This window comes from Perissodus microlepis, chromosome 5 (assembly GCF_051167445.1).
Source record: "Perissodus microlepis isolate ML-2025 ecotype Zambia chromosome 5, ASM5116744v1, whole genome shotgun sequence".
Taxonomy (NCBI): domain Eukaryota; kingdom Metazoa; phylum Chordata; class Actinopteri; order Cichliformes; family Cichlidae; genus Perissodus; species Perissodus microlepis.
Genome location: NC_140465.1, coordinates 12,943,109 through 13,215,487, shown reverse-complemented (window position 1 = coordinate 13,215,487; position 272,379 = coordinate 12,943,109). Strand labels below are relative to the sequence as shown.

General features: G+C 40.2%; 7 protein-coding genes across 20 annotated transcripts; 6 read left to right on the top strand and 1 right to left on the bottom strand.

Moving 5' to 3' along the window:
• Positions 1-35,386: 35,386 nt before the first annotated feature.
• On the top strand, positions 35,387-151,978 carry dlgap4b (discs, large (Drosophila) homolog-associated protein 4b). 7 transcript variants are annotated; one of them, XM_084927962.1, is made up of 15 exons: positions 35,387-35,831; positions 66,444-66,510; positions 105,149-105,197; positions 124,153-125,441; positions 125,619-125,833; positions 127,115-127,216; positions 127,943-128,087; positions 129,237-129,492; positions 129,788-129,940; positions 138,733-139,172; positions 139,764-139,852; positions 141,180-141,652; positions 143,811-143,902; positions 145,934-146,104; positions 146,981-151,978. In XM_084927962.1, exons 4-15 carry the CDS (start codon positions 124,221-124,223, stop codon positions 147,212-147,214), a joined length of 3,591 nt encoding a protein of 1,196 aa, XP_084784088.1. In that variant the 5' UTR covers positions 35,387-35,831; positions 66,444-66,510; positions 105,149-105,197; positions 124,153-124,220; the 3' UTR covers positions 147,215-151,978. The 7 variants fall into 7 exon arrangements, with proteins under 7 accessions (XP_084784088.1, XP_084784089.1, XP_084784093.1 ...); XM_084927963.1 differs by having other exon boundaries at positions 105,149-105,230; XM_084927967.1 differs by having other exon boundaries at positions 145,934-146,141; positions 146,981-147,117.
• A 1,671-nt stretch (positions 151,979-153,649) lies between these two features.
• tgif2 (TGFB-induced factor homeobox 2) lies at positions 153,650-160,047 on the top strand. The gene is made up of 3 exons (XM_084927958.1): positions 153,650-153,984; positions 155,482-155,720; positions 156,400-160,047. Exons 1-3 carry the CDS (start codon positions 153,966-153,968, stop codon positions 157,864-157,866), a joined length of 1,725 nt encoding a protein of 574 aa, XP_084784084.1. The 5' UTR covers positions 153,650-153,965; the 3' UTR covers positions 157,867-160,047.
• Positions 160,048-161,044: 997 nt separating this feature from the next.
• On the bottom strand, positions 161,045-166,818 carry myl9b (myosin, light chain 9b, regulatory). Its single transcript, XM_084927956.1, has 4 exons — positions 166,688-166,818; positions 163,268-163,471; positions 162,019-162,180; positions 161,045-161,921 (listed from the first exon to the last, which is right to left on the bottom strand). The coding sequence occupies exons 2-4, from the start codon at positions 163,449-163,451 to the stop codon at positions 161,746-161,748; spliced, it is 522 nt and encodes a 173-aa protein (XP_084784082.1). The 5' UTR covers positions 163,452-163,471; positions 166,688-166,818; the 3' UTR covers positions 161,045-161,745.
• Positions 166,819-168,703: 1,885 nt separating this feature from the next.
• Positions 168,704-181,620, top strand: LOC146386713 (phosphatidate phosphatase LPIN2). 6 transcript variants are annotated; one of them, XM_084927947.1, is made up of 20 exons: positions 168,704-168,767; positions 173,393-173,593; positions 173,687-173,782; positions 173,871-174,112; positions 174,772-174,879; positions 175,004-175,112; positions 175,222-175,987; positions 176,091-176,184; positions 176,362-176,549; positions 176,634-176,727; positions 176,842-176,911; positions 177,054-177,146; positions 177,335-177,393; positions 177,775-177,925; positions 178,027-178,175; positions 178,359-178,445; positions 178,665-178,817; positions 179,022-179,136; positions 179,484-179,587; positions 180,318-181,620. In XM_084927947.1, exons 2-20 carry the CDS (start codon positions 173,402-173,404, stop codon positions 180,466-180,468), a joined length of 3,021 nt encoding a protein of 1,006 aa, XP_084784073.1. In that variant the 5' UTR covers positions 168,704-168,767; positions 173,393-173,401; the 3' UTR covers positions 180,469-181,620. The 6 variants fall into 6 exon arrangements, with proteins under 6 accessions (XP_084784073.1, XP_084784075.1, XP_084784072.1 ...); XM_084927949.1 differs by lacking the exon at positions 168,704-168,767 and adding an exon at positions 168,774-168,881; XM_084927946.1 differs by lacking the exon at positions 168,704-168,767 and adding an exon at positions 168,774-168,986.
• Positions 181,621-181,655: 35 nt separating this feature from the next.
• trim107 (tripartite motif containing 107) lies at positions 181,656-185,245 on the top strand. The gene is made up of 2 exons (XM_084927951.1): positions 181,656-181,774; positions 183,342-185,245. The coding sequence occupies exon 2, from the start codon at positions 183,353-183,355 to the stop codon at positions 184,898-184,900; it is 1,548 nt and encodes a 515-aa protein (XP_084784077.1). The 5' UTR covers positions 181,656-181,774; positions 183,342-183,352; the 3' UTR covers positions 184,901-185,245.
• Positions 185,246-185,776: 531 nt separating this feature from the next.
• tpra1 (transmembrane protein, adipocyte asscociated 1) lies at positions 185,777-192,647 on the top strand. The gene is made up of 11 exons (XM_084927952.1): positions 185,777-185,962; positions 186,746-186,929; positions 187,103-187,235; positions 187,525-187,611; positions 188,335-188,407; positions 188,601-188,680; positions 188,786-188,896; positions 188,990-189,050; positions 189,705-189,807; positions 190,237-190,317; positions 190,738-192,647. Exons 2-11 carry the CDS (start codon positions 186,757-186,759, stop codon positions 191,006-191,008), a joined length of 1,173 nt encoding a protein of 390 aa, XP_084784078.1. The 5' UTR covers positions 185,777-185,962; positions 186,746-186,756; the 3' UTR covers positions 191,009-192,647.
• A 202-nt stretch (positions 192,648-192,849) lies between these two features.
• On the top strand, positions 192,850-248,994 carry chchd6b (coiled-coil-helix-coiled-coil-helix domain containing 6b). 3 transcript variants are annotated; one of them, XM_084927954.1, is made up of 10 exons: positions 192,850-193,098; positions 193,787-193,886; positions 194,135-194,189; positions 195,013-195,169; positions 208,709-208,729; positions 213,296-213,379; positions 220,718-220,788; positions 233,366-233,501; positions 245,893-245,911; positions 248,828-248,994. In XM_084927954.1, the coding sequence occupies exons 1-9, from the start codon at positions 193,015-193,017 to the stop codon at positions 245,905-245,907; spliced, it is 723 nt and encodes a 240-aa protein (XP_084784080.1). In that variant the 5' UTR covers positions 192,850-193,014; the 3' UTR covers positions 245,908-245,911; positions 248,828-248,994. The 3 variants fall into 3 exon arrangements, with proteins under 3 accessions (XP_084784080.1, XP_084784081.1, XP_084784079.1); XM_084927953.1 differs by lacking the exon at positions 245,893-245,911 and having other exon boundaries at positions 192,852-193,098; XM_084927955.1 differs by lacking the exons at positions 208,709-208,729; positions 245,893-245,911 and having other exon boundaries at positions 192,851-193,098.
• Positions 248,995-272,379: the final 23,385 nt, after the last annotated feature.

Sequence of the window (272,379 nt, the reverse complement as noted above, 5' to 3'; positions counted from 1 at the left end):
CAGTGGACCAGACAAAACTAGACAGAGAAATATACACAAAGACACACAAAGATAGACTGTCAGACTTCCTGAGATAATGCTGTCGGGAAGTCTGGAGCACACACCCACACAGGTTCATTAAGCAACCGTATAAACATACACATGTGCTGCAATTTCTTAAATATAGACATACACACATTTATATACACAAACACAGCAGGACGAGGCTCTCAGTGCTCCCTCACCACTTCTTCCCAGTGTGTGTAATTCCTTGCTAGTGAGCTGGAGATCCCTGAGGCAAGTGAGAAGAACCCCAGCAGTGATTTACTTCAAACCAGCAGTTGCCCACATAACCTCCCATGAACACTCAGACACTGCAGCACAGTCTTCAGTCTATAAAGCATGACTCACACTGAGCATACCCACTAATATCATCATTAAAGAATAGAAAAGCAGCCACTCTCCCCTCAGCAATCTATCCCCAAGCCTCGGTCCTTGAATCAATTACCTGACTTCATTTGCTCTCCAAATTCGTTAACTTTATGTCACATGTTGTTTTGATTTAACACAAGGGAAAAGCTTCTTTTCAGCAGACTGCATCCTGCTTTTTGGAGCACACCCAAATACCCAAAGCATGTCTCAGGGACATTAATATAAGTGTTCTGTCCCAGTAAACAGTGTCTCAATAGTCTCCTCTTGTAATCGCTCCTGTCTTGATGGGACAAGATGAAAAGAGGAAGGAGAAAGACAAAGAAGCAATCTGTCTCTTACTTGTTTCACTTTCCCAGGAGGAGCGACCTTATCAGTGTCTGGAGATCTGCTGCTGTGTCTGTGACATAATTTCCTGCTCGACCCCAGCTTGTCGGGATTTGGGGGAGATGGTTGGTTGGTTGATTTGGACACTTGTGTTCTCTCAGCAAGCAAGAAGGAACTGCACCACAGACGTGTTTTTGTGTCAGGTATTTGTGGGTCCCCTAAGAGTGGTTTTAATGCATGTTTTGAGTAGCGTGTGGCGCTAAGGGCAAAATAAGCATCTTGTGAAGTAAAGCTGTGCATTCAAGGACACTCCAGTTGTCGTGGGAATCTGCGCACCTGTATGCTTGTTTTTCACTGTTCATTCAGGTGCCATTAATGATAGATTTTGACATTATATGTCCACAAATGTTCATCTCCTGCGATACTGCAAATCCATCAGCCTGTGGAGTTCCACATATCACGCTCCATTTTTATAGCTAATAAAGGACAGGACAGAGGCGCCTCTAACACTTTAAATTGCTCTCCATCTGTCCCACTTTAATAGATTTGTTCCCACCGAGATTTTATAATGAGACATCACATTTTTAATATTATGAGAAGGTCTCAATGGGACACAAATACATCGTTTTTGTAGCAAACTTCCATTCTCCTGGTTCCTACAGACAGACAAGGCGATGGCAATGTGACAATAGCCTTAACACACAAAACAAATGTAAATGGTGGGACATTTCTTTTAAAAAGTGATTTATATACACGGTACATTCACTACAACCCAGTGGCAATGCTTAAAGTGCATCAGCTCAGATGCTCTCTTGTTCTCTCCACTTCTAAATGATGCTGTCTGCATGTCAGTTTCACAAAATCCTTTTTATAGCAAATCCGCAATATGAGCTAGAATCCCTTTTGGAAAACAATGTGCTTTGGCAGTGAATGTCCCTCAGCTGCAATCTACAATGTAGCCTGGATATGTCTGTGTGAGAGCTCAGTAGATCAAATGCTGAGAATAATGGGCCGTGCATGTGCTGCAGGAGAAGAATGATACATTAAAGACTTCTCTAAATGGAAACATTTTCAAAATGAAAGCCCAAATTTGGTCCATACTCTGTCTATATGCCTTAAAAAGATGTTCAAGTGAATATAATTATGTGTTTTAGTGCTCACATCATGTCACGGGTGCAGTAATTGAGGACAGTATAATGATCTTCTTCAAAGTAATTGTTTTGCCAGATGTGTTTTTTTAAAAAAATTAAATCAAAATGTTTCCATCACTGTGGAGTGTGTTCAAGGTTTTGGTTCCCAGACTGTTATCATATGTGAAATTCTCATGGAAGACCCACAGAGCAGTTCCACATGTTTTAGCTGATCTCTCTCTGTCCTGGTGTTTTCCTGAGATCCACAGTGCCGAGTGACTTTAACCTCAGCTGGCCACTGTTGGGTGCTAGTCCAGCATAGGAAGCAGGTGTTAAATTCACAACAGTACGGGGAGAATATTCAGAGGAAAAAGAAAATAGGGCAAGCCGAGAAAAATGTGGCAAGCTTGAGAGTTTGGCTCGAGCCCCCTCTTCTCCCCCTTTTTCCATTCAGACTAGAACAATATTAACAGCCACCCTATTCAGACATGTCACCCTGCGAGATTAGAATGCTTTTTCTGCAGCAGAAAACAAAATTGCTAGACAGAAAATAACTGTGGACAGCGTCATTATTCTCAAATCTGGAGTCGCTGAAGGTCGGCATTCTAACTGCAGACGAAATGCTCATTTGAAGGGCTTTACAGCTGAAATGTGCTTCTTTTAAAATCTATTTGTATTTGCAGCAAAAAGTGAACAAAATTCCAGAATTCCTCCAACATGAATCAAAACTACCTGGATGTAAAAAACAAAAACAAAAAACTAACTTTCTTTCCTTTCCTTTTTTTTTTTTTTAACTGAGCAGCCCATCGTTAAAGTAAACAAAAACTCAGGTTGCACTCAGGTATATTTATCTGTTTTTTGAGGTAGCATACTATACTATGCAAACCTGCATTTAACTGCATGTCTGCATCCTAATGGGTATTCAGTACCAGGATGCTGTTAGGCTATTAATACAGCCATTTATAAACAAACTGCATGTTTGCAGGTTGAAGGTAGTTTGTAATTATTATTTTAATCAGACTGCTAATTTTACTTTGATTCCACTTCCTTATACACAAATGTGAATCATGGTAAGTGAAGCTTTGTACTTTTTGTATCCTAGCAAAAATATTCTAGGTAACCTGTTTTGCACTCTATTTGATACCAGCCATGTACTTTGTTGGGCCAATAGACAATTATATGGTTGTGTTCAAACAAACAATGTACTGTAATGTAATATATTAATATTATTATTTCATACTATATAATATATTGCAGTGCTTAAATGTTAAAACTTCATGTAAAGAATAAAGACAGCCAGGATGCACAAATCATTAAAACAGAGAGAAGTATTAAATAATTGAAATACCCACCTAATGGTAAATAAACAGGTTCTTATAGGGCTTTTCCACTGCAGCGCTAAATACAACATTCTCATTCACATGAGCACTTTTTCAACATCTAAGCGCTTTCAATTGAACATTTACGTTCTGATGAACACATTAGGAGGAACTCCCAAGGATGCCTTGACACAGAGATTGGTCCAGCCAGGAATTAAACCACCAACCTACTGATTAGTAGATCAGAATCAGAATCAGAATCAGAAAGGGTTTTATTGCCAAATGTTGAGCAGGTTTACAACATTAGGAAATTGCTGCGGTGCTTAGTGCAAACATACTGTCATAAATAACGCTTAAATAGACATGAGAAAAAAAATAAAATAAAAAATAAGAATAAGAATTAAAAGTGCTAAGTAGATAGATATATACATGATATATACATGAGTGCAGGTGGTGATCAGTGCCAAACATGGAATGATGCAGTGAACACAGCGTAGGGTCATGTGTTAGTGGTGGGAACAGTCATACGGTTATTGTTCATGTGTCCAACAGCAGAGGGGAAGAAACTGTTCTTATGGCGAGAGGTTCTGGTGCGAATGGACCGGAGCCTCCTGCCTGAGGGGAGCAGGTCAAACAGACTGTGTCCAGGATGAGAAGGGTCAGCTGAGATCCGAGCTGCACTCCCCAGTGTCCTGGAGGTGTACAGGTCCTGCAGAGATGGGAGTCTGCAGCCAATCACCTTCTCAGCAGAGCGCACAACACGCTGCAGTCTCTGTTTGTCCCTGATAGTGGCTCCAGCGTACCACACGGTGATGGAGGAGGTGAGGATGGACTCGATGATTGCAGTGTAGAATTGCATCATCGTCCGTGTTGGCAGGTTGAATTTCTTCAGCTGCCTCAGGAAGTACATCCTCTGCTGGGCTTTCTTAATGACGGAGGTGATGGTGGGCTCCCACTTCAGGTCCTGGGTGATGGTGGTACCCAGGAAGCGGAATGAGTCCACAGAGGTGATGGGGGTGTCAGTCAGGATGATGGGGGGGAGTGGGGCTGTGTGCTTCCTGAAGTCCACAATAATCTCCACTGTCTTCTGGGCATTCAGCACCAGGTTGTTGTGGTGATGAGCTGCCCTACCTCAGGAGCCAGGCACCTCAATGCTTACAGTTTTTCTCAAATGTTAAAACACAAAAGCCAATCCTGTAACCCAAATGACCAGTAGTCTAAACACATTTACTAAATGTAGCCACCATATTCCAGTACCATAAACACATGTCACATGAAGACACAATTCACAAAACACAACCCTCTGTACTCATAAATCTAAACACATTTTTCCTTGCTAAAACACATGTTGCAAAACAACTCTGCTCATATTCTCAAATGAAAGCCCATGTGATGCAAAATGCTTGCCACAGTCACCAATCTTTGAACACAGGGAACACACCTGGCGTCAGTCACTACACACAACGACTCAAAATTGAAGACACCTGTTGCTAATGATGTGACCCCACCTATAAAAGCATAGTTTGGTGAAGATGCCAAACAATCACAATGGATGAAGGCATTCGAGCGTGCGGAAGGAGAAGAGCTGCAGGCCAAAGAGGAAGAGGGGTTGAGATCAGAGGAGGAAGAGGTGAAGGCCTAAGAAGAAGAAGAAGAAGAAGAGGAGTTCGGAGTAGAGGAGGAAGAGAAGGAGGCCAACAAGAGAGAGGAGAAGGTCCAGGTGGGAGAAGAAGACAACCTCGCACCATCATAACAGATGATATGCGAGCAACAGTAATTGATCATGTCATTGGCCATGGCATGACAATGGCTGAAGCGGGACGAAGAGTACATCCAAACCTGAGTAGGTTCACCGTGGCCACCATTATCAAGGCATTTAGACAACACAACAGGTATAGTACGCTATTGCTTTCTTTGTCACACTACAGTTTTACAGGCCTGTGAAAGTGGTCTGTTACTTTACATGTAGTTTTACATATAAATCAGTCAATTGACAACACATGTTTCTTTCTTTAGAGCTGAAAGGATACCACATAGAGGTGGGAGGGTTGCCATATTCACAGCGGCACAAGAAACCCTCATTGCAGATATGGTCCGTGAGAACAACTGCATTAGACTCCGAGAGATCAGAGACCAAGTCATTGCAGATAATGTAAACTTTGAGAACATTGATGCTGTCAGCGTGTCCACAATAGACCGAGTTCTCCGGCGCCAACAGATGAGGATGAAACAGGTCTACAGGGTTCCCTTTGAGCGCAACTCTGCGCGACACATAGAACAACGTTAAGAGTATGTGCAAGTACGTATACATCCATGTCCACAGTACAGTTAGTGGACATACTGTGTTGCTTAGTGGCCTACATTACTTCTGGACAATACTGTGCTACCTGATTGACCGTTCTGAACACCTGTACGCTTTTCCATGTTCACAGAGGATAATGCAGTTGGACGCGATGGCCAGACCCCATGAGTACCTCTTCCTGGATGAGGCTGGCTTCAACCTCCAGAAACGAAGGCGAAGAGGCCGTAACATCATTGGCCAAAGAGCCATCACTGAGGTTCCTGGCCAACGGGGGGGTAATGTTACTCTTTGTGCAGCTATGGGTACGGAGGGGCTTGTCCACCGGCATGCTGTCCTTGGGTCTTACAACACCCAACGTCTCCTCACCTTCCTAGAGGAGCTAAAAGACATCCTCCTGGACCGTCAACAACACCATCCTAGGCTAGCACATCACATGTATGTGATCATTTGGGACAACGTCCGCTTCCACAAAACACACCAAATCAGAGAGTGGTTCACCACCAACAGTGACCACTTTTTAAACGTCTGTCTGCCACCCTACTCCCCTTTCCTGAACCCTATAGAGGAGTTCTTCTCATCATGGAGATGGAAGGTGTATGACAGACAGCCATACACAAGAGAGAACCTCGTACGGGCAATGGAGCTGGCCTGTGCTGACCTCCCAGTGGAGGCCTTCCAGGGATGGATTCGCCATTCCAGGGCGTTTTTCCCGCGGTGCCTAGCAAGGGACAATATAGCCTGTGATGTGGATGAGGTGATGTGGCCCAATGCAGCTCGGCGACATGATGCCGCACAGTGACAGTGTGTAATACTGTAAAAAGACCGTGTAGACAATAAAAAAGACTTCACACCCTGATCATGTTTCCGAGAGTACTGTTGTGTGCGATAGATTCTGTTTTTGCATTGACTTGTGTTACAGTAGTGTACGTACATGCAGGATGTTTTTATAGATTTATAGTCTTCATGTGAAACTCACAAATCTAAATGCCTAATCCTCTGCAGGGTTCTATGACGATCCGTTACTGTACAGTTTATAAAAATATGCATTGGCAGTTATGAACCAAAGAACCTTCTCACAAATTGAGCATTGTGTTTTCAATTGTTTTGCTGTAGTGTGTAATGCTGTGTATAGTGTTTACAGTTTTGACAGCTTCGAGCTGCTCTCTTGGTGTGGGAGTTTGAGTTTTGCAGTGGGAAGGTGTGGTTGTGTTTATGTAGCTTTAGAGAAGGGTGTTGTGTTTGGACATTGGGGGACCTGGTGGTAACGTTTGTGACATGTGTTTTAGCATTTGAGAAAAACTGTAAAAAAACAGCTGAACCTGATTGTTTTTTAAATTTGAAATATCAGGAATAGTAGCAAAAACTATTGATTCTAAATGGGAACACGTCCAGACACGCTTTTTCAAGTTGGCAGAACTTAAATAAAAAGCTCAATGAGGTAAATTTGTTTAAAGCAACACATAAACTGAAGGAAAAGCTTAACAAATGTTGAGCATCCATTTTTGTCCTTTTTCTTTTATCCCTGTAATCTACAAGGCCTAAATGTTGACCTTCTGATTGGATGAAGAATTATTTTAACAGCATCCCTTTTTATATAATTAAAAGCTTATTAGGGTTGATTTTAAAAGGACTTGGGCTCATTTCACAGGCCTGTGGGGTAAATCAGATAAAAAAGCTTGGGAACCACCGGGAAGTAACCAGGTGCACATGACAGGAACATTAACGTATGTGTAAAAGCTAAGCCATAACTTACTCTACCTTTATAGTCCCTTTAATAAGTCTTTCACATCAACAAGTAGTAAAGCTTTCTGAGGAAGCCACCGGACACAAGCAGTCATTAGCACGCTCATAAAGACTACATGACGACAGCATTTAATGGTTAAATTTCAGCTCTTCTTGCGTGTCTAAGCAAAGCTGTTGACACAATGGTGTTTTGGGAGAGCGGTATATGAAAACACTGCCTGCTGCCAGGCCATGGGAAACAGAGAGACCCAAACATGCAGCTGAGTCACACTGCTGCGAACACACACATTGTTGTTTCAGGTGAAGACCATGGCAACAGGTGTGAGTCTGCGTGTGTGTGAGAAAAGAGCTGATATCTTCATGCTTCTCCTCCTTTGCTCTAAACACATTACCAGTTAAGAGTGAACATACGCTAGTACATCGAGACTGCGATGTCTGTGGGCCAAAAAGGAGAGGCAAAACAATTGGCATTAAGAGGAGGGCTGAAGTGTTTTTGTTCAGATGAAGTGGGAAGCACAGAGACGTGTTGCAGCTCTGGATTTATGGTGTGATTCACACAGCTTGACATGTGAGCAAACAGCAATGTTGGGAAAGACAGAGCTAATAAGACAATATGTGAGGTTTATTAAAAAAAAAAAAAACATGAGTCACCACAAGTCTGTGTAAATCTAATCTGCAGATTATCTCCACCCCTCTTTTTCCCCGGCTTCCACAGTATCTGTCTCATCAACTGTCTCCTCCTTGTCTCCTGGGATCATCTCTCTCTGATCACCTCTAACAGCTTCACCTTCTCTTATTTCTTAGCGTTCTTCTGCCAGCCCTTTGCTTTATTCCACTAAACATCTTGTTTTTTCTTTTCTTAATCTCTCCAGTCACTCTCTTTTCCCTATTAGCGTAACTTGCCTTTTTTTTTTTTAGCTTGCTTTTAGCTCTCTCCCCCTCTGCAGATGTTTTTTTTATACAGTAAGCAGTCCAGAAGCAGCTGGTGGGAGTGGGCTGCCTCTGAGTGCAGCTAATCTGTCTGATTTATCACTTTGTAATTGGAACTCTGACTGGACAGAGTTACTAATTCACTACTGAGGGACTGAGCATGAGCAAACGACCTCACCCATGTTTTTCTCTCGCTTACTTGTCACTTATGCTCTTGAATTTACTTCCAGCCATTTATTACTGCTTCATTTTCCGATCGCACTCTTTCAACATTTCCTTTCTTTTGACTCCTCCGATTTAATTTCACTCAGGCATGTCTCCTTACTTAAAAACTGTGTTTACAGTTTTTAAGTCCAATTTAAGTTCGTTTGCGCTTGCTTCCTTGTTGTCTGTGTGTTTGGGTTGTTTGTGGTTGTGGGTGCAGCAGATGTTTTGGCTAACCATAGAGTCAAACCTCAAAGCAGTGGGTTCAGAGCTGAACGGAGCCGTCCAGTGAAAGACGGGAGCAAGATTTACTGTGCTGGTGATTGCAATCAACAAACACGAGCCAAGGGAGTGTATGAAAATTATTATCAGAGGGAGGCAGTCGAAAAAGGGAGCGGTATTGTCTGCTGGCATTTGGGTAGCTCAATTTCCCACTCCTTTTTTCCCCTGTAAGAGGTATGTGTACAGACTATTTATCTTAGATGCTAATGTATTAATATTTACTATGTTGTGGTTGTTGTACACCATAGTAAATATTAATATACCAAAGAGGAACCATCAAAGGACAACCCTGGGGAAGGCCCTGCGTGCTTGGATCAAACAACTTGCAGAGCCTGCCTCCCTGACTTGTTTGGGTTTCCTTCTGTATCTAAGCCTGCAGTGTAAGTGTTATACCACTAGGTGTCATGTCTCATCAACTGTCGCAGTTGTGTAATGACTGTAATTTGAGATGGACAAAGGAAAAGTCTCTTGCTTCTCAACAAGATCAGAAGAAAAAAAAAAAGAGTTGTTTTTGCTCTTAGCACTCTCTCTGGCATCTCTCGTCCACATATCATCCGTTGACTTCAAAGCGCCTGACCATACAGTTTAAGCGCTGTGGCAGCCTCTCCTAAAAAGGACAAGATTCACTAAAATAAGCTTGAACCGAACGGGGACTAATGATAAGTGTTTTCCCCCCTGCAGCCAGGTGAAGGTAGTTATTTCCACTAACAGGATAAACTGATCCAGATGGCACGAGGACTCAACTCCAGCAGCACTGCGACCCTGTCCTCAACTACCTCCACGAAAGGTATTATTACCAGCAGACCAGAAAACATCTGCTTGGAAGAGCAAGCAAAGGTCACTGTTGCACATCTGTCTCCAGAAAGATCTTCCTACTTTGATAAGATGCTGTCTGGCTTTAAATATGGGTTCAGTCAAACTTCTCGGATGGCTAAAGTGCAACTGCGAGTGTCAAGGTGTTAATCATCTGAGCATGAAGATGGGCTCGTTGTGAAGCGAAGCTGAATGTATTAGCTAGTGAAGCACAACGACACGATGTGCGAACTCCACATTGGTTCAGCACAACAGAAAAAAAGAGAAAACAGATGTAGTTCTGCAGACAAAGCATCTCTCAGACACAAGTTTTGCAAAATCGGGTGTGGCTAAAGCATTGTGCACAAAAAGTGTGTACATATCTTTGTGCGTGAGTGAGTGTGTGTGTGAGAGAGAGAGCGAGAGAGAGGGAGAGGGAGAGAGAGAAGTGAATGTGGATCTACAAGTGTGCAGCTGTGTAAGCAACTGACCGGACATTCACATTAGCAAAGAGCCGGGTCATTAAATGCATCCACCTACACACAGCATACACACCACACACTCAAAGGCTGTGTGCAGAACAACATACATGTTACACATGCAGAGCAGCAAAGTGCATGTAAACGCATGGCAACATAATTTGAAACTAATAATAAGAATAGCATAACATAATCAAAAGCTGTGGTAACCAAATGACAGGATGAGTGGTGACATTAAAACTGGGAAAATTAAAGGACAACTTATTTCTCATTCACTGCTGTTCTCACTAGATTTATCCAAACTTTTATTTATTTATTTATTCATGTTTTTTTTACTGCTGCTGCTTGAGCATCTGTGTGTGCATGTGTGTTTTTCAGCGGTTTCACAGACACACCTGTCAGTCTGTGCCTGTGTTTGTCCAGGATTGAAAGGCTTTCCATCTTAGGAAATCAAAAAAGTTTCTGAGTTTTTTTCACTCTTTTTTCTTTTCTTTTCTTCAGGTCAAGCATTGTTGTGCATCTGCTGCTGCAGCAGCAAAAAAGAAGCCTAATAATAGCACTAAGTGAATTAATATTCTCAATGCTATGAAAACAAGACCAGCTGGACTACACAACCTCAGCAGCTGGTCGTTTTCACCTCAACAATCGTTTAGATTTTTTCTTTTAATTTATTTTGTGACTTTCTTTCTTATACTTAAATTGTGACACTTATATCCTGATACTTTTCTCTTTTTTCAACACAATTTATTGTTTGAATAAAGCAGATCAGTTTCAAGTCCTTATCAAGATATTTCCTATGGACTTTTTTTTTCCAGAAAATTGTTATTTGAAGGCAGAAAATAGATAAGTTTCATTCCTCAAGGTTGACAGCTTGATCCAGTAAGTAACAAAAATAAAGATCCAGGCATCTTTACAAACAACAGACAGCTGACCCCGGAGAAGGCCACGGGAAGCTACTAGGTTATGACCTTCTGTCTCCAGACCTCGACACATCCCACAATTCCAGAAAGAAAATAACAGATACACACGCACATGTCAATGTCTGCAACAGACAGGTGGGATTTCTTGATGGGAGATGGATTCCTGGACAGAATAGTCAGTGAAACTTTTTTGTTTCTGTATTCCTTGAAAGGCTGTGGCGATCCTATGTGAAATAAGAAGCACCTTAAAGTAGCTTTGTATTTGAAAGACCTACAGGTTGGAAATTTGACCTCCTGTGTCATAAGAATGGATTTTTATAACCAAGAAAATGCATTGACCTACTTTGCTCACCTGGCCTTTGTCTAAAACTCAATCAGAATCAGGTCTGTGGTCTATCCCACTACTGTTCTTCTAAAATGAATACTTGTATCACCTTTCTAACAGGTTTTCGGGGCGGGTGAGGCTCAGGAGGTGAAGCGGGTCATCTAACCCGTCATCAGCTACTCCAGCTTGCATGCAGAAGTATCCTTGGGCTAAACCACAAGTTGCCCCCTGTGAATCCATCAGAGTGGGTGCTTGTATGAATGTGTAATGATAACTTGTTTTTTTTTGTTTTTTATAATGTCACCGAAATAAAATATACTAAAACAAATGCTAAGCTACACAGAAAATGTCACTGTGGTACCGAGATTTTATTTATTTCTATCTGTATGTGACCATCCATCATCCTTCCACAAAAACATCACTCTTTTTCCTTCCTTCGAAACCTAAAAGAACAAGAAAGCACGAGTTTCATGTGTGCAGACAAACCCTGAGGCAAAGTGTTTTGTACATTTGCACATTTACATATCTGGAGGCCAAAATCAACCTCTAAACTGGTGCCGTGCATCTTAAATCACTACTCATTCATTATTTCCTAATTTAAGCATCAAAAAAGCTTGATTGTTCTATTTGAGCCACACAATTTTTTTAAAAAGCATACAAAAAGAAAGATACAGTTGAAGAAAGAAAACAGAGAGAAAAGGGGGGATTTGAACATACCTTGACTCCTTTATGTGACTTGCCCAACTACCACGGGAAAATCATTTGTGCTCTGTGCTGTGTAACAGCGCCGGAGGCTGGAAGCATTGGTGAGCAAGCCTTAACAACAGCCTTGACCCATGCAACAGGTGTACCCTGCAAGGAAGGGTGGAGAAAAGGAAAGGAGGAGGGCCTAAACAAGAAAGCGATGGTAGTTTATATCAGGTGAATGAAATGCTGCGGTCATGCTTCAACAAGCCCAGATATCCTTTAGTTCACTCTCTTTGATTGTCTGTATCTGTATTTGTAAAGAGGTCTGGTTCTACAAACACTGCTGCCATGTTTGGGGGTTTTTGTCTGAGCGAGAAATCCATCTTAACACTTCATTTCCGGTCTTTTAACACTGTTTTTAATGAGTGCAACACTCGAAACAGAGAAATTCTGTCCTTGTTGTAGACACAGAACACAGTGGCCTTCATAAGAGTTCAGCTGGTGGTTGCTGGAGGTAACCTCTTTTGAATAAATATAGCTGTGTACATAGACAGCCCAACCCTGTTCTCACTGTACTGTACCCAGTGTGCCTGCTTTCCTCCCCCGTCACAGAAAATGGAGCTTAAAATGTGGGTCAAGCAGCCCCAGGAGTCAAGAGGCCATCTTATTCTGATTGCAGCATCGTTGCATGTAAAATAGTGTGTCTGCATCATTTATCATAATCACAAGCTTCCTTTTTTCCTTTATGCAACATCCCCGAAATCAAAACCATTAAAAACTGTTGCGTGTAAATGCAAAAGTGGATTTGTGGCTTAGAACAGTGAGGGAACAGACCAGACTGAGACATCTACATTAAATAAATTTAAATAAAGCACAACCACCAAAATGTTTTGCATTTCTAAGGCAGTGTTTTGGTTTCTTGAAGAACTATGAAGAATTGTTTCAGTTCCAACAATGACATACAATACACAATTGCTTCTTTTACACTGTCAACAAGATGCTGTGCTTTTCTGCTGAGCTGCTTGATTTCAGGTCCAAAAAATCTATAAAAGACTATTTTATCTCTTTGTGATACATGATAAGCCGTGTCTCACTAGAAATGAATCCTATCCTCTCATCTAGATATATGAAAGAAAAGAATTGATGAAATATGTATAAATATAACTGTATTTCAATGCCTTAGCAATATTTACCATTACCATTTATCTGGTATCTTATTTCACTAATAAAGAACTATGAATCATTAGGTAATATTTTATTATTCTGACACAGTTCAATTCATGCAAATAAAACTTGAATTAGTCCCTGTATACATTTTTTTTTTCATTTTAAAATATCACTATTTCACATTTTTGCCCTTCTTTAAACATTTTTTGTCTCGCTATCTACAATAATTATTTTGCTCCCTGCTCACACTCTACTGAAATGTGTTGACTGTTCTCTACTGTATAAAACCACTGAGCTGCAGCCTTCAACATACTCTACAGAAATGACTTTCCACCAGCCTCAGGAAGGTGTCAGATACATTTATTATTGTCATCATCTAGTTGTATTCTGAAGGTTAGGGTTTAGCAATTCCACTCTGACATTTCTGACAGAAATGGGCCTCTGTACATATATAATCTTTGTCCAGAGAAAATAGTGTGATGTCAGAGACAGATGGCATGCTTTTAGACAATGAACTGGATTTACTGACTGCTGCCTCGTGTGCTCAACTGCACAGCCACTGCAGTCACTGTGCAGTATACCGAATACAGAGCCTTCCCACTCATAAGACTGCCTCAGTGTGAGCATACCTCCTCCTATAGAAACAATGTTATCTCCAGCTTCTTGCTGTGATGGTCATGCAGAGATGAAGGCCAGTGTAAGTCTGAGCACTAATCCTTCCTTCTTCAGGTCTTTAATTATTGACAATGGTTCAGAGACAGGGCACAGACATGATGTCGTTTTACTCTACATGGTATGCCTTCATGTTGATGATGCACTGAAGCTCAGATACACCAGAACAAACAAATATATATTTCCAAAATGAGAGGTGAGTCATCATAGCAAAAACCAACATTATAAACTGCTTTCAGGGTGAGAATTTAAAATTTGGCACCAAAATAAAAAATCTGTTAGAGGATTACACAGACTAATATTAGGAAATATCTTCAGAAGGAGGAAAATGTTTCATGCTGCAGAATTAAAACATATACAGCACAGCTGTTTAATAAAACAGAGAAAAATGCTGTACATACTATGTCCAGCGCTACGTCTCATGTCCCACAGGGCTTCACCATGCATGGCATCGTTAATCCACAGATCCTCACTTTGGTCAAAGCCCTCAGGAAGTTTAACAGAGGGCTCTTATGGGACACAGAAGCATGCAATAGGTGTCAAGATACACAAAACCAACTGAGTTGTTTGATTAGAACAAGGCAAATCGTGTTACTTTTTCTTCCTGTTTTCCGGCACGGCTGTTTTTAATGGCTCTCTGTTGCCACACACATTTGATTGAATACCCAATAGTAAGCTGCCTTTTCTCTATATTTCAAGCTTTGCTTCCAGTTCACTGATGCTAGGTTTCACTGCGTAAAATTTAGTTGCAATCAGCTGGTTGTTCTCTGTTAAGCTTACATTTCAGTGTTCACAGCTAAATTTACCCTCGCTACCTCTTGCTCACAGATAGAAAAGATCTCGCTCCAGGCAATCCAGATCTATGCAACAAAACTACTAATGAAAGCACTTGATATGCAATGCCGAAAGTGCGTGTGCTGCTTCAAAAACAGCTTGTAACACAAACAGAAACACTAATGAGTTGGGTTTTGATCTGTTGTAGGAGTTGCAGGTCTGAGACCAAAGTAAAATATTTGAAATTCAGCATTTGTTTGTGCTGCCTTTCAGATCTTATCAATGATATACGTGGTGATTGCTTACCCAAACATGACTACACTTGCAGGAATACTGCGCGTCCTTAGGTTAACTCAGACTTCAAAGATGTATATTTTTTGCAAATATGACTCATTTCCTCCTGTCAAGACCCGAGCATACATTTAAACAGACATGTTGTTGGAAGCGCAGATATTTGTATGCACTGTATCAGTGAAAGATGAACTGTAGGCCTTAACTTGCTGAGGTTAAAAATATATATATATATAAGAAAAATTCTGGTTGACGATATTCTCTTGATCATGATCACAGTTGATTATGTTTTAAAAAAAACTTGAAAGGATGCTATAACTTGCTTACAAATCTTCATCTGGTCTTAAGACAGCATTTCATGATAGATTTTTGTGTTTTCATTGAGGGCGATCTTGCCTCCAACTTGGATGTCATTAAAAAGCCTCACCATAGGCCCAATCAAAAGACACAGGCCTGCTGTGCAGCTGCTTGCAGAGTAATTTAAACTGCATATGAACACCTAAGCAATCAGCACTGCTCTCATGATGCCAAACTAGAATAGAAATTATCAGAGCGAAAACAAGCCTAATAGCTCAATAGCATGCTTTCCTTAATATGAACGTCATTTTAAATTAAACGTTGCAACCTGATAACTAATTTTAAACACACAGTAACACCCCCCTCCCCCCACTATGCAAATAAATGATCTGTTAGTGTAACTACAATGCCTTCATTTCAACAACAGACATTTCAGATGCCTAGTTGAATACTTTGCTTTTCAAAAAATGCTAAATGTTTGCCATCATTCACAGGTGACCCACTAAAACGTTGCTGTCCTACAAAGGCGTGCATGAGCAATAGCAACCTCTAGTGGATCACGACATCTTGGTGTAGGGTGTCCGCTTGGTGGGAACACTGATTGAGAGACTGCCTTGGCTGCGGTGAGTTTGTGTCTGTGTGTCTGTGGGCGTGAGACAAATGAGTAAGTAAAGGGGGTTGACGGGGTGAGCATACATCAACAGTGTAACGTCTGCAGATACTGTAAAAGTGTGGGTGTGCGCCTGCAGAGCTCAGGAAGTTGTTAACACAGAAATGTAGCTGCAAGCATAAGTCTCTGTGTCCGTGTGTCTGTCTGTGTGTGTGTGTGTGTGTGTGTGTGTGTGTGTGTGTGTGTGTGTGTGTGTGTGTGTGTGTGTGTGTGTGTGTGTGTGTGTGTTGGCTCAAAGTGCGGTTATTGCTGTCTTGCTGTGTGTGTGAAATTTCTATTTAATTTCCAGTTGCTCTCATTAACAAGAGGATGTTGTTTAATGATGGCAACATGCAGCGCTGCAGTTGCGCAGTGTTAATGAAAAACTAGCCTGTTGATACCCACACAACATCAGAACAGAGCTGCCATTGACATCTGCAGGTGTGAGATTCTAGGAACAGGCAGATTCAACATGTTAAAGTCCTCTGCCATGCAAATGCACTGTCATATATGTGTGCGTGTTTGATCATCGCACCTCTGCAGCACAGACTGATGAGAGCTGAATGCACTCATCTACAGAGACTGCCAGCTGTGATGCCATGTGAAGGCATGAATGATGCCTGGAAATTTTACTTCAATCAGATGCCGCTGCTTCCCCCTTTTCATCTTTTTAGCCGATCTTTCTCAGGGAAGCTACAGAAGGAGATAAAATACAAAAATAGGTGCCAGGCAAGGCAATTTTAAAGTATATGGCGCATATTATTATAAGTAAATCTATTCTTTATATTCAAAGGCACGAAGCAAAAAATGAACATGCAAAGCAGACAGCATTATAGATGAGATGATACGTCAAAAAAAAGGGTGGGTGAACAAGAAAAACAGCACCCACCCACACTTAAGACAGTGCAGAAGTCCACATCGACCCTGCAGGCACATACAGAAGCAGTAAACAGTATCTAATCTTAAGCCCGATAAAAGAACAGTTTCTTTTTAAATGCAAATGAACACGTCTGAGTTTCTTTCTGATAAAATACTGAACATATTTATGTGTTAGGGCACATGAAGAATTTCAATGAACTCCTTCACCCTAAGGTTTTATGGTGACATTGTGCTATTGATACAAATAACTTTTTGTTAAGGGTTCACGCCTGAAAATACAGTTTGGTTTTCTAGCTTAGTTTCCAGCACAGTTACAAAATTCTTAAACAACTGGTTACATTCGAATAAAGTAAGAAGATTCTAATCATTTTCTAGCATCGCACACACTGCCAGGCTTAACTTACATGTGATTAAAGGTGATACAGATTCATGATGGAGCGTGTAATTTTACTTCAGTTGGATATAATGACCATATGTCAGTTTAAAATGAAGAACCAAGGATGACCTAATGAGGAGAAAAAACAGATAGAAAAGTATGAATAATTGAATTCCTGCTTCACATGAGGCTAAATAAAGACATTAAAGTCATTAACACCTGGGCTTCATAATTGAACAAAACCAGACATTATAGGTAGCTGATTGTCAGGTATGAGCTTCACAATCAGTGACACCTGGCTCCCTGCAGCTTCCTGTGCAACAAGGTATGCTATTTTTCCTATTAGCATCCTTCTTGAGACTCCTCATTGTTATAGAGGTTGCAAACCAGTGGTTTAACAGGGCACCTCTGATCAGAATGGATAGAGTGAGACATCAAACTTTCAAAGCTATTCCACCATCAAAACCTGAGCCAAGGCAGAGGCACACTGATCACAGGTGGGTACAGCTATTGAGTACTTGCTGAAAACATTTTTCATTAAAATACTCTCCAGTCCATTTCAAGAAGCTTCCAGCATGACGCAATCACCAAAAATTTGTTTCTAGGATCGTAAGATCACACTTATGCTTCCAGAACGACAAAACTTCTTGCATATCTGGATCTGCCTGTTGGAGGGTGTAAATGGGACCACGGATCAAGGTTTTTACATCCTGTGGACTGCATAGATGCTGACTTAATAAGACAACTGGATTCTTCTCATCCCAGACTGACTTTTAACTCAAAGTCAGAGGAGATGAAGTGAGCTGCCTGGCACTGTGAAGCATTCCCAATTTTGGATAAAGAGAAAAGACTAATAAGTGCAAGCTGTACACCTACGGCCCAACAGGTAATTGCCAGATCCAACAGGGCCCACTTAAGCCTTAGTGGATCCCAATGTATTTGATCCCAAGGACAATATTTTTTTTCAAACTGTTTAAACAATGCAGTATAAGAAAAACAATCCCCCATAATGATAAAATAAAAGCAAAGCAAGGCCAATCATTGCCCATGAGGCTAAACATGGGCCCATAGATATATAGGTCGTCATTGGTACAAAGTCAACACTATCCAAAACTGACAGTTTTTCCTTTGTCATTGACAGTTAATCTGTCTCCCCGTTCTCACAGAGTGCGTGTCTATAGTACTCTGTCCTTCCATTCCGGTATTAATAATATTACCCCGTGACTGTATTTCCCATATGTAACATCAAACCTTATTCGCCACATCCTCACTCCCCATACCGCTGCTATCTTTGCTCATAGCCTTCTTACTTCTCTCCTGGATTACTGCGACTCCCTCTTCTTTGGCCTTCCTCACAAATGCCTTCTTAAGCTTCAGCGAGTCCAGAATTCAGCTGCCATATTATCACGAGAACCCCCTCTACTCACCACATCACTCCTGTTCTGCAACAGCTTGACTGTCTTGGTGCCTATAAATAAATTGTATTATTATCACCATTATTACTAATATTATTATAGGTCAAAGCATACACATAAACAGTGAAGCTTACAAAGCACAGTTATGACACAAGCACCATCCTACGGTATGAGATCAAATTTGGGCCTGCAAAGCATATGAGGCAAAAATAATAAAGCCCACTTCCTGCTTGTAGGCAAGACAAGCAATAGAATTAGCTGCAGTGACATGAGGGTAAGGCTATTAGTCACCAACACAGCTCCAATGTCCCAATCAAACAGTGTACTGTAATTAAGGTAAAAGGCAGCCTATACAGTGATTATCCAGCTACAGCCATCAGTCCACAAGATTGAGAATTTGGAGGGAAGGAAAATCCACAGATCGATCTGGACAGCTAAAGAAGTCAGGAGGGAGCAGGAAACAGGATGGACATGAGTGCACCGTTTGATTAATGCCATTAAGTTTTTATAAATAATGTCCTTGGTGTTCTGGGAAGTAGTGAATACTGTGTCTGTCTGCAGTATGCATGTATGTGAAAACGTGTTATGTGTAAACTTCATAACACACAGTGTTATGCCTATGAAACAACAGTTAACATGTCATGTCATACTTAACACTGGAGAATGTTTTAGAGATAACTTTTAAGGTGACACAGTTGAAAGAGGCAGCGTTTACAGTCTGAGAACTGTCCCGTTCACCTCCTCGTCTGTGCGTTTGCTGTAAAGTTAACAATCAGCAGTGTCGCTACTCCGTTAGTGTCTAATACAGTATTCCACAAAGGAAAAGAAACACTTTCTATGATTGCACCAAATGTTTAGTAGGCCTGACTAATACATCAATGCAGTGGTGCAGAATAAATACAAAGTATCCTACATATTTATAATGCATGACAGACAGTTCAGAGAATGAACGAGCAGCTGTTGCTTATTTTTCCCAGAAGAATCATGACTTGTCATTTCACATTCATGAGGATTTTCTGCACTTTGTACTCAAAGAAGTATTATGTATTCCATATGTTCTTTTGTGACTAGTTCCAAATTTGCTGAAAGGCTTACACAAAGTTTTTGCTCTCTAAGCCAAGCTGCTAAGAATCTGAAATACATTGAATATATTATCTTCCAAAACATGTCACTCTGTGGATAAGAATTTTTATGACATCAATGCACGCCTATTGTAAGCGCCAGACGTCTGCTTTATATTTTTATTTATGATTGAGTTCATGTTTGTTTTATAATTCATAGATTCATTACATAAGTCATCTTTTCAGGATTAATAAATGTGAAAATATATGTGTTTACATAAAGTAATTTTAAGTCACTGTTTTGGGATTGGAACCTAAAAGGGGGTACCTCTCACTTTAAGTATGTAAATGCAATAGTAGCATGAAACCCTGTGTGAGAGGGAAGGGGAGGAGCATGGACAGAGAGGTTAGGAGTCTCACGGTTTTCTGACCGTGTGCACAGGTAGTTCTGGATAACTGCTATTTTTTGGGACTTTCATGCTTATTTAGGAAGGAGTTCATTGTTACATCTTCAGTTTGTAATAAATAAACAGTCTTCAAATCATAATGCAACTGGAAGCATTTCTTTTGGAAACCAGGAACACGCGTCAGCCATAGACTCCCCTTTTTGAACTTGGTTTATTGGAAATTACCCTACACCTATGAAGTCCCCACCCTAATGTGGATACTTAAGCTCTTCACTTATGATCTTCATTTTCAGACATACCATTGGCAGCATTAGATAATGGCCACCATGCCGGACAGAATTGTTCTCATCTGCTCATAAATCCTTCCAATAATCTTTGCCTAAACCACAGCTAATCTTCCACATGCCCAGCTGCAGTTGACAAACAATGATGACAGGAGCACTCAAGAAGAGGAATTCCATGTTACTATTATTTAAAAGGCACAAACATTTGAGCTTTGATCGCTTTGCACTCAAGCACTCATCCTAATCCTCCAGTCTCTTTTCTGCCTTTGTTGGAAAACAGCTTCTGCTCCCATTTGGCTGATTTCATGCCCCCCCCCCCCCCCCCCCACACACACACACACACACATCTCTAAATGTCCATGCTAGCATTAAGGAACCATCTGTGGCTGTGTTTCATTGGACACTGGCTCAAGGCTCTGATTTTTAAATAGAAGCAAAGGAAGACTTAGCCCTAAATGGAGCATCGTTAGGCTGTGGTACTATTTGTGGATATATAAGCATGAATGTTTGCATGCATTACAGGATAAACATATTTTAAATGAATACACACTAAGCATCAGAAAAGAGAAAAGAGGATGAGCTGTGAATTGGGAGAGCTTCCTTTACAGCAGGCCAGGTCATGTCAGGCTTAAACCAAACACAAGTACAGTATTTTCATACACAGAAAAGGTGGACTGGGACCTTGAGACCTCCTAACATTACTTACTGCCTTTTTAATTGCAGTTTGTCTTTGCACCCTGGGGAAGACATTTCAGAGCCCATAAAACCACAGAGAGAACATGCAAACTGTGTCCAGAAGACTGCAGGGTCGCACTACTTTATTTCTTCTCCCAGCTGCTCTTAAATTTACTCTGTATTACCTGATCGTCGTTTGGTGAAAAGGACTTAAGCACACAGGAGTCATTTAGCAAATGTAAAAACCTCTTTATACGCCATGAGCTGAACGGTTTGTGTGCGCGTGTGAAAGAGTTCAGAGAAATAAGCCCATTTCTTCTGGTGAGTGAGAGACGGCACATTTTTTCTGACATTTCTTATGATGACATTTCCAGTCCGACTGCGAGGAAAGGGAATAAAGAGACAAAGAAATGTACAAACTACACAATGTAGCAATTTGGCTGCTCGTCTCACAATAGGCTTAGGTAGCTGGTCTTGCTTTGCTCCGCTTTCACACGGGAAATAATTAGTGTGACCTGTGGGAATCCAGCATAGATCGATTATGTGTGTTTTTTGTGTCAGAGCGGTCCTGCTGCAGCCTGACAGGGGAAAAGGTCAGAGAGGCAGCTAATTGAGCAGGTACTCATTCGGTGGAAGACGGCGAGGCAGGGCGTCTGGGAACTAGGTGAAATTGAAAAAGGAATTACAATTTTTACACCAATATATTTTGAATAGAACAATGTCTCTGTAAACACAACAGATCTTTGGTTTTGTTTCAGAAAGAATGAGGAACTTGCTGATTGTGGAGGAAAGTCTTCTACAGATGCACAGATACTGCTGGAAGATGAATTGTGTAATAAAATTCTGTAAGAAAATAGAAAAAGGAACTAGAAGTGACATTTGAGAACAAACAAAATGAGTTATATTAAAGATGGTGTGAAACTTTATTTGTATAATCATTGGGGGGGAAAAACTGGTCTAGAGCAGAGTGCAATAAAAAATACTGTATATATAAATATATCAAACAATATATCATCTGCTGTTTGTTTCCATTTATTTTTAATCAAAAGAAAATAGCTTACTCTGACTACTTCGGAGAGACAGAGATAAATACATTTCATTTTCACTCAGTGTGGGATAAAGAATACAGCTCACGGTCCATTATAATGATGTAGGGCATCGTTACCATTATCCTTACCCTAAACAGGTTACTTTTAATGGGATGCGATAATAATTCTCAGAGCACTTTCTTCTGATTGCACAAAGATAAAAGTTCTCCTTCCACTGACAAAGTTAAAAAAAATCCTGAGCTACAATGCAGTCCTGATTGCTAAAAGCCAAGGCAGCAACCTCTGCTGGCATAATCAACCAACAGCTTCTCCCAGTGCCCCATAAATGCGCCTTTGTTCCTGCCTCCGAATTTAAGTCTCATTTTTCAGCATTCACTTCAAGGACCAGAGTTATGGAAGGAAACCTGCCTAAAACCAAAAACAAGCTCTGCACGGTCCTCCTGTGACCTACTGTTAAAACTGTGAGCCCTGAAAGGCTTATCCATTGAGCTTTGGAAAATGTTGAATCTTAATCATCTGTATAATTAATGCTGATTGTATTTATTCTGCTATATTTCAGGTGTTTGCTGTCAAAATTGCTGTTGATGTGACGGGGGAGATGTGAACAACTCCAATTGTTGGCACAGGTTAAAAAAGCAAAATGTACAAAGGCACAGCTCTCATCGTATGAATGGCACAAAAAGATTTCTAGTATTTAAAGGAGGGACTTGTGCTCTTGAGAAGAGCAGCAGTGTGTGTTCCTGACTTGCAATGCCAGTCTGATGGTCCGTGTGTCAGTAGTAAGCCCGTAACTGAAGTCCAGATACCTCTCAAATAGGTTGAATTAGGATGAATTGAATATGGATGCTTTATAAGGATGAATTATGGCCACTCTGATGATGATTTTTAATCAGTTATGGTATATATTTCAGCGTAAATGTTATTGTTAGCTATGTGGAATTATCTTGTAGACCCACATGAGAGACACGGAAAGCAGAAATAAGTGGAGAACACGGCTGAAGACAACATACCAGAAATGGGAAAGGTGAAATTAATGCAAGACATAGAAAACAATTGGTACAAACAGACACAACTGAATGTAACAAGATCAACTTGACACAGGAGACACCGAAGGACAAAAACCGAGAGTAGAGATGCAAATGGGAACTTTTAGAACTTCCAGAAAGACGCAGTAACTAAGCCTAAGAGCAGAAGAATCAAATAACAAGATTACAAGGAAAACCAGAGTCAAAGTACAAGAAGTGGGTGTCAGTGAGAAAAATGTGCACCAACTGTAGCTGGCAGCCATGTCTAATTCTGAAGCAGAGTTAACCACACCCATGCTCACACATGATAGAGAGGAGGAATAGATTTCCTTCTGCCTTCATGTTAGTATTAGTAGAAACATTGCTGTGCATGTATATAGCCACATAAAATCTCTATTGTGTTCTTAGTCTTGTCAATTTGGAGGAACTTAAACTACGACACACATCAGATGGCCCCGGCCTCCCTGAACCTGGTTCTGCCAGAGGTTTCTTCCTGTTAAAAGGGAGTTTTTCCTTCCCACTGTCGCCAAAGTCCTTCCTCATAGGGGGTCATATGATTGTTGGGTTTTTCTCTGGATGTATTATTGTAGAGTCTACCTTACAATATAAAGCGCCTTGAGGCGACTGTTGTTGTGATTTGGCGCTATATAAATAAAACTGAATTGAACTGAATAACAGACACAACGGTGATGACCCTTATTAACAACATGTATTTTTATCAACATTTAGACTTAAAATGTTTAGCTTGGTCTTAAACATAGTGAAATGAACTAAATTCTACACATGCGCATACATTACTGACTGGAGAAGCTACACCCAGAATATACACATTTATCCTCATCTGTAAGCACAGCACCCGAGGTGGTAGTCAGTTAGATCGCATTTGTATCATGTTGACATGGCATCAATATGTAGCACATAATTCTGAGTCTGCAGAAATCTCACATATAGTATAGAGTTGTACTTTACACATTCTGTAAAACTGTATAACGTGTTCATTGCGGGCAGTGAGTCCTCATTAGATGCGCTAAGAAATTCTCATACATAACTATTTTTCCTAAAAACCATTTAATCAACATGAACTGAGTGAGTACGTGTGCAGAGGACCAAAGCAGCATGCCCTAAAATTGCTCTCAGATTCTCTGCATATTTTTTACTACATGACAATCTGGCATAAATGCAGCATTTACCAGTGTCAGCCAGTGTTGGGTAAGTTACTTTAAAATAGTAACTTAGTTACATTACTAGTTACTTCTCTTAAAAGTAACTCAGTTACTTCAAGTTACTCGTTACTTTCAAAGTAACTAGTTACTAGGGAAAGTAACTTTGGTTTTACTCAGAATTCTCTTGTTAATGTGTTGCTTCCATAACTTTGCCAGTCTTCTAGCTTGCTTACTTGCCACAGTGCACTGTGCCACCTACCAATAGAAAGGAAAAGATAATGTGCATATTTCCACGAGAGAAATCCCACGCCTGGACCGTCATTGACTGCTGCCATGATTCTAGCCTACGTCACAGCGTCATGTGCGCCTTTTACATCCAACACAAAAACTGCAGTCGTGGTGCTTTGATTGTACTCAGAACTCGGAAATTCTGACTTCTGAATAGGAAGATGTAGGTAACACCAGACTGCAGATGAGCTGCATACAGAGCTGGACTGGGACAGAAAATTGGCCCGGGCATTTTGACTAGAGACTGGCCCACCATTATAGGAAAAATCATAAAGCCTTTGAATGAAAATAAACACTGTTGTGACAGTGATGTACACTGTTCTGATGGTATATATGTATCAATCTATCAATCGTTTGTTGTAAGATTCAGATAATCATTTTTTAAAAGCTAGACATTTTAAATGAGAATAAGAAAGAAAAGTATTTCTTTGTGCCCACCTCTCCCTGTTAATGCCCTACCTGCCCCCCTGGCAAAACTTTGCTAGATCCGCACCTGCACAGTTACCAGCTGTCAGCTACCTAAAAAAGGATCCTGGGGTTATTTGTCTCTCAGAAACAGTTCATAACTTCTCCATCACCTGTTCAGCTCTGATGATTCAGTAAGGACATCTCCTGGTTTCATCTTCATGTTTCTCACCAGATAACCAAACCGATATCATGACCAGCAGCTTTACAGCTGTGGCTCCAGCAAACATCAGCTGATACTAGAAATTAATATTAAATAAATTCTAACAACAGCTGATCAAGCTTAAACGTGCTGCTGTTGTTTAGCGCGACATCCGCTGGTTTCCTCTTTCGGTGCAAAGTGGGCGATAAACAAACAAGAGAGAAAAGCCGATCAGCTGATCATTGATCAGTTTTCATGATTGAAGTAGAAACGGGAGAGGGAGGGGGGAGAATGAAAGAAGAAGAGGCAGCTGTGCAGCAAAGACACAGAATAACCCCAAGAGTCAGTTTTGGGTCCAAAATTCTTCAACTTGTACATTAACGACATCTGTAAAGTGTCCAAAGTATTAAAAATGGTTCTCTTTGCTGACGATACAAACATTTTTTGCTCTGGTGATGATCTGCAGAATTTACTGGAGGATATGACTAATGAAATAAGTAAAGTGAAGTTCTGGCTTGATAAAAACAAATTATCATTAAATTTGAATAAATCTAAACTTATGTTATTTGGAAATAGTAGTTTAAATACAAATGCAAAGATTCAAATAAATGGTGTTGATATTGAAAGAGTCAGTGAAAATAAATTTCTGAGGGGTAATAATAGATGAAAAAAACTTAACTGGAGAGCTCACGTAAGATATATTCATTCAAAAGTATCACGTAGCATTGCAATACTAAACGAGGCAAAACAGGTATTCGACAGAACATCACTTCATATTCTATACTGTTCACTGGTTTCACCATACTTAAGCTATTGTGCAGAGGTCTGGGGCAATAACTATGAAACCACATTACATTCACTTTTTACTCTTCAAAAAAAAGCAATTTGAATCATCCACAATGCAGGTTATAGGGATCATACAAACTCACTATTTCTGCAGTCTGAAAAATTGAAAATTGACAATCTAGTGAAATTCCAAACAGCACAAATTCTATTCAAAGCAAAAAATAAAGAACTGCCAGGTAATATTCAGAGTATGTTTTTTTTGAAAGAAGGAAGTTATAATTTAAGGGGGTTTTGTAACTTCAAAACAGGGAAGGTCCGTACTACAAGAAAAGGCTTTTGTGTTTCTGTTCATGGAGTGAAACTGTGGAACAGTCTGAATATGGAATTAAAGCAATGTCCAAACATAAAATTGTTCAAAAAGAGTTATAAAAATGTGATCTTCTCGAACTATAAAGAAAAAGAAAATATTGAAATTAAGTGAATGTCTCTATTTAAATTTTTTTTTTTATTACAAATTATATCAGTAAGGAAGCTGACTAAATATTAACTGATAATTTATGGCAAAGGGGTGGGATTCAATAAGTGTTTACTTCTTCCCACTCCCTTTCAACGTGTAAATTAATCAGAACGTTTTTTTGGATGTATTTTGTATAGTAGGGGAGAGCGGGGTAAGTTGTCACACGGGTAAGTTGTCACACTGTTCATAACTCCAACACTAGAAGGCTCTATCTCAAAAATGAAATAGCCACTTTGTGTGACTTCTTCTTCTATAGTCAACCTCCTGTTCACATGTGGTCAAGACTGCTCTAATCTGAGGTGAGCACATCTTTTTTATTTTTTTGACCTAAAAGGAAAAATAAATCACTTTAAATTTTCTTCAGTACAACTTTGTTAGGTATAGATGTTACAAATTATTATTTTACACAAAATAGAGGAGACATTAACGTGTCTTTTGATACTTCAGCTGATGTGCTATGTTGAGCTAACCCTGACATTTAGCCAAAATTAGCATAAATGTCAGTTTGGGGCAAGTTGTCTCATTAACTTTGGGGCAAGTCGTCACATGTGACAACTTGCCCCAGTACAAATAAATGCAACAAAAACTTGTGATATTGTAATTCATTTGTATTTGTAATAAGGTTTTTGAAGAAAGGAAGGAGAGGCAGGAATTAAGGAAGGAAGGAAGAAAGTAAGATGGTTCGAAATTATCAACGAAAGACAGAGCGTGGCAGAACACCACCTGACATTATGTTAAAGGCAGTCAGGCAGGTAAAGATGCAGAACAAATCAATCAGAAGTACAGCAAAGGATTTTGACATAAATTAGCGTACTCTAACTCGGTATTGTCAAAAGATTACCAGAGAAGAAATTGAAAGTCAGACAGCCATGCCAACAACAATGGTTGGTTATACAACGCCAAGGAAGATTATTTCCCCTGATTTGGAAAAGCAGCTTGTTGAGTATATTACTAGGTCAGCTGACATTTATTTTGGTCTGTCACCAAGTGAGGTCAGAAAGCTTGCCTACCAGTTTGCTGTGGCACACGAACTGAAGTTTGTGCCTTTGTGGGCAGAAAAAGAAAAGGCCAGCAAAGAGTGGTTTACAGGCTTTTTAAAGCGGCATACAACATTGTCACTGAGAAAGCCAGAAGCAACTAGCCTTGCCAGGGCAAGTACCTTCAACAGAGAGAATGTCAATGCTTTCTTTGACAACTTAGAGAAAGTGTTATGCCAATATGAGTTTGGACCAGGAGACATTTGGAATGTTGATGAAACTGGGGTCACCACTGTACATAAACCAGACAAAGTGTTGGCCAGACGTGGATTCAAACAAGTAGGGTCATTGACCTCTGCTGAAAGGGGAACCCTTGTCACACTGGCCTGTGCTGTCTCAGCCATAGGGGATAGTTTACCTCCATACTTTATTTTCCCGCGTGTCCACTTCCGTGACCATTTCCTGATCAACGGGCCACCCGGCAGCAAAGGAGGGGCAAATTCCTCTGGATGGATGAAAGACACACACTTTGTTGACTTCCTGCAACATTTCAATGAACATACAAAGTGTTCAAGGGAGAAGCCCTGTTTACTCCTTTTGGACAACCACGAGTCTCATCTGTCCATTAATGGACTCAATTATGCCAAAGAAAATGGCATAATCATGCTGTCATTCCCACCCCACTGCTCACATCGGCTCCAACCATTAGACAGGTCTGTCTACGGGCCACTAAAGAGGCACATCAACAGCACGTGTGATGCCTGGATGAGGAACAACCCTGGGAAGACAATGTCTATTTATGACATTCCTGGGATTGTGGCAATTGCATATCCTCTGGCTGCAACCCCATTGAACATTCAGGCTGGTTTTAGGGTGGCTGGGATTCAACCTTACAACAGAAATGTATTTCTGGAAGCCGAGTTTGCACCATCCTACGTCACAGATCGCCCTATTCCGGACCCTGCCCTGCCAGGCCCCACCACCAACTCTGCACTGCCAGCCCCAGCACTACCTCTGCACTGCCAGGCCCCAGCACCAACTCTGACTTGCCAGGCCCCAGCACTACCTCTGCACTGCCAGGCCCCAGCACTACCTCTGCACTGCCAGGCCCCAGCACTACCTCTGCACTGCCAGGCCCCAGCACCAACTCTGCACTGCCAGCCCCAGCACCAACTCTGCACTGCCAGGCCCCAGCACTACCTCTGCACTGCCAGGCCCCAGCACTACCTCTGCACTGCCAGGCCCCAGCACTACCTCTGCACTGCCAGGCCCCAGCACCAACTCTGCACTGCCAGCCCCAGCACCAACTCTGCACTGCCAGCCCCAGCACTACCTCTGCACTGCCAGGCCCCAGCACTACCTCTGCACTGCCAGGCCCCAGCACCAACTCTGCACTGCTAGGCCCCAGCACCAACTCTGAACTGCCAAGCTCCAGCACCATCTCTATCACGAGCTCACCCTTACCCAGCACTGCAATTACTGACAGCGGACTACCAACTCCAGAGGACATCCGGCCATATCCAAAAGCTGGCCGCCGAAAACCATCCAGCAAAGGAAGAAAACGACGCAAATCAGCAATTCTAACCGACACGCCAGTGAAGCAGCAACTAGAAAAAGAAAAGAATAAGGCTGAATCTAGCAAAAAGCTGTTTCAAAAGAGAGGGATGCGAGGGGGGAAAACATCTGGACCTATGAAGAACAACGCAGCTAAAAGAAGAAAAATAATTCAAGAGTCATCATCAGATGATGAAGAGTGCTTCTGCCTTGTCTGTGTGGAGCCATTTTCAAACAGTCGTCCAAAAGAGACCTGGGTAAAATGCGTAAAATGCAACAAATGGGCCCATGATGCTTGCACCTCAGGCCAGGCAATTTATGTGTGCCAGAATTGTGACTCTGAAGTTGAGTCTGATTAATCAGAAATAGGGCATCTGTTTTGTTCAGAGGATAAACATGTTAAGTAAAGCAAGTTATTTGCAGCATTCCATTCAGTTATGATGGATTTATGTGCAAGCCAGAGAACATTTGAGTTTAAAGTTCAAACTAAAGTTTTCTTTCTACTTAATGTTTTGATTAAAATGTGTATTGGATTGAAATAATTGTTTTTTTCCAAATTCTCTTGGCATAATTGTTCAAATTTCCAGTTTTGGTTTGAATTTAACAATCAAAATCAATAATCACAATTAAGTATTTGTGTTCTTATTTTAAGATAATCTAGTGTGACAACTTACCTGCCGATGGGGCAAATTGTCACAAGTGCACATTCTCCATTCAACAGTCCACAACTCCGTAATGAGATAAGATATGAAAATGTAATGAATACATCATATGTGCCCGAGACTTCCTTCTTTCATTTGGTGAAACATTTATTACGTTGTGATGTATGGTGCTCAGTAAAAGTTAGTCAGTGTGAAAAGTGTGACAACTTACCCCGCTCTCCCCTATTTTTTTTCTCTCTTATTTTCTTTTCTAAATGTACCTGTATATTGTTCACATGTTGAAATAAATTACCAATATCAATCAATTACCAATCAATCAATAATGGATAAGCAGTGCAGTGGTTGCACACCCAAGCTCAGACGTCCACAAAAATTAGTCTGTACAGCGCATCATGGTAGCCATTCAGCTCGCGAAGACAAACTGAAATCACCAACCAATCCATTTGATCAAAGATAATTGTCCACTAAACATGATGAGTAATGAAGGTTCAGGAAAAATGGGCTAAAGATATGTTATCCCTTCACACAGTTATTTTTTCCAAAGCAGCAATATCTGCACTGTATGCATGACGCATCACAGCCATCGAGTACTTTGCTATGCGTTTCATTTAACACTCTTTGTGGAGGTAAAAGCAATAGAGTGAAAAACTTTATATTAATTGCATTAATTAAGCACAATGTAAAGATGAAAGCAATGTCCTGTTGATTTCATATATTTCATACGTACTTCATATGCATGTACACATGTGAGCTCCATTACTTTTTTCTGTTTCCATTTTGAAACATTTTCCTATTTGTTGCTGTTTCCTTAAGTTGCAGTGTTAACTTCTCAGGGCCACCACTAATTTTATTTTGAAGCAAAATCAAAGCTCTGTTTACATGACAGTAAAACTAAAAAAAAAAATGTCTCTGAAATCAATGAATATTCATTAGAAATAACTGTGAACTCAATATTGAACAAAATAATTGGCCATTTTGGCCACGAGCCCTATGAAGGACAAACAGGTAGCAGCTGCATTTTTATTAAACCAACTGAAAGATCCTTAACAGAAACAAATTTAATATCTCTGCTTACATCCTCTTCAGCAGTGCTGCCACCAACACATTGTGTGTGTTGATTAGTTGACCATGCCCTCTCTGCGGTGCAGAAAGCTCTAAATCTGGAATTAAATTACCCAATGAGCAAAAAGATGTGCAACTGACACCAGCTGCCTGTTCAGATGGGAACATTTAGCAGAGGTGGACAGGTGCCTCAGTGTGACTGCATGCATGTGAATGTGAGTGTGTGGGCACGTGTGTGTGTTTGAGCAATCATGGAGGAGGACAGGTGTTTGGCATGGATAGATTCTCGCAAGTGGTTGGTCACAGCATTTCCAAACTGAGAGTCAGTAGGGAAAATCTTAAACTGCAGGCATTGTTTACATTGTCGGCATCCCCACTGAGAGCATCTTCGTATGCAGGCTTTTGTTTTTAATTAAAGTGATATGATTCCAAAATAACTAAATAAACAAACAAACCAATTTTGTTTTTAAACAGCTTTTAAGCTGCACTTCAAACCAAAAGAATTTCTGAATGAATGTTTAATTAATCTATTTACTACCAACAAATATGTGCTTTCATTCATTTTTATGTAGATTTTTTATGTAGGTTATGTGATCCTGGTTACGCCTTCTGTACAAAGGCAAAGTGCTTTAAATATTTTGGCAGGTGCTTGTCTGTCTGTCTGTCTGTCTGTCTGTCTGTCTGTGGGTAGATTTTGTGAGAACAAAAGTGCAAGGGGGTGGAGCTGACATCAAAATGAAGGTCATATTTTAATTATTAACAGGTCCAACAAAAAATCCAAACTGCTTCAATTTTTGTTCCCAATTGTTAATATGCTGTCAAATTCTATTCTTACACCACATGCAGTTAATTGGTGTTGTCAGGGACGTTGATGAGCAGGTGCAGACATCATGCATAAACAGAACTATTTCCTTAATTAATCACACCAGTGTTCGTGGAACAGAGTGAAAGGTCCTGAAAGGTCCCTTGGTTTCTGTGAAATGCCACTACTAATTCCCATATGCGACTTGAACCAGCAACGTACTGACTTTTTGTGGCTGTGTCAAACTTTATGTTAAAGAAGAATCGGGGTGTGTGTGTGTGTGTGTGTGTGTGTGTGTGTGAGAGAGAGAGAGAGAGAGAGAGAGAGAGACCATCTGTTTATTAGTTGGACTATAACTTGCCATTACTAGTCTTCCAGAGTGACGTTCTTATATCTCATTTTAATCCATTAACAAATTGCAAACAGACATGTTTACCTCAAACACTGACATGGAGCTTAAATGTACTGTAGTGTATGTAATGTATCAAATCATTCAATCATATGGCAGAAGCCACTACATTTAGGCATTTAGTCAGTGGTTAGGATGTCTTCCTGCTGAAGTTCAAACTGAGCATCAGAAGGGGGGAGAAAGGTAAGTTAAGTGACTGAATGTGGTGTGGTGGACAAAAAAAACCTGACAGGCTGGTATGAATATTCTGAATATTTCAGAAACGGCTGATCCACTGGGATTTTCCCACACAACCATCTGTAGGATTTAGAGAGAATGGTTTAAAAAGAAAATATCCACTGAGTAGCACTTCTCTGGACAAAGATTTCTTATTGATGTTAGAGGTCAGAGGAGAAGAACCAGACTCCTTCCACCTAACAGGAAGGCAGTGCTAACTTGAATAACAACTTGATACAACTAGAAAAAGCAGACGGGCTACAGACCACAGCAGGTGCCAACTGGTGCGCAACTCAAATTCACCAGCACAGCACAACAGATCTAGGACTGATGAATTTTGATTTCTACTTCAACATTTGGATGGTTAAACAACATGAAACATGGATCCATCCTGTCTTGTTTCAGCAGTTCATCCTGATGGTAGTAATTAAATAATGTGGGGGTTGTTTTCTTGGCACACTTAGGGTCTGTTACGGATTCAAATGGATGGATACAAGAGGAAAAACCAAAATAACAACACTGGTCCGGCCGGGTTGAGTCAAACGATGATTTTAATGATCACACGCGTGGGAGATGGACACCGTACGCAGACAGTATCAGATCTCAAAATGGTGGAGCATTGATCAAACTCTTATAGCCTCTAGTGGCCCCCACCTAATCATAAAAGCCTAAACATTCACATTCTTTCTCTCACGCAGCGCCTAAGCTACGACCTTGGCTCCCTGTTTATCTGCTCCTGCTGAGATGGGGCAGAAAACCTCTCCAGTATGTTCTGTTCTCTTCTAATAAGGCGATGACTTTCTGCGAACAGTATTTCTTATAACTCAGCAGTATAATGCATCATAAAACAATATCATTCATTCACAATAAATCAGCAGTCTAATGTAATGCAAATCAGTTTAACAAATGCAATAGTTATCACCTTCTTCTAATTCAGGAGAATAATGCAAACTAAAACTACATAATAATTCACAGTCTTCAATTAGGGGTCTAACATGGCATAAAATAATATTATAATCCCACAGGTCCTTAGTACCAGCTGAGCATCTTTTAAATGATACAGTCTACATGAGTATTTCTGCCGATCACCCTTTATGACCACAGTGTAAACATCTTCCTATGGATGCTTCCAGGAAGTCAATAACACAAAGCTCATTGATGTGAAGCTGGCTTCTATCATGTGTGATGCTATCATGTCAATATGAACCACTTTTAAAAGGCAAAAGAGAGTCCAGAGAGTCTAGAAAGGCACTCATAATAAAATGTCTGGTGAGTGTATGTGTTTATAGGGTCTAATAGCAGTTGCAATTACTCACTATCTTGTAAAGCGAATGCTTTGGGAAAGATTAAATAAATGGTGTTTGATTACTTATGATTACACTCCTGATGTATTGCCCTCACGCTAACATACAAAGCCTAAGTTCCCTAATTAAGCAGGTAATCCTCCCTCACATTGCCTTCTCACAGCACAGATGCTGCTGAAGTACACGCTTAGAGAGAAAGGCAGCAGAAGGGAGTTGCTTTAATTTTAATGCATGTGAGCCAGGATTATGCAGGCTTCGTGTTGCAGCAGACATGACAAGAACACATGTAGAAATGCCTGCCATGTGTTGCAAGGAAAGGTCTGGATCTTGAGAGTTTTTACCGTCAGAAAGCCTCCCTTTAGCTTCATTGTATAAGGCAGCAGAAATGCCAAGACACAGAGCCAATCATTTGTGCACCCTAGTGTATAGACTGTGTTCTTGCTCCAGGAGAAAGGTGTCAAGTGAACAGTGGCTGAGGCTTCACCTCATTACCAGTTCAGTTCAAAAAATTTTGCTCAGAAGAAAGTGTAGAGATCTCTAATGGAAAAGTGATCAATAAGCAACAACACTGTCCTGTTTTGGAGAAAATTGCTTTCCGTAGTGTGTAGAAATGGTCTGAGAGAGACTGATGAGTTGGAATAGAACCACGTTCTCTATCACCCCAGTGTTCTTCTATCAGTTTAACGCATTGATTTTTGTACTTCAAATACAAGAAAACTAAAATCATCACCTTTGGCAAAAATGTTTTTAAAAAAGTGAGACTAAAATAGAAGTCAAGTGGTATTTTGTAATCGTATTGCTAATGAGAAAACTAATGAGCTAATTATAATTGGGGCTAATCTACCTGTGTGAGCGTATGTGTGTGAGCGAGACAGAGAGAGAGAAAGTGATCTTGTGTGTGTAAAAGGTAAAAAGTCAACCTTTTAACAAACACTTGTATTTTTCCACAGCTTTAACCTCCTGGGGGACAAAAGCAATCAAACGTGACAAGTGGAAACAGGCCTACAATAAAGCCATAAACATGTAGTGCTCTCGGTGCATTAGCTTGACTAAATCTTCACTGATGTCTCGCCACACTTGCCGTGCCTCCCTGTCTTTCTTAGTCAGTACACTAAGAGTTTGTGCCTCAGTTTGTGAACATCATAATTTTTTAGTACAATGGCTCTAATCTTAATATAAGTCTGTTCCGAGCTGAATTTAGATTAACTGACATAATTACAAAGGCAAGAACAAGAGCAGCGTTTGGCCTAGTTAGGCTGCAGACCGTGAGCTGTCCATGGTACTGAATCATTTCATATCTGTGTCTTTTGCTCACTTTCATTTCAGCCTATACTCTTTTTGCATAACATACAGACTTCATACAGAGGGCGACAAAATTAATTACTTTCCCTGTGCAAGAGAGGCCTGATAAAAACAGATGGGCAGGTCCAGTGTTATTTTCTGTTCATTATGGTTGCCTGTCTCCCTAACTGTGGAACATCTATCTCGCAGAAAGGGACTCGGTAAATATGTTGATTCTCTTTTGTCAGAGAAAATCTCAACTGAAAAAGCTTTTGCATTATCATATAAGAGACGACAGATTTCTAATGTGTATTTTTGAATGTTTTTGTTGTTGTTGTTGGGGGCCACTGGTATCTATTTATGGTTTGAAACCACAAACTGCTTAAATCTGTCTGTGAGCGGTTTTGTGACATTTCAATTGGGGGATATTTCAGTTTACAGTAGTTGCTGGATGATTCTGAAAATCTGCATTTTTATTGTTAGCTCATTGTGATATTAATAATTCAAAACACTCACACATACTATTGATGAACAGTAAATAGCCACAATTTCCTCAAATCCATGATAGAGTTTACATTTTCCTATCATGATTACCTTTTTATCCCAGCTGGAGTTTACAGATAAAGCCGAAAACTGAATTTTTTATTTTTTTTTTGCAGATGATTTTAACTGTGAAAAATGTCGAATCCAGTGTTTTTAGGTAGACTCGTGATTTGGATATAACGCTCAATAAGTCCATTATGGTAGTTAGTTAAGAGTCATCTTTGCAGATGGTTTTCATGGTGATGGATTACACAACTCCAGATTAAAGCCTTTTGCTAACTGAGAAGTCAATAGCTCACTTATGCCTCTCTCCCTCTCCCCCTCTCTCTCTCTCTTTGGAGTTTGTTGGTTGCAGCAGCGTCTCAGTCTCTCTCCTCGCTTGCCTGACAGACAGAGGCAGTCCTCCTCTCCTTCTTCTCACCTGCCTGTGTGTCTCTTTGTTCATGTGCCTGTCTGTCGTCTTTAAGCTTAGAAATATAGAGTGAACACAGAGCTCGGTAATGGAGACCACGGTGGACCGGCGTTCCCGCTTTTACCCCCGCGAGAGGCACACAAACTCACCGGACAAATAAGGCGTCAAAGGACGGCACGCCGGGTTTCAGCGGAAAGCGCCTGTCACTGCTATTTACCACAGCGGCGCTCGCAAGTGTGATCTCCTTCATCCATCCTCCTCTTCCTCGCTGTCAGCACGTCTTGAAAAACAGATGCCCTGCACGGGAAGTTACGGACTAAACACGGATACATTCTCCAAGTCGTCTTCTCCAATTTCCCAGAAGCGCTCTCATCCGAAGGTAAAAAAATAATAATAATAATAATTTTTTTAAAAACCCAAAACGGCTCCACAGAGACTAAAACTGTTGATTTACTTGTTGTTGTTTGTGTCTAGGAGCCCATATATCGCCCACTGAATTTCTCTGTGTTTTACATGTTAAGTCAAATCTGTTAGACAGGAGTGAACATTTCGTCCAAAGTGGGTGGGAAGGTGACTCATGCTGATTCAAAACGCTGTTTTTTGGTTTTTTCCTTTTTTTGGAGCCAGTATTTACACTGCGCCTTTGCGGGTTTAGAAGACATAACAGGCTAAAGGCTATTTCTTGAAAATTCACAGGCGCTCTCATATGATTTGGGGGTTGCTGGTTTCTGTGTGGTTAAATAAAACAACATGGGGCTGTGGGATGTTTTGATGTGTGCCTGAAATGATTGATGCAGTTCCTCCTCCACAGCTTTCTCAGTGTGATTTTTTTTGGACAGGCACAGAAGTGCTTATTGGGGGTTTGGACTCTGACATTTGACGAGTGGTTAACTATGTTGTAATAATCTGCAGGATTTGTTCACATTTTGTGTATGGAAATGAATAGAAATATAGCATACAACTGAGATAGTTGTAAAGTCTGAGAGATCATCTTTAACAGTTCCTTCTTACAAGCAGTTAAAAGCGTGATTATGGTTTCTCCTTTAAAAATAATCATATTCATGCTATAATTGGGTCATACTTATAATAAGAGCCTTGCTGGAAATTTAATGTATTCACAAGTTTTTTGTCACACATTGCCTATCAAAATCATGAATGTTTTCTCCAGCAGCTTCTACAGAACCTGAAAAGCCTGACTGTCCCTTAATCTTGATGTTCATTTATCAAGTTTTGTGTGTGTTGGTGACAGCCACCTGCTCCATGGCTACTGGGAGCCATACATTTCATGAAATATTAGTTTTTATGTAAATGCTTGTACTGTTTCAATTGCTAAAAAATGAAGAACGGCTAATTCAGAGATAATGATTTAGCACAGACTCCCAAGTTCCATATTTACAAGGTCAATTACTCCACAAACTCAAATGAATCACCCATCCGACTGAGCTGAACAGTCCCTTTTCCCACAGCATTGCTGAGTAGAGCCAGCTCATCATACTGAGGATAGGGACGATGTTTTCAGCAAAAGGAATCCGCAATGTTGACTAAAGACTTTGGCAACCTGCAACCTGAGTGGCATAAACAGTAAGAAGAATATGGCAGTCTCTATTTGGCACCTTAAAAAAGGAGCAGCACTGTCAACTGATTCAGAGCCAGCTGTGCTCAGCCAGTAATCAAGATTTTTAATTCAATCAAATTAAATCCGGTGTGGCTGTCCTGCACGCGTAACACGACGACATGACACAACTTGTAGTGACACGTTGTGCGGCAGCATGCTTTGATCCTTTACTAGGTTGCGGTGTCTTTTATTCCATCAAATTAACAGTGGATTTAGGTCTAGCTACCCTTTTAGTACAGCTTTTTGAGTGACCTGAAAAGCAGCCTAACTGCTGCGTTAGTGGCCTCAATTTGCTTCAACTGCAATAAAAAAAAAATAGTAGGCCATGCTAACTCATAGCCATTTATGTCTATCTTCCCTCTCTTGTTCTCCCGCTCATTCTCATCCACTTTCACACACACACACACACACACATACACACACACTATCCCCACCACCATCACGACCCCCACTAGTATGCACTCACTCAAACTGTGTCTCATCGCATCTCATCACTCTCAGCAGCACTCTGCCCACCCCCCTCGCTTGTCTCCATCACACATGCACGCACATGCACACATGCACAGAGCGAAGCATACCAGCCCTCAGCCATGTTGTTTCATTATCCACTTACCTCACATGTGCTTTAACATGCGTCAAAGCGCCTTTTTTCATGTCATTTATTGATAACCCTGCACTTATTCTGGAGTCGTTGGGGGGGGGGGTTTCTTTGCGAGAACCTTTTGACCTCAAAAACAAGATAATTAATGTCACATATTGTATGGATGGAAACAGTGGGCACCAGAATAGAATTTCCACACCCTGGTGGTATTTCAAGGGCAGGCCGTTTCTAGCTTTGCTTTAGAAGGATGCAGCGGTGTATGGCTTAGGGCCATTTATTATGTATAGAACAGTCCTGTATTAAATATCTGCTCGGTCAGGGGGGCCAGATTACACCATATTGCATCAATGGAGTGATGATGGCAAAAAAATCTTTTCCTTCTTGGGTTTCTGCAGAGAGCCGTGAGGGACCTGTGACTTGTTGAACGTGTGGGCTCGGGGATGATTAATATTAAAATGGAAGTTTTAATATTAGCGCAGTAAATATGAATTATTATGTTGACTTCCTAGAGGAAGAGTTCAGGACATAAAGCTGATGTCATTGCTGCTGAAGTTCAAGGATGGCAACGTAAAAGGAAGTCTGGTTCGCAAATCAACAGACTCTCACGCTGTAGGAACAGCTAAAGCAGCAGGAGTCTATATTTAAATGGCCTCACTGGAGAGATAAGATGTCGTCATTCCTCCCAGTTGGAAAAAGGGTCCTCAGAGGAAACCGAATCTCTTATATCTTGGTGTTCCTTTTTCTACTTGTTCCCAATAAACCTTTTTAGAAATAGATCACAGCGCTGCGTCTATTTGCAACATTGTTTCGGGCTGTTTTGGATTAACAGTGCGTTAGTGTTGGGGCGGTAACACACACACGCACACATTATTTCCTTGTTTACTTTCCGTAGCAGTTGGTATGTCGTAGCTGTAGTCAAAACTGATTAATGCATATGCTGAAAATCCCAAACAAACCTTTATGCTTATTGCCGGTCTGTTATTATCACACAAAAGATGCCTGTGAGATGTTAGATGACAAGCAACTTTCTTTTTATAATTTACTTGAGATGTGTTTTTTTAGCAAGAGTGCTGTCAGAAAACCGGATTATGCTTAACAAAGGCTCAAAGTCTCTATTAGTTAGGCCTGATTTGTTTAGAAAACTGCGGTGATACGCAGAAAAGATCATGGAAGTTTTGTTTGCTATTCAAATTGTCATTGTCTGCTGATTACAGAACACAGCATTCAAGAAACCAAAACTGTGTGTAATTTTAGACAATTATCATGTCGGTGTCAGCGCTACATTTTCTTGTTTTCTGTACTTTTTTTAAAAACTCTTATCTGTGAGACATTTAGATTTCAGCTGTTAGAAACATACTCGCTCTAATTTAAACCAAAGACTTGGTTTTACTGCCTCCCTTTTTCCCCAGTGAAATCACAACACTGCACAAAGTAAGATACTTCTGACATCAATTAAAGCCTCCCCTACTTGTCCAAAATGCCGTGCTATCTACTCTAATTAAACCTTACGTCTCACTTCTCCAGAGGCACCAGGCTGAGGAATGAGTGCCAAAGCCCCTTTTCCACCTGCACTGGAGCTAATATCCATGCTAGCCAGGCTGCGGTGGGATAGTGGGGTTGGCACAAGTTCAGGCTGGCCAGGGGGAGCTACACCGCTCAGGCTGTTGTAATTCTGCACACAACATGATGAGCTACTATTGCTGGTGTGATGCCAGGAAAGGCCCATTAACTGTATGAAAAAAAAAATCTGTTTTGTGCGACCAGTAGTCAAAGATTTTAGCATGAATTAGAACACTTTTTACAGCGAAGCATAGCAAACATGATGTTTATTTTTCTTTCTACAGGAATCAACAAACCATGAGAAATGTATAAAGTTGTTTTAGGTCTTTGTATTAATAATTCCTGTGTTCAATAGGAATTATTTCCCTTTTTTCCATGTGATGATCAACATGACTGAGAGACAGTCGGTTTTCTTTAAGGTGATCTGGTGACTGTAGCTGGTCACTGAGTGTGATTCTAAGTCTTTTGATCTGTGTTGTAATAATATTTCTGTTCTAGCTGTGTGAAATAATTTGCTGTATCCCTCAGCCAAATGGAGAAGAGAGATATTTCTTAAAGACAGTCATCTATTACAAGTGTCAGTGGTGAACTATTTTTAGATTGTAATGCGTTAGCGTTACGCACCTCGAGAAGGAAAAATCACAAGGGAAAAGAAATCATTTGACGTTATTAAAGACAAAATAGTTAAGCATTCAAAATGTAATGGTAAAGTTACCTTTTCGTTGAAAATATAATTAGATTTTAAAGGGTAAGATCTTTGAAAAAGTGCTAACCACTGGATTTTAGCTAGCAAATGTTGTTATTTTCACAAGCAGCCACCCACCCACCCAGCCGCTGCTCTTTTTCCAGAGAGCCACCTAATAACAAGGCTGTTCCACACTCAGGCCTGCATTAAGATGCAGACCCTTCTCTCTCCTGCTCTTTCTCAATGGCCTTAATCCTTTCCTCCTCTGTGCTATGAATGATAGCCTCAGCAACTAGTCTCCTGTGTCTGGCAGGCAAAAGCCCATTGCTTAACATAATGGTGAGAAAATGGCCAGAGTCAAAAGATGTGTCTTAGTGAGAGGAGGTCAGCCTTTCAGCTGCTTAGCTACAGTGTTTGGGGCAAACAGAGCTGGGAACCTGGGGTAAAGAAAGGTTTCCTGTTGCATTGTAGACACACATCCCCTTGTCTTATTTTTAGATTCGTAAATACAAGATTAGTAAGTACAGTACAAGAGGTCAGGAAATTTGCTTATGCTGTGGTTGATCATTTCATTTAGAATGCACAAAGCAAGCTCTGTCTTTAAATTCAGATCAGATTTTTGACTCTGAAGAATGTTTTCATGAGCAGCTCAGCAGTCGCGTCACACTAGTTCTGTTAATTGTAGCTTAATTCTATTAATATAAAAACATATGTCAGCCAATATAATGGCCTATATATATATATATATATATATATATATATATATATATATATATATATATATATATATATATATATATATGTATAGATATATAGATATATATATACTGGTAATATGACCAATATTAGCTATTTGCTAATGTATCTATATTTATAGTTGCTGATACATGCAATTTAAAAATTATTTTTATTTAAATTTAAAAATATATTAAAGACAAGAAACACCCTTCAACTACGCACTGAGGTTTGTTGTTCTTACAGTTTGTCCACCAGAGGGCTCTCTGGAACCTCCCTGTTGCAACATGTGTTTGTAATGCCACAAAACAACAACCAGCTTGTCATATAATCTTAGTAAAAACTAGTAAGTAATAACTACACACAAGCAATGCTAGAGAAATCTTTTTGTGTATCTAAAGGATAAAAAATGTCAGCCACTATATTATATTTTTACATCACCAAATATCGATATCAGTATTGGTCTTAAAATTCTTATATAAAGCAGTTCCCCAATAAAAAGCCACACCTTACCCACTTTGAGCTGTTTGTTAGGATCTAAGTTATATTATTGTGATAGGAACAACACTGGTATATTTTATGTATATTTTATGTATATGTACGAGTAATGTTCTTCAGATATTACTCATGAAAATAAAGCAAATCAATGTTTCTAAAATTTATGTTAGAAATTAAACTTATTATATTATAAAGAAACTTTTTTAGGACAACAGTACAGTTGTGGACAGAAGTCTACATACTCTCATTATAGGCATGATAATTTGGGTTGTTCAGTAATTTCTTTGATATCTTCTTTTCCAGAGTGGCATGATTGTTGGATGATTTTAGTGTATAAGTTTGAATATATTTTATTTTTAGTATACAGATACTCCTTTACAAATTCCACCCCAACCAGATGCTTTTGGGTTTTGGTCAATAAGCTTCCTGCACAATTCTAGCTGGATACTTGACTACTCTTCTTGACAGTTTGTTTAAATTAGTTGGTTTCTTGTGAATGTGTGGAGGTGCAAATTTCAGTCTAGCCTAGAGATGTTAATTTTGGAGCGGTAGCTTCTTTCTTGATCGGCACCCTCTCTGTTCATAGCAATGTAAATGGTAAATGGCCTGTATTTGTATAGCACTTTGCTTAGTCCCTAAGGACCCCAAAGCGCTTTACACTACATTCAGTTATCCACCCATTCACACACTGGTGATGGCAAGCTACATTGTAGCCACAGCTGCCCTGGGGCGCACTGACAGAGGCGAGGCTGCCGGACACTGGCACCACCGGGCCCTCTGACCACCACCAGTAGGTAACGGGTGAAATGTCTTGCCCAAGGACACAACAACCGAGGCTGTCTGAGCCACGATCGACCCAATGTAAAACTCACTTCACTGTGGACAGTGACACTGTCACACAGTGAAAAATTAAATTAGAGAACAAAAGAACAAGCAGAGAGGCGGCCCACCTCTGTGTTCAATTTACTTGTTAAATCTACTCACGATGCCTGAGTAATCATCTCTCCCTGTCACTTACACATACAAAGACACACTCAAGTACATACAACGTGTAGAGAATGGATGTTTTATATTGTCTCTGTTGGTTGTGCAATGCAGGTGGCTAACCATGAATGTGTTTTGCAGTTACACTCACTTTGTAACAAGAGTAAGGTGCTGTGAATCGATAAGGGTACGATGTCACATATTTCAAACATGCTTACAGAAACATGAAGCATGTATCTAACTCTCACAAAAAAAGCACACGCACACAGACTACAAAAAACATTTGGTCTTTGATCACATTAATCAGGGCTTGATCTTAACACCCTCCAGTGATCGGTAACATGCTTTTTTAACTCTCTATCGCTCTTCTGCTGCTCTCCTGTAACTTCAGAAATAACCCGTCTCTTAGCACCAGATAGAGTTTTAATCATATACAGCAAATATCTGCAAGATTTCACCTTAATTAAACCACTGAGTTTATATATAAAAAAAAAAAAAAAAACACTACGAGAAGTGAAATGGAATCCAAAAGCTGCATCAGTATCTGCTTTACCTGCATGGTTTCATCTGTGAAAGAAACTGGGTGATCTCTTTCTTTGAACTGGGATTGCCTTTCTTTTCTGTGGATGTAGCTGATGTACAGTAGTAGAGAGGAGTTTCTAGCTGTACACCGAGGTTCCTATTACTGCCCAAAAATGAAAACGAGATTTTGTTTAATACCTTAGAAAAGTGTACCTATTAATTAATGTCTAGAAGAGCTGATGGTATCAAATGGCCTGTAAATGGATCATCACTGGCTTGTGGCAAGGAAGTTGGTTATAAAAACATATCTAAGATTGTTTGGCAGCAAATTAAAGTGCATGGAATCCATGATGGATAATTGCATTGTTACAGTGGGCTGACTTTTTGCCACCATTTGTAAATTAACTAACACAGTGTGGCACAAATTAATGACGCTGAAAAGATTCAAGGAGCCAAGCGGCAGAAGAATATGGAGAACGCCTGGTTTTCCTCACTAATTGCCTGACATAATGCTAATTGAGCTGCACTCTGCTGCTGTTTCTGTTACACAAGACATGACTTATTAGTTGCCACATCACAACTGTTTATACCTAAAGAGGTTTTTCTGATTAGTTTATGCAGCTCTTGAGAGTGATTTAGGGTCTCATTTCCAAACTCAAACCAGAGTGTTTTTCCTAATGAGAGCTGGAAATGGTCAGGTTGATAATTATCTGGATTTGAAACGGTCTTATCCAACGAGGTGACTGATCAACTCATCTAGCTCGTTCGCACGAAAAGCAGTTGTCGATTAAAAAACGATCTTTCCAACCAGGATTGCGGCAGTACAACAATTAGCCAATCAGCACAATGGGCGGGATTAATACTGTTGTCAAGTTGTTGTTAAGAGTTTTCAATCTGTGATGCGCTACAGTAATAATTGCTTGCGTGTTTTGGGCACCCCTGAGGCGTGTCTATTGACATGAAGGAAATGAAGGAACAAGCGGAACTGTTTTACTTCGTTCCACTCCACTCTTTAAACCCTTGCAAAGCCTGTGTGCTGAGACGGTTATGCCTCAGTGTGTACTTAGAATAACATTAAATTCAGGGTTGATAGGCCGGGCTCAAGTGATTGGTTAGGAGAAATCAAACCCCCCGTCCTCCATGGATGTTGTTTTGAGTAGACGCAGGAGATGGAGGCAGAGTGTAATAAATTCTGTTTGGTAAAAGACAAGCTTAATAAAACTTTATTAAGTGCTTCTTTATAACATGTGATCGTTTATGTAGTCTAATCAATGTAGTCAATGCTGCTTGCATACTGAATAGATGGTATTTTGCAGTTTACATGAGCAATGTGTTTGGACCAAAATGAACGAAATGTAATGAAATCCAGCCTTACACCTGTTGTGTTCACTGCTCTTTTTTTTATTATTTTCACCTTTTGCTTTGATTCTTTATTCATTCTTTTTATGTTACATTATCTATGCATTCTTTTGGTCTGTTGTGACATTTCTTTCCTTCCTTGAATTTTTTTAAGGCGCTTTAATACACCCAGTCTTTGAAATATAAATAAACCTGCCAGGCCAGTTGTTCTGGAGTAATTATTGGAGTCCTCTGCAGCAGTGACCTGCAGGTGACTCATAAAGGATATCACTGAGTGAGAAGAAAAACAGGAAAGCAGGAAAGGGAGAATAGTGCAGATAAATAGACAGGCACTGAAACTGCCAGGTTCAGAAGCCAGCTCTCAAAATAAAAAAACAAACGAACAAAGATGAGGCAGAAACTCTTGAGACACACACGTATACTTAATGGAGTGTATTAACAAATCTGCATATCAGGGCAATTTCCTTTAATCTGACACAACTGATATCAGATTCATATTCAACAAGTCATTGTTTTCTCTCATTTTTTCCTGCAGTCACGTACAAGCACAATTTCTTTACTTTTCCAGCTGATGACATCTTTCAAAAGGCAGAATGCAAAAACAGATCATCGAGTTGTCTTTAAAAAAATGACAAGTTGCTATTTGGTCATCAGTTTGTTGTATTTATACATTTCTGCAGACTGCATGATATATTTGCACAAGAGATTTTCTCTTTGTCTGGCAATGTTTGTCTGTCTCTTGGTGCGCCACTGTACTATCTCAATGTGCTAAATGCAGTAAACATAATTACTATTATACCATCTGAATCAAATTTTAGCATTGTCGTCATCCATCTTCACGTGTGCACTGCAGCCCTGAAATTTTATAGACATTTACCTCAGTTGATTGGGAAAAAGGTTTGTGCAATGTCCAACTGAGGCCATGTAACAGGGAGTGGTCTTTCTGTGTCATACTTCTGTGTGCTCTACCCATGCAGCAGCCATGCTTAAACCTAATGAAACGTTTCCTCTTAGACAATGTCTGCAGCAGACACTCTCCTTATGTGTGCACTGCATACGAGAAAGGGCAGCTTCAGACAATTTCCCAGCGTGATTATCCCAACCATTATCAGTATGTTGGCATGCTGATGTTAGTATTTAGGTTGAAGCACTGCTGCACCTAGGTATAACCTCACAGAGCTGTGGCTGTAGAGTCTAATGTAAATAGTTGCATTTAGCAGCCCTTATGCATCTGTTCTGAGTATTGAGGAAGACTAACAAGATGTTAGCAGCAGATCATTTAAGTCCTGGAAGCATTAATGGTTCAGACTTGTTTTTCTAGCCCATCCTTCAGTTCCTCAATTGGAGTCATCACCTTGAACTCTGTCACGTGCCGCAAACCATTGTTTAACGATGGTGGCTGTGTGGCACTGTGCATAAAACTTTAGAAAGAGCCAGTTAATATAAAGTGGAGCTTGTGGTTTGCAACAGCGACTAAATGGCTTATATCTGTCAGAGTAACAGCCACATGAATGCTAAAACCCAAGGTCTCTCTGCATAGCTTGCATACCTTCTTCCCACAGTGCATCCTGTTGGCATCTCGTCATGAGGTTAGATATTACACACAGCTAACAACATCATTTCAGGTAAACATTATTCATCAGACCAGACCACCACTCTTTAATTCCTTCATGTTCCCACTACTCTTATACCCACTGTAGGCACTTTCAGTGATGGACAGGCAGCAGCGTGGACCTTCTGACAGGTCTGCAGCTGCAGCTGGGAATAACTACTCCACACAGGAAACACCCTACAAGACCTGCCATGTTTGCAATAGTCCAATTCAATCCAATTGCAGTTGCTCAGTTCCTTGCCTGGACACTTAACTGTTTTTCCAGCAAGAACTCACTGTTTACTTGCTGCCTTATATATATCCTATCCCTCCAGGTGCCACTGTAAATAGATAGCTAATGTTCTAATGATAACCAGTATATATTTATTTATTTCTCAATACATCTAATTTGCCCTAATCATGTTTACATTACATGTTGCTTCTAACTAATCGTTGTCAAATAGACAGACAACTTTATATCTGTGATCAGTAAAAATTAACTAGGATGTTAGCTTGGCTCATGTATCATCCGAGCTTCACTTCTGCTTTTTTTATGATTTCGTTTTTTTAATACATCAGTCTGCTTTCAGACACACTGGACCCGGTGCATCCTCTTTAACCAGCTACAATAGAAAATATGATCACTTCTTTGAAAGCAATATCAAATGAAAACTTTGGCCTTCTAAATAACCTCAACCGTCATCAAGCATGTAAAATAAGCTGAACTCTTAGTTTGTAACTTTAGCCATGCATCCCCTTCTGCTAATCCAGTCATAGAGGATTAACAAGGTTATCTATGCCAGTCAGATCATGGGTTAGTTTTGATCAAATGGCCTGAAGTGACCCTGGCTTGTATGAGAAGAGTGGAGCTAATGTTATTTCATCTTTATTTTTCTTTTTTTGCTGCGTCACCGCGGGTCAGCACTGGGGAGCTAATTCACGCTAACCTTCCTCCATCACTCTCATGGGGCTGAGTCATTGATGACTTGTCAGTGCATTTGAGAAGTTGTGAAGGGAGCAATAAGCCCTCTTGGCACTACAGCACTAATCATATTACACTTTGTACTGCACCAACAACAGCAAGGATAAAGGCTCCCGATACAATATTTCTGTTAAGAAGCATTAAAGTATAATTGTGTTAAGAATCAGGTCTGTGTTGATGATTATGTAAGGTTTCAATTTAGCAATTTCTGTACATTCTGGGAAGCTTTTCCGATGTGAGAAAAACTTGAATACACTACATGAAAGCATTGTTTGCATGTCGTCCCTTTATCCGTTCTGTCTCAGTAATAAGCAGCCCTTGACCTGAGTTGGACTTGTATTAAAGAGTGAAAGAGTTCAGACACATACCGACAAGATAAATGTTGTCAGTGACGCCAGACAAATTGCAACAAATTCAAAAATTGGATTACCAGCACACTCATGCCAGAGCCAGAGTTTTGTGATGGTTGATTCTGTATTCTGCACTCTAACAGGCAAAGAAAAAAAATCATGCCCTTTACTTGATAGTTTGCTCTCCTCTCTAAGACGTTACCATAGCTTGTATCTTGGGATCTATTTGGTCTCTGGATGACTTTATTAGAGTTGATGCTCTGACTGATGCACCCATGGTGGAGGTTATTATGCTTTTATCAGTGAGTCATAAAAGGTACAAGCAAGTAATGAACAGCAGTACCACACAATAAAAGAGAAAACACTTTATAGACAAGTGCATTCGATATACGATCTCTTGGGGTCCGCCAGTGAACGCTCCACAATCACAACCTGGTTTTTAACTCTCGGATTCATCAACATCTGTGACTAACTTAAAAAAAACTGTTTTTGAAGACTGTGATTGTGTTATAATTGCATCATTTTCCACCCCAAAATATTTCATTTTATATCAGGTGGAAATTTATTTATCTGATTATCTACCCCCTACCAGCAACGGCATTAAGTAAATGACGGGAAAATACAAATTCACACTCAGTTTAGTTTATTTGTGATATTTCTTCCATCTAAGTGTGTGTAGACTAAAATAAATGTGCCGTATACGGTATTGACTTGTTGTCTATTTTATAAATAAGACAATACACACTGAATAGCATACTGACAAGAAAGAATATTAGTGCTGAGTGTTTTGTTAACCTTAAAAGTGCCGTCTGATCCAAACCTTGTGTCGTGTGGCAGCAATAATACACCCTGGTGTCTGTAATTTTAAATAGGCTTCATCACCGCGAGACAGAAGTTCATTTCAAAGGAATGAATCACTGTGATAATAATGTTTCCCTTAGTTCTACTGTGAATTGGTGACATTTCCAATATCAGAATCAGAATCAGAATCAGAATACTTTATTAATCCCGAAGGAAATTAGGGACATCTTACTGACATCTTGTCATGTCACTGTAGTGTTTCCTGCCATCATATGAGTCGCGGCGCCTTCATATTAAATGCCCATGACCTGATTCTTTATTTTCATGCTCTATGTGTCAACTTAGGCAGGCGTACCAGCTGCATAGCTGCATATAGCCAGCTTGTATCTGGCCTATTTAAGATAATGCCATTACTGAGCAGATTATAATGAAATCATATTTGACCAAGAGCATTTGTTCGTACAGTAAGATGAAAAGAAAAACACAATCTCTCTAATAGAAATAATACATTACTGTAGTACTAGTGAGCTGTATGGTTGATGGTCTATGGCTGTCTTATCAGTATAATCTAACACTGTTATTTAACTCTGACAATGATATAAAAAGGAGCAAGAGGGAGGTTAGTGAAATTAGAGAAAATTACAAGCGTGGAACATCAACTGATTTCAGAAGGAGAGGAGCATTTCCTGTACCACAACACTTTGTGTGGTTAACTTAAATTTTTAGAATGAATAATGTGTTTTAAGACTTGAGGAGTTATATGAAACCAGAGTTATTTCAGTTGATCTTGAGAGGCTGCAAAAGTGTGTACAAAATATCAGTCCATTCAATAGTTTCTGAGACAAGAGCGCACTGACTGAAACAGGATGGTCATTGTTACCTCAGGACATGTCTCTTCCTCCTCCTGTGGTGGCAAGTACTTATCCTGAAGTATTTTTTGTGTAATCCTGACCTACAATGTGAGTCAAGTTACTAGTTGCAGGAAAAAAAAGGTGTAAGGATAAAATCTAACTTTGCAGTCTTGCTGCAAGAGTGAGTGAAGCATTACTGTAAAAATTTCAAAAGCAGTGATTAGTCATTATGGCCCTAGACTGTGGTCTAAACTCCTTCAATTACTGAAATGTGTGCTTATCTCATTTTAGTATAATAATACCAAAGTATAGCAGTGTGTACTGGAAGTCAATTTAATTACTAACTCATTAAAGCCTTAGAATAAGATTTGAAAAAACGAATCATATACAGATGTTTGGGGATACAAATATTGGTTTGTAGTGGTAATATTTAGAAACATTAGGTCACATCACTGTTTTAAGATCAATGACACGAGTAGTAATTAGTTCTTGTAGACTTCTGGGCTTTAGTCCATTCTCTGACTTGTGTAACATCTCGTACGTCATGTTGTGTGACCAAGGTCACAGACAGAATTAACAGCAGAATTCGCTCTCTGTGACATTGCAAGTAAAGACATATACTTAGTGTGCTGAGCCATCTGGACAACCACTGTGTGTGTGTGTGTGTGTGTGTGTGTGTGTGTGTGTGTGTGTGTGTGTGTGTGTGTGTGTGTCAAAGAGGCAGTAAGAGAAGGTTGACCTTCACAAAGACAGCTCTGCACTTGTCCTGGGCTGTTAGCTGGTCGCATGAACCCGTGCATATTTGATACAAAACCTCACTTGACCTCCTTTAAGGTGCAACAAAAAGCATGCTTTGTGAAACATCTCCTCAAGTGTGCATATTTAGATGTTTTTATGCCTAGCTTGTCTGTTATTTACTCCAGCATAAGCGCTTAAATGACTAAACAAGCAAGAGGCCTTAAGTTCGTCGTGCCTTAAATAGGCCAACTGCTGACCTGATTGTCAGCCCTGCTGTCAGTAGAAGTAGGAGTGGTGCTTCTGTGGAGCTAAATGATGCTAAATGAAGAGGCAGTATATGTAAATGTACATGCTTCTAGGCTGTGCAGCCGTTAAAATGGCCACACATGACCATTGCCTTTGTGAGCATGCAATCACAAACAAAGACAAACAACTAGCCGTTTGGACATATTAATAAAAGTGACATGAGGTAAAAGCCCTACTTGGTAATCTGTAGCCCCAGCAAAGGGACCGATTTTGTTAGGCAGAGACGGTGAAGTCTAGAGTGTGCTATGTTTATGTGAGTGGGAAGGACAGAGAAATGTTTGTGCATCCGTTTGTTGCGTCTTCTCACTAGTCAGTAGCAATCAGGCTGATAGGATACTATCAAATGTGGATTATTTTAGAGTGGAAAGCTCTGATTTTTCCAAATCCAGGCTCTGTTCTGAGCAAGCTAATGCCAGGATGCTATGAGGTCAGCTTCTGTCTCTTTTAATGCTGTTGCTTTTATTCTCTCTGCATTCTTTACCTCCTTTTCTTTTCCTCTTTCTTTGTCCCATCCCCCCCCCCCCCCCCTTCTTTCTCCCTCCCCTTGCAGAAACTGCCACTGTCCTTGTTTTTGACCTATATCATGACCTGGACAATGTCCTGACAACACAAGGAACCATCAGATTTTGTCCCTGTGCCAGCTTTAGCTCCACTAAGCCATGAGCCATCGTGGTTTAATATGTCTGGATTTCGTCATCGTTGACTCATAGCAAGACCAAATGTATTTTATGAACAAAGTGCTGGATCTTACATAGGCTTGATTTGTGTCATTATGCCTTCCAAAAATGCTAATGTTAATTTTAATAACTGACACGTCATCCTCAGTTATTTCAGTTTATTACTTAAGCATTTAAATATGGGGATAGGAGGATTATCACGGCACTGACAGTTGCTTAAGGGACTATATCATCTGTTAACACTGACGTGACTCATGCCATCAGAATCTGTTTTTCTTCTGCAGGATTTCATGCACTACTTTCTATTAATGCAGCATCTCGAGCATGTGCTGCCATTCCTGGGAATGTTTATGTTAGATATGCAAGGAGAGAGAAGCGCCGTGAGATCCTCGACTGAAGCGGGCTTACTTTTTAGCTCCTCCTGTCTCGTCTACTTGATCTCTTGCAGCAGATCACTTTGTTTTAATTTGAAAATAATTAAACAAAGAATAATCTCTCGAGAAGAAAAGTAACACAACAAAAGCAAACATCTGTCTAATAACAGCAGAAGAGGAAGCTCTGAACTTCTTGTGGTGACAGCTGCAACAGGATTAGTGAATTGCTGTGACAGCCTGACATCTGAACCCAAGGGTAGAGCTAGCTGGTAAAGTTATGCTGATAGTTGTTAGCGACTGGATTCTGACATTGCCTGTTGGCATTATTATAACTGTTTGTAGAGCAGTATCCATGCAAGAGCTTGTGTCATGGTTTTTATGATGAGGGCAGATTTAAGAAGGATTTCTGGTTAATCCTTTAGGGGTTGCCCATGCTGGGAGATAATAGCTCACTTCAGCTGTAGTGCTGACAGTACAGATGAAAGGTGGATATCTCCTCTGGTCACTGGATACTAATGTGTGGCAAAAACAATACCAGGAAGCGGTATTTTGGTACTTCAATAGAGAGAGGCTATTTAACTGTCAAGTTCTGATCCAATTCAAGTACAACAAACACAGAATATTTGAGATGTTTGTACATTGCATGAAATGTAAGGACCTAGCAACTGTGACCCACCTTCCCGTATGTGTTCTTCCATTAGAAAGCCTCAAGTTTAGCATTTTGGCTGTCACGATCTTTGTTTATTGAAACCAGATGTTTTAATGATAGTTCGGAGCAGTCAGACTAGACTACAACTACAAGCTCGGTTTTCCTACCGATGCGTCCTTTTTTTCCGTATTTTTAGGTGTGTTACTGATTTTGGCTTCTGTTAAATATCATCCTTTTACACCTCTGGTAATTAGAAGAAAGTGATATTTCAGGGATTGGGGGGGAGGGTTGGAGAAACCAGAAAAGAAACAGCTTGTTTCAGACAGAGGTAAAGTAAAAATAGCAAAGCTAATTTCAGTGAGGTGCTGTTAGTGCGCTCTACAAATTAGAAAAAAATCATCACCGATCACTTTCCCCACCTTTGTCTAATCCTAAGTGTGCTAATGCAGAGTGTCAGCTGTAGCCCTTGCTAAAATTGTAATCAGATTTAACCAGATCCTTATCTGTGCAAAGAGTTCATTATCTGACCACTTGGTAACCTCTTAGCGACCAGAACCTTCTCTGAGCGCAGAGGTCACACACAGACTCATTCAGCTCATTAAAATAATGTGCCACTACTACATCTGGATTGCGCTGTAAGCTTGTGAGTCAGCTTCATCAAGCACTGACCTCATTTGGTGATTTATGATGGGTTATGTGTTTATTCAAAGATGTTGAGGTATAAATTTGGCTCAGGAACTTCCTTGTGGCAATGAGGCGCTGACATTTGGGAGTTTTTTTAAAAAGTGGCGTCCCGGCTCCGGATAAGCAGAAGAGGATGGATGGATGGATGGATGGATGGAATTTCATCTTAAAATGTTAATATGGTGTCACAATAAAGTATTAGTTTTGGTCAGCTGCAGTCACATTGCCACAGAGCACAGATATGATTCTTAAACTCACCACATATTTCTGTGACGGGAATTTAATGCAAGTGCCAAAATGAGGGTTTTGTCCTAAGACAGTTAATATCCCAGAGCGCAAAGCAAATTCACGATTATTATAATTTTGTGCTCCCCTGGCTCCATTTTGTTCTTTCCACGCTAATTTAGTTTGCTCTGTGTTTGCATAGTTTACACCTCCACCACAAATGTGGCGAAATATTCATGTGCCTGCAGTCAAAAACAGCTCCAGCAACAAGATGTGATTCATTTATATGTGCAGAATTTGAGTTTTAAATATTACATTTTTGTATGTTTTGTCCTTCTCTTTATGACTGTATTTCTATTATGGATGGCCATGTACTTTTTTATTTAGTGTTGCCATTAACACCGTGCTTGATTTGTGTATGTGTAATTAGCAGCTTGCTATCAGTACGTTTACTACAGTAAGCATGTATACTAGGATTGTCATCTTTTTATGACCATTAAGAGTATTTTTAAATGCTGATTACCTTATTTACCTATACAAATATTGTTTATTAATATTTGTTTTCCATCATAAAAAATGAATTAATCATACATTAATTTAATTAGGACAATTAATTAACTGTAAGGATTTAACACCGATAACTGGAGTTAAGAGATTGCATTAAAGGTTGTCCACTGAGGGGCATAAAATAATTTGTCTGTTTTGGGAGAACAGTTGTCAATATTAATTATCTGTGAGGAATATTTTACTTCAACTTTTTTTATCCAGTGGTTTCATATAAAAAGCAGTGATTTCACATACTGAAAGCAAAGCACAGCAGATGGAAACAACACAAGGTAAACACAGGAAGATGGCTTTCATGCATTTCAAAGATCGTCTGCAACACATTTCATAGTAGCTCGAAGTAAAAGATAATGTAGGACAACACTATGCCTCCTTTAGGGCAGGTTGTAAAACACCTTTTAAAGCAGGAAAAGAGGCGTCGCCTTTGTGCTGCATGAAAGGTTAACTTGCTAGTATGTTGGTGTTAGATGGGAATCACCTTGAATGAAGACCAAGCGGCAACAACTGCTGCAAATTGACATGTCTTGTGTCCAGACATGGCTATTTTCTCAACAAAATCAAACTATTTCATTTTGTATAGCACCATCCTAACTTACTGCCATCCCTGCTCCCACTTCTTTACACCCTCTCTGTCAAGTGCCCTCTCATGCTTTTTATCAATGAAGGGGCAGAGATACAGAGGTGCTGCCATCCATCTATTCCTCCACAAATAGCTATTAGAGTGCACAGCTTGTTGTAGCCACACTGCTCTCAGTCAGTGTTGGGCAAGGCCGAACCATTACATATGTTTGCATGACCTCATACATACAGAGGTAAGCTCATACACACTGTACTTTTGTGATTTGCACACATGCATATGCACAAACCCACATTAAGTAATTATTCCACTTGTGGTTTTCTATGTTTTTGTACTTTTGTGCAGTTGTCTGAGAAACTGCTGAAGAGCTACACGTCAGATTCTGCAGGCCTTAGTTAGCATGTTAAATGTTAAAATTCAGTACAGTTGGGAATTTTTTGGAAGGGCAGCCACCAGGCAGCTTCTTACATATCTAAAAAGAACATGGAAGTGCAGCTTTGTTTAGTAGCATGTGAATAAACCAAGACTTCTGGAGTAATGTCCATCGGACAGACAACATCAACTTAGAAATATTTGGCCACTACACACAGGGAAAAGGTGTTGCGTTGGGTTTGTTGAGCAGTCACAGGACCTGAGCCACTTACAGCTATTCAGTCAACCATGAACTCCTCTGCATGTTCAAACCTCAACCTGACTGAACAGAAGCTGTCCATGAATGAATGTCTGCAAACCTCAATGAACTGAACTGTGGACCAAAATTCCTTCATACAGAAAACAATCACTTCAAGTTATTGCTGCTAAAAGTGATTCTACAAAATACTGAATCATTGGGTGCATTTAGTTTTTGATAGGACCGCATAGAGTCCTATGAAAAACATTCTTTTTCACAGGACTATATGTGTAATTTGTGGAGAACCCAGTAAGATTGGGCACACGGATGTGCAGTTCTCAGCTCGTCAGAGGATATTTTAGCATCTTTCAGCCATTTGTTTTGGTTTTCTAGCCCACACCTTTTATATTTTGGTTCTTTCTCACATCTTTCATGAGCACTGCTAGCAAAAAAGCAAGTTTGAATTCCTAATACCAGCAAACAGACACTTTACTCTGCTTACTCAGCACCATATGAGTGACTCAAAACTTCCTATACTATAAATCCATATTCCTCTTTGAGTGACTAAGGGAGTCTCAATAAGAGTTGAGTGAATATTAGATTTACATTAAAAATGTAGTTTCAAGTTCTATGAATGTTAATGTTGCACCTTGTTTGTTTGCCTTATGACGTTTATGGAACAGCGATGAATCCATCCTGTAGTGAGCTTGTTCTGTCCTATAAGTCCAATAATAGTAACAGTAATACATGCTGCAAATACAAATGGAAATGGTACATTATAAACAATAGATTACATTTCTGACTCACTTATGAGAAATGATATGTGGTACAGTTTTGGGTTTATTTGACTCAAGATTAAACTGATGCAGTCTGGCTCAAAGTTAAACACTCTGATTTCTGCTGCAGTCTGAAGTAAAACTCAGCAGCTTGCTGCACCCGAGGGAGTCAATGAAAGAGGCAGCCACAAGTGTTTCTTTCTAAAATAGTTTATTAAAAATGAATTTGGCCAGTGGCTTTTTTGTCTTAACATCTGTTCTCTTTTTTTCTCCTTCTTTGACTGGGGTTCAGTAGATACTGTGGTCCTCTGATGGTAATGTATACCGCAATCGTTCATGTAGCACACATATGTAGGCTATGCACTGCACAAAATAAACACATATATCAAACATAGATCCGTCATAGATTAAGTACTACCGTGTTTCTTTTATTTACTTTAGTATATCCTATAAATATACATTTAGATTTAGAATCGATGCCTAGAAAAAAGGATGGCTACGTCTGTGTGAGTGACGCATTGCAGACCTGATTGAATCTCACATACAAAACAACCAGTGGGCAGAAAATTTGTCAGTGAAAAAGCATGTTTTCCTTTTTTGGAATTCAAATGACTTTATGCTACTGAGTGTTTCAGCCGCTTCTCCTCTTTATGTACGTGAAATAGAGAATAACCGTGTCACACTGGAAAGGCAACACGAATTTCTTGTTTTTTACCCTTTTATCTTTGAATGATTTTCATGTACGTGCCACAGCTGGATTGTGAAATCATAACACGGATCAGAGCAGCTAAAGACAAGAAACTAATTGCTTATCAGCCCATTTTCGTACAAAGAGAAAAGCTCTTGCTGTGTACAAGCACATAGGTATATAAACCGTAGCTGCATTTGCGCTTTCAGTTTTTCTCACCTTATCAATTTTTGATCAAGTCTGCAACCGAATTTCCAACCGCATTTCTGCCACTAAGAGGTTTAAAACAACAAGAAATATGTGTTAACCACATAGAGACAAACGAAAACGTATTTATTCATCTTCTGCATGAAGACGGTCCAATCTAGTACTTTTATTTACTCTGCTCAAATCAGTGTTTACAGTTGATGCACATTAGCATGTGACAGAGTTTCGGGCATATTCAGCTGAGTAAACTACTGCTGGACAAAGTAAGCAGTGTGTCATCGTTTAATATGACACACACTTATTTGCTTTCTTCCTCTAAGTGTTTTGGAAAAGGGGTCTAACTTCAGTACAAGGAGAGAAGATTTATTCTTTGGCCATGAAGGCATTTGCCCCAGTCCAAGAATGGTATATCTCATTGTGGAAATTAGACTTATGGGTCTTTCAAAGCTGTTTAAAACAATAAACATATAACCTGGCAACTGATTTAAATGAAATACATATTAAGCAGGACAAGAGCTATGCTTACCCTAGAAATCATGAAGTAACAAATCCAGAGAGACAGAGAATGAGAGAGATGGAGAGTGCAAGTATCATAGTAATTTGAACCTGAGTGATGTGACTGTGAATCTGGAGTCAGAAAAAACACATCTGTAATGAATCTGCCTTCACCCCGTTGCTTTCTCATACTGCCTTTTCCTGTTACCCCTCCCATCCCCCCTCTCTCTCCATAAGCATTATCCAGCTGGATGCCGTCTCCATGGCAATTCTTATGGATCCTTTTGACAAGGTCACCTTCACTTGAGAGAAAAAGTCAATAAGAAAAGAAGGCAGACAGCATCTTTTGGAAACATAGAAAAGCATATATTTTGTTAAATTTAAGTCTGTGACTAACAAGAAGAAAATGAGGAGAGAGGAAGATGATGGGTTTCTTACTGGGGAAGAAAGATGTCAAAGGAGATGGAAGAAGATGGTGGAAAACAACAGAAGAGAAGAGAGGGAAGGGGGAAGGGGGAAGGGCACATAAACAAATAGATTCGTTAGCAAATCTCAGACTGGAGAACTGTGCTTAGTCCACAAGGAAAAAGGGAAAAAAGGGGGGAAAGGGGGGAAAGCCACTCATGAGTTCACTCTTTCCTTACACACACATTCTTGGATAAAGCTCCAGATTACCTGGGAGCAAATTACCAGATGCATGTGAAGATGCCAGCTGGCAGTTGGGATAACATGTTTTTTCTCATACGCATACATACTCTGTCATGTTTCACTGCACCTTGCCTCCATCCGCCAGGGCCATTCATCATGCTAAAGTTAACCCACTTTGACTCGACCTGGCTGTGGCCACAGCCTGTACCCCCTGCAGAGACTGCTGGAGGTTGCCATCGCCTAGGGACATCAATATTTCAGGCTCTCTCAGCACTCTCGCTCACACGGGCCACTCGCAGCCCAAGGGGAGGTGTTGATGGAGAGACAGAGGCAGGGAGAAGGTTAGAGCTGGAGACTCATAAAGAAAGGTAAATTACAGTGTGAGGGATGAGGTGGCAGTAGCCATGAGAGAGGTGAGAGGATATGATGCAAAAATTATAGTGTGCAACTTGAACAAATGAATAAGGATGCTAAAAAGAGGGGGATGGAAGAATCACTAGGGTGGGTGAATGACATTAGGTTGATAGACGAGGGAGCTGCTTAACACATATTGTTTCTGTTTTCTTTTTGGGTAGAAGCTGCTGCAAGAAATGAACAAAAGAGAGGAATACTGTAATGGGGATGATGGGAACAATTTCTGTATTTATGAACTGAAAATCCATTTGTCTGAGAATTAAGCGGTCAGTTATCTCTTGAAAATGAGGTAACCTACAGATAAAAGACAGATGAAGAGATTAAAAAACAGGATGAATCGAGAGGAGCTTCACCAGATACTAATGCATGCCCCATCTGACTGCGGGTGACAGAAAGCCTCCTGCCCTCTCCTCCTCCTCACCCTCTTGTCCTTTTGTCTCTGTGTGAAAAAGCTGCAATAGCCAACTGTTGCTACGACTGCAGCTGTTGCCACAATGGTGGTCATTAGTGGGGTTGTTACCATAGCAAGGAGTCCCATGGGCAATCAGATGAGAGACACTCTTAGCTCAATGATGGCTGATACACTGAAGTTGTTTTTAGGTGTATTTTTCCAAGCAGTCATCATGGTGATTTATAGTTCTCTAGGCAATATGATGTTCTCATTGATCTAATACTGAGTGAATATTTCCAATGACCAGTGATTTGTCTGCACTGGTTAGGCTGGATAAGCCATTGTACATCACATGGCAGTATGCGATTGTGTAACGTTTGGGTACATTTCACAGTTCAATATCTTATAGAACCTGTATTCTGTATGACTTTCTCGATCTCTCACATGCTTGCGGAGGAATTTTACCCTACTCTAGATTTTTGCCTCGTTTCATTTGCTGGCATTCATTTATGATGCTCACTTAAGGTGCCGACACAGCGTTTCAATCAGGTTGACATTTGGACTTTGATCCTAATCATAACCCTGGACAGCACCTTGATTCCTTTCTTTTTGAGAGGTTCTTTTGTAGATTTGCTGTGCTTAGGATCATTGTCCTGTTGCATGACCCAGTTTGGGCCAAGCATTAACAGTTGTACAGATCATATTTCCCTCTAGAGTACATAGGTATACAGAGAAGTTTGTGGGCGACTTGAAGAGTGCAAGGTGCCCATCTCCTGGGGCTGCAAAACGAGACCAAATCTTCACCTCTCCACCACCTTACTTGACAGTCAGTTTGAAGTGTTTGTGCTGACATGTTTCTGTGCTAAACATCTCCACTCTAGCCTCATCTGTCAGAAGCACATTGTTGCTGAAGTTTTGTGGTTTGTTCAGAGTCAACTTTGCGAGCCTAAGCTGGCTGCCATGTTCTTCTTAGAGAGAAGACTCTTTCTCCTGACAAGCCTTACAAGAAAGCTATACTTGTTCAGATATTTTCTAATTGTACTGTCATGAACTTTGACATGTTACATACTAGCTGAGGCCTGTAGAGTCTGAGATCTAACGGTTGGGTTTTTTCTAGTTTTTTTGAGGCATTGCATGGTCTGACCTCAGAGTGAATTTGGTGGTAGATCCATTTCTGGAAAAACTGGGAGCAAATTAGCTGAAAAGCTCAAGGCTGCTTTGCTTATGAGCAGTTGATCAAATGCATCTCATTAGCAGTAGCTGGGTGCTACTTATCCTCTTACTTCCAGTGCAAGCAGTAATGATGTAGTTAGTTTTTCACAGGACAGCATAGATCCTATGCATCCTATGACTTGGTAAGTGGACTGATTATACTACTTTTCTGATTCTGGAGTACTCAAAGGGGCGACTTCAATCGTGAAACTGATTAAGCTGATCGGCTTTTCTTTCGCGAGTCCGTCTCTCTTGTTTGTTTATCGCCCACTTCGCGCCAGAAAGAGGAAACCAGCAGCTGAACAACAGCAGCACGTTTAAGCTTGATAATCTGTTGTTAGAATTTATTTAATATTACTTTGTACACCAGGATCTTTTTCTACATAGCTGACGCTGGTAACTGTGCAGGGGCAGATCTAGCAAAGTTTAGCCAGGGGGGCCGATAGGGCATTAACAGGGAAAAGGGGGCACAAAGACATACTTTTCTTTCTTATTCTCATTTAAAATGTCGAGCTTTTAATAATTAATTATCTGAATCTCATACCCAAAGTTTTAATCTGATGTAAAATATATAGAAGTCCATTACTGTATATAGTAACTATTAAGTCTAATATACCCTAGTAAGCTATAGTACTTTTTCCTTTGGGAAGGGACGATCTGTGCAGTCTGCAATTCTGTTGAAGAAAGATGTTGAATCTATTTAATTATTCTTGAAAAATAATTTAATTCTGTGCATTTTTTTCACACTGCATCAAATTAAAGTTGATTACGTCGATTAAGCATCATAAGGTGGAGGGTGGGGGGTGGTTCCCTATTTTTTTTTTTTGCTGGGAGTTTGGAACCCTATTAGTTAGGTTGCTTACTCTTTAAAATACCAGAATAGGGAGGATGGTGTAGGTTTAAGTTTATTAGATTGATCAGTGTTGCTGAACTATGAAATATTGTGGGTGCAGTGTATTTTTTGCATACAGGTATAACAGAATAGCTTTAGTGTTTTATTTTTTTTAAAACTTGAGTTTGAACTTATACAAAATGCAGCAAGATATTAAAAAAACAGTTTTATTTATTAAAAACCACTATATCAGATTCATATCGGTATCGGCCGATATCCAAATTTATGATATCGGTATCGGGCATAAAAAAGTGGTATCGTGCCATCTCTAATACAAATACAGGCCATTTACCATTTATACAACATGGCTCATTCATCCATATTCACCCATTATACTTAAATGGTTTCTATCTACCAGTCATACTCCGATGGATGCATCAGAAAAAAAAACTTGGGGTTAGTATCTTGCCCAAGGATATTTGGTATGCAGACTGGAGCAGCCGGGGATCAAACCACCAAGTTTCTGATCAGTAGATGGCTCTACCTATCCAGCCTAGCCATCCCTATCCCGACTCTCTATCCCCGACTTCTATTTCACCCCGACTTCTTCAAACAACTACATCAGAGTCATCTCCCATGCTAGTAATTCTGCTAGTCTTCTTAAGGGCACAGCAAAGCTTTGAAGTTGTAGTGAGTAGTGAGACAGAGAGCGATTGTACCAGTGGTCACAGAGTGAATGGTAAAAGTAAGTGGTGTTAATTTGAACAAGGCCGTGAAAATGAGGGACATATTTTTCTGATTGTTTCATGTGTTAAATTATAAAGCACAATGAAACACGCCCTCCTCTGCAAAACCCTGAGGCAAGGTGCCGCATTGCAGAATTTTGCTTAATTGCTGTCTAACTGCAAGCTTGATCCACGTTTCACTGCTCTGTGTGTGAGGACAGTGGTTGACTAGGTATTTCACTCAAAACCAGAAACTGCATCTTCAGAGGGACCCAAAAGAACAAATCCTGTTCACCAGTCTTGTTAACATTCATGGTCTCAGAACCGTAAATGCCTCTAAGAGTTTTCACAGTAATCACTGTATAAGATATTACAATCAAATTCATAGCGGTGGTTAGTTGGTGCTGTATCTTCTGTTGTGTCTTGCCTTTTGTTATCTTACCATTTAAAAGGTTTTAAACATAATAAAGCAAAACTCTTACAACAGCATCAACATTTGTCAGCATTGATGGACTAGCTAAAGAAAGTATGCCACAGCAAGGTTACTTATAGGGGACAAGAAGTAGAGCAGGAAGTAGAGCAAGAAAGTAGCACTCACATAGCAAAGCAGCCTTTTGCAGTATTCTCTCAGGAGTGAGCTTCAGCAAGTGACATTTGATCACAATAGGGATAGCCAAACATTGCTGTTCAGAACAAAGGAAAAATACGAGAGCAAACTGAGCACTCTGCCCTGTAATTTAATGTAACCATGGAGCAAAGTGAGTGTGGTTGATTAAAAAAAAATACTCTATGTTTTGCTTACATGACTAACAGATGTAATGACCACATAGTCACCTAGTGGAAAAATTAGCATCATAGTGATCTTAACATGTGTGGGTGACAGTGAGCCCAGTAGTGGTGGTGATGGTGATGTACATGTGTTTTCTATCTACAAATCCATTTCTAAAAAATTGGGACAGATAGATAGATAGATAGATAGATAGATAGATAGATAGATAGATAGATAGATAGATAGATAGATAGATAGATATCATACGTATGTACAGTTTACTATATACTGCAGACAGAAACAAATGAGACAGGAATATGATGTGATGTTTATGTATTTGAAAACAGAATTTTTGGCATCAGTGTCTCAGTGGGGTATTCTCTGCTGGCATTACGGCTTTTGTTATGTGATAGTGAAAATGAAAAGAGCAGGATTAAGGAAAGGAGGGGAGCGTGTTGATTGTTTATTTGCAAAGCAGCTCCTCCAGTCAGATCAAAGCAGGATTGTTAATGATCAACTCCCAGCATGCAAAAAAAGATAAGAGAAAGAAAATCTGACATATGAAAAGCAATGTGTGTGCAGGGTTTATGAGAAAGCAATTAGACAGAGTGGCAAAACAAAAAGTTTTGTGGGTGAACAATAAGAGGCAGAAGAGATGAATGAGTGATCACAAAGACCAGGGGCTGATGAGCAGCAGACATGCTATGCGACCTGCAATGAAATGTTTAGATCTTGCTCAGAGACGCTGCCTCCAAGCCAAAAATGTGTCACAGGAAAGCTGGGCTAATTCAGCAGGATAATGTTGCTTCAGTGAGTTTCTGCTGCATTCAGGCCTCCTGGTTAGCACTTACTGTTACTGTTTGTGCAGTTCAAGCTGTGAGAAACCAGAACACTGTGAACTACAATGAGGAGTTTAGCTTGTACACGGGCGAGCCAGCCCTGCAGCAAAACTCTGCTGTGAGGATCTGCACTCGTCACTAAACACTGCTCAGTGACTTGAAATTGTTTTTTTTCCTCCTCATGTGACCCTAAGAGCTCCAGAGGCTGGCAGTGCATCATAATTCAAAATGCAAAAATCAAAGCCTTGTGCACTCTCCAAGATCAGTGTTATATTGGCAGAATTAATGACCTCAATATATGCAGTAGTGTAAAGCCAATGTATTAGCCATCACATTATTGTTTCTTATTCATGCAGCTTTTGTTTTTCAACTTGAATGAACACTGCGGTACTGACCTCATTTATAATACGTTTGAGCAATGATCAGTCGTTTCCCAAAATCAACACAATATATCAGCATACAACTAACTATATTATATACTAGAGGCTGGAATGATGTGTAATCTAAATGCAAATCTGAATGAGATATTAGACATATTATGAGCACTCTGAGCTCTTGACATACATATTTCTTCGTGAAATCATATACATAGTAATAGAACGTCATATATACATGTTTACTCATGGTTTTATGCATCTGGCTTCAGCTGTTAGCTGTTTTCCAGGCAAAGTTAACATAACATGGTCATCTTTATGTGCATGTTGGTAGAAAAAGATTTTAAAAAAAAGATCTGGTGGTCAAAAACACTTCCCTCATGCAAGCCCACTGAGTGTGAAGGTTTTTTGGCCCTAGAAGATATGCTTCTCTGTCTTGTTTATGCTGTTTGTAATATTACTATGGTGAAAAGGTTAATTACAGTTTCATGAATGCTACAGACACGTTGATTATGGCTTGAAGGCTGTCAGTTATGCTTCAGGAAAAAATGTGGAGGGAGTTGGAAGTATTTGACATTTCTATGTGTGTGTGTGTGTGTGGGGGGGGGGGGGGGGGGTGAACTCATTCACTCATGCAAATTTTGTCACAGGGAACTTACTGTGGCACATTAACACACATGAAATGCACAAATGACCCGTGGCTAATGAAAGATGAACCCAAGGGAACAGACTTAATTTATGCTTGAAGTAGTTCAGGGTTAGGCCTGAGGTGTTGGCCTTAAAGTTACTGATCAGCCCTACCTCTGTGGCTCATCACGGCCACATGATGTGGGGGCAAATAAAATAAACAATGTGCAATTATGGAGCCGTGTCGTTCTCTTTCATGGAACTTAAATGTAAGAACAAGAAAAAAAGAAAAAACCTTTGCAGGTGAGCAACATAATCTTCACATTTTTTACATCTCACAAAGCCAGTGTAAGGATTTATTTTTGAAATACTAAGAAGTTAAACTTTCAGCAGTAAATACTTGATTAGAAATTCAAGTAATATGAGTTGAAGTCAAGCTTACCTTGAACTGCTATTTTTCAGTCATTTGGACCTTAAAGGTTGGCTGTGCTTATGTAATAGAGAAACTGCTAAATTTAACAGCTTAATACATTACTTGGCCTCCACCAACAACACACAACAAATCATTTAACGAATATCAAATACTAAAGACACGATATGTACTTTTCATTGTCTCAGTAGCAGATGATTAATTCCACCGTGAACTGTTGAAACTCTAACATTCTAAAATGTGCATATACCACTGTCTTGGTTCTGTTATTTTTCCAATACCTGCTGGGTTATATTCATATTCAAAACAAGAACTATCAGAAATTCCTTATAATCCAGTTATTGCAGCAAAAAAATGAAACAAAAATTAAACGTATAAAACAACAACAAAAATCAAAGATACTGTGCTCTGATCCAGTGTTTCAGACTCTTGAGTCTCTAAATTAGGGAACGGTTTACCAGCTTCCAGACTACTGTACTCTGGGTGAATACAGTGTTTATTAGTCCCTTGGTAATAGTTGTAGTAATAGATGTAGTGCATAGATCACTCCAGACATTACCAAGAAGTTCATCAGCAGTTCTTTGGAGACCTCGACAAAGTCACGTAGAATGACTTTCACAGGCTGGTAATCAACGTGTAACGAACGCTGGTAATGGATTACTATAACCAGGGCTGTTGCATCATCTCAGATCTGGCTCATCAGATCTAAGATGAATGAATGAGAGAGAGTGGTCGCAAACTAATCCACTAACTCACAAGATGGTTTTATGACAAGCCGTCTCTCCAATTCATCATCTTCATCGGAAAGGTGGTTTATGCTAGTTGAGACCCAGACGATTCTGCAAATTTTCATTGTGTAGTAGTTATGTTACAACATGTAGGACAAAAAATTAAGTTCACAGTGTGGTTCATAATATCAAGAGTATGTTAGGAGAAGGTCAGGAGAGAGATATACCACTGAGTATCTGCAGCCGTCTCTAGAACATGATGGAGGCTGTGTCATGTTTGATGCTGGGTTTCAGCCAGTGGTGTTGGGGATCTTGTCAAAATTGATGGAATTATAAACACAGAAAAGTGCCTTCAGATTTTGATTGTGATCCACCATAAAATACTTGAAGGCAACTAATTGGAAACACCTTCGTGGCGCTGATCCTAAACACACTGCCAATGCAGTAAAAGTATTGCAAGATAGAAAAACACAGAATGGAAAATTATAAGTCATGCACTGGACTCCCTTGAGCTCGGACCTCAGCATCATTAAAGCAGTGTGGCATCGTGTTAGGTCCAAAGGAGAGCTCTTTAATATCTTTTAAGAAACCAGGAGAATTATTCCTGAATGCTATTTAAAGAAATTACAAGAACGCTTGTCTAACAGTCTTCTGTAGTGATGAACTATAGCATAGCTGTAATTCTCCTTCTCCTTTCTTTTGTACAATCTTTATTCATTTTCTCTAGCATTTAGGCTGTATTGCATCAAAGTCATAGTCACTTACAGAACTGTGATTGTGCCAGCAGTCACATCCAGTGTCTGATTTTGAAGACCTTGCAGCTGTTTTAGCAAGAACAGTAACTTAATGCCTGGATGTAATGAGGTCTGAGGTCTGCTCTACAGTGTAGCAGACCCAGCTGAAACACTTCAGTCCTCCTCAGAAAAGTATCAGTTATATATTCCACTTTGTCACTTGAAACAGTCGTCTGTTTTGCACAACACCGGGCTGATATAGATGTAGTCGGTGATTTTTTATTTATTTATTTATTATTTTTTTACAGTTTTCCTTCAGATAATTTGGCAGATTTATTGCAGCAATTACAGTTCGCAGCTCTCAGGTTGCATTTCCTAAAGCAGACGGTCTGCAATAAAGCAACAAAGCATGAGTGAATCACTTCCTGTGTGAATGTCCCTGAAAAAGCCAGTCCACCAGATCAGGGAACACTCCGTCACTCCATTTTCACAAATTGTCACTGAACTCACACCAAATATTCCCCCTCGGGAATCAGAAAAGAGCTTACATCCACTGCTTCTTCCTGTATTTTGTTATCTTTTCCTCGCTGGGCCACCACATATCCTTATTCCTCTTCCGTGACACTGCTGTTTCCTCTGTAAAATGTTTATCTGAGGAAGTCCCTCCATGTTCACAGTTGTTTCTTTATTGCACTCAAGCTCTCTAAATGCATTTGACAATACTTGGACTCGTGGCTCACAGCCGTGACAATTAGATGGACTGTGAAAATGTCAGAAACATTTTTGACTCTGCTTTGGTAGCTGATGCATACACATTATAACAATTATGCCTAGTTATTTGCCTAAATGTACGCAAATACTAACAAAGAGTGAGAAATTCTTTATTCTCTCCTGATGTGCTCAAGTAACAAACTGTTTTGAAAGATGTCTCACATTTTTTGACAACTTCAACCTATCTTTCAGAAGAAAAAAAGAAAAGTAAAGCTAGAGTGACACAGCAGTCTATATTTAGTGCCTTTTTAAAAAACATTTGGCTTTTAAATTTCTGTATGACTGTCGCAGCACAAGTAAAGCTGAATTGTTTAAAGTGTTTTCTGTTGCAGGAATTCAAAAAAAGAAAAAGAGCTTCTCGTAATTGATGTAGTCAAATTACTGATTTATAATTTTAGTGAGCAATTTGGTGAAGGCATATTGCATAAGCAGAAAAATATTTCTCCTGTTCTAGTTCCTGCAGATTTATTGCCTCCAGAAGCATTTTCCTAATCTAATCTTGGGTTTTTAATTAAAATATTTTATCTCTTAAGATGTGATGTTTTCTTATCTTCAAAGACTTATTGAATTTCTAAATGAATGGAACACAACAAGCAATATTGAAGAGAATGAAAAACATGAAGAAAGGGCAATAATAATGCTCACTTCTGCAAGTCAAAGTTAAGCTGTCTAGCGAAAGTCTGACAGAGTCTTAGAGGACTTGGCTCGTAACTTCATTTTCATCATACTATAAATTAAAATGACACAGTTTGTTATAATCCCTGAAGTTGATAAAGCATCTTTATTTTTACAGGATTTCTTCCTCTATGAGCCAGCTCTTCACTGACCTCAAAAACAAGCTCTTTGGCCCCCCCAGTGAGGTACAGTAGATCTACTTCTTTTTCCCTCCACCCCATCACCACTTTGATGTTCTGTCTTCATCTATTGCCTATTTTAGCATCTTATTGCCAGGAACAATATAAGTGCAGTACTAATGTGATGTTCGCTGTCTGGTTGCTGTTGTTGGATACATGAAAGCCGCTTAACCACCAGGAGAACTGGCTCATAAAGAGCTCCATAAAGACAGCACGCCTTGACCTTGCCTAGACTCATAGATCCTGAAGGCTGTGGGAGGCAGAACTTGTTGTCCTTTGCCGAGAATAATAAATCTCAGAGGGTGTGTGGTTGCTGAGGCTAAAAACCGATCAGAATAGAAATGTCAGAGTATTTGATTTTAAATCATTTGAATGTAACACGAGTACAGTAAGTATGCTAGTGTTGGATGAACATGAACAGACATGTTTTGTCATTTAGATGCTTGTACAGTGTTGCCCGCGAGCAGCAAGCATTGATGGAACGTAGCTGTGGTGCACAGCATCATGGCTACCCTCGCTCTTGCAGGGCTTCCCTGAGGTACAGCACTGACTGGACTGATGATTTCACACTGGATTAATTTCAGTCTGAGCACAAATCTCTTCTGCAGTGCTATCTATAGGAGAAAACTCCACCAAACAACCATGGGCAGGTACCTGAACGTCTTTATTCCGCTAGCAAAGGAAGAATTTGTGTATGATGAGATACATAGAGAGATTAAGAATGATGCTGGATTTCATAGTCAGTTAAAATGAGAAAGAAAGCAGATAGATTTATTTTTTTCTTTTGAAAGTGCCAACAGAGAATAAAAAAATGTGCTTGAATGCCCTGTGAATGTGTATTTTGCTAACTTTGCAGCGTCATTAAATGTAGCTCCTTAGTTTTTGTACTCAAAGACACAAATCAATACCCTTCCTGCAGTTCCTGCATTAGTGATTTCTTTTTTCTTTTGCTTCACTGAGTTGCAACACAAACACACACAACAGTGGCCCATTCATCAGGGCATGCTGAAACATCAAAGGTGACAAGTTTAAAAGCCTAACTCTTTTGCAGTTTTACAAACAAAAAGACCTTTGATAAATGTTTGAACACATACTGCCCCCTGTATTGTACTGACTGCATTGAATCAATGTTGCCTAAGAAAAGTACACTGAAGGGAGGAATCATACAACTCCAATACCAGAAGAGTTGAGAAGCTGTGTAGAATGTAAACAAGACTGCAATAATTTGTATATCTCTATCCATCCATCAGTCCATTCATTCTGTTTGTCTAATTCAGTGTCGTGGGGGGGCTGAAGCCTATCTCAGCTGCCATAGGGCGAGAGTCTCAAATCTCACACGTTCATATTTTATTCACAATAGAAAATCAAATGTTTAAACTGAGAAAATGTTTAATTTGAAGATAAATGTTTGCTCATTTTGAATTTGATGAGAGCAACACATGCAAAGAGCAAAGTTGGGACAGGGCTATGTTTACCACGGTGTAGCATCTTCTCTGTATTTAAAGTCTGCAAACATCTGGGAACTAAGGAGTTTAGTTGCTGGACATTTAGGAGAGAAATGTTGTCTTATTCAAGTCCGATACAGGATTCTAGCAGATTAACAGTCTGGGGCTTTCTTTGCTGTATTTTTCATTTCGTGATGCTCCAAATGTTTTTAGTTGACGAAAGGTGCTGCTTGCAGGCATGCCATGCTGCTGTAATAGATGCAGTATGCACTTAGCATTGTCTTGATGAAATGTGCAAGATCTTACCTGAAAAAACATCCTCTGGTTAGGAGCATATTGCTCTAAAACCTTTCAACACTAATGCTGTCAATTCCAAAGGCAGTAATTCTCCTCTGTACCATCAAAAATGCAGGCTTTTGGAGATCGCTGTTTGGTCGTGTTGGCAAACATAAGACAAAACTCAGACCAATAAAATGTCAGCATTTTTCCAACACACACTTTCTAATGATGCCCTCGCACATTTTAAACTAGAATGACTCACCTCACATTCTTAAATGGATTTAAAGCACATGAACAATGTGCGTTAGCAGAGAGAAAAACAAGATATTCCTGTTATATTTGACTTTACAAAAATCAGCCTCTTCTTAGTTAACAGATGTGCTTTGTCTCAATAATTTACATAATTCCCCTGTTTTCATTAACATAGTAAGACATGTAAAGTGCCTCTCTACTCACCATTTAGTACCCTCTTAGGATTTGATCCAGTATTGCCGTTTATTAATCACACAAACATTATACGCTGCACTTTTGTTTGCTGTTAATATTGTGTTAATCAACGGCTGTAAGAAGCACCATCATATATAATACTGCATTTCATATTAGTGCTAATTAGATACATAAAATCAGTACATGAAATATTTTCTTTTGTCCATTATGTGAATTTAATTGGTGACAGTGAACAATCGAACACTCACACATTTGGAATTCAAATGGTTATTGTCATAAATGCATATGTTAATCGTGCGGATGCTGTCTGCAAAGATAAATTGAATGCATTTATTCAGGATTGTTTATGTAAAACTAAAAGGGCAGAGCTGTTTGTGATTATCCAGGAGAAGCAACTGTATGTAACTCCATCAAATATTTGCCCTGTTAAACTGAACTGAGTGCACAGTAAACATGCTCAGATTTTCTTTGTGTTCATTTTTCAGGGAAACACACTGTAGAGCATCCATGTTGAAATAGGGATTATGGCATGTTTAGTTGGTTTCTTCACATCTTGAAAATGGGCCTCACTGCATAAAAGACAGCCTGCTTTCAGCCTGCAATCAATTACTTTGATCACACTTGGTTTCAATTTCTGTTTTTATTAAGCGCTGTACTAATCTGGCAGAAGCAACTGACACGCTGACAACCTTTACAACTTTCTTATTCAAGACAAAACAGACACTGTATTCTAATGTGTGGCCAGGAATATCTTCCGCCCACTCTAAGATCTTCTAATATATTTCTTTTGTTGTTCTAAACTTAAACTAATTACACAGCATTGTAGATAATGGTGGAGAAAATTATGTGCCTCTCAGCTGTATACAGGAGCCCTAAGCCAAGGCTGCAGTCCTGCAGGGGATTTTGTGTCTCATGAGAACACTTTGTTCCATTAATTTGCATAGAGGCAATGGATTGGCTTTAATGGAGTTGCAGTACATCGCCTCACACAAGGTGATTTCATACAACTTGTTTTTAGAATGCTGAATCTACTTTGGCCAAACGAACAGAAGTATTGCTGACACGATAAAAGGCACAGCTTCGCTTGTTTTAATAATCACTGGGAACTATCCCTGTACAGTCAGTCATTAGATGTTTGCATCATTTTTTTTTTTATAAAATTTACATTAATATAATAGATTTAGTCTCCGTGTGTGTGTATGTGTGTGTTGAGAGAGAGTGCTGTGTGCACTGTGTCCAGTTTGTGTAGGCATGTGTTGTGTTGCATTAACATGGTTTAATCCTCACCATGGCTTATTGGATACAAATCCTTCCCAAAGCTTTTAAAGCTTCTGCCTTTTCATTTCTGTCTCTCTGCCTCTCTCCCTCCCTCTCAGTGTCTTCTTTCTTATTTTTAACCTTTTTTCCCAAAATCAACCTATGTGGGGGTTTGAATAGATTTTTTATTTTTGACACAATGTTAATAAACTACTCCTGATGATTAGCTGACCTGCCATTGCCTGCATGCAGTATTGTCAAACCTAAGCAGTCATGATACAATTAATGAACATACATACATGTTGTAAACTTCAGTCTGTCTCTTTCCCTTTTGCTAATGTCTCAGTAAAAACACGCCATTGGTGAAAAACGTTTGGGCAGCACAGAGAGTCTCTCTTACTCTGGACTACTTGTTTGACGACTTCTGCACGAATCACTAGCTTGTGCCTATCCCTGATTACCCTTTCGCTAGATATAGTTGTGTCTGTTTCACTGTTTGCCATCATGAACCACCACCAGCTTTTATATCTCACAGACAGCTCTGCCTAAAAATGGAAATCACCAAAAATAGAAATGCGTTTAATAGCAATGGTTTTATTCTGCTATTCTTTTTACTCATTATTCTCATTTGGTTATTTTGTGAGATGAGAAATTAATATCTGGGTAAATGTGCCTATTATTAACCCATGAGTTCTATTTTAATAACCTCACTTCCAATTAACGGTTCCCTTAAAAACCTCTATGATATGAATGATGTAACCTAATTACTGTGACAGTGATGGATGCTTCAGTTTCTCATGTGTGATCTCATTTCAGTTAACATTTGAAGAAAAAAAGTATATTTAAATAGACATGCCAAGCCTCTATTAATATTGTTTTAATGTATTAAAGAAACATTTACTATTGTTAGCATGTAAGTGAGAAAAGGTCTCTGAAATGTCCAGATGATTACTATGAGGACCTAATGTAGGGCAACTGTGTATCTACAGATTATTAAACAATACTTAATACAAATAATAGGTTTATAATACAAGTAATTAATAGGTTTTAATCACTGTGGCGTGAAATGAAACATTCATTTCAGGTGCATCACCTGATCCTGTAACTTACATCAGATCCTTTGTATTCTTACATCCTCATTCTATATGGAATTAATATCAAAGTCCCAGATAAAGTTCTCATCTCAAGGTAATTTTTTCACCCAAGTAATTTATTTATAAGCTCTGTCTTATCTGCCACACTTGGAGACTTTTGTAGATTATCCCACCGTATGGCTGCTCTGCCTGTTATTTTTATCACCACCGAGGAGTGCAGTCATGGAAGACAGGTTATATTTTACATTGAAGTTTAAGCTTGGACTGTGTGTCACATCAAGGGCCTTCTTTTGCCTGAAAGATGACCGCAGCAATGTATCAATAAAGTAACAGAGCTGAGGTCATCTGTCCTTCTGTGATTCCCTGTGTGGGGGTCTTTTTCCTCACATACATGTGTTGCCGCTTTTGTCTTGATACCTGACTTAGTCTTTATCTTACCCCCACCCATGCATAATTCAACAGGGAGCTGTATTTCTGCCGCATGTAATGACAGCAAGTTGTCAAGGAAAGCACTATGACTTAACATCTGAGAGACAGTGACAGCAGGAGACATAGCCTGTCATTTTCACTGACTCCTTCACCCATGTGAATGTCTCTCCATGATGTCTCACTCCTGAAAAATGTTATCCCTTCCCATTCTGCACTTTTATGGGGTGCTTTCTGCACTCAGTTTCTCTCCTCTTTCCTCTTTTTATTGTTCTCTCCATTTTGCAAAGCCATCTGGTCCCCTGTCCTGAGCTCATGTCTGTCTATAATATCCTTGCTCTCTGAATCCATTTGACAAGATTAATAGACTGAACCTCAGTGAGCTGCTCATTTGGTAGGGATCGCTGGATGAGGAGATGAGCAGACAAGGAGGGTTTTTTCTCCTTTTTTCCCAATTTGATATCAAATAGTGTTCTGAGAGAGAAAAAACAACAACAAATCACTCTGATGTGAATTGAGGATGACAACATGATGCGTAAAATTTGACCCCATTTATCACCTTTGTGTCAGGCTAGGTCACAGACGCATTGAAACCACCCAGCTGGCAGCATCAGCTCACTGCCCTGAACTATATTCTGATTAAAATGCTGCCAGGTGGAAACCCACTTGATAAGCTGACTGGTTTGACATCAGCTATATTTTATTATCTGGATAGAGCAGGATATGGGTCAATATTCTTGATTATTTTATTTCACCTTACATTGCTTTGCATTACAGTATTATTAGGATCAAATATTGTCTACTAATATGATATCACTACACGATGACATGGCATTTCTGTACTGTGTATTAAACCACTGACATAAATGACATTGATCATCTAGGAAAAATTGGGTTATGGCATGGTGTGCAGACCGTACCCGGTGAGTGAAAATGAAACCAGCTGGGAGAGGAAAAAACAGTCACCTGAATGCTACTCTCCACCCCTCCAGCAAAGTCTTCTTTAGGCATCCCAACAACAGATCAGTGACCTTCATCTCACCTTCTCTCTAGCATCCTCCTCTGTCACACCAACCCTCTGCATGTCCTCCTTCAATACATCCACGAAGCAGTTGTTGTTAACCCAGGTCCTCATGGATCTAGTATGGAAACCAGATTTCTTATGACCCGCACGATTAATTTGGTGAATGATGCCCTTCCTGACATAACTCTTTATAAGAGTCACACATTTCGTTGCAACCAGATGCCCAACTCTGGCTGTATATAAAAGCAAGGTTGCTTGTTGTTGTTGTTGTTTAATCGCCGTCTCGATGCACCAAAGATGCTTTGAAGATTCCAACTGACTGCGAGTGGTCGCAGACCTGGTCCTCATCTTCAAAGCAACAAGATGTGAAGTAATTCCGGTTGTGCCCCAGTCTCCAACTTCTGTTTTCCCTAGTCTGACTGTGGCGTTTTACTTCTAAATCCAATCTAAAAGGCCCTTTGTGTACTATAGCGCCTGTGTACTGCCAAATAAAATGCCTCCAGTTTCTGGTGCTGTGCTTTGTGGGAGCAAGGCATTAGCATTCTACTCAAGTCCCCTTCTGACTTGAGTTGAATACAAAGATAACACAGACTCTTTCACAATGTAGTGATCAGTAATCCTGCTATCAGTGACAATAACACTGCATGCGTGCATCACTCAATGAAAAGTGGAAGCTTTAGTTGTACAGCACGGTACAGGCCTGGTTTTTTATGTTTAATTTAATTTTTAGCTCAAATCACAGAAACTTTTATAGAGGCTTATACACACTACTGAATAAGCACCACTTATGAGGTGTTTGACTTGATGCTTGCTTGGCTGGCATTAATTAGGCTTTTATCTTTTTTAAAATATGCGGTGATAATAGACAAACACTGTGCTTTTGAGAGTCAACTATGACTGCTTCTAATATATTTGAGTGTCATACACAACTGATTTAAAATATTCCTGTGGTTTCCAAAGGCTGTTTTTGTCCATCGTTATTCAGTCGTCCAGTCATGGGCTTAGGATGAACACCATTTTCTCTTTGCTCTTTGGTTCTTTTATTCTCACCAGTGTGGTAAAATGCATAAATTCTAACCAAAAGATTTATTGCATCACATTCACAGCAGATCCTTTCCTCGGGAAACCTCAATGAAAGTGTTTTTATCCATTTTCTGAGGTGCCAGCACCAACTGAATGTCACTTTTGAACCTCTGGAAGTCCTGAAGCACTCCATTCAGTGGGTGCCATCAACGGTTCATTCCTGTTTTACTTTTGGTTCCTCCCTCTTCACCTTCCTTGTCTGCTTTCACAACAGGGCTCTTTTTCCATTGTTATTCTGAATTTTCTACTATCCCTGACTTTAACCTGGTGACAGGTACTAGTTGGTAACCTGTCACCAGGTTAAAGAAAAGCGTTATCCTCTTCCTGTTTTGGTTGCAGAAATCAAGCCTTCATTTTTCCAAGAGATTTTGCACCCAGAATTGCACAGTGAGAGCTTATAGACAAACAGTCTGTATGCTGATAGTGTGTTTGCTCTACAGCCACTTATTTAATCAAATATACTTTATAATAATAAGCAAAAGCAAAAACCAGCAATGTGATGATTTAATGACGGTGTCAACGGTAACAATGTTTTTGTGTGTTTACAAGTCCAATCATAGTTTCAACCTTTCAGACACCTTGTGTTCTTTCTTTTTCTCTGCACGTCTCTCAGCCTCTTTTCATCTCCTCCACACTCGTGCTTCATTTTTTCAACAATCCAGTTTATGTTGCTAATTAACAAGACTGGCCTCAATTAAAGCAGTAATTGGACCGTATGGAAAAGTCAAAGTGAGAAACCTCACACTGATTCTTTGTTATCCTCCCCTGAAGATCTCTTATAGAGTGTAGCTTGTTTTAGCTGTGATTTAAACAGGAGCTAGAGTGACATTTGTTTGCTGGGCTCTTTAATTGGATAGAGGATGCATTTTTATAAGTAACACAACTAATGTCAAAACAAGTTATTCTAATTTAATTAAGACAACCGGATGACTCCCAAACTGATATAACTTGCTGTTTTTAAAATATTTGGTCAGCACTAGAAGAGACGAGAGAAGATTCCAGATTTCTTGACTCATCAGGCCCCATCTAATCTTAAAGACATCACAGTACCGTCTCATCCCAGTAGAGCGTTTCCCTCTGAGACTGCTGACTTACTTGTGGCTCTTAGGATATTTAAAAGTAGAATGGGAGGCAGAGCCTTCAGCTTTCAGGCCTGTCTTCTGTGGAACCAGCTCCCAGTTTGGATTAGGGAGGCGGATATCTCTACTTTTAAGATTAGGCTTAAAACTTTTCTTTTTGATAGTTTGGGCTGGATCCGGTGAACTGAACCTAGGATGCTGGGGGCTTCCCATGATGCACTGATTCTTCTTCATTCACCTGCATTCAGATGGCTGCCCCTCCCTGAGCCTGATCCATTTTTATAAGCCTTGTTTTGCCAGAGGTTTCTTACTATAAAAGGGAGTTTTTCTTTCCCACCCTCACCAAATGCTGCCTCGGGGGGTTGTTGGATGTGGTGATTTGGTGCTGTATAAATAAAATTGAATCCAATCGAATAAACTGAATGAAATTATAATAATGATGATGATGATGCACTGCTGCTGGATAAAGTAGATACAGTATTTACTAGGTCACATCTGTGAACTTCTTTCCCCGGCAAAAGCCATCACTCCTTCCACTGTTACCTTTGTAAATCCTTTTTTGTGGATGTTGATTTAATTATCCAAATCAGTAGCCATAGTATTTGTCTCTATATTTATCTCTACATTTACATATATCTTCAGCAGCAGATGGGCATCATTTCCCATTCTTTTGTCCTGTGTTGTATGTCACTGGAAACTCACTGTGTGGTTTTTGTAGTGACAAAGCTTTACTGCTCTGCTGGAGAGCAGCTCACTACAAAAACGTTTAACAGTAGGCTTCTCACCTCCACAGCCTTTCAGAGAGGCTTTTCTTCTTATTAACTATGAGAGATGGGCTATGCATGCAGTGGAGTTTGTTCTGTATAGTAATGGAGAGATGGAGACCGTGCAGTACATGTATCACTCTCATCCTGGAGAAGTGAACATAGGGACATCGTGGATATAGGCAACAATTAACAGTGTGAAGTGGTGAGCTTAAGATGTTTGCAGAAGGAGTGGTCATTAGAAAGCCATTGAGAATGTGAGATTAGGATGTTAGAAGTCAGATGGAGGAGGTGTTTTGGTATCCTAAACAGAAGGAGTGTGAATATGCAAATACATGCGGTCCCAAATGCCCCTGTGGAGCTTCCAGAAAAAAGCACTGGGCAGCTTCCTTGTATTAGTTTGGTTGAAGTGTCAGACTCTTTCTGCTCGTACTACTTTGACCCTGAGCATATTTCTTGTTGCTGTGGTGCTCTCCAGACATGAGGCTTGATATGTCCCTACCACAACTATTGAATTATAACTTGCATTTTATTTTTGTCATTTATCATCCCCTTGTAGATGATTGACAGCTTTCTTGTACTGTGTGATTTTTGACAGTTAGGGGCGAAAAAGGAACTGTTTTCTCCACAAAGAAGCGTATTCATGCCAGAAAGTGACAGCGGTCCTTGTACGTTGATCAAACTGAATTAGTAGATGTCTTCACTGAAACCTATTTGAGTCAAATCTATTTCAGACAGTTAGTAAAGTTATTTTTTTAAAATAAATCTGTGACAGTCACCATTGTAGTAGCTATAAATATCCATCCATCCACCCATTCACTTCCATTTATCTTTATCAGGGTTACCTTTCCTTGCTACCATAGGCCGAGAGGCAGGGTACACCCTGGGCAAGTCACCAATCTGCTGCAGGGCTAACACAGAGAGACAGACAACTATTCACACTCACATTCATACCTGTGGGCAATTTAGAATCACCAGCTAGAAATATTAGCTAGAAATATTTTGCTAAAAAATATCTCTGGTAAAACTTTACAAAACAGCCTGCGAATAAGGGGCATTGCAGGAAAGAATGAAACAAGTACACTGTAAGTACCCTGTACTTTTCCTGCATATTCCACGTGTACTTGTTTCATTGTTTCCTGCAAAAACCTGACTTGTTGGCAGCAAAATGTGCGTAAGTACAGGGTATTTGTGCCTTATTTGTGGATCTTGTTATAAAGTGTATCTTTGTTTCAACATCTACAACTATCTGCAATGCGTTTAGCGAATTTATATTTGGACTAAGATTTCACATGGGTCTGGTAACCTTAAAAATGGAGCAGAAGATCAAGATCATAACCCTGCAGCACGATAAGCAGTCCATTTTTCTTCACGAGAAATATTGAAGGACTGCACTGATTAAAAGTAACGTGTTAGTAATATTTCACATTGGATTAGCTTTTAAATTACTTCTCTCAACTCGTTGATACCAAAATATTGTGAGAAGACGAGCTGCTTTTCATGAAGTCCTGCAAGCTGTCATTGTCCGACTTTAATCACAAAATTTGTATTACAAGCGTCATCCACCATACACCCAATACAATTGACACTATTCATCTGGATGTCTTTATTATATATCACCCAAAAAGACTTTTACTAACCACTCATGTCAAAATTCATGCCTTTGTTTATCCATTTTCTCATCTTGATCAAAGGCTTTTATGAGAAGTTACTTTACCCATTTTTGCCAACTTGCCTATTGCAAAACTTTCTTTTTTTGAAGTAACAGCAGATGACATCTGAGATTTTTTGTTTAAATGCACAAGTGGCAGCAGTGGGCTTTTTTCTTTCACTGAAGGCATCGAAACTATAAATGAACACATATGGAATTATGTAGTGAACAAAAAAGTGAAATAACTCAAAACATGTTTTATATTTTAGATTCTTCCAAATCGCCACCCTTTGCTTTCATTACTGTTTTGCACACTCTTGGCATTCTCTCAATGAGCTTCATGAGGTAGTTGCCTAAAATGGTTTTCCAACAGTCTTGAAATTCAGTTCTTCAGTTCTTAAAGTAATGATGGACTGTCGTTACTTAGCTGATTGGTTCTTGCCATAATATGAATTCTAACAGTTGTCAAATAGGGCTGTCAGCTGTGTACCAACCTGCACAACACAACTGATGGTCCCAACCCTATCAAGAAGGCAAGAAATTGCAAAAATGAGCCCCAAAAAGGCACACCTGTGAAGTGAAAACCATTTGGGTGACTACATCATGAAGCTCATTGATAGAAGGCCGAGGGTTTGCAGCACTGTCAACAAAGCAAAGAGTGTCTAGTTTCAGGAATCTAAAATATAAACACCTTTTTTCTCTTTGCTACATATTTCCATATATCTTGCTTCATCTATTTGATGTCTTCAGTATTATCTACAATGTAGAAAGTAGTAAAAAATATATGTAGTAAAAGCATTAAATGAGAAGGTGTGTCAGAACCTTGGAGGGCTCTTGTGAAAACTATGTGTGTGTGCGTGTGTGTGTGTGTGTGTGTGCGTGTGTGTGTGTGTGTGTGTGTGTGCGTGTGTGTGTGTGTGTGTGTGTGAACTACACAAAGACATAGAGCTGTGGAAATAACACAGAAGATTTCTTTTTTGTTGTTGAATTGTTTGGTCTTGCAGTAGATGATAAAGTCATCAAGAATATGTTTTTCTAAGGTTTTTCAAGGTCTTACAATTAAAACACGGTCTCATTTTTCAACTCTCTTATTGCTGCATTTCAGCTTTGACAGTTCGATGGCTTTCTGAGGCAGGGGGGAAAGTCCTTCCTGAGTTCTGGCCAGAACCTGTCTGTCAGGTTTATGGTCCAGACTTGAGGTCATCTTTTGGCCAGTTTTGTGGAATATTAGTTCGTCCTATACTTCTGACTTAATCTCTGAAAAAATAAGTCATGCTAAGCAGCTCTGCATGCTTCTTTTTTAAAAATCTATATTTCATGCACATTTGTAGGCTGAGCTACCAGTTACCATATATAGCAATGTAATAACGTCTCAGCTATGGAAAGTTGTTCTCTTTTACTTACTTTTGGCATTTCTTTTATTGGAACATTAAATGGCGGTATGTAAGCCTGGCATTTTATATAGGAATGATTCTGAATCCATAGACAGATCCCTTGAACAAGACAGCAGAAGCAGCGATGCATTTTCCAAGTCTGGATCTGAAACAGTTCACTTCTGTGGAAGAAAAAAAAATGCTGTCTCATTCTTCCTAAACATGAACATAGAGGCAGTCTCTAGTCTGAGAATCTAACTGCATAAACCTTTTTAAGAGGCCATGCACTATTAATCCACTAGAAGGGGGAAAAGAAGGATTTATATTAAGCTCCAACAGCTGCCACACAGTGCTAACTTTAGCATTATCAACATGTCACTTCTGGGAAGCTTATTTAAATAATGAAGAGCCGGCTTGCACCATAAACTTATCACGAGTGCCCAGCTAATATTTTACTTTGCACCAGATTGAACTGCATTAATGCTCTTCTGCAAATATAATCAACAAACACATTTAGCAAGAGGACTGTGTGGCTGTGCTTTGGTTTCTGCTTTAAGGTTGTCTTCAAATAAAGACTAATGCATGCAAATGGAAAACAGACACTAGAGGGATGGGAGAAGACGAGATTAAGGCCACATCAACCGGATGCAGCGAGAGCTTTGGCATCATCAACACGTCGCTGCAGGATGTCAGAATGTCAAGCTATGTGCGAAGCTTTATTAAAACACTCCTGTCCAGATCATCCTACTAAGAGCTCATTTTTTTCCTCTTTGTGTCACACAGACACACACACAGACTGCATATTATGATATTGCCAGCTGCAGCCAGCTCTAACAGAGGGGGTTGCAGTACTGTATGCTCGCCATCTCAGTCACTCCCATGTTTCTCTTTCCACCTTTATCATTTGAAATCAACTATAATTATGTCATCATCCTCAGTGCTTCTCTCTCACACTTTGTTTTTCTCACTCTTTTTCTGCTAGTGTCTTCCCACCTTATGTAACTGCTTCCTCCATCTGTGATCAACCTGTCTTTTGCCTCGTGTCCCACCCCGTCAGTAAGCAGGCCCATTAGCATAGCATTCTTTGAGCCTTTCCTGAGATGTGACACGTGACCGTGTCTGGCTTAACATTTTAAACTACCACTGCAGGCAGAGATGGTTAGCTGAAAACGGTAAAAACATGGTGGATGATCAACAGAGCAGTAGATATTATTTTTAGCGTGTGTCTTGAGTGTGGCATTTCTTACTTGTTTGTTTGTTTTCCTCTTTTCTGAGCCACAATTGACCATGACCTCTGGAGGTCTGATGCGAGGGAGTGGAGGAGCACATCTGGTACTTGGATGTCTGTGTTTGTGTATGCTTCTGTGTGTGTTTGTGGATTGTGTGTAAGTTGAGCATCCCATCTGGCCCGGCGAAAAGAAAAAAAAGAACAGGACTGAAGCCTGGAGCAGACGGCAGGAGGGGGCTGTCACTCATGTCTGCGAAGATGCCCACATCTTTTTATCTTCCTTACAACAAGGAAAGTAAATAAAAAACAGCAAATAGCTGGATAACAGATTTTACACACACCATAAAGCCCTTTTTTTTTTAGTAAATCTTTTTATTGTGGGTTAGCTTCCACTCACGCTACAGTAATAGTGTAAGACATATCTAATGCTGCCAAATGCACCGTATAGGCCTGAGGCGGGTGTCCAACCCTGAAGAAAAGAATAGCAAAAATAGAATTGCCACAGAAACACACACAAACTTGCACTTAGGTTGACTCTGTGTCTTTGAGGCTGTAAATATCACAAAACTCTCACAAAGGTAAGCCTCTTTTTCTTCTTAGTCTCCTTATCTTCCAGACCATAGCTGAAAATATTAATTTGTCATAATTAAATACTTGTAGCTTATATTTTATTTTCAAAAGCCAGTGTGTTTGTTGCTTCAAGTGCTTTGGCCTTTAGGTTTTAGTCTATGAATATGCATCATTGTCACAGCAGCCTGTGAACTTGCATGCGTGTAGTTACACGCTCAGGAATGTGATGGCATTTAACGGTCCTAGAAGAGACTTCAGTTTAATGTCCATGTTAACACGACAGCTTTCGTCTTTGACTACGTTTATTATATTTCATTTGAATGCAAGTGGACAGACCAGTGAGTGTCCAATCACTTATTAACCAAGTGGCAGCAAAATGTTTGATGGTATGCCTGGCATGCCAGAGGCTAGCAAGCCTGAGGTCCTCTGGCTGACTGGTAGCAGTCTAGGAAATTGGCTGAGCCAGGAAGGGTGATAGATATGATTTTTAGTGCGTGCATAACAGCAGCTCCGAGATCCACTCCATGACACAAATGTATTAACAATAAAAAGTGATTTTGTTGACTTTTCACTATTTGACCTAATTTCTGCTCATATATATGAAAATTAGATTAATTAGTTTACAAGTTTAAAGCTGGATCCACACTGGAAGCGATTCACTCGTTGTACATCGATTTGAAGCTGCCTCCTGGTCACTGGTCACATTCCAGCCTCTGGTTGCCTAGGTGACCCTCTGATGCAGTGTTGTCAGGCTCATTTTACATCAAGGGCCCCATACAGACCACACTGATTGGCCTGAACCAATGAAACTCCTCTTTTTTGTTGGTGTAAAAATGTTTAACTACCCATTAAATTCCTGAGCTATCTCAATATAAGAAAAAGAAAAGTACATTTTCACCTCTCAGCTGTAAAAGGCTGACGGGGTATTGTCGTCACCCTGCTGGCCAGGCGGGCAGCAAGAACACCCAAGTTTGTAAATTTGATAACCATAGGTGCATCTACTATGTGAGGCCCAGGGGTAGCACTGGTGGCCCCCAGTATTATTCTGTACGATAAGCATGAAGGAAAGCATGAAATAAATGTTAAAGAATAGGTTCTGGGAAACATTGCCGAGATTGTCTGGTAATTATAAAGCAAAAAGGTAATTCACATATGTATTTTTATTTATTTATTTATTGTTATTGTTGATATTCTTTAAAAAAAAATCTGTCATTTAATTCTTCATTTGTTAGTTCAATACTGAGTGAGATGTTTCTTTAAGAAAAGCTGTAAAACATATGAAAACACATTTAAAAGTCCAAAATCTACAGATTTCTTCACATTCTCTAAAACTGTCCAGTGTACAGCTGAATCTAGTGAAGGCTGATTCTGGCTCCCTGGCTCTGTGTTTGACACCCCTGCTCTTACTAGCAGGTCTTATGTCAACCAATTCGTTGCTCGCCTGAAAGTTTATCGTGGTTCCTGCCCACCATCACCAGTGGTTATCAACAAATATCATTTACTTTTTATAGTCTCCGGTTCAACCGTTGCTGCAAAACACTTCCAGTGTTTACGCGATTTAAAGCTGGATGGGAAAGCAGTGCTTTTTACCCATCTAAAAAATGTAATATTAAGAAAGAAACCACATTCCCTCCAACTGCTTGATAGTCTTTTGGCGCAGAAGGAGTGTGGTTTGACGGATGTGAGTCATTGGGCTGTTTAGATTGAGCACCACATGGTCAGGGTCTAGCTGGACAGAATGCTGAGGAAAAATAACAGATGTAGCTAAACGCTTTAAATGGTTTGGATTTAGTGTGAATTTGTATTCTCTGATTTTCAGCTTCACTGAAGTCCAAATATAACAATGTTAACAAAGAAAAGAGCTGACACATTTGCACACGCTCAGTGCTATTTTCAGTCCACCGTCAAATTTATTTGAGGATGAGATCTCGCTCAGACTTTGTTGTGATTCGCTCTTAATCTTTGGATTTCATTCGGTGACAGCCATTGTGAACGTGGACCTGATCAGCGTGGGTGCCAGGATGAGACACTTCCCTGCATTCTACAGTCACCCCACCCACCCCCACCAGAGATACACTGTGTACTTGGCACAGGAAGTGGTGCTATCACATTCTGTGTGACAGCCACACAGTCATATTAAATGTGAGAGGAGGACAAGCAGTCTGGGAAATATGAGTCAAGTGCTTTTTTTAAGTAAAAAAAAAAGCTTTGCAGAAGTCATCACATCAAGGTTGAAAGAAAGAAGAAAGGTGAGCTTACCATAGCTTACATACAATCTTCAACTACTTATGTATGCATGTTTATATCTGATTTTATTTTTGTTTTGTTCTTCTCCCATTCAGTCCCTGCTATGTCCTTGCCTTTGGTTCCAGAAAGCATTTTTCCCAGTGCATGAAGCTGTTGAACAAATGTCTAAGTCAAACTGAGCTGACAGGTCAACTGAAACCCAACGTTCTTTGACAAATATGGACACTACTACCAAAGTGCAGCGCTTTTCTTTTTCTTTCTTCTCTTTTTTTTCTAAAGTTTCTTGTACCAAAACTTTCATAGTGAGTGAGGGCTGCAGTGCTCTCTTTGAGTGATAGTTGAGTTGATTTATTTAATGTCGAAATCCATAAAAAGGGGTAGAAGCACTGATGTACTAAATAGAGCAATGTGCATTTGGGACAAGGAAGTGGGGCACAAATTAGGTGACACGCACTACAAGTTGATATTGAAGCTCTTACACTAATAAATAATTTAAGCAAGTCAGTGTGTAGAAGGGCAGTCTCATATATCAGTCTCATATATATACATATATATATATATATATATATGTTAGCGCTGTCAATAGATAAAAAAAATTAACTAATTAATCGCAATTACTTGATCAATAGCCTGCTTGCAATTACATTTTTTTTACTTTATATTTAAGCTTGTAACAAACATTTATGCAATAGTAAATGCAGAATAAACACAAAGAATGTGTGCTTAACTTCAAAGAGAATTTGAATAGTTTTCTTCAATCTTTTAAAACAGGTTCTCTCCTGTGAAATACAACTTTTTAAAAACATATAGACTAATAGGTAAGTATACACTAATATATAATATATGTTAGTGCTGTCAAACAATTAAAATATTTAATCAGATTCATCACTGGGTTACTGTGGATTAATTTTGATTAATTACGATTAAATAACATTTATTTTTATTCTCTATTAATCGCATTTCATTTTGCATGAGCAAACAGACTCGAGAAAAAAGGGAAAATAAACATGTTTATAGAACATCTTGAACATTCATGTTAACAAAAAACTTTGTAAACATTTATCCACTCTCTCTCTGTCACTCTTGGGGAGGCACTTCAAGTCCTTGAAACAAGGAACCAAAGCTATGTAAAGCGTGTGTTCTCAATGATATTAATAGGTCTGCAGTTTGTTGCAATCCACTTGGAAATGTTGCCAATTGATATGTCCGAGGTAGACTTACTGAGTCCCCGATGCTCCGTGAGTGGTTTGTCGCAAGCTGGGTGATGCGTTAGCCAAAGTCCTAGCAACATCCCAGACTAACGTATGCTTCACGTCAACGTGATATTTTAAGCTGGAAGTACTCTGCATGTATATTAGTCCTGTCAGCGTTAATCTCGTTAAAAGGACGTTAACGCCATTACCGCATTAACGCGGCAAATCTCCGTTAGCGAGTTAGCGCAATTAGCTTGTTAACACGTTAGCGCCGTGCAGCCCCACGCACGGGGTGATCCGCGCAAACTCGCTAACGGAGATTTGCCGCGATTTGCATTAACGTCATTTTAACGAGATTAACACTGACAGCACTAATATATATATATGGTCATAGTCACTACAGTGGACAGCTAGTCAAAGGCTGTTTGCTAGTCAAAGGCTGGTCGTTTAATGTTACTATAGATGTATGACGTGTTTCATTGTAATTATTGTTATTTAACCCTGTCATGCATGAATTATGACAACCTCAATCAGGATTTTTTTAGCATCTTTATTCATCTTTTCATTTTTATTCATCTTTTCATGCCTAAAGATGAATAAAAATCCTGATTGAGGTTGTCACAATTCATGCATGCAAGGGTTAATAACATAAAAATAACATTGATAAAAAATATAATGCAATCACACAAACTATTGCAAACTTGACTAAAGATTTCTAATAACATCAACGTCAAAGTTTCATCAACTAAAGACGGTGAGCAGGCACCGTGTTTAAACTGACAGCTCTGTGCAAGAAACTGTGACACATATTGGGTCTATGAAGTAACTATGAGTACCTGAAAAAGACTGTAATCATTATGCTTCTCCATGTTTTTCCTGTCTCCCCCTGCTTGAATATACCAGTAATTACAAACAGGAATGTGTTTCAAACCGTTAAGCTAATCACAAGGATTGATTCAAGAAGATGTGTTTTCTTCAAACTTCAGTTGTCAAGATCAAACTGCTGTTGGAGCAATGTGTTACTGCAGAGCAACATATGCACTACCTACGATGCAAATGAAGACAGTATTCAGGCTTTGCACTAACAATGTTTGCTGCAAATAATTACATTGTTAAAGGTGTGCAGCAAATCTTGCAGGCTATTTGTCTTAAAAACCTCTAAAAAACTGAGTAGGATATTTAATGTACATGCCAAGTTGAATATTTAATTGAAGGATTTAGTTAAATAGTGGACATATGTGATTAAAAAAACCTCTGTCTTATTTACAAGTCCATCCATTTAATAGTTAAAAACAGAGCAAGAATGAACCGAGTGTCTGTCTACACTCGCCTCCTCCTCTTAGCTGCTATAGCAAAGACGTAAGCTTCTCAATTAGCTTGGGATTGGTTTGAGTGAGACAGGCTCATGTAATATGTCAAAGTGGTTAAGCCCCTGGGCATCTTTAAAGAGCTTTCAGCAGCCACGCAGGGAGAAAGACAGGAAAGAGGGCAGCTGGGGATGAAAGGATAGAAAGGAGTTCAGAACAACAGAGAGTGGAGGAGGCCTTTTTTAAGCACAACCAGGGGATGGAAAGTTGAAAGTAAGATATCATCAGGTTAAAGTGAAATACTGTAGCAATTAAGAAGCAGACGGACAGATTTTAAAAGGAGAAAGAGGAGGAAGTCTGCAATCTCACACCAGCGAACAGAGAGCTTGGAGTCAGACATGACTAAGCTTTATTTCTGTGGATTTGTCCGTGCTGAGCACCTCTAAAGCCTCTGGCAGTGACACACTTATGTTTCCACTCTTCAAAGGAATCTCCCGATGCCTCTGTGATTTACATTAAAAAGCACTAATAAAGTCTGTGTAGTAATAGGTGACATATTCAGTTCTACTTAGCATTTTTAATGTGTTGCGTTAAGTCTTGGTGGGCGGCGATAAAGAAACCAATCCTGTCAGGTCTGACATGCTGCCTGTGTAGTGGAGGAGGACGCGTCAAAACGCTTCAGTCTGCCCCAAAGGCTGGACCACACTGAAAGGCTGGCACAGCTCTCTCAGAGCAGGGGTCATTCTGCTTATTTCTACCTTGCTGAATGCTTCTTCTACCCCTGGTAATGATGTTCTTCTCACCTGTGAATTGTCAGGCTGACCATGACCTGTAGTAGTTTATTAATGAACCAGCAGGATCAGAGCAGTATACAAAGTCATACTCCTCTTGAATCGGTGTAATAATAGCCTCATTAGGAGAAAACATTTGATTGTGACAGTGAGTCACCTATTGACATCCCGACTTACAGACTGTCAAAACTGCTTCAGAAAAACAAGGATTCTGTGCAGCTCTGCTGTCATTAAACAAACATTAAGTGAGGATCTGTGCTGATAAATGGCAGCACTCAGGCAAAGCACCAATTGTCCTGGTCAATCTTTTTTTTATTTTTTTTTTAATCCAGGTGCCACTGGATTATATTGTGACAGGATAGCATGGTTGTTAGTCATAGTTTCACGGCTCAACTTACGATATGAAGTGGAAAATTAAAGGACAGCCTCAAGCAGGATCAGACCTATTTATTCCCACCACTGGAACAGTTTTTCTTTCTTTTTATTTATTTATTTGTTTGTTTATTTTTCTGAGAGAAGGAAATCTGTATGAATAAGAAAACTGTCTGAAGTTCCCTCAAGATATTAAGTGTTATTTACAGAATGCTCATCATTCGTTGAGGTTATTGCTCCATAAATGAAGTATTACAGTTGTGTGTGTGTGCACGCGTGTTTGTGTGTGTGTGTGTGTGTGTGTGTGTGTGTGTGTGTGTGTGTGTGTGTGTGTGTGTGTGTGAGAGAGAGAGAGAGAGAGAGAGTGAGAGTCTCCTCCTATGCATATTAACACATGCACAGTAGCCAAAGAAATATTGAACTCAGACTGTGTAGTGATGTGTAAAGTGCAGTAGATTAGATTTAAAAGCCAAAGCATAACTAATTCAAAATTATATAACATGTATTTTAATGTACAGCAAATAAAAATTTATTTATCTTGAGATGTAATACTTCCATGTGTCTTTTCATGATTCCTAATCTGTTTAGTGTTATGTAACCAGTTAAAACTGATCATACTCTTTGTATTTAATATTTCCAAATACTTCAGTAGTAGTATTTGGAAAAAGTGAACATGTGTTAGTGAGAAAGTAGTGTTTGACAATGGTATTGGAGAAGGTGGAGTAACTGGGTGAGACAGGGAGTATGAAAGACACACACGCACATATTCATCTCTTGCCCACCGATGCCTTCTTGTTCCAGTAGCCCACTTCTCGTCAGGGTGCCCTGGTTCCTCAACACCTGATGTGAACCTTGTTGATCCGGGCGATGTCCGAGCCGACATGCCTTAATGTTTATCTGTCTCGCTCATGTCTGCGGTAGGCTTGCTTAGCATGGGGCATCTAGCCTTAGGACCCTTACTGGATACAGAATTGAACTTGCGATCCTCCGCTCCAAAGGCGTGTAGTCTAACCACTACGCTATCCAGCTGCTATCCATTATGCTATCCGTCTGTATCTAGATCCTGTGGGACTTCCAGATACAGACAGAGAAAATGGTGGTGGCTAACCAATCAGACATAGTGGTGGTAGACAAATAGAAGAAGACGGCCGTAGTGATAGATGTAGCGGTTCCAAATGACAGCAACATCAGAAAGAAGGAACACGAAAAGCTCGAGAAATACCAAGGACTCAGAGAAGAGCTCGAGAAAATGTGGAGGGTGGAGGTAACAGTGGTCCCAGTGGTAATCGGAGCACTAGGTGCAGTGACTCCCAAACTAGGCGAGTGGCTCCAGCAGATCCCGGGAACAACAGCAGAGATCTCTGTCCAGAAGAGCGCAGTCCTGGGAACAGCTAGTTAAAATAATGGACACAGCTAGGAGCAGCTCTGGTAGAAGGATAGACCACCCGCAGGGGTGAGCAGGGGATTTTTTTTTATTTATATATATATATATATATATATATATATATATATATATATATATATATATACATAGTAGAGTATTAGTGTGCTGTGACTTTGTGACCAAGCAGAGATGATTGATCCCCCAATACACACTCACAAAAACATTTTCCTCCAGTGTTTACCTATTTAGCAAGATAAAATTAATGAGATTGTGCTCACTACTATTACTGTTGTGAAACTATTACAATTAGCTGAAAATGACAAGTGGTGTAAAAATTCTTCAAACTATTCCTTTAGGAAAAGAAGCAAGAAAACACTGTGAAAATACCTCAGCACACATAAAACTGTGTTATTCGAAAATCATGCATAAAGCATCAAAAGTTAAAAATAATTATTCTGCAGAAAATGTTCCCCATCAGTATTAAATGGATTAAAGTTGCTGCTGCACATGTTTAGCATTCATCTCATTTTATCGTCTTATTTCTAATAATTTTTAATAAATACTAAAATTCTTTTTAATGTCCAGCATCACACTTTGTAAATTATAGATTTATAGTGGCTGTCATTTAAGGACCATGTATGGATTTGTTTTGGAGACTGTTTTAGTCTCTAAAGCTCTTAAGGCCAAGCTATTGTTGCTCCCTTGTTGGTTAAGTTTTCTATACTGTGAGGGCTTGATTTTCATTTTCTCACACCTCTATGTCAAGAATAAGAATCTGACCTTTTATATGTACTGTGAATAACAACAGTCAACCATCATAATGGTGTTTCTTGTGATATTACTATAATCTGTTTTTTGTTTTTATTTGGAACCCCCCTCTACACTGTTGTAGAAAGCTGAGGAAGTATATCAGCACGTCACTGCTGTTTTCAGGAGACCCCTGGGACTGTGTCACAGATGTGGAAATAGAGATCTGGGGCACTGTTTGATTCAGCTTAGACTTCTTCACTTAGAGAAACTATGATTAAACACACACCGTCACCACGTTGATGGCTGATTACAATATTGCTTGAAACCTGAAGGTTGACTGTTGTCATTTACCTTTTCCTTCGAGATAGTTCACGACCATACAGCAGCCTTTGAGCGTGTCAGTTATTGTGCCAGGTACTAAACTCTCTCAGACTCTGGTAAATTAGAACAAGAAGGTGCAATTGTGTGTAATCGCATAAATAGGATCACTTTGCAGTACATCTTGTGTCAGTTGCTTTGGTTTCTGTTTAGTTGAAATCTCCCACTTTCATGCATTAGTTTTACTTCTGGTCTGTTTTGTGCACTAACATAACTAATTATCTAAATAGTCTTCCTATTATATATAAAATACAGGCAGCTTGTTTTTTCCTGATCCTGTTTTCCTTCTGAAAGGCAGTCTTATCAGTATCCTGGACTGTACAGCAAAGTAGAGTCTATTCCTTGTGCTTTTTTTGCTAGTTTTCCATCTGTTTCTAGTAATGTCTTCTGTCCTATTTTTTTTTTCTTCTCGAGTTCAGTGGGGTTCGTATATAATATATAACAGAAGTGTAAGAAATGTCGGAGTTTTAATATCTGCTGATTTATTTCCTATTATGTTCCTATATTTATTTTTCTGTATATTTATTTCTGTTATATTTATTGATCTTTCTTCATGGAACAAGTTTTCTGTAACTTCTTCCATGGATAGTTTAATAAATCAACCACCCACTCTCGTCTGCACACATGGTAGTGATACTGCCTTACATTTGCAGGCAGCAAAGTGAGAAAGTTGGAGGGAAAAATGTTACATTAGTCACACACAAAGAACAGAGCCATCTGTACATCTGTATGCAGCACATATCTCTTTTTTATAACTCCGCTTGCAGTGATTGCTGGAAAAGTGCTACCAACTCTGTACAGTCACTGCATTCAATAAACCAATCACATAATTCCACAGATCCAATTTTAGGTTACTGATTACGTTCCAAAAGTTTACTGTAATTTTCCCCTGTGACTGGCATTTCATTTCTAATCACAGCATTTTCCTCTTTCCCTTTTTTTAAAATTAATTAATTTAACAATAACCTTTTCTGCAGATGTTAACAGATGACTGTTGAGTAATAGCAGCTACTAATCATTTCCAAGCCGTAAAATAATCCAAATAAACTGATTGTGGTTATTTCCTGTATGAAGAAATCTAAATATTCGTGGAGGAACACCTGCAGCATAGTTTGCGCACCATCCTGTTGCTGCTGACACGAAGCAGATGTTTGTGCTAGTTCTCAAAGACTGACCAGATGTCTACTTCATGCTCATCTTTATTTGGAGGAAAAACAACAAAGCAGACTTCAGGGCACACATGGACCATTTAGACACTATTACTCAGAGGGAAATCTTATTGAAGCCATTCTGTGTTTAGCCTAGATTCCTCTCCGTGCCCTTCTGTCCCACTTTCTTCACTTAAAGTGGTTTACTGAAGCTACTTATTCTTTGGCATAATCACTGTGAAAATGGGAGGATAAATGTAATTGGATTGTTTATGAAATATTGAGGAAAAACGACTTTTTAAACTGCCAGATTTATTTGCGACTATGCATGCTTTCTGTTCCAGGCATCTAAGTGAAGTGACCTCAGAGCTGTTGCCTGGTACTGACACATGGCAGGCTTCTGAAATGGCCATGCATATATTCAGAAGCTAATCTTAGAAATGTTAAAATTCCATCCTGCCTGCAGTGATTTCTTTGGCATCGGTAGCCGTTACGGCATGTGGCTAGCAAACCCCTTCAAATCACCACCACTAGGAAAATGAAAAGAGTGTTAATGCTCAGTTTAAAATAAAAACCTTTAATACAGGTGAGCTACTCTGTTGCTGCAAGCTAATATAAATGTTAGAAACAGCATTAATAAAAGCTGATGAACACACATGCTGCACTCCTGCTGTCTTGCTGTCTTAACATGCTGTTGTTCCAGCTCAGTAAATGCAGCACTCTTCTGTCAGTCTGAGTGGTCTTTCTTTATCTGTGAGCTTCCCATGGGCTTTTACAGTAGGCCAGCCTGTTCTTGTCCTACTTTCCAGCGTTCCCGTCCTCCCTCCTTGTTGTCTGCTGAATATGACGTGCTTGCTCTCCTTTCGCTGACCTCTCTGAGGTATCAAACATAAGCGCCGGTAGCTGTAAAGATATAGGGTGGCTAGGTATGCGTCCATCCATCTTGTTTGCCTCTGTGAAATTCAATTCTCTCCTCTTGTGCACGCATCTCCACAGACACTCATCCATCTTTTGCTTCCCATAAATCTGTGCCGCCTTGCCAGGAGGTGCGACCACGTCATTTGTTTCAGTTAGGGCTTTATCCCTCCCCCCTCCCTACTTTTTTCTGTACTCCATTCTCTCTCTTTAAATAGCCAAGCCACTGGCCTGTAGCTCACAAAGGGCCCGGTGACGCTATGTCCATTGTAACAACATCACACTGGCAGGAAAAGAATGAGGTTTGAGCTTTTGCCGTCAGCAGCTGCTCTAAACCAATAAACAGGATGTTAAATTGAGAATCAAGGCCATAGCCAGGTTGTTGGCAGTACCTTTGGCCATAATCCAAGAAGCAGTAATAGCATCATTGGTAATGCTATAGGTATCAACGGGCTGTAATTGAATGTGGCTTATTAAGTTACACATATGAATCTATGTCTCCCACCCTGGCTTGGAAGGCGCCTCCTGTGGTTTACCCCACAATAAAGACAGCAGAGAGTTTAATAAATGCTACCGCAATTTAATGGTGGGTAACTGCAAGAATAATGGAAAATATCTGGTGTCACGTTGCATCATTATTTTCAGTGATATAATAGCATCCACACATTGTTTTATATACTGAATCACTGCATGTCTCTCTGCTGTTTTTATTGCATACTCCTCAAACTGCATCAGAAACAATCTTGTTATCAGTAGCACCGCACACTCACACACAGCGGTCGGTCTGATGTGAATACTTGTTAACCTGAGGCGCACGCACCATTATGCACATTGCCATTCAGCAACCTTGCTGAGAGGCAGAGCGGGCACATTGTTCTCTTGTAGCTTCTCTGACAAGAATTTGCCTTGGTTGTTTACAGAGTTTGGCTGTAAGCTGTTACCTGTTGTTGCACTGCTGTACTTGCCAACAAGGTTACTTAATGTCTTAAGCATGACATACAGTAGCTGTCACTGTGTCTGTCAGCCTCCACCTTTGTGTTGCTCATACTAAAGTACCTCCAGGAATAGTGCTATTGCTCTGTCGGTCCATCAGTCCACCTCTGTGGTTCAGCTTAAACATCGGGATCCATTTATTCTGAGCAGGAGCCTTGCGTTTCCTCTGGCAGTGTATGTCAAAAGGTGTTTGATTTTAAACCAAGTACTGAATGGATTGCCATCACAATCATCAACATTTTGTATGCTGTGTTGCTATGTTAACATTTAACTTTTTCATTTTCATTCAGTGCAACCATCAAATTAAAATGACACTAATGACATTTCCACTGCAGGGTGGATTTCTGGCTAAGAATAGGACCTTGAGCATGATCAGTCAGCTACAGTGTGTCCGTCTAACCACATTTGACAGAAATCTGTGCGGTTTTCTGTTGTTTTTCATTTTTACTGCGTGGATTACAAGTAAGAAGCAGAATGAAATAATACAAAAAGTGCAGGATCATGTTTGCCAAACAGAGAAGGTCCAAAAATCAGTATTATACTTTCCCTTTGTTGTTAAAATGAACATCTGTACAATTGATTGCACTCATTCTTTTAAATAATAGTGTGAGATGGTTGGTTTTCCATTTCCTGGTCTAAAACATCTGCTAATGGGTCACAGTTCACACTTGTGTTAGTTTCAGTAGAAACATTTTTTTTCTAGAGACGAGAAGGAAAAGGGGGAATTAATTAGAAAAACACTGAGTGCATGCAAACATCTGCTATGCTCTTGTTAGTGTTTATGAGCCATGTTTTTCCATTTGGTTATGAATCATGTGATGCTATCGGTAAAGGTGTGTAGGCTCGTGAGCAAATGTCAGATTGCATGTTTCTAGGTTATATTTGTATAATGCATTTTGGAAGAGGTATGTGGTGCTATATCTCATGAGGTGTTGTACTTAAATAGACACAGGTCAGCAGTAAGGGTATTCCATTTTCTACAGAGTTGTCTGGAAGAAAAATGTATTTTTAATGAAAGAATGTTTGCATGACTTGTGACAAATTGGTTCAATATTTATTTTGGCTCTATCTGATAGAGTCTGTTGGAGTTTGTGATCAGGTTCACTTCTCTGCTTGAAGTAATAAACTCAGGATCTGCCACTGTAGCTGTGGAAAGAGGTGGGGGAGTTGCAAAACGCAGCTAGCAAAGTAAAAGGACTCCTCACTGTGTCAGGTTGTTTCCCAAACGTCTCAGATCCTTAAAACTGACAGGAAGGGTTCATACGGCTTCACTCTAGATGTGAAAACTGGAATCCTATGAGTGATAGCTTTCAGTTTTAACTAACTAACTTTTGCAGCCATTTGTGGAATAAATACAGATGAGATGAGAAGGTGTGACTGCTAGAAATCAATTGTTTTCAGGTTTAAGCAGATTTGTAAACTGTGACATCTTTTAAGTTCATTCTAAAGTTCTCACATTTATTTTAAAAAATTACCAATTATGAGAAAAGTTAAGTTAAAGAGCCATTTTTTGTCTTCCACTGTTTCCATTTTCAGCACCAAAGCTGGACTATAAACCTTGGACAGTGTGCAGTGCATTGAAGTGTCTGGGCTGCCTTTAAGGTTATTAACGAGGGTCAATGATGAATGTCGGCTTTGTTGGCAAAATGTTTACAAAGACTGTAATTTAGTTTATTAAACACTTGCAGCTTCATAGGAACTTCATACGCACCTATTCATGCAGTGGGCAGAGCAACAATAATGTTAGTAATTGATCTAACTGTAGTACCATTGAAATGAACTGTTGACTGGTGCAGATAAGATCCATAAAGATCAAACAGAAAATCACACACAGGTGAGATCTCACACACAGAGTTGTGTCGTTACTCTAAAAAACGAGAGAATATTGAGGGGCAATTCTGAATTTTATATATGAAAACATATAAAACAACATTTATGTAGCTTATATGACATAACTCAGTCATAATGTTATTACATGCACGGGGAATTATGTATTGCAAGAAGCAATGAAAACATGATTGATTGTGACTTCAGTTATTTTTCTGTAGCCTCATAGAGCCAATAGCTCTAAGCTGTTTGTAGCATTAACAGTGCAAACATACAAAGATTTTTACACACATGCAGAACCTGCTATTCTCTCCAATGTGAGAGGTTTATCCAGGGCAATCAGAAAGTAGATTTTGCACGCTATTATAAAAATTAAAAATACATTGGAAGATATCCTCTTTAAACACTGGCATTCATTTAAGTGAATCTTTCGTTGAACACTTCTGAAACAAATAATCCTGCAAAATCACACGTACACACATTCATTTGGAAAACACAAGCACAAACTTGTGAATCTGAGAGATGAAAATAAGTGGAAGTCTAAATTTTAAGGGTTTTTATTACCATCTTAGTACCCTCGATCACACAATTTCAAGTACGTACTTGTACAGTCTTGTTACTACTTAACACTTATACACTGATGTAAATGAGCTCTTAAAGCACTCTGAAGAAATGTCATGTTCATTCCAAGCTAGCTCCATACTTACCCCCTCTGCTATGCTGCTCTCACTCTCCATCTGTCAGTGGAGCCCTATACGCTTGTCATCTGTGTTGATCTGCATGTGCTCGTTTTCATGTATTACGTGGTTGGTAAACCACATGCATGAGGCTGCATTTCCCGTCGTCTGTCTTCAGCTTCTTAACATTGCCTTATTGCTGCAGTCTGAGAGAGACAGACATTCAGGAAGGGAGACGGGTGCTTTCTGAGTTCCTGCCTTTTTTTGTCCTGCGTCTGAGTCTGTGTTAATGTGCCAGTGTGTGTCCTGGGGTTCGTGTTTCTGTGTTTCTGTGTAATTGCGTACGTGTGTCGCTGTGTATGCTTCTTGTGCATTTTGGTTCCATGGTGTATGCATCCATTGAGTGTGTGTGTGTGTGCATCTGTGTATCGGTGTGTGTCTATTAGCTGAAGGCAGTGCCTCGCTCTCTCTTGAGCCAGGTCCTGCGGAGTTAGCATGCTGCTTTCACAGTCAGCCTGCATTTTATCAGCAGTCTCCATTTATACCGTCTGCCACTCGACAGTCCACAGCTGAAACATAGTAGATGGATTCTCTTGCTTCCAGTATGTGCCACTGAGGGCAGCTTAGTGTGGACTATATTTAATGTTCAGTCGTATTAGAAAACAAACACCAGGGTCTTTCATTTTCAAAACACACAGAGTTACTTCCAAAGTTAATAAGGGTATTTACCAGCAGGTCCTTGGGTGTTTGTGTACTGATTAAACAGACCCATATGTAGCTTGCATGTCAATGGAATACATAATGCAATGCATTTTTATATTGCAACATGAAACCTAAAAACCAATGCAAAAGCATATATTTACTGGCAGAGAGAGCTTTCCAATCGTAAACAGAGTATATGAGACCAGGGATTGGTGTTTCCAAGCTCATCTATTTTTAATTAGGGGTTTCTCTAATTGATTTGGATAGCTAATTGATGGTCAGGTAACTTTTAATTCATGGAAATAAAAAGGAACCAACTTTCTTGTCAACAACCACTTTCCTCTGGAGGTTCCATTAGATTAATGTCATAAGCTTCTCATTATAATGATCCAGGCAAAGTAAATGTTTTTCTTCTCCATTATATCCTTGGGTCTTCTCTGTGATCTTCCTCTTTTCCATCTGCAACATCCTGGATATATGCACTATCCCTTCTCAGCACATGTCCAAACCATCTCATCCTAGCCTCTCTAACTTTGTCTCCAAACTGATCAAACCTGAGCTGAACCTTTGATTTCTAATCTTGTCCATTCTGGTTACTCCCAATAAAATCTGTGCATTTTCTGCTCTGCTACCTCAAGCTCCATCTCCTGTCTTCTGTCAGTGTTGCCATACACCATAGTAGGTGTCACCATCGTGTAAACCTTCACTTTCAGTCTTGAGGCTTTGGTTTAGTCACAATAAATAAATAAGCTGTGTAAGTTCAGTAAAGATTTTTTTTAACTTTCTCGAACAATGAAATCAATATATCAAATAAGTAGTGCCTTTCCACTGCACTGCACAGCGAGGCAAAGTTGTTTACCCAGTGCTCTAATGAAGTTCATCTAAATGTCTGATAAAAACACTGAATTTGCAATGTCTTCTTCACGTAAAATATGCAGTCATTTTGCCAGAGGAAAACTTTTAGTGTGCATTAGCACTAACTTAACACAGGTTTGGCACAAATAAGATGTCAAAATAAGAATTATGCATGTGTGAATGGGGGAGGCAAGAGTGAAAAATAAACTTCAAACCACAGAGCTTCGAGTAGAGCCCATAATAGTATTGAAATTTAGACATCGAGAGGCTTTTAAAAACAACTTCTTTGTCTGGGGGAGGGCAGCTCATTAATGAGACCATGGCTGAGCTGAGATTGGTTCTGCCACCTCAGCATAACTTTTATACTTGATTCTTCTACTAATATCTGGCTTTTCATTTTCAGATTGTAGGTGGAATTTAAACATTATGACCACCTTTCTGATATCGTGTTAGTCCCTCTTTTTTTGCCAAAGCTCTGATCTGTCGAGGCACGGATTCCATTCCCTGAAGGTCCGCTGTGGTATCTGGCTCCAAGATGCCCCCAAGGATTGGATTTGTTTGTACAGCAAATCCCATAGATGGGAATTGGATTGAGATCTGGTGAGGCCAAGTAAGCGCCTCAAACTCATTGTTGTGCTTCTCAAATATTTCCTGAACCATTTTTGCTTTGGGGCAGGGCGCATTAGCCACAGCCACAGACATCAGGGAATACCATTTCTATAAAAAGGTTATATGGTCTATAACAAGACTTAGGTGAGTAGCGTGCGTCAAAGGACCCAAGGTTTCCAGCTGAAGAATTCCAAAACGGCCACACTGCCTCGGACGGTTTGCCTCTTCCCATAGTGCATTCTGATATCAGCACTTCCCCAGATAAGCGATGCGCACACATCCAGCCATCCACTTGACGTAGAAGAAAACGTGATTCATCAGACCAGGCCACCGTCTTCCTCCGTAGTTCAGTTCTGATGCTCATGCATCCTTTATTGGCTCTTTTAGCGGTGGACTGTGGTCAACAAGGACACCCTGACTGGTCTGTGGTTATGCAGCCCCATACACAGCAAACTCTGATGGACTGTGCATTCTGACATCTTTCTATCAGAACCAGCATTAACTTTTTTGGTGATTTCAGTTTCAGTAGCTCTTCTGTCGATCGGACCATACGGGCCAGCCTTCACTTGCCATGTGTGTGTCTCAGTGAGCCCTGACCATGTTCATCACTGTTGCTTCCTTGGACCACCTTCGAAAAATACTGACGGAGATGTTCTGAGTCTCTAACTATCACAGTTGGGCTGTTGTCAGACTTCCTCAAACATTTACACTTGCCCATTTTTCCTGCTTCATACACACCTTGTGGACAAAATGCTCCATAATATATCGCAGCCACTAACAGTTGGCTTGATGAAGAAATAATCAGTGTTATTAACTTAATCTGTCAGTGGTCGTAAGGTCATGGCTGATCGGTGTAGAACTATAATTTTACTTTTAGTTGTTTTTTATTTATTTTCAGAAGAGTTTGAGTTCAGTCATCCTGCTCTGGATACATATTCTGTCAATGGCACGTTTGAAAAAATTGAGAGTAATTTTTTTGAAGTAAATTGGTCCTGCTGTAATCAAGTACTTATCTGGTAACCCAAAATCAAATAAAAAAAACTAAAGGGGAAGACCGATTGATCTTCGTCTAGTGCCCATACTACATTCCCTGTAGACCTAATGTTTTATATGGAAGCTATTGGAACCCAAATGAAAACTCATTAAACTTCAAGAGCAGAAACTTGGCATCCGCTGAAGCAATTTGATTTTCAACTTATTCATGTGTGCAACTTTTTAGCTCATAGGATAGCCTGAGCGGCTGTTTTTCCAGCACTTTCTCTCCCTCGTTTTTTCTGTATTCCACCCCCTCGCTCGAAGCATGGAAGCAGCGAAGTTCAAAGAATGAATATGAAAAAAATATGCTAGTGCGCAAACATTTTTTCATACACTGCAGAGCACCGGAGTTCTGTACTTTCACTGAAATCAAATAGCTTGTATGAGCACCAAATATTCTAAATGGATCTATGTTCCAGTTGAAGAATGTTTTGACTTTGCCCAGTAAATAGAGAACGTGAAATCACCCTTTTACAAAGAATCTGTCTTGTTTTTTCAGTGTTGTGTACATTTTGCCTCTGTGTAACTTTAAATCTGAAAACTCTAGTGGTAAAAAATAGTTAACATGTTTCCCAGTTATGCTGCTCAGTGGGTCTTACTGAACCCCATAATAATAAAAGTAATACCTTATATGGTGTCTCTGATATCCCCGCGTTGGTGCTGTTCCTGCATCATTACATTAATTAGTTTTTTTGCTTATATAAAACTCTCTTCTGGAACAAGTGGTAAGCATTTAAAGTGTTTTCTTTATTAATTTATATAATAGAACATATGATCGAGTTTGCTTTGCCGTTAGCCAAATATAGGTTACATGTTGGTTTGCTAGTGTGGAATTAAAGAAATTATTTTATGGCTACAATATATCCTGTATCATTAATAATATAATCTATAGTATTGATACTGCATTAAGATGTTTATTAAAACCTGCTGGCTTTACATTAACAGGGCAGCCATAATAATTGTATACACACATTGCATTTTGTGCTTATTAAAGAGTTAAAGCTCAGTCAATTAAGGAAAGGTCATAAGCCTCGTTCGGCGCGATGTCCGGGCGATCTATTGTGTAAGTAACTTGGAGCATAGAAGGATAAACTGCCTGCACGCTTACAAAACACATATAGTACATATAATCTAGAAACAGGCCTGAGCAAAGGCCTGAATGTATTCAGCTTCTTGTTGCAACCGGTTGCATTTGAGTTTGCTTAGTAACAGGTGACAGAAGATGGGTCAAAAGGAGGAAAGTCCACGGGGACCTCCAGGGCCTGAAATCATCGCCATATTTGGAAAAAGATGTTAGAAAGAGGAACTTCTATGTCTGACTTTAGCCCTAAAAATTGCTCATTGTCTGTACAAGATGCAAATGATGTTCTTAAGATGTAAATTATGTTCTTAAAACGCAAGAAGGGGCGTCAAACCCTGACGTTATAAAAACAACTCTCTGTGTATTTTTGGGAGAAGAAGTCCGCAGATGTGATGATGTGTGCTTCTTCCCACGCGTGTGTTCTTAATAAACTCTTCATCTGATTGCACTCTACTGGGCCTCCATTGGTTTGTTTTTGTGCCACATTGTCGAATTCGGGACACTAGTCATAGTTTTTAATAGCATTAGCCATCTTCTTGGCTAATGCTAACTGAGTGACAAAGTGACTGGTCAGTTGCAAAATATTAATCCTGGGCCAACGTTATGATGATGATATATGAACAACACCAACACGTGGACATCAGATCGTGTTATCTTTTATACCTACAGTAATGTTTTTTTCCTACACAATTCCCAGATTGTTACCCACGATGTGTCCCTTGTGTACCAGCTAAAAAACTGTCAGCAGGACAGCATCTCTTAACTCAGAGACTTGAAATGCTAAATACAAGGACATCGTTTTAGGAATAACTATCAAGAATATACCAGCTTTTTAGTCTCCAAATTTTGATTAGCTTTATTGACAATCTGTTAATCACAACTTTTCATGAATCAGAGGATGTCAGAGGGTAATTGTTTTCAAAGCTGTCTTTGCATACAGTTGCAAGGCAGGATTACAAAAATGTCTTTATTTCACCTGGATAAGATATTCAGAAAGGTCATTTTTTAAATTCAGCAATAAATAATGATGTGCAGATAATGTCGGCACATGTTTTATATGCACTCACATACCTCGCTCTCGCACCAGGCGCAAACACACATACGCACTCCTTTAATTATTGCAGAGATCACATTTAATCCAGTTGCCGGATCTGCTGCCAGCTACTGAGTCATTAGAATAATTATATCACACAGAGATTTTGCGAATGAGCGTGTGACTCTTTCCAAAAGCGTTGTCACACCGCCTCACTTTTTGGGATTTATCTTCAGTCACACTTAAGTTGCCTCCCATCTGCTCATTGAATACTACAAATTGTATAAGTGTCCTAATCCTGATCCTTCTCCTCGTCATCTTTAATGAAATGCCTCAACAGATTTCTTAAAGACACTCACATGTCTTGGCCTTTTCATCAGTCTTTTCCTCTTTAGCGTACGTCTTTTTGAAACATTTATGTTACTGGGTCGACAACCATGAAGGAGTCAGAGCCTTTGAATAATCAGTGTGGTTGATAATGACACTTAGAACTGGAATTTCATAGTGTAGAACTGATGACTAAGAATAGTTTTTTGCACTTTTCAAAGACATATTGAAATTTTTTTTCACATTAATTATCATGTATGTATAAAGTTGCAATAAAGTAGATATAAAAAACAAGGTGGTCATCATGGTGACAAGAGATTGAAGAATATTACATTTCATGCGTAATTGCGCATAATATTATGCTTCTTAACCTTCCTTGGCAAATTTTCTTAAGTATGCATTTGTTAGGTATTTTCCTGGCAGTGAACAAATGTGCATCCAGGCTTGAAATTGCATTTGGTTTGCATTTAAACTTGCTCAGACGATACATTATTGCAGATTTTCTTTCTTTAGGCACACATGCATGCAAACATATTCACAATAAAATACTCAAAAAGATCATTCACTTCCAAAACCGCAACTTAACTAATGTTCCACCAATACGGCATCTGTACCAGTCAGGGTCTAACATTGATGAGTGGTGTGAACGCTTTTAGTTATTGTTATTCTTATTATTAGCAGTAGTGTTAGTATTAATGTTATTGTTTCTGTTTTGCAATTTTAGCATCCAAGCACATCAATGTATTTACCTGTATCAGCTCAAATCTATAGCCTCGATCTCTGAGTCATTTCAAGGCCCGACACTTTAATATATCAGTGTCCTCAAGGTTTTGTCTTTACAATTTTCGCAGTTATTTTTAGGCATAATTTATAAACTGGTTCAGGTTTTGATTAAATCTAAATAAGCATGTTGTAACTCATGTGCCTGTGCACTTTTTCTGTAATAAAAGGATTAAACTTCATCAGATGAGTGCCTAAAGAGAGCTATGATTGTATTAATGTAAAACAGCTGTGATTACATTTCCCTCAACAGATATTTGCTGTTTTAGTTCAGGTATATAGAAATCTAATTTCTAACAACCAGGGTTGTTATACAGGCCTTGACCCGAATCGTAATTAAATACCGGCTGGAAATTGCCAGTGCACAAATGAATCAAATTATATTCATTGAGCCACTCAAAGTACACCAAACATATGATGGTTTATTTAACACTAGCATATGTCTGGTGTTAAATACCAGTAACTGTCGTTTAGTGCGATTTCATGTCCTCACGATTTAAACATCATCACAGATTCTTTTTTAAATTTGGCTCAAACGTTTTCTTGAGTAAACTGACTGTCAGTGAAAGTTCCAAATTTACACTGACCTCAGAAAATTTACTAGAAAGTATTAGCATTAGTGCATATGTGGACAGACGTGGATATTAACTGCAACTTTATTAAATTGCATCTGGATTCAAAGTTAGAATGTGGTGTGTCCTACCTCTATGAGCTGCTGCTTCTGCTTTTGGTTTTATGCAGATGGGGAAAAAAGTGGATTCAGAATGTGCTGGGTAACTGGAAATTTCAGCTGTATTGCAACAGATCAACAAGAAGTTATATTTCAAAAAGAGCGGTAACACAGCAATAACCTTTCTTGTTCTTTAGCAGTCTCTCTGGGTTGCAAAGGAAACTTTGTAGAACTTCCACTTCAGACCACAATGGTGGCTTATATTGATGTGATAGCATCTCACAGTTGCTGCAGTTTTGTCGACTTCACATCCATGATGCAAATATCCTGTTCCACCACATCCCAAAGGTGCTCTGTTGGATTGAGATCGGGTGATTGTGGCAGCCATTTGAGTACAATAAACTCTCATGTGCAAGAAACCAGTTTGCACTCGGTTTGGGCTTCTGCTGTTGTAGCCCATCTGTTTAAAGGTTTGATGTGTTGATGTGTTCAAAAATCCTCTTTTGCATACCTTGGTTATAACAAGGGGGCATTTGAGTTACTATTGCCCTCCTGGCCTCCTCTGACCTCTGGCATCAAAAGGCAACCGGGGTATTTTCTGTTTTTCACACCATTCTCTGCAAACCTCAGAGACACTTGGTGATCTACTGGGATTTTCCTGCATAGTTCCTGAAATACTCAGACCAGCCCATCTTACAACAACAACCATGCCACATTCAAGTCACTTAAATCACCTTTTTCTCTGAACACTCCCCCATTTGAACATCGGCAGGTCGTCCTGAAGATGTCTTCACACCTAAATATATTAAGTTGCTGCCATGCGACTGACTGAGATGTTTGTTTGAAGAAATAGTTGAACAACTGTACCTAAAAAGTGGCAAGTTTGTGTATTTACCTGCAAAATCAGAAACATTGATCTTAATTTAGCCCAGCTAAATAATCACAAATTCCTCTGCATACATTCAGTTCAATGCATTCCACCCACTGGAGAGATTTCCCAAAGCAGATATTTATAATGCATTCCATAAATGAAGAGCCTAATTAGCACATCCCTCCAGTCTGACGCCTCAATCGGTTTTCTAATCTCATTTCTAATTGATCTCACTCTGGCCCGCAACAAACCCGGTGCTGTGAAGTGCATTTTGACATTAATCCTTCAAATTTGCAGTGGGCAGTGAAGCAAGGCAAGAGTGGTTTGGCATGAATCCCATTCACAATTCAATGCATAAAACTCCATAAAGTTCATTTGTCTTCCATTCAAGTTCATCTGTGCTCTGTGAATGGTTTTAAAGTTGTGTAGATGTGTCTGTTCTCTCAGTGAGTTGAAGAAATCCTTAAGGTGCATGTGGCTGCACATGGGAAACGTGAAGAAGAATCAGCTTTACCATAAACATTAGCTGTAGGTACATTTTTTACTCTGTGTCAAAATAACTGCGATCCATACTGGTGATTGTTCTTGTTAGGGGCCGGGTTTGGTTATGTTCTTGTTCTTGCCATTTAGATTCTTTTGAATAACACTTTACAGCCAATATGAGATGACCTTTAACACTGTTAAGAGGTGTGTGTATGTGTGTTTGCATCTTTGCAATTTTTCTTGACATTTTATCAGAAAAGGTCACAGCACTTTTGAGTTTTGTGTTTGTTGATTCTGTCCCAAAAATCAAAGCTAACCTCTGTGTGTGTGTTTTTCTTACATATTTCACAATGATTGTGGATGTTCAAGGCCCAATGCTGTGTCTATAGCCGTTTCTGAGTTGTGGTTTAGGAACATGGCATTTTCTATAAGGGTCCACCTCTGAATGTGACACTCCCATGCTGTCAAGCAACTTTAAACTCATCCATTAGTTTGATAATCTGCTCAGAAATAACTTTTTTTCTTGCCATTTTGACATTGCCTTAATAGGTTCTACTATTTTTCTGCTACTTAGGAGTATGACAAGATGTTGAGGTTGTCAGGGGTCACCACTAACATTGTTTTGCCCATGGAAATATGTAACACTTTGAGGTTACAGGAAGGAAACCAGCTCAGTTAGTTCACGGTTCCGTGCATTCAAATGTCTGAAAGAATTACAGTTTACGTGTGCAAAAAAGCATCGTGGCTGAGAAAACATAACTCTTTTGATCAACAGAGTTATGATATTACACCGCCTCAATTCTGAATATTAAAGTCATTGGTCAATGTTTTAATTTAAAATAACTACTGTTTCCTCACAGGACTGTTGTCGCACTGATAGAAATGCAGATGTGGCATGCATTTCTCTCTAAAACGTACCCACATAGTATAAGTTGCCAGAAATTTATTACTAGTGCTGTCAGCGTTAATCTCGTTAAAATGACGTTAACGCCATAACCGCATTAACGCCGCAAATCTCCGTTATCGAGTTGACGCGGATCGCCCCGTGCATGGGGCTGGACAGCGCTAACGCGTTAACGGGCTAACCGCACTAATGCATTGACGTTGTGCAGCCCCACGCACGGCTTGTCAACTCGTTAACGGAGATTTGCGGCGTTAATGCGGTTATGGCGTTTTCATGAGATTAACCCTGACAGCACTATTTATTACATAAATTTGCAGCAGTTTTTACTTGAGTGGGTGACCAGATTTAAAATTGCTCAAACAGGGTATTTTGAATTTTAATTACCCTCATCTATTTTAAACATAACCTGCTCTCATCAGTTCTGACTGACAGCTCATTTATATATATTTAAGTCTAAACTTCGCTGTTGTCTTTAAACCTGCACGAAAGATCTTATGGGCGGGTTCTGTATCTTCGTTTGCATTGTATGTTTGTGTTGTTTGTGTGGCATCCACACTCTTTGTTTGCTTCCCACATGAATGCGTAAAAACATCAAAGAGAATATTTTCGAAAGTTGTCATACTTCAGGATGAAGCCTTGGCATGACATACTCTGCACACTGAATACTAACACCAAGGTTGTGCCCTTCTACCAACTGTATATTTTAGTCCTTGTGGCATTGATGAACAAAGCCTTCTTTTCACTGAAGTCCTGAGGAGAAGCTCAATCCATAATGCAAAATAAGAGTTCTGGGATGCCGTTTGATGCCTGACCTTCGAGGGTGGTTCTCCCAGGATTTTAGATGGCACTTGTCAAAGTGTGAACCTTTTGTACTTTCCGGTGAGAAGCCTGAACTCCTTCTCTTCTTTTCCTAACTAAAGCAACATGAAATTAAAAAGAAAGCTGTTCACAGAGAGACTTTTTTGTCCAAGCACTGATCATACTCCTCTGTGTGGAGTCTATTATATCACAGAGTCCACATAGGACAAAACAGTGAGTGGACGACTGCTTTGAAAGGCCTGGGGTCAAAAGATTTATGATCCCACGCTGTCATAGTTTCTGTAACACTGCAGGTGTTATAAAACCAGCCGGAATATGAATGAGTGGGAGATTGCCATGATTGAAATGTCCTAAAGCAACTCTGTGCCTTTGTAATATCCTCCAAGGTGTGGGAGAGGCAAAAGAGAGCGAAAGTAGGACACTCGGGCGTAAAGCAGAGACAACAAGGTGGAGCTGCTTGCTACTTTGCTGGCCTGAGCCTGCATACAAGTTGCCCTCAGGCACTGGTTCACAATCAGTATATTTTGTCCTGATTTGCAATGCTGCATGGCAAAGCCTTATCCTCAGCTCCGTGTGCTCCCCGTGGGTATAATATGTGTGTGTGTGTGTGTGTGTGTGTGTGTGTGTGTGTGTGTGTGTGTGTGTGTGTGTGTAGGTGTCTGTCGCAAAACAGCTTAGGTTTTCTTGTCACTTAACAAGGAAAGCATGACATGATTATATGAGTTCATAACAGACAGAAATGTTGAAACACTTTTTCTTTGTATATCTTCCAGAAGAGCTCCCCCAACTCAGATCGAGGCTTCTGAGAAATGAGCTGCCAATGTAAGTCCCTTGGCTGACCTCAGCGCTTCGCTGGTAATGTTGTTTTTAAATTAATTAAACTGACTGAAAGTTATAATTGAGTACACAAACACTCGTGCATGCACAGAGTCATAACCTTGTACCCCAAACCTATCCCTCACTTCACCTCACTACCCATCAGGGACAGGGTTTGCCGCTGACATACACTAATTTATTAGCAGCTAATTGCTATCCCTTGCAGACATTCTGGTGGGACATCAAAGGATGACACTCCTGAGGAGAAACGATTGAAATTCAAATTTCAAACAATACCCTTTCCCTCTGTATGGTGCTACGGACTCGCCGCCTTTGGTTTTAGTTTGTCATCCCAAGTGCATGGAAGGCTTAAGGCTCTATCAATAATGAATGAGGATTTGAGACTTTACAGTGGGTTTTCCAGGAGATTCGGTGCTTCCATTTAAAGCCCTGCAAGACTGGCACTCTGTATACCTGGAAACTGCTGTTGTCGCTTTGAAGCAGTTCTTGAGGCAGTATAGTCGCTCAGTGCTGCTTACAGAAAAAGATAAGAAGCTGTAACTTTCAGAGAAGCACCGCAGCTGTACACATGGGATTTTAGGGTGAAGTCTATGCTGCGGTCTTTCATAGTGCATTTACTTCTAAAAGCATGCTGTAGCAAGCTGAGGCCCACACAACAAAAGCACTGCAAAAACGTCCCATTTGTATCATATTATGACCCAGTGTGAACTGCAGCCTGTTTTCTGTTCTTAGCTGACAGGAGTGGTACCCAGTGTGGTCTTTTGTTTCAAGGTTTGACTCAAGACTAGATAACAAAGACACTGCAAAAGCATTGCGTTTGTGTCATATTCTCCTGTAAACATTGTAATGATTGATTTTGTGTGGACAGCTTGGGGCAGTTCAAAAATCTGTTGACTATCTGGTATTATTTAATGGCGATCATATAGTATGTTTCCCACTTACAAACTATGAGAATTAGCAGACACATCATTTGCATTTTGTTTACTAGGCAATTATAAAATCAGCTTTCAGCATTTCCGCTTTGTTTCTTCGCTAACTCTGGAGGGAAAAGCTAAGTCATTAGTAGCTAAATGCTTTATATGCTAGTCAATGACTTTGTGTTAATGGTGGTAAATATTCAGCTTTTTGGGGGCACATTTACTGTAACCGTGGCTAGAAATTCAACTACTGAAGACCGTGAGTAATAAGCTTAGGCCCTAGAGACTGTTCGACGACCTCCTGTGTATTTCCTGAATGGTTGGCGAGGAGTTGTTGGAGGCTGCTGGTTGTCGCTGAGTGAAATGGGTAGCAGAGAGAATTCTGCACCAAAAACTTCTTTGTGATTACTTTAGGGGCTAGCGGATTGCCAAGGTCTCCCTTTGTTTACATGAAAGATGTTGGCTTAACATTTGCTAATTAAACACCAAGCTATAATGAAACAGAGAGCACTCTCCTTCAAAATAAAAGCTGTGCCTTACACTGAAACCAACAAATTTCAAAAGATCCACTTTTTACTTATTTGTCCTATACCCATAACAGTTTCACTACAATTTAGTGAGTAGCTGGCAAGTGTTTTGCAGACAAATCAGCGTCTTCTATGGGCAACATCAGCAATCTGCAACAACCAAAGAAATCACAAGGAAGTTTTCAGTGGAGCACCATCTCAAAGATGACCAATTTTTGACCAATTTCACCTAGCGATTTCCAGCAACCTCCAGTTACCCATCAAAGTCTATCAGGGAATACACATTTTTCCTAGCAACCGGTATTTACCAGTATGTCTCTAACTGATCTCTAGCCCTGTGTGGTTGGGGCTTTAGCCGTGTACCTGCCAGCAGCCACTTACAGCTAATCTGGGAACACAAATTTTTCCCTACCAAGCCAGGGTGGTTAGCATTAGCATCAATCATTAAAACAGAAAGTTGTGTCTGTTTTAATAGGTAACTGCTTATGGACCCTACAGAGATGGCTTTCAACCCATGCAAACATTCCCATGCAGAGCTTCAGAAAGTCAACACTGCCTAGCTCAACTCTGCGTGGGTCAGATGCCGATTGATTGACAAGTGGGCTGAAACAGGAAAGAGAGTGACAGTAATAGAAGAACAAACAACAACAAAAATCAGTGATTATAAAAATAAAAAAAGCACAGACAGTAGCTATAGTGGACATTTTCATTGTTTTTAACACTCGGTTTCACTTCAGCTCTTTGTATTTTGTAACTTTGCTCCTCTGTGGAGTTGGCTGGAGGATCAGCACCACATCCTTTCGATACTTCCTCTTTCTGGCAACAGGCGTTCCCTGCTGTCTGCCGATGCAGTGCCAACGGAGAACTATGTTGAACCCATAAAACACTCTGTAGAACTGAAGCCCTCAGAGGTGGATAATAATATTTTCTCACTAGGATTGCAAGTCAGCAGTCCGTGCCAGGATGTTGTAAACCAGCAAGGTGGAAAAGTGAGTTACATTTTAGACGTCTCGTAAAAACAGCACAGTTCATTCATTCATTCATTAGGGTCACATTCATTGCAAACATGTTAGTTGATGTAAATCTGCAGGGAAGGTTAGCCACACTCACCAAACATTGTGTAAATTCAATATTATGTGTGGTGCACAGTGTTTGAAATATTGATGGCGTTTAAAATTAGATGATTTTAATTAGATTCAAACTGTATTTTTGACCTTGTCCATTACATCCTGATTGTTTCTTGCGTGCTTTCCTCTTCTTACATAACTCAGTTTATTTGGGGTTTTGCCACATTTAATCAACTAGGAAATTCATCCTAAGGAACATTTCTCATTATTCCAGAAATGTCTATAATTTGAAGGGTTTTTCTCATTCGTATTTTTGGTTAAATAAATTCAATTATCTGCCTATTTAAGCTTGTTGATTCTCTGGGAAACAGCTTGCCCTGTTTTTCTACCAGTTTATTTCCTTTTATAAAAAAAAAAAATATATATATATATATATATATCCATATATCTTATATACTCAGTGTATATACCCCTAAAAACATACACAAAGACGATGCAGTCTTTATGTTTTCTTATATCACGTCACACATACACACAGAGAAACGCATTAGTATGCAGATATGGCCCTTGACATTTATACTCACAGGCAAATGAACAGACACTTCTTCAGGCCAACACATCGGCACACATGTTCACACATACAGCCACTTTCCTGCAGAAACAGTGGTCCTGCCAGCTGTGTTGCTGTGGTAAGCAGATAACAGGAAACTCCAATCACAGGTCTTCTCTCAATCCATTCCATAACACCCCTGATGGGAGTCTCCCTGGGGTGGAGGATGAGAGGGTATAGCAGACATCACACTAACAATAGGCCATGCTAGAGGTGTTGAAATTGGATCTAAAGTTTGCATTCGACACAGGCTTTTGTATCGTACCTGTGTACCAAAAGTGCACTGATAAAAAATTAACCACACAAATTTTTTTTTCAATTCAAGCAGCATTTGACAAGAATTAATATTAACAATGACGGCTTTGTGAAGAAAGGAGGAAAAGGGGTAAAACTGCAGTACTGAAACATTGTGATCAAAACTGAGCACGCTCTGAGAAGGTAGGGTTGAGAGCGGGGCTGCAGTGCACAGTCATGATTGATGCATTACTCTGCCCTAGTTGTCTGCACACAAGAACAGGAAGACTGTGGCAATTTTACCCAATCCCAGTGTAAAACTTCTTTTGTCTCTTCACTTTCCCACTCCTGTTTTGTCTCTCTATGCACTTGCAATATGAAGAGCTCATCCTTTGCTATTAAAAAGCCTCTTATGTGTGCAGACAGTAAGAAGCAAGCGTGAAAATCATTTTTAGCATTAAAGGGCTCTTACTGTCCTACACATAGAATATAAACTATCTCTTCCAGAGAATACAGATTATTTCATCCCATTTCCTGCTGCCTTTTAATATGCTGCACACAATCACATCGTAACTGTGACATGCACCATTCCGTTTTTCTATCCGTTGTTGCTAGATACCTAAAAAGCAAAAATGAAATGCTGTTTCATCCCCAGAGATGAGATGTACTGGGTGGGCCATTTATATGGATACACGGTAATAACATGGGAATGGTTGGTGATATTAAAGTCCTGTTTGTGGCACATTAGTATATGTGAGGGGGCAAACTCCTCAAGATGGGTGGTGACCATGGTGGCCATTTAGAAGTCGGCCATCTTGGATACAACTTTTGTTTTTTCAATAGGAAGAGGGCCATGTGACACATCAAACTTATTGGTAATGTCACAAGAAAAACAATGGTGTGCTTGGTTTCGACGTAACTTTATTCTTTCATGAGTTATTTACAAGTTTCTGACCACTTATGAAATGTGTTCAATGTGCTGCCCATTGTGTTGGATTGTCAATGCAACCCTCTTCTCCCACTCTTCACACACTAATAGCAACACTGCAGGGGAAATGCCACCACAGGCATCCAGTATCCGTAGTTTCAGGTGCTGCACATCTCGTATCTTCACACCATAGACAATTGCCTTCAGATGACCCCAAAGATAAAAGTCTAAGGGGGTCAGATCAGGAGACCTTGGGGGCCATTCAACTGGCCCACGATGACCAATCCACTTTCCAGGAAACTGTTCATCTAGGAATGCTCGGACCTGGCACCCATAATGTGGTGGTGCACCATCTTGCTGGAAAAACTCAGGGAACGTGCCAGCTTCAGTGCATAAAGAGGGAAACACATCATCATGTAGCAATTTCAAATATCCAGTGGCCTTGTTGACCTTTCCATTGATGAAGAATGGACCCACTATCGTTGTACCCCATATACCACACCAAACCATCACTTTTGTTGGTCCAACAGTCTTGGAGGGATCCATCCAGTGTGGGTCAGTGTCAGACCAATAGCGGTGGTTTTGTTTGTTAACTTCACCATTCACATAAAAGTTTGCCTCATCACTGAACAAAATCTTCTGCATGAACTGAGGGTCCTGATCCAATTTTTGTTTTGCCCGAAGGGATGTTCGACTAATGCCACTTTCCAGTGACATGCGGCGAGGGCTACGCTGTGGGCTCTTGTTGAATGAAGCTAGGACAGCCACTGATGTTTCTTCATTAGTGACAGTTTTCTTGCGTCCACATTTTGGCAAATCCAACACTGAACCAGTTTCACGAAACTTAGCAAGCAGTTTGCTGACTGTAGCATGGGAGATGGGTGGTCTCGTAGGATGTCTTGCATTGAAATCTGCTGCAATGACCCGGTTACTGCTTTCACCAGATATCAACACGATTTTGATCCGCTCCTCACGTGTTAACCTCTTCACCATGTCAATGGCTGTGAACAAAGAGAAACTTGAAACTCATGAAAGAATAAAGTACGCTGAAACCAAGCACACCATTGTCTTTCTTGTGACATTACCAATAAGTTTGATGTGTCACATGGCCCTCTTCCTATTGAGAAAACAAAAGTTGTATCCAAGATGGCCGACCCTTAAATGGCCACCATGGTCACCACCCATCTTTAGGAGTTTGCCCCCTCACATATACTAATGTGCCACAAACAGGACTTTAATATCACCAACCATTCCCATGTTATTACGGTGTATCCATATAAATGGCCCACCCTGTACTTCTGCCTCTGAAATCTGTTTATTTTTAGAAGAGTCACTTGAGACAAAACATTTGCTAAATGTATATGGTCTAATATATCAGGATGAATTTGCTCAGAAATGCGCATCCCTTCTTGTCAAGGTCAATATCTTCTCTGACTCAGAAATCCTATTAGCGGAGATCCACATTACCTGCTTTAGTGCAGTTTAATAGGGTAATGAGTCTCAGTGGTGATATTCAAACACAGAGGGAAGGAAACCTCACGGGAAATTGTTGATTAAGAAGACTTATAAAGTACTAAAATGCCTTAATTTGTAAATCACACCCTAAAAACGACTCAAAAGAGTAATAGAACTTTTTCAGCCTTTATGGATTGTAGATACAAAGACACAGCACTGAACTTGGATTACTTTGTTTTTGTGAGTTTCAAAATTATGGAAATACTTGCCGTATTTTTCCGACTATAAGGCGCACCGAATTATAAGGCACATTACGTGAAATAAAACAGTCAGATAAGCCAAACTTTATTCAACTCATTCTTCTTGCTTCCTCCACTTCCGTACCATTCATTCATTAATGTTGAATTCCATCGCAGCTGCTCTATTCCCATGCTATTGCAGTATATTAATGACTAACCTCGTATTCTGGAAGGATTATCTCAGTTGTTCTCCTAACTGAAGTTTGGTCCGTTTACAGCATCCTGCCATGCGATTGCATTTGTCTCTAACCATCGGGAACCTTCACATTAACTTTTATCGAGTGGAAAAAAGTTAGCGTTCATCCTCCAGCTTCACTGTGTTTATGTTATGTTAATATAGCTGTGTCGCTAGCGATCACATAGCACATCATTATCATTATTATCATCATCAGTAACTCTATAAACATCAGTACTGTTTAGTTTTGTGTCTTCATTTATGTTGGAAGTGACAGCAGAGCTGTACGTTTGAATTTTTTCAGAAGTCTCTCAGTCAGAACATGCTATATCATGTTTAGGTGGAAACTAGTGAGCTAACTTCCTGCTAACTTCTAACTCCGTTAAATTTAATAAAATCTGTTTTAATTGATGCCTGGATGTTAAACTTAATTGTTACACCTGATAAAGCAGCAATGCTGATTATTTTGTTAAAGATGAAAGAATTTAGACAGTTTTTAATTCTCAGTGATGCCGTATTGTTCGTTGGCCTTTGGGACCTGAAGCGGACTGAGTTTTGGACTCAGACAACTCAGAGTCTGCGAGGCTCCTGACTACGTTAGCCGTAATGCTCCAACAATCCATCAAGCGGTGCGGCCTCGTAGCTAACCAAAGTCGTACTAAAACATTTTTTGACAGATTTTTGAGCGCCGTGTACCACATAAAATCGGTTCAAGGTCAGTAAGCACAACCAGAATTCATACATAAGGCGCACTGGATTATAAGGCGCACTGTCGAGAAAATTAAAGGATTTTAAGTGCGCCCTTACGGTATGGCCTTTTTTTATTCATACTCAATAGATTTACTGTGTATATCTGAACAGAAATAATACAAGTTACAGCTGAATATGTACAGGACCTATGCCATTTGTATCAGTCTCTCTTTAACTGTTGTTGGCATCCCAATACATCAGATCAAAAGGGCGAATGCGACTGTAATGATTATGCTTAGCACCAGTGTGATAAGATTTTTGTTTCGACCAGAACTCGGAGGGTTTACAAACACTGACTTGGACTCAGACTGAACAGAAACTGTCAAACAGCAAAAAACAAGAATAAACTGAATAGTAATTAATGCAAAAGATCATGAAATGTCATAAGACGGGAGAAAATGATGGAGGTTTGACATTTTAATGTGTTAAGCTTTTAAGGTCAATTTTATAATTTTCTGAAAAAAACAAAATTGTCTTGCTTGCATTATTAAACAGTATAACTCAGGGGTAGAAAGAGGCATTTTGATCATAGGTCACTGTAACAAGCTATGGTTTGGTATAGGTCAACTAGATGACAGCCTGAAATAAAGCACCGAAATGTGCGCTGCTTTTCGGTCTGGTTACTACCGTTTATGTCAGAACCGGTGTCATCATGGCACCAGATACCGGTACCCATCCCTACTCTTGAGCCACGATCACCCCATATATATATATACAGTGTTATCTTCATTTTAGATGTCAAAAAGTATTTGCGACTCCCAGTGTTTTCTTTTGCGTGGAAATCGCGTCCAAAGGGCTCTTTCGGTGCTAAAGGTTGCTGACCCCTGGCCTAGGGTGTCAACAATTGGATGTGTGCATAGGGGGGCGTGGGGGGATATTTGCTGCTACTTGTGTTACTCTACATCTGACATATAGTGCAAAATGTATATTATCAGAAACACTGTTATATTATAATACTGAAAGGAGACTGCAGGAAGACATTCTGCAGATGCTGACTGCCAGTGTTGCCCACACTGCTGATTACTGAGCTGAGGATCATGTATGAGTAACAAGCTTCCTGTTGTTCCCTGCAAAAATGACTGTAATGTGATTCATTTCAGTCAGGCCACCGATCAGTTCCTGCATCAGGACAGATCAGTCCCCCCCTTCCTTCTCCCCCTAGAATTCCCGGCAGCAGCTTCATTGCCTCCATTAAATGAGAGCTCATCGAATTATGCCTCCTTTGCTTTTGCAAGTTTCAAAAATATAGAAAAGCTTGTGCTGCTACACAGTAAATTTACTGACTGTCCATTGAGGGAACCATGCTTCCAGATTGCTTGTTGTTCAGTGGACTGTGGCTTAATTCCTCATGAGCACAATCGAAATTGGGATGTTAGCATTGTCACCGATGCATTTCTATCACATTGAATCTCGTGGCCTGACTGGAACACTCAGACTGTGTGGAGTCTGAATGTTCTCCATGTTCCTGCTGATGTACTCTGGCTTCCTCCCACATTTCAAAAGCATGATTTAAAGGCTAACAGGTGATTCCAAACTAGCCTTACATGTAAAGCTGAGTATGAATGTTTGCCTGTCTCTCTGTGTCAGCCCTGTGATGGTCGGGTAACTCATCCAGAGTATACCCTGCCAGTAGTGACAGGCTCCTTGTTAAGTTTTAAGGATTTTAGTACGAGCACATGTGTGTTGAGCTTGAGTATCGGTGAGTCAGTAGGCTTAACAAAAACAAAAAAGAAAACAAAAAATAATAATCTTCTAAAATAAAAATAATGTTACTGGTGTGAGATAGATGTTTGTCATCTGATACTGATAGCTAGGCTGTAATGATATAATGACCATGATTTACATACATCCAAAATGACAAACAAGTTATTGCCATGTGTTCAGTAGTCACGTGTCAGCAAAACCTCAATTATGGAGACCCACCAGAGTCTAATCTGGGATTGGCACAGCCTTAAAACAATCTGATCCTGTGTCAGTGTCCCTCACGCTGTTTCCGCTGAGTTATATCTTATTACATCTTATTTACAAACCTTTGTTATTTACAATTATTTGTTTGCATTTGACACAATATATAACTTCATATATTACTTTTAACTCAAAATCAATGTATTTATACATATTTAGACAAGTAAGTTTAATTTAACTGGTTTGCAGTGGCAGTTCAAATGTAATTCAAACCCAATGTTTGGGTCTAGACGTTTGGCACATTGATTCACTGTGTCTAATAGCTGTTGTGGCTTAAAGCAACTAAGTCACCTTCATCTCCTGGAAGTAAAAATATTCCTGAACCCTTTGCTCAGGGACACTTGCAGAAACTTGGGGCTGCTATGTTATGAATTTGTCAAGTCTAAACTACTAGCAAACAACTGCCAGCAATACTGAGAAAATATTCTAATGCTAATCTTTTAAGTTACTTTCATGACACAAGCCGTGCATTTATTTTTATGCTCTCTGCTTTATGCATATTTTAGCCTGTGGCTGAATTCACCCTGTATGCATTATATAGTACCATTTATTTACTTATTCCCCAATGTAATGCACCACATTTTCCAACTTTTAGAATGACCCTTTATGAAGCTGTCAGTGATGATGCAAAATGATGATGAATAGTACCTGAAATGTCAGTGAGTCAACAAGAGTATTTTGCTTAAAATGGTTTTTGGACCCAACCATACCAAATGTTGCTAAAATACTATAGTCATTATTATCAGACATAGCTCTTAATAAATCTGTATATTTATATACCTCTTTACTCTGGCATACAGTCAGCTTGCCTTTTGTAAAAGCATGTTTTTTAACCTTCATCCATGTGATTTTGGCAGCAGCAGCTATGTAAAGGCTGCATCTCATGTTTTCTAAATGTCAAGGCTCTGTTGAGATACAACATGTAGCATCTCTGCCTTTCCTGCTGACTTTTTGACATGACAGTGGCTCGTCCCAGTGCTACCGACGGGTTGATAACTTGACAGACTGCCATTAGGGTATTACTGTGATGTCGCATGGGGATTGTGAGTCATGAATGCAGGGTTGACCCACTTCCTGATGATCCCACACCTCCTAACAGGAAGTGGCATTCACTTTTAAAGCAAAAAAAACCTGCATTGCACTGATGCTTCCTGTGTGTGGGGTCAAGGCTGTATGCGTATGTCAGACTGAAGCATGGCCATTGTGTTTAACACCAAGGACGTTTTGAGTAGGTGAAGTTCGAAGCATATCCCGGTGGAATTTATAGCTGCGCTGTGGATGTTCATAACAGTCTGTGGTTGACAGCTCCGAGCTCATACACATGCAATGCAGCAGCTCACAGAGAGCACAAGATGTCACTAAGATGAAGCTACGCAGTGAGGGCTTTAAGCTGTTTTTTAATCTTTCACATTTGACAAAGTTTACTCTTGATCACTCTGGAAATCCATCAAATAGGCAACAATGGGGCTTCCAGTGTAACCAGTGGACCAGCATCTCCTTTTCTCCCAATTGTTCACATATTTATAACAAGTTAGTAAAGGGGTAAGTCACTGTCAAAAGAAAAAAATGGCCGTCTCATATATTTTTGCAAACCATCTATTTTTTGCCCTTTACATCCTGTTTATTATCTACATACAGTCAGTCAGGTTTAGCCTGATTAAACAGAGTGGCTAAATACTGAGGACACCAGTAAGGATACCAGGGTGTTTTTGCCTTTGTAGTACATCCTGGTGTACAAAATGGTTCTCTTTGTGTGAGAACATGTACTTGAATGGTGTCTTTGCATTCAAGCATTTAATATACATTCATAAAAATACGCTAGTCTCTCTGTGTTTGCATGCACATGTCACTGTCTGTTTGCATTAGTCCTTCAGATTTGCCCTAAATCCGGAGATAGAGGCCACAGCTGCAGCCCACAACCCTCTTTGTGCTTCACTGTGCACAGCATATTCATCTCTATGTTAGTTACAAATATGAAAATATACAAAGTTTTAGTAAGCAATGTCCATTTCTTCTGCGAAGACTTGGTTTCAGATTACAAATATCACAAGGTTCAAAGAGAATATAAGTTCACAGTTGTTTTTGTGTCTTTTGAGTTTTGTATTTTAGCTTATCTCTAAATGTTCTATCAAAGTTTCTTAAAAATAGTTTAATGACTGGCTGAAGTTGATCATGAACTTTATTAATATTACATTTTAATCCTACAACAATGAAGTTTCCATCCAGTTGTCCTTTTTTTTTTACAGTTACAGGTATGTTGTCCCAAAAGATCGTCAGGGAATCATCCACAAGTCCAACACATGATAACCATTGATCCTTATCCGGTCGTTAAGTGATGACGTGACGAATCCTACGTCCGGGCCTAAAGTAGTCTGCGTTTAATATGGCTTTTGTGTTGTTAACATGTTTAATGATTTGTATTTTCTTCTATTTAATCTCAAAAAGCTCCTAAAACAGTCAGTGATCACTGTTGACCTCCCTCGGCTTTTGTTACCGCTAATCATTTATTTAAGCTCAGTTTTTAAAACCTTAGGATGTAACTACAGCCCAGCCCATGCAGCAGTATATGAATGAATAACCTCGTATTGTGGATGGATTATCTCAGTTGTTCTCCTGGCTGAAGTTTGGTCCTTTTACAGCATCCTGCCATGCGATTACATTTGTTCCTGACCACCGAGAACACTCACGTTAACTTTTATCGAGTGGAAAAAAAGTTCGCTTGTTTATATTATGCTAACATAGCTGTGTCGCTAGCGGTCACGTAGCACATCATTATATACCAGCTAGCCAAACTTCAGTAACCCTACAAACGTCACTGCTGTTTAGTTTTCTGTCTTCATTTATGTTGGAAGTGATAACAGAGCTGTACGTTTTAATTTGTTTCCAAAACCCCGCAGTCAGGACATGCTATATTGTATTTAGATAGAAGCTAGCAAGCTAACTTCCTGCTAACTTCTAACTCCGTTAAATGTCATAAATTCCATTTTCATGGATGCCTGGATGTTAAACTCAATTGTTACACCTGGTAGAGCGGAACGCTGATCATTTTATTAAAGATGAAAGACTTTAGACAGTTTTTCAACTCTCAGTAATGCCATAGTGATCGTTTGATATATGGACCTGCAGCACAGTTTAGGCCCAGACACGGCTAGTGACGTCAGACTTAACGACCGGATAACCGTCGTTGCAACATTTGCACCTGCCATGAAGCTTGTAGTGCACAGTTTTTCTGCTGATGTTGATGACAGAGGTGGTTTGGAAGGCTACAGTTATTGAGTCAGCAGAGCGCTGGTGACTTTCATGCACTAAGCGCCTCAACAGCCGGCAACCCCGCTCTGTAACTTTATGTAGCCTGACACTTTGTGGCTATGACTAAGCACTTCCATGTTGCACTAATACCACTCACAGCTGATTGTGGAACATCCAGGAGGGGAGAAATTTCATGAACTGATTTCTTGTAACCGTGACACCTTTCAAAGGACCACACTTAGATTCACTGAGGTCTTTAGAACAACTCATTCTCTCACGAATGTTTGTAAAGGCATATTGCATGTCGATGGGGCTGAAAGCACCTGAATTCAAAGATTAAGAGGCGTGGCCCAGAACAGAACTCAATAGTTTTGAGGACATGGAAAGTTCCATCACTGCCATCAGAAGTAGTGAAGTGGTGCCACTGTCTTCCACTGACTTCCTTTCTGGCTCACAGTCTTTAGAGAAGGGCTAAAATGAGTGGGTCATCTATCACAACAGAGGGGAGAGTGGTAAATTTATAGCTGTGAAAATAGGCCAGAGCACAGCACTGATGGAATAGATAGACTGTAATTAGGACAAGGTTAGCCTGCTTTGCTCACACACACACACACACACACACCAATGCACATCCATGTACACTATTTATTATTAATAACATAACTCACACATGCATCCAGGTATGCATACGTGTGTGTGTTCGCTCACACACACATACACGAAATATTCAATTACTTTTCACCTGAACTTGCAAAACCCTTACAACATAAAACAAAGGTATGGAAATTCTAAGATCTCAGCCAGCCATAGGCAATTATTATCTCTCACACGCATATGTCTCACATATTCACACTTATTTACACCCTCACACCTTTCTGGAATAAACACATGCATCAGACGTTACGCTGCCACACATCTCCTCCTCCAGTACCATCTGATTACCGTTCCTCAAAGAAAAAAAGAAGTATCTTCTTTGCTTTATCTAGGCACTCATTGAACTCATTGAAAAACTGACCTCATTGAACTCTTTTGCTCCCTTGGCAGCCATTTTTCTCCTTTTTTCTTTCTCTCTTTCTTTCTTTCTTTTCCTCCCTCTTACTGATTTCTGTTCTTTTGTTTTACTGGATTTTTACCTTCTCCCCAGTGCACAGTTTACAACACATTGACTGATTTTCACACCTTGTCCTTCCTTTTAGATTGCTTTCATTTTCACTGCTGTCAAATCCCACACCTTTCTCCCTACAGCTTTTCCCTCACTTCCTTCTGTCCCTTCCTCCTCACCAGCAGTCTGTAAGCATTCATCTGTCTTGTTACATGTCTCACAAACACACACACACACACACACACACACACACACACACACACACACACACACACACACACACACACACACACAAAGCTGCCCCCTGTCTTTCAGGGCAGTGCTGTAAGCCTATGGAGCAGATGGGCTCAGGGCTGACTGACTGAGCTGTGCTCTGACAAACTGCCTCTCTGGATATTGTTGCTCAGATGAGGGGATGATTTCCTTTCCACACTGGCTCATCGAAAATTGTCCACCCACAGACTTGCCAATCTAAAAACTGGCAACTAGTCTAAATATTTGAATACTTGTGCTACAGCTAAAACTTTTTTAATACAGAGTTTAGCAACGGTCTTAATATTTCCTAGATTCTTGGGTTTGCTAATTAATATACTGGGAATAGGAATTCTCACTATGTATTAAATCAGGGACCACATTTAAATTTGGAACAAGTTTTGTGCCAAGAACTATGCAAATTTAGTAATATTAATTATAATAGGAATTACTGAAATTTGTATTTAGGGCTTTTTCACTGTCAGTCAGTTTCATGTCAATGTCAGTGCACAGGCTTGTGCTTTTATATATTTTTATATTTGTATATGAAAAATTCATTAATGTCCTAGACATTATACATTTACTTGCATTTTTCTGTTTTATAGTGCTATTTTACTCTTACCCACACATTCCACTTGTAATCCGTATTATATTTCTTAGTTTACTAGTTTATGTCTTATTTTCCACATACTGAGAAAGTATAATTGTCTTAAAGATAAAATCTTGAGCTCAAGCATAAAAACTATTGTCATTGTTTCAGATGTCTGAGTTGTTGTTTTCATCTTCATTTAAATCATCATTTGAAGTCTAAACAATTTGAATTTAAAACCCACGATTCCATGAATGAAAAGCACAAAATATAACTCGACCGGCATATTGGCCAATTTTTAGCTATTTGCCAATGAATCTGTATCAGGATCATTAAGAGATGATGAATAAAAATTAAGAAAGTAAAGGAGAGACAGGAGAAGCACACTCTGACCCATTATGAGTGTTGATGTTGTTTAGTTTGTCCTCCAAGTAGTGAAGCAGAAGCAGTGAAGGTGCATGACTTTAAATGGCAGGGGTCAACCACAGTGCACAAGAGAGGTGAAGAAGACAGCCAGGGTACAGGGGTTAAAAATCAGTGTGAGTGGTTATTTGTTGACAGAAGGATGGCAATGGCAGTGACGACTTTATTTATATATCAGATTTTGTTATACTTAAACTACTTATACTTAAACCCACCTCTTAATACAGAAGATAAAAACATAAACACATAAGTAGGTTTACAGTGTATTAAGGATAGCAGCAAGAGTGAAAGAGAAGGTTTAGTGAGACCTGCTGTGATGTTTGGTTCAGAGACACTGCTGCTGACAAAAAGACTGGAGGCCAAGCTGGAGGTGGAAGAGCTGAAGATATTAAGATTTTCATTGGGAGTGACCAAGATGAACAAGATTAGAAATGAGTGTATCAGAGGGACAGTTCAGTTGGAGCAATTTGGAGACAGACAGGCAAGGTTGAGATGGTTCCAACCTGGGAAAAGGAGGGATAGTGGATATATCAAAGAAAGCATGTTGAAGATGGAACAAGAGGACATGCAGAGGGTTGGTGTCAGAGAGGATGCTAGGAATAGGGCAGGTTGGAGGCAGATGATCCGCTGTGGCGACACCTAAAGAAGAAGCAGAAAAAGAAGTTAACACTTCCTGAATCAGAAGAATCCAAGCTGAAGTACAGTAGGTTCCTGAAATTATCCAACCATTCCTTCATCTGTCTATCCATCCATTCTCTTACACTTATCCGATTCAGGGTTATTGGGGGGCTGGAGCCTATCCTAGCTACCACAGGGTGAGAACTGGGGTACACCCTAAGCAGGTCTGCCATAGTGTTTAATTGTGAATTTATCTTTATTTGAAATCCACACACATTGTCCGGAATCACACTGACACATTAAAAATCTGCAACAGATAAATTATTATGTTAGCTCTGACTTGAACAAGTGAATTGTCAGGATAAATACTTCCACATGCTGTATAAAAACATCAAAAAATAATGGAACTCGGCAGAAACACCAGTACAGCTTGTGTTGAGTGTGTCGCCCTCTTCTGGTTGACACTGTGAATTGCCTGTAGCCCTGACATTGTGATGGCTGAGAAACTGAGTAAGGTCATGAATTGGACACAATGCCAAACACTCCTTCTCCCATTGGAAGAGCAGATGGCAGCTCCCCAGTGCACAAGGCAGGGAGATGCCACCACCAGACGCTCAAGGGTGTAGAAGCACACACGAGCACAAGCGCATTAACATTCTTGGTATTCATGCATTTGTGTGCGCACCAGTAGTATACACTCGGAGCACCGAACGCACACACGCGGACTCGTGTCTAGGACCCAGCTAACAGAGGCTTGACCTAAATTCCTTAATTTCCCATGTCTGAGGGTTGAATTGTCTCTTCGCCTTTCTGTCACACAGTGAAGTAAAGTTGTGGCAGGTTTGCATCATAAGCACTCACATCACTGGTTATATGTCACGTATATACATTATCTGCCAAGCTTTATTTTGCTTAATGACAGTCATAGTAACATGCAGTGTCTACCAGTCCCATTGAGTCATGATGGTGAACTCAAGGCACCACGTTACCCAACATTTCCATGTAAATCTAACTATAATATCTACTTTTCCACCATAGGACAGACTGAACTATAGCTTGAACTTGAATGATTAATGTCATTATAAAGTATAAGCCTCTGTGACATGCACTGGTAAGCATCCCTATTTAAACCAAGCCTTCTAATAATAAACACTTCATTAGCACTTTTGTTAAATACGGATGCACTGCAATGATCGTCTGCTCAAAACATACAGGAAATGTCAATTAGCAGACAAATTTGCTGTGTGTATTTCACCGCATTTCCTCGATTAGAGTGCTTGAGATCCTGGGCATTTAGGCACACAGATTTGTCACGTTGCCTCCAATACTTAATAATAATGCGGCTATCAGTGTCAGTTTGAGCCATATTGGTTGACACACTGAGGAGGGTATGCTAAGCTTAGCTGAGTGGCGTGTCACGGCAGGATATGAGGCAGTTAGCTAATGTGGTGTAAAAGGATTTAGAGGATTTGACCCTATCAGCGGAGATGGCACTCAGAAAGGCTCTGTTAATGACACTAAATGAGTCTGTGCCTGGAGCATGCTAATAATGGTGGAAATAAAGCCAGTTCATAATTTATATGGAGATTTTTTTTGTTGCTTTTTACTTTTTGGCAAATGGTTAATTGCAAAAAGTGTGTTAACGTAGTGCATACTTTTAAAGGTGAAGTAACACCAAATGTTTCGGTGCCTTCTCTGAAACAATGAATTGTAATCAACTCAAATTGCCCTTCAAATGAGGTGTAATTTTTAGGTGAGCTGCTTTGTCATCACTTATTGCCTGTCTCACACTGCACTGTGCCATTATCTGATTTTTATGCATGTTTGTAACTCTCCTAAGGTGATAATAGAGATTTATAGCAAATATCTCCTCGCCATTTCTCCAAAGAAACTGTCTGATTGATAGAAACTATGACAGAGAATAAGAAATGTCTGTTTCTGGTCTGGTGGTTGATTTCCAATTTGACTTTCAAATTTTATGAATAGGAAAGTGGTATAAAAAGCCATTAACTGCTAGGCTGACAATTCACATTAGCTTTCTCAATATGGAAACTGTGAATGATGAAAATTAAAGAGCAATGTTATTTTGACGATTGTTTTTTATGGAATGTGAGTACCTGACTAAAATTCAAATGAGGGAGTGATGGTTTTTATCTGGCCCGAACCCAAAACCTCCGTAGCAAACAGCAGTCTGCGTTTGTGCAGAGCGACTGTAAGTTAATACATTTTCAGGGAAGTGTTGTTGTCCTGCAGAGCTGACTTTGTCTGAAAGTAATTAAGATTAAATGTACTGTGCTGAACATAAGATTAAGTTTTAACAGTATTATTAGTTTTCCTTGCATCTGCTTCGGAGGTAGTCTCTAATATTAAGACATCCATATTTTATTCCAGTTTACCTCCAGTTTACAGCGTGATATCATAATATACTAACAGTATTTATTAAAAATGGCAATTAATTCAGTAGAAATGTACGTGTTTATTAGCTGTCTGCCAAAATGTACAAAGAATTATTCCAGTTATTAATTCACTCGACTGCACCAGCGGAGATAAGAAAGCAGCATGCTTTAAAAAGCTGAAATGTAATGTACTTACAGATGTATTTACAGATGCTCGGTGGGCTTGTTTACTATTCTTTTGGCTTAAAAAGTTAGCAGAAATTGAGTAATAATAATTACACTATTCAGCTATTAATAACTACATATCCACACAGGATAACAAGCCTAATACCTGTCACTATCACCTTTGCATGATATCCCTCCATTATAATCGTTCATGGTCCATGATGAGAAGCGCCATTCTTGCTGCCCTGCCAGGCAGGGCATTGGCACAGCTTGACTAGGAGGACAAGAAGTTGTAGCTGCCAACTCCTGCCGCCCACCACCCACTGGTCAAATCCTCTTTTACTGGTTTCACTATGACACTCTGCCCGCCATCCTTGGCTCACCATGCAAAGCTAGGACAGGAGCTTCATCACTCATGCCAGGGATACCCACTGGAGGTGGGAAGTGGAGAGAGAAGTGACAGTGGAGGAGGAGAGGGAAAGAGAAACAGATGGAATAAGAGAGAATGATACAAGCTGAAAGAAAGGGCTTTTACAGAGATTTGGCCGTTGTGTATCACAACTTACCTGGAGGAGATACAGTGAGTCAGCCAGAGACAGCAGGTAGTGTTGTTAACTATAATTTTTTAAACTGCCTTAAGTGTGTAATATTATGTTTTGGATTTTTTTTTTTATTATTATTAAAGGAAAGGCCACAAAATCAAATCTTCTCATGTCTGCATTTGTTTGTGGGTGCTCATGAAAGGAAATGTTTGTGCAATGATGATTGACCTTTTTTTTCTGAATGTGATTAGGCAGAAAAAGGAGATATTTGTTCGCTGGCAGCTGCAAAGACCCACATAAATGCAGAGGCGTCTCGAGTAACTCAGCGCTGTCAGCAGTTTTTCTCCTACTGATAATCTATGCCCTGACCCACAAGCTACAGCGCGCCTTTGTTTAACATGTTGTTTTTCTATCCATTTCTAGCATTTTAACACAGATGTTCACTGTGGGAGACAGTGGGAAGCTGGCTCATTCACTGTACAGACAAAAAAATGCCTTCCAGCTACTCTGTTTTAGTCTGGTTTAGCACAGAAGTGGGCGTATTTGTGTGGCCAAGCTGATATGGATGGTTGAGTTTGAGTGTTTGTGTTATGTGTTTTGTACAGTGCTGTATTAATCAGCTCTTAAACCTTTTTCCTTCTGTCTTTTTTGTTGGGTTGTTTGTCTCTCTTTTTTAGGAAATATCTTCAAAAGAATCTCTCTTCTGGCCTGGAGGTCTTCTAGAGGGTTGGACCTCCTCGCCATCATGAAAGGCTTAGGGACCAACCGCAGCAGACACCTGTCTGATTCCTGCGACCCTTCTGCAGACCATTCAGAGGCCCTCTTTTCTCATAAGACCACCACACTTCCTCGCAGCCCTTACTTGCTGAGTCCCACAATGGACCACTATGGCACCATGGACCCCCACCTTTACTCTTCAGCCAACCCAAGCTCCCTTCCACCTGAATGCATGCTGCCCCTCAACAACCAGCTGTCCAACAGCAGCACCTTTCCTGGGATTCACTACAACTCCTATGACCAGTCTGATTTTTCTCCTCCTGGGGACAGTATCGGAGGAATAAGCACAGGGACCTTGGGGACCTCCATGTCCATGGGCATGGGGACGGGAATGGGCATGGGCATGGCAGGGCTGAGCGCACGAACACCTATGATTACAAGTGGCTCAGCAACAATATCACATCATATGACCAAGAACCAGACCCCACCAAGTCTGCTTGAGTTTGATAAACAGTTACCTGGTGGCCGTGATGGATTCAGCACATTGCAGTTTCACCGAACATCTGCTGCTGCTGCTGCCAAGCAGCGTACGGACAGTCCTGGTCGTATTCGTTACATGCTGCACTCAGTGCAGAAGCTCTTTGCAAAGTCGCAGTCCCTGGAGAGCCACAACATGAAAGGAAATGTTAACGGACGGTCGACCGGCAGTGGAGGAGGTTCATCTAGTACGGAGGATGGAGGGAAGCACAATCGCAGAGCCAAAAGTAAAGATCGGGGTACAAAATCAGAAGCAACTGCCAAGCGACGGCCACGCTCCAACATGTCGGGCTACTGGAGCTCGGACGATCTGGACAGCAGCGATTTGAGCAGCTACCACAACACCATGGCCATGATGACTCTCGGGCGTCCATCTGGCCCCGACAGCCACGGGGGGCAGAACAGATACATCCACAGTGGCTACAACACTATCAGCTCATCTAAAAGCAGCAGTGACTTAAAGTATCAGGCACTTCCTGGGCCAGGGGGTGGAGGAGGTGGCGGATTAAGTGGACTAGGTGGATTAAGTGGACCAGGAGGTTTGATGATGAATGATAGTGACTATATGAAAGGAGGGTCATGGTCCACATTAACCATGGGTCAACCAAGACAGGTTATTCAGAAGGGCTCAGCTACTCTGGACAGGTCCATGCTCAAGTCCAAGTCCTGCCAACAAGAACTAACCTGCAACTACCTACAGGTTGGAAGAAGGGTGAGTAGCCCACAAAGTAGAGTGGATAAAAAATTATATTCTGTCTATTTGTTGAGTGTTTACTGTATGTTTATATAAGCTATTACCATCAAGGGAAACACTTCAGTGGTTAGATAACAACATAGATCGTTAAAAACTGACTGAAGACTCATTTTGTTCACTTAATGGTGGCTATAGGGTGACTGGAGCAGCTCATTAGGTCGCAGCGGGGGTGCCAATGAAATCCCATGCCGGCGGATGCGGAGTGGTAGCTATGTGAAGGCAATGGGAGACATGGAAGACAGCGATGACTCTGAGGGAAGTCCCAAACCCTCACCAAAAACTGCTGCTCGGCGTCAGAGCTACCTCAGGGCTACCCAGCAGTCTCTGAGTGACCAGTTTCCCCCACGCAAGTAAGGGCACAAACTGAATTACTAGTTTATTACACATTAGCATAAACAATAAGGGAGAAACCCTTTACATACAAACAAGGATCAAAGAAGAAGAAGAAGAAAGCGTATGGTTACCGTTCATGAGAACAACTAGAAACCATGTCTGTTTCTACAGTCATGATAAGCTGGGAAAAATACAACATGTTGTTTTTAATGCATGACTATAGTCAGAAGAAAAGTTACTGATTGCCCCCCCCCCCCCCCCCCCCACAAAATCTGCTGATTTTCAGAGAACGCCCAAAGCACTTATTCGAACACACTGTTATAAATACTGATTGGAAAAAGCTCTTAATAATCAAACAACAGTAAAAAAAAACTATGGATACATACTGAAGCCCAGCCTCAGAACAGACACACACACACAAGTGCACACGTGTACACACAGTCCACGCTGCGCTTACTCACGCATAGAAGTGGTGTCAGACTCCCTGCTGCTGTCCACATGTCACTCTTACTATCATACCTCAGCTGTGATTTACCTGCATACTATTGGCCATAGAAAGCGTCACTAAGATAATACGCTATACAGTAGTGCAGTTTACACAATACGACACTGAGTTTTGCTTGCGTTCAGCCAGTAAAACAGCACAAATCAGCCCAATCGCTTTGACTAAGTGACTGTGGCTCACTTGCCTCTGAGTGACATGGTTTCTGGAGCAAAGCATTGCACAATGTGTGATGCAAGCACAGTGGGACATTGCTAATTGACTGTGCCTTTTCATGCAAGGCCAGAAAATATAGTCATATTGTTTCATTTTTATCCACAGCGATGTTACACTAATTTAAGCCACAGCTGTCATGCTTTCTAATGTATAATCAACTTTTCAAATATTGACTTGTTAGAGAAATGTATGAAATTTTAATACCCCGCGATAACATCTTTTCCCCCAGATTATCATGCTTTGACAAACTTTAGTGTATTTTGGGCTTGTTTTTGTCAGTGTCTATTATATTCATACATGACACAAACCTTGATGCAATAATGTGTTGTATAGTTTCCTTTTGAGGTATCTTTTAATTCTGGTTGGATCAGAGACAGAGGGTAAAGAAGACAAGCAAGAGGTTGGGGGGGGGGGGGTTGATAATCATGGGCACAGCTTACCTACCAAACACACAAACACACCGAGCAATTTAAAAATCTAGAATTACGCTTGAATGACTTACCCTAATACCCCCCTGCTAATTCCTGATCGTCCAACCCTACTTTCTTCCGTTCTGCGCCTACCTGATTGGCGTGAGCAGCAGAACCCTGGAATACACCTTTTTGCAAGGGGAGCTAGATGCCCTGTGGTCTCCACTCCACAGTGTGTCCTCTCTGCACCAGCTGGGCAGGTCAATGAGCAGGTTAGTGATAGGTCTGCAAGCCACTTCTCAGGGGCGCGGTGCAGAACACTTCAGATCGGATTGGTCTATGATCAGTGATTTTGCACTGCCCCCCTCAGATGTCTGAAAGTGGAAACTCCAAATGCAAAAATTCATGTCCTGCTGCCAACAACTGCTAACCTCCCGTAAGCTTGTAAATACCATCTGTCCAGTGCTTTTAGGTGGAAAGTAGCTTCAACACTATTCAAATTAGGGAATGAGGGGGACATCTGTGTCCATACACTTTGCCATGGCATTTTACTGCCATGTCACTATCACTGTGTGCCAACAAAGAACATGTATAACATACTATTTTTAGCTTAATAAAAACCTAAACATGTTTTGTCTTGGCACCATGATGGCATAGAACGCTGTGCACTGTACATGCCTCGCCTGACATCATTGGCTTTGCATGCTGGGATGCTAAAATGACTAATGCTAAAATTAGATGAAACAGAGATGAGATTTGGAGCATCAAAGTGGGAATTAAAGGGATGACTTCAATAATAAACTTGTCCTCCTTTTATCTCTCTTTCAATTCCTGGTTTTGCTGGTCACTCATTTTCTCCCTTGATCAACGTTTTCCCTTCTGCCTCTCTGTCATCGTGCATTAGCAACAGCATATCCTGTTTACAATCATTTTCCATCAGTTTTTCTACTTAGACTTCATATCCCTAAAGGATATCTTTTGGTTACTTCCCTTCCCAGCTGTCTTCCAGCTCTCAGAGAGTTCTCCAATAATCACAGCCTAGACAACCTAGACTGTATTGGGAGCATAGGCTCATCTTTGCCACCATGGGACGACGATGACTTCAGCCAGGCTTGCAGTACCTTGGGCAGGCGCATGGGACAGGTCAGTGTTTTCCTGGAAGACTGACAGGGAAAATGTGGCGTCTCTTATCTTTCAGAGGTTAAAAAAATGTTTTCCATTTCTGTCTGTGTCTCATTTGCTTCCATTATCTTCCTAATGAGTTCCGAGTGCATTTGTTCTCGATCATAATTTACATCATTTGGCTCCTGGCAAACTTTCTACTCTCACATCACCAGTCAAAGACCCTTTTGTCTGCCTCGAGCTACACTCGTTTACTTAGTATAATTTACATTTTCACAGATACAGCCCGAACGGCTGTAATAAAACGAGCTCCCAGCGAACAAAGATTCCCTATTTTCTGACTGCATCTCACTGATAGTTTAAATTTCCAGTTCGTCCACTTACATAAGAACTATTAGCCTCCCAATGTCAAGGTCGGTGAGATGATGAACAACTGTGCAGCGTGGCTCTGATCTTCCTCAGTGAAATGAGGCAGTGCAGGCTATTAGTACAGGATTTACAGCCAATCTCCGACAGCTCACTCACTGCATTACAACACATTCACCCAGTATATCAATTTAGGGATTGAACTTACATGCACAGTAGCGAGCCATGCAAATTCATTATGCATTATATTTTTAACTTAGTGATGGACTTTTTCCAGAGCAGAAAAATTCAAATTACCTGAAACATTTACATGATTGTGCCAATGTGTGCTGACACTCACCTTTAGAAAAGTCAGAGCAAAAGCTGAATTTATATGAGCATTGAGTCACTACATGAAAAAAGTCACATCTGTTGCCTTATTGTTTCTTTGTTTTTGTTTGTTTCTTTGTTTTTAGCATTATTGTTGTACAGTTTTATGTGAGGAAAAAAAATGTAAATAACGGTGCAGATCACTAGAAGAAAAAATGACTTTAATGCATACAAATATAGCCTATAAAATAAATCAGTCTAATATATCATTATTGGACATCATAAAAATGCATTTATAGCAAATTCTACATACCCTTAACCATACACACATTTGCACAAGTGCACACATTTGGTGGTTTTACTGCACATCCAGAGGCTACTCCTAGCAGCTACTCTCAAGGCAGCCACCTTGAGTGCAAGGAGCAGCTGCAGTGAACAAAATAACTACTGCTACATCAGTGCCAATCTTGTTTTGTTTTTTTTCCTTCACTCTAGCTACGAGACCTAGAAAGGAGCCATCATTATGAAGACCGCAGCTCAGATTCTACATTTAGAGATTCCCGTTCCCATTCTCAGGACAACTCAGAGCCTCCAGACCTACCCATGCCAACGTGCTTCCGATCCCGCAGCCACAGCTACCTGAGAGCCATCCAGGCTGGCTGTTCCCAAGACGACGAAGTTGCATCCATTGACTCAGGCTGCTCTCCGCCTCCCATTGACACCACAGTTCGCACCTACAGCACCAGCACTGGTAAGTCCCAGACTGAAAAACTGATGGTAAATTGCAGATTTTTTATAAAACAATATAGGAAGAGTCATTGCCACAAATCACAGTAATGTGTTCCCAAACTGATAAAACCATTTTCTTTCACTCCTTTTCAAATGTGACACAATCACATGAGCCCAAATTCTTTGCTTTGCTTTGTGTTTTCCATGGTAGTAGTTTGAATGTTCATTATAACCTTGGTCTTTGGCTGGCAACTGATCCTCCAGCCTGCACACAGCGTTACATGCAGCTCAAATGCAGCCTTTTTTGCCCATGCTAGACGAACTTTCTGGACAATGGAAGACATGGAAAGAACAGTTTGGCTCTTACCTGAGAGCCACAGGCTTGGACAAAGAACCAAAGGAGAAACAACTTGCAATTTTTCTTCAGCGTTTTGGGACAGACAGACCACACATCCTACCCCCACGCACAGGTAACAATGTGAAACCAACCCCTTTCCCCCCTAAAATCATTCTATCCATTTACCACTTTATGAACTACAAAGAAAAATAAATAAATAAAATGTTTATCAGTACAAATATAAAGTTGTCAAACTGCTGGACAGAAACTAGATTAAAATCATACTCTAAGTATACATTACTGTGTAACTTGTGATTACAGGACATGGTAGCACAAGAAGACAGTGAGCAGTTTGTTTGCTAACCTAATTTTTAATTTCACAGGAATGTTTTACTGGTTGTTGACATCTCAGTGGCCCCTGACGCATATTCCTAGGCTATGGGTTACTATTAAAAAACAAACAAAAAAACAAACAAACAAAAAAACATCCACTTTGTGGCGCTCTTCACACAGTGTGTAAGTCACAGACCACATGCTGCCTTCATGGTAATGAAACTTTTCAGTGCTACTTGGGGATTATTCTGTAGCTTCAGTCTACATATTTTAACCAAGGATTTGTTTTTTGTTTTTTTAATTAAACGTGTTTACTTGTGCATAAACACAATAGGAAAAATTAGCTTGTCTGTTGTTTTGTTTTTCAAAAAATATTGCATTAAAAATTACAAAAATTAAAATTACATTTGAGAAATTAAATCCAATTTAATTTCTGATTATCAGAGTTTAGAGTGTAGACATCAGATAGAGTTGCTTTTTTTGTTGTATAAGAAGCAATCCGATATTTTACTTAGAAATGGTCTTTGTTGCAGTTATACTAATACTTAATTTACTTGTGCAAAATTTAAGGCATTATGAATATAGTTGTGTAAAGTATATTTAATGTCCAAAAGTGTCTAGAATTGCATTTTAGAGCAGTAGACCAGAATTAAAACTAACACTTTCATTGGCAGCAAGCCTGTGATCTTGCAAAACTTTACAGTTAGAAAAAGAAAATTTCATTTTAGATCTAATTTTATTTCAGTTGTTGTTATCCTTACTGTATTTTTTATGTCTGAATTAAAAAAAAATAAAATAAAATAAAATAATTTTAAAAAGTTGTAGGACCTTGCCGATGCTATTATTAGCATTAAAAAAATGGGGAAAAAAGAAAGAAAAGAAAAAAGCTTTTGGTCTTCTGACGGTGGTGATAGAATGTCCGAGGTGCTCCTGAAGGCATCAAGTAGAGCTGCCACCACGCCTCCCTGGAGCTCAGAGAGACGCTCCAAACAAAAGGCGACAAAACCCGGCTTTTCGTTTCCACAGGCGTGACAGGTAGTGCGTGTCGACAGCTGTCATTGAAACAGTCTAAGTCTTTACTCAAGACACTTCGTGTTTTTTTTTTGACTGCGCTGTGAGAGCAGGGTAAGTAAACTAACCGTTCTCAGCTTACTGTTTACACGTTATCATCAATTAAGCTCAAGTTTGGTGTCCCGGCTTGTTCGGTGACAGGATGACGTTTAGCTGTTGCCCACGGAAACGGACGTATGCTTTGTGGTGTTAGGACGATAATTGAGCATTCCCGTTGATAGTTTGTGCTGGATAAGTGCGGTGTTTCTGAGCATAAGTCTAAGTGGACGGCTAAATGTATTCACTTGTCTTCATTAAAATTGGCCTGCACAGGGGGATTATTTAAGGGCTGCCCCAATATTCGCCCAAATGTTGGTTTAGAGCCCTTTTCAGGTTACATTTAAGGTTCTGCAGTTTTGTAACTGTGAAAAATCTGTCTGTGTCCTGATGATGGTTTCCATGACAAGGGAGTGGTGGTCATGGTTACAGGCAGTGTTGTGTGTTTCTTGTGATGTTAATGGATTAAACTGTACATAATCCATACTTTGCTGATAAACCCAGCATCACCTCATGCTGTTTCTGAACCATCAGTGTCACTTGAACCAGTTGTTGTTACTGATCCAGTGTTTATATTGGTTTACGCTGAGCTGGAGCTGTCATCCACTATGTTCAGTCTTTCCAGTCTTTATTGAGAACATGGTTGTGTTTGGATCCAACCTTATTGCCCTCAGCTTTTTTCCATCCTGGTTTATTAAATAAGCATTTTGGGATGAAGATTAGTATGTTCTTTAGTAAAGTTGTGTACCCTTTAACATGATGGATTATATGCTGGATTATAGCTGGTGTGCTGGTATCTTAAGGCTTTGGTTTTTACCTTGTTGTGTGCTTAATTATTTAATTACTATTGCAATATTCTCCCTGAGGGGGAACTTTAACTCACTCAAGCTTCTAAAACGAATTGATCAAATGTTCCAAACCCGATGGTGGGAAATGCCCTTCAAACAGTGGTGGCTTTGTGGGAACTACCAAATAGTAAAAAGCTATTTAGAGAAAGGAGATTGCTGTTTGTCCTGTAACACATGTCCTATTTTTCTTTTCTCTCAGTTTGGGATTTATTCTTTATTCTTTAGTTAAGGTTTAATTAATTGGGATTGTTTTTAAAACTGATTTATATCCTCCTAAAACCTCAGCAATTCTTTTTTTGTCCTCTGTTAGGGATATGAGTCTAAGACCGCTACATCAAGCATCATGAATGCAATCTATACGAGTCCTACTTTACTGTCAAGATGACATCCTGGTCTTTCTATTGATCCCAATTTGTTCTCTGTCAATTAAATTTCAATCATACTGAAAACTGGTTGAAATAATTCTTTTGGATGAAACATGAAAACAGGACAATACTGACTGAGACCACCAAAGAGGTGGTCCTCAAGCTACATCAAGCTGAAAATGGGCAACCAGGATTTTTTAAATAAATAAATAAATAAATGTCAAAACACACAAACCACCTGCAAAGGTTTATCTCTGAAGGTAGCATTAAAACCAAACATTAAAAACACCAGCTTAAATCATTCTTCAGCATATCTGTGTTCACAGCATGACTCAGATAACCTATGCTCTAAATTTACTGGCTCCTAGTTATAGATCGAGACAGATTCTTCAAGCTTACGCACTCCAGAGTAATACTTGATCTTCATGCCTCAGATAAGGACGAAAAGAATAAAGCCTTCTAAAAGGTAATGTAACAAGGCTGCCTCATTCTGCTGAGGCAATGGAAATTTCCTTCACAGGCCAGTGTCTTGTGTGGCAGAGCCCTACTTTTTACAGAAATTCTTATCAATACAGTGGGGGAAATAATTATTTGATCCAGTACTGAATTTGTAAGTTAGCTCGCTTCCAAAGAAATGAACAGTCTCTAATTTTTATGGTAGTTTTATTTTTAAAGGAGAGAGACAGAATATCAACCAAAAATCCAGAAAAAACACATCAAATAAAAGTTACAAACTGACTTGCATGTCATTGAATGAAACAAGTATTTGTTCGCCTACAACGCAGCCACAATTCTGGCTCCCAAAATTTGTCTATATGCTCACGTGACAAACAAATTACAGTATATTACAGATACTACTAATCTCAACTTGTTTTGTGTACAAAGCACTTCTGTCAACAGAATCAATTTCTTCCATTCCAACCTTTCCGCCAAAGTGGGCAAGACCAAAGAGGTGTCAGAGAATGTCACGGAACGCTTGTAGACCTGCAATAGGCTGGAATGAGCTGCAAGACCATCAACAAGAATCTTGATGAGAACGTGACAACTGCTCGTGCGATTATTCAGAACTGGAAGAAATATAAAATCGGTCACAATCATGCAAAATTTTTCCTCGTAGGTTGAAGATGATTATGAGAAAGATGGTGGATCAGCCAAAAAAAAAACATGAGAGGAGCTTGTTAGTGATCTGAAGATAGTTAGGACCTCAGTCACCAAGAACACCATCGCTAACGCACTATACTACATAGGAATGTAGTACTATAAGTTTCTCCTGCTCAAGAAGTTTGACAGTGAACATCTAAATAATTCAGTGAAAATTTGGCAGAAAGTGCTGTGGTCAGATGAAACTAAAATCGAGCTCTTTGGCACCAACTTGACCCGTCGTGTTTGAAGGAAAAGAGTGCGATCCAACGAACACCATCCCCACAGTCAAGCAGGGAGATGGAAACATCGTTTAGAGCTATTTTTCTCTTAAGGGTACAGGATAACTTCACCACACTGTTGGTTGAGAAAACTACCATAACTAATAGAGACTGTTAACCTCATTGTAAGTGAGCAAACCTACAAATTGAGCAGCAGATGAAATAATTATTTCCCACACTGCTATTGTGTCTCAATTGAAGATGAATCTAATTTTTTTTAACAACAACAACAATTGATGCAACATGTTGCTTTCAACCATAATGCTGAAATTATCTAAAAAAAAATCTAGATATCAAAACATTTTTTCAGCAACCTGCTTTTTTTCTCTCTCTCCTTTGTTAAATTTTTTACTCCAAAGACCAACTATATGTTTTTAATTCAGTGCATCCCTGTTGAAGGTTATTTTGTGTAACTAAAAGGCAGCAGTTTTTGGCTTCATGTCTGTTTTGTAGCTCTTTTCTGCAGTTCTGAACAAAAGCTTAGGGTTAGAAAGAGCTGGCTGCACTTTTGTTATACGATTTAAAATAAGATGTTTCTGTTTCCACAGCTGTGTATGCCTGTGTGGCTGAAATCTTTAACCTAAGCAAGTACAGGAGACAGTCTGATGAGAGAATGTGCTACTTGCTGTTCCTCTGTTGTTAATGTGTTTCTGCACTGCACTCTTTCTGATAGCAACAGGCTTTCTACATCTGTTTTCTATGCTATCATACAGTTGACTTTTTACACTTTGCTCATTAAGCTGTATGAACAACAGTGGATTGTGTGGGTAAACTCTAGACTTGTTAAAAACCCGTTGGGTCACTCGTGTGGTTATGGATGCCATTGCTAATCTGTATCTGGAGGAATCTGCAGTCTCGTGGGAACACTGTGGCAGCGACAGTGCTCAAAAAGACACGGGAAAAAATGTTTGACAGTTTGTCAAGTAGACACAAGGTTCGACACAAGGCCTTCCTACCACTGCCCATCTAAAATATACCGTCTTTGGAATTAATGTTATTTATTTGACAACACACTGATTGTATTTGAGTGTCCCGTTTGTTGTGCGCAGCTCTGCTGATTTATCTCCTGACTAATCTCAGAGGCAGATGTCAGTTATGACAGTTACGTGAGTAAAGCAGATTCGGCGGCATTAAGAGTTAAGAGGGTGAATTCTGGTCAGATGACGAAAGCGTGATGTGACACTTGGAGATCTGCGGGGCAGGTGTCCAAACACAGACATGCACACTATCTATGCCCTCTAACACCTCGTCACGGTGACAGTTACCCCGCACGCTGGGATGCATTAGTAGTGCCAGCGCACCACATCACACGCTGTGCTCTGCCTAGTGTCTAACTCGCGTTAGAAAAAGGAGAGGAAACGTGGACTTTTCAGCTGCATCAGTGAGGATGTTGGTCATTCTTGGTGGATAGTGACGTGCATAGCTATGATGAATGTTAAAGTGGACGTTTCTTGAATGACATTTGTTTGACAGTGTTTGTGTGGAAAGATGCCACACACTTTACAGTTTTTGTTTTGTCAGCTTTTAGGCTAGCTCAGAGTTGGTGCCTTCCATCTTTGAAATGTGTGTTTCAATGCATCAACTATCGATGCATCAGGTCAACAAGAAGAACCGTTACAAGTTTTTAAGGCTGATGAGGAAACTCAAATCTGATATTTGTTAAGCTCTACAAATGGCTGATTATGCAAAAGTCAGCAAATAATTGTGCTGATTAATCGTGTTCTCGATAATGACTGTTATGACTATTCAGGCTTTCGCCATATTGGCAACACCAGTGGATCCTTTATTGTCAGTTTATGTTTCCTATTAGGAAAGGGTGTGTAAAAGGGTGTGCATGTTCGCACTCCTGTCTGTGAAAGGAAGAAGACACGCTCTATGTTTGGAGGTGGGCCAGTTTAGGTGTGGACTGGGTATCATGTCCGCTGTTTATTAATGCTGTCATTGTTCAGGCTTCTCTGGAATGTCATCTTGAGTGCATTGCTGTTTAGTGTCACAGCGGGGACAAAGGGCAGCAGTCACAAGCGAGACTTCTTGGCTGTTGACAGGTATTAGTCTGTCAGTAGGAAGTATTGTATTTTCGATTTTTCCAGACGTTTATCTTCACAGTCCTGAATTACTCCATACAGACTTTTTTGTGCTATTAAATAAAGTAACAGCACTTTTTTTAGATTGGAAAAAGAACTCCCTGTATTCATACATCTTGGACTGCCAGAAGGACCTTAGATCTAGTGACGGCCCAGTACTTCAGGCTGGTAACTGACAGCAAATTGACAAAATTGACTCGCACTTTATCAGATTAAACTGACTCAATAATATGTACGAGGTCAGATGAGCTGTGAGTGTGTGTATGTGAGTGTTTGGAGGTAAAGATAAGGAGCAGATTGAACAAATGACCCTTTTGTTAGTGATTCAGAGCAGCTCACATGTTTGCTGCAGGGCTTTTTAAAAACCCTTCTTGGAATTTTGACCGCAGCTTTCAGTGAAACCTGATGAAGCATAAAAAATGTTGAATGGAGTTCACCAGAAGCTGTTGTGTTGTTTCTTCTAATCTAAAATGTAAAATGTAGCACGTGACTATAGGAATCTGTGATCATGTCCTGCTGTTGTGCCACGTTTTACACTTTGATTAAGTGGTAGTGAAGCTAAGCCTGACTATAATGTTAAATAGGCCAAGTTTAAATTTATATTAATGCGTTATATATTATATCTGATGCCTGAGTTTTTGTGACTTTTTGAGACTTTCACATCATCAGTGTGCTTCCCCCCCCCCCATATGAAAAAACAAAATAAAAATCACAACGCATTTTTAATGATGTAACAAATCTGATACCAATTAAAACTCATATATGCAAATATTTACTTGATTTTATTTTATTTGATCAGAAAGTAAAATAAAGTAAACAGTCTCATTTTAAAAAAAAAATTGAATTTTCTGGCAATTATTTCATGGTTCAGGCTTTAAAAGGTAAGTTTCTTCTCTCAACTTCAAAGGCTCTTCTCAGTGCTAACTCTCTTCCATGGTTTTTTTTTTTTTTTTTTTTACTCATTCCTCTTTTTTTCCTCATGTGATGTCAAATAAATCATCTATTTGAGGGATTATACAGCAACCAAAGGGTTTACAGTGCTACAGTAACATTCCCTGTTTAGATTCGACATTTTTAGTGGTCTCTTCTACAGAGTCCTTGTGTTTAAACTAACTATAGAAGCCTGTGAGTGTGTTTACATGATCTTAATGGGAATCTGTAGCCTGACTGAACATCTATATAGCTTGTGATTGATGACTGGATTATACGCAGCTCCAGAATGGCCAAATGTTCTATTCTTAAAAAGATTTATATCACAAATTCTTCTTCCGATTTTACTAATATAAATCAGAGGGAAATGAAAGCTAGAAAGAAAACTGAATGAATGGCCATGCTAGCATTGAATCATTGTGGTCTAATAGGGCAGAGGGCAGACGTTGGTATGAGCTGGAAAATCTGCTTTTTATATTGCGTGATGGTCTCATGTGTGGATTTCATGTAAACTAACACAAACTGTTACCAGTATAAGGAGCTTGGCTTGAGAATTTTAACCCCTGTATATGGTACGCTGCCATGTGACCATGAAACTGGAGCATTGCGACGCGGTGGAGTATTAACACACAGCTAGCATATTTGTTTTGTTGGTGCAGCATTGAACATGTCAAAGCGTACAGAGGCGAGCCCCTTTCAGATGAGCGCTTCTTTCCATTGATCTGATGGCATCTGAACGCGTCAGGCTAGATGAGCGTCTGACTGGGCACTCTGGTTACTTTTCGCCACGGCAATCTAACTCGCTCAGTGTGAGGTACGGAGGGAGCTAGTGCATCACATGCAGCACACACACGCTTACATTGATTTAGTTACTGAGATCAATATTAACATATATAGTTACACTTAATGAGTTAATGCTTACAGTTTTCATTAATATAGGTGCAAAAAGTATTTTCTCACGAGTGCAATGGTGCTCTCCACCACTGTCACTGATGTATCTGACAGAACATTAAAAGTGACCTGTGTCAGAGTCACTGCAAAAAGCTTATGTATCCCATGTTTGAAAAGCCCAGCTGCTTGCTTTTTTTGTGTCTTGCCAAATTGACATTTATTACTCAACGTGCTGTAACAACAAGCATAAATGCACTATTAAAGGTGGTGGAAAGAGAGAATATTTTACTTGTAAAGGTGTTGTAAAAATGTTAATTGCATGTTATCTCTTACTACACAGACTTTATTTGAGTGGTTTTTCTCCCTCCTTTTGTGTATACATTCTCTCTGCGTTATCTTTTGTGACTGGAGGGCATTTTTGGACTGTCATTAGTGAGCACTGCAGATAAATCTATCTCCCTCAGCTGTTCTACCATATTTGGCTTTGAGTGTCAAATGGCCAGCAATTGGTTTACTGATTTCATCACCTATCTTGTGATTGAGTCTTTGAAGCACACGGGGTGTGTGTGATTTAATTTAGCAACCTTTATAGGATGATAAGTTTGTTCAATTTTCTGCCTGATTAGATTTTCCACTTTATGGGATGCTTCCCCAGTTCGGCTGGAGCTCCAGCTTTCATGCAACAGTGTCTCTGTGTGTTTATGTGCAGCTGAAGAGTTTTGCTTTGGACATGTTGAGAAAAGTGATTAGCGAGTTCTTAGAACGACCCTGATAAACAAATGGGTAATGCAGTAAGCTGTTTGCAGTTCTACTTGTGCATTTTATTATCATTGATTCCTCCTTGTTTTGTGTTCACAATCCCTAGAAGTCACTGGCCAGTTCACTGAAACTCTTATTTATAATCCTTCTCTTCTAATTTCTCCCTCTCTGCTCTTTTCTCCTTCAGTCTCCACGTGCATAACCACCTGTAAGAAAGCAGCTCCTCCACCAGTGCCACCCCGTACAACCTCCAAGCCCTACATCTCAGTGACCGTGCAGAGCAGCACAGAATCGGCCCAGGACAACTACTTGGACCAGCAGGACAGGAGGTCAGAGGTCAACAGCCAATCTAGCCACGCTCAAAGCAATTCTTCTGACAGCCTTGACAGCACCCGTGCCAACAGCCTGGCCCGGGGCATTCCCCGCCCTCCGCACATCATCCCCACTCCTATTGCTACCCCGAGAGAACCAATTGCCCCCGCCACTGCAAATGCTTCCACTGAGACAAGTGACTCTGTAGTCCAGCACGAACCCCTAAAATCGGGATTTAATAAAGGAAATCTTGCAGCAGAGGAGCCCCTAGTAGTCCCGGTGCCCAGGCGGAAACTTTCCTCCATTGGCATACAGGTACGACAGGGGTGGCTGTACCACTGTTGCACAGTTGTGTAGAAATCAGACGTTAACTACACATCTAACACAGAGCGGTGCCAATAGTCACATCGTTGGCTGAAGTGTAACTCGTTTTGCCTGCTGAGCTTGAATCCAGGAAAAAGCTAATTTTGTTCATGATCTCTGTCTAAGTGTTTCCCATCAAACCTAAAAGTATGCCTGGAAGTTAAAGGTCTCATTACTGTGACTCTCGCTTTCTCATTACACCTGGCGAGAGCCATCTTTTTATTTTTATTTTTTTTCTGTGGTATTGAAGCCAAACCACATATTTTTGCTTCACCCTCTTCTCACTTTCTGTTCTGAAGCGGAAATATTTTATCCATTTTCAATGACTTGTTTAGAACAACCTTTGGTTTCGGCATTGTATTGAAACCAAGCATAAATTATACAGGTTTTTTTCTTTTCAGTTTTTCCACTAATGTTGTGTTTTGTCACTCTGGAATGCCAGCTAGTAGCCATTGCTCGGTGCCATATTAATTGATTCGTGATCGTAGTTTTGACAATACCTAGACTATATTTTTGTTTGTGTCATTGTTCCTTACTTTTCAGGTGGACTGTATTCAGGAAGTTGCACGAGAAGAGACTCCTCCCCTGACCAGATTTCAATCAATTGGAGTACAGGTGGAGGACGGGTGGCAGTAAGTCCTCTTCCTGTCCTTTTAACAACGTGAGGAATTTATATTATAGCCACACATACTCCTCTGACTGTTCTTTCCCTTTCCAGGAGCTTTGTAGATGTTAAAACACCCTCATTGTCTTTGTGTGTTGTGTTTTCAACATTGAACCATATTCCTTTAATGAATTAACTACTCAAAGATCCCCTCCGGGCATGTTCAAATAAACAAAAATATTAATCATGTGTAATGTAATGGGGGGGATTAATTACTCGCGTAGAAATTCTTAAAAGCCTCCTACATTGAATTCAAATTGTCAAATATGAAGCTACTTTTTGTCTTAATTGAAAAGTTTAACTGCTGGTTGTAAGGCTCCTCATTCATTACTTTCTGTGAGTGATAGTTGTGCAGCAGACCAAAATTATCTTAGTTTGCCAAAGTCTGTCTTTTGAACTCAACTTGTAGCAAGTAAATGTGAAAATAGTCTTGAAGTGTTGCACTGTGAACATGCATAATGCAGTTAAATGTGAAATGTGCACACAATTTAAACTTGCCACAGGGTGATGACTCACACTGTTTCTACAGATTATATTCAAGTGCTGCAGACAGTCTGGAAAGTGCAGATTGAGTGTTTTACGCATTTATTAGGCGTGTATACAATCAGGTATCTTGTATAGTAAGTGACTGTCTGCTTTCTTGTCTCCTTACAGTCTTTTGCAAAGTGCTTGAATATAATCAAGATAACAGAGAACAGGGCAAATGCACGTCTGTCTCTGGCAGCTAGTTTTGGCTACGCACCACGGGAAACTTTAAATATGTCTCTGTTTAATGTGTGGTTAAGATTCATTTGTTTGGTGCAGTGCATTCTGTGACTTGTTTGTATTTTGCTGGTTTGTGCTATGTGACTCTGTTATGTCAGTTTTGGTGCAATGATTCTGTCATTCTTCAGGGGTTTTTTCTCCCTCTTCTTTATAATGTTTCATTATTTGACTGAACGCAAACCTTATGTTCATTTTCTGACTGATAACAGTAATGCTCAGTCATTGCATCCATCATATCTAATCAGCCTTAGAAAAACAAGAAGCTAGCGTTCCAATCCTCACAAATCATTTGATGCTGGTCTGAGTGCATCATAATGTATGCAAGGCCCAGACTCCATTAGATCCTCTGTATCTATAATGTCTACATTGCCCAGTGGAATTGGCTCACTGTTTAAACTAAGAAAGACCTGTTTGTTTCAGTAAGGAGTAAACAGGTTTTCTTTGTTAATGTTGTGCACATAAAATCTCACAATGTTCTTCTAATTATGAAAAAAAGCAAATTTATCACAGTGTCAAATACTTTTTTTCAGGCTCAGTCACTCCAGCAGCATGGCCTCAAAACACGAAACAGACTCAGACACGCAGGACATCTCTATCATCTCCCATGTAATTAATGCCAAACCCACTGAGAAGAAAGTCATGGTCAATTGTGCCAGTCAGTCCATGAGCTCCCCTCCTGGACGAGACTCTTTAGACAGCGCCGACCCCACCTCTTCACCTCCACCTCCCAGGCAGATTCTCAACCGCTCCACCACAAGAAGCAGCTCTTCCTCTTTCTCGGAAAGTCTGGACCCAGCGTTGGACCCCTCTTCTCTTCCACCGCCAGACCCCTGGCTGGACAGCGGGAATAACAGCAGTGTCCCTCAGAGCGGAGGAGGGGGAACGCTGTGTCGGAGGGACGGCCAGTGGTTCTTGAAGCTGCTGCAGGCCGAGATGGGACGCATGGAAGGCTGGTGCCAGCAGATGGAACAGGAAACCAAAGATAACCAGCTCTCAGAAGAGGGTAAGGATGGCAGGGTGCTCACTGTAACACAGTTTTCTCATTGTTTAAGTACCTCTGCCAGCTGGAGAAGGTTGCAGAATAGGAAAAGCAGAAATCAGTTTACGTTGTGTTGTTTCGGATATGGTTTTGGTTGTGGTGACACATTTTGTTATTGTCTGGAACAGAGAGTGTTAAATTCACAGCAGAGCCTATGACTCCTGGGTATTATTGTGTACCACAATGGCAAAATTACAGGAAGAAAAGCAAAATTTCTCAGAAATAAACATGAACTAATTAAACCTCGTGACCATAAACCAAATTCACAAGTTCATTGCACTACCGGGGATAGTTTTGTGTGCAGTAACATAAAGGAAATTGTTATAAAATTCATACGTAAATCAATCAGGACACACTCCTGAAAAAATCATAACCCTGCGATTGCTCTGGTTTCCTCCCACACTCCTAGAATCATAGACTGAGCTATGGTGGCCATAGTTTTATCGGTCACATAAACCCTAAACGGTCAGTTTCTCCAGGTTAGCTCTGTGATGGGCTGGTGACCTGTCCTCTCCACTGCCCTAAGTTGAATGAATGGATGGCATATTCCAAAGAAGATATTTAGGATAATTGTGTCATGGCATATGTCTGTGTCGGTTCTCGTCCTGGTCATCGTTATTTAAGTAGCTTAGAAAGAGCTTGAAAAGAAAAAACTCGACTTTTTTGAGTTTATTAAAGACATTTCACCTCTTATCTGAAAAACTCTGTTATGACATAGTTTGTCCAGTAGGATGCGCTCTTACTCTAGTATTTACAAGAGTCAGCAGGAGAGTCTGCAGCACATGTAGTTGAGTCCACTTTACAGCTCAGCAGACCCTGGTGCAGAGGTGATTAGGGCTTTCATAGCAGGCTAAGTTGCTAACTGTGATCAGGAGTAGCTTTTTCATACTTAAAAAAAATTTAAGTAAAACATGTTTGTTCTTTATAGTTTTTTTACAGATAATGTGGTTGCATATGTGTTACTGCATAGGGATGTTTTTCATTATAAGCTAGAGATACAATCACACAATTAAAACACTTTTTTTTTTCATTTAAAATTTGAAACTTTCTATCTATGGTTGACATAGCCATGATTTAAACCAGAAAGTTCCAGAAAAAGCACGGCAAGGCTAAATGTCAAATCACTACCGAAGCGCTTCAGCTCAAGCCGAAATCTTCCAAACGTCTGTTGTTGTCTCGCTCCGGCACTTGGTCTGGAGCTCCGTTTATAGGGTCTCGCCTCAAGGCCTCTTCTCACTCTTATCAGAGTTGCACAGCATGGCAGGGATGAGGCGGTAATACCTGGGGTTACCGCTCACAAACGGGCCTCTAATCTCCAGAATTACACAAATCTAGTCTGGACCTGATTAAACCCCCAGATTAGATTAATGCCTCCACATCAGCCTGTGGCATAGAGCAAATACACACAGTACACACAAGCAGGGCTGTAGGTGGTCAATATTCAGACAAGGCCCTTTCCTATATTTGACTGCATATACTCAGGTGTGCGTGCGTGTGCGTGTGCGTGTGCGCGTGTGTGCGTGTGCGTGTGCGTGTGTGTGTGTGTGTGTGTGTGTGTGCGCGCAAATGGGCTTTTTACAGTAAAATATTCAGGATTACATCTGATGTCGAGCTGTTTTCCAGACCAAGGCGACATAACACTATAATCATAAATGGTATAATACATTTGAAATGCAGTGATTGAATAGAAGCCGCAATTTTGTCAGGACAGATGTTTGTCCTGATTTTGACAAAGGAAAAGACTAGCATAGTAACAAGTGACAGACAGAGGGCTGGGGTATCTATATAGGCTTACATTCCTTTAAATAGGATCACAATGTCCAATACACTGTAATCCCCTTCATGACATCCTGTGGAGTCTGTTAGATTCACTGTTTCCTACACCTACGTCTAGACCCTAAAGTTTTGCTTTGTATGATAATGTTCTGCACCAAAGAAAAAAAACAGCAAGTGTTTACCCAGTGAGACCAACTGTATGCAGGTCAGTGTGTAAAGTGCCACTATGATTTCTGTCTCTACTTTAGGAGGTAGAAAGAAAGAAAGAAAGAAAGAAAGAAAGAAAGAAAGAAAGGAGAAAATCTTCAATGATTGTTACATTTTTTTTTTCTTTCTCTCACTGTAGTGCTGGGGAAGATTCGCAGTGCAGTAGGAAGTGCCCAACTCCTAATGTCTCAGAAGTTTCAGCAGTTCCGGGGACTGTGTGAACAAAACTTGGTGTGTATATCGCCTTTCTGTGATGATTCCACTTTGCAGGCTCGCTCACGAGACTGAAAGTCCCAGCTAGTTTCTTGTACCCGTTACCAATTTGGGAATTTGGGTTTTTTTTGTGTGTCCACAGCAAGAGCTGCTTGCTTTGATGATTACAAAAGCTATCACACATATGACAACTAATCTGATATACAGCATATTAGGCCTACACACAACAAGTCATTGGGATCAACCCACACAAAAGAAAAGGAGCTTAAAATAAAGAAATAAGCCCTTGTTTTAGTGAAAATGGCTATATGCCGCAGACTTTACAACAAATGCTGCAAAGTAAGAAATAAAGAGCGACTATGCGGTTTATCTAGAATATATGAATATAGATCACAGCAGTGATATAAAGCTGCATAAATGTAGTGCACAGAAAAAGAAGGCACAATCTAAAAGCCAGCCTTCCCCAAGCATTACAAGCAGTGGCTGTGTGAGAGTAAAAGATCTCAGTGCAGCCTTTACTTCATATCGGGCAGTATCTGCAGGTTTAATCGGCAGAATAATCATAGAGGGAACAGTTTGATTTGACACTAGATGATGAGTGGTTGCTTTCTAGATCAAAGTACTGAATTTATCAACTTGGGAGTTGGAAATGTATGATGTTATTGAAATGACTAAACCGTGCTGCGACAGTAGTCCCTCCAGCTAAACAAAAAGAGTTAAGCTGTGATGTAGCTCCCTCTAGTGCTAAATATGAAAACAACAGCTTTTCTATGCCATAACTCTTGCTGGTCAAAGTAGGCAGTGCTATTATGCAGCTTTTGTCCTCCTCCATTGATATTTTTCTTCTTTTTCTTTTTAAAATTTAATAAGAAGATAAAACTCTTGAGAACTAAAATACCTTTTGTGATCGTGTGTTGGCCAAGAGAGGCAGCGGCTTAATCAGCAGAACAATACACACAACAGGCACACATTTGCATTATAAAATAATGGAGGCCCCTGGTTTGTTCCTCAACATCCTAACCCATTTCCTGTTGTCTGAGGGTGCCGGTTTGGGTCTTCTTCCAGACCTTGTCAAATTGGCGACACATTTGAATAACTTGCATATGGTTGTTTGAGCTGATGATCTTAGAATCTGCATTGTCTACATATGACTCCCAATCTAAACTGTAAATAGCATTGTTGTAATTCAGCTAAACACATATTAGCAGCAATTCTTTCAAGCCTCAAAGGAGGTTGGTTTAAAGCCAAAAAAAGGGGACGGGTCTGTTATAGTTCAAAGAAAAGAAAAAGGAGCAACCAAATAAGCTTTCCGGGTAAGAAACAGTGCTCATTTTAAAACCAAACCTACAGTCAGTGCTGTCTACTTTCTAGTCAAACAGCTGAAGGCTTCCATGGACAGTGGTGGTTCCAGCTGTGGTGAAACTACAATACACTGAGGTCCTGAGGTTCCAGTGACAGACTGAGTGTGATGTAAAGAAACCATTCCACCAAGATGATGGCACATCATGGACATAGATACCGCCCTTTTACTTGCCAAGATCATTTCAAATAGATTTAGCCAACTTTTACATTTTCAGTGGTTAATTTTATATTTATTTATTTATTTTTCATATAAAATTTGTTTTCCATTTTCACACATGCATCATATTCCTGGACAAGACTTCTCTGGTACACTGAAAAGGCTGAAAACAGGCAAATTTGTCAGAATCCATGGCTTCTTTTTTGGAGCTTTAAAGGCTACACCGTGATAGCAGGAAAACAAACTAACCCATAACCAGAATGAGTTTGATTCACATTCTGGACAAAAACTCCAAACTCCAAAAAGAAGTTAAATTGTTTGGGCTTAAGGGTAGTAATAAAAATAAAAAAATAAAAAAAGTTTTATTTTTAACAAGGTTTCATCAGCAGTGTAACACTTTGTACACTTAAGCTTTACTGCAGTCAGCTTTTATATCTCATGATTCTTTTCTCATTGTAATATTCATTACAGTGTAGATTACATGTATTGTATTCTTACTCCTCAATCATTTTCATCTCTCTTCTGGTTAGAATACAAATGCCAACCCACGCCCTACAGCCCAGGACCTGGCTGGTTTTTGGGACCTCCTTCAGCTATCCATTGAAGACATCAGCCTCAAATTTGATGAGCTTTACCATCTCAAGTCCAGTGACTGGCAGCCCGTGACATCTGCAGCTGCCCAGTCAAATTCTGAGCGGAAGGTACTTCCCACCCCTGCTGCCCAGTGCCCTGGCTGGGGTAGGAAAGCCGCCGAAACCGGCCTCTCTCCTCCCACCACCACTACCATTGCTCCCACTCTTCTTTTACCCCGCATCCCCTTCGTGGGATGAACTCTTACAAGGCCTCCCTGTCCAAAGGGGCCAGAGTGATCCCTGTAGGCATGCATGGAAAAATTAAAACATCTCAAAGAGGGCTGACGCTTGTGTGTTTTTATGTATGAAGCCCTACTTTGAGCATGCATGTGTCATTTTTCTGATCTGTGTGTTGCAGCGAAGCATGGCTGAGATGCGCTGGTTCATGTGAAAGAATTCTGGCTTTTGTTATTTAAAAGTCTGTGTGCTTGTGTGTCCTTTGTTGATTGTGTGTAACTGTGTGTATATGTGTCTCTGTGCCTGCATTTTTTATGTCAGTGGCTGTTTTACCTGTCGCTGAGGTGCTTTTGCTTCTGTTGCTTGTCAGTATACGTGCATCGAGTGTGTCTTGTGAGCCTTATAATTTAAACTTAATGTAAACTCCCCATCAGTTCATGTTACCATTTCATGTCTTTGAAAATTGATATTCAAATGACTGTTTAGTCTTTTTTTCCTCAGTGTCTGTTTTTAGTTGTCTGTACTGTCAGTGTCTCTGTTTATCATGTAAAATCACTGTTATTTCAATCTTAATTGAAGAGAATTAGCCCTGTTGTAATGTCTTGTCAAAGTCCTGTCTGCAGAACCTGTCTAAACTGATAAAGGACCTTGATGTTTCTTGATTACATTTTCTCACTGGATGATATCTGTCTTTTTTCCCCCCTTATCTCCTCTTTTCACACATTACTCTTCCCTCTCTGTCACTTTCTGTCACTCCCAACACGACAGGACGAGGAGAAGGCGGCGTCAAAGAAGCCTGGTAAGGTACGACCACCGCTGGGCCGCGAGAAGAGTGCCGACTCTTCATCCAACTCTTCCTTGAGCTCGGCAGAGAAACAGCGACAAGAGGCTCGCAAGCGTCTGCTGGCTGCTAAGAAGGCTGCCTCGTTTCGCCAGAACTCGGCCACAGAGAGCGCAGACAGCATCGAAATTTACGTCCCTGAGGCCCAGACTCGTCTCTGAAAGAAACTGTGAGAGAGGGCCGTTGGGTTGGAACAAAGGACAGTTAAGTGTCAGTTAAACACCTGGAGAAAGGAGAGGAAGCTTTTGCAATGTAAATGAGCCATCTCAGTGAAGATGGGTACGGGTGGAGGGAAAAGAGTGGGAAATTCCTGAGTTTGGAGGGTTTTGACACATTCATACAATAATAGGCTGGTCCTGGTGACTTCAAATGAGCAAACAAGTCATTGAATATTTCTCGGACCCAACGGACTTTGAAGCAGGAGACTCCTCATTTGAGTCTTGCCATTGAAAACCTCAGCTGATGAACTTTATCTTTTCTTGTTACTGTTCTTGATATCATCATAAAAAATTGTTAATGAAGGTATTGTTATAATGACAATTATATCCTAAAGAATCTATATGAAGACTGTTTTAAATGTTCCTGTATCTCGGCTATAAGATATTTTAAGCAGACAGAAGGCAAGCGTTTATGCTTTTCTGTCTCCCATCGTCCTGCTTTCTTCCCAGACCATTGGCCATCTTGTAGCTTTTGCACAACACCGCCTTGTGGCCATCACAGACACTGCACACATACCACAAACTCACCTCTGTGTGTCTTCCTCCTATTTATTTGTTTGTTAACTTTCTTCATCATTTGAGTTATATAAAAATCAGTTTAGATCAGGTTATTACGAATAGTTTTGGTGTGATGAAACTGAAAGTCAGGTTTAAAGGGGTATTTGTATAGTTAGCAGTTACCTCTTGCGTATGTCCTACAGAGTCGATTGTGTCAAAGATGTTTTTTAACAAACTTTAGGTTTAGTGTCTGAATGGATTTTGAATGAGAACGCATCCCAATAATCAGGCAAAGCTTGAGGACATTTTAGGATACGCACTACCGCTCGAAAGTTTGGGGTTTTTTGAAATGTTTTTGTTTTCTTTGTTTTGTGAAGAGAAGCTAACTTGTTTTAAGCTAATGTAGCACTGACCAGCAGAAATGTTATAATTGGCAGCAATTAATTAAAATGACCAACATTTCAGGCATACATACCTTCACTCCTGTGTTCTAATGGCATGATCCCTAATACCAGTTTGTCATATTAAAAGAATAATTATTAGGAAACCTCTTTCAGTTATGTTAACATAGCTGACAAAACTTGTGCCATTAACAGAAGCCATTACATTACATGCCATTACATTTAATGTTGTTTCTTTCACTGTGGATTAGATGTTTAAAAAGACATTTTTAGATAACTAAAATTAAAACAAACACTGGGGGAAATTTAAGACTATAACTGAAACAATTTTGTGAACTTGGAACACTAATAAATATATAGACATAAATATATAGAGGAGATATCTGTTAGTTATGTCAAGAAGAGGCTTTGATGTGTTTGAAACTCAGGATCTCTGGACACTGTGAACCAGCTGCTTTCAAAAAGTTATGTGATTTTATTGTAATACCTGGACTGATTTTCCTAAATCTTGTCTTTTACTTATACAGTCCATATAATATTCATTTAAATGGACACTAAACCTAAACATTTTCAAAGAATAGAAATTACCGGTAAATTGAAATAAGAGAATCACCCCTGGGAAAATAACTGAAAAACAAACAGTCAAAATAAAAGGTAATTGGAAATAGCTGAAGCAGGTCCAGATATTGTCACTTAATAAAAACATTTATTGATTCATACAATGTTTTTTTTACTACTCAGAGAAGTGCAAACCAGCTCTAAAGAGAACAGAAAGAATGAGATAAAACCCTGTAGATCATTGCACTAGGAGATGTAAATCAGTCATAAATCAGAGTTTCTAGTCTTCTATTGGCAGCTTTATGAAATGGTTCCCATAAGAGCCAAATCATGTTGGTTTCTGAAAAGAACAGTACACACTGTTTAACTTTTCAGGCATGTAATAGGTAGTTCCCTTTTTTAAGAGCGTTTTGAGACTACTCTAAAACCCATAAAGGCTGATCTATCAGGCTCTTAACTATCCAATATTTTTAATCAGCGATACAGTTTTCATAACATTATCAAATAGGTCAGGAGCGCACTGCTTGCATTACCAGTACCATGTTCGCTTCTCGTGTTAAGTTAGAGCAGTCTGCCTGAGAAGCACGAGTCAGCACTCTGCATCTAAAGACCTAGAGTGTCAGTTTTTTTCTCCCCAAGTGAACCATGCAGCTCTCAGCAAAATCAGTGAAAAAAAAAATCTATTTATAGTCATGTTGTCAGGCTAGCAGCACTATAACTGATATTTTTGGTATAATTTAAAGATGTGGAATATATCTGAGAAACGTTTTTCACAAATGTGGAAAAATCCAAGCTAAATAAAATGTCATTAATCTGATATAATATAGGAGATAATTACCAGAAACACAATGAGGGTTATAATTATATTATTATCGATAAGTTACCAGAATCTTTGACAGGGAACATCTTTCCTGGTGCACTCTTTCTTTCTGAACTGTGTGTGAGCCACAAGACTTTATCGAGATAGCTGTCATGCATAGATAGAAGTTAGGTAACTAACTTGCACTTGCTGATGTAATCTGCCACTGGAGCACAGGATTGATCCCTTGATATAGATTCCAGTAATGATTGATTAATACATTTTGATTTGCAACATTTTTGTAAACCTTTACTTTATACGCAGCGTAAGGTTTATCCTGCAGCTGCCCTAAATTACCAGTATTGGCAATTACAAAATTCTTTTTTTAATGTTTGTCTAATGGTTAATCCACCGGCATGCGCACGCTCTTTAGTAAAAATGATGTGTTTAATTCTAAATATAATTATTGTTGGTAACCATGAATTATCAAAGTTGTTGTTTTGCAAAAGAGATTTTTTTTTTTTTAATGAAGATCCCTAATTACTGTTATTTGCTTGCATTCATGAATTAGTTTTTGTGTTTGAATGTTATAAGTCTGATTAATTTCGGACTTGTCTTAGAAGTCCAGTGTACCAGCTCAAGTTTGGGTATATTTTGATTGGTCATTTTTAGTTTTATACATGTTTTCACAGATGTGAAGTGGGAGTTTTGCAAAATTACCTGAAACTTTTGAGGGGTAATGTTTACCCGACAGAATGACACGGGGAACTATATACCGAATATTTATTCCTGTTGTTGGGATGAAATCTTTCACTCCTCCTGGTGTCTTTTGCCTTCTCTTTTCCACTAGCTTAGCATTTTCTGTTTGTGCTGTAACTGCAGATACATAAATATTTGACTTCTTTAAGTGCTTTCATCTAGGCTTCATGCAGCAGGCACAGTGAGCAGGTTTCGTGTTTCCAGAAGTGTTTTTTGATTTTATTTTGCTTCCCATCACTCAACAAAATAACGAAATCAAAGTTCATTGTTACATTATCTCCCCCCCCATCAGAGGAGCACCCAAAATACCTGCACTTATTTTTATTTAAAGAAGACTTTCTTATTAAAGCATTACATACATTAGTGATTGTGTTTTCATCATTTATTCAGTTGCTTTTTTTTTCTTTCCACTGAAGACTGCGTAAGCCAAAGATGAATTCACTGTTTTAAATTCATCTTGTGTATTTAAATGTCAGCTTCAAGGAACTCAACAGTCGACTGTGAAAATAGATTAAGTACACTGTAGCCATAGCAACATATAGATTTAAAGATTTTGATAAGTCCGTGTTTGACAGCAGAACCGGCCATCACTTGTGGATCAAACCTCTCCGTTTGGTTCATGAACTTAGGAGTTTGCATTTTGAAAAGCATCGTTTCTGAAGTCTGCAGCAGCAGGGGCTGATTTTTTTTTTTTCACTCAAGAAAACATATGATGTCTCTGCCATGTGTTTACAGTGAAATTACATAGCTGGCATTGCATAATTTGCATGAAGGGGACACATCGCTTTGATTGCACATATCCCCTCACTTTAGATTTTTACACTGCGAGTAGCATACCGAACCAGCGAGTCACCCCTGACATGCCTTAGATCAACCACTGTCATTTGCCTGTCTTCCACTTTCAGTTGATAAGCAAACAAACTCCAACTGTCCTCTCCTAATTACTTGCCACTGGCCTTAGCTGTTGCAGTGTCTGTTTCTCACCTGCTGTGAACCAGAAGTACATAATTTGAATTGGAAATACCAAGTAAGCACCACTTCTTACCCTTGATTGCTCACCATTCTTTCGCTGTTGTGTTTGCCTGCTGGGGATGTCTCTCAGCCAGAAAAATGGCACAAAGGTGTCAATAGTTGGCTCCGTGATGGCTGTCAGTATACCCCCTTCCGTTTGACTGGGGGTGAATAGGGTCGTTAACATCTGAGGCCTACAGTGTGACTCAAACTTGGTGGTTGGCTTGATTTAATTTCTGACTGTCTGGAAGAACTCGTCTGACGAAATCTTCTCCTAAAATAAGCATAGATGTCTCTTCTATGTGTAAGCAGGGCGGCTTCTAGTGGATATATATGTATCAACGACAAGATGACAGTGTCTTCACTCTATGCACTCACTGCCATGTTTTACAATACCTAATAATTATGTAATATGTTACAGAATTTCATGTATCATTTTCTTTTCTTCATATTTTTCCCCCACATATTGCTTGCTTGCACAAAACCATAGGACTTGAATGCAGATAAAACACAAATGTGGTATCTCCGGCGCACTAAGGGGAGGAGGCCAGGAACACAGAGAAAGTTGTTCTGTGATCTGTTTCAAACTGAGAGTCAAGACTTTTTCCAGCCTGCTGATGACTGTGTGTGTGTGTGTGTGTGTGTGTGTGTGTGTGTGTGTGTGTGTGTGTGTCTGTGTGTGTGTCTGTGTGTGTGCATGTATAGGAAACCAGGGGATGTAAGTGGGGTACTTAAAGAGACAAAAGAAAGCTCATCTCATACATTTAAACAAAGCTGTTCTTTAGCACACAAATAATCACTGGGGCACACCTAGCTGGATTTCCTGGGTAGGTTTATCAGTGATTCACTCAGTGGCACTGTGGGGGGTGGGTGGGGGGGATTGCTGCTCTAAACTATTGATTTTTATGGGTGATAATGAATGGGCTTTTATTTAGCATCACACTAAATGCATGATGAGTTTCATATCAGAGCATAGCTTTGATTTTTCTGTGAAAGGGTAAAAGTTTCATTTTGGGAATCCAAGTTTGATACATGTTTGCACATTTAAATGTGTTTCCATCAGACAGTGTGAATCTAGTGAAACTAACCCCACGCAGTACTCTGAAGAGAGGGGGAGGACAAAAAGCTCTTTCGTATCCCTTCATTGTTTCTCTGACTTTGGAATATAACTGGGAAAAGGGGGTGAAGGGCAGGGGCAATACTCTTTTAAACATGAGAGATATGATGTAGCAAAAAGTGTCTGTACAAATCCTAGAAGAAATACTTTATGAAGCAAGCACATACTTTAAATCTGTTCTTTAAACTACTCTTATAGGCTGTGTGTAATTCGAGGTCTGTGGGTTTAGTAAAACTGGTTGTGCTGTCTGAGACAAAGTTGTGAGTGAGTGGATGTGCTCATAAAGTGAGATTTACCTAGATTCTTGTCACTATACTCTGGTAATATTTAAAGTATATGCGCAATACTGAGTAAAAGGGTTGTTTGATATTAAGACGAAACTAATAATCTTGCATTTCTCCCCCGTGCTTCTTAAAAATGTCTTCTGTAAATAAGAACAAAGTCGGACTAAAATCCCCATCTTTTACAATGCTGTAGAGCTATTTATACTATTTCAAGGTTGTTCAAATGTATAATGCAGAGACCTAAAATTCAATAAATGCACACAGTACTTTCTCAAAAACGTCATCATGGCTGCCTTTATTTTAGTGTTTTGCTCTTTTAAAAAGGTGATTTCCTTTGCTTTTTTATTTTAAATAATAAGTGTAAAAATCGTTTTTAACACCGAAAACATACTATGATCTATAGTCTTCATTTACAGTCATCTTACGTTGATTTGTTTGTGCTATCAATCTCACAGAAACCAAAACTCCCGCTTATTTTTCTGGAGGAGTTTGAGTCTCCCACAGATGTCGAGAAATCAAAACAGTCCCATTTTTGTCAAACGAGCCTCTCGGGCTTGAACAGAAACAGAGCAAAATGAATAATAATTCACCAGTCAACTCTTAAGACGCTTATGTTTTTGTGTTATGTTTTACATATCTCAAACAGAGATATAAGCTATCCCCTGGAGACGATAATAAAATGACCACAGCGGTCTGAAGGGATTACACCGTTGTTATATATAAATCCCGCTTGTGTCTATGTAACCACTGGGTTGTTGGTTGCTCCCCTCCAGTTTTAACCGTGTCGAGATAATAAGAATGTTTCAATGACTGCGCTGTATTTTGAATGAAATGGTTCTCCCGTCACTCACTGTGACACCGAGTCCGTCTTCTGCCTGAAAACGCGCCGCGATTGGCGCATGTTCGCCTAGGAATAAACGCCGCGACGCGATTGGCCGACAGCTGTGAAAGGGGTGGGACGGACTGTCAAGATTAGCAAACCGCTGCAGGTAAAAGGAAGGAGCGACAGAAGACAGCCAACATTTATCTTTGCAAGAAAGCGAAGAGTGCGGTGGAAATGTGACTTTTGTTTTCTCCTCACCTCCGTGCGGCACAACTCTAGCGGCGACGGCTTTTAGTTTTTTTGGAGTCGGGACGAGAGCACCAACACCTTCGGCGCCTTGGAAGAAAGTGTCGCTGTGTCAACCATCGTTTGGCTCCCGGGCACGCTTTGTAACAACGAGCAACTTGGACAGCTGCGTGTTTTCCATACAGCTATCGACAAAGAATGAAAGCAGTTAAAAGAGGTGAGCGCTACTCGTCTTTTGCCGTGTCCGTTTCTCGCCAGCGGAGTGTCTGCCTACGAGCCCCTGCGTGGCTTTTCGCTGTTGACTCTGGCTGGTATGCGGGGTTTTTTGTTGCGAGCAAATGCAGCGTGTGTTTGTGTTGAAATTTGGAGGGACAGCTAGCCAGCTAGTTATCTCTGGAGGCAGGCATGGTGTCCATCTGGCGGAGCGACATGCGGGGAGGCTATGCGTCCCTGCTCGCCTCCTTTTGTGCCTTCCACATGGCTAATTTACCCGTTTTCCCCCCGGGTTGGTCATATTTTATTTTATGCAAGTAGTGGGTTTTTTTGTTTTGTATTTTGAAATGCATCCTAATTTCTCTAACAAAGCGGTCTGTTGTGCATAGCTGGGCGATCAGATTTTTTTTTCTTTTTACGGTCTCAGCAGCCTGAGGCCGTGACCATGTATTAAACTTTTTTACTTTTTCAAGGCTTTCCAAGGCGACCCCGAGCTCCAGATGCCTACAAAGGTAGAGAGGACATTTTGTAAACACAAGTTGATCAGCGTGATGCTGATGTGACAAGCTGGCCTATCGGAATGAGACCTTACTAAGCCAGCCCTGCACTGAATTGTATTTGCTTGTTGTCAGTAAGATAGTTTGGAGAGTTTTTTGTTGTAGATCTTAAAAGGTCCGTGCCGTGAGCCAGTGGAGTTGTAGTATCACGTACGTCACGCCTCTTCGGGGCACTGCAGGGAATGCCTCAAATCTCTGTCAAGCGAGAAGTCCTGTTTTTTGTCAGACCCAGTTTGACCACATTAAGGCTGTTTTTTGAAACATCTATCCCATTCATAGAGTCGGGCTGTCTGAAATGTTTTTATTAATAGTAATAGCTGTTTTATTGCCCTCCTGCCCTTTTATTTTTTTAGGCAAATGGAGGAATGCAGGTTTGTCAGCTGCTCTAGCAGCTTTCAGTTGAATCGGCTCGATGTGCTTTGCATTGTCAATAGATTCCTGGGCCACTAGCTACTGTGATGTTGATATGGCCACAATGTCTTTGTGAGGACAGGCGCTACCCCCGGGGGTCAGGTTTCACCCAGCCCCACAGAAGGACATTTACTGCATTCACTTGCCCACCCCTGGGATCAGGCATGCTCCATTTTGAGGGGAGATTCCCTCCAGTGCCAACAATAAAAGTCTTTTTTTTGCAAGGCACGTGTAGCACAATATCACAAAGCTCTTGTAAATCTGTTTGTTACTATGTAGTAGTTTAAAAAAAAAAAAAAAAAAAAAAAAGTAATAGTACTTGTTTACTTTTATGTGCTTGATCAAACAGTTACCTTTTAATGTTTGTTTACCTGGTGTCTGAAGAACTGTGCCTAAACCACACCATGCATGAGCCAGAATAAGTGATGGGTAACATCAGAATCAGAATACTTTATAAGGACTACCTCCTACAAACCAAGTCAGCCAGGGGTGTAAAAGTCAAAATGACTGACGTCTTGCCTGTTTTCTCTCAGCTCTCGCAGAGGATACTTGCCCGGAGCATGAGGAGCACACCTCAGCGGACAGCGATGATGGCTCCCCGCTCGACCTGTCAGGAAGGGGGCTCTCTGGGAAGCGCCGTCGCCGTGGTAACCTGCCCAAGGAGGCGGTGCAGATTCTCAAGAGCTGGCTGTACGAGCACCGCTTCAACGCCTACCCTTCAGAGCAGGAGAAACAAAGTCTGTCGAGCCAAACCAGCCTCACGGTGCTGCAGGTAAGGAGCAGGTTTTCATTTATTGATTTATTCTCTTCACTCGCGAGAGAAACTTGCATCAGAGACACGACACTACGTCTGTTAGTACAAACAAGTGTGACGCGTATTTGGCTGATGATGTCTGATGGATTGTGCATGTAAATCTAAAAGCACTTTTGCTGCTTTAACTGCTCTTTCTGATTGTGAACAAGTGAAAGCAAAACAATAGTTGAATGTTAGTGGAATGTATGCATTGTACTAAAGAGAATAGCAATTTTCCCAGCCTTCCTTTTTTTACTTTGTTGCATCAGTGGTAGACGTTTCCTCTTTCCCTCCCAACACGTAGGCATGCACAGACAGGCTGCATTAGATAAGGCATTTGCAGATCAGTATGAGGCTGCAGCAGAGTTTCTTGTTATGTAGTCAGTTCACTGGAATGCCTTTGGCTGGCTTCTCTGTGGCTCAGCATATTTGAGCTCAAACCTTCATTGCTGCCAGCTGTATGGGCGCTCTCACGCCTTGTCTTGTCATGTGAGAGGCTGTACCACTAGAGGGAGTGGTGCTTGGGTACAGGTTTAGGTGAAGAAACGTTGCTGTTTGCGTCAGTTGTCTGACACTTCTTTTAGGCTGGTAAGCAGAAAATATTGGTTCTTCTCATACCTGAAATCTACATTTTTTTTTTTTGTATTTATTTTCCCAGATCTGTAACTGGTTCATCAACGCACGTCGCCGCCTGCTCCCTGACCTGCTTCGCAAGGATGGCAAAGATCCCACCAAGTTCACCATCTCTCGCAAGGTTGTAGGTAGAAATGAGGGTCACTCCTCCAGCGGAGGAGGCGTCTCCTTCACAGAAAGCCACTCTTCTCCCAGCCCATTGCCGGAGCGCCCATCTGTCATTCATTCTGCCCCTGTTTTCGACCTCGGTGTTCTCGGAAGCACAGCAACAGCTATTCTGACAGGAGCAGGTTACCCTGGTAAGGAAGTGTCAGTCCAGGCACTGATGAAGCTGGATGCACAAAGTCTGCTGATGAAAGTGAAAGAACAGGGGCCTTATTTGGCAAGTCTTGCCAGCAGAAATACAGCAGCTAGCACCACCAATGGCCTCTTCAACACACCTCCACCAACTCCTCCAGATCAGTGCGCTCCCCCGGACTTTAGTGCTTTGCGCCTCCTCGCAGATGTAGCTGCGCAGAAAGCTATAGAGCTCGAAAACGAAATGAAGCTGAAGAGCCAGAATAAACCCACAGAGACTGAACAAGCAGAGTCACAGAGCAGCACTAACCGAGCGATAGGCCTCACACCTCCTCCAGAAGACAACCAACAAGTGTTGGATCCTTCCAGGGTGCAGCATCTAATGGAGACAGCTATGACCGTTCCAGCGTCAGATGTGCCTTCGGGAAAGGATTCGGTGCCTGCGAGCACAGAAGCATCTCTTCCAGTCCCAGCTCCAGTCTTTCTCTCAGCTCCAGGGATATCACCTCTTCATATGAATAAAGTCATCGTTTGCCACATAGAGCAGGATCAGCCTCAACTTCTTACAGCCCATCTGCCAACCATGATGCCAGTACCTGCCTTAGTCTTAAAAGATCCTCACAAACCAGTAGCTGCTCCAGCCTCACCAGCTTTAGCCTTGAGCTCAGTTGCAACTCCGTTGTCCACTACATGTCCTGCAAGTGTGCCAGGCTCAGTGCCATCCCCAGTCCTTCTGCCAGTCACAAATGTATCTTCCGTCTCTGCAAATCAGGAGTTATCCACAAATGTAGCTGTTGTTCCACCCACCAGAGGAATACCACTTCAGCTGCCATGTCCCAGGTCCCCCTCAACTCCAGTTGCAGTAGCATGCCCACTGCCATCTTCAGCTGTCATGTCTTCTGAAGCCCCAGTTACAAGCCCAGCATCTGCATCTGCCCAGGTTTCAGTCGCTGCCTCAGTTTCGCCCCAGTCCGCATCCATCACACCACCTCTTGGCCTCAGTTCCCAGCACACCGCCTCCCAGCAGCCCACGTCCCCGAGCAGTACCAGCACAAGTAGCAGTAGTTCACAGAGGAATTCAGCTTCTGTGCCCCGTGTTTGGAGCATGGTCACCAGGCAAAGCCGCTCCTTGGGGAAAACCCCCATTAGTGCCGTGTGGGGCCCACTGCACCCGGTGAGTGAAACTGTCAACTAGGAGCTCTTTTTTAAAAAAAAAAAATATATATATATAGTTGTGTAGACCAAACACTAATTTTAGTATGGACAACACTATATTGGAGAATGTATCATTTTTTTTTTTTTTTTTTTAAATTCATCACCAGTACGTTTTGATATGATTTTTAAACCTGAGCCTGTAGAATGTGCAGCGGGGAATTAGATAATCAGATGTGCAAACTGGGATGAAGTAAAGTAACCAACATAATGGTACTTATAAAATGGAAAAAGAGATGGGAAATAGACTGTTTATTATGCTGTTTGACAACAGAAGTAGGTTTTCTTAAATCACTTTCATAATGAACATTCCTGTAGCGTAAATGCAAAAAAAAAAATTTTATGTTTGTTTTTTGTTTGTTTGTTTTTTAACCTCTTACCATTTTTACCAGGATGTATTGATCGCCCACTTTTTGGTGTAATTGGCACCACCAGCAAAGTTGGCCTCTTTAGTAGCAGTACTGGATTTTATTGAATGTACAAAAGACACTGACTGCGAAACATCCACTCCCCTCTAGGATAAAAATGAGGGCATGGTTTTGTTTTAATATTCACATCAACACCCTCTTAGTTTAGTGCAATGTGTTTATTTTTTATTATTATTATTATTATTATTATTATTATTAATTTTTTTTTAAAAATTCATGTCTTTACTGTCTACTTGGGATGAGAGAAACTGATTTTTACAGCAGCAAGCTCGGACCCTTTCATAATGTATTCCTATTGTTTTAGTTAAAAGGGGAGTGACTTGTTGTATCAACTTTCCGCGAAGTATATGCTTTGCAATTTTTTTTTTTATTAATTTTTTGCCCTTTTTTTTTTTTCTACAGTTATATCTGTAGTTTTAATTAAAATCAGTATTATAGTGATTTAGCCAAAAACATGTTTTTCTTCTAGGCAATCATCTGTTAACATGAAGCCCCCACAACTCCACGTCGCATTCAGTTTAGTGAGAGAAATGGTGCTTTTATGGTTTATAATATTTATGGTTTCTATGTTCCCATTTTATTCAGCAGATATTTCTCTGTGCACATAGGTTCTCTGCAAAGCAAATGTACCACACTCAGTAGCTGACTTTTTGTATATTTAATGTTCTAGTATTTCCTCATCTGTGATTTCCACTTTTTTTTTTTTTTACAAATGGTTTCTATAGACTTTCTAATCATAAAGTTTTAGTTTCCATGAAACTGTATTAGGATGAACCACAATTTGTGGCTAAATGCCATCTCAACTTTTAACAGTAGCAGTGTTTGTGGGAAAGTTACATTTGTATGAGAATAATGCTGTAGCAAAACTTAATCTACAATACTATCATGTTTACCAGTGTTACCGAGCTGTGTTTAGCTCAAACGATTAGGTTTATTCTGCGTTTTTGTTTAAATAAATGTGTGGGTTGTAAATGTTGTCATACTGCCAAGCATCGACCATCACAATCATTCCTAGAAAATACTTTTTTTTTTCTTTTCTTTCCTGTCTTGCTCTTGACAGACATGAACATGGAAAAATGGTCGTACGTTTTTATTTTACTGTTGTTGTTTTTTTGTTTTGTTTTTGTTTCCTCACTGCTAATTGTATTTCAGGATTTTGATTTTTCTTTTTAAGGCTTTATTTTGTTCAGGTATTCTGTCTGATGTGCATTTATACCTCAATTTACAAAAGTCATGTCAGACTTGGGTCATGTCAAGGATATTAAGTATTAAACGCAATCCTTTTTTGTTTGTTTTTTTTCATTCATGCTAAATCATGTCACTGTGAGTACACCTTAATGGTTATAATACTGGATGGATGACTAAGGTTTTTTTTGTTTGTTTTTTGTTTAATGGCAGTGCTTTATATTAAGTTTCCTATGATGTGCTTTTTTTTTTTTTTTGATGTTTTGACTTAAGCTTTATAACTGTGTGGCCTCTGTACAGCTACATGCATTCAAAATGTGATCATTCAATTTCATGTGACTCACAACTGACTGCTGGTAGTATGGCTGACTGTTGTGCCTTAAACCTACAACTGATTAAGATGTCCCATTTTATATTAAAGACTTAAACAGTCTGTGCAATATATGCCTTAAATTTAAAATGTCTTGTCTTTTTTTTTTTTCTTTTCTTTTTTTGTATGAGCCTTTCAAGGAAATAAAATTTCAAAACTGTTGATAAATGTTTCATTTGTCTTTGTTTTGCTCCTGAAAACAAATTGTGATCACTTGTGAGTTCCTTCTGTGCAGTAGTGGGGTTGACCTTGATTTCTTCAAACATCTTGGCTAAAATTCAGAAATTTAAAAACCTTTGCAGCTGCTTTTAAAGGTTTAAATATCGAAGTTTCTAACTTGCAATCTGTCTATCATTGTGAGATGTTTCGTTTAAAAAAACAAAAAAAAAAAAAACAGGAAGCATTCTTTTTTACTTTTAGCAAATTGCAAAATGTTATATGACATATCTATTTGAAACAGCTTTCAAATTGCATGTTTATTTTAGCCCATCTACTACAAAGTGTGTGCAGATGTACTCCCAGATATGTTTTTATTAATCTAAATGAGTAAAAAAATGATTCTGTAGGGTTTATGGTGGCACTTTTGTGTCTTTATATACAGAGGCAAGAAGTTTTATTACAATTGGACCAATTTAATGGGACAAAAGTTGATTTGCTGTTGAGGAAAATCTTTATTTTACTGTCCAGATGTTATAATAGCAACCTGACACCTAGATTTCTTCTGGTCTATGATATGAGATTTAAAAATTTAAGCAACTAGAAAGGGGGGGTCATGTAAACATAGCTGGGATGTCATATTTCTCAAAATGAATCCAATGTTTCTTTCTGCCCTACCTCAAAGGTTCAGCCCAACAAGCAGAGAAAAAAGAAAAGTTACATTTTAATCACAAATTTATTAAAAATTGGTGCAGTGTATCCATTCTCTTTAAACCCCTGATAAAGACACAAAACAACCAAAAACCATTCATGTCAATAAATGTGTGTTAGTGAATATGTACTTATTTAGTTAATGCTGCAACATGAAGTAGCTGTAAGTAAATATTTATTGGTTGCATTCCAGCTAAATTTAAGTACCTGGCAGTTATGTAATACTGTACTACAGCTTTGTAGGAAAAAAAGTGCTGTCATGAAATGTTTGAATGCAGGCATGGTACAATATTTTAAAAATACGCCAAACACACTCTCCACTTACTTTATTTGCCTGAGAAATTTCGAGACTGAATTCCTTCAACAACACAGACATACCCGATCCTTTAACAAATACACACAACCAGCAGATGATCTCACTTTTGACTGCCATTCCTAGTGACCATTTCAACTACAGGAAATATTTGCACCACATTTGATTGTCTAAACCGAATAAAAATGATTAAAGGTCAGGTTTTTTTTTTCTTTAATCCGTTTTCATCATACAAGGATATATATTAGACAGAAAAGGAGACAAGTTGCGCAGGTGTGGTAGCTAACTGGCAGGAAGAGGTAAACATGGCTGGTATTGTACGAAGTACGTCAAATGGCCTCTGCACACAAATACACAGATCTGCTTAATGCATCTCCGAAATCCAACCATGTTGTCTACAAAGGCCAGAAAAACTGCAGTCAATGTGGATGAAGACAGGTGCAACATAAATCTGGAATGATGTTTAAATTTAAAAAAAACAAAAAAGTGGATCTCAAATTACTTCAGACATGCCACCCTTGTTAAACATGTAGGTATTTAAATGTACAATAATTTATTTCTGCCATTTTATAAAAGATATACTTCAGTCCTACATGAATTCCTTTCAAATCTGCAAGATTGACAAAGACAGGAGCTACAGATGGATTTGTGGTGCAGCATGTGTGCAGGGGGGAGGCCAGAGGCAGTCATTTTCTCCCTCTACTCGTCATCCTTGTCTTTGGCGCCATGTTTGAGGATGCGGGTGAACTCTGCATAGTTGAAGTTGCCCTTCTTGTCGATGGGAGCCTCCCGAAATAGCTCGTCCACTTCTTCATCTGTGAAGCGGTCACCCATGGTGGTCAGCAGCTCTCTCAAATGGTCCTCGTGGATCACACCTTGGACGTGGAGAATTGAGAGGGGAGTTAATGATCCGAGCCCTGGCAGAGTGAAACAGGATTTGTGTGTGTGTGTACAAGATGCGTATTGACCCACCAGATCCCTCCTCATCAAAGCAGGCAAAGGCATTGCGGATGACATCCTCGGGGTCTGTTCCATTGAGCCTCTCTCCAAACATGGTAAGGAACATGGTGAAGTTAATGGGCCCTGGTGCTTCGCTCATCATCCCCTCCAGATATTCATCAGAAGGGTTCTTACCTGAGGAAGAATATCGTCACATGCATCCATCGCTCATCTAGGAATTAGCATCTTGTTGTCTGATAAGAAATAATCGGCCCAAACCAGCAAATGTGGATGAACATTTAAGTGTCACATATAGTTAGTTTACCCGGAATCACTATTAGCAACAGACTCAGGTCTTTGCTATTCTTGTTGTGGTCCTTACATACTCAACCCAAGATCCATTTTAATTGCACATTTTCCTGCTTTTGGTAATCCTGTTTTAATAAATATTTCAAGTATTCCTTCGTACTCATAAGAGTACGAAGGAATACTTACAATTTGAAGTGGTAATGACTTCCACCTCAACACCCCTCTAAAAATCAACGTTTTCTGTATATTACTTGATTCAACTTTCAGCCATGTGAATCTCCTTTCTGTTGCAAATCCTATTTAACAAGTATATTGACTAAAAGTGTCTTTAATAGTTGGCAACCTTGTCATACTTGCACTTCTTATTAAACTTAACAGTTTGGATGGACTGATCCCAGATTACCATGCATCTCATTTGCACTGGTTCTGTACTGCAGTGCAAAGTGTGCAGCTACTATTTGATTTCTTTTGATGAAGCACTGGACTCAATCACACTGCAGTAACCAAAACTGTGTCAGAACTAATGCATTTAGAACCAGTTTTAAGTATTTGATCTCTGTTACAGTTACTATGTTACACTTCATTTTGGTATTATTTAACATATTTATTTTTTAATTAAAAAGGCACATTTGACTAGCTAAAGCCTCAGTCTTATATCTTAATATATATGTATTAAAAGGGCTGTTCCAGTACTTTGGCACTGAACTTCCACACACTTGGAAAAATTTTTCTGATTCCCTAATTTTTCTCTCTATTTCTGATCTCCCTGCCTAAACTTAGAAAACAGAAATAACCCTGACAACATCATCACCATCTCTGGCAATCACCAGAACTGCAGTTTTGCTAATCCCGCAGTTTTATAATGTGGAAAAAACAATTCCCTCAACTCCTAAGGGAAGTTCCTCTTACAAGTAAAATGTGACCTGTTTAGTAATATATATTTTGTCACGTCTATAAATGTAACACTGTTTACCCAGAGAGGCCAACATGTCATGCAGATCTTCCTTGTCGATGAAACCATCTCTGTTCTGGTCGATCATGTTGAACGCCTCTTTAAACTCCTGAATCTGAGACTGATCAAACATAGCAAAGACATTGGAGGTGGCTCTCTGCGGGCGCTTCTTGGTGGTCTTTCCCTTGGCACGTTTGCTCGACATGGTGGCGTCTGGATCTGGACCTGTGCACATATTCGTAAATTAGATAAAAGTGTTGTAACCCCCAAAGACGTTATACAAAGAGAGAGCAGTTTTTTTTCCTTTTCTTTTTTTTTTTTTTACAGCGAATGAATTGTGAATTAATGACACGCGGTAGTAACATCACCTTAGTTACCCAGCTCAAGATGTCGTACTTCTTTGGGACTCGACCACATTTATCTACTCTTTTCCTGCACAAACCTGCCTGTCCCTCTATTCTCCGCATCCTATTGCACGTTGGCTCCAACACAATCAAACAATTGAACACACTCACATGCGCAGACAAATGGAAAATCCCTGCAGACCCTGACACGAGTGGCAGGTTTAATTCTGGAAGGAGATTGAGTTAGCTGCTGCTTGTACTGTGAAGACATGTCATTTTCACACTCATCTCAGCACCTGACATTTAGCGAGACTGCGATTCCCTCTCTAGGGGAAGTGAGAGAAAGAAATTTACCAGCATGGGGGCAAGCTGAAAAAAAAAAAAAGAAAGGAAAAGAAATGACAAACCAACCCCCACACACACCACCTAATGTACATAATGCTAATTCCCTTATATGGTTTAATGATGATGTGGATAATGGTGTCAAACTCCACATAATGTGCCAATAATTTACATAATTTTTATATCCATCAAACCTTTTGGTGACTTGTGCCTTATAGATCGGACCATTGTCACCCTGGAAGAGACTGCTCCCATAAGATTAGACACGTTTCATCACAGGATGTGAAATACAACAGTGAGTCAGTGACAGCTCATTGCAACTTGTGCAGCCTGAGAAAACAGACAGAATGTAGCATCGCGTCTTTTCTTCATCAGCATCATGTGATTCTATTAGAGTGATTAGAACAATAGCAAGGGAGCATTTCTGTTTATTTTCAACTCTTCTGTTCTAGACATCATAGTAGAATAAACTTCCCTAACACTGACTAATACATCTTGTGTCAAGAAATGCTACCTAACAATGATTACGAAAATAGAAAACCAGTACAGTAACTGTCAATTAGCAACGCACAGACACACTGTTTGTTCTTTGAGCATGTGCTTGTTGTCTATATCGGCTTTCAGTCATCAAAAAAAAAAAACTGAACATGCATACAAAAAAAATACAGTAGGCTGTGTTTATTTCCACAGCAGACAGCAAGTTTTGTTTAACTGCTCAGATAATCTGAAAAGCTTTTTTAGTTTCTCCTCACATGAATCTGTCGATAAGTTGGCCGAACTGCTTTAGCATTGGTTTAAATGTGTGTACTTAACAACTCTGTGCAGAAAAAGTGAACACAATTCAGTGTTTGTTTGGTTTTTTTTGTTTTTTAGACAAAATGAACTACAATCCCTTTATTTAATTGCATGCTTTAATGGCTACGTGCATTCTTCACTGCTCCATTTTCACAAAAGGTAATGTCTCGGTAACAGTGTCATCGTATTTAAAGGGCTGGGCTAGTCTTAAATTTCTGCGTCTCTTGTGCATTTTGCCAGCATGATTCATAAAAGGCTTCACAGAAAAGCATGTGAAGACAGGTTTGCCTATCTAATTGGTCCTTTATCTTTCTAAAACTAAATATAAAAAGGTTCTTCTTCTGTTGATTTCTATATAGATGAATGGACTGTGATAGAATTTGAATTTTTATTGCCAATGCAAATCAGGATGTCCGACCTAGGCTCTGTCCCAAGTTTCCAAATGGCTAACATTTACATAAAGACATAAAAATCCAGATATGGATCTGCATGCTTGGGTTCCCGCTAAAAATGGTACAGGAAGGGTGTTTATACAACTGTGTGCCAAGTGAAGCAGAGACACACACACTCTCATTCCCTCTTTCATCACAGACACATGTTGGATTAATCCTTCCTTTCATTTGGCTACTGTTTGGCTGGTTCAGTCCCATTGTGTGCCAGAAAAATGAAGAAATCTGGAAGGGGTGCAATTGGCCCAAAGCCTTCCCATTCTCCATCTCTCAGTCGTTGAGGAAGCTGGAAACAAAACAGTGTATAGCTCTACTTGATGGTTTCAGGAACAGAGGAATTCCTCTGCCTGATTACGGCGTCTCCCTCCTGCCTAGATGGTAAAGTCCTCACACAACACAAAACGCTTGGATTATGCAGACACTTTGCTTGGGTCTCAAATGAAGTGGCTCAAGCGTAAACAGTCCAATGTGAGGCATGTAGCGGAAATTAGTTATCTGTATTGTGGAGTCTTGTTTGGCCTCACTGATAGAATTCTTGCTGTGTAATGAGAGAGGCTCACTGGTATTTATCTCTACATCGATATCGCTTTGAAATGAGATCCATGTAAACTTCTGACAGACTCTGTGAGAGTGAGATTATGTCATAGCTCACATTTTTAAGCTGCAATAAGACAGAACCTGGTTTCAAGTCCCTCTGCATCTGGTGCTGTAGCAACAGCTAAAAACTCCCACATTCTCCACAGAGTGAATCAACAATGATTCATAAAGAAGCTGAAAAAACAACTATTTTTGACAGCAACGTAAGCGTTTGGCTGACGCGCCTCAGCTCAGCTTGTGCTAACAATTGTATTTGTTCTCCGGCTGCCTCGGCTCCTCCATGGACCCTTTTATCCACCGAGGAGTGACAAAGCTTCTCTGTCCCTCTGGCCAACGAGGACAGACACCCACGCTCACACTCTGCTATCATCAAACATTCAGGCTGTCATCCCACAGCCTTACATCAGGTCGTGCAGGTCAATATTACTGAAGCGCAGACCAAGAGGCCAACGGTCAGGAATTCCAAAAGCAAACAGAGTGAAGAGAAATCTCATCGCCTATAAAAAGACACCATCAGAGGAGTGTGTGTCTGTGTGTAAGACAGTGTGAATGACACAGCTCTAAACGGGTCAGCTGCATTCAGAAATTCCCCGTTTAATGTGCCGTGGTGATGACATGGAAGTAAGCACACATCCATACAGTTTATGCACAAATTCAAACTCTGAGATAAATAACATCTTCAAGTTTCTCCCTGCCTTTATCAAGGGATGAAAATTTCCTACTGCTCCTTCCTAGTTTCCCATTTCAGCAGCTCCCTGTAACTGTATCCTCACTTTCACCCTCGCCACTGACAGATGAGCGTTGTACCCAAAAATTTACACATCAAATTCACTTGTGGCCCACCAAACAACAGCTCTAAAGCTATGTATTGTCTATTTGTTCAATCCAGGCTTAAAAACAGCTTTTATTCTCACCTTTCCTTCAAGTAGAAATGTTTGGGAGTACTTCAAACTCCTTTTGTCTGGCCCCGAAACAGCAGTGGGAAGAGAAGCAGGCACTGAAAAGTTTGCTCAAAGAGTCAGACTCCCAGTGGGTCCCTCCCCTTTCTATCCCAGCCAATGGAGAGACTGGCCTGTCCTGCACAAAGACATCCCAGGCCAGGCCATTTCTCCATACAAGGCAAAAGAATGCACAGGCTACAGCTTGCTACTGCCACAGACGCTGCTCGGGATGTTTGGGGGAAAAGGGAGAAATGACAGGAACTACGATAAGGCTGCCTTATTTAGAGAAAAGGGCCTAAACATTTAGAGGCTCTGCATGGTGGAGCGGTGGAAGCACGAGGAAAGAGAGTTGTGAGCAGTTGCAGAGACGTTTGGGAAAGGAGCGTTTCTTTCGCAAGACCGTGGGTTTCCTTAAATAGGCAGTGTGGCTGGTCACCACAGAGGCCTGACTGCAAAAGAAACACCTTGAATGATGTCATTAAGGCAACGTCTGTTTTGTGGTCGCCTACCCATCCTGTCCATGAACAATGCTTGCTATGAAGACTAGTCTGACAACCCCTTTTCCTCACTTTTTGTCAGTTTCTATCAAGTTGTTGTCAGAGAACTATATTTTGTCTGTGTGTAACATCTTATTGTTTCTTGTTTGGTGTTGCATAATGCATTATATTTTTATGCTTTTTTGATTAATGTGGGTTTAACATTTCAAAGGTTTAAAGGATTGTTTGTCCTTTCAGTGTTGTTGCAATGAAAATAAAGTTCTGTGATACAATCAGGTTGGCTGAAATGAAAGTAACAGCAGACAAAATATTAAGCACAACCAAACTTAAAATGAAGTAGAATAGCTCCATAAATTACAAAACAACTCAAACAAAATAGTTCAATAATCTATAAATTACACAAAATTAAAGGGCTCAGAAAACCAAAGTAAATTAAAGTAATAATCAAAATAAAATACAATAGAATTCTATTTAAAAAGTGGAGTATAATACAATAAGGGGCTTAGTAGGCAGTGCTACCAAGTGTTACTAAAATAACAATATTCTGCATTTACATGTATTATCTACTTTGGGGAATTTATCAACATAACATAATCTACTATCATTTGTTTTTTGTAATCTTTTAAGTTTTAATCTGTGTATATAAGGTATTAATTTCTGTATTTAGGATAAAAATTACAGACTGATCATTTTAAAGCTTGAAGATATGAATGATTTCAGGCAGAGTGAGGCAGTTTAATGAATCTCAGTGCAGGTCCATCGATGTCCTCTGCTGGACCAGCCTAGTCATGATCTCTGAAATGCAAAAAAGCCACATATGAATTGTGTTGATTCACATTGTACATTTATGAAGATGTCAATAACAAACATGGAAGTTAATTAATTAATTGTAGTTTATCTTAAAATATAACTTTTGAAACAGTCATCTGTCCTTTTTCTTAGCTGCTTATCGGTAGAGGGTTGGAAACCAAATATATATATATATAAACATATTACCGGCATAATCTTTTCAATCCTGTACTTTTCAGGTCCTTAACTTCAGGAAAGTAGCAGTTATGTGAACCTTACGAGAAGTATTTAGGCTACATAGCTTTAGACCTTTTCCTGCAACTGCTCAGATGATAATTTATTATCATTAACTATATAAACGTAACATTTCATAATGGATTCGGTTCAAAATTTGTACAGTTTCCAAGGCTTTGACACTTTGTGAGACTGATTTTAGAGTTTTTGTCAATCAATACCTAAAATCAACGTTTGCCTTTAAGCAGCAAGATAACAAAAGACTATTTATAGATTCCATCCCTTTGATAAATTACTGTACATACAATACCTGTTCATTTATTACTATACTGACAACTGAAATCCCGAGTGAATACATCCAACGCTGATGCCTTTGTTTACTATTCAAAATTGGAGGCGGGTCATGTTTTCTTTTCCAGCTTTCTCATTGGCTGTTTGTTGGCTTGGGGTCGTGCATGCGCAGGCGCACTTGTGCAGGAAGAAGGATGGATGGATGGATGGATGGCTTGTCAATCTAAAAGGCAACACGAAGGGTAAGCTACTGCCTTTAAAACCTTACTTCTAAAGAAGTGAGAAGGAATGAAGCCTCTGTAATACACGTAGCTGTCAAAGAAGATGTCAAACAGCCAGTGGAGCAGAGTTATTTAGTGAGTTTGTAAAACTGTTTTGTGCTGTGAAACTGAGACACATCGCTTCACAAGATAAGTCCTAAAGATGGTTCAGCGCTAAATTCCCGGTCAAGTTAAGTGAAGGTGGGTGAAGTACTTCACAGTAAGGCTAAGAGTACGTGTAAGGTCCTTTTATTTTTAGCGCGTTTGAAGTGTGAGGAAACGTGTTTTCTCAATAGTTTGAGGGGCTATTGGCTGGACTGTACCAGACACCTTTGCGGAAGTTGTTTGACTTAGGGGTGTACCTCCATCTAACTAAATATGTACATAAGTCAGTAATACAAACTCAGCAAGAGCGTCTTTAAAATCGTTTGTTGGTTTACAAAAGTAACTCGCGGTCGAAAGCATTCAACTATTTGCGTAATATGTTAATGTTCCCCTCGGGTGACTGATTTGAGCGAATCTCTGATGGTGCTAATATTATGCAATCATGAAATCTGACGTAATGGATCTTTCACAGCATGTTTTTATGCAGCGCTGAATAGAAAAGATGACACATGTGTCAGGCTAATGTGCAATAGGGTGAGGCAATTTCGATGTCTGCGCCTTAGAGGTAGCAAAGGTCAGTAAAAGCAAAAGAAAGAACAAACTGATGGAAAACTGATGAAATCATTTGTGAACGGCTGTGGTTTTGCAAGTATGAGAAACAAACTAAGACATTAAACTAACCATGGGCTTTTATGAACTGATGACAGTTTCTGTGAATGGAATCAGTGGTCGTGATGATAGATGACATTTACTTTAAGGTAAGTTATTCCTCAGTAATTAGGCATTAACGACAGTGATTCTTTGAAATATACAGTCTTTCACTTAAGGGATGAGTATAGGAAGGTTACGAATGAATAAGAAGCACTGTGAATTGCAGATCAGGTATTTGACCCATGTATAGCACCTTTAACCTTTTTCCTCACTATGTGATGGCAGTTTCAGTTTTGAGATATTAACTTGTACAAAACCTACCCTCCAGAAAACAAAATGTGCAAAGATGGGCGTAGCACACATTAGAACACATTAGCATACGGTGGAGAGTCGTCTTTTTTCCCTTAGGCCTACCTCTTTCCCTCCATAGGGAGAACAGGCAGTGTTTTCCATTCAGATTTGCAAGTCGTTTGCTTGAGTTCTTCCAAAGTGAGCTAGGTTTGTGAAGGGCTTTCCAGTGCTGTCAGAGCATGGCTGCTGGAGAGTCCCCTCATCTCTGATGGGCCAGAGAGCTGTGGTCATTCCCAGAAACTGTGTGGCCGAGCAGTTCACGCGCGTGAGCGGTTTTATGCCACGCGTCTGTGAATAGCCTGTCCGACCCTTTTAGAAAGTGCTGGTCTGGCTGTCATGTGCACAGCTAGTGGGGAAGTATGAATTCAGTGTGTGTGTTTTAGTGTGCGCTTGTGAAAATTGTATAAGATAGAGGAAGCAATAGTGTGAGTGAATATACTAGGACTCTCTCACTGATTGCCATATTTTTGCTTTCAACTTCAGAACTGAGAGGACTTGATTGCTGTCATCGCTGATGATTAGTGGTAGAAGCAGAGGTTCTGATTCCACTTAGCTAGTTATAATCGACTGTTCACACTTTTGTGGCTGCACAGTTAAGATAATGTAGCCTGACAAATGTGGGGCGGTTAGCGACCTCAAGAGAAAGGCGAGCACTCTGGGGGATCATAGCTGACAGGTTGCTCAGGTGGACATGGAGGTAAAGTGTCTTGACACAGTTTCTTAGTTTCTGCTGTTGGAAAAGTAATTCTTGCGGTGCCGTATGGCAGACAGGAGATCCGGGAAACACAGCCTGGTGTTGAGGGGCCGTCTGCATCCTTCTCTGTGGGTAAGACATGAGATTAGCATAATGTGAAATTTAGGTGGGTAATAGACAGGTGCAGCGGTTTGCTACATGATAAATGGGTGTTCTGTTGATTTTTTGTCTGTTATTTTTTCGCTTCTTAGTGTTAAAATCATAGAAAAAGTCTGTTTGGGGGACTTTTTGATAATATTATGGATGGATCCTCACACATCTCGACCGTTTCTGTTACTTTAAGTTAACATTAAAAGCATCACAAGCTGTACAGAGCTGTATTAACTTAGATAACTCTAGGCATTTTCTTTAGTTTTTCTCCCCAAGTTGCTACTTTTGCCCTTCGTTTTATTACGTTATTACTTTGCCACAGGATCAAATATGGCACTTCAGGGATTACCTATTAAAACGAGGGGGAAAAAGACATCAACAGGCTTTGATGTCTTTCTTTGAAGATGTACTGTATTAACATCACTAGGGCTTGTAATACCAATTCAGGCAGAAGTCCTGTTTACAGATCCCACAGAAGCCAATTTCCCAAAACAGCGATGTTGATGGTGGCAGAAACGAAGTCAGAGCTGTTTAAGTAGATCTTGACAAAGTTTGGATTCCTTTCCAGTTGTTTTCAAACATGTTAGAACCTGTTGCAGAGAAAATCACGTATAATGGGTTTTTACTTGTGACCATCATGACTACACATAGAAATGACTCCAGTAGTTCCCTTTTGTTACCGTGATATTTGCTTACAGTCATGATAAAAAGAAAGTAAACCCTCTTTCAGTTCCAAGGTTTGGGAAATATATAAGTCTTTATTGGGGCTTAAAATGAGGTAAATACATCCTCAGATAAACAACAAAACATAAAATATAACACAGTGTCATTATTTATTCAGCAGTGCAGAAGCAGTGTGTGTAAAGCTATGTATGCACCATGATTCAGTAGCTTACTGAACCCTGTTTAGTACCAGTGACTTGAAGTAATCATTTTCTGTTTGACTTTAATAATACATTTTATTTATAGGCGCCTTTCAGACCCTCAAGGTCACCTTACAGTAACACGTAAACATACCATAAAAAACATAAGAAAAATGTATATATAGCAAACATGGTAGATAAAATTTAGACATAAACAGTCATAAAAGTATAAAAGCAAATATAAAAACTGAGCAAGGTAAAAATGGCCTAAGAGAGATCAGGTGTATGCAATTCTAAACAGATGGGTTTTGAGTAGTGATTTAAAAGTGGTGAGACAGTGTGCGGTCCGTAGAGCAAGTGGAAGTGCATTCCAAAGTCTCGGAGCAGAACAACTAAAGGCTCTGAGTCCAATGGTAGTCAGGCGAGCAGGTGGAACTGACAGAAGGGAAGCTGAAGAAGAGCGGAGTGTACGAAGGGGCGAGTATGTATGGAGAAGATCGGATAGATATGGAGGAGCAAGGTTATGAAGCGCTTTGAAAGTGAGAAGCAGGATCTTGAAATTGACACGGAGGTGAATTGAGAGCCAATGGAGCTGTTTAAGAACAGGTGTTATATGTTCAGTGGATTTATCAGTTTATCAGTTTCTCACATCATTGTGAAAAGGTTTTGGCCCTCTCCTCTTTACAGCAATAATTTCGCTCTCCTAAGCATCAGGTTGAGTTCTGTGCTTTGACTGCACCATTGATTCTTTTCATTTTGTTGTAGATTTCTTGGTGAGTTTGGGCTCATTTGACATGCGAATATATTGGTACACAGAGGAGTTCATGGTCATCCAAATCCAAGTGTCCAAATCCTGTTTGCAAGGAAAGCCCAAAATCAGTTGACAGTTGGTGTCAGGGTGTCTGTGCTGATATGCTATGTTTGGTTTTCACCAAACATGGTGCTGTGCATTATAGGCAAACATCTCCACTTTGGTCTAATCTGTCCAAAGGACATTGTTCCAGAAGCTTCGTCACTTGTTCAGATACAACTTTGCAAACATAATTTGTGCTGCCATGTTTGTTTTTGCCTAGAAGAGGCTTTCTTCTTGCAACCCTTCCAAACAAGTCATACTTGTTTAGTCTTTTTCTAACTGTACTGTCATGAATCTTAATATTTAACATGCTAACAGAGCCCTGCAGAGTCTGAAATGAAAGTGGCGAAAATGAAAATGAAGCTATTGGGGTTTTATTTAGTTTCTCTGATCATTGCATGATTTGACCTTTGGGGGAATTTCCTTGGATGCCCACTTCTGGGAAGACTGGCAACTTTCTTTGTTTTCCACTTGTGAATAATCTTTCCCACTGAAGAATGATGGAATAGGAATTGCTTGGAAGTGTCCTTTTAACCCATCTCAGACAGTCGCTTCTCTAAAATCAGTCTTCGCTCCTTGGCATTTCTTGGCAAACTTTACCCAATTAATTACGACAGTTAACTTACATTTAACTACGTGTTTTTTATCAGCTAGCAATGTAACATATGTGCATGTGGATGATATATTACAGGTTGAATATGAATTTTATCTTTGTCATTTAGTTATTTTAATGCCTATAGGATGTATGACTGTACTGGCTTTTGCCTGCTATACTTGCTGCTGAAAATGTTAAACAAAACAAGAATTAAGGGTCAAAGTGCAGACCACAGACAATTCAAATTGCAGAGTCGACACTTTTTTATTTATTTTTTTGGTGTGATGTGACACATGGTCTCCCTGGTTCTCACTTCTTCCTTTTTGTTTCTTTCCTTTTTGTTAGTCCCAAACCATGAATATTGTGAACCAGCTAGCAGAGACGGTGTTTGTGACGGTAAAGGAGCTGTACCGCGGCCTCAACCCCGCCACTCTCACAGGAGGGATTGACGTCGTCGTAGTGCGACAGCCCGATGGGTCTTTCCAGTGTTCCCCATTTCACGTCCGCTTCGGCAAGCTCGGCGTGCTGCGCTCCAAGGAGAAAATTGTTAGTGTTTTGGAATATTTGTATCATTTCAATTTCAGCATGATTGACTTCCTGTTGTCCCTGTGATGAGCCCGTTGTTTACTGTGACTATAGGTGGACATTGAGATAAATGGAGAATCTGTGGATCTGCACATGAAGCTGGGTGACAATGGAGAAGCTTTTTTTGTGGAGGAAAATGAAAATATGGAGGTGACCGCCAAATTATGTTTTTTAAAATGTTTGCTGTCTTTTATATTCATTTTAAGTTTATTCGATTACTTATTTATTTCTGTCTCAGGTGCCAGCCCATCTGTGCACCTCGCCAATACCTCTTGAGGTCCTAGATGAAATGGAGGAGACCACTGAGGGCTCCTCCTTAACCGGGTCCTGTTCCCGCAAGAAGAAACGGCGGCGGAAACGCATGCGCTCCGAATCTCACCTCAAAGAAGAGGTCAGCTCCTCATCGGATGAGAGAGAAAGTGATCATGCTCAACAAAACTGTACTCCTTCAGAGGAGCTTGCCACAAAATTGCAACTCAGGTAAGTCATCAGAAAAAAATAAAATAAAATGTGGTATATCATTTAGAAGAATTCACTCTTTAAGATGCCTTTTTTTGTAAATATAAATTTGAGTCTGTTAGAACTTATGGTTATGGTTTATAAAGGTTAATCCTTGAGATGCTTTTGGAAAAGAGACTTCTCCAACTTCAGCTGAAAGATGACTCATATTAGCTTAAATGTTAATTTACTGTTTGAGGCAAAATCACTGTTGAACACTTCTCTTCTCTATGAATTCATTCTGCATCTGGTAGTTTCTATTTTGTCTCTCGAAACAGGTTAAAAAAATGCAATTATTCTTTGTGTAGCAAGTTTCTAATCGTGGGCATGCTTGAAGGAGGTTTTATTGTTGCTTGACATTAGCATGTTTTGTTAAACCTGATATGGAATTTAAACGTGTCATCCATCTTTAAACATTGTGTGCAGGACCAAACCTGCCAGAACAAAATAATGAGCACAAAGCAGCTGGAAACTCCATAGAGCTGCGATGATGAATTTCAGTAGAACTGTCAATGCAAGTGGCCCGAGGGAGTAATGTAGCCCAATATTTGTCTAAAACAACAGTCTAGTGGAGCTGTAATGATGGTTTAAGATGAAACAGTATTTTATGTTAAGTGTGTGTGTGTGTCTGTGTTTTCAAGTAAATCGGTGTACTATTCATTGTCTGAGGAGGCAAATGAGGATCCTGGGGCCACCCAGACCAGAGAGACTCATCCACATTCAGATGGAGAGCAGTCACCTTCAGAAAAGTGAGAAAAGTCTATTAACTGACTAATCGTATTCATTTGTTTGCATCAGTGGCTTGTTATATCATCACTTTTTTCTGTCTTTGCAATTATGATCCATCTCCTCTGTCTTTGTACTTTGCTGCAGTGTGTTCTTCAGCCGCTCGTCTTCTCCTAAGAGCGACTCTGAACTCATGGTTAAAACTCAAGAGTCAGCTGGTCCTCAGATGCAGTGGAACTGGGGAGGCTTTCCCACGGTAGGGCAACATATGCTTACACATGCAAAAGTGTACTATCTTCTGCGTACCTGTGTTGTTATTACTGACTGCCTGTGTCATATTTCTTATCCTGCTCTCCCTCTCGTAGCTGTGTCAACCAGAGAAGACGGCTGTGGATTCACAGGGTGGTTCTTCTTCCGACAATTTTCATTTCCGCGCCATTAAAAGACAAGACTCCTTTGACATGAGCTACGATCGTGTGATTAGCTGTGGGACTGTGGGCAGCGTCACTGTGGTGAAACCGCAACCTCTGACTCACGTGCTCGATTTAGACGGACGCAACAAGCAAACCATTGCTTTATCCAAAGAAAACACTCACATTTCCACGTCTGCCTCCAGTGACGTCTTCAAGTCTTGTGCCTTATCGATGGATATGCCTCGTGCTTCTGAGGCTGCAATGGAACAGGAGCCCAACAGAGACTTGTCTTCTAATTCAGTCAGTAAATGCACCGATTCCCTTACTAACAAAGGTAGCACACTGACTGTTGTTAGCCCAGTTAGCCCTGAAAATGAAAGTAGTGTGGTCAAAGTGGCCACACCAAGCAATGCACAAAAACAACTCATTAAAGACCACACGGACCTAGAAAGTAATCCAAAATCCTCTAATGCACAACATCAGGGAGCGTTACCTGACCAAAGTGAGCAGAGTTACAGCAGTAGCCCTCCTGTGAATGAGGGTGACAGTGGAATCGATCCTTTCTCTGAGGGAGGGGAAGAGAACAGTGAACCCAGAGGGAGTGAGGGGTCAGCAGGAGGTTCTCCAAGAACTGAAGCGACAGATACTGGGGTCAGCCTGCCCGCTGCAGAGGCATCGGCAGCATCTTCTAAAGCAGAGCAACAGGATAAGATAAAAGGTGAAGCATTTCTTTAAGCATTCCTGCTGTTTTAGGCATTACTCCATCCTCATTTTGTACTCAGTCTACAGTGTATCAGTGTTAATGTATCAACTGGTCACAGGTAAACGTAATCACCACCTAGGACCAACAGATATTTACCTGGATGATCTGACCAAACTGGACCCGGAGGTGGCCGCACTTTATTTCCCCAAAAGGTGAGATGTCACATTAAGGTTACTTAGTTATTTTAACTGAGCTCGCTGTTCCAATCTTCATCATTGAAAATGATAAACTAATGTTTGAAATTGAAAGAACATACAATCATCCAGCAGTTGTGCTCGAGTATTGATTAGGTGTAGTTAAATTACCTAAAATCCCTGTGTTTCCTGAAGTGAGGGAGAGGGAGCGTTTCAGAACGGGGCAGAGCAGGGCTCCCGTTCAGGAAGCCAGTCGCCTCAGTCAGTGGGCAGTGGGGCAATGGACAGTGGCACCGAGTATCTGTCAGATAACACCTCCTACAACATGGATGTCAGCATGTCCCTTTGCGGACGAGAAGGCAACACCAGCAAGATCATGAAAGGTGAGTGTGGTTAAACTGCTGCTGATGCCTGCAGAGTGTCTGCCGCTGAAGTTAAAGTATTTCCTGCATTCCTTCTTACTTCAGAAAAGTTTATGGAGCACCTTGTAACATATCAGGATTTTGCCAAGAATCCAGGAATCATTGAGGATCCAAGTCTTGTCATCTGCATAAACTCCAAGTATGATTCTAAAAAGTATATAATAATGTATTTCTAAAGTCACCACTATGTTATTACTCCAACAGGTTTATATCCATGACTCTTCATCAGCTGTTTTTCTTTCTTTTCTCACAGCTATTACAACTGGGCAGTGGCTGCTCCAATGGTTTTGTCAATGATGTCCTTTCAGAAAAACCTACCAAAGGTATTTTATTGTATTAAAACTAAACCACAAAAATGTTACCTAAAGAAGCTTCCTTTATATTCTGGTACAATTTTTATATTTTATTTATAAAAAGATAATCACAACAGGGGGGATATATTTGTTGTCTTTTTTTTTTCCATAGAGTACAATAGAGCGACTGGTGAAAGACAAGATGCCCAAAAAATCTGGACGCTGGTGGTTTTCCTGGAGAAGGAGAGACATGGACAGCAGCCAGGTAGATGCTGAGAAACTCATCACAGGCGTTATTTATTAGGTTTTGACAGTGTACCCAGAAGAAAACACACTGCTTGTTTGGACCTGCAGAAATTAAACATAATACCTTGTGAGGACGCAGCCTTTTCAGCCAACATCAACTCGGATAAAATGATGTCAATGTTGGTTGGTTTGTTTTGTTTTTTCCAGCAGAAAAACTCAAAGGAGGAGCGAGAGGAGCCACTGGCAAGTGTTTCTTCCACAGTAAAGTAAGACACCTTTAATTACAGTAACTATCATTGTTGCATTAAAAAATATCTTCCAGAGTTGCCTTTGTTGTGCTAGGCATAAAAAATGTTTTTGTCTTCTGTGGCCTTCTCTTTCTAGTATCAGATTTTATTCTCAAGTCACAAATTTTAAAAGAACTATCTATAAACTGTAGCAACAAGACAAGTGCTTTTTCTTTGTGTTGTTAAATGTTAAATGTGGCTGACAGCTATCCAAAGCTTCAGTACATGTTCTCGAGTTTTTAACATTTTTATAGACTCAAAGCAGTCAAAGGGTCGTTGTCTGTAAAACAGCCTCCAACTCTTCGCAAACAGTCCATTGCCAAACAAATTAGACACAACATTTTAATATTGTTTCTTCAGAGCGACGTTGGATGATGTGGACAGTGATGAGGCAGCGGGCCTTGGGCGAACAGCTGTTATTTCTTCCAGTCTTTCAACAGAAACCCTCAACACGGCTCAGTCTATCAGCCAGATGTACCGCAAATCATTACGTCTGACGTCTAAACAAATAGTACGAGATAAATTTGCACAAATGTTCATGCACCTCGATAAATTCTTATGTATCACAATCAGTTTATGTTAGATGTATTTAACTGTCCTCCCCATACCCAGGAGCATTTAAACCTGCATGAAGGAGCTAACAAGGTGGTGTTCAGTGTGACCACACAATACCAGGGCACCTGTCGCTGTGAGGCTGCTATCTACCTGTGGAACTGGGACGATCGTGTGATCATATCTGACATAGACGGCACCATCACCAAGTAAGAACAGACACGATTTCATGCAAACTTATAGTGTCTTAGATTAACAAACAGCTATGGGCACAAATTAATATACACTATTCCCCAGAAAGTTTTACAGCAGACTCCATCTGTCTGTTTTTCTTTTTTAATCACCCTCATTCTTTTGCATTTTGAGCAGTCTTCTCTTTTGGTCTCCCGCAGGTCTGACGCTCTCGGTCATATCCTACCTCAGTTTGGAAAAGACTGGACACACAAAGGCATCGCCAAACTCTATCACAAAATACACGAGTATGTTAAATTGAATATTATGATATTTAATATCGTACCTGTAGTTTAAACATTACAGAAACATACAAAAATAATTTTGGAGATTACCAATAAGGTTAATATAGGGCAGCTGTGACATGAACCTTACATTGCCTTGTAGTCTAATACATTTTTAAGCACTGTAGATAAATTGTTCCCACATTAAAGTAAAAATTTATATCACTGTCACTTTCTTTGCAGAAATGGCTACAAGTTCCTGTATTGTTCAGCACGAGCTATAGGTATGGCTGCTATTACCAAAGACTATCTGCAGTGGGTCAATGACAAAGGTACCGTCCTACCCAAGGGCCCCGTACTGCTGGCCCCCAGCAGCCTTTTTTCAGCACTGCACAGGTACCACATATTCGTACTGAACTGTTAAACAGAAAAGAGATGTAGTATGAAGCTGTTTAAAAATGAAAATAAAATTGTATTTTAATGTACTGCTGACCCCTAGTGGCCAAATTGCCAATGCTCGGCTATTGCCAAAGACAAAAATGTATGAAAGGGACAATCAGTTGAACAGATGTGTATTTTAACTGTAAACCATGTGTGCAGAGAGGTGATTGAGAAGAAACCGGAGGTCTTTAAAGTCGCCTGCCTCGGTGACATCAGGGACTTGTTCAGCCCACACAGACAGCCTTTCTACGCAGCTTTCGGCAACAGGACTAATGTAAGCAATGCTACAGGGCTGCTTTTACCACAGCCGTGCATCGAACCATCAAGTGTATTTGAAGTTTTCCATTTATTTTAAGTTTCCCAGGTGTTAAGCTGCTTGTCTGGCAGTTATTTTAATCCTTGGCACAAGACTGTGTTTATATATCATTGCAACACATGTAGAGTTAAATTATGAGAAATATAGTAGTAAAGTGTTGCTTGTGGAAATGAATAAAACATTGGATAATGATTTATAATTATTGATTTGTGCTCCAATGGCACAGTTTGGCGTACATAAATGCTGCAGAGGCTAAGAGAAGATTAACCTTAAACTCCTGTCTGTTGCTGCCTGGACTTTTACAGGATGCATATGCCTATAAGCAGGTTGGAGTCCCTGAAACCAGGATATTTACCGTCAACCCAAAAGGAGAGCTCATCCAGGAGAAGACTAAAGGCAACAAGTCTTCGTAAGTATGCAGGAGACAAGTGATGGGGAATTACATTGCTGAAAAGCAATACTGTTTTCTTTTTAAAAGGGAAACAAAATGTGTAGATATAGGACACTTTACACATGTTTTATTAGACCATACAAATCAAGCAATAGTTAAAAAGCATAGTTTATGCTCTTTAGGGGATGAGGAGCTTAAACTAAAAAGAACAAGGCTAAAAAATACAACCCATAACAGGCTAAAAAGTAAATAAAATCAAAGATCTGTGTATAGCAGTGATCTGGGTTTGTTATTATAACCCATCTGTGGATTGATGTCCAGTGGTTAAAAATCCTTTGGCATTTCTTAAATTATTTTTCTTTTCTTTTTTTTTTTGTTCTTTCGGTGTGATAGCTTTCTCAGTACATATTCTCTTCTTCCACGGACTGCTTAAGAACTAGAGTTATGATGCTTCTGATAATATTTCTCTGGTTTATGACAAGGAGTACACATCTGGTTTTACATTACAGCTGATTTTAAGCACTCTCGTTTAAAAAAGGAAATATCAACAATAGAAGATGTTATATATTTTTTTTAAACCTATAATTGAAATTTAAATGACTAACACGATAATTCTCCATGCAGGAGCACAGCTTTCAGAACATGCCTGTAATCTTTAATGTGGACATTTTTTTAGACCCCTCACCTTCCATATATAAATATTAATGGTGTTCTCATTTGTGTTTTTATAATCCTTCATGTTTTGCAGGTACAGCCACCTCAGTGAGTTGGTGGAGCATTTCTTCCCTTTGCTCTCTGCTGAGGGCAGAACATCCTCTGTTCTTGACTGTCCTGACTACAGTAGTTTTTCCTATTGGAAGGAGCCTCTACCAGAGCTGGACCTGGATGCACTACTGTAGACACGCAGTGCCAAACCTGTACACAAAACATACACAAGCTTAGGCAAGCACATATACTCCTAGGTTTCTCCCTGGCTTGGGTGACCGTTGCCTTTGTCAACTGGAGTGCCTGTGTATGAGCCACTGAATAAACTGAAACATAAAGAGACCGCTCTCTCTTCTTCTGCTGCACTCAAAGGCGGAGCCCAATCAATGCACTGCTGACTGTGTCTGTTATATTTTGCTGTTTGTGTATTATACTACAATCAATATGCCACAACAGGAAAACATATGCCTTGAACTGTTTTGAACTTGTTGTTACTGTGTACCAGTGTTACAGCAGCACAAAAATATAATATTTAGATATTGGCCCAACAACTCAGATATCAGCTATGAACCTGTACAGATATAAAACTGAACTTTATTAGATGTGTGATGCCTAAACCCTCCAAACATTAAATTAAATGTGTTGTCCTATATTCTAAGAAGATTGTAGAGAATTTATGACTGTGTGCTGCTGAATATGTCTTAGGATTTGAGTGTTTGGGTGTAGATTGCAGCTACATGTGCTGAGAAACCAAATATATATTCAACACATGTGTAAAATGCTTTACTTTAGAGGTGGTTTTCATTCATTTGGATGTAACTCCTGAGGTATTGCCTGATCTGCAGTGACTGTTAATGGAGTGTTTTTAAGTTAAAGTTGACACAGGTGAATGCAAACCCCCTTGAATGGAAAGCTGTAATAGAATACTACCACTGTGTCAAGTCTAAATATAAAGTAAGCAAGCAGATTACAGTTTGTACACTACATGAGTGAGAGTGCCGCAGACCTACAGCAAATTACATTTCAGTTGAGCAGGCAGCTGTTCCACTTTGTGATGACACTGTTGTGTTTATTTTTATTTTTTTGTATTTTCTTGCACATCTTTTGTCCTCCATCTGTGTGGCAATGCATTGAAGCTGAGGATACGGCTGTTACTGTTTAGACCAAGTATGCAGAAATACGCATGTCGTCATTTGTTTTTAATGATATGCTTGACTTCAGTTTAAAAGATTAATTATTGCAAGAGTGAGGTTAAATTGCCAGGTGGGATTTTTTTTAAAATGTGCATTATCATCTGTAATACAATAAAATGCAATACAAAGTAATCGAATAAAGTGCTAACAAATTCCATTGGTAGCTGCAGTTTTATTAGCTCCACGTGGGTAGGTGACGGCGTCAGTGTTTGCTGAAGGCTACTAGGGTTACAGCGGACCTCTGCGCAGGGCGTTTTCTTGACGCACCTGACACGGAAGAAGCAACAAAAAATTACGGTTCCTTCAGGTAAGTCTTTAAAGCTAGATGGTATGTTTTAAAATAATAATAATAATTTAATGTTTCTAAATAAGTGCTTACGCTTTACACGATGCCCCAGAAATTTGGGGCTTGAGAGGCTTTTGAAGAGCAATCGTGCAATGTGCGATTTAATAAGAAAACAAAGCCGAATTATGTGAGCTCATCTTTTGTTCCAACCCTAGCAGGAAAACGTTCATCGTACATGTGAAGGAAAGTGACCTTTGGATTCTGCTTGTGTGCGTCCTGTTCTCAGGAAAGCGAAACTTAACCAACAGGTTAACAGTCTTCTTACCAGTTACTCGTAGATCTTTCTGTTTCCCCTTTTATGGCCATGACTTCAAGTTTTCGTTTACAGCAGGTATCATGTGAAAGGCATCCTGTGACGATGCTGACATATGGTCTTATTTTGTTTTCAATGCACTACAACTCTTCAGTTGTTGTGCTTAGTCACTGGTGTAACTTCCGGATTTTACTACTGCAAGAAAATATGTGAGACACGGGGAACAATGTAGACGTTACCAGTTATGGGAAAATATCTAATTATCATTTTTTTATTGTAATGCATTTCAGAAAACTAAAAAAACAAACAAAAAAAACGTGGTTTGTCCGTCTGTGTTTCCATAATGTGTTTGCTGTTTTCAGCTTATCAACCCTATCTAGAAAAGAAGTCGATATCGCTCAAATACATTATGCATCCAACCCCCAGACCATGAAAATGAAACCAGATTAAACCTTTTGGAAGCCGAGAAAATAAATATTTGTTATTAGATAATGACAAAAACATAGCCGGGATAGAAGTAACAGAGCTGCAAATCAATGTTACGGTTGCACATATATTTTTCTGATAGTGATTCTAACTGTACATCTATCATTACTGTCATGGTCATGGCCAAAGTTCTGTAAATGATGTCTACCCACATCAGCAAGTGCCTCACTGGTGTCCTTTCCCCTGTGTTTTGTTGTAATAGTTGTTTTTCTCCTCTGCCAGGTGAAATACACTTCATTTTAATGCTCAAACAAAACAAACAAATGTAAAACTTGGTTGGTTTGCAGTTTGGTCATTAAGAAGACAGAAGCTAAAGAGCATTTTTTTTCTTTCTACTGTGTTTGCATTAGGTCTGGACCGCTGCCAAACCAGTTTAGTAACATACTGCTGTAATACACGAACAAAGTGTTATGGCATTGTCTTGCTGACATCAGCACGCCTTCTTTCTGGCAGCATATATTGTTCCGAAACATCTGTAATGCCAATCATCATTAATGGTGCCTTCAGAGATATGCAGTGCTACTCCAGAATCTCTTTTAATAATGTATTTTTCTTTCCCATTGTTGTTTTAACTTGCATATGTAAAATCAATACTTTTACATAGTAAAAAGTATTGAAAATTGATCTGTGATTCATACATGTAGTCATATATGCATTCATTCATAATAATTAGTGTAGAATTTAAGCCCTTTTTGATAATCAGTACAAACCCTAGCAAACAATTACATTAATTGTGTATTGTGAATTACTTACCATTGCAAATGTTTACCCTTGTTTTTTTTTTTTCAGCACCTGTCATCATGTCTGAGAGTGAGAATGAAGAGGCTTTGGCTTTGGAGCTTACATGTCCCATTTGCCTGCAACTATTCTCTGACCCAGTTTCTCTTCCTTGCGGTCATTTCTACTGCTTTGCCTGTCTTGAGACCATGGCAGAAGGCCTTGACCATCACAACTGCCCCGAGTGTCATTCTGAGTACCAGGGATCCGATGCCCTCGTAAAGAACTTCAAAATGCGTAGTATTGTAGAAACCTACAAAGCCACTGCTGGGAAAGTCCTCCCCCCTGGAAACCTTGCTGATGGCAGCTATGTAACGGTCGAGAGCGATCATAGCTCTATGACAGAGGAATCTGAAGCCAAATATCACCAAGTTCAAGAAAAAGCTGGAGAGCTCCAAGAGGAGAGCGAAGAATGCAAAGCAAAGGATGCGTTTCGAATTGGGTCTGGATCCACAGAGCATCCCTTTTCAATGGATCAGGAAAAAGGTGGTGGCAGAGGCAAAATGGAACTGGATGAACCAAAGTTTAAACTGGCGTCGCAAGTGACTGAGCTGAACCTCAAGTTAGAGATGGCAGAGGGTGTCCTTAAGAAAGAAAAGGAGTTGGAGTTAGAGGTGACCACTGCTAGTGGTCGGCTGAGAGAGAAAGCATCCGGCCTGTTAGAGAAGATAAAGGAGCTGTCGCAGAACTACATCGAGGGAGTGACACAGATGATTGAAGAACAGTTAGGTCTACCTGAGGCCATCATATGCTCTCGGGTCAGTCAGGCCTCTGAGCTGACCGAGCAGCTGAGGCAGGCTTTGCAAACAGCTGAATCCCTTTTGAAAGAAGAGGATGGGGCAACATTTAGTGAAGAGCTCCAACGTTTGCAACCACAAATTGCAGATTTGATTTCAAAACAAGTGGGAGAACAGGAAGAGCTTGTTAATGTAAAAGTCAATCTTGCACAGGCTTGTCCCAAGGTGGAAAACATGAATGCTGAGCTGAGGGAAAGACTCGGAGAGATTCAGCGCTCTCTTCGAAACACCCTCAACCCTTCTGAGATCACATTTGATCCAGAAACAGTCCACCCTAACCTTGTTCTCTCAGAGGACTTGAAAACGGCCACATTTAGTGCTGCCAAACAGAACTACCCGTCCTCTCCTAAGAGGTTCGCCAGCTTCTTCCAGGTCCTCAGCAACCAAAGCTTCTCTGAAGGTGATCATTGCTGGGAGGTGGAGCTGGAGGGGTCACCTTGGATCATTGGCGTGTGCTACAGTGGGAAACTAGAACGCAGCGGGGTGCCATCTGCTCTGGAAAGCAGTCGAAGCTCTTGGTGTCTGATGTGGTTCAACAACCTTCTGACTGCCTTCGAGCAAAGTCACAGTGTGCCTTTGAAGAGGACCACAGTGTCACGCAGACTTGAGATCAAGCTGAGCTTCAAGACCCACAGGCTGAGCTTCTACAATGTTAGCCCTACCAGTGGAAAGACTCACATTTATACATTTAAAGCTAACTTAACTGAACCAGTGCACCTGGCCTACAGGATGATGTCAGGTCACCCAAAAGGCCGTGTCACAATTTATTCATAATTGTTACCACAATTTAACAAACTGTGCATAGAAAAAAATAGTAAATAATTTAAGTTAAGACTTGTACAATAAAACAGTTTTGCCTTGTACTAGAGGCTTTACATAATGACGGAGGGATGCTTCTCAATTTGGCATCAACATAAAGTTGTTAATATGAGTGAAATACTTGCAGATTGACTGAAAGACTAGCGCAGACATGAGGGGAATGTGGATAAATATATTTTTTATTACTGCAGCATAATGCACTCCTAATATAATGTAAACAAGGAAGAACACTTTAAAATAAAGATGTACTTTTAAAGATGTTTTTCTACTTTAACTGATAAATAAACTCCTTACAAAATCCCCAGGGCCTCTGTTTCATAATATATTATCATTATATAATTAGTCTTCACAACCATACACGCTATTTTACACATTTGTGAGAGATCAGTCTTTTGTGCTTTGTGTTTTACTTACTTAAGTATTAAGTAAACCAGCGGTCCCCAACCTTTTTTGCGCCACGGACCGGTTTATGCCCAACAATATTTTCATGGACCGGCCTTTAAGGTGTCGCGGATAAATACAACAAAATAAAACTAGTACCGGTACCGAAAAAAGATGGTTTATTCATAACACACGTGAAAAGACCAAGGAAAACCGAGTAAACGATAAAAACAATAACAAAATAACGCTGAAAACCGATAAAAACCCTGAAAACTATACATTTCACACCTGAGCCTCAACTCTCGCGGGCCGGTACCAAACGACTCACGGACCGGTACCGGTCCGAGGCCCGGGGGTTGGGGACCGCTGAAGTAAACAAAACCTCCCTACTACCACATCCATTTCATTAATAAGTATGACATCTCGCGAGACTTGCTCATTCTGTTTGGTGGGTGAGAGTGTCAGCTGACCCGACGGGAAATTTGTTAACGAAAGTATCCGGCATAGCTATGTCCCCTGTTGGAGACCAGTGTGTCGGTCGATTACTATGTGTATGACAACACATGTGCTTGAATTACATTATTGAATAATATATTTTACAGCAGCTATATCTTTAATTCCGAGTCTTCTGAAAAGGTAAGATGCTAATATTTACTATTTCATGCTCCACGGTGTGTCGGCGTCAGTACATTGCCACCAGTTTGTTTTGTTGCTAACGCTAGTCCATCGGGTTTTAAGCTCTGGTACTTTATGTAACATAAACAAGCCGCATGTACCATGAGTACTATTGTCATTGACGAATTTGTTTCTGAGGAATGAGCGAGTAGTTTCGTTTAATAAACAACACAAATTCTGACGGGAGCTAACGAGCTTAGCGGCTTAGCTAACGTCTGAAATTCCCCTTCCCTAACTGAAAGTATTCCGATAAATAATACGCAGAAGTCCTGCTGCGACATGATTCCTGCCCATTTTCAACTTTAGCTGACTCTAGCAAAAAATGTACTTATGTTAGTCTTAGCCCCTGGTATTTTTGTAAGCTGTGGACAAGTTTGGAAGGCTACTGTAACTTGTCTCTTGTCCAGTTGTTGTGTAGGCGTCAAGTAAATGTTAACGAGATTAGTGTTACTGCTTGGCACTGAACACTGGATGTCGAGTTTCTCATTATGTAACGTTCAAGTACATGAGCTGTGATTTCTTGATACATCGACTGCACTACTTCTTAAAGAAGTGTTCCCGTGTATATAGCTTTATCTAGAAGACCAACTATAAATTCTTTAAAGGAGGATACAGCAATCTTGTATGTAGCTAAAGCAGACCCTTCAGTACCTGCAGTACCCCCACAGTAAAGTTCTTACACATTTCAAAATGACTAACCGTGTTTAAAATATTATTTGACTTAATCAGATATTTTTCCCTCAGGCTCTGACACCATGCTAGCCACAGTGACTACTGTGGTTAGTTTTTCTCAGGACAATGGCAGTGTTTCACCTACGCCACTGGGAAACACAACAGCATTCTCAACCTGGCAACCTGATACCCAAAACAACATCACCAAGCCTCACAAATGCCTACAAGTTCTCTATGAGGACATTGGAGAATCCAGGTAATCAGTTGATTGTGCAAAATTATTGTTGAAACTACTGTTACTATAAGTGCAAAACAGAGACTGTTCAAAGTAGAAATTTACCAGATTATCAAAAATGTTTATAGATATGCACTCTTTGCTGAAGGACTTAATCCCTTCATTTACCCTTCACATTCACCTGTCTGCTTCAGGGTGCGGTTCTGGGACATTTTATTGCTCGTGCCTAATGTGGCCTTCTTTGTATTCCTGATGTGGAAGCTGCCCTCAGCCAGGGCAAAGATCCGACTCACCTCTAGCCCCATCTTCGTCACTTTTTACTTGCTGGTAGGACACAAACTGTACAATCAGTGGATGTGCTTTTTCCTCTTTGAACTGGTATACCAAAGCATTTAAGATGTAAAAGATTGATCTATTTGTCAAACAGTATATTAATACACCTTACCTCAGCCTGGCAAAGCAATAAAGGAACTGTTGTCAATAGTGTTGTTGAGTACAGGATTGTTATCAGCTGTACTTTGGCCTAATTTTCCACCAGTATATGATTTTATTATGACCATGTTATGTTGACAGACTATATCATGTAGTCTAACGTGTTGTGTGCTGTGGTTCTTAGGTTTTTGTTGTTGCAGCAGTTGGAATTACCCGGGCTATAGTGTCCATGACTGTCAGTGCATCCAGTGCTGCCACCATTGTAGACAAAGTAAGCAAGCGCATGATCCACAAGTAAAACTTTACAGGTTTATGGCTACAAGTTGTAATTTAAAGTAAAATTATAATCTGTGATAGAAATGACACCCGTTTGGTCGTAGCCACGCCACGCCCAAAACGATTGAGTCTGTTACGGTGTCAGTTTGTTTTCAGAAAAAGCTGTAAAACAGAGCTGAATTTCAAGTTATTATCTACTGTTTCAATTTAATATGTGTCTTCCCATTCCTAATGTTACTGCAATGTACAAATGGGAGCATACCTGGAATTTGTTAAAACGTCTTTTAATTATAGGCTTATAAGAGACTGAAATGTATGCCTTTTCTAAGTCTCTTGTGTACAAAACAGTCTGGGTTTCTGTCAGTATAAATATTTGACTTGTACTGAAATGACAGGGACATTATCCTGCAAGAGATATCTTTTTATTAAGTGTCCAAAAAAGTTTTTGACCTTTCATGTTTAAAAGAAAAGGCGTAGCTTCATTCCACACATACCAGGCAGATCACTATGGAGCTTAGAGAGATGGACCTGTTATTTCCATTGCACATTATCAGGGCTAAACTATTAAATTTACCAAAAAAGAATGAATGAATGAATATATAACATAATGGTGTGTCTGCTGACCTTTAAAGTTATGTACTTCGACTTAACACGTGTTAATACACAGCTGATCTCCTTAACAACAGGAATTCCTCCTAAAGATTTCTTTTCTGTTTAGGTGCTCTGGGAAATCACTCGTTTTTTCTTGCTGGCTATTGAGCTCAGTGTCATCATCTTGGGACTGGCTTTTGGTGAGTTTGTCATGTTGGTTTCAGTTCTCATTTACCACGCATTTTATTTTTAGATGTGTAATGTTTCTAGCGTTTTACATGACAAATATGTTTAATATGTTTTTGTTTTTTGTTTTTTTCTTTTCAGTGCTAAGTGCAATTAATTTAATGCAGCTGTTTTCCTGTTAAGCGTGATTCTTCCTCTGTTCATTAGGCCACCTGGAGAGCAAATCCAGCATAAAGCGTGTGCTGGCTATTACTGCTGTGTTGGCTCTGGCGTACTCAGTCACACAGGTAATGGCAGATGGGAGGTTAAATATAGTTTCAAATGATTACCATCATGACATATTGTGGCAGGAAATTCTGCATGCAGATGAACTGAATAATACATTGTCTCAGGGCACGCTAGAGATACTGTATCCTGACAGTCATCTGTCAGCGGAGGACTTTAACATCTATGGTCACGGGGGCCGGCACTTCTGGCTGGCAAGCTCCTGCTTTTTCTTTCTGGTCAGTAACTCCATTATAATGGCAGCATGAGCAAAAAGATCCTTTACCATAAATGATCAGCCTGTTATCTCATATTTGTCTTTTTTTAAATAGGTGTACTCTTTGATTGTGATCTTACCAAAAACTCCAGTAAGAGAAAGGATATCTCTGCCATGTGAGTTAAAAGTTAAATTGCATTAAACAACAAAGTTAAGATTGGAGAAGTAGAATTGCTCCTAACTTTTGATATGATAAAAAAAAATGTTACAGTTTTTCAATAGCAGAAGTATTTTTGACCTAATTGGCCACATAAAGTCATGTCTTGTCTTTTATAGGTTAACTTTTTAAAACCACATCTATACTTACCTCACGCAGTTGTATTTCCTCTGCTGCGTTTGTGTCATTGTCTTCATTTTCACATCCTCACACAGTTGATCAGAAGAGCCATTGTTGTTGACCTTTGCTATATAGTTAGAGTAGTTGGGGGATTTATCAGCGAAGTTCCATAAAGGGTCTTATTTATAGTGAGTCATTATCCACAGTAGAGGCCAGTAGGGGGCGGCAACGAGAGAGCATAGATCATTTTGATGGCTCCAGTTTCCTGACATAAAGGGCAGTAAAAGTATCTTAATTATAGTCAAACTTTTGCATGTCCCACTGGTTTTTTTTTTTTTTTCATCAAGTGAAAATTAACAGTCTATAAAGACTGAAAGAGAGGGGGGGAAAACACTTTTCTTACTCAAATATCGTTAAAGCCAAACTTGGTATTTAACATATTAAATTTACCTGCAAAACCCTGATTGATCTCTGTTTGGCTTCCTTTCTCCAGCTAAGAGGAGTTTCTACGTCTATGCTGCCATCCTGTCATTGCTGAACCTCGTTCAGGGCCTCGGCAGTGCTCTGTTGTGTGCTGGAGTCATAGAGGGACTATGGTCAGTATTCTGAAGCATATTTGCTTATATTACATCAAAAATACATTATATAGCTATAAAGCCAATTTAGATTTTTTTTTGTGATTAAAATAAGTAAATCAAGCCTCATATTTAATTTTATGCTTCTAAGAAGAAACAATAGCTGCATTCAGAGCAGCTGTGGCTCTAATGCTTTGTAAGCCTATTAGAAAATGCCCTTGATATGGAGCTGGCTGCCTGTTTTAAAACCTCTTAGTATTTTAATTTTGTTGGCTGAGTTGCACCCACTGGGATGACTCACTGTTTTGCTGGGTCCACCAAAGTTCAGTGGAGTTTATACGGGCGAATCTGAACATAATAGTCAGGCAGCAATCTGTTGGTTATGCTTTTTGTGAAGCTGAGAGCTGAATAAGCTTACTGAGACGGTTTGCTCTTTCTCCTGTGAACCAGCTGTGTGGATGTCACAACGTTCCTGTACTTCTCTGCCTTCGCTCCACTCATTTATGTCACATTCCTCAAAGGCTTCTTTGGGTATGTAGTCACATGAGATGTAGAGAATAAGAGTGTAATCAGCACTTATTATACATTTGTTTTTTTTTTCTTATTAGTTTTTATTTTTTCTACTTCCTTGTTTTTTAAATTCAGCTTTGCTTTTGGTTTAGTTTCCAGGTGAATTTGCTAATTTCAGTTTAGCTTTTTTGTTTGAAAATTTAATATTTTAGTTTGTTTTATTTATTTTGTTTGTTTCAGTGTTAGTTTTAGTCTTTGTAATTATGTTTGTATTGAGGACTTATGTCAGACAGGATTCAGGAAATGTAGCCTATAGATATGACCATGAAGTGGTTTTCTCTTACATCAGTTTAGATGCTTGATTTATTTGATGAACACTGCAGGAGCTGACAGTTTTAGGTCTGTACAAATAAAAGCTTACCTTTTCCCTCATCTCTGCAGTTCAGAGCCCAAGATCCTATTCTCCTACAAGTCGCAGGTAGATGAGCCAGATGAAAGCGATGTCCACCTTCCTCCAACCGTCGCTGCAAACCTTGGTCGTAAGGAGATGAATGACCAGGGCCTGTACTATTCCTCCACCCAGATTGATGGCTCTGGTCCGAGCAGTACTCGCATGGTTGGAGCATACCTGGATGATGTTGCCTCCGGACCCTATGGGTCCAGCAGCGTTAACAGCGTTGAAGCTGACCGCTGGAGACCTGTAATTGTGTGAAGGGGTCAAGAGTTGTACAGCTGGACTAAAATTGTTGTGCATGTGTAGTGTTGTCAGCAATATGGGGATCAGTGAAATTGGTGCAGAACAAAGCAGTTGGACACCAAGGAGGGTGATAGTGGTCTTTTTTTGGAGGCCTGAAAGAGTGGGCGCTTAAAACAAACAAACAAACAAAGAAAAAAAAAAACTTATTTCTGAAGGACTGTGAATTTAGCAACTGCTTTTGTAACATTGTCCAGAGTGCATTGCTGCTGCTGCTGCTGCTGCTGCTGCTGCTGCTGCTCCAGCTCCCAAATGGGAGCGCTGCCCCTCATTGTGGCCCCAACAGGCTTGATAATGATTCTGCTCTGCAAGCTCTTATTTCTGGGAGTTTATTGACTCGTCTCACCACATTTTCTGTCATTCCAGCACTAATGCAACAATGAATATCTCAGTTCTCACCGATGATGTTTTAAACCTATTTTAATTACAAAAGTTTATAAAACTGATCAAACATTCTTGTGATGGAAACCTTACATCTGTACATTCCCACTGAAGACTTTCAGTAACAGCATCTCATCTGACTTAAGATTTGTGACCGATCAGGCTAATCAGTTTGCACTGGTCACATTGCTTATTGGAAACACTTCAAAGACTTGTGCTAATTCATTTGGTATGTGTTGACAAGTAAAACAGTGTTGTTGTGTTGTATGTCACTTCATTATAATAGGGAGCTGCTGAATACAGGCAACGCATTGGTGTTAAAGGTCAGAATGTCACAGACACAAAGGATAATTCCTAACAATTGAAGCCAGATCTTGTGGATGACATCTTTTCATTTTTGTTTTTTTTGTGTGCTTTTTACTTTAATTCCAGATTAATCAATGCTGCCAGTGAAATGACATTTGTTGGCAAGTTATGTGTGTGAGATAAAAGACAAAATTTGCACAAACTTATTTGTGTATTCCATGTCAATCTTGTGATTGATACCAGTGGTTTTCCAGTTTTGCTTGCTGCCAAAGGTTGCTGTTGCAGATTTGATTTTTTTCCCTTATGTTCAGAGTTACAAATGTTACCACAAGTGGTGAACGTACACCAAAAACAACTGTTTTCATAGTATCTAATGGGGGTATTGATACAGTTTCATTACGTAGTTTAAACTTTTGTCTTTTGACAAACAAGGTCAGGCACTTGCATTGGATCATTGTAATACATTGACATGGATAAGTATATTGCATACTGTTGCCAAGGAAAATACAATATTTGGTATGAGGTGATTGCTGTATTTAAGCTAGCAGTATTCATCAGCATAGTGTTGTAACCAATATGCAAAAAAATAAAAAATAGGGGGTTGCAATGATGTTTTTCATAATATGATTCATTTGCATTTTTCCTGATTTGAAATATTTTATCCTCAAATGTAAATTTGTTGTTTTATGTGGGGTGATTGATTAAAATATTCTTTTCCTTTTGTTGGACAAGAGTTCACAAGTTGCATCACAACAAAATTCCACTCTTGACAACATTTGATGGTGAAATCCTTTGGAAATGATGTTTAAAATTGCCTTTTTATTGAAGTGCATTTATTGTACAATATTCCAGCCATGTCAAATCAAGGTGTTAAGCATTCCATGAACTAAAGAATAAACAGTGAACTCTTTGTTTCAATTGTTTTTTTCTAGTATCTATAGTGTGTGTGTGTGTGTGAGCAAATGCGCTCTGTATGATCTTAAATATACCGCACAGGTCGCGTTTTAGATTCGTCAGTCTTGCGTTTAACTACAATTCCCATCAACCCTTCGTCCTTTTACGATAAGCTACTGTTAGCCATTGGATCCGTAATGTAAAATCTGGCCAATGAGCTTTCAGGATACTGCAGCGTTAAAATGACCTTTATTGGAGTATTTTGACCAGCAGTCGCTGTGGCGGCGACTCGAGCTGCTCTCCAATTTATGTCTTCTTCACATAACAGTCGACTTGGCTTGTATTGCGTGATTTAATTGAGTGGGAACGGAAAACTGGTGAAAATGGGTGGAAACGGGAGCACGGCGAGGAAAGTGTCATTCGGACTGGACGAAGACGAGAAGGTCACAGTAATTGAAGGAGTGAAGGTATAGAGTACAACGTTGTTGCTTTAGGGGTAATCCACACCAGTTTTAATTATTATTATTATTATTATTATTATTATTATTGTTACGGTATAGCGGCTAATGGCAGAGGCAGTAGTGGGATTTTATGGTGGTATCCGTCTGTCTGCTGCGAGCCTGACAGGTCCAGTGTCCTTAAATGAACCCGGGTCAGAACTTCTTTTTCCTGTCATGTCCAGCAACTGTTGCCCTCTTTCTTAGATTAGTAGGTTATTATTTTAGTAGTGTAATGGATGACTGATAAAATGCTAGCACAGCGGACAATTTCACAGCACTTGGTCACATGAGATGCTGGTGTTATTTCCACAGCAAACCGCTGATAGCTAAGACGCTATGTCAACAACAGCAAACACGTTAAGTCCTTTGCTGTTGTTGACTTCTGTAATCAGAAGTACATGTCATGAAACATGGGGATTGTCGTCAACATATTTGCAGTTTTGCAGCATGAGAATATGTAATCTTTTCTATCCATGCAGGCAAATAGCTAGCTAGCATTTGTTTCAATACCTGGTCATTGGATTGGTGAGGTGTACAGAAGTATTTTCTGTGTTATAGGACACTTGAATAGGCTAGGCGATGGACTTTAAACCTCTTAAGATTTAATCTGGTATACATTTACACTGCATTGCATGTGTTTATTAATCCCATCCAGCTCTCAGAAGATGTGCTCCGCAGGATGAGGGAGTCTCGGGGGTCTGACAGCAACAAGCCACCAAAGTCCTTGCCGGACAGTCACAAACCACCACCATCAAGTATGTCGCTGGTCAAAGGCCTTTCCTGTCTCACAAACTTCCCATTGTAACCACAGCAAACATGTTCCCATGCACTGATTCTTGAGCACAGCATCAGAATATAGTATAATTGCAGTAGATAGCTTTGCCATGATTCATGTCTGAAGGGATCTTATTATACACACCCCTAACCCTGCTGCAAATCCTGCAAACGGGTTCATACTGTCATTTTTATATGCATCAGTAATCCTTATCCAATTGTGTGTTAGGTGCAAAACCATCAGGACCATCTTCTAAAGAAATTCAAGAGGAAATGCGGAAAAAGTAGGTGCTCACAATGTCAAGGTCACTGTTCCCTTGTGTTCAGTCATGCTTGTTTACATGTTTAGAATTTGTCCTGTAAGTTGCTCTGTTTTGTACACACACTACCTGTTGTTTGTCTGTAGAGGGATCACTCCTCTGGTGCTTTTTCTGAAGTTTCTTCTAGTTTTCACAGTTACTGACAGGAGCTTTTTTTTTTTTTTTTCTTACCATGTTCACAAGGCTAAGGACTTGGATTTTCTTGGATTTTACATGCCATAGACTGTAAACCTGTTTGAGACACATTCTTGATTTCAGATATCAAATTGTCACAAATTGAGTTGTATTTCTGTCATAGTTGGTTAAGGAACAGCTGCAGCTGAATTCATGTTGAATACATGTAGTTGACAGATATTTGAAATGACGTGCACACAGTGTGCAATGTTTTGCAAACGTACACATGCCGAGTGACCTATTGACACTGCCTGTGCTACATTACTCTGTATAACGGGCATGTTTCTGTGCTGTTGGAGTGCCTATATGCTGTGCTGAGCCTCTGAAGACTTACATATTGAAGTCCAGCAGTTCTCACTCATGCTCATTGCAATGCAGTTAATTTACTCTATCTATATTTTATTTTTCTATCACATTACAGTGGAAAACCATGTGTAACATTCTGGAAGTGACTTCTGTAGGCGTTTTCCACATTTATTTGTAATGCTTTGCATAAAGCAATATCTGTAAAACCTCAGTGGCTAACCCACTATGTGAACAAAAACTTCAGGGGGCTTTCCATTGCAAAATAAAGTGTCAAAGGTTAATAGATCTCATGTTTCAATTACTTTAGCTTTGAACGTCAACAGACCATGGTGAAGGAGGAGTTGGCCAAACTGGCCCAGAGGGAGAATGAGAATGCAGCAATCACTGGCCTGGATGAGCTGACCTCTGCCCTCATCATAGAGAAAGGAAAATCCCTCGAAGAGCACGAAAAGTCCAAGATACTGGTGAGTGATGTTTTCTGGATCTATGCCAGGAGCACATTTATTTGAATCTTCACGTCCTGCATAATTTCACTAGACACGTCTTGATAAAAATATACTTAATTTGTTAAGGCTTAACCTTGGTAATGCTCTTACATGAATTTAAAGATATGGGGAGACGTGTTTGTGATTGTTTAAAGTTCCAGAAAGTTAAAAAGAGCAGTGTTAATTCGTTGAGATGCTGTGTAGATCTATTTATTTATATTTTTTAGGCTAAGTTAATTGTTCCAAGACTTTAACATGAAATAATGACTCAATTTTTTATCATTAACCCTGGAGAACCCATGGGGTCAGAGCCGACCCCATTGGTTTTCTAGGGAAACCATGGGGTCAAATTTGACCCCATGGGTTCTCCAGGGTTAAAATTGTAAAATCTAGCAGTAGTATGGATGCAGAGTACTACCCTAATGTAGTGGTAAACAGCACCCTCTACTGCTTTGACTTTGAATACTGAAGCTTTAGTGAAGCAGGGGATATCTGTGTGTCCATGTTTTTGCTCTGCACTTCTGAATAACATGTTTGTAAAAGCAGATAAATCAGATATTTGGATATTCAAAATCTGATTGTCTTCTTGTTGTTCAGTTAGTAACATTTGTCTTATCATCATAGTTGGTACATGAAAGCTTAGTTCAGTATACTGCAAAACTCAGTGGTCACAGGTGTTACTATGCTATTTGTGTTTGGCATTGGTTGGAGTTTCTGATGATGTGAGAGCAACATAAACGTCATGGTGGAAATATACAGTGTCTACAGATCATGGAAATTTCTGATGGTTCTCGTAGTGCTTTGTGGCCAGCAATGACTTACTTCTGCAGGTCATGTCAGTAACAAGAATATATGATCACTAAGTGTCTCCTACTATGAATTTTAACACTCCACATTAATGTCCTAGTGTTTAATTAAATGTAGGTAATCACGTCACCCTCGCCTTTTAGAAGCGGCCTGGTATTAACAGCGTGGCAACAATAAACTTGACAATTGGATACAGAACCTGTGATGTTTCAGCATTTTACTGTCTCAAAGCAGGCTTGTTGAAACAAAATGTTGTCAATATTCATAATTTAGACTGGTAATGAGTCAAGCCAGCAGTGTGGTGTGTGTAGGATTTCAAACAGAGACGTTAGTGAGTCAGATGTGTGAGGAGTTTGATGTGAGATGGAAAATAATGTCTAAAGGCAGTAAGCTTGACTCAAAGGCTGGAAACCCTCCTGTGTGTGTGTGTGTGTGTGTGTGTGTGTACACGTGTTTGTATCTTAAACAAGTGTGTTTTATGTGTGTTAAACTTGGATAGAGTGTTTCTCTTATTAGTGACATCTATGTATAATTATGAGCAATGAACTATTGCTGATGATTAATTAGCAGTTCTCTCCCTGGTGGCTTCACTTGGCTCTGCTAAAGTTAAACATTGTGGATTTCCTACAACCCCGTCTCCCTCACTCTCTTTCTCCCCTCCAATTGATTTGTCCTGCAGTGTCTTTTCAGCGTGCCAGCCCGCTGTAATGAATACTGAATGAAGCCGCTGGCTTAGCTTACGCTGATACGGGCACCAAACATTTAATAATGTTGCATTGCAATGACAAACTGAGCACTTCCCCTCAAAGCCTTGTTTTCTACTTTTTCTGTCAGGACAAGTCAATACAAGGCGTCAGTGTGTGTGAAGCTGTGTGTTTGTGTTCAAGGAGGGATGGACTAAAAGTGTTGCCTGTCTGTGGTTGTAAAGAGCAGAAAAGAAGTGTTGAGGAGACTCTGTCATTGCTTCTAGCGTGTTTGAGAAGGTTGAGCCTGACAGGTACAGGTGCAAACTATTTAAGTAAAAGGAAAGGGATTTTATTTATTTATTTATTTATTTTTAGCCTTTAAGTGATGATAGAGTTGCTGTAGATAACCTGCACAGTGAGTGAGAGAAGCCTAGAGGTTCCCACCTTTTCCTCTTTCTCACTTGTCTTTCTTTTTCAGTCTCGCCTCTAACTCCCCCTTATTTCTGCTCAGCTAACACATTTATTATTCCTCAGCTTGATTTCTATCCTGCTTAAACTATAACCCATCCTTAATTGACCAAAAACGATAAGACAAAACCTAGAAGACCTTAGTTCTGAGATAATGAGATGATAAACATTTTCCTGCTTGTGCTGTATTGCTTCAACTTTTTAGTGCATTCAAAGAACTGATTTAAAAGCTCCTCCATTCTTAGCGGGTGGGCTTCCCTCTCTTCTTTGTATTTTCCATTGACCTTACATTGGAAACGACCTTGCAAAAACGCAGCTGGAGGCTCCAAGAACAGCTTTCCCAAGCCCCCTGTCTTTCCCCATTACACTTTCAAATGCACTTTGAGTAATTTCTGCGCTTGCCATGTTCCTTAAAGGCAGATGCATTCTCACACACACTTCTGTGACACTCGCCACAGTATATTGGCACATATAGCGCACGCTTCTGGCCTTATGCCTCTGCACACAACCTCGGTAGCATTAAGCATTACTGGTGGGTTGATTAGGGGGGTGTGAAGGCATGTACCCACTGAAGAGCTGCTCCTCACACTGCCTCAGGCTGCCTGTCACAAACATTCACATTAGCCATTTACCCCACACTCATTACCGACCAACACCACCACCGCCATGAGTATTTGTGTGTCTGTCTGTGTCATTGCATATGTATACCTGTGCATTAAGTTCGTTCCATCTGCCAATCCACTCATAATGTTGACTCTTTCCATCTACGGCCCATTAATTCTTTCACATTAACTATAATACTATAAGAGTCTAGCTATCTTTTCTTTTACAGACTTGTTAGTGATTTTGGTCAGACTTTTTCACACTTATTCGCCAAATGTGTAACACTTTCTCAAATTGTAGCTGTGTTCTTGCTGTACTCCCCAGTTAACACTGTCTGTTTTAACTAATGATGTCATTGTGGAAGAAGTGTGTTTTCAGAAATAGTGCCACTGAAATTTAGGGTAAAGATTAGGACTAATAATAGCTAACAATCCCTATTATTAGAGGAGCTTCTTCTCCTTTAGGGATCACCCCAGTGGATCAACTCTCTCCATCTCATCCTCGCGCCCTCCTGTCACGCCAAGTTCCTACACATCCTCCTTCACTACATCTATGAATCTTCTCTATGGCAAAAATATTACACCGGATGCCCTTCCTGATGCAGACCCCCATTTATCAAGATTGGGAATGGCACTAGAAGTGTACTGGCTTGCCACCCTAATCGTACCCCACCACACAGTTGTGGCTATTATTAATATCTGAAGATATTATCAAGATACTAACCCCATGTTTGCCTACTGGTGGTGGTCAGAGGGCCCAGGGGCGCCTGTGTCCGGCAGCCTCGCCTCTGTCAGTGCGCCCCAGGGCAGCTGTGGCTACAATGTAGCTTGCTATCGCCAGTGTGTGAATGTGTGTGTGAATGGGTGAATGACTGAATGTAGTGTAAAGCGCTTTGGGGTCCTATGGACTAGAAAAGCGCTATACAAATGCAGGCCATTTACCATTTACCATTTACCCTTAAAATACATTTGTAATGGTTTTTCCACAAAAATACTTTTTTGGGGGCAGATGATGCTTTTAAATTGGGTTTATTTATTTATTTTTAATGTGTATCAGGTGATGTGGGAATCTGTGTACTCCTCCAAAGTTTATTTTCTGTACAGTGCTGGATTCTTTTCTACTCCTACTTCTGACTCATATTTCACCATGTCCAAGTTCTCACCCCACCTACAAAGGTGCTCTTAAGAAGTGCATTCAACTTGGCTCTTGCAGTGTGTCATCCTGTCTCATTCTGAGACTATATTTAACTGTTACACCACGAGTGAAGACACAGAAGAGATGACGCCTTACATTAACACCTAGTCCCTTCTCCTCTCCTTTCTTTCATTAGCACCTCCTGTGTTTGTGTTTTCCCCTGCCTGTTCTCTCCACCTCAGAGGTGTCATTTCTGCTGCAAGTAAAATGCAATTAGTATGCACAGGTATTCAGTGCTGAGCATCTAACACCCGGAGACATGCAGACAACAACAAGCATCTGCTTGAAGCTATTGAATTTCAGAAGCCGGAAGGGTGTGAAGAATAGACTTTAATACCTGCGTGTGGACCACGGGTGAATGTTCGTATTCCTGTATATTAAAAGCATTCTTTTATCTGCTGTCTCCAGTGAAGAAATCGTGATAAACAGCAACATGAGTGCTCATACTATTCTAATTCAGATCTGCTTAGCAGAGTTCCAGATGGATCCATTTCAGTGACAATATTATGAAGGAACTAATAAAAACTAAAGGCACTGATATATATGAAGATAATCTTAGGAGAGAAGGACAAATAGACTGAGTGCCAGCTATGAATCTTTTTATGAGAATTTACTGTTGATCAGTCTTTTGAGCTTTATCTGTCGTTCTTGAAAGTGTTTGTATTATTATAATTCTGCATGTTATAGTGTAGAATTTATATTTGCACTAAAGATGTCGACTCGTTTGTATTCTACAAACCAAGAAGAACCCCCCCCCCACACACACACACACACACACACACACACACACACACACACACACACACACACACACACACACACACACACACACACACACACACAAAATTCAAGAGTCAAAGATATTTTTTTTTTTGTCAATTTGCTTCTTGTACAGGACATTCAAGAGAATCAAAATTCTGTTTCTCTTTCACCTTCATATAAAGAAAAAATGAGAAAAGATGAAGCACTCGCCAGGGAATACATAAAAACGAAACCTAAAAAGAATAGTGGTAGTAGTGGAAAATATAAATAAATGAATAGAATAGCTTGAGAGATGTACAAAAATGGTCGTGCAAATGGCCAACAGGAAAGCTGCTTTTGCGAAGCTTTGGTTGAATGTGTTGAACTGTAAAGAATGCTTTTTTTTTTTTTTTTCATGTGAAAATTGGTAGCACAGTTTTAGCTGAAGTGTGTGCGATAAGAGGTGATGCGCCCGTTTGGTCAGTCCTCGTGTTCTCACACCTCCTCCTTCCTTTTAACACCCTCGCCAGATTGTGGGTTATAGATTTAAATCCTGCAGCAGGTAGTTCTGTAAGTCTAAAAATGTAAATGTTGCTGTGAGGCGATGCTTCTGGGAATTTGATGTCTTTCGTCGTTTTGTTTCCTTTTATAGCAACATGCAGCCTGTTTTTCTTTACCATATATTTCTAAGTAATTTCCATTTTCAGTTATAAGTTGATATGCCTGCTATTTGGACGTTTTTCATGGTGACATAATAGGATGTAAGCCAGTAAAGTTTCACTAGATGGCACTGTTGATGCATGTTTGGTTAGCCGGAGGATTAAAAGAAGGATGAATGTGTGTTCTGCACAGCAACATGTGCTCCTGGGCAACATGTTCTTCCAGCATTTATTCCTCCTCCTCTGTGTCTCATCTTTTTATCTGCCCTTTATATGTGTGTGTGTGTGTGTGTCTGTTTTACTGTGTGTGTATGTGTGTCTGTTTGTGCCCGTGTGTGACTGATGACTCAGAGTGAAGCATTTGACACTGTCCAGAAAACCGATGATGAAAACCAGGGTGAAAAGCACAGAATTCATTAAATTCAGACCTGAGATGACAAACACTCAGACCACAGGGTTGATGCCACACATGTTAACAGTATTGCCCAGCTGCTGTGTAGAAACACTCGGAGATGACACTTGACAAGACTGGAAATGTTGTGTTTTGCACTGAATATGCAGCCTTTCAGCTACAAGATGTTCTCACTAACCAGCAGGCCCCCCTGCTGTCTAAGTCTAAAAGACATTTGTCTCATTACTGAGTAGAATTCTCTGCAAAAGATCTCTCTGCTGTTGTTTCAGCACATTGCCACACTTTTATTGATTACTTTAACCTTTATCTTTTAATTAACTGTTTCCATTATCTCTGTGATTACATACACTAAGCGTTAGGATATTATTTATTAACATACTCATTTATATACTTGCCTGGAATTGTATACCTCCTTGCTGATTTGGCCTGTGGCTACGCTATTCTGTCTGTTCTAATTACTTCAAGTATACGAATCGAGCAACAAGCGTGTGGCTTCAGCTCTAATTCATGGGATACTTTTTCATTAAGGCAAGATAACCTACACCTAATTCAATAGTTTCACATGATTATAGAGCAGATTATCTGATCTTGTAGGTGTACAAGATCAGGTGATCACTGCTTGAGGTTGTACTTTCATTCAGTATTTATCTTTCCACATTTGTTTTTCTTTTTTTTTTTTTTTGGCTGCCTGACTAGAAATCTTTATGGAAACACCAACATTTAATTTAGCCTGACATTTTAGATGCAGTCACATTCAATGTGTTTGCTTTTCTTTGTCTAGCACCATTCGTTTTGTCTTGACCCACCCATTATAGTAGCCTGAGAAGTAATTGTGACTGTTATGATGGCTGGCTGCGGTAGAAAATGGCAGCATTAGGCTAAAGATGATCCATAGAGCTCAGAAGTAGAGAAACACAGTTGGGGAAAGACAGTAGTAGCTGAAAGGCAGATAGAAGATAATTTATTACTATAGCCCTTACAAATGAAGACGTCTCACTATGACTGTCTGACTAGATAACCAGGCCTGGTTATTGGCCAAAGACACAGAGACAGGAGGATGACAAGAGAGAGGAGATACTTGATCAATAAAAAGAATGCTTGTGGAAAAGCATGTGTAGATATTGCAGTGGATTGAGAGGAATTTGTACTGAAACTGAGTGGGTTCACCATAAGAGAGGCGTTTGAGTCCAGCAGAATGACGTGCTGTGAAGGTGCACACGGCGTTTTATAGAAGCCGACTGAGGATGAAGTACAAGCGATTCAGACACACACATTCACACACGGCTAAACCACTTGTTATCAGCTAGTGTAATCACAGACTTGACATCTTTTCTGCATGTTAAAGCAGCTAAGCCCTTTGTGCACACTCTCACTCGCTCACACACTCGCACCGTACATCGTCTAAAGCAACAGTAATTGCTGACGAGCAGAGCGCTCACCGGATGAGGAGATTTTGATCGGTGCCGAGCAGCGAGTGAGCGCCTCGTACAAATCCTGTCAGTTCAAAGGACAAATGTGTAGGACTGGAATACCTCTCCACTCTCCAGGAGAGTGGTTGTGATGTAATGAGACGGCTGGACAAGACCTATTATCCACAGGGAAAAAAATAATTCCTCTCAGATAATTGTTCTCATAGGAGGCTATAATGATTAATGTTTGAACACTCAAAGTATGAGTCAAAGGTTTTAAAAATTTTAGGAGTTTTTGCTAATTGTTAAAGTAAAATGTTAGGTTGACTGGGCTGAAGCTTCCACAGAGAAAAACAAAGGCAGGAGTGCTGACCCTGAATTTGTTTTACGTGAAAGTTTTATTTGATTCTAGCTTTTGTTTTTGTTTCATGTGGAAGTCTCAAAATTACCAAGATATTACTTAAGAAAATTCTATTTGCAGTTTTGTTTTGTTTTTGCTTTCTTTTACTATTACCCAGTTGTCCAACAAAGCCTCTTTCTTTTTAGTTGAATTGCATCATTTTTCCTCGATCCCTCCTTTCATTTTTTTTCATCTTAGTGTCTTTTTCACTCTGTCTCTGTGACAGTCTGTGGTGCAAAGCAGGCTGACGATGAAGTGTTAATTCATTTAACCTCCCCCAGCTATGTGACAACAACACACATTTAATGAGCAAACAGCTAGACTAACCAATTCATGCCTTTTGTGTTTGTAGTACACTGTGTGTGCGTTCTCATGTTTGGTTTCACGTGTCTCTTGTGGCTGCATGCAGCTATGTACTTCATAAACAGATGTCAGGGTGAGGATTTATGCTCATGTATGTAAACATCACCCTGTTTCTTACTAACACCCCCTGCTGTTTGTTTTTGTGTATCAACTATGAATTGTAAATTCAGTCCAGTTGTTACAGAAGATGTAAACTCAATGGCCACGTTTGTCAAGTACAGCTGTTCAACTGCCCATTAATGCAGAGACCTAATCATCACCCAGTCACATGACAGCACATCGATGCTGCAATGCGTCTAAAGTTCAAACCAGTAAGCACTCTTTCCAGCCAAGGTATGAAGAAGAGTATCTCTGTTGGACTCTACATGTTTAACATTTGAGCACAATGTCTACAGCTGCTTAAGACCACACCAGGTGCCATTCTAGTCGGCTAAGAACAGAAAACTGAAGCTACGGTTGGCCTGGGTTCACCAGAAGTTGGGCAGTAGAAGATTGTTGCCTGGTCTCATGAGTCTAGATTTGTGCTACAACAGTTGGATTGTATCAACAGTTCAAACTCATCAAAATTGCTGATGAGGTAATGTGGTGTTAAAGCACCAAGAAATACAACTTCCCAGGTAGAAAATATTTTTCAGTTTTATTGTGTGACAATATTGTGCAACTCTGGCCAAGATAGAAGGTTAATTCAGTTCAGGTCAATTCAGTCACCTCAAGGCGCTTTGTATTGTAAGCTTTAGTCCCTACAATAATAGAGAAAAACTCCAACAATCAAACCATCGCTCTTTGAGCAAGCACTTGACGAGTGGACATAGTGTAAGTAAAAAAAAAAACCCAACAACTCCCTTTTAACAGGAAGAAACCTCTGGCTGCACAATGCTCAGGGAGGGGCAGCCATCTGAAGGTGGGAGGTTAATAGAATAGAATAGAATTCAACTTTATTGTCATTGCACGTCACAGGTACAAGGCAACGAAATGCAGTTTGCATCCATCCAGAAGTGCTTTAGCCACGATATAGATATATTACAAATATATATTAGCAATAATATAGATATGTAAGTATATTACAGAAATGGGTCTATTATGGTATGTTATAATGTGCACGGTATGAAGGTATGTTATGAATATGCTATAACTAGAAGTATGTACAGGCTGTAGTGAGTACAAGCTATGAACAGGATATAAATATGAAAAACTATACAGAATATGAGATATACAGCTATACAGAAATGTGAACTATGCAGGTTATAAACAGTTGTAGAATTAAAAATTATCGTATGTACAGAATGATTATTTACACAGAATTATACAGTAGTGCAATTAAGATATGTGAGATATGTGGATAATTTCTACAGAGGCTATATAAAGTGCTAGTGGTTGTGAGTGGTGGTTCAGTCCATGTTATTATTGTATGGATGAGGGTACAGTTGTCCTGTGTGTGTGTGGGTGGTTGTGGGTGTTTGTATCTCCTAACTAAGTGCTGTGGTTACTGTTAAAATAAATGTAAAGCTACCTTTGTGCTTGACTTACGTTGTGTTATTGCAAATAATGTGTCACTGTTGCGCTATAATCCCTTAAAGATAACTATGAGTTTGCTATATTCAAATGGCCACAAAGAAGTAAGGCAGTTCTGAGGGTGAAAGGGGCTCCGACCCAGTACGACCAAGGTGTATCTAATGTAGTGTCCAGTTTTTCTGTTATTCAATAAAAAAATGACTTGATTTATGACAGAATCATAGTATGGTAGCCAATTACTGTTTTAGGAAGCAAACTTTGTAAAATTAAGATATTTATGGAGAACTGATGTGAATGTATGTTTGGGATATTAGTTGTGACTGTCACATGGATGTAATACTCCAACCTGCAGCTGTGAATACAGTGTCAATGAGTTTTTTATAAAACAGTGGATGAAAACGTTTGACACGCATCACACACTGTCTCTGGCTTCTGTTACTCATTGTTTGATGTATCTGCCCTTATCCATTGGAGAGGGCAAGTAATGGTGCACGATGCCCCTGCTGCTACCTGTAAATAAAAAATTAACCCAGTTATAAATTGTTGTTTGGTTCACATTTTGAATTAGTGGAGTTTTATTTAAATAAAAGGGGGGAAATGATTAAAAAAAGTGGTAAATAATTAAAATTGTCAGTGACCTGTACAGATTGTGACTTATGTCTTTTTAAAAGTGATGGACATGTGTAAGCTCAAGTTCATACAAATGCTCTTCATCGGTACCAGTAGATTTTTAGTGAAGATGGCAACAACCAAACGAGTGGTGGGGTGACAGCACTTAGCTTTACCCATGGTGTTTATTACTGGCACAAGTGATGAATGTGCTTACTTCATTTGAGATGGCAGGAAGAAAGCTGCCACTGAATTAGCCCTTGTTTTCTCCTCTCTGTCTGTGTTTGTGCCGTTCTCTCTTCCTCTCCACCTCTTTCTCCCTAATTAAAAAGCCAAATCAGGAGTTAAACTGCATAAACTGTGTCTGCCAGTGACATTCTCCAGCCTAATCCTCATTTTAGCCCTCTTTCCTCATCTTCTCTCTCGCCTCTCCTGACTGCGAGTATAAAACCACGGCAAAATCTTTTCTCCCCAAACACAGATTTATTCAAATGTACCATTTGCATAATTCAGTATTTACATAATTGATTTTCAAGGAAGCATTTCTCACCATGTGAGGTGGCTTTGCAGACCAAAAGGTCTCATCTTGACGTGCACGCACGTTCTTAGTGAAGTGTCACATTCTCTGCCACTGTTATTCAGTTTTTAACTCCCACAGAGAGACAGACATGTGTACACACACACACACACACACACACACACACACACACACACACACACACACACACACACACACACAGTGTTGCTCTAACATTTCAAGTCTAAATGAAGCATGAAGCATCTGTTGACCCTCATGATACACCCAGCAAACACAATTCAGCTCAGCATAGATTAATCAAATCTATTGAGATCCATTAAATTGGTGTGGTTGTGTGGAGGGGGTGTCATTATTTTGCTTCCTTGCACTGCAACTGTAGTTTTCTCCCTAGAAGTCAGTGTCCTGGAAAAACGACCAAGAGCACAACATGCAAACCCCAAGAGGTGGAAAAGCAAAAAAACCCTGCATAAATCTCTACAACTGTACAAATTTTACTTCTCTAAGGGTAATGTTAGTAGAAGGACTCAAACAAAAATGAACACTGCTTTCCAAAAAAACATTTAAGTGTGTCTGTAGTTTGCCACAGACCTGGATGTTCCACAAAACTTCCTGACCACTTTGTTCTTTGCCCACATGAGACAAAAATGCATAATCCTATGTTTGGAGAATAAAAGGCAATGCAGACCAACTCCAGAATCTCATCCCATTTGTGAAGGATGCTGTATGAAGCATCACAGTTTGGGGCTGCTTTGCTAACTCAGGTTCTGGATGCCGTTCAATTATTGAAGGAGTGAATTTAAAAAGGGTTTAAAGAAATTTCACATTAGACTGTTAGGGCTGTCAACTCAAACCACATGAAAGATGGATAAAAACTTGTAGATTCGCTATCTACAAAATATATTGATGAAATATGAAAATTCAGATTTTGGAATGGCAAGGTCAGTCCTGATCTCAACCCAATTGAGATACTGTGGGATGACCAGAAGATGGCTGTTCAACTGAGACATGGAAGTAAGACTGAAGGAGGACTTTAGGGAGGAATGATCCAAATGTTTGTTCTGTAAGACTCAAAAGCACCAAAAAGCATCTAGTAAGATCAGTGCAGCTGAAGAAGCAAATAACTCCCTGTGATATCTGATTGCACACGTCTGAGAACAGCATGGGTAATTGTCTGGAGAATTCACAGTGAGGAAGTGAACGTCATGTGTCCTGCCTCCTGCACAGACACCAACTTTGCCTTAACCAAACGATTCAGTAGTAAGAAGAGCAACTTTAAAATTTGTTAAAGTCTAAATTTGAAATGTTGTTGGTACAGTTACCTGCAGTCTAATAATTTTTTAAGGAATATTCCTAAACTGTTGGCCTGATCTACATACAAACATAATCTGATCTGCAGACGGTTATAAACCAGTTGTATGTGTTTCTGTTAACTGCGGGATCACAGTGAATTCTATATGTATTGGCTTGATCTAGGTTGAAGTCCCTGGGAATTAACCCTAGTCTAATTGGAATTCTTCTTTGGCTGTGTTATTGCTAGCTCAGTGGATTCAGACTCTTAATGTTCACATTGAGGCTGCTAACTGCTGGTCATCAGGGAGCTCGGAGCTGGAAAACAATGAGTGGATGCATCTGAAATGCTATGTGGGCTATGGCCCATGAACTGCACCAAACTGCTTGGGTGTGAGTTTGTCTGCATTTGTATCACAACAAGCCCCTTCACCTATCTTCTAAGTCTTTCATCTATGGAAATGGGACCGCCACACTCCTGTGAGCACTGCTGGGGTCTACATACACACAGCACAAACACAGTCACATTCAGACACATACTTGGTTTAGGGCCAGCCATTGAAGAGCAGGGAGGTTAAACAGATGGCATCGGCTGTATCCGTTACACGGATTACCCAACACACACATGCATTCTGCCGCAACTGGCTTTGTGAGTTCACCTCATTTAACTGAATGGTGTCTTTATGAGGCATAGCAACATTTGAGCCACCTACTGCTCTAATCTGCCCCTTTCTGTCCTGTGTCTAATGCCAGACTGGCGGTACTTGGTAGGACTTCAAATTCCTTAACAGAATGTTTTTGATTTGGTGATATTCAAGAATATGCCGTATTATAAGATTTTATTATGGTAGTAAAGACTCGTATTGAGGCTTATAAATGATCATATAAATACAGTTGGTGAACAGCTAGTCTTGGCTGGCCTACTAAGAGGTCTTAAAGCAAACAGTAATCATACACATGTATAATTGCAATTGAACTGTTATTGTTAAAACTAAAAGTTGAGGCTTAAACTAACAGTAAATCATCTGTAGTTTTTTTTTTTTTGTTGTTGTTGTTGTTGTTGTTTTTTTAAGCCAGAGAGACTTCTCAGTCTCTGAAGAAGTCACTTACCTGGATTATTGAGCATGCATCAACACATAAGAACAGGATATACACATGGTCCATTTTTGCATACTTTGTCTACCAACTCTATGTTGTGGTTTCTACTTTTTTTACACTCTTTTAAAAGTGTAAAGATAATCTCTTCTCTCTCAACTGAAGAAAAAAATCAAGGCACATCATGAGATACAAGGCAGTGAAGTGAAACAGGGCATATAGGTGGTCAGGACAGGGAGTGTGAATGGAAAACTGACAGGGTAGTGAGGACCGTGAGACTTGTTTAGATCCAAAAACATGTAGAGTATGAAGATTTTGACACTTGTGATATAAAGTTACTTGGTTAGAGAGTCCATGTTGCAATATACTGGATGTATTATGAGTGCTATGAGTAAATGAAATGTGCCATATAAATAAACTTGCCATCGTTTGAAGGCTAGAATGACATCTCGGGTGACATTTTATATCTGGCAAATTAAGTTTAAATCTTAACCACTTGCTCTGCAGTGTGATGTATTAACCTTGTTCTGTCCTTGATCCTTTTCATTTCTTTCTTCTCTTGCTTTTCGCCCCCTTTCTTTATATATCTCTACCTCACCTTCCTTCTTCACTCTCATAATATACTTGTTGGTTGTTTGCTCTTCCTCTTTGTCTCTTTAACCATCTACTCCAACCCTGTGCCTTTCTTATATCCTCTACTGTCTAACTAACTCCTGCTCCTTCTCTCTCTCCCAGCCTGCAGATTTGGATGCCTGGGTAAGCAACACCACCATCGCTAGTGCCTGCTTCTTTTCTTTCTTTCTTTTTTTTTTTTTTAAATCACGTTTTTTTTCTTGCTCTTCCCTTCTTGCTCTCTCTCCTCTCTCTCTCTCACTCTCTCTTCTCTATTCAAATGTCATGTTTTCATTGTGCATTAAAGCGAGGCTGTGAGTATGCTGCCGCCACCATTCCACACAACAACACTTTGGGAGGTATTCAGCTAGAAAATTACACATCATCTGTGCTGCTGGCAGAGGTGATTTTACTCACAAACACATATATACACTCACATCCCTTAAGCGTCAGTGTAGAAAGGGAAAGCTCTGTGAGCACAGTACGGGGATTTACAGATGTGTTCCTTGGGAATACATGCGACTGTTAAGTTAGGATGAGATTGGATTACAATAAATGTGATGTCAATCAGCGTAAGAGTGTGCGTCTGCATGGTTGTACCCACCATATCAGCAAAAAGCAGGGAAGATCAGTAGATCAGTCAGGGAAGATGTTGTTGTTCCATCTGATCTATATCGCTCTCGCTAATGCACAACTCAGTACAGTAATCAGTCATCATTACACCATCACACAGTGTGTGTGTGTGATGGTGTGTGTCCACATGCGTGTGTAATACAGTCTTTCTGTTTCAGTTCTCTATAAATCCAGGGCCCATTGTTGCCTTTTGCTGCGGCACCCGCAGCCACTTACATTGTGTTCATGCACCATGTCGTGTTCATACTGTTGTAGCACTGCTTCACTCATTACCCATATTGGTTAGATATAATTTGCATTCATAAATGCCCTTCATGAACACTAATTGGCATTCATTTTTAAAATGTAGACACACATACACATACCGTACGTTCACCTTTATAGATTACAGGTAGAGAGAATTCAACCATCTCATGCACAGCGTGCTCGTTTAGCTAACTCTTCTAAGGCTGATGCAACTTGGCTATCTATATGCAATTAAGATTTTGCAGCTGTTTGGGTTTTTTAACTGCTGCATGATGAAACCTTTAACATATGTATGTAAACACTTGGGTCCTCAACCAGCTGGCAGGGTTTTTGGAGCAACAGTTGAATTTAAGCTCACCTTAGTTAGCTTTATTACTGTATAATGCCTGTGTTCTGAATATCATGTTCTCATAGAAAGAGCACCGTACCTTTTTATTGCTAAATGAGTCAGTGACTGTCCAAGCAAAATACTTTCTTGCTTTTATGTTCCAGGCCATGTTTGTTTATTCAATTCATTGTATCTTTCTTTTTTCCATTTTAAATGTTGTGATCAGAGGTTCTTAAATTGGCTCAGTGAATAACATCCAGTAATATCACACACTGAGCTCAAGGCATGGTTAAACAACCCTGATCTGTAGTGTGCCTGCGTGACATTTGTGACATTGCTTCCTTACTTGCACAGTTCTTTTTCTTGCTTTTGTCACTTGTCTTTACACCTTTGCTACAGTTAATCTTAAAAGAAGATACAGTGGTTATTTGAATCAGTATTTCTTATAAAGAAGTTATTTTCTGCCCTTTTTTTTTGTAATATGAAATAATATCGACTCACTTTAAATTCTCAAGCAGTTAAAAGAAGGTGACTCCATAACAGTTCTCCTTTACAACAAGCATTTTCTTTGCAGCCACCATGCATGCGTATTTCTGACTTAAAGCTGATTTAAAGCTCATTTTCAGTGTATCTTTTTGACGTCTGCCTCCTGTCCTCCTCTGCTTGCATGCTGCTACGTCATGGCCCAAACTATGGGTCTTCCTACAGCCAATCTGCCACCTCGCTGCCTGTCAAAACTTGGCTAAACCATTCACCTCATCTTAACGCCAGCGACGCCATGTCAGCCACAGCTGTCCCAGTCTCATGCTACCTGAATAGTTTTGTAAGTTTTGTTACAATGCATGGACATAACCTTAAATAGCTGTTTTGTTGTTAATTGCTGTGTGTTACTTTGTGATGTAGATGTGTATGATCATAGACTTTCATCAAACTATATAAATAAAGTAGTGTATAGATAAGAACACATACATGTTCCTGGAAAAATACATAACTATAAACTTGTGAAGGATATAATCATACTTAGAAAGTTCTCCTTGTGCTATCTGTGTATCCCCCATATCTAAATGTGTTGTTAAAGGGCAGGTTTCTATGTTTTGTGTGCTCACTAGCAGTGAATAGATGGAGGGCCTTTTGTAGTTTGGCTTGCATTTTCTTGGTAAAAATCTGGAAAGTGTAACTTAAAAAAGTGTTAGTGTTTTTTGCCTGTGGCTCTTTTGCTCCGGCAATTCTACAACTGCACAATATTATATCAGTATTGAGTTCTATATATTAGATCAGTTATGTACTCAGATTATGATTGCACAGTGGGCAAAACAGTTCCAGTGCAGTTCCAGTGCTAGTGAAACGTACGGACTTTCTGAAATGTAGACTCTGCAAGTACTTCCAAATACTGTACTCTGTAGCTACAGTAACAAGTGGCATATATATGTTGTCTGTCTTATTATTTGACTTATTATTTTGTGATTTAAAAACAATTATTTTGCATGATGGTTACTGTTAGTAACCGTGTATTCCTACTTTGATTTACAGTGGGTGGACTGTGTAGTCAGAGTTGATATTTTGCTGTATTTTTCCAGTTCAGGGTTTCGCTGAAAGTCTTGAGGCTTTTAGCGCTACATTGCAGTCTTTAAATGAGCACACATTGAGTCCTAAATGGGTAAATGGCCTGTATTTGTATAGTGCTTTACTTAGTCCCTAAGGACCCCAAAGCGCTTCACACTACATTCAGTCATCCACCCATTCACACACAAAGATGCACAATACGATCCAAAATTGATGATCCACACTTTATTTCTTTATTTTTTTCCAAAAAATGGGAAGCTGGTGCAGTGATTAATTGAAATATGCAGTAATACTTGGAAATACAGTATATGAGTCAAAGAAAAAGGTGTTTTTACATTTTCAACAAGCTTGAAAGTCAATATTTGGTGTGACCACCTTTATTCTTCAAACTGTCTGAAGTCTCTTACGCAGCTTTCTTGTCATTTCTTCAAGTAGTCTTTAGGAATAGTTCTTCAGACTTCTTGAAGGACATTCAAAGCTCTTCTTTGGATGTTTGCTGCCTTTTGTTCCATTCTCCCAAGATGTGCCACACTGCTTCACTTATGATTTTTATTATTTTATTATGGGGCCTTTACCTTACAATATAAAGCACTTTCAGGTGACTCTTGTTGTGAATTGGTCCTATATAAATAGAATTGAATAATGTTGACTTTATGACTTTAGTGCATTGGCAGTGTGTTTGAGCTAATTTTATGCTGAAAATGAAGCAATCGCCAATCAGACACTTTGCAGATCTGAAGATGCTTTTCTGTGTTCAGAATTTGGATGAGATCCCCAACACCACTGGCTGAAATGCATCCCCAAACCATGTCTGTGTTTTACAGTCGGCTCTACACACACTCTGTTGGACATCTCCTGACCTCAGCATACACAGTGACAACTATTTGAAACAAAAATCTGGATTCCTCACACTGTCAGACCTGTTGCCACTGATTTTCAGTCTAGTTCTTGTGTATTTGGCAAACCTCTCTTTTCTTCCTGTTTTCCATCTTTAAGAATGGCTCCTTGGCAGCCACCTTTCCATTGAGACCATTTCTGATGAGACATCAGTGAGCAGTAGATGGATTAACCAAAGGTCCAAATGCATCACTCAGGACCTGTGTCAGGTCTTTGCTGGATTTTGTTTTCCTGTTTGTTAAGGACATGACTTTCAGATACTGTTCATCTGCTGTAGTCATTTCTTCAGGCCTGCTACTACATTTTTTGTTGTTGCTGTTGTTTTTCGCTCTGGTTTTGTTTTTTCTTTCCTTTTTTCCCCCCTTTTTTAAGGATGCACCACCCACCATGCAAAAATATGCCAGGTTTTCAGGTCTTTGGGACTCACCTGTTGGTGCAAAAATACTATTTTTATGGCGATCAAGCTGTGTTATCATCAGTATCTTTCATAGATTCAACTGGAACATTCTGTTAGTAACAAAGTGCCTAAAGATATCATTTAAAATTGGTTCTTTGCTGAGTTGTCTGTCATGTGTAGGCACAACTCTGGTTTTTCTTTTTAAGTTGGGTACCTTTTCACACTTGAATGATTCATAGATTACTGTTAAGTGACAAACAAGTCAGGTACAAGGACTGGACTGAAACTCAGTGAAAAAGAAGCCAATGTCCAAAGAAGAAATCTAAAAAGACTTTCATAAACTTGGAGACCTGAGACCATTTAAAAATGACAAAGTCTGGCAACTTGGAAGCAAAACATAAAGAAAGGTGCAGCTTGAATCATTTGCACAGTACTATATGAAACCGGATCCCAAGACTACAATATTGATGTGACATAATAAACACTGACCAGTACCATCCAAGAATTTACACATGTATGTCATAAAACAAAGTGCTATGTCATTATAAAGAATATCTGCAACAGCTGGTCTTCACATGTCATTTAAAAAGTGGTATACTCCTTATTCTTATCCTTTTTCCCTTTCCTTCCTCCCTCTCTCTTGCAGGCCCAAAACCTGGAGATGAAAGAAAGGGAGCTTGCTACTATATCCAGCTTCTATAAAGAGCAATTGGAAATACTGGAGAAAAAGGTAAAAGCCATGTCCTTATCTCATAAACATGACTGCTATTGCATATCAATATTGGCAACACTAACATTAGTATACTGTTTAAAACAAGAAGCCAAAACTCACCTGAATGGCTTTTCCATTTGTCCTCTGGTTCCCTTGTTTTTCTGCTTTGTTTCTCCCCTCTGGAGAGGTTTCCTGATGGGTTTGTTAGAAAGATACAAGAATTTACATTTTTTAGATGTATAACAGCCGATCTCACTAATGAGATGAAAAACATCCTGTAGACTTGGAATGAAAAGACAACTTCACATATAAGGAATATCAAAACAAATCCTTAAGTGAGATACAGTATTACTCACTCTCCATAGAGATTAAGATCTTGGTGGAATACAAGACACTGTTTCCTGTCTTGGAAATGCCAAGCCCACGTACCAGTGTCGGAATATGAATGTAAATGAATTAAAAGTTTCAGCAGGCATATCAAAGGCGTGACTTTCTGTTGATGGGCCTGCACTCAAGAGGTTCCTCAGATAGCTGGAGTTGCCTAATGCAATGCACAGTGCTTTTCTGTTTTCTCATCACTGTATACCTTTGTTTTGTTTTTTAGTGCTTTAAAGGAATTATGTGTTGTTTTCTCTCTACCTAATTTGCTTTTGATATTGTGCACGGTAAAAATCACTGCAATGGTGGTTTGATAAAGCTTTCTTTCAGTGTACCCAGTAAACTCTGTGAGGAGTAAGGCTGCGCTGGCGTAGGATTTTGGTTGATACTCTAAAGCATATGCAGATGCTGCAAGGACTGAAAGTAAATTTAGAAAGAACAATTCCAAATTAACACAGATGATAAAGTATGCTGAAAAATTATGAATAATTAAATGTAAAGGAAACAGGGTTTGAATGGATGAGTGAATTTCTTTTCTGTTCATTATCTTTGTCATGTTTAATTTGACTGCTCATTTTAAACATGACAAAACTTAAATAAATAATCCCATGTGAGCCAAAAGGTCAGGCTGCTGTAAACGTTCAGCTTCCATCAGTGTTTTCAACTCTTGGATCTGTTTGATGCCAAAAGGAGAGATTTCCCTGGCCGTCTCTTGGCTGTGGGCAAAGCAACCTCACCCACATGTTCTGTCTGACTCGACAATTTGCTCTGCACAGGAAATGTATAATCAAACGCAGACGAATAGCTTACGTTTGATCATAAAGCAAGCTAGGGGGCGGCTGTGGCACAGGGGGTTGAGTGGGTCATCTACTAATTGGACAGTCGGTAGTTTGAGCCCCGAATCCCCCAGTCTGCATGTCAAAGTATTCCTGGGCAAGATGCATCCATCAGAGTGCGTCTAAATGTTGGGCAAAAGTCCTTAGGCATAGGAAAAAGCATTTTTATTAGTGGGTGCGTGGATGGGGTAAATGAAGCTTTGTAGGAGGAGTGCTCAGAATAAAAAATTCCAATATTGTTTAAGCAATCATAAAAATCAAAGCAAAATATTGAATTTTCTTTATTTGTATTGTAGTTGTAAACATTTAAAGTAAGAGTCCCTATAAATAAAATGTGCAGTGAGATAATAGTCAGTCAGTATTATAGCACATTTCCCATATGTGCACTTATTAACAGGGACATAAATAGACACAGTTTCATACAGCTTATGATTGAAAGATTAAGTCCACCATTATGTTCCACATTAAGCAAGTGATTAGTGTTAACTTTGCTATTGATGTTTTTGCTGTCCACTTCCATTTTCCAGATCTTATATCAGCTCTGACATCTAATTGAGGGACGGCTAATTCCAATAAAGAAGAGGAAAGCTTTTTTTCTTTGTCTACAGCTTGTTTACAAAAGCTCTTTGTCAGAAAACGATGATGTAAATACCCACAAGCACCTGCTTCCGCCTGGAGGCAATGAGGAGAACTCATAGAAAGTTGGCCTCAAAGAAACGGTAGCTAAATCAGCTTGTTTCAGACAGTTCATGAACTAAGGCCCAGTATAAGATAAGGGTTTTTCTGAAATGTGAATACTATAGTGTTACCGTAGTAGACTAAAAAAGAAAGATGGACCTGGAAATTAGTCCAATAAACTTTAAGGTTACATTGACATAACCTGATAGCAAAATACACAATGGAAATACACAAGGAAATGAAAAGGTATCCGGTAGATGCAAATAACCTTACTCCAGTTTCCCTTCCCTTCGTCAGTCCCGTTTCCCTCCTTAAATCCCAGCTTTCCCTCAGGTATTTGGTAGACACTCCTGGGGTCTTGACTCCCTCTCTGCGCCTCTACTCAGTCTCTCCCTCCCTGTAGCAAGACCCATCAGGCAGAGGGTTACTTTATCTACTCCCTAACACTCGCCTCCTTTAGGCCTGTGAGAAAACCTTTTACATAGGCAAGTTAAATGGGAGGGCCCCTGCACTCCGTGCAGCAAGCAACACGCGGTGCAATACTTGACGGAAGAGACTGATTGGCAGAAGAGTGCAGGATGGTCTATCTTTCTCCGCTTGCTGCTGCAGTCCCATTTTCTATCTTTTTTTATTTCGCCCCTCACTTGCACACAGCTGACCTGCATTTGAATGAGGAAGCTAAAAAGCAGGGTACTGAGAGGGAGAGATAAAGAGGCTATATGGACTGTGCATTAAACAGACAGTCTATCCTGAGCCGGCATCCACCCTCCTCCTTCTTTTTCTTCATTTTCCAGTCTAGCACTCCATTCATCCAGTTCTCCTTTCAAGCTTCCTCTCCATTTCCTTTGCTATCTTTTTTCTTTTCACTCGCTCATACCTGGTGCAAATTCCAGTGGGGCTGAAATAAATGGCCACTTAAACGTTGAATTGTGACTGACACAGGTTATATACATAAATGCAAAGCACAGGCTGAAACAGTAATGTGTCTCACTTGTGACACAACTGATTCAATCAAGTCTTTAAATGGCTTTCCATACTTTAGCCTTTTTACATTCTGTGAAGACATGTCAAATGTTAGAACTGAGAAATGTTATCAGTAACAGGATTGGGTATTGTTGCAGCTCAATGTAAAACAGAGAAATTGAAAAGAATCCAGCCTGTTATCGGCACACAGTTCAAAAAGCTATTATCCGCGATTGTATGGAGGTCCATTAGTACGCATGGCATGGGTAACTCGTGCACCCAAGGAGCAATTCTTGAGCTGCTTTCTCTTTTAGCATGACAGATGCAACAGGCATGATTTCAAATGCAAATTTCAGATTTAAATTTGGCTGATGCACAGAAGACTGACAATCTTCAGACCCGGATAGGGCCGCAGGGCTTTATTTATTGGTTCATTGTATTATTTATCTCTAATTTTATTTTACATTGCAAATGAAGTTAGTCAAAGGTTGGAAAGGCTGTAAAAAAAAAAAAAAAAAGGACAATCCACTGGTAATCTGTGTGTGGCGTTCCACTGAATCAACATTTTACTTTGGCTTAGCATCAGATTTTTCTAACAGGTTAATAATGGTGTATATAACTGTGTGCACACTGTGTGTGTGCCGGTGTGAGAATACACACAAGCAAGCTCTAGTGTCCAGTTTGCCTTAGGGATGAATGATGATAACAGGCTGTAATGTTTGTCTAAGGGCTGCGGAGAATGTTTGAATTCACTCCTGACACGAATGTGAAAACGGCGTGTGCATGTTTGTGTGCAGGAGTTTGTAAATTTGTGGGCTCTGACAGGTTTGCGCGCATGCTGTCATATTAGAAGTAATTGTGGCCAATCCATTGCACAACTTCCACACATACATGTATTGTGTATATACAAAACAACACACAAACGCTGCAACGCCGGCTGAACATACCAGTGCATCTTCTAATTCTGCTCCTTCCCAAATCTCCTTCCCTCCTCCTCTATTTTTTGGATGCCTCCCTAATCTCTCAACAGTGTAGAGGTAGTGTATATCTGTCTTCCTGTGGAAATATACCCTGTGACTCTGTAAACAAGCCTCACTTTAAAATTCACCTCTTTTAATCCCTTCTACCCCCCCTTTTGTCGACTGCTTCCTCAAAAAAAAAATTAATCCTCCTCCGTCCAAGCACGGCGCATGAAACAACCCCTCGCTCGAAATCCTGACATCAGCCCATCTCAGTCCACAGCTCCTGGAGGGTGTTCAGACAAGTGTACACTCAAGGATCATCTGAACACAACAATTCAAGTAGAAACACAGATTTAGTCACACACCTGCATGTATGCAAGCTAATACACAACCACTAATCCCCTCCGTGAACCTTTCCAGCAACCCCAAAACCTTGCCTTCCCCCACTGAGGGCTGTCATCCTCTCTTTCTGCTTCTCCACATAGGGCTTTTGTCCCCATGGGTGGAAATGACTTGGAAGAGCTGAGTGTGTGTATGCCAGTGATAGAGCTACCTCCTCTCTGTAGTCACGAGAGCTGAGCTAGGGCTATTCCTTGGGGTTTGTTCTTGATTAGACACAAAATAACATGTGTGTATATATACACAACCACTGAACAGCATCACAGCCCCCCAAAGTTTCTGTTGGATTAGCTGTACCTGCCTAGCTTATTCACATATGTTGATTCAAAACAGACAAGATTCTCAAATGAAGCATGAAAAGGCTCCAAATTGGAAAATTTCTGACAATCTCTGAAGAGCACACAGTTTGCAGGGGTAAAATATAGTGTTTCAAAGTATGTTTTACAAGCAGTGACGGCATAACTAGTGAAAAAGTTTGTTTTCATTGCAGGTTTCTGTGATTTTATTTATTTTTTTGCATCACTCAGTCACCTATCAACCACTGCGTTACCTCTCTGAAACCTTTTAAGATCGAGCTTTCGTTTAGGATATGCCAAAAAATGACCCCTTTTGACAGCAAACTTTTCGACACAGTCTGTATTTATAAAACAGGCATATTAATGTCTGCAGTCCCTTTAAGGAAGGTCCTGCTATTGTGCATCTGTTTTATTGAGTTGACTTGGACACTTGATGGAGATGAGCTCTACCAGTGCTGTCCTCACTGTTACAAGTTAAAATGTTTGCTACAAAAAAGGTTCATTATCAGCAACAAGTTCACTTTACCTTTAAACCATCTACTTGCTGCTTTTCTTTCTGGTGCCCAGCTCTCTTTGTCCTGCATAATCAGAGGCACCCATGGGTTTAAACCCCTGTGGAGACATCTTTTTTTTTTTTTATCTTGGCTCAAACACTTGATGTCCCACAAGGGAACCATAAACTTTCAAGTTTTAGTTCAGCCTTCCTCGGAGTCTGTCCATTGAGCCCATTGACCTGAGGCTAAGGGCTAAGCCACTAATGGGAGACTAAGTTCTTACCACAATATTCCCAAAGGGTGAACCAAAGTAGTAGCTTCACACCAGCAAAAAATGAGAGTCTTTAATGTCCATGAATTCAGGGACTGGTTGCTAGTACTGTCAGATCATGGCATTTATTAGTGATGGTTTATGCTTAGTAGATTAATAAAACATCTGAGCAGAAGTTCAGAGGTCTGAAAATGTCTCTTCTTTCAAAGGTACAGGATGGTGGTATGAAATATGCTTGACTTGAAACCTTTGAGTTGGAGTTATTACTCCCCCATCCCTGTCAAGGTATGGTATTTAAACCTAGTCATATACTGGCAAAAGAGAGACATGGCGACAAGAGGAGTCTAATCCTGAGTTCTGTCCTGGATAATCCAATATAGCACAGCTAGGAAGCATAACTGGCAGTCATACACTTGGGGATGTTTGGCATTTTCACATTTTGAGTTACTGTGCAGCCCAAACATAAACTCAGGCAGATAGGGGAGGTAAAGTGTAGCTGGGCACATTTATTAATTACTTTTTTAATGTACATTTACATTAGCATGTTTATGCACCTCTGCATTGTTGTCCACATTTCTGTCTTAGCGACTGTTAGGTGTGTTTGAAAACGGTGTGGTTGGAAAAGGAAATTTATGTGCTGAATTGATTTATTATCATATTTATAATGGATCTTTTTGAATCCCATATAAAAGGTGATTCTTGTCTAAATCTGGTGCCTACAGCTTCACTACTTCATCAAAGTTGGTGCTGATTTGAAATATCCTCCTCCTTACAAGACTTATGACTCCTTTTTTCCATCTTTTCTTTAAAGAACAGGGATGAAGATAATGGAGAAGCAGATTATTACACCGTAGTGAATACTAAAAGATAGGATTAAGGAAAAGATGCCTATGACATTACTTGATTCAGTTCCAACACCAGACATTCAGATCAGAAATTGCATGTCTGCACATCAGCTTGAAATAATGAGATGAGAAAATGACTAGGGGGCACTGGAGGAGTAGAGGACTAGGGATTGTGGGGGAGGTTTGTGTTTGATCCCATCTCTTCTCTACTCCATCACTTCAATTATCTTCCTCTCCTATCACCCAGTCTTTTGGGAATATGGGGAATAATTAAGTAAAAGCCGGAGCACCGCGGTTATTGGTTTAAAATGGCGATTACTGCTCACTGAATGCGTACGAGAGGTTTGGCTACAGAGATTTGCTTTGTGTTTGGGGTATTCTAGACAAACTGTATTTCAGAGGTTTCGACGCAAAGCCTGCCAGGTGATCCTACGTCTTACTGAGATGATGATTTTAAATGTACTCGAGACTTTTTCCCCACACAAGCACACACGGGAAAGTTCCTCAACATAACTGATAGAGGTACATATAAGTATGCAGATATCCAGTCATTTAACAGATTGTATATTAACAGCTGCCTAGTTCGAAAGAATGTATGTGTCCATTTGAATCCCTGTGAAAACAGAGCGGGAAGATTTGCATAAAACGTGTGTGAAAGGCAACTGGGGTTTGTTTTCTATTAACTTTCTGCTATTTGCTGCTCATTTAGACCACGATGCTGTACAGTTCGCACTGTGACCACTGATTACAAAGGCGTACTCTATGCGACCTGGCTCTAGTTACAAGATCAATTTGTGATGTAACTTTATTTAAATGCCACAGTTTGTCACATGAGGGAAAGAAAAACACGAAGTACCAACAGACTATCAACATTCAGATTTGTAAGCAGGCTGTAAAATTCAAAGGTCAATAATTTAATGAATGTGACATTTTCCAATGTTTATGCATTTTTCTTATCGTTGCTGGCTTTTAAAGCTTGTACTAAATTGGAAAAGGTAGTTGTAATTGTGGTAAAATTATGTAGATTATAATTCATGGCACTTGATTTGGGGACTTTAATGTAGTCTGTTTTGATTTTTCTGTTTTGTAATTGTGTGATCTGAACATTAAGTTATACTAAGCCTTGGAAACAAGTTCTAGTATCATTAAATGCAGCCTCCCGAGAAGCTTTTTTGAGCCATGAAACACTGTTGAATTCATTCTCGTATTTCTTACTTTGTCTCTTTGCCTGCAGAGTTTTGAAAACTACAAGGAGACGGCTGAACAGTACAACCAGGCAGCTACTAAAGCTGAGGCTCGAATCCGGTAAATATTCTGCATTATCTTTGTAACACTATGTTTTGGTCAAAGAACCTGCTACACTGCTACTTGCTTGCTTACTCAGTATTTATTTTTCACTTATTTTATTTCTAGATTGTTTTTTGCTATTTTGCATCAGGGTTTTTTTTTTTTAAATACACCTTTAAATGATCTACTGAGATTCACATCTGATTTCTTTGCTCTATGCTAGCCCTCCAAATTTAAATGGAAGATGCACTGGGAAGTTGTCAGAAAGCAGATGTGCTTGTGTAAAGGTGTAAAGGCTATTTGCGACATTGGTATGCTGTTAATGTGAACACTAGACTCCCTGCTGCTTGGCACTTATCCACACATAGTGGAGAGGCTGGGTGATAATTTGCTATTATCACTTCATGTTGCCTCCATAATATTATTGTGACAAAAAATCTCTAATTACCATATCAATTGATATTCCTCTCTAGATAATACGGTAATGTTTCCTGTTTTAAAATACGTGGGAATATACATGGATTTTTTTTTTTTAATTAAAAAAATGGATCCTTAATTTTGTATTAGCTTTAAATCACAGGATAACCCATTCATGCCAGGCCATTTTTACCATTTTACCTTTACGATGGATGAATATCAGAACAAAACAATGTCTAGATATTGCTGCGAGACGTTGTCTTTACTTTTCAGTTCTAGATTTGGCACAGTGAATAAAGTAAACATATCTTTTGATACCTTTTATGTTTGCTTTTCTTGGCTTTGTTTAAGCTTCTCGGTTGTTTCTTTTAAATCTCACTTTCATGTGTTACTGTACTGTGAAAAAATACAACTGAATTTCTTTTTGTTTTTGGGCTGCATCTAACACTGAATTTTCATAATCAAATGAAGATGGGAATATTTAGCGTGGTACAAAGTTAATTCTGAGGCCCTGGGACCATTGGGGAGTGGCTAGGGAAAAAATCACTGTTAGTCCAGACAGGCGCACACGTTATCCTCAAAGCTTTTAGGAGTTGTTCTCTGATCTCATGGTCTACAAGTAGAGCTGTTTGGTAACAGGAGTCCTTCACATGAATAGAATTCCAGCTTGAATTATTTGAAGGCACTTAAATGTTGAAGATTACACATGTTTCTACTATGAATACCTGACTGATGTGTAGATTTGTACAATGACATAGGCTCATTTCCACTTGCAACTGTTAGGTATGGGGCTAGACTCCCGTTTGCCTTCAAAACTGACTTAGTCCTTCATGGCATAGATTCAACAAGGTGCTGGAAACATTCCTCAAAGTTTTTGGTCCATATTGACAGCATCAGTCATATCATGCATATGCTGCAGATTTATTGGCTACGCATCCATGATTCAAATCTCGCGTTCAACCACATCCCAAAGGTGCTCTATTGGATTAAGTACAGTGATCTTATTGTTATGTTCAAGAAACCAGTTTGAGCTTTGTGACATGATGTGTTACCTGCTGGAAGCAGTCACCAGAGGATGTGTGCACGGTGGTCATAAAGGGGTCAACAATAATACTCAAGTAGGTTGTGGCATTTAAACAATGCTCAGCTACTAGGAAACCTAACGAAAATATCTTCCCACCATTAAACCAACAACAGCAACCTGAATTATACCAGTTTAATGGTATGTTTTCAAGTAGCTTATCAGATCAGTCAGTGTTTTTGAATCTTTTGTAACCTGGATTTGTAGCCTCAATTTACCAGTTGTCAGCTGACAGGAGTGGCACCTAGTGTGGTCTTCTGGTGCTGTACCTCATCTGCTTCAAGGTTGTGATGTGTTGTGGATTTAGAGATGCTCTTCGGAAGATGTTGGTTGTCAGACGTGTTTTGTTTTGGGGTTTTTTGGGGGGGTTTTTAGTTACTGTTGCCCTTCTGTTAGTATAAGCAGTCTGGCCATTATCCTCTGACCTCTGACACAAAACATTTTGGTCCACAGAACAGAAACTCCCTGGTAATATTCTCTTTTTTAGATCAACCCTAGAGATGGTTGTGCAAGAAAATCCAGGTTGATCAGCAGTTTCTGAAATTATTCAGACCAGGCTGTCTGGCACCAACAGCTATGTCAAATTCAAAGTCTCTTAAATCACCTTTCTTCCTCATTCTGATGATCAGTTCAAACTTTAACAGGTCATCCTGCCTGCCTGCCTGGATGCATTGACTTGCTGACGACTGTCTGATTAGATATTTGCGTTAATCGCCAGTCAAGCAGACGTACCTAAAAAGTTGCCAGTGAATGTATTTATCTACAATATCAGAAACATCTACTCTGTTTCATCACGGCTTCTTCTGCATATGTGCAGATCAATCGATTGCGTCTGCTGGAGAGATTTCCCAAAGCAGATATTTATAATGCATTCCATAAATGAAGAGCCTAATCAGCGGGTCCCTCCAGCCTGACGCTTCCATCGGTTTTTCAATCTCATTTCTAATTTATCTCACTCTGGCTAATTAGACATTTGTGTTAACAAGCAGTTCAACAGGTATACCCAGCAAAGTGGCTGATAAGTGTGCATTAATGTAGCACATTGGGACTTCTCTGTCCGCACATGGTTTTTGTTTTTGTGGTGGGGGGATGGGATCGTGACGGTCTCTAATAGCCACCAGCCTGGTCTGCTCCAAGGCAAACAGAAATGCTGTGACGTTGCTAGACACAGTGGTGCTCTCCTGGGACAACAGTGATTTCAGTCCTGTCAAAAAAATCATGTCAGTTTGATTCAACACTGAGCCACCACCACCACACCTGCACTGCCAGAGCGTCTGAGCATTTCTAATTTATGCCCCTCCATAATACTTGTTCTCACTTCTTTCCAATTTTTTGTCAGAGAGCCGTTTTCCCTTTGGTTTCCATTAACACATACTTTTCGGTCTGTACCCTGATGTCTTTTTGTACATAATTATAATAAACGTGTAAAAACGGACCATTAACAAGACAAAATTGTAATTTAGGAGGTGCCAGTATTGTAATTTAGGAGGTGCCAGTATCAGGGTTTTACAGAAGCAGTGCTAAAATGATAACCCTACTACAGAACAGTTCAAAGACTTGAACTGTTCTGTAATAAGTTGGTTTTATTATTGAGTAAATATTCTTTCTTCTTCCACTTTGTTTCCAGTGTGCACATACTTAATGATTACTATCATTTAAAGGATCCGTCTGAAACCTGGAACCTGGATAGTAAAGGTAGAGCAAGTTTGTGACGAAAGTCATTAGTGGGTGGTTGGTTAGTGTAATGGCACCAAACTTTCTACAGCGTTGTTTGTATTTGAATGCAGCTGTCATTTCCTACATTGAAAATTATTTAATTGTCATCATTGTCACCATTTTCTGGTACCTTGAAGAGAAAATACAGGGAGTGCAGAATTATTAGGCAAATGAGTATTTTGTCCACTTCATCCTCTTCATGCATGTTGTCTTACTCCAAGCTGTATAGGCTCGAAAGCCTACTACCAATTAAGCATATTAGGTGATGTGCATCGCTGTAATGAGAAGGGGTGTGGTCTAATGACATCAACACCCTATATCAGGTGTGCATAATTATTAGGCAACGTCCTTTCCTTTGGCAAAATGGGTCAAAAGAAGGACTTGACAGGCTCAGAAAAGTCAAAAATAGTGAGATATCTTGCAGAGGGATGCAGCAGTCTCAAAATTGCAAAGCTTCTGAAGCGTGATCATCGAACAATCAAGCGTTTCATTCAAAATAGTCAACAGCGTCGCAAGAAGCGTGTGGAAAAACCAAGGCGCAAAATAACTGCCCATGAACTGAGAAAAGTCAAGCGTGCAGCTGCCAAGATGCCACTTGCCACCAGTTTGGCCATATTTCAGAGCTGCAACATCACTGGAGTGCCCAAAAGCACAAGGTGTGCAATACTCAGAGACATGGCCAAGGTAAGAAAGGCTGAAAGACGACCACCACTGAACAAGACACACAAGCTGAAACGTCAAGACTGGGCCAAGAAATATCTCAAGACTGGTTTTTCTAAGGTTTTATGGACTGATGAAATGAGAGTGAGTCTTGATGGGCCAGATGGATGGGCCCGTGGCTGGATTGGTAAAGGGCAGAGAGCTCCAGTCCGACTCAGACGCCAGCAAGGTGGAGGTGGAGTACTGGTTTGGGCTGGTATCATCAAAGATGAGCTTGTGGGGCCTTTTCGGGTTGAGGATGGAGTCAAGCTCAACTCCCAGTCCTACTGCCAGTTTCTGGAAGACACCTTCTTCAAGCAGTGGTACAGGAAGAAGTCTGCATCCTTCAAGAAAAACATGATTTTCATGCAGGACAATGCTCCATCACACGCGTCCAAGTACTCCACAGCGTGGCTGGCAAGAAAGGGTATAAAAGAAGTAAATCTAATGACATGGCCACCTTGTTCACCTGATCTGAACCCCATTGAGAACCTGTGGTCCATCATCAAATGTGAGATTTACAAGGAGGGAAAACAGTACACCTCTCTGAACAGTGTCTGGGAGGCTGTGGTTGCTGCTGCACGCAATGTTGATGGTGAACAGATCAAAACACTGACAGAATCCATGGATGGCAGGCTTTTGAGTGTCCTTGCAAAGAAAGGTGGCTATATTGGTCGCTGATTTGTTTTTGTTTTGTTTTTGAATGTCAGAAATGTATATTTGTGAATGTGGAGATGTTATATTGGTTTCACTTGTAAAAATAAATAATTGAAATGGGTATATATTTGTTTTTTGTTAAGTTGCCTAATAATTATGCACAGTAATAGTCACCTGCACACACAGATATCCCCCTAAAATAGCTAAAACTAAAAACAAACTAAAAACTACTTCCAAAAACATTCAGCTTTGATATTAATGAGTTTTTTGGGTTCATTGAGAACATGGTTGTTGTTCAATAATAAAATTATTCCTCAAAAATACAACTTGCCTAATAATTCTGCACTCCCTGTATTCAAATTTCCATCTCCTTTACAATAATGTATTGCCATACAGCTTTTATACTTTACCTTTGTAGTACTAGTTGTTGTGTTTATTGTTACGTTGTATAGAGCAGTAGCACACAGTTTATTTCACTTTTAGAAATGGCAGAAAGAAAAAGTTGCTTGGTCTCTTTTCTGGCTTTGTACTGCGTAATGGGCAGTGACCTCATCCATAACATTGCCATTTTCTTGCACCTGGTCCACTGAATTCAGCGGCATACAATTCAAGTCTAAAATTTCGTCCAAATGATTACATTAGCAGGGATTTGCTATTGTCTACGGCTGCATGGAAGAGGTTAGGAGATCACTTCAGCACAAGTTTGCCAAAGGAATAGCATTTAGTCCCGCCACAATGTGTTTCTATTGCTTTTTTTCAGTGCGGCACACAAACTGTCACTCCTTTTCCGCCTTTCTATCTCTGCCACCAATACAGGCACACTTTGTATTCAGGCAGCCATGTGCTCATCATGTTCTGTCAGCATTTGGGCAGTGTTTCATTGTGCTGTGGTCACGCTGTCGTTTCACACTACACTGACCACCCAGTAATTATTCTATTTACCCACCGCTGAAAGGAGGGGCGAGCACTCGGGGATGCAGCACTGTCTAACATGCTCTGTAGTTACAATATGTCTTCTTTTCTTTTTTTCTTTCTTTTTTGGGGAAGGTCTGTGTCTCTGATTTAGCCTCTCTCCATCTTATTGTAACAGTTTCCTAATTTTAAAATGAAGCCTGGATAGCGGACTCCTTAAAGTCTGTTTTAGTACAATTAATAGCAGAGCAGGACACCTGTGCACTGGATTGACCACACCAACTTTTCATCTCAATGCAGTTTAAACATAGATAGCCTCACATGGCTATAAAATGGACTGCAGTTTTTAGCACTTTTCGTGTCTCTTTTTTAGCCCTTGAGGTTGCTACTTGATCACAAGTTATTTGACCTACACTAGTAACCATGGCTACCTGATGGAAAGATTTGGGCGAACCACAGAGCCCTATAAACACACTTAGGGAGGCTGAAATCAGGAACAGTAGTCTAGAGAAGTTAAGAACACCACCATTTCCCTTGTTTATTGACTTGTTCGGCCGTACCATTTTTTTCTTTCTGGTTCTCAGCTTTGATTCTAAGAATGACCCCAAATAGTTTAAGTGCAAACACTAATGCTAAAAGCAGCCTCTCAGACTTGAGGTGGCTACTTTCATAAAAGCAGAGCAAAAAGATAGAAGCCCCTGGGATGTTGACTGTAAAACATTATTCTCATGTGGCGACATAGCGAACGGTAAAATGTTATCCAGTGTCATCTTCTACTTGCTTTGCCCAACAACATGGGGTTATTTAGAGGAGTTAATCCATTAGCCTTGCCTTGGGGTATCTGACTACCCATATTCCCTCAAAATGCTTTTCTGTAGAGACCCACAACATTGCAGTCAAGCTTACCTTAAGATCTAAAAATCCATTAATCCTCTTAAAAAAAACTTGTTACTCTCAAAGTGTTAGCAAAGACAGAACCTTTGCAAACCTCAGGTGGATGTCTGGATTCATCATAAAGTAACTGCTGACAGTTTGTAGTTAGAACAAACTCAGATGAAAGCATGCTTTTATCTACTTTATTCTGTATATGCTCCTTCTGGTGTGTGTGTGTGTGTGTGTGTGTGTGTGTGTGTGTGTGTGTGTGTGTGTGTGTGTGTGTGTGTGTGTGTGTGTGTGTGTGTGTGTGTGTGTGTGTGTGTGTGTGTGTGTGTGTGTGTGTGTGTCTTCCATGTCCAATTAATGAAACAGACAGGTAGCTTACTGTAAGGATCTCTGTGCCCTCCAAAGCAATAGACTGCTAGTCATTACACGAGACAGGACCTGTCGGCGCCTTGAACTGGCAGAGATTTACCATGAGGACAGAAGGCTGCAGTCACTTAGACACTCTGCCTTTTTGACTGCCTCTAAAAGCATATGAAGAAACACAATTGTACAAGTTTACAGGACTCATTTATTAATGGAGTAAATTAGATAGGTGAGGTTTTAGACAGGTTTATCTTAACAGCTCTTGTCATTCCAACCATTAGGGTAATAGTTGCACCATTACATTTATTCACATTTCTTGAGGTCTTCAGGGATCCACTCATATGCTAGAAACTCAGAGGAGCAGATTACCTCTAAATTAAATGTGCATATTTTTCTTCTGGTTAGTGTTAGTTCTGTCTGTCTAGACTGTTTTGATAAAACTTGCCCAGCTTGGGAGGTAGTGGCTGTAGGAAAGTATGCCTTTTATTCAATCTAATGGAACTAAACGGTACTTGTGTCAAGAAAGAAACTCCACAGCAATGTCTCTTTTCAGGTATCATGTCACGGCTCTATTGAAAGAAAATTCCACAGGCCTTGTTGTGAGTGGTTTTATGTAGGAAATATTTTCTATCTGCCGAATTGGACCCATCACGTGTGTCACTACAGAAGAAACATCCCTCTACCTGTTACTGTAGGGCCTGCTGATGATGGACACAATACGATTTTATTATATAGAATATAGTTTCAAAATAAGAATGAGAAGATGAAGAGTAATTGTTGCAATATTAATAGTAATAGTGCATTGATTTAAATGATTTTCTGCTTGATATGATGAGCAGAATTTCAGCACAGGCCCTTTGTGGAGTGACTAGGTATGTAAGCATACAGTATAGTCAATAACCTGATGTGTGTGTTTAATAAGCAAAGATGTGTATTAGAGTTAAGTTAATGTGATCTTTGGTATATTGATATTAAAGTGCATTTTTTTGGCCTAAAAATTCCTGTATGTAGGGTAAAAAACTAACAAGGCAAAAATCTCATTGATATCAGTATAATTTTTTTGGGGGGGGGAGCATTGGGACCTTGCATAAGAACATGCTGAACCAGCAAATTATTTAATGATCTAAAGATTACCTGGTGCTAATGGAAGGGGAACAAAGGGCATGTCGCCTCACTGAGAGGCAAATTATGAAATCGTGTTCTAGATTGTATTTTACCGTGCAGAAATAATATGCTCAGGCTTTGATGCGATTTGTACTCTGTGCTTAAAAGCTACACTGTTTTTAAGGGGAAGTATAGTTGTTAAAAGAAAAGGACAAATGACACGGCACCAAACTGGAATTGAAACTGTTAATAGAAGGGAGAGTGATGGAAGGCGATAGCAGTCCCCTATCATTCCTAACTCGAGTGAGTCGTCCAAGCGCAAGTTTTCCTGATTGAAAAGTTATCAGTGATGAGATGTCACACAAACACACGTGCACATGCGCCTCTTATCTTGTTCCCGCATGTCACCTGTTTTAATGAAACACTGTCCTTATCCACTCCCATCTCTCTCTCCCCGTATTCCCACAAAGAGAGGTTGGCGGGGATCAATCAGCCAGGCCAACAGAGTGCGAATTTTTTATCCTACGTCCTTATCTGCCTTCAGCATTTCATCTGTCAGCATATGAAGATAAAGGGAGAGTTCTGTCTGTCTTCAGTCTTTGGGTTGTTCTAGATTTGAGATGAAGACTTTGTGTGTTCGCAGGAGTTGAGATTAAACTTGGTAAAGTTTTGGGCTGGTGTCATATCGTGTGAAGTGAGCTTAGGACTTAAGGATTGGCGCACACTTTGCAAAGGTAGGATAAGTGATTATTGCGACTACCAGAATAATCAAAGTTACTGAATTTAGTCAGGCATTAGACACCTCGCAAGCTGTAGCTAAGTCTGCAGCTCTAATTTGATGTGATCTCAAAGTAAGATTTCTGCCGAACCACAATGTTGCGAGTGTTATCCATATGGCAGTTTAATAAAAGCTTGACAAAGCCTCCAACAATACACGATGCATGCTCTGCCATTTCTTTTGATCTCACCCCAGCCATGACATCTTTGATCCTCTCTTCTCTTCCTCTCCACTCAGCGTAATATTAAAAACCAAAAGTACAATGCCTCGGCTGCTTCTTTAAATGAAACCAAATCCTTGTCATCATACATTAATAACCATTCACACACATCACACACACACGCACAAACACAAACACAAGCAGTACCATCTCAGACACAGAGAACAATAAAAAGCGGTGTCCTTATGATCTTCTCTTTTTCTTCTTATTGCCTAATTCCCCAGTGTCATGCTTTGCAGCAGACCAGAACTTGAGCTTTCTTCATAAAAGCCGCACACTGCCAAGGTGAGACAAAAAATAATGAGAAACTTTAACGATTTGAGCCTAATCTTTCCCCTCAGTGCTGCACATATTTATGCAAAACGTCACAGACAGAAAGCAATTGGAGTGTTATTTTGCTCCTTTTTCCCTGCAAAAGTTGGCTATCAGACTAGCTTTTTTTTAATAAGAGCTCACCTTTAATTTCAGTCAAACAAGGCAGTTGGTGCAGATTAGCAGAGGGAATTTTCTGCTTCAGATTCCATTATTAAAACACACGCTATCAAAAAGTTCCTCTTGTTGAATAGAAAAAAAGGATGATTTTCTTTTCTTGGGTTTGGATTAAGACCTTGTGGTTATTGTTGCTGTTATCTGCTATTCTTGGGGAGGAATTCACAATGCCGACCAGCTCTCGAGATGCTCTCAAGTTAAACACCAGCCAATCGTATAATGTAATCAGGTGATTGAAAGCCCAAGCTGCTGATTTTTTTACCACAATAGCATAATCTAAATTTTCTGTGCAATAGTACGAATACCTAGAAGCTGACCATTTCTGTCCCCACACATCAACATCTCTGTGCCGAATTAATATGGAAGGGTCAAACATCACATAAAAGATTTACCCTTCTTCCTCGGCGCCGAGTGGCACGGCACCACATGATGTGGCAGAGGTTAAATGCAGATTATGATGATTGCTACTGGGCTACTGTTCGTCCATGCACGCTGCAAGGGCTATTTGTCATTTAATACATCACTGTCACATTCTCTCTCTCCCCCTTCTCTCTCCCAGGTTGCATTCACTTCTCTTTTCATGAATATTCTCTCCACCAGTGATTTATTTAATCCTGTCGCTCTACCCTCCACTGCACACGGAAGCACACACACACACACAAACACACAGCCACAGACACTGGGACTACACAATACACATACCAGTGCAGAGAAACTTCTCCCGCAGTCTTGTTTGTGCACATGGTTTATCTCATGGACACACATGCAGTGCATTCACAAGGTACAGATCAACACACACACACACACGCGCGCACACACATGCACTCAGGCTTATTGTGTGTATTTGTCAGTGAAGGCAGGGACTGCTGAGCTCATTCATATGTAAAGGATGCATGATTCCGTAATTGCTTTCTGCGGTGGCATGACTGCAGTTCTGTATGTGTGTGTGTGTGTGTGTGTGTGTGTGTGTGTGTGTGTGTGTGTGTGCACATGCATGATCGTGCACATGAATACCAAGTGGTCAGCTTCCCAAAAAATAAAAGGCATGCCCCATCATGTCAGATGGTTTATTTGAAGTGATGGAAAACGTGCCTCCTTATCAAACTTAGAATTTCTGTTCTCTCTGTCTCTTATTTTAAAGGCAGAAAAACTACCATCATATATGACATCATGTAGTTAGATTAGACATTTATAGTATGTTAAGCTGTGACGCTTGAGATAGTTTAGCTGAGGTTTGTACCCAAGAAAAGTTTGGATTATAAATACCTACAGTAGGTCTTGTTTGGAGTCACAGAGCAGAGAGAATTCCTATTTTAGTCTATTCTGTTCTGTTTTACTCTGTTCTATTCTAGTTCAGGCTTAAAGTTCATGCTTGATCTTGGAGAGAGCAGTGGGAAACAAATCTCACCTCAAGACATAGTAAAAAAAATAATCATGACTAACAATTGGAAATGTAATAATAAAAAAATTCTATGAAATTTCACTGCATATCATTTAACATGATCAAATGCCCAAGTGAAACTATTGAATTGGTTTTGAGGTGAGCTTTTTTTTCATTCGCATATTTTATTCTACTTCAATTTGACTCTAATCTGTATTCCGGTCCTAATTTTTTCACTTAAATTCCATTTCAGTCCTTTCTCTTAATTCTATTTTCTCATTTTCTCTTCTGATGTATTTTATTGCATTCTATGCTGTGAAAAATAATCCAGCAAGAAAGGAGTGTGTGCAAAACGTCAAACGGCTCTTTCCGAAATAAATTCCATCCATCATCTTCTACTAGTCATATTTCTTAGCTAATACAGGGTTGCCGGGGAGCCGAGCATTTTCCAGCTGACGCAGATTTTTTGGCAATTTTAAAACAATGTTTGTCAACTTACAACTGCAAAGAATTTGCAAATGTATCATCTATAGAAAGTAATACTCTTAAATGATATCAGAGAATCTCACAAAAAGTAACCAAAATTGACAATGACAACAAATATACTGAATGGCAGTGATCATGGCAGCACTGCATTAAAATGGACACATTTCTGCAAGGACTGAGTTTTCTTGAAACTACTGTTAATGCAAACAGGAGCTACATCAGTAAATTCAAGTTAATACTCAATCATTAAAAAAGATCAAAATCATCTAAAAGATCATCTTGTTGCTGCAAAAGCCAGCATGTATGACATATGGTCAGCCTCTACATCTGTGAAGGTACTACTAATACTGAACAACACAAGGCTTTACTTACTATAGCAACACAAAAAACTCACAATGGCAACAAGGATATCAGTTAATGGAAAGAAGAGACAGGGTCACCACATGGCCCAGCTTCTTAGTTCTTGAAGGCCCTCTTTAAAAACAAACTGACAAAGCTCAACAGAAAAGTGTTTGATGTTTGCGGTTAACCAAAAACCGAAATGGGCATCATGGATTGATTAAGCGTCTTCGTGTTCATGTATTCCCGTGCGTGCACGTATGTGCGCGTACATATCCATATCCCAGTCCTTCCAGTTGCAAGTTCTTGTCACAACAGCAGGTAAATTACCACGAGCAACAGAGCACTCAAGGATTACCCTCTTATAGGATTAGCATTCGCTACCTGTATGCGCGTTTGTGCACGTGCGTATGTGCCGATCTCGTATTTCGTGGCTGCGGTTTCGATTGTGTGCTTTTCTCTACACACATGTACTGTACGTGTGAGTCAGATAAAAAGAAAAGAGAAAGTTTGACTTTGACTCCTAAGCCGCTTTGTTGATGCATAATTCATCTCTCCACAAGCTGCACCTTAAAGCCTTTGAAACTATCTTAGCTACTTCAACTGCGACTAAAACAAACCACAAACAATCTCGCTTTTTTTTTTTTTTTTTTTTTTTTTGTTGTTTTTTTTTTTGTTTGTTTCTTTGCTCATCGTATGTACTTACACCAAACAGAAGCTGTTATTGCTAAAAGCAAGCTGAACTTAAAGGAATCGCACCCGCCAGCGCTCATTTCCTTTAACCTCATCTGTGTGGCTGTGGTTGAAATTTCCATTAAGCAATCACAGTTGGAATTAACAACTGTTTTGGTAGTTATTTTCCTGATTATCTGAATCAGTGTTTCGACAAACAGACGCTACAGCTTTGTGTTTCTCATGTGTGACAACTTCTATTTCTATTGCAGCTGGACTGACTTTACTATCTTGAGTTCACATAGTAGCATTTACAACCTTGATCTCTGGTCCTGGTGGGTGGGGGCGGTGATGTTGGCAAGCAGATTTGAGCTTTTCCTTCTCTCTGTGTGTTTCTAGACCCCAACATACTGAATATCTGTGCGCTGAGCTGCAGGCCAAGGTGCTCCAGTGCTACAAGGAAAATCCACAGGAGACTCTCCACTGCTCCAGCCTGGCCAAACAATACATGACCTGTGTCCATCAAGCAAAGAAGGTAGGGCACACAAGTCATCTTTGTCAGCTTTAGTATCTTTTGCATGTAATATTTATTCGAAGGTTTGCTTAATTCGGCGTATTAGAGTGCAGTTTGTGTTGCTCTAAGTAGTTTCTCTTATCATTCATTCCCCTCAAATTTCCTTTGAGAGATGTACCAACGTCCCTTTTTTAAAGCTGTGATTTTCAAAGTTGTTGCTGTTTGGGGTTTTTTCCTGGCTTGCCAGAAGAAAAAACGAAGAAAAAAAAAGTTCCTTGCACACAAAAAAACGACAATAAAAAAGGATCCAAGTTGAGTTTTAGCAAAATAAAGGTCAGAGCGTTACCATCAACAAACTCTTGTTTATTTCCCTTTATTCCATATTTGGAGCGAGGGACACATAAGGACATATTTTTAAAGCCTTCTTCCCCCCGTGAAGACGAGAGAGAAGGCTGGCTTGAATGAGTCAGACCTAGAAGGAGTTTGACAGCCAGACTGACAGTGGAACAAAAGGGTGCAGAGACAAAGAATCCCTTCAGTACCTACACAGAATCAGTTAACGTAGAGAATCGCCATCTACGTGTTTGTTACTTTGACACTTCGAGTAGAAAGTTAAATCAATACAACGTGCTCATTGAGCGGATTTATAAGTCACCAGGCGTGCACTGTGTTTGGGGACTTTCTGATAGGAAGATTACACCATTATTAGTGTATTAAAATCAGTTTTGGCATTCAGTGCTTTGAAATGCATTCTGTTTTCTGCAGATGCTTTTGCAAATAGTGTTCACACCCTATGCTTATCTACAAAGTGCTTATTTTAGCCAATTTCTCCATCAAAAAAACAATAATGAATGGGCCAATTTGCACATTATTATCATGACAAAATGCACTGATACGGCTCCAAAGTAGATAAAAGCCACAAAACAACAATTGGTGAATTTGGCAGTTTAAACAGTTGATAAAAGCAAAGCAAAGGCTCACAATAAAAGCAATCAGTCTTTTTAAACTGGTTCAAAAGATCAGCTTGCTATTGGGATGTTGCTCTTTGAGGAAATACAGTGCGTTTGAGTTTGTATATTAGACCAGTGTTTGTATGCATGTGCTATATAAATTCTCATAGGAAGTGTTTGTTTTTTAAAGAATAGACGGTACTGCACAATAAAGCCAAACAGTTTTGTTTTTTTTTTTCTTTGAAGCAGGCCGAGTTTTAATTCATATCCAATTAGGCAGATCTTTGACTGTTAATGGAAAATGAAGGAGAAAACACTACGGAGGCTGAAAGAGGGCAGCTTAAAGGGCAAATAAATGAAAGGGAAAGATCCAGTCTATATAAAACACATCAGCACTGTGCCCATACCTTTATACTGTTTTATATTGAAGAGAAATAATAAGTTCCTAACTTTCATCTTGGTAGAAAGAGGATGGATTTGACTGATGTAGATAAACACAACATAGTTCTTTTTGTCCTAAATATATTTTTAGATCTCTGAATTTGCCACTATTGGCCACGTTTTTGAGTCACTTTATACTATATCCCAGATTTAATTTTATGCTAGGGTCCTGCTCTTTTATTTCAGTTTTTTGCTTTCTTACTTGAAAAACCAGTTTCGAATCAGGACATTTTATCACTGACATCTTCTCTGTCTAACCTTTCTTTATAGGGATAATCTAACAGATTAAATCTTTCTTTTAAAGAGTAACCTGTACTACTCGTTTGAAGATGCTGGGCTTTTCAGTTTGACCTTTAAGACTTTTGAGATTTCTATCCCAAGCTGACGCGTAAAAAGCCATATAAATGTTTCTGGATTTAAACTAGAAATATGGAAACCTAAAAGATTCCATATGTAAGCGTGGCCTTAAACTATCTCCATCTAATATTTTGTCATGTATTAGGATATCCTTTTTTCCTTCCCGCTTCCCTTATCCACCCATCTTCTGTATTATCTGTTCATCCGTGGATCTTTTCCTGGTGCTGTTGTGATTGATCCCCCCTTTTTCTTTTAGTCACCATCCTCCATGGTTGCCATATTAAAGCTTTTTTCGCTGAACACATTGTCACATTAACCGGTGTTTAGCTCTGTTCTGCACTGCTGCCCGTGGAGCTCTCTTACATCTTATTCAGGTCTGACTATGTATGTTTGCCTCATCCTAAACCCACCCCTGGGGAGACACTTTGCATATTTCATACATGGGGGAAAAAATCACTAATTTGGCTAATACGGCAAGTAAACTTTAGCAAGTAATTACACATTGCATTAGGGTTACTAGCAGGGAGGGAGCACTGATAATGGACAGATGGCGCCAGTGAAAGTAGTAGTAGTAATGAATCCAGGAGACAGGTTTCAAACAAAGATTTTATGTGAGGGACCAGTGCATGCGTGCTAGTTATTCTAGTGGAGGTAATAGTTACTGTACTCTGTGTTTCTTTATTCAGCTTTAGCTTTAAATGGCTGTGAGACAGTTTGCAGCCAAAAGTATAACCTAATTAAAATGTAACACAACATCCATCATTTTCTTTACTACTTATCCAAATCAGAGTTTCAGGATTTGAGGGGGGCTGGAGCCCATCTCAGCCACCATAAGGCAAGAGGCCGGACACACCCTGGCCAGATTACCAATCCACTGCACAGAGACACACAACAACACATGCTACATTCACATGTGTTTAGTTTAGAATCACCAGTGAACTTAATGCGCATGCCTTTGGACTGTTTGAGGTAGCAGGAGTACCTGGAGTGAAAAGTGCAAGACTGTATAAACTCTGTATGGAAAAAGGCCCTGGTCGACCCTTATACTGTGACATCATGCACAAATTTATCAATATATTCGCCCATCATTAATACATTTCCCATAAAGCTCCAGTAGGCGGAAAAGTTCCCCTCCCTCTACCTGTTTGTTCCAAAACTTCCCCAACAAGATGAGCACAGGTATGTGGAAGTGCTTCATATAAGTGCAGACTTTTGGCTACACATGGGATTCAAACCAGTCTCCCTTTGCATAGCCTACTGTAAAACCTGAAAGCAAAGTGATCTGTTTTATAAATTACGAAAAAGAAGCATTCCTTACACTGCAGGTACTTAGCTTAGGATCCTCAGATTTTTGTTTATTGTTCTTTAAGATTAAACTAATCCTAAAATATCCCTCAGTGCAAACAGAGAATGTTAATATCGAATCTGATATAATTTAATTTGTCAGTCTATGTTCACACTTCTAAACTGTTAAAACAATAAAACTCAAGTTTCACTTAGTTCTGGAATCTGGAGTGCAGATTGAGTGTAATGTGCACGTGAAAAGTAATTTTAAAATTGTCTTTTGATCTGTTCAGGAAGCTATCCGTTTTATAGAACTTGGTGTTTTCTGAGTTTTTATGGAGCTATTTAGTAATGCTGGGTTAGACTACGTTTGGAATGATGCCCAAATGAAGTATAAAAGAGAGGGTAGATGAGTAGACCTCCCAGCAGAGCCCCTTGATCAGTCAGCCTTAATGAAAAGAAATAAGTGGGTTCTCCCAAGACCCCTCTGGACATGCAGACAGCTGTCCGGTCTGCTTGTCTGTAAATGGATCTGACAGGGCCAGCAGCTTGGCAGAGCAGAGCACTTGGACGAGCGTTTCACCAGCAAAAGGTTCAGCACTTGCTCCAGGTGGAAAAGGGTCAACAGGGACCAATATGCACTGCAGATTTAGTCATTAGAGAGAGCACTGCATCATATTTCATTATGAAATATAATGTTCTATAGACCCTGGAGAAAATATTTTGTTATGGTTGAGACTGTTAATAATAGAGCTAGTGCCTGTGCTTGCTCCTGTTGTTGTAAAGGGAAACTGATGTTTTTTACTTTTAAAAAATCAGAATAGGACATGTTTTAGAAAATTCTATTTATTGCTGTCAGGAAATACTTGAAAAAGACTGTCACAAGAAAATCTCCAATTTTCAACCAGCTTTTACATAATGTGTGATTTCTAAATTGGATACATCATTTGGGAAATGTCTCAAATCTGTTATCCTTCATAATTTTGTCATTTTAAAAAAGCTGTTTTTCTCCTTGAGTGAATGACTGATACATCATATTTTTGAGATGTTGGTTTACAGAGATTTTTGTTTGAATTAACGAGCAGAGTAAACTGGCTTTCATAGCCTGATAAAATAGAAATTAAAAAAAGACATGCAACATTTGGATGCAGTGATTTTTTTTTTGTTCTCTGCGGTGCAACAACAACACGACTGCTCAATAGGCAGCAAAGCTTTTAGCCTGGTGAAAACCTCCAAACAGCTTAAAGGCTCTGTTCTTTTGTTATCTGCATTTGCTTGTAAGGATTTTCAGAAGCAGACACATTCTTCCCTATGATTAAAGGGAGAAAGCTGTATTTTTCTGACAAATTAATCGTTGTCTGAAGTGGATACCTTATGGTTCACACATCATCGTTTTCTCTCTTTTGGCTCTTTCTGTACGTGAAGCATGACAGCTGTTGAATAGCACGTGTCTGCCTAAAAGCTAAATCTTAGTTATTTTTGTTGTCCACCAGACACTCGTGTAAGCAAAGTTCACATTTGTGTACATCAGCAGTAGGCTCATACGATTTAGTGGTCAATCCTGTCAATTCCACAGAGCCGAGAGTGACTCATATGACTTTCCAAGAGTTTGTTCATGTAGACGCTGCCATATATTTCTGTTACTCTCAATCGGAGTGTCTATGCTCGCCAATCAATCTGCCAATAAAACCAGCGGCTTGCTTATCTGTCTTTTCTGCCAGAGTCTTGATCTGAACATCACTAGAGTATCTATCTCAATTTTTTCTGTCTCTCACTTGAAGTCCACCCAACTCACTATCTGCAGCGGCACAGCCTTCCTTATATGTCACTCAGAGGTTCTTTTATGTTTTATGATTCATGCATGGATGCACACACATACACATTTTTCACACATTCTACCCTCTGCCATCTATTAAAGACAGTTGGTTCAGGATATGGCCTTTCACCTCCTCTCTGCTATCACTCCCCTGTCAGTGTCTCAGCTCGGGCCATTGTCATGCATATGGAAACCCACTGAGTGAGTGTATGTGTGAGGAGTACAGGGTAAATGTCAGCTCACCAAGGCCCTACGTTATCATGAAGCTCTGAGCATTTTGTCTGTCTTTCGTGTGACGTTAGGCTCCGTCTCATATTTTGTCATTACTGTATATAGACATTTTCATTGCAAAATTTCTATATTCTAAGCATCTGTGTGTGTTTGCATGAGCACAAGCCCACCGAATAGTCTGAGAATTTTTGGTTTTCATGATCTAGTCTCGTATTCAACCTCCTTCAGAGGAAAACCAAACACAGCCATCCTCAAAGTCATATTCAGGAACAAACATTTGTCAACCCACCACTTACAATAATTGTCACCCCTCCTCTTCTGCAGTACTCCAAGGTTTCAGTGCCAACTAGTGCAGAATGCTAATGCTATTGTTGCCCTATTTAATACAGTCAGCCTGGGCTAACAATATCATATCACCACACTTTCTGTTGCATCTCACATACTTAACCCACTTGAACCTGCTGGTCTTCAGTCCGTGGATTTTTTGTCTGCTCTGATGTGTTGATATGAATGAGCAGGCCCTGGTCTCCAAGGCTAGAAAACTCTCCATCCAGCACCAATTCAAAGATAATCTCTATTCATAACAGCGAGCCTGAAAACACATGAACATGGTTCACATACAATAAACATGCCTCCTGCACATTTGGGCAGGTGTAACATAATAAAATGCAGAGTTTGGTATAGTGCACAATAGCTGCTAGCTTAGACAACAAAGGTCCCACAAACCTGTCATAATTATTATTCTCTGTGTGGTTACAAAGTTGCTTTGAACAGGGCATGGTTGTTGGCGCCAGATGTGTATAACCATTTCTAGGTTTTACAGAGAATGGTCTGGAAAAAGAGAAAATATCCAGCGTGTAGCAGTTCTCTGGGTAACAATTGGGACAGGCTCACCGAAATTGGACGACAGAAGATTGGGAAAGCGTTGCCTGGTCTGATGAGACTCGATTTCCTGAGATTCAGACGGAAGGGTCAGAATATGGCATAAACAACATAAAAGCTCGGCTCCATCTTGCCTTTTAAGAACAGTTCAGGCTGCTATTGGTGCTGGTGGAGAGGGGGACATTTCATTGGCACACTGTGGACCCATTAGCACAGCTCGAACATTGTTTAAATGCCACAGTCTATTTGAGTGTTGCTGCAAACCATTTCCACCCCTTTATGACTACAGTGTGCTTGTATTGTAATGAATGTCTGTGAAGGTTCTCAGTCATCCAGGTCATCGTAGTCAAAGGAGCTTGCAAAGAAAAGCGTCTGGACTTCTTTAAGTTTACTTGAAGACGTTTCACCTCTCATCCGAGAAGCTTCTTCAGTTCTAAGGTCAAATGGTGGAGAGTCCCAGATATAAACCTAGTGGGAGTATCCCCCCACAGAGGGACAAAAGGACCCCCTGATGATCTTCTAATCGCCTGAGCCAAGGTGTGAAACTGGGTGTGGGTCCCAATCAGCCAGAGTTTCGGGTGTGTTCATTGTGAAACCTGGCCCCACCTTATCATGCGAATTCCTGAGGTCAGATGGCCCAGGATGTGAGTGGGCGTTAAGGCGTCTGGGAAGGGATCTCAAAACTGGATTATAGATGGCAGAGAGTTGGTGTCGTAAACCCCCGCCTCTGTTCAAAGATGGTCGCTCACAGTGGACATAGATGGCTTCTTTCACTCCTCTTTCAAACCATCTGTCCTCTCTGTCCAAAATGTGAACATTGGCATCCTCGAAAGAGTGTCCTTTATCCTTAAGATGCAGATGGACTGCTGAGTCTTGTCCTGTGGAGGTGGCTCTTCTGTGTTGTGCCATGCGCTTGTGAAGTGGCTGTTTGGTCTCTCCAATGTAGAGGTCTGGGCATTCCTCACTGCACTGTACACCACACTACACCACATTGTTAAGTCTGTGTTTTGGCGTTTTGTCTTTCGGGTGAACCAGTTTTTGTCTGAGCGTGTTGCTGGGTCTGAAATGCACCGGGATGTCATGCTTGGAGAAAACTCTCCTAAGTTTTTCTGATACACCGGCTACATAGGGGATGACAATGTTGTTGCGTCTGTCCTTCTTATCCTCCCTCGTTGGTGTCTGGTCTTCTTTTCTGTGCCTCTTTGCTGACTTTAAGAACGCCCATTTAGGATAGCCGCACGTTTTGAGTGCTTCCTTTACATGTGTGTGTTCCTTCTTTTTTCCTTCAGGCTTAGAGGGAACATGTTCTGCCCGGTGGTGTAGGGTCCTAATTACTCCAAGTTTGTGTTCCAAAGGGTGATGGGAGTCAAAATTATCACAGACAGAAGCAGAGCAAATCAGGATGAAAGTCTCAGCCACGCTCTCCAGTGCCAAAGTCCCTCCATCCAACCTCACAATACAGGAAAAGAAGGCCGTCGCTTCCCTGAGCAAAGACCACAACATCACTGTTTTACCAGCTGATAAGGGAAGATGCACCGTGGTCCTAAACACTACAGATTACCATACAAAGATCACTACTCTCCTCCGTGACAACAATACCTACGAAGCCTTAAAGCGAGACCCCACAAGCAGCTACAAAAAGAAAGTTATAGTTTGCCTTCAAGACTTTGAAAAGGACAAAATTATTGACCGCCTTACATATCACCGCCTTTACCCAGGGGATGCCATACCCTGCATCTACGGACTTCCTAAAATCCACAAGGAAGCTGTCCCACTCAGACCCATAGTCAGTAGCATAAACTCAGCCACTTATAACATTGCTAAACACCTTGCTACCATCCTTGCTCCTCTTGTGGGGAACACCCCACACCACATCAAGAACTCCACCGACTTCACCGACAAGGTCCAGAAACTTACCCTGGATCCAGATGAAACCATGGTGTCCTTTGATGTAGTCTCTCTCTTCACTTGCATACCCACCACGGAGGCCGTGGAAACTGTCAGAAAACGACTACAAGAAGACAGCTCCTTGGAGGACAGGACCAACTTCACACCCGATCAGATTTGCACACTGTTAGACCTCTGCCTCACCACTACATATTTCAAATACAACGAAGGCTTTTACAGACAAAAACATGGCTGTGCCATGGGCTCCCCCGTGTCACCTATTGTAGCCAACCTTTACATGGAGGAAGTGGAAAGGAAGGCTCTTGGCTCTTTCAAAGGAAGAGTACCCAGCCACTGGTACAGATATGTGGACGACACCTGGGTCAAAATCAAGACACAAGAAGTGGAATCCTTCACTGCGCACATTAACGCTGTGGATAAAAACATCAAGTTCACCAGGGAAGACACAAAGGACAACTGTTTGCCTTTCCTGGACTGCGCTGTGCACATTGAAGAGAACGGCAAACTCAACATCGAAGTTTACCGGAAGCCCACACACACGGACCAGTACCTCCTCTTTGACTCCCATCACCCTTTGGAACACAAACTTGGAGTAATTAGGACCCTACACCACCGGGCAGAACATGTTCCCTCTAAGCCTGAAGGAAAAAAGAAGGAACACACACATGTAAAGGAAGCACTCAAAACGTGCGGCTATCCTAAATGGGCGTTCTTAAAGTCAGCAAAGAGGCACAGAAAAGAAGACCAGACACCAGCGAGGGAGGATAAGAAGGACAGACGCAACAACATTGTCATCCCCTATGTAGCCGGTGTATCAGAAAAACTTAGGAGAGTTTTCTCCAAGCATGACATCCCGGTGCATTTCAGACCCAGCAACACGCTCAGACAAAAACTGGTTCACCCGAAAGACAAAACGCCAAAACACAGACTTAACAATGTGGTGTATGCTGTACAGTGCAGCGAGGAATGCCCAGACCTCTACATTGGAGAGACCAAACAGCCACTTCACAAGCGCATGGCACAACACAGAAGAGCCACCTCCACAGGACAAGACTCAGCAGTCCATCTGCATCTTAAGGATAAAGGACACTCTTTCGAGGATGCCAATGTTCACATTTTGGACAGAGAGGACAGATGGTTTGAAAGAGGAGTGAAAGAAGCCATCTATGTCCACTGTGAGCGACCATCTTTGAACAGAGGCGGGGGTTTACGACACCAACTCTCTGCCATCTATAATCCAGTTTTGAGATCCCTTCCCAGACGCCTTAACGCCCACTCACATCCTGGGCCATCTGACCTCAGGAATTCGCATGATAAGGTGGGGCCAGGTTTCACAATGAACACACCCGAAACTCTGGCTGATTGGGACCCACACCCAGTTTCACACCTTGGCTCAGGCGATTAGAAGATCATCAGGGGGTCCTTTTGTCCCTCTGTGGGGGGATACTCCCACTAGGTTTATATCTGGGACTCTCCACCATTTGACCTTAGAACTGAAGAAGCTTCTCGGATGAGAGGTGAAACGTCTTCAAGTAAACTTAAAGAAGTCCAGACGCTTTTCTTTGCAAGCTCCTTTGACTAATTGTAATGAATGCTTTTAGCTGGAGAGCACACCTTGTCTCAAAGCTAGGATCATTTCAAACTGGTTTCCTGAACATGACAATGAGTTTACTATACCACAGTTATATGTGTGACCAGATCTTAAACTAATAGAGCACCTCTGGGATGTGGTGGAATGGGAAATTTGTATTATGCATGTGTTCCTCACAAATGTGCAGCAGCTATGTGAAGCTATCATATCAATATGGACCAAAATCTTTAACCAGTGTTCCCAGCATCTTGTTGAATCTATGCCACGATTAAGGCAGTTCCGAAAGCAGAAGTGGAAGCAACCCAGTAAGAAGGTGTACCTGATAAAATATGCGGTGACTGTATACGGATGTGTGCAAGTCTCCACTTGTAAATAATATTTTAGCATAATTTTTTTAATTGTTTGTTTTCTCCATGCCTTTTTCTGTTGGCAGTTAGAAGTTAGACTTGGCACATCATTATGGGGGAGATTTACATTATTAGTTGATTTGCCTTGTGTCAGCAAATAAGATTAACAAAGAGAAAACTATTCTCACACCAAGCCAGTTGGAATGCTTCACAAGCTTCCAGCTGGCTTCAAAAAGATATTAGTAATATAATAACATGACGATGATGCAGTGCAGGATGTTGTATGTTTGCATGTTTATTTGCATCTCTTATCAGATTTGTCATCTGAGTGCTTATTTGTGTAGCATATTTGTGCATCTGTGTAGCACAATCCCTCCCGTTTCCAAACATTTTAGTTGACGTTTCCACACATGCCACTTTGAACCACAAATTCACTTACTTCAAGTAGCTGTCCATTTCTAAATGTAGTGCCAGCAGCATCTTAAGTACCTCTCAAGACTACATTCAGCGTAGACCTCCATTGCTAGGGAAAAGAACAGGATGGCTCTAGCGCTGGCGCGCTCCCTCGTATTTCACCTGCAGGTAATTCTGGCAAGAAGAAAATCTCTTTCAGAGATGTTCGGGTCGCAATGATGAAGTTGTCTGTTTGGGGGTTTTGTGTGTGTTTTTCAGCTAAAAACAACAACAACAACAAAAAGATAAGAACGTGGATGAGTGTTTGAGATGGAAGAGAAAGGTGCCCGTCACCAGGGCAATGGATGGAGACTGATGAAAGAAAAGAAGCTGGTAGAGGAAGAGGCTTACACATGGTTGTCAGTGAGAAAGGGTTCATTGAAAACTGTAAGAGAGCGATACAGAAGGAAAGAGTGGATGATAGACAAAATGTAGATAGGACGACTCTGTCAGTGGAAGGAATGGAAGGGTTGAAGTAGGGAAAAGGAAAAGAGGAGGAAGCTGTGTCAGAGTGAGGAAAAAGCATAAAGATGGTAAAATTAAAAGCACACAAGGAAATAGTAGTGTGGACATGCAGACACACTCGTATATAGACCCAGTCAGTTCTTTATACTGTATTATCCCTGTTATTAATATCATTTTTATAGAGTCCTAGTTTTGCTCTTACATTGATTATAGCTCCTGCTTGCTTGTGAGAACACATTCATGTAATTTTGTGTGTGTGTGTGTGTGTGTGTGTGTGTGTGTGTGTGTGTGTGTCACATTCTCATTCACACAGGCACATATTTCTGTCTTTTTATGACTGTCTTTCTCTTTCACCCTTTTACCTCCTTCCATTCCATCTCTCCTTCACATCCATCATCTCCAAGGCGACCGCCCCATGAACGCACAGGCCACATAAAGATTAGCTGGTCTCTCTCGTGTCCCTCCCCTATATCCCCTCCACTCCCACCTACCCACCCCACCATGTGCCTGTCTCTCAAGCCTATAGAAACACTCCATCAGCATCCAGCCAAACATGTCTTCCATGCTGCTACACTCCACGGACCGCAATCACCAACATGCCATCGATCCTTGCCCCCCCCCCACCCCTTTGCCAGGTTTCAGCTGCCACGTGTCTTATTTCATTTGGCTAAAAATAAGGTGTCAGTGTAAATTGTGACAAAAGAGACTTGCTATGTGAGGACTGAGGAGCTCTTTAATTTCAGAGTGTGACTACCATTATCAACTTAAATAATCCTCTATCTAATGTTTGCAGTCATTAATCAGAATCAAAGATACTGGATAATAAAATGCTGTTCCAAAGGAATGTTGACATGTTTGGTTTAGAAACTATTTTTCTGCATAACAGTGAAAAAGAAATCATCAAATTAATTCAAAGTGTCAGGGAGTTTGTTTCTTTAACAACTATAAACCAAAATAAAGATTGAGAGAGAACCTTTTAGTGATTCTGTACCCGTGAAGTTCACCTTGAAACTTTGATTATTTGCTAAGAGTGGAAATCTGTGAAGCTTTCAGTGATCATGATGCAGAACTGATCAAAGTTCATCATTTACCAACAATATCATAGTTATGATATTGGTGTCTTATCAATACTTCTCAAGGCGTTCATTTATGAAGCACCCTGATTGGATTTGGGACTCTTTTGCTTGGCTCCCAGCTTAAAGTGTGCCACATTTGCCTCACTGGTTAATATAACCCACAACAGAAACTCTAAAACTGGAAACACAACTCCAAAAGAGTCACACGGTTGTGTAAGTAAGCATTATTTGATAACCAATGTGCCGCCATATCATTTTAAAAGGCACAATGTAAGCATTGTTTTTGCAACTTGTTTCCGGTGCAACCCCGCCCACCACCAACAAAATAATTTAATGTTCTTACACATGTAACCAACCAGCTGACTAACTGCACTGGAGGCTTCCTGGATTGACTAATGGAGTGTGTGGTTGTCGTACTGACTGGGTAATGAGTGAATCGCTGTGTTTATAAAGCAGTCATAGCCACGTCCACTGTGAGTATCTGATTGACAGTTCTGCCTGGCAACTGTCTCTGTCCCTCCTGAGAGAGGGAGAGAACTGAGTGCTGTTAGCACTGAGCAGAGGAGACAGTTATTGATTTTCTGCTTGTCTATTATTTTTGTTTTTTGCAGAGAAGAAACAAGTGAGCGAGTGAGTGAGGCTCCTCTTCTGTGTGCTGCAGATGCTTACACGTGTGTCCACTGTCTCCATGTTGCCTATTAGCTTAAAACTGTGGAAGTGTGAACACGCGCACGGTGTGCACAGTGTTGCGTCTGTGCCTTTTTGACGTTCAAAGTTGATTCGCAGCCAACAAACGCAACGATCTACTCCTCAAACTGCTCGCTAATTGGACAGAAACTGGCAGGTGGAAGAAAACGTGCGTTTGTGTGACTGTATGTTGTCTCTGTCTTTGTGTGAATCCATGTTTTTGTGAATATTAAATCTAATTATGACAGACAGATTTACAGTGATGGTAAAGTCAACTTTAAACTTTCAGTGCTGGTGAGTAGAAAGCATAAAAGATAAAGATCAAGGCAAACCACAGCTCAGTCTCCAGATGTGAAGCTATAGTTTTCCAATCTAGCACAGATTCTTGAGGAATACATCCATAAGGCAACATTAAAACCTTTGTAAAGGGTAGGATTTTTTTTTTTCAGTATAGCTGCATTAGAATACATTAGCTCAGTGTACCTAATAAACCGGCAGCTGGTGTATGTCTAAAGCTCAGCACAGACCTTGAGCTAGAATATTTGGCTGCCCTTGCTGCCCACAGTTTTGTGCATGAAAAGCTTTTCCTGTCTTTAAATTATCCAAGTGAGGATGGCGGCAGTCCAAATTTAGACCTGGGGCACCAAATTGAACTGTGTGTACTGTGGGGGGTGCCAGGGGTCAGTTTGAAATTCAGGAACTACTTCATACACTATGCATTAGGCATAATGTTCCGTCACAGTGCTGTGTAAGAGTGTGGCAACACCAACACCCCTCTCGCCACGCGCGCGCGCACGCACACTGGTGTATGCATCAACTCCTGCTCGCATAAACAGCCACTTTCACACAAATAGTGAGTTTTTACGCACACATGCAGACACACACTGTCCCCCTTTATATCTCAGAACGTGAGTGGAACAGTAAAGCTAAATCCCCTTGTCACATTTGCCGCTCATCTCCAATTCAAAGGCACAGGCTGCGATGCCCTCGGATTCACTTGGCAAGTGAACAGCTAACCTGCCCGCCAGCATATCTGCCTGCCAGCCGAGCACAGGGGTAGTTAGCATGCCAACTAGCACACCCGGCAGCGTCAAGCTAATGCTTCACTAACCCTGTGTTGCCCCGCATCTCTTCCTGCAACTGTGTGTTTGGATGTGTATTTACGCTAGAGGAGTTCAGTGTAACCCCATAGTAAATTGGCTTTCCGAAAAAAAATTAGCTACAAGTGTAACTCTGTGTAAACATATAAAGACCGTACTTAATAATCTTATTTCAAGAGACTGCCAGGTCACTTGGAAAGTATTTTGATACAGAGTAAATCTCCAAGGCTGCTATTCTTCATCCCCCCATTTAATCTTTTCGCTGCTTGGTTCCAAAATGAGGTGTCCTCTAAATTATTAAACCATGAGACTGGTTCTTACTTGGCAACTATTAAGTACAGTAGCTGTGCTAATATCACAATATATTGTTCTGCTTTAGGCGATAATTCTTCTTGGGGTGGGATAAACGTCACCATCTGGTACTAAAAGTAAGAATCCAATAAGAAACCGCTCCAAACTGCATGCTACACCAAGAGAAAAATTTTATTTTGTGTGTGTGTGCTGCTGTGGAATGGTCTATATTAACAGGCACCAGGCAAATATGATCCAGTGCTCTTGATGACAGAATGAAAATGAGTAAAATCAGATAAAATACGATGACATCTTCAGCCTCTGCAGATTGTCTTCTGTTCAAGTGCCTGTTGCAGCTCTTGGGCTGCACAGCAAATCCCCCCCCAAAAAATCACCTGTTATGAGTGTGGCTAAAGTATGTCAAGTGTAGGTCTACTGTAGCAATAAACCACTTTAGACCTTCCCTGCAGTTACTCTGATTCACTGGATTAGAACCTAAGTGTGTGTGTGTGTGTGTGTGTGTGTGTGTGTGTGTGTGTGTGTGTGTGTGTCTGTTCTTGTCCAGCTAGCTTTGTAAAGACCAAAATGAGTTTTAGACTTTGGTGGCGAAGACATTTCTGGAACTGTGTTTGTCTTTAGATCTGTGTTTTGTCCTTACTCTTGTTTCCCATTTTTCTAAATGTAGTTTAGCAGCAGTGAAAGTAGCTACAGGCTAAACACGTTCCTGCAGAGGTCAGACCTTCTGCAGAAGCTTGTCTTAGCATTAGCCCGTTATCCCGAGGGCTGTTGACATCTCCAGTCCAGTGAAACAAAAAATAGGTTGCATTTTTGTTCTTTTCTTTTTTCTACACTGACGCCACAAAATGATCAATTTCACCCTCACAACTTTGGAACCATCATATTGAGAAAGTAAATATAGTTATATGTCTTCCACCACTTGGCAGCCACCTGAATGAATTTTGTTTACCTTTCGAAAGAAGGTTAAAAGCAGAATAAATAGTTTTCTTGTGTAATTGTAAAGCTCTGCTTACAAAATACAGATGTGTACTTTTTGTGCATCGTTGTGATGACGTGTTCTTGACACTATTTGGGATACGTTGACAAATCTAATTTAGTTTTAAAAATGGATTATTGTTTAAAGAAAATTCCATTCAAATCCATATCTCTGGGTAATCATTGATATTCTGTGTGCCAAAAGTTGTTAGCTGGAACTGTAATTTTCTGCGTTAAGTTGCAGATATTTTAAGATGTTTAGGTATTTAAATGTGGTACTGTTCTTTGTATATTGATCATGCATCATCAGGTTAGTTTGTTTATATTAGGGAATAGATTTCCCATGATGCATCCTGGCTTCTCTTACTTGTCTTTTGGATTCTAGCGAAGTAAATGTATTATTTGACAGTTGTTCTTCTTTTTCCACTCCCTTGTCATACCACCCCCCCCACCCCCCCACCCCCCCGTTTTCCAGAGCGCTCTGACGAATCATGGTTGAGAAAGTCAAGAAATGGAGGAGATCTGAAGAAAGAGTGCATGTCAAGTCTGTCCTGTTTTTGTTGTTTGTTTTTGCTTCCCTTTCTATCAATCCATCCATTAATTTAGCTATATCAATAAATAAATAAATAAAAATTCATCCTACTTGGCTTTTGAGTGTATTATCTTGACTTGTCACTCCAGAGTGTACGATGTGTTGATTTACGGTCACGTTGTGCCAGCACATTCCCGCTGTCTGTGAAATAAATCCCAGTGATCCAGTGGTGATGAAACTGCAGGTTTTGTATCGTGTGTGTGTGTGTTGTGGTGAATGGCTGTCTCTTGTCACAGCATGCTAATAATGGTTCCACTACTGGAAATGGGGTCGTGTGCACCCTTCTGACAATGCTGTGCAGGCCCAAGGGCTTATTGTGCACTGTGTGCATGGTTTCATTACGAGGGAGAAGCGAAAGCAGAGTGAAGGAAATGAGGGATAAATGAATTGGAGGACAGATGAATACTGAAGCATGCACCAATTAGTGTGTGTGTGTGTGTGTGTGTGTGTGTGTGTGTGTCTGCTGCATGTGCTTTATGTGCTTTTGCGCTGTACAGAACCTGTAAGTGTCATCACATATAGGTGAATGTGTACACATGAGCAACACACCGGACGGGGCATACATTGTCCCTGCTAGCTGTGTTTCCATGGTGACAGCAGGGGTTCGTGCTAGCAGCAAGGTGTGGAGGAACCTTCCAGATAACCCTGAAGGTCAGCACACAGAGCTACAACTCACAGCACTACTCTGTACTCACACACTTAACCCCCTCCCTTTGTGTGTGTGTGTGTGTGTGTGTGTGTGTGTGTGTGTGTGTGTCTGTGTGTCTATATATACGAGTGTGTGAAGGAGAAGGACTCTGTCAAGATGCATTTCCACTTATATATGGACATGGTTGGCCACCCTTGGAATGACAGAGGCTTGTTATCACACACATGCACTCACACATACACAGACATTGTACACACAATATGCACACATTCACACAGCAGAGACACATAGAATATTAATGGCCTTACAGTGTACCCACGCAACTCTTCCTGAACGTAAGAATGTATTCACACAAGTGGCAGTCGATGTGAATGTAGTGGAGTGCGTTTGTTAATGATATCTGTGAGGAGTGATCTATTGATCACAGTTTGGGTCCCATTCATCACCATCACAACATGATATCAGACAATACAGTGGATCGATCCATTGACTCTGCAAAGTGCAAAGTTGTATACTCTGAAAACACTGCCCACAACACACTAATGCTAATGAAGTGCCTTAAGTTAGCCAAATATCTTTAAGAGGGTAGCTGTTGACACATGCTTACCTGTATGACAGCAGGCGTGGCTCAGCTTCAGATGTGTTCTCACTACTAGGAATATTTAATTTGGTTTAAATCAGCGAGCGTGCAGAAGGAAAGACATTTACCTCCACTATTGTCACATACATGTGATCTGAATACCTTTTAATGTCTAACTGAATGCACAATGCATGTGTGAGAACAGCTTAGCCCTCAGTCACACGGGCTTGGGACTGGTCGTCAATCCGCTGGCAACCTTCAGGAGCTAGGAGAAAGTGTAAATTCTGTGAATGTTGTTGCAAAAAGAGTGCAGCAAAAACTTCTTTTTGATTTCTTTGGTCATTGGCACATCTCCACAGTCATCTGTAGCGTCCATGGAACACTTACTCTTCCAATTACTCTTCAAACTGTACTGAAATTTGAAAAAGTGTGATGCTAACTGGAAATACAGTGTAAAAAGTTTTGCCTTACTTTTACTTTGAGGCGAACATTCTCCATTTCCAGTTTGCGTTGCACTCTACAGTTTCACCGCTGCTTGACGAGTAGTTTTGGAAGTGTTGGCATACAAGCCAGCATCATCTGTGCAAATTACTGCCAACCTTTGCTACCTGCTAGTGACTAATCAGGCTAGAGACCTCCAGCAAACACTTGCCAACTGGTTGCAGAATACAGAAATTTCTTCAGCAAACAGTCATTACCGGGGTGTCACTGTCTGCTCTCAAGGTCTCTGTGACTCAGCTCTTTTATCTAGCTAGCTGTAAGAATGCTAACATTAACAAGTTGCTGTAGTGTAGTTTGGTAAAGCACTTGCATGCATAACACAAGCCGCACTCTGTCAAAACCCTTAAGCCTAACCTACAAAAATGTAGTAGCCCATAACTGACATATGGTCATTTGAATTGTGACAAAAGTGTTTCAGCACATACAGAGTGTGAGAATCTCACTGTCTACCCACAGGTAACTTCTTGTTGTTAGCATAGTGTTAGATATTTTTAGCTTTGATTTGGGGTGGGGGTTTTTTCACTAACACAGATTAACAGTGAAGCACCTCACACGAGTCAAGGGAGAGCCATCGACTGTTAGCCATTAACTGTTGCACGCTGTCTCTTTGCTCTGTTGCAGAAAGCTAGCATAGGACAGTGACAGCAAGTCAAATGATAAAGAAATGAAGTCCAGCATGGCCATCAGTTTTGTCTGTCACTGCCTCCGTCTACAAACTCCACTTCCTCAGTTGGGATTAGGTAGCTCTAACCCAACACACATGGCGCACATATTACCTATATTAAAGTCAGCACCATATTAGAGGTTTCAGCCAGTGACTCTCATATCCCTTCCTTCTCCCTGACATTTCTTTACAAATACCACCTTCTATTCACTCTGTTATTGCCTTCTTCCATTCAACAACTCTCTGATTAAACAAGCTCCTGAAAAGCCCAGGCACTGCTATCTGCCATTTGGCTTTTATTAGAAACCCACCCCCTTTAATTAAATTGGTTGAATTACAGAAATATCAGGGATATTTTGCCAATATATTGGATAAGAGAACACAATGGGTGAAAAATAATGGAAGAATGGGCTTTATGAGATGCTTTGAATGTGATTTGGTGATGAAATGAGATAAACACTATCTTGATAGTGCGGGGGATGTTTGTTTTGTTTTTTTAAGGAACTGGAGTTTGTACAATCTGAATAAGTCTCATTAAATTTATGTCACCGTTAAAACTCATTTTTAATGGGTTTTTTTTGTTCCCTCGAGACTGGATTTATTTTTCGCTGCCTCCACCTTCTCGAGCTCCATCTCAACCGCACACCCTCAGCACCGTGGCTTTCTTTTCCCGCCCTATTACAGTGGAAGACACGGGATTGAGGTTGCCGTGGAAACCAGCCGGGCTTTGATTGGGAGAGGCAGCTGCTCGGTGCAAGGTTAGAAGATGGCTACTCACGCCTTGCAGTGTGCCACTATTGATTTCCAGTCTTTACCAATTACCGGGCCCAGCTGAATACAACGAGTTCCAGAAAACGTGCATAAAGCAGAGGACGCTGTGTGTGTGTGTGTGTGTGTGTGTGTGCGTGCCGCCGAGGGTGGTGTTACTGTAATGCTCATTTTGCAGCCAGCATGCAGTAATTGTCTTGCTTTTTTCTTTTTTTCCACCCACTTAAGTGCATGTGTTTGTCTGAAAAGTGATCCTTTGAGCTGTTGCCACAGTTTTGACCTGTCAGACATCCCGTAGCTTTAGCTCGACACGTGCTTGACAGTCAGCCGCGGAGCCTAATGTTGTATGTTTTATCAGCTCTGCACCATCTCCTTTGTTCCGTTCTTGAAATGCTGTTTGTCGGCTGTTCTTTCTCATCCTGCTGAAGAGGTGTCAGGCTTTGACAAACTGCTGCCCTTTGAAAAGACTTAATGGGGATCAATTCAAGTAAAGTTAGACACTTAGAATTCACATGCAGTCAGATAAAAATGCTTTTTCATGCACACACATTCCCACACATGTAACTACTTCTTTCCATAGTTCACACAGTAGTAAAGTTATTTGCCCTACACTTCTCCCTCCCTCACTGTTCCCCCACTTCTCTGTTCTTCCGTCTTCGCTCGGCCAACTTGGCATTGCATGAGTGTGAATTCGACAGTGAGCCTAATTGGAGTGTGTGGCTGCATCAGTGACAGTCACCGTTCTGTTTCTGCGCACGCTCGCATGAGGTTCTTATGCTAATTTTAATAGTCTTTTATTAAACTGTGCGAATGTGAACTGGAACTGTCTGCTGGTGATTTTAATTAGACCCCCCACCAACAACCATATGCATAAACATGCAGCTCGGCGAAGCAGTGGAATGGATGGAACCTCAGCCTGGAGGGACGAAGAGGAGGAGAAAACAGGAATAGAGTAAGAGGTGAGTTACATTCAGCGTTATGCTTGCGATTCAGGAGATTTGTAAGGAGCCGCTGTGTTGTTACACTGTCACTTCACAGACGGGAGGCGGTTTGAACCTACTAGTCAGCTGGGGCCTTTCTGTGGGACTTGCATGTTTTCCCTGTGCCTGTGAGAATTTCCTTCCACAGGCAAAATGTAACAACTGAGCTAATTGTTGATTCTACATCAGCCACAGGTGGGGGTGTGGAGTGATTGACTGGTGTATTCAGTAATTTTAGATGTCATGATTCTCACACAAAAACAATAGGGTGAAAATACAGTGTCTTCAGTGACTTAGCCTTACGATCAGCAAGTCTACTGCCTGTAGGTGTCCATGTGTCCAGTCCATGTAGTGAAGCTGCAAAAGTTAGACACATTAAGAATCCAAGAAAATTGTAATCTTGTGAAACATGAAAGTAAGTGAAGCTGCGACAGGTAGAGACCATGTATAGGCGTGTGAAAAAGAGTTTTCACCAGACTCTGCAATGCTGTGGAAAACTCCCATAATGTTTTCATTGAAATTAAGAGACCAAGAAGCAGTCAGGTGCTGATGATCCAATACACGTGACTATTTATCGTCAGAAAGTGTGAGCGCCTCCATAAAACAGACGTTTTAGCAGTTTGCTGCTCTGGAGCATTCAGGTGTGTGCTAAAACAATACAGGGAGTGCAGAATTATTAGGCAAATGAGTATTTTGTCCACATCATCCTCTTCATGCATGTTGTCTTACTCCAAGCTGTATAGGCTCGAAAGCCTACTACCAATTAAGCATATTAGGTGATGTGCATCTCTGTAATGAGAAGGGGTGTGGTCTAATGACATCAACACCCTATATCAGGTGTGCATAATTATTAGGCAACGTCCTTTCCTTTGGCAAAATGGGTCAAAAGAAGGACTTGACAGGCTCAGAAAAGTCAAAAATAGTGAGATATCTTGCAGAGGGATGCAGCAGTCTCAAAATTGCAAAGCTTCTGAAGCGTGATCATCGAACAATCAAGCGTTTCATTCAAAATAGTCAACAGGGTCGCAAGAAGCGTGTGGAAAAACCAAGGCGCAAAATAACTGCCCATGAACTGAGAAAAGTCAAGCGTGCAGTTGCCAAGATGCCACTTGCCACCAGTTTGGCCATATTTCAGAGCTGCAACATCACTGGAGTGCCCAAAAGCACAAGGTGTGCAATACTCAGAGACATGGCCAAGGTAAGAAAGGCTGAAAGACGACCACCACTGAACAAGACACACAAGCTGAAACGTCAAGACTGGGCCAAGAAATATCTCAAGACTGGTTTTTCTAAGGTTTTATGGACTGATGAAATGAGAGTGAGTCTTGATGGGCCAGATGGATGGGCCCGTGGCTGGATTGGTAAAGGGCAGAGAGCTCCAGTCCGACTCAGACGCCAGCAAGGTGGAGGTGGAGTACTGGTTTGGGCTGGTATCATCAAAGATGAGCTTGTGGGGCCTTTTCGGGTTGAGGATGGAGTCAAGCTCAACTCCCAGTCCTACTGCCAGTTTCTGGAAGACACCTTCTTCAAGCAGTGGTACAGGAAGAAGTCTGCATCCTTCAAGAAAAACATGATTTTCATGCAGGACAATGCTCCATCACACGCGTCCAAGTACTCCACAGCGTGGCTGGCAAGAAAGGGTATAAAAGAAGTAAATCTAATGACATGGCCACCTTGTTCACCTGATCTGAACCCCATTGAGAACCTGTGGTCCATCATCAAATGTGAGATTTACAAGGAGGGAAAACAGTACACCTCTCTGAACAGTGTCTGGGAGGCTGTGGTTGCTGCTGCACGCAATGTTGATGGTGAACAGATCAAAACACTGACAGAATCCATGGATGGCAGGCTTTTGAGTGTCCTTGCAAAGAAAGGTGGCTATATTGGTCGCTGATTTGTTTTTGTTTTGTCTTTGAATGTCAGAAATGTATATTTGTGAATGTGGAGATGTTATATTGGTTTCACTGGTAAAAATAAATAATTGAAATGGGTATATATTTGTTTTTTGTTAAGTTGCCTAATAATTATGCACAGTAATAGTCACCTGCACACACAGATATCCCCCTAAAATAGCTAAAACTAAAAACAAACTAAAAACTACTTCCACAAACATTCAGCTTTGATATTAATGAGTTTTTTGGGTTTATTGAGAACATGGTTGTTGTTCAATAATAAAATTATTCCTCAAAAATACAACTTGCCTAATAATTCTGCACTCCCTGTATAACCGTTTTCCCAGGAGTGGACAACCCACCAGTGTCAGACCATGCAGTGTTCGGAGCAGTTACAAAAAAACAAAATCTATATGTTGGGTTAGCATGTTAAACGTCATAACAGCACCGTTAGAAATAGACTGACCGAATATCTCTTGTTTGGATGGGTTGACAGTTGAAAGTCTGCTGCCATGTTCATTTGAGAGAGAACAAAGCTTAGGTTTGCAAAGTTGCAACTGAAAAAAAAAAGAAGACTTCTGAAAGTGGACATTTTTTGCCACAATGCATAGCAACACACTTGGAGAAAACCAAATACAGCGCATCCGCACAAACACCTCATACCAGCTGTCAAGCACAGTGGTAGAAGGGTGACCTAGGCACCCTGCAATCCTTGAGTCAACCATGAACTTCTCTGTATACCAGAGTTTTTTAGAGTCAAATGTGAGGCCATCTGTCTGACAGCTACAACTTGGCTGAAATTATGTCATGCGGATGTCATGTAAATTTCCCATTGTAATCATTTTCTCTTTACTCCTCAAAGTCAGCCCCCTCCAATATGACTCACATAGTTATGACCAAGCTTAGTTGGAATGTCAGACAAAACCCAGACAAATGAAAACATTAGTATGCTGGGGAAAGTTTGTCTGTTCATCCTTGGTGTGTTGTTTGTTCTTTAACATCTGAAATAAACCTGAGAATCATGAAGGACAGAAATATAAAGTGTTTAAAATGCCTGTTTTTTTTTCATTCTGATACAAAGTCAATTCTTTGTCGAAATTGTTGCTCACAGTTCTTCGTCTTATGGTCTCTCTTCCACTCTAAAGGACAGATAATAACATCTTTTCTGCAAATACCCAGAAAATTTTATTTAAGTTTGTCCAGTTTTCTAATAGCAAGATACATAAGGATCTGCCACCAGCTCCAAAGTGCGCACTACATAGGTCCCAGTTAGCTGCCCTGAATATTTTGTCTGCATTTGTCCCCCAGAGAGAAGCACTGTCTGTCTCATCCAGTGTGTGTCCACTGACAGAGTGAAAAAAGTACAAGGGATGGTATGGCTATGAAAAGGGAATAGAGATAACCAGAGCGTCCGGAAGCAGCAGGGAACCTGACCCAGGTGTCTGGAGGGAAACAGCATGTGACTTGAGTGTGAAGCAGTTCAGGAACCCTACACTGTCATATGTGACACTAGAGGAGTAGGGGAGCTTGGAACAAAAAGGAAAGCAGAAGGCTGAACAAACCCAATACACCAGTGAAATCAAAGAGTAAGGGAGGAGAACAAGGGAAAGAGGTCAAGGTTAGGAAGGACAAAGAATTTCATCTGGGACCAGAGGGCAGGAGAGAGAGAGAGAGAGACAGAAAGAGAGAGAGAGATGAGCATGACATAAGTTAGAAAGGTGAAAGAGGGAGCGAGAGAGAGAGACTGGGTAAGAGAGTCAGCTGAGGCCAGTAGAAGCAGTTCGAAGAAGACGGCTCCCTCCTTTCTGCTTTATTATATTACACTGGTGGATAAAAAGAATCCGACATCCTCTAAAGTCATTACAGCCCAGTAAGACTGGCTCAGAGGGCAACGTAGCTCCTTAACCCCTCTCAGCACATGCCTGGATGTGCGTGTATCTCTCAGAGGGTGATTGAATGAGGAAAAAAAAGGGTGCGCACATGCCCGAAAGACTGATCAGGCCTATTTCTGTGTGTATGCGTGCATGCATGCACACACATTCAGCAAACCAAAGTGGCACATCACTTAATCCTTTCCCAGTAACTAGGATAAGCCACCAGCCTTATCTTTCCTTCCTCCCCTCTCGTTGCTCCTCTCACTCTTTCTTTCCTCTGGAAACTATTGTCCCTTTCCCACCATACCCTCCACACTCCCACCCGCTCTTTCAATCTTATTATTACCCTCCTCAGCCCCAGACTTTAATGCCTCATTATTCTGTATTTAGGGCCTGGAATCTTCATGGATTCCACACTTCTTTGGTTCTTTATTGCCAGGCTGTGCACAGGATTTGAGAGCAGCTTTCCAGAAGAAGAAAGATTTTGCTGTAATCAGCAATCACACCACCTGCTGCTGGAAAGGTGTGATGTACTGATATTATTCCAGGAGAAGTGACAACAACTACCTTTATGAATGGAGCCACGGGTCTAGGAGTATCTGATATGTTGAAATGTAGGAGGTAAAAATATGAGGTTTGTTTTTGAAACAAGTGGCCAAGCATCACCAAACCTTCTCTGCTCCTTTGGTTGCAGATGTTTGCATGAAAAAGGTTGTACAGTCAGTGCAGATCGCAGAGCTTTTAATAAGTCAGCTCATTATTTCTTCTTCATACTGTCAGCAAGTCCCATAAAAGCACCAGCAACGTTCCTACAAATATTATCTAAGATCTGTTACATCTTCATGGAACTTTTTAAATGATCCGCACACTTCCAGTGACTCCGACAGGCTAAATAAGTCCAAGATTTACAGTACGTGTTAAGCAGTAACCGATGAGCTGGCAGTGGGAGGCTGGAAAGCATTCACAGATGGACTGATGCATTTTTGGTTTATTTCTGTTTATGGGATTTGTTGACAGTAAGATAAAGACAGAATGTTGCCAGCCTCGTCTTTAAGGCCAACTGTCTACAAACTGAGCTGGAAAAATATATAGGTTTTAATCAGATGAAATCTGCTCGTCGCCTTTTTCCAGAAATCTCTGAGAGTGGTAAACTTGATATAATGAGAACAAACACATTCTGGCAGCCTTGCTTGTTGTGCAATGTGCAGTTGTTAAACGACTCATTCCCCTAAAGGGCCCGCTATACAAAGGCATTACACCTTATTAAATTTCCCTTGATAAGAAAGAAAATAGAAAATGATAAGGCAACATGAAAGTTGCTCTTAACAAATCCAATTTTAATTCTGTAGCATCCCTTAGTTGCACCTCGGCCCAGGGTGATTGGCCTTAAACACAATAGCACACACGATCACCTAAAATAGCATCAAATCAAGTGAGGTGAACAGGTGTGAACGTGCCGCTTTATTATTAGCATCTAAATGCTGCATGGTGCTAAAATGGGCCGGTCTCTTATTTATTTATCTATTTATTCATTCATTCATTTATTTTCAGTGGGTGAGTATCGTGCATTCATTGGATCTTAGTGTGAGTTTCAGGTTTGGTTTCATTTTTAACAACTCAGCGAAAGACAAGAGGCGGAGTTGAAGATGGTAAGGTTGTGCAGTTTGGAGACAAAGTTAGAGAGGTGAGCCTGAAATGGTTCGGACATGTGCAGAGGAGGGATGGTGGATATAGTGGATCAAGGAGACCCAGAGAGAAGATGGACATGAAGGGAGGTAGCTCGGTGTCTTTTGAGACTTGATCTTCAAGCACTCACAGTTAGAGGGTTTAGCAGAGGTGGGCTGATCGATCCAAATATTGATTCCATCGATACTAGTGCTGGTATTGGTATCGGATCAGTATGTTGCCCACTGAGTTGTTTTAATTTATTGTCTTTTGGGAAATAAAAAATATACCTAAAACATGCACTGTGAAAAAAAAACTGTGACGTCTATTTTATTTATAGCCTAACGCACATTTAAACAACCGAAGTTGAGCCAAAGTGCTTTGGAGACATTCATTTACATCACAAGTCTCCATAAAAAAAAAGGCTCAAAATAAATGAAAAGCTTTAAGGTGTGTTTTGCTGTGTTAGCTAATTATGGAGTATCCAGTATCGATATTAGTACTGCAGCATCACATAGTACTGATGTTTAGTGTTTAGGTGCTTTGATATGTATAGATTGTAGATCTATCTACAGCGCTTCCTAAAAGAATGACTGCTTGTTTATTTCTTAACAAATTGGGCCTCCTACAAACTGTAGAAGTCCCTCCTACAGTTTGTAGGAGGGACTTCCAGAGTTGTTTTCCCCTCATAAACTGGTGTCACAGCTGTGAAAGTCACATACCTCTCACTCAGTCCCACAGCCTAAAAGGATGTGATTTTAAATGGGCTTTATGTGTAAATGTGAGTGTGTATTTCTCTGTGCGTTGGGCCAACGATGGACAGTCGATCCGTCCTGTGTATGCTCCCTCTTGACATTTAGGTGTGACCTAGGTCTGGATAAGTGGTTAGGGGAAATGGAATATCTCAAGAAGTTATTAATACTGACATATTTTACATGCTTGAAACATACTAACGCTCTCTCTGTGCCATCAGTGCAGTCACACAAGCGTAGTGTCAATAATGGCTGGGCGCTGTTTGTATAATGATCCTATCTTCCCAGATAGACGGGGTGCTATCGGCTTTGTCTGTCACACAAAGGGAAGGGAGGCAGTGAGAGGAGAAGTGGATCACCCGTCAACACACACACACCGAACCCCACTGTCATGGTGTACGCCACAAGACTTCCTGTGTCAACAGAAGCTTTGATTAACTGGGGACAGGCACGAGCCTTTGTATCACTTGGACAAAAGCAGCGTTACATGGTGAATTTCTATTGAAGATGGCTGGCTGCAAGTTGAGGCAGCGAAATGATGCGTCTCAGTCTGGAACAGTATAAAAGCACCGATAAGAATATTTGATTTCAATACATCAAATCGTTTTCAATTTTCCTTTCAGCTCTTCTGCTTTGTTTTTCCGCTCCTTGTTTGTTATTAAGACTCCAAAAGAAACATAAAAAAAAAATCCTATATGTGCCGACACTCGTCTTGTAGCTTCAGCTGGGAATCATTTAGAGAGCATAAATTAAACACAGCCAATTTCCTCTCCTACTGACAGCGTGATTTTACCTTAAACTTCCAATTAGCTGCCTTCACTTCAGCTATCAGTCACTCTCCAGAAAGGCTTTCTCTTTCTGCCGCACGATGCACATCAGCCGCACCGTGATCAATTTGACTCTGATGATAGGCATGTAGGCTGAATCCATCAAATGCAGCTAGTTATGACAGCAAAGGGAAATTGATATTTAGTTTCCTTCACGTATGGAGCCGGAGGAGACGTGACGCCTTCGAGTGCGCGTGAGTTTGGGTGCTGTGTGTGAGCTGAGACCCTGAAGACAGGAGGTGTGTGTGGTAGAAGATAAGTGACAGGGTGAAGGACCTCTCAATGAAGCTCTGTCTCTCTTTACCTGCTGGCAGGGAGTCAGCCAGGTGAGAAGCTGGCCAGTGCCAGCAGGGCAACTGAATGCCAATCAACAGCGGCCTGCGGGTCATATGCGGTCAACTTTAGTTAGAGGAGGAGGGCGATGAGGTGTAGTGGGGACTTTGTAATGTTTTAATGAGTGTAGCTCCATAATATGGTGTGATGTGTATCGTGAGGGTTATGGTGCAGGCAGGAGATGGATTTTGACACATGCTGAGGTATAAGTGAACAACTTAAGAAGCATTAGATGCATTTAAACACTTTTTGTATTGTGTCTGCTTAAAGAATGCTAGCTTTTGGTTACCAGCTAACATGTTTGTACTGGTTTATATGTTGTGGCTTTTAGAGAGGGGGCCTTGCTGTGATGGCTAAAGAGAGAAGAGCTAAAGCTAAATGGAATGTGTCCCCTGTTCTCTGTGCTCTATATGTTGTGGTGGAACATGAATCATGGATGAAAACAGTACAGCGATGGCTTCTTTCCTCGTCTTGCTCGCAAGCTGCTGTACTTTGAGAGTGTGTTAGAGGAAGAGGAGTGTGTGTGTGTGTGTGTGTGTGCGTGCGCTGTTTGCTGAAACATCAGCAGAAATTTACTCCTACCTATAGATGGCAGCATTACACTCAAAGCCATCTGCATGTGTCACACCCGTTTCCATGCAGCACGGCTCAGGCCTTCACTCTCACACATTAGCAGGATCTCTTTTCACCCCTAAGGCTGCACACGAAGGCTGTGCCCTCCTTAAACTTAAACATCCCAGGTTTGTTGCTGTAATTGTCCTGATTAGGAGACAAAGTCAGATTTTGTAACTTGGTTTCGTTAAAATTCTGATGACAGTTCCAATACATCATTACACTGTGTATTGCTCCGTGCCCTTTCAAATCAAGTTATTTTCCTTTTCAGCACAGTAGGTCACCTGACAGGAATAGCTCATTCACCTACACCCCCTCCTGCCACCACCTTCCTCCTAATGTGGGGGCTGATGGTGCATGTAAATGTGCTTTTCATTTCTGCTTAATTTCTCCTGAGCAATAAAACTTTGTTTCCACCCTCTGTCTGTCAGCAGAGACAGCCTTTTTCTTCGTACTTCCATGAAGTGTTTCTCTGCTCTCAGTAACCATCAAATACAGACACTGTCATCAGAGATATCCTGTTGGTTATGCCTGCTATCGAAGATTAGTTGTTAATATTCCTAGATGTAACACTGAGTGATCAGTTGAATTTGGGCTAATACTGAGATTAATCAAGCCCGTTTACACTTCTCAAAAGTAATTGTGCGCATCCTTTTTCTTAAGGCTGATTTCTCTCCCACTTTGTCTTTCTCACCTGACGCTCTCAGTGGTCCCGACACCTTTCAGGTGTAACATCACAAAAAAATACAGAGTTAACAAAGAATTAACCCATTTTGATGTAGAATTATAATTCGAAACAAACCTTATCAAATTATAATTAATTTAACCACTGTTTGTAAGACTGTTTCCTCTTAAAAGAGTCTGTGTAGAAAATGATGTCCAGCATAGTCATACATTCTGTAATTTTGCAGTGTGGGAGGAAAATGTGAAAAACCCATATCAGACAAATTATTATTGAAAATACTTTTAGAACATATTTTTATTTCTTAAAAAGTGCCTGGGGGGATTTTCTAAAGCAGACCCCCATCTAACTCTGTCTTTGCTGGCTTACTAGTCCCCATTCAAAAACCAGATTGCTGCACACACCAGCCCACTAACCCCCATAAACTGGGTCACGCAATCTGTTGTACAGATGCCTCTACATTCTGTTTGCTATCACGACCCATGAAATTGATTCTTTTTATCTGTATGTTTTGTAAGCATTTTCCCAGCGACTCTGGCTGCTCACCCGCTCTCTCTCCGCGCTCTCGCGCCACACTACCTGGTATTTCTGCGTTGTGTGCGAGAGACTCATTTCATGCTTCATTTGTCACCTCGCAAGTTCCTTCAATAAACAAGACCCTTTGTCGCCGCTGTCTCTCTGCCACCTTTTAGTGTGAGAGCGTGCGCATGTACGCGCGCGCGTGTGTCCACTGCTGTCGGACAACTTCTCATCAGCACCGGCGTGGGATTAGGCGAGGCGTCACGCTCGTCAGCGTGATGTCTTTGTGTTTTCTGTGAGACAAAATAATGTCAAACTCATTACCAGCTTCAACACCGTGGTCCATTTTAACTCCTCCCATTTATAAATCAGGGAATCTGATTGTTGTCTAATTTTGCCATGATTGCTTTTTTGTTGAAAAATTGTGGATTTTTATGAGCGCGCCCAAACAGCAGCGTGTTATCGGTCTGTCCTTGATGCTACTGCATCCTTTTAGAAAAATATGATATTGCATAAGAATTGCTAAAGGGCAGGATTCATCTCCCATCTGTCCAAAATACACCTGTGATTGGGGAGAGCACTTTTAACACCTGACCAAGGTCCGTTCTTTCTATTCAATCTTTCATCTCCTAGAGTTTCACATCTTTCAAGGAAACTCAGTGAGGCTGCTGCAGTCTATTTCTCTTTCTTTTTTGGAGGCACTTTCTTTAAAATGATTGTCTTTAACGACACGTCTGTTGGAGGCTTTGAGTAAGCTGCACAAAAGAACAGTCACACAAATGTGACTGTAATAGTAGCCTTTGTGATTTTTCACAGTAATGTAGGTGTTTATTAACATCCTTTTTCAGATTTGTTTAATAAACTAAAGCAGACATTTTCAGGGGGTATGAAGCAGATATCGCAGTAATTCATATTGTTTTCACTTTGTGCTGCGCTCTATTAAAAAGCAGTTTCCTTGGAGCCCTTGCATTGCATTTTGAGATTTTTCCCTCCCCTCTCCACTCAGACAGCATGAAGCAGCGTTTATATGTTGTGTTATTAAAAGAGAGAGAGCTCAGACGGTGACTAATCTATTTCCTTTCACACACAGAACCCAGTAATCACTGTTCTATGAAGCTGTTCACTCATCCATTCATAATGTTATCAAGACACATTATCTGTGCGCATGTGTCGGCGTGCACTTGTGTGTCCGCCGACTTGTGGGATTTTCGGGGGATTTGAAAGAAGGTGTTAAAAGTGTTATGGTGTGTTTAGATTTCAAAACTGTGAATGTGTGTGTTGTTTGTATCTGCATGTGTGCAAGCCTTTATGTCAAAGCTCTGTCCACGCTGCAGATACAAACGCAACACATCCTCCCTGCAGCCTGTGGCTCAATCTCACATTGTCAACCAATGGAGGTCACACACTAATGTGTGAACATAGGTCCTTCTGTCCAGCCCGAAAGGCAGATGAAGCTTTCTGCTGGGCTGAGGCCACAGAGACAACACCCAGCTGGTTTTTACAGGATCTGGCTGCCAGTAGCTCTTCTTCATCATTATGAAGCTATTTGTGCTTTGCATACAAAGACACATAGCTGATATTGTAACACCTGAAGTTTTGAAATGTAAATGACATAATGGATGTTGTGGATGCATACATTATTCTCATTAAAAAAATAGGAGGACGCTAAGAACATTAAGGCAATGTTGGCAGTTACAGTACAGTGTTGTAATCTTTGTTAAATGTTGTGCAAGGTTTAATTGATATGAAGGAAAGAGATGAAGAATTAAAGTAATCCAGTGAAGCGTTGGCTCACATTGTGCCTGGAAAGTGCAGTTCCTTGCAAAACTCATGAGCCACTCCTCATTTATTCATATTTTGCTTCTAAGGAACCAGGCAGTTTAAAAAAAAAAAAAGTGGTCTTGATCAATAATTCTCTGAAAATTAACATTTATTGTGAAGATTTTAAAAAAGTTTTGGCTGAAGATTAAAACTGGTCTGCTTTCACTCATTCTCGTGAAACTACTCTTCTTATAGTCTCCAGTGATATTTTAATGCATAGTGATGCAGGGAAATGTTCTGTTTTGATGTTGGGCCTGACCTCTGACTTTGATACTGTTGACAGTCGCATTATGCTTGATAGGCTGACACACTGGGTGGGTGTATTATGGTCTGCTTTGCTTTTCTGTGGTTGCTTCTAATTACAGATCCACTCCCACTTCTTGCCTGCGGTGTGCCACAAGGTTCTGTTTCGGAGCCCTTACCGTTTCGGTTATATCTATCTCTTCAGTACATTTCTTCTTATAACCATTAAACAGCTGACATACTGTTATATATCATTTTCAAGCCCTAAGATGTTTCTAAGTTACAGATCTTGGACTGTTTCAAAAGTTAGATGGCAGACAATTTTCTCCAAATTATTAATAAAGAAACAGAAGTCCTTGGTAATGGCAACTTGTCCCTTTAGTTAAATCTTTTATCAGGAACCTTGGGGTAAATTTTGACATGTATTGACATGGGTTTGGATGATTAAATTGTTCTGGTTCACTCATAGTTTAATCACTTATTCCCAAGTTAAGTTCCATTTTACCATACGCTGAATTCTAAATTGTTAGTCACGCATAATATGAATAACATGAAATAAAGGCACAAGATCATGAAAAGGCACCTAACTCAAGGGATGAATCTTTTTTTTCTGTACACATTAAAGAAACATTAGGAAATAACCAATTTTAAGAAAAGAAAACAAACAGTGGAGCACTAAACTGAGTGAAAAGACCTGGAAGTGTTTGTGTGGCAGCCATAATAAGAGCTGTTTTGAATTTTCCCAATACTTAGGAAAAGTGCTTCAGCGCTTCCTTCATTACCTCCTTAGGCGGAGGACACACTGGTCTATCTTTAATGAAAGTAGATGAGATAATTCCATCCCATAATTAATAGCGACGCACCATCCAACATTTGATGGTGCAGATTATGTAAATGTTAATTATGAATGTGTTTTTAATTTCCATAATCTGCTGATATGTTTTGAATTTTCAAAAACAGGCCATCAAACCCACAGGTTTACTACAAAGATCGCACTGCTGAACAAAATCTGTTTTGTTTTTTGCTTTTATCGAGACATTGACTTGCATGTGTAGATTTATATAATCTCTCTACGTTCTGATGAGCAACATTAACCTATATTAACTCGTGAAGATGCATTTAAGGTTCATTTTGCATTAGCAATGTCCATTGTATTTCCAGGCTTTTTGGATTATTGTGAATTAATTTTTACTTTGAATTAACTCAGATAAGTGATTGACGGAGAGAATTTTACTATATAGAAAGAATATAGCGAAAGAAAATTGATTGTCATAGAAATCAACCAGAAACTGGAAAGGAATTACACTGGATCACGCAGCAGGCATAAAAATAAGATTCGTTTTATTTTATATGCTAATATCTTCATTTTTCTTTATACTTCCAGCTTTATATTTTTCTCTGATGGTTCTCTTTTATTTGACCTGCACAAAACAAGTGTAAGAGCACAGTATGAAGTAAAATGTGAATTTTGTAGTCTGTCTTCTGGATACCGTAGTTTCAATACAACAAACATCTTCCTTCTCATTAAACTTGATTACATTGTTAAGGAGTACAGGGTGAAAGCAGCTGGATTTCCTGAGTCCTTACCAGTTCTCCTTCACATCTTTCTTTGACCTGATGATGCTTTCCAGGCCAAGGAAGAGAGATGAGGAAAATGAGGTAGGGGGTCATTTTTTGTTCTTTTTTTTTTTTTTTACTATTTGACAGCCAGACATGATGAGGAAGTGATGGTTCTAACGGAGGAACTGAAAGATGCTGCACACCATAAACTACAGCTACAAACTGTAAGCTTGTATCAGATTTGTACACAACTGGGTTTCTTTTTGGAACCGAAGCGGTTGCCTCCTGTTGTTCATATGAAAGACTGCAAGTAGATCTCCATGTACAGTCTATATGCTTTTATATATATAAATTTATTTTACATTTTGTGTGTGTGTTTCACTTTCTCAGTTTCCCTTTGCATTACATATATATATATATATGTATATTCCCCACTCGCCCCTGCAGGCTGTCAATCCTTCAAGCTCGGGTCCTCTACCAGAGGCCTGGGAGCTTGAGGGTCCTCCGCAGTATCTTAGCTGTTCCTAGGACTGCGCTGTTCTGGACAGAGATCTCTGATGTTGTTCCCGGGATCTGCTGGAGCGACTCTCCAGCAGATCCCTAGCTTGGGAGTCACTGCACCTAGTGCTCTGATTACCACTGGGACCACAGTTACCTTCACCCTCTACATCTTCTCCAGCTCTTCTCTGAGCCCTTGGTATTTCTCGAGCTTCTCGTGTTCCTTCTTCCTGATGTTGCTGTCATTCGGGACCGTTACAACGATCACTACGGCCGCCTTCTTCTGTTTGTCTACCACCACTATGACCGGTTGGTTAGCCACCATTTTGACCTCGGAACAGATGTTCCTGTACACTATGCCACTGGATTATGGCGTTCCATGTATGCCTTGCCTGCTAGCATCTTGCACCCTGCTGTTATGTGCTGGATTGTCTCAGGGGCATCTTTACACAGCCAGGTACTTGTAACTGTCCTCTATGTCTGCAATGTTGCCTTCTGGTAGTTCGATCCCCTCAGTTCTGACTACCTTCCCTCTCTTTGTTACCATCCGACTATACTTCTCGAGTCCGAATGACATTCCGATGTCATTGCTGTATATCCTGGTGGTGTGGATCAGTGAATCAATGTCTCGTTCACTCTTGGCATACAGCTTGATGTCATCCACCTCCCCCACCCTCATTCAGATCTGGCCTTTGGAACTATTTTGGTCTTCATGTGAAGCATGACCCTGAAGGTAAGCGCGTCATGGACTAAAGTAAAACAGTATGTCGGATGTGCCACGCAATGCTCAATTACATTGGTGGGAACTAGTGCGTTAGCGCAGTTAGCTCGTTAATGTGTTGACGCCGTCCAGCCCCACGCACGGGGCGATCCACGGTAGCTCGTTAACAGAGATTTGCCGTGTTGTGGCGTTAACGTCATTTCAACGAGATTAACGCTGACAGCACTAGTGGGAACACAACGAATATGACTGCACATTTACGCCGACATCATCCTAGTGCAAAGACAAGTGGAAGCAGACAAAAACAATAAGCACGCATGCTACAAACTTTACCCGAGTCATTTAGACAGCCGTTAGCACATGATTCTCCTTATGGGGACCTGATATGTTTAATATGCTGCTGAGAATATAGCCCAGAAGAAGCGTATAGTATAGCTTTTATTTTGGAAAGAGCCATTTCTCTTTAATAAACTCTCTTTTCCAAAGATGAGTGATTTCTCGATCAGATAGATTTATTATTTTATCCCTTTGTTGTTTCAGCAACATTAAATTTAAAAACTGTACGTTTGAATTAAAATATATATTTATAATTTTAATAAATGACAAATTAAAAAAGCATGAACATTTTTTTGTATCGAAAAAATATCGAACCGTGAATTTTGTGTATCGTTGCACCCCTAATAAATATATATATATCAGAATCAGAAAGGGTTTTATTGCCAAATGTTGAGCAGGTTTACAACATTAGGAAATTGCTGCGGTACTTAGTGCAAAACATACTGTCAGACAAGTCAGACAGATATATATATCACATAGAGCACACATCCATACACAATGTATGTCGTGGTATCATGGTCATTATCAAGTACTGATCCTCGTGGGAGTGTTTGGTCCTAAACCCCTGCCCAGCTCTCTCTTACTGTCCTCAGGCTTCTTCCACCTACACCTGTCAGCACCCATTAGACGTTAAAGCACACAACACCACAGGATGTGCTCTCGTTTACTCTTTGACCTTTCTCTCACCAACATACACATGATATACAGCAATTGGTAAACCTCTCCCTTTCAAGCTCTTCTGCATTTGAAAAGCAGCTGCATTTATCAGACTGATTTTTACACAATTGCATAGCATCTCTCTCTCGTGTACGTGTACGTTCTTTTGCAGCGATTATGACACTTTAATTATTTGGCTAACTGATGAAGCACATATCAAACTGAATGCACTGCTGTGTGATAAAAGCCAGCCTCAATCAGAAATAGGGATTTGAGGAGGCAAATCGTTATTCAAACAGAGGGTCACGGCAGCAAGCAGGTGTTAGGTAAGGTGGAGAAATATTTGGGTGACTGGTGAGTCATATGATTCTGGTTCTTTTGGAGCAACTCTCTGTATATTGGAAAGCAGCTTCTACACCTTGACTCATTCCCTTCTCCCTGGGGAGTCCTCTCTGTCAGACTGCAGGGGAAATTGACCTGTGAGTAAAGCAAGCATTTTTTGGGGAATGGTTATTTATTGAACTGGTAGAGAGGAGACTTGATGATTCACTGACAGATTCACGCACGCCCACGGATACAGACACACAAATACTATTTTATTTTAGGGAACTTTTATGAAGAATATCAAGGTAACTTCAAGCAAGCCAGGATCCCTTTTGCTCTGCAGTCAGAACATTTTCTCCCTCTTCGTGCCACTCTTCTTCCCTGACTCACAATTGAGCTTTTTGTAGCTACAGCATTATCCGGTCTAGTCAGTACAACTGACTCTCAGGTCTGTGTAATATGATTTTATCACCCTTTCCTTCATTTAACCTAATTTTGTTTTTGTCAAATGAAAATATTGTATCACCTTTCAGGAGTTAAGAAGTCCATTACTCATGGTTATCCAGTGGGACTTGAATGCACGGAATTGAGATGTGAATTTATCACCAGAAGTAGTAAAGTATGCTATGTTTCAGTGGACATAAAAGGGATTACTGGTTATTTCTAAATGATTTCCTGCTGTTAGGACTTTGCATCCCCAAGAAATGCTGCTAGATTCTGCATGCCTTTCCCTTCAGGAAGAGCCACCAGCTACCATTTTTCATCAGGTCTAGGGACATCTTTTCTTGTTGGAGGGTTTTCCTTTAAATCTCCACCGACCTTGATGTTAACATAGCTGCAAACTCTGAAAATATAGCGTCAGTATACTTCACCTTCTTATGTGTGTCCTCCAGTGCGTCATCCTAGAGCACTGAAAGATCATGATGGTCTAAGGTTGGTTTGATGTGTCTCTAACTGGCCCATGTCTCCCACTATCTTCCAGCTGTGTGCCCCACCTAGCTGACCAATTCCGGGTCTTGCTGTGTCTGGCTTCACCCTCACATTCCTAGACTATGATAGATAACACGATTATAGACTACTTGGGGTCAGTAATCATGACCATCACGCTCCAAGTGCAGTGGAGAGAAGTTAAACACTTTGGGACACAGTTGCTTGTTTACAATTCAAAATCATCATTTACGTGGAGCTGGCTCTCTTTGCAGCTCCATTTTCAGTCTCCAGCGTTTCCCGAGAGAAATGTTTGGCCCATGGCTGAAAAATCCCAATCAGTTAACTGCCACCATTCCTGTCTGAGCTCTAATTAGTTTGTGCTTTTTCACTCCTGCATCTTTTTGCAACCAATCCACCCACCGGATGTCTGCAGCCTGACTCACACACTCACCGCAACTCACCACTTATCACCCCGTATATCTCCACTTGCCATCTTAACCTAGTTTCTTGGCTTTTTCACGCGCAGATGTATTCTTTTTTTGCTTTGTGTGTCGGCTGTTCGATCGGCTGGTTGTTTCTCTTTTGTGTTTGTTTTTTGTAAGATTAAATCTCTCTCAAATAAACCACTAAAACTGATACTAAGCACAGCGAGCAGCTAGTTAACAAAATTTGGTCCGAAACCACATTGGCTGATTAAAGTTGCTGCCGTAAAACTAAATGAAGAGCACGTGCAACACTTTTCTGACACTCATAACAAGTCGAAATGATGATGGAGGAGATGTGCGTTTGATACATTTCAAGAATCCCTTGTGAAAAAAGGACTATCATTCTTGCTTCTAGCAGACAAACTGAACTGAACGAACAAAGAAACGCTGAGATGCCTCGAGAGCCTTTCATGATACCATTCTTTAAGAAACACACAAAGGCACCACACCCAGGCCAGCAGCCCACCTGATCTGATGCTTAGCGACATGACCTTCACGTCTCGCCCGGCACAATGGAAAGCCCCTCAGGTGATCTCTCCCTGTCTCTCGCTCTCACTTCCCTTCCCCAGCCCCCCCAATACCATGTTGCCTGTTTGGTGCTCTCCCAGCTATGGTCTGGTACCAACTGTCACTTGTATTCACCGGCAACACACAGGCACAACCACCAACACGCAGATGTAGCCAAGCATGATTGGAGGCACAGACAAAATCACATACACACACTCGAGAGTGCGCACGAATGACAAACGCAGACCACCCACACACAGGTTTGAGGAGAGTTACCACCTAGGACAGAAGGGTCGGAGGAGGAGGATGGAGACAAGTGTGTTATTCGTTTATTGGTGTTGTGAGTCCACAAAAGAGTTTTAAAGTTCTTCTAATACTGTGATTGTCTTTTTTTATTTTTTAATTCTCTTTGATGTGATGCTAATGAACAAGACAGGACCTGGAGTTACAGCAGGACCTGCCCCACCCTGGTTTGAAGTAGGTGGTCACAATGTGTGTGTGTGTGTGTGTGTGTGTCTGCAATACAGCCAGGGTTGTAATCAAGCAGCAAGCTGTCCCGTCCTGACATGAACTGGTCACTTACCATCCCTGAGACACGTTCAGTCTGACAGCTTACATTATAATTCATGAGGTGGATGCAAGTCTCCTCCACACACACACCTTATTTAGCCTTATGGTGTTCATCAACACAGCGGTGAGCAGAGAGAATTTTACTGCTGTCATCACGCAGTGTAGAGTCACATCTAATTAAAGCCTTCCTGTTTTACTGCTGCAGATTATTTTGCCTTGCCAGGCAAGCAGTGTAATCAGTGGATGTGCTTTGCTGGTGTTGTGACAGACTCCAGCAGTATCTGTGGTGTTGCAGTTTTTTGACCAGGTTAATTGTGAATCATTTGGACTTTGTGCTATTTTTCAAACAGTACTTTAATCTGCTAAACCTTTGTGTAAAGAGAGTTGTTTTGACTTGTGTGTCAGCGCATTGTTTGAAATATCGCAACAAATAATGCAGAGTGTACACTATCACAGCATCATTAGGCTGAGAATAAAATTATTGAGTGGGCCGACAAAAATTGGGACATTTATGCTCACCTTAGCTCGACTCGTGGTAACTTTCGTTTTTTAGCCATGAGTTCAAAAGTTTACTTTGTCAAGCGCTTTAGTTTATGACCAAGTACTTCCATGGGTAAAAATAGAATAGCCCTTAGACTCCGCCATCATGAACCTGGACCCTTGCAAACATGGTACATCACAGTAAGCACTTCAGTTGCCATGAATCAGAAAAATATCTGGATGCTTTTTACTGTGAAGCATCTGCAGAGAGCCAGGGTCAACTCTGTGTTCCTCATCTCTTTAAATCTGAAAATCGTGGTCCTCTTTCTGTAGAAGAATATTCTTCTAGGAGGAGTTATGTTAGGAGTAGTGTTGGGGTTGATGCTACAAAAAATAAATATGTTACACATTACCTTTCTGAACAGCAATGCAGTATGCTGCTTATACTCACGCTCTGGCTGTTTGACTGGGGTAAGCATTCACTTGACTTCATCATCCCTCTGGGTTATTTGCTAGCTTTGCGTTAGCATGCTGTATGTGCAGATGATTGCAAAGTGCTATGTTGTGTTAGCAGCACAGGGTCGTCAGCAGACACAGGACGGGCAAACAACTTTGACCTAGGTGGGGGAAATTGTGGTTCAAATCACGTAGCTTTCTTTTTCTAGGATAGCAATCATATTTACAGTCATATACGCATTGTACACTCATAGAGAAATGTAGCCACAATTATAAAAGTCCAAAAATTTCAATCTTAAATTGCAGAGGCAAAGCAGGAGACAAACAGGAGAGACTGCACACTAGGACAGTGTACTGTGAGCGTGACCTCAACACATCTTCAACACATTTCCATTAGTTTGGCAGTTTTCAAGTAGGATCACGCTCTAAAACTAGCTGAACAAGCTTATAAATGTTTTCCAAAACTCTGACCTGCACGTGCCCGTCTGCTCAGTGTCCTCCTCAGTCACGCTGGTTATCACGATTGCTGCAGGAGCACCAAACTACCGT

Bases quoted from the DNA above. Each gene is read 5' to 3' on its own strand.
- dlgap4b (XM_084927964.1), top strand. From the start codon at position 124,221: ATGAAAGGCTTAGGGACCAACCGCAGCAGACACCTGTCTGATTCCTGC. The intron at 129,493-129,787 runs GTAAGTCCCAGA...TGCCCATGCTAG, and splicing joins CACCTACAGCACCAGCACTG to ACGAACTTTCTGGACAATGG. The intron at 129,941-138,732 runs GTAACAATGTGA...TTTCTCCTTCAG, and splicing joins CATCCTACCCCCACGCACAG to TCTCCACGTGCATAACCACC.
- tgif2 (XM_084927958.1), top strand. The intron at 155,721-156,399 runs GTAAGGAGCAGG...TTATTTTCCCAG, and splicing joins CCAGCCTCACGGTGCTGCAG to ATCTGTAACTGGTTCATCAA.
- myl9b (XM_084927956.1), bottom strand. From the start codon at position 163,451: ATGTCGAGCAAACGTGCCAAGGGAAAGACCACCAAGAAGCGCCCGCAG. The intron at 162,181-163,267 runs GTAAACAGTGTT...ATTCTTCCTCAG, and splicing joins TGACATGTTGGCCTCTCTGG to GTAAGAACCCTTCTGATGAA. The intron at 161,922-162,018 runs GTGGGTCAATAC...TCCACGTCCAAG, and splicing joins CTTTGATGAGGAGGGATCTG to GTGTGATCCACGAGGACCAT.
- LOC146386713 (XM_084927950.1), top strand. From the start codon at position 170,653: ATGGCAGACAGGAGATCCGGGAAACACAGCCTGGTGTTGAGGGGCCGT. The intron at 174,880-175,003 runs GTGAGAAAAGTC...ACTTTGCTGCAG, and splicing joins GAGCAGTCACCTTCAGAAAA to TGTGTTCTTCAGCCGCTCGT. The intron at 175,113-175,221 runs GTAGGGCAACAT...TCCCTCTCGTAG, and splicing joins ACTGGGGAGGCTTTCCCACG to CTGTGTCAACCAGAGAAGAC.
- trim107 (XM_084927951.1), top strand. From the start codon at position 183,353: ATGTCTGAGAGTGAGAATGAAGAGGCTTTGGCTTTGGAGCTTACATGT.
- tpra1 (XM_084927952.1), top strand. From the start codon at position 186,757: ATGCTAGCCACAGTGACTACTGTGGTTAGTTTTTCTCAGGACAATGGC. The intron at 187,612-188,334 runs GTAAGCAAGCGC...TTTTCTGTTTAG, and splicing joins CTGCCACCATTGTAGACAAA to GTGCTCTGGGAAATCACTCG. The intron at 188,681-188,785 runs GTAATGGCAGAT...ACATTGTCTCAG, and splicing joins TGGCGTACTCAGTCACACAG to GGCACGCTAGAGATACTGTA.
- chchd6b (XM_084927953.1), top strand. From the start codon at position 193,015: ATGGGTGGAAACGGGAGCACGGCGAGGAAAGTGTCATTCGGACTGGAC. The intron at 193,099-193,786 runs GTATAGAGTACA...AATCCCATCCAG, and splicing joins CAGTAATTGAAGGAGTGAAG to CTCTCAGAAGATGTGCTCCG. The intron at 195,170-208,708 runs GTGAGTGATGTT...TCTCTCTCCCAG, and splicing joins ACGAAAAGTCCAAGATACTG to CCTGCAGATTTGGATGCCTG.